This window comes from Musca autumnalis, unplaced genomic scaffold (assembly GCF_047663935.1).
Source record: "Musca autumnalis isolate F117 unplaced genomic scaffold, ASM4766393v1 scaffold_4, whole genome shotgun sequence".
In the NCBI taxonomy this organism is placed as follows: Eukaryota; Metazoa; Arthropoda; class Insecta; order Diptera; family Muscidae; genus Musca; species Musca autumnalis.
In genome coordinates, this window is record NW_027411977.1 from 48,754,779 (window position 1) to 49,000,734 (window position 245,956).

General features: G+C 36.4%; 1 protein-coding gene across 1 annotated transcript; it reads right to left on the reverse strand.

The window, feature by feature from the left end:
• Nucleotides 1-21,195: 21,195 nt before the first annotated feature.
• Nucleotides 21,196-157,850, reverse strand: DopEcR (G-protein coupled receptor DopEcR). The gene is made up of 6 exons (XM_073985718.1): nt 157,434-157,850; nt 105,493-105,519; nt 39,015-40,435; nt 23,302-23,445; nt 22,597-22,855; nt 21,196-22,527 (listed from the first exon to the last, which is right to left on the reverse strand). The coding sequence occupies exons 4-6, from the start codon at nt 23,432-23,434 to the stop codon at nt 21,951-21,953; spliced, it is 969 nt and encodes a 322-aa protein (XP_073841819.1). The 5' UTR covers nt 23,435-23,445; nt 39,015-40,435; nt 105,493-105,519; nt 157,434-157,850; the 3' UTR covers nt 21,196-21,950.
• Between the last annotated feature and the right edge of the window lie 88,106 nt (nt 157,851-245,956).

Below are 245,956 nucleotides of genomic sequence, written 5' to 3' on the forward strand. Positions count from 1 at the left end.
GCTATAGTCAGGACGGGGCCGACTGTGTGATAGCCTACACCACTACCCCTGTATATCAGATTTTCACTGGTAAACATTTCTTTATGGAAAATTATTTGACTACCACCAAACTCAATATCCTCTGGGACCCATATTAGCCAACAAAATTTCCTGACGATCCGATCAAAATTGCGACCTGTAGCTTGATTTCAAGAATTTTAAAAATTGGATGCATTACCGACTATTGTGATATCTTCCTTGTTTGACCAAGGTGCATACCTATTTTGCATTAATGTAAAGATGAAATTTTCTCCTTCCATTGACAGGCTTTGCCGTTAGAATACCTCTATCAGATGCTGATATATTCCATAAGATTAAAACGTTGAATTTTCTCAAGATCAGTTTTTTGCCCATTCCGACCACTGAATATTATCCGACCAATAGGCTCAATAGGTTTCTTCCTCTGTGGGACCCGCATCAACTCTCAGAATTTCGTGACGATCAGAATTGCGACCTGTAGCGTGATTGCAAGGGTTAGATGGACAGACGGACGGATGGACACAATCGATTAGTTGTCAATGAGAGCCGTACCTTGAGACGTTTATCTATCGACAGATTGAAATTCGTCTTCACAGAAAATATATTTTTCTCCAAAATTTTTATTCGGGGAGTTTTGTGGACGTTATAAATAAATGCTTACGTTTTTCTAATAAAATAAAGGCCATGTTTATATTATAGCCATTTGCAGGGTTAATTTGGTCTTAATTGACATTTAAATTTAATCCGGTTATATAAACGTACTATAATTTGGATTAAAGTACAAACGGGTTTAATCGCGAGTAATCGCGCCCACTAGCCATATCAGTTTGTCAACGTAGAAGATGCCATCTTCTACGACGTTGGTTTGCTCACAATTTTAGCGACAAATGTTTAGCTTTTGTGGTGGATTTACCCGAAGGGTGGACCAATATGACTTATACTAAGTTTGGAAAAGAATTATGTCATCCAAAATTTTGACCAAATCGGTTCGTCCAAACATATGTGGAGTCTAAAACCATTACTTCGATTAGGACATTTGAGGGTAAATTATACAAATACAATAAGAAACAGGTAAAAAAGTACAGTCGGCTTTGCCGACAGAGATATACCCTCAGCCAATGTGAAGTGAAAATTTCATCTACGGACAGATCGAATGTATTTAAGGTATCTTCTGAATTTTGTGGCCCTTTTTGGACATTTGAACTGCCGACAAAAATGTAGATTAGGAATTAACTGCACTAAGACAGAAATGTTGAACTTTTGTGGGGGAGGTATAATTTGGTTGCCCCATTCAAGTGATGTCGCCGTAGCATTTTAGTGACATTTTTAAATATTAGATATAAGTACCGGAAGTTGTGGACCGGTATTGCCCCATGAAACTAAGTTTGGATATAATATGACGGAGACCAAATGTTGGACCAAATCGTTGAACAGTTCGAGAGTTATCGTGCTCTCCGACCGTCACAGGGTTTTTACACCTTTCGGGCTGTTTTCCAAGAAATAGGGGCTTGCCCATTACCGTCGTAATGGAGGTAGCGAATGCAAATTGCTTCAACAAAAATCAAAAGCGATTCGAGACTAGGTCTTAAAGTGAACTTATCCGAAATTTTGTGTGAGAGGTACCAGAAGGAGTAGGCAAATATAGTCCATATTTGAACCTGATCGATACCTAGTATATATATTAAGAAGTGTAAAATATGGACCAATTCGGCCACTCCCTTCAAGAGTTACCGTACGAACAAATTTTCCGAACATTTTTGAACTTTTGTAGGGGAGGTACCTGATGGAGTGGACCGATATGACTTATCTTCGAACTTAAACTATGTTTGGACAAAATATTACTAAGGCCAAATTGTGAACCGAATCGGCAGATCCGTTCGAGAGTTATCATGCGCTCCAAATACCTCACACGGAGTCATAGGGGGTTTTTGCAACTTTCAGGCTATTTTCTCGGGAAGTATGGACTTGCCCCTAAGAAAACTTGTACCGTCGTATGGGGGGCAGTGAATACAAGTTGCCAAAAAAAATCAAAGCGATTCGAGAGATGGCCCTTAACTGAACTTTTCCGAAATTTTGTGTGGGATGTACCCGAAGGCGTGTACCGATTGAGTCCATATTGAAACCTTATCTAAGTCTGGTACACACTTTACGATGTGTAAAGTATGGACCAAATCGGTTACTCCCTCCAAGAGTTATCGTGCGCATAAATTTTCCGAACATTTTTCGAACTTTTGTGGGGGAGGTACCGAAAGGAGTGGACCGATATAGCCCATCTTCGAACTTAAACTAAGTTTGGGCAAAATATTACGAAAGCCAAAATTTGAACTAAATCGGTGCATCCGTTCGAGAGTTATCGTGCGCTCCAGGCAGCCACACAGACAGACGGACTCCAAATTGTCTGATACACATTTCGTCCAAACATACTTGGGGTCTAAAACCATTATTTCGATGAGGCACATTTTGCCCGTATGAAAGTTTATATACCCTCGTTAGGCATAAATGCTGAGGGTATAAATATCGCGAAACTAATACGTATTCCAAAATATTGTAATGGATTTTGAAAGAGGAGGTAATATCTTAATTTTTTTTAACATATAGTATTTTAACGTGTTGTGGAATTCCAGTTAGCTGTATGTTTCTTAGAGGTAGAGGTATTCGAATCTGATGTCGAATATTTCAAAACCTGTAGAAAGGGGCTGAACTTGAAACGCCTATTTAGGTGTCTTCCCGACGTAAACTTTCAAAACGCCGATGCACGTGTCTTCTTTTTTCGCCATGTCCGTTCGTTCGTCTGCCTGTCTGTCTGGCTGGATGGAGCGCACGATAACTCTCGAATGGAACAAGCGATTCGGTTCAAAATATGGCTTTCGTAATATTTTGTACAAACTTAGTTTAAGTTCGAAGATGCGTTATATCAGCCCACTCCTTCCGGTACCTATAAAAGTGAAAAAATGTTCGGAAAATTTGTGTGCACGATAACTCTTGAAGGAGTAACCGATTTGGTCCGTACTTTTGGTCCATACTTCTTGAGAAAATAGCCCGAAAAGTGCAAACAAAAACCTTATGACACCGAGTGTAGTGATTGAAGCGCATGATACCTCAAGAACGGAACAAGCGATTCGGTCCAAAATTTGGCCTTGTCCAAACTTATATAAAGTTCGAAGATAAGCCATATCGGCCCACAAAAGTCAAAAAATGTTAACTCTTGAAGGGAGTGACCGATTTGGTCCATACTTTACACATCCTAATATATCTACCTGATATATATCTGGTTTGAATATGGACTAGATTTGTCTACTCCTTCGAGTACCTCCGACGCAAAATTTCGGATAAGTTCACTTTAAGACCTGCTCTCGAATCACTTTGATTTATGTTGAAGCTTTGCATTCGCTGCCTCAATTACGACTGTAAAATTTTTCAGGTCAAGTCCATACATCTTGAGAAAACAGCCAGAAAGGTGTAAAACCCCTATGACTCCATATGTAGTCGCTGGAGAGCACTATAACTCTCTAACTGATCAGCCTTTTGAACTGAATCCACATTTTTGTCCAAAAAGGACAACAAAATTCTGAAAAGACTCTAAATACATTCGATCTGTCCGTAGATGAAAGTTTCAATTCACATAGGCTGAGGGTATATCTCTGTCGGAAAAGCCGACTGATACTTTTTTACTTGTTTTAATATTAAAATATTATGGTATGTATTTATTATGTTTAAAGACTTCGTCTTATCGGGCCATAAGGTCTTCGTTAATCAATGAAAATAAAAACTATTTATTTCATTTTTATACCCGACGTTTCGTTGGGATTTTCCAACATCTTCAGAGGTAATTTTTTTTAATAAATAATCCTTCGTAAATTTTACATTTAAATTTTATTAATTGTAGGTAATTAAAAAACGACATGTGATTTACTTACCTTCACTAAAAACATTGCATTACAACAATTTTGTATTTTGTTCTGGAATTAGATGATTTTTTTTTTCTCTTCAAAAACTATTTTCATCATAAATTTTATTTTGTTTATCACTTATTTCATACATCTGCTATACATTCTTAAGTGTTTAAATTGTTCATACTTTAATAATAGTAATGTGTGTGAGTGTTCTTTTATTAAATAACAATTTTCGAATAGGACTTTTACTTCGTATTTTTTTTTTTTTTTTTTGAATAATACAAAAATTATCATGATTAGTTGAAATAAACTTAAACGTCAAGAAATTCTCAATCACATTTTGGTTGTCATTTTTATGAGGCTGTCTTTTTTTTAATAGAAAATAAAAAAAAAACCTAATCGAAAATATAAACGCAAATTAGTTTTTGTTGAGAAACTTGATTTATCCCACTAAGGACTAAGGATAAATTTCTATACTTTTTTACAAATAAAAAATTAAGGAGGGGAAATAGAATTAGATAAAATGATAAATGATACAGATGATGATGACTTAGAAAACTATAAAATAATAATAATTAAAACATTAAAGGGAAGAAACAAAAACATAATATGCGTTTATATTAATTAAAATGTTAAATAGTTTTGCAGTCGGTTATTATATTGAGATGGTTTAAAAATTTTGTTCAGCACTAGACAAGAAAAGAAATCTATTGAAACGAAAATCGGTTCAATCTCTAAGGATAATAAAAAACCAAACCAATTTTTATCCTACACCACTAACTAGAGAGGTTGTATCGATGAGGTAAATAGATCTATGTGTCCGTCTGCTACTACATTATTGGTAGATCATATGGAACACTGTACCACGCGCACCACATCTGTACACAACGCCATACTCAGGAGGAAACCCACGAGGCGCATTATCTACTTGGTTTTCGGTATCAATAGATCTCAAGTAAAGCTAAGGAGGATTTTCCCAATAATGCAATGCCATGCTCAGGAGAAAACCCACGAGAAGCATTTTGCATAATAATGCATTCGACATTTAATTTTTAGCTTCATTTTAGTGCAGTAATAAGCACGTCCGCCTTCACAAGATCTGCGGTTTTTCCCCTGACCAACATGTTCGACTGTGGCAAATCCCCTCTGAGTAATGCTTGCTAATATTTTCTGAGTATTTCAGTAAGACACGCCGTTCGGATTCGGCGATCAAAAGTAGGTCCCACATAAGTGAGAATATTAATCGGCAAACACTCATTGATATGAGAGAAGTCTCCCTTGGGAACATATGTATGTATGTAGATGTTCGAAAAAGCGAGAACCATAATTATGCCCTCGACCAGCAGAAATTTGGTAGGCATTTGTCATTATTTCATGAATTACCGAGTAATGAGTGCTCTTCACTCTCCGCATTATCAGACAGTATTATATATACTTACATATAACTACTTATTTTACTCATTACTAAGTAGTAGACAGCAGAATCCTATTCAAATGCATATATGGTTAGGATTGTCGTAGAGAAAATCTGATAAGAAAAAAAACTCGTTTTATCACAGAATAAAACGAATTAGGCCCAGAAAATTTTGCATATCATGCATATTTTGACATATTTGCATAAAATGAGCATATGCAAAACCGGTGCCGTGACATAACTCCCAACGGACATAACTCCCAAAACCAAGGCGGACATAACTCCCAAATTTTTTGGGAGCTATGTCCGACCCCCCTTAGCGGACATTAGTCCCAATGGGAGTTATGTCCGTTTTTAAAATTTAAGTGATTTTTATTTAAATACAAATTTTATTTCAATTGTATAAAAAAAAATTTAAAATTAACTCTAAGTTCATATGCATTTTCCATTTCATAAAAAATGTATAATTGACTTAAAATTTTTAAGAAAATTAAGTACAAAATAAGTAGTAGCCATCTCAAATCGAACTATATTCAAAATTTGCCTTTAAACCTATTTTAAACGAAAAATGCTGCCTACAGGAAAATAAAAAGTTTTTGTTAAAATTCACAAATACTTTCTGGAAAAAATCGAACGATTTTTTACAAAAATATTTTCAAAATTTAAGAAGAGCAAAAGTTTTTGTTAAAATTTTCAAATACTTTCTGAAAAACGAAAAGAGCCGCAGGCGAAAATATTTTTGAAAAAAAATCGCGCGATTTTTTAAAAAAATATTTTCACAATTTAAGAATATAAAAAGTTTTTGTAAAAAATATTCAAATACTTTCTGAAAAAAGAAAAGCGTCGCAGGCGAAAATATTTTTGAAAAAAAAATCGCGCGATTTTTTACAAAAATATGTTCACAATTTAAGAAAATAAAAAAGTTTTTGTAAATATATTAAAATACTTTCTAAAAACGAAGAGCGCCGCAGCACAGTGCAAAATATGAACACTTTAGTGGAACTTTACTAATAACTTTTAAAGGAAAAGGTGTAGATTCCTAAATTTTTGTACAAATGTGTCTTATATTAGTGGACAGTGTGGGGCTCAAGTTGGGCCAAATAGACCCGCGGTTTCCTGTAGCTCTCACGTAACGGTGGCTGCCGTTTTTACGTTTTACATTCATTTTTCAATCGATTTTGATGCAAATTGGTATATTGAGTTTTTAGCGGATAAAAAACTTATGTACAAAATATTTTCAAAATAGGTTCGCGTTTTGGAATAGCCCCCACATGCCGGGTTCCCTCATATTGGGAATTTTAAAGGTTAAAGACAAAAATTGCAGCCGATTTTGATGCAAATGTAAATTACAAGATATTAGCGAATAAAAATCCTCCTCACACAAATGCTGTCAACATAGGTCCACTTCTGGGTGAAGCCCCACAACCTTCACATCTATTAAGGAGTAAAATGTCAATATTTTTTGTTTTCATTTGTATCTATAATATTTATTGGTCTATTCAGCGGGTCTATACCATTAATTTTGTTAATAATGTCTTTCAGATCAAGTTCAGGTTTGCACTGCATTACAATTTTTAACGTATTTTGGTATTTGCACCACAGGATCTAAAAATGTTGCACTATATGTAAATCACCAACATTTAGAGGTCAAAACTATGAAAAATTGCGAGAGGTTTCTTAATTTTACAGAAATTATCATTGTTAGAATTAGTGAGTTCATTTCTTCAAAACACAGTCAACAATAGCGTTCATTGTCGCGTTTACCTTCCATTTTTGGAAAATGCAACTGAATGAAATTCCCGAAGTCTTTTTAGAAAATCTTGAATATCTCCGAAGACCGCGCGATACCGCACCAGTTTTATAGCTTTGCGAACAGAGGAGAATCCAGTCTTTCAGATTATATATATCTTAACACGTGAATGTACGGAACGCACTTTTGAAATATTAAGAAAAACAAGTAAAAAAAGTATCAGTCGGCTTGGCCGACAGAGATATACCCTCAGCCTGTGTATATTGAAACAATTTTTCCCATAAAACGTAGGTATTTAGAGGGTTTTAAAAATTTTGAACGCATGAACCGATAAATATGTTGATTAGATTAAAGAGCAGAAGTTTTGCGGGGGAATTACTTAAAAGAATGGATCGACATTGACCATTATGGAAGTCGATCTCCAGCCACTACATACGTTGTCATAGGGGGGTTTTACTCCCTTTGGGCTGTCTGCTTAAGAAGTGTGGTTTTGCCCCTGAAAAAACTTTTACCATCATAATTGAGGCAGCGAATGCAAGTTGCTTCAACAAAAATAAAATCGATTCGATAGCAGGTCTTAAAGTGAACTTATCCGAAATTTTGTTTGGGAGGTACTGGATGAAGTGGACAAATATAGTCCATATTTGGACCTGATCTATATCTCGTAGATATATTAAGATGTGTTAAGTATGGACCAATTCGGCCACTCCCTTCAAAAGTTACCGCACGAATAATTTTTCCGAACATTTTTGAAATTTTGTGGGGGAGGTACCTGAAGGAGTAGACCGATATGGCTTATCTTCGAACTTAAACTATGTTTGGACAAAATATTACTAAGGCCAAAATTTGGACCCAATCAGCAGATCCGTTGCAGAGTTATCTTGCGCTCCAACCACCCCACACGGTGTCATAGGGGTTTTGTGAAACTTTCAATCTATTTTCTCGGGAAGTTTGGACTTGCCCCTGTTGAAACTTGTACCGTCGTATGGGGGGCAGTGAATACAAGTTGCTAAAAGAAAAACCAAAGCGATTCGAGAGCAGGTCCTAAACTGAACTTATCCGAAATTTTGTGTGGGAGGTACCCGAAGGAGTAGACCTATTGAGTCCATATTGGAACCTCATCTAAGTCTGGTACATATTTGACGATGAGCAAAGTATGAACCAAATCGGTTACCCCCTTAAAGAGTTATCGTGCGCACAAATTTTCCGAACTTTTTCGAACTTTTGTGGGGGAGGTACCGGAAGGAGTGGACCGATATAGCCCATCTTCGAACTTAAACTAAGTTTGGGCAAAATATTACGAAAGCCAAAATGTGAACCGAATCGGTTCATCGGTTCGAGAGTTATCGTGCGCTCCAGCCAGCAGGACAGACAGACAGACAGACAGACGGACGGACATGGCTAGATCGACTCCAAATTGTCTGAAACACATTTCGTCCAAACATACTTGGGGTCTAAAACCATTATTTCGATGAGGCACATTTTCATCGTATCAAAGTGTATATACCCTCCTTAGCCTAAAGGCTGAGGGTATAATAAATCATGGCATACTGACTTACCACTTGTCCGCGCCACTCCATTTTTTTAATGAAATAAAAATTACATTTCTTACAAAAAAAAAAAAAATATTAAACAAATGCAACTTTAAATGCATTTTTAAGTCGTTTGGTGGAGTAAATCGGTAAACTGAGTATGGACCATTTGCAGTGGAGTACTTAGCTAACGAATTCAATAAAAGTTTAATTAATTTCATGAACTTTGAAAATCCCTTAAAGTTCCACTAAACTTCCCAAATTTCGCACTGTGCGCAGGCGAAAATATTTTTGAAAAAAATCGTGCGATTTTTTACAAAAATATTTTCACAATTTAAGAAAATAAAAAGTTTTTGTAAATGTATTCAAATACTTTCTAAAAACGAAGAGGGCCGCAGGCGAAAATATTTTTGAAAAAAATCGCGCGATTTTTTTCAAAAATATGTTTACAATTAAAGGAGATAAAAAGTCGAAAATATTTTTGAAAACAAAAATCTCGAGATTTTTTATAAATATTCAAATACTTTCTGAAAAACGAAAATATTTTTAAAAAAATAGCGCGATTTTCTTAACAAATGTTTTTACAATTTAAGACTTCTCCTAACTGCTACTTACACAATTTCGGGCATAATTTCGTTTTTAAATAATTTTATGAAATCAGGAGGATTTTGTGGATACTTCGGTAGTGGTTGGCACTTAGGCTTTCTCAAATGTATAATTCCGCTTACATTCTAACTTCTACTCTAAAATTTATAACTATAAATTTCAAAATTAAGCAAAGAAATAATTTGTAAATTAAGAAAAAAATCGTTGGGAGTTATGTCCGCCATTTTTTTGGGTGTTATGTCCGCCGCCCTTCACGGACATAACTCCCAACGAATTTTGGGAGTTATGTCCGCAAAGGGCAGCGGACATAACGCCCAAAATCATTTTGGGAGTTATGTCCGTGGGAGTTATGTCCGGGCACCTGCAAAACCATATTCAAGGATTTGTGGCCTAAGTGTCCCACCGAAATGGCTGCAATTTGGTTTTAAGTCTTCGTTCCAGCTGAAATTTGTCGGTATAGGTCCACGTCCTCATATACATAGCTGCCATAGAACAGTACCACCCGGTTTTGCTGTATTTTGAAGGTTGGGGCCTTAATATCCCTCCGAAATGGCTGAAATTTTGTATTAAGTCTTCGTTGAGGGTATAAAACTTTCTACTTGAAATTTGTCGCTATAGGTCCAGGCCTTCATATAGCCCCCAAAGAACGATACCTCCCGATTTTCTGTATTTTGAAGGCTGTGGCCTTTATATCCAACCGAAATGACTGAAATTTGGTATTTAGTCTTCTTTGGAGACATAAATCTTTCGACCGGAAATTTTTAGATATAGGTCTACGTCTTCATATAACTCCCATAGAACAGTACCTCCCAATTTCCGGTATCAATATCCTTCCGAAATGACTGAAATTTGGTACTTAGTCTTCGTTGGGGGTATAACACTTTCCATATGAAATTTGTAGGTATTGGTCCACGCCTTCATATTGCCTCCATAGAACGATACCTCCCGATTTTCGGTATTTTGAAGCTTGTGTAAGTGGTTATACATTATTGACTTGTCTGAAGAGAATTTTAAGCTGAAAAAATTTACACTTTAACATTTTGAAGATATTATTGAAGCATTTATTGCATAACGATATATGTAAAATGCCTAAATTTTGCATATGCATAATTTATGCATTTTGCATATTTTTGCATATGAGATATGTTTCGACTGCAATTTAATCAGAAGCCAAAAATATGCCCAGCCCCAAATGTTGACATTAATCCCATCAAAAATAGGGGTTGCATAAAATTCCGCTGTCTACTAAGTAGTTACTAAGTAATGAGTACAGTGCTACAGAGCTTTTGTGTCAGACTACAAATCCTAGGGTTTTGTGTTCAAAGCTCACCGTCGGCATGGGAGTTTTTACGAGTGACCTAGTATGTACCTATAGAAAAGGGTGCGATACCTATAGAAAAGATGTGACTCCCAAAATCTTTTTCGATAGATATCGCGCCCACTAATCATTTTATTGGAACAGTATGCCAGGAAGCATGAACTTGTCCATGGAAAACATAATATCGCTGTAAACAGGACCACAACGAATAGCATCGGTATACATTTCCAAAGGATCTTCGAACAGACCCTAAACTGCACATAAAAATGTTGAACTTTTGCAGGGAAGGTACCATAAGGAGAGAACCAATATGGGTAATTTTTGGAATTTAAACTAAATTTGGACAAAATATTAGAAGATCCAAAGTTTGGACCAAATTGGTTACCCCGTTCAAGAAAGTGTATCGTGCATACCATATTAGTGCAATTTTTTGAATTTTGGAGGGAATTTGTGGACCTGTGTTGCCCATCTTCGAGCCAAATTTTCGGCCAAATCGGTTGACCAGTGCGAGTGCTATAGTGCGTTCCAGCCACTACACATGGAGTAATGGCGATGTTTACAACGTTCGGGCTATTTTCTCAGGAAGTAATTACTTGCCCCTAAAAAACGTGTACCATCGCAAAGAGGGTCAGTGAATGCAAGTTGCTTCAACGAAAATCAAAGGTACCTGAAAGAGTTGAAAACATAGTCCATATTAGAACCAGAGATCCGTTCGAGAGTTATCTTGCGCTCCAACTGAAACTGAACATTTCCGAAATTTTGTTTGGGTGGTACCCGAAGGAGTGGACCGATTGAGTCCATATTGGACCCTCATCTAAGTCCGGTAGAAATTTTCGGATGTGAAAAGCATGGACTAAATCAATTACTCCCTTCAAGAATTTTGGTGCGCACACATTTTTCGAACATTTTCGAACTTTTGTGGGGGAGGTACCCGAAGAAGTGGGCCGATATGGCCCACCTTCGAGCTTAAACTAAGTTTAGGCAAAATGATCCGTTCGAGAGTTATCGTGCGCACCAGCCAGACAGACAAACGGACGGACATTGCTAAATCGACTCCAAATTGTCTGAAACGGATTTTGTCCAAACATACTTGGGGTCTAAAACCACTATTTCGATGAGGCACATTTTGCCCGTATAAAAATGTATATACTCGTACCCTCGTTAGCATAAATGCTGAGGATATAAAAATGTGTTCAGCAAGGTGAAAGGCTAAGGGGCTATATCAAATGTCGACCTATCTTTACAATTTTTGGTGGAAAAGTTTCTAACTGCAGGAAAGCTCAATACAAATTACTGGTAGTTCCGTAAAAATTGTAGCTAAAATCCTCAAAATACCGAAAATCGAAAGGTACCGTTATATGGGGGCTATACCAACACATGGATCTATATAGACGATTTTTGGTGGAGAAGTTTCGTGGCCACTGAGAACCTTAAATGTCGAATTACTGCTGCTTCGGCTAAAAATTGTGGCTAAAATCCTCAAAATTCCGAAATTCGGGAGGTACCATTATATGGGGGCTATTCGAAAACGTGGGCCGATATAGCCCATCATCGAACGTGACCTGTCTGCAAACAATAGACGCATCTTACCAAAACTTCAGCGTCCTATCTCCATGTTTGTGGATGCTAGAGTGATTACCACAGACGGACGGACATACATAGATCGAATTTTACCCTGATCAAGAATATATATACTTTATAGGGTCACAAATAATTATTTCAATGCGTTACAAACGAAAAACAAATTCAATATACCCTCCGTACTATGGCGGAGGGTATAAAACATATTTTTGAATATTTATTAAACTCATTCAAAATTGTCTAGTGTTAAATAAAACTTCATAACCACAATCTTAATTCAATTTTAAAATATAAATAAGATTAATTTGTTTCCACTTGTGTTAAAATAAACAAAATATTATCTAATATATATTTTTTTTTTGGAAAATTACCTGCAAATAAATAATTTCCTGTCTTTTTTACTTTACCATTAATCTCTAAAATTTTTTACATTTCCTGTTTTTGTTATGATTAATAGAGTGTCATGATGCTATCTTCAAAATAGTTTTGCAAAAATTTTAGATTTATTTTATTGCTCTATAGGTTAATAATTCAGTTTAGAAGTTCTACATAGTGAAAAAATGTTGTATTTCTATTTTATTAGTATTTATGTTGGTAATTGGAATTTGTATTGCTTGATTTTGCTTCATTTATTTTTGTTTATGGAAATATTGAAAGAAAATAACAGATATGTTGTAATTACAATAATATCGCTGTGTGCACGAACAGCGCTTGTGAACGGAGAACGAAAAAAAAAATGACAAGTAAACTGAGTAGATGATGAAAGTCGAGCCAAAAACATGAGACACGTGTATCGGCGTTTTTAAAGTTTGCGTCGGAAAGTAACCAAAGCAGACGGGGCAAGTTACGCCCATTTCTAGTTTTTTCGAAATGTTCGAGTTAAGATATCTTGGAATCCTCGCATTTTTCCGACGTAACTTTAAAAACGCCGATACCCGTGTCTCATATTTTTAGCTCTACTTTCATCATATACTCCATTCCCATCATTTTGAAAAAATTTAATTTTTTTGCACAGTGTTATTATTTCCATAAAAAATAACTAAATAAAATATGCTACACACAGTGATATTATATTATTACACTGATTACTTTTCTCTTGTTTATTTAATTTTTTTAATTGGAATCTGTATTATAGGTATGTGTGTGTTTGGTGATTCTTTTTGGCAACAAATCTTTTACTTATATGTAACTATTCGTAATGTTCGTTTATATTTTTCATTTTTAAGTGTCTTCTAAACAAAATATAAGCCTTTCTGAAAATGTTACTTTTTTGGAACGTTTGATTCACATATGCCATTCAAATTAAATGGATTTTACGAAAGAAAGAAAACAAAAACGAAACGGCTGCTCCGTCCAAGAAAAATCCTCTTAACAACATATTATATATTGCGTTATATGTAACTCCAGTAACAATGATGAACAAATACAGGTTATGACGAATTAGGTCCATTCTGAGAGTTGCGGGTGAAAATATACACAGAAAAAAATGTTAGCCATTTGATAACAATATTCAAAGATTCAATCATAAATGTGTCGATTTTCCGCCGATAAAAAAAATTGTCATATTGACAAAATTCGATAAAATTATTTGATCACAAAGTAAAAAATACAACCGATAAAAATATAAATGACATGGCCAAGCCAACGCCATCTTTGTAGTTCGATACGTTATCGATGTCGGTCGGCTGGTATAGCTCGTGGTTCATACGACGCACAGTGGTTCAGAATCGTTTTTTCCTGGTCAAAATTCTGTAACTTTTGAACGGATAGAGATATATTCATAATTCTTTTTTTGTTAGACAGATAGCACATTCAGCTTTCAGACGAATTATAAGCGGCAAAGTTCGGTCCGGTAGTTGCAGAGAAATTCGAGGTCAAAGTAAAACTTTTGAGTTTTTTAACTATTTTTCATCAAAATATGAGTGTTTTTGGGGTTTTTATATCTTCCTATTTATTAAAGATGGTCAAACACCAACAAATAAACAAAATAATTACCAAAAAAACTTAAAAAAAAAATACGAAAAAAATGTCGAAAAAAATTTTTTTCAAAAATTTTTAAAAAAAAATTTTACAAAAAAAAAATTAATTTTTTTCAAAAATTAAAAAAATTATCCTTGGGTTTTAATAAAACTTATATAACTCGTATAAAAACTCATATACTCAAAAAAGTCGTAATTTGTGTCAAGAAACTGTAATTCATATGGAAACAGTATAGAAAAACACACATTTTTACCCATGTAATTTCAATAAATTGAAAAAAGTGTTAAACGGACTGAACGGGACGGGTACAAAAGTATATATGGGCTGGAAGAGGAGACTTTCGGGCATCTTTCTGTGAAAACAGAACTTTGTTCCATGTTGTTCCACAAAAGTTCTAGTCCACTAAATTTGGAATTTCATAAAATTTAGTACCCGAGGAAAAATAAAATAGATCATGTTGTGTAAACGCTACGGTAATTTACTAAAACGATTTTTAAAGGCCACAATCCTATCTACCTTACAAAAAAACAATGAACACAATAACTGTTATAGTTTCAGAGAAATAGCTTCGTCTTTCTCCAGAAATTTGCAAAAATTACGTATTTCCCAAAAATGGGGAAAATGCTCGTCTTTAGGGGCACGCCACGCCCACACCTTCCAATATTTGGGCCTAATTTTTTGGTTTCCTTAGTTTCAATATGTTTACTATCGAATCCCATATAGAAATTAAATATCTTTGACAAAACAAAATTTTGATTTTTGGCCAGGAAAATTGATTCCTGAACCATTGTGCGACGTCGGTATTCACCTTCAGCGCATATTGGTCCATAAATCTTTCGAAGAATTTTTCTCTCAAACACACCAAGTTCTGCCTCATCTGCTTTCGCAAGTACCCATGCTTCAGATCCATACATAAGAACGGGTAGTATCAGTGTCCGGTAAAGTGTAAGTTTTGTTTGACGAGAGGTGGTTTTGCTTTTAAACTGTTTAATTAGACCAAAGTAGCATCGGTTGGCCAATATTATTCTTCTCTTTATTTCAAGTCTTATATTATTGGTTTTATTTATGACGGTGCCGAGGTAGATAAAGTCATTTACTATCTCAAATTTATAATTATCAACATCCACAGTTGGTCCGAGTCTACTGGACGACTTGCGTGTTGATAGCATAAACTTCGTCTTATCGCCGTTGACTGCCAGACCCACTTTGGCAGACTCTTTTTAAATTTTTGCAAAGGTGGCTGTTACGGCTCGCGCTGATCTACCTATTATGTCTATGTCATCTGCGTATGCAAGCAACATTACATCTTTATTGTATATCGTGCTGTTTTTGTCCCTGGCCGTATATATATTCGCATCTCGTATGACCTTTTCCAGTAGGATATTAAATAGGTCACACGATAGACTGTCACCTTGTCTGAAACCTCGTTTTGTGTTGAAAGGCTCGGAGAGGTTCTTTCCTATTTTAACCGCTGATCTTGTGTCAGCCAATGTCATCCTGCATAGTCGAATTAGTTTTGCAGGGATGCCAAACTCAGACATGGCTTGAAACACCTTTGCTCTAATTGGGCTGTCGAACGCGGCCTTATAGTCGACGATATTCCAATATTTGGCGCAGTGTGAAGATTTGGTCAATTGTCGACCAGGTCAAAAACCGCATTGGTATGACCCGATTATTTCATTGACCATGGGTTTTAACCGTTCACACAGTATGCTCGACAACACTTTATATGCGATGGGAAGGAAACTTATACCTCGGTAATTTACACAAACCGTTTTGTCTCCTTTCTTATGTACGGGACATTGTAGGCTGAGGTTCCAATCGTTGGGTATGCTTTCTTCCTGCCAAATTTCGCAAACTAGCTGATGCATACGCCTTACCAGCATTTCCCCACCGGTATTGAACAATTCGGCGGGAAGTCCATCAGCTCCTGCTGCCTTATTGTTTTTCAGCCGAATAATGGCTGTCGTAACCTCGCTTTGGCTAGGTGGTAGACATTCAACATTGTCATTTACGAATGGTTCTGGGGTATCTTCATCGCAATCCATATTCGATACCAAAAGCTTCATAAAGTGTTCCTTCCAGATCCTCAGTACGCTATCTGTATCAGTTACCAGATTCCCTTGGTCATCTTTGCAGGAGAATGTGCCTGCACCATATTCTTCAGTCTGGTGTTTTACACTCTGGTAAAATTTTCGGATTTCATTCTGACTCCTGAACATCTCGAGTTTCTCACGCTCACGTTTTTCTTGCTTCTTCTTTTTTCTCCTGAAAATACGCTTTTTCCTCTCTCGTCTTCTCCCGATAAGTTTCTTTCGTTCTTCGTGTTGCCACTGAATGCAGTGTTGCTCTATATACCGCGTTCTTTTCTTCTGTAGCTTTATGACACTCCTGATCGTACCATACATTTTTAGGTGGAGGTTTTTGGTACCCAAGTATGGTTTTTGGGGCAGTCTGAACCCACTGGTTATTCTTTGCCAACGTGCTTCTACATTATCGGGACAAGGAGTGCTGTTTTCCAGCATGCGAGTCAGTTGAGCGGAGTAAGCTTGTGCTGTCTGTTGTGTTTGCAGCTTCTTGACATCCAGCTTCTTTTGCCGCAACATTAAGACAAGGGGGTACCTTGGCTGCTACAAGGAAATGGTCCGAATCGATGTTCGCACCTCGAATCGATCGGACATCTAACACACTGGACGAGTGTCTTCCACCTATCACAACATGATCAATCAGATCTTTTGTATGTGTATGTCGAGGTGTGGGAATCTGGTGCTGCTCACTACCATGTTCTTTGCCGCTGCAAAATCAATCAGCCTCATTCCGTTGTCGGATGTTACCTCATGAAGGCTGAATTTTCCGACCGTGGGACCGAATATATTTTCCCTTCCAATTTTAGCATTAAAATCTCCTAGAACAATCTTTATGTCATGGCCAGGGCAGCGGTCATATACACTCTCTAGGCGCTCGTAGAATATATCCTTGGTCTGTTCGTCTTTCTCTTCGGTCGGAGCATAGGCGCAGATGAGACAGATGTTAAAAAACTTTGCTTTTATACTGATTGTGGCAATTCTCTCATCAACCGGAGTAAAACTGGATACAAGATTTTTAAGCCTCCGGTTTACCATGAATCCAACACCTAGCTCATGCTTCGTTTCATGGCAGCTATAATACATTGCGTAATCGTTTGTGATCTTTACGTCTGCCCGATTCCATCACACTTCCTGTAAGGCGATAATATCAGCATTGTACTTGTCAAGTACATCCGCCAATGCGTAAACTGCACCTACTCTGTAAAGAGTCCTGACATTACAGGTGCAGATTCGCAGATCATGGTTCTTAATACGTTTGCGGGGGTCATCAACTTTAGAGAGGTTTGTTTTTCTTCTTTTTCTTTGTTTTTTCACAGTAAGCTGTTTTGACGGGGCTAGTAACTCACCCCGTCCAACCCAAGTTTTTATCGTTCTTATGGGTGAACGCGCGGCACATGTTAACTCACTACCTTTAACGGGCGTTAAAGGCAGCTCCCCAGGTGACACCACGGGGAGGTCAGTGTCCACTTGAGATGAATGAGGGACCAAGATAAGTCCTGGGCTTTGCCATGTTAAAGCCGGTCAAGAGCGTTCCTTGGTATCGTTCATTCCCTACGTCACCAGGGGGTATGAAACTTTACACCTTATAATTTGTACGCATAGGTCAACGTCCGAAATGGCTGAAATTTGGTTTTATGCCTTCGTTGGGGGTATACAAATTTCCACGTGGAATTTGTCGGTATAGGTCCTCGTCCACATAGAACGGTATATCGCGATTTTCGGTATTTTTTAGGTTGTGGCCTCAATATCCCACCGAAATGACTAAAATTTGGTATTAAATCTTCCTTAGGGGTATACAACTTTCCAATTGGAATTATATATATATAGGTCCACCTCTTAATAAAGCCCCCATAGACGGTTCATCCCGATTTTCGATATTTTGAAGGTTGTGGTCTCAATATCCCACCGAAATCTCTAAAATTTGGTACATATTTAGTATTCAATGGGGGTATACAACTTTCGACCTGAAATTTGTCGGTATACGTCCACGTCTTCATATAGCCCCCATAGATATTTCGTATATTGAAAGTTATAGACTCAATATCCTAAACGAAATGACTGAAATTTGGTATTTAGTATTCAATGGGGGTGTACAACTTTCGACCTGAAATTTCTTGGTATAGGTCTACGACTTCATATAGCCCCCATAGAACGGTACCTCACGATATTCGGTATATTGAAAGTTATAGATTCAATATCCCACCGAAATGACTGAAATTTGGTATTTGGTCTTCGTTGGGGGTATAAAACTTACCACCTGAAATTTAATGGTATAGGTCCACGACTTCATATAGGCCCCATTGAACGGTACCTCCCGATTTTCGGTACTTTGAAGGTTTTAGCTCCATTATCACTCCGAAATGGCTAAAAGTTGGTATTTAGTCTTCGTTGGGGGTACAAGACTTTCCACTTGCAATTGGCGGTATAGGTCCATGCCTTCATATAGCCCCCATAAAACAGTATCTCCCGATTTTCTGTACTTTAAAAGTAGTGGCCTCAATATCCCACCGAAATTGCTGGAATTTGGTATTTAGTCTTCGTTGAGAGTATAAAACTTTCCACCTGCAATTTGTCAGTATAGGTCCACGACATCATATAGCACCCATAGAAGGGTACCTCCCGATTTTCGGTATTTTGAAGGTTTTAGGCCCATAAACACTCTGAAATGGCTGAAATTTGGCCTCAATATCCCACCGAAATGACTGAAATTTTCAATTTCTTCGTTGGGGGTATAAAATTTTCCACCTGGAATTTTAGGTATAGGTCCACGTCTTCATATAGCCCCTATAGGACAGTTCATCCCTATTTTCGATATTTTGAAGGTTGTGGTCTCAATATCCCACCGAAATGACTGAAATTTGGTATTTGGTATTTAATGGGGGTATACAACTTTCGACCTGAAATTTGTTGGTATAGGTCAACGACTTCATATAGCCCCCATAGAACGGTACCTCACGATTTTCGGTATATCGAAAATTATAGCCTCAATGTCCCACCGAAATGACTGAAATTTGGTATTTAGTCTTCGTTGAGGGTATAAAACTTTCCACCTGCATTTTTTCAGTATAGGTCCAAGCCCTTATATAGCCTCCGTTGAACGGTACCTCCCGATTTTCGGTATTTTGAAGGATTTAGTCTCATTAACACCGAAATAGTTGAAATTTGGCAATTAGTCTACGTTGGTGGTGCAAAACTTTCCACCTGAAATTTGTCAGAATAGGTCCACGTTTCCATATAGTCCCCATTAGACTGTACCTTCCGATTTTCGGTATTTTGAAAGTTATGGCCTCAATATCCCACCGAAATGGCTGAAATTTTGTCTTTAGTCTTCGTTAGAGGTATACAACTTTCCGCCTAAAAGTGGTCGGTATAGGTCCTCGTCTTCATATAGCCACCATAGAACGGCACCCTCTGATTTTCGGCGTTTTGAAAGTTTTAGCCACATTATTAAACCGGTATAACTGAAACTTGATATTTAGTCCTAACTAAAGGTGCAAAACATTTATACAGGTACAAACCATGCCTTGCAAAAATCAAGCACTATAGGTCCACCTCATATATAAGTGTAGCCACCATTAATTTTTTTTTTGAAGATTTTAGTTTTTGTACTTAATGGTCGTTAATTGGATTTTTTGTGTTCCCAGAAGATAGAAAACTTACTCCCAAACAAATTGTCGATATAAAGGGTGACCCGTTCAGAGGTTCCTACCTTCTTTAAAGAAAAAAAAAAAACATAGAAAAATCAAATTGATTGGGGAATGTTTTTTATCATTTGAACGAACATTCGTTGGCATTAATTTTTTGCAGATTATGTCAACAAATATTGTCCGAGGCTACGTATCAGACGGTCCATCCGTTGAGTCCAATTTTCAATGACTCGTTCAAGCTTTTCGACTGGTAACTGACGAATGGCACATCTGATGTTTTCCCCCAAGACCGGAATCGAAGCGGCTTTATCCGCACACAATTTTGACTTTACATATCTCACAGGAAAAAGTCTAACGGAGTGCTATGAGACAATCTTTGTGTCCAATCGACTGGTTCAAAACGTGCTCACCGAAGTGCTCCTTCAATAAATCCATTGATTGATGCGATGTGTGTGTGATGCGACCGTAATTTTTTCTGGATGACGTGACAGTTTTTGAATCACTTTAAATTGCTATTATTCCTAAATGTGACAATTTTGCTTTTTACATACCTAAAAAGCCAGAAATATGCCTCATGACTGAACAAAATTAGGCTCAAAAACACTCCCCACATAAAGTTGGACAATTTGTAAACGTTGTAGAGGCGTAAGCTTTTCCATGATAAAATGCCAAACAGTACTAAACAAAAATAACATGAACAAGTGACACGACTCACGCGTGATCTGCCAAAAAAGGCTGTTGAAAAAATGTACCTCTTGTTGGATCACCTATTATATCCAGGCTTATGTATGTGTTTTGTCAAATCATCGTACCGAGATTTTTCCAATTTAATATTGTGTTGCCAGAGGATACAAAAGCTCAATTCGGAAAGTTGCAAGTATTGGTCCATGTCATGGAAAGAACAACAATGTCGTCACATAATGGCTCTTTTAAAGGTTTTGTTTATTATCAGTTAAGATATTCTGCTCCTTTCCTTTCATAAAAGAAAGGAAACTAATTGTTCCTATTTACTTTAATACACTTCGTGGTGGAGGTCCGGCTGAACTTATCGACGTCCTTACTTGTTCTAATGTCTAAAAGTATTTTGGAAAATAATAATTGATAAGACTAAATCTTTGCAAAAGTAAGACAGACCAAACATTTGCCAATTTCTCTTCAAAGTTGACAAAAAAACTGGTAAAACGAAACCAAAATGTAAGGCCGAGTTGAACATTTTTGTAGGCACCAGACTTAACAATTTACGTCTTGTATCTACTGATCGGATTTCCTTACTCGTTTTTCATTTGAATATCTTAAAGTTCCAAACGTTCCAAAAAACAAAATTGAAAGTAATAACATAAAGTAAAAACAAAAATGCTAAAAAAAACTATCTTGTAAGCTCATAAAATGTTTATTTTTCTGTACGCCTTTAAAACTACTTATCAAAAATACCTTAATAATTAAATTTTAATGTTTATTTTTGTTTTTCATTAGTTTGGATTTATTTTGGAATGAAAATGTTTTTGTCTTCTTTTTTCTTTATAATTTAAGGCTTAAATGCTAATCAACATTAGTTGCACTAATTTTCATCTTTAGCTTAGAGTTGCTATTTAAATTTTGCAAAGTATAAGTTAAATATACGTACGTACTGTTATCTAAATTTGTTTAATAATTTAAATTTTTTGTTTAAATTGAATTTTTTTGTTTATAAATTTATAATTTCATCTAATTACAACCAATTTAATTAAATTTTTAGTTTGTTTTTTGCTTCTTCTGTGAGAATAATAGTAAACTAACTTTTCGGTTTTGAGTTTTGAAATTTTTTATAAAAAATGTTGGGAATTGTGGTGTTTGTTTGTGTGTGTGAAAATGTATATGAGTGTAATAGGAAATAGTTGTGGTAGTGTTGCCATAGATCTCCCAACAGAGAGGAGTTCCAGAACGTGTGTCTGTGGTTGTTTGTGTGAAAGGTGGGCTGGGCTGGGCGATATAGCTTTTTTGTTACTTTTTCTTCTCTTCTCCTTTAAGTGTTTCTTCATCTTTTTTAATTTTGAGAAATTTCTTTTAGGGAAAAAAGTGGATAAAGACATTTTTTAGGAATAGTATTCATTGGATACTCTTAAGCCACATGAAAATCTAACGACTCTAGTCATCTGGGTCCAACCCGATTAGTTCTGCTTGCAAACGGCCCTTAGTCTTACAACATATTGTTAGGCAAAATACTCTGAGCGCGATTCGAAATTGCGGTGACATTGTGGTCATTATGATTATTTTCCAAAATGAATTTAAGACGCCAATCCAAACGACGCCAAAATTAATGAGAGTACTTTGCACAACATCACCGGTTACCTGTTCGTACAAACGTAACGAAATCCATGGCAACCAGGACATCCAGAATGCAAACACTAATGCAAATGACATCATATGACTAGGATTCGATAAATTTTCGGCCAACGCCGTAGCGTATTCTTTATCGTGTATGGGCTCGCCCGATTTCAGTTTACGCATCATTATGAAAATATATGAATAATTATGAACAATGGATATAACACTGGGACCTAATACTAATATTGCTAAGGTTATACTATATGCCGCCATGTTGCCCCAGTCCAGCATGCAAATGTGGGCCACATCGTTTTTCACCGGCGCCGTATAGCCCAATATGGGCGGACAACAGAGCAGAGCGGCTGAGATCCATGTAAAGGCCATCCAGCATTGGCATCTGTGAAAGACGAAGAAGAGAAAGAAGATTATCAAAAAAACATGTAAACATTTATTTAAACGGTTATACCTTGTTTTTGTCTGCACAGTCTCATAGCGCAAAGGTTTACGCACCGCCAAGTAGCGATCAACCGATATCCACATGAAGGTGTAAACCGATACCGCCCACAACGTTACCTCCAAATAGCCGGTAAAACGGCATATTATTTCTTCTTGTATCCATTCTCCGGTCAAGGCGGGATATACTGAAAATGGCACCACCAAGAGACCGCATAATAAATCGGCTACAGCTAACGACAGCAAATAGTAATTGATGACCTCAGTGGGACCTAGAGCAGCACCAGCAGCAGCAGGGTTAAATTAAAATTAAAAATGGTAACATATTAAAATCTTATCTCTTTTTCTGTCCATAGCTGGGGTGCATTGCCTTCTAATACTAATATTTCTCTAAGAAGCATTTCAAAATCTAAAATTCGTTTATTTACCTTTCGTTGAGTTTTTCACTTGGTCAAGTCCATTTTATATACTTTTTTCTTTTAATATCATGTCTCTCCCTCTCAAACACTCAATCACTCACATATAGTCAGTCCCAAGAAATAGTACTCAATACAAATAATATATATGTACATATACAACAACAAGGATTGCTTTGGATTTAATTGTTTTTGTTTTTGAGATTTGATTTTGGTTAAGGATTTTTATTGGATTGGATAGCAGAAAAAGAACGTCTGTTTTTTGTGTGTGAGTGAAGGAGTCAAGAAACCCCCCAACTTACCTTTGAAATTGGCATAGGTGGCTATAATCACGAGATTCGATAATATAATGGCAACAGCTAATATGGAGATGAGAACAGCTTTGGTAAGTGCCTCCACTTTGGAATTATCCTGCAGGTAACTCATTTCCTGCATTTTTGTAATGTCTGAAAGAGAATTTGAAAAAAAAAAACAATTAATGAGAATAAATCTGCGAATAAGTAAGATTTAATAAGTAAACAAGTAAAAAAGGGCTTTAAGTTCGGCTAGGCCGAACTTGTTATACCCTCCGCTATGAGTTGTATTGAAGGCTAAATTCCAAATTTCAGCAAGTTAGGTAAAACAATGTGGCTAACTTTAAAAATACCGAAATTCGAGAGGTACCGTTCTATGGGAGCTATATGAAGGAGTGGACCTTTTCCGACAAATTTCATATGGAAAGTTTAATACCCCAAATGAAGACCAAATACAAACAACCATATGTATGTTGCACCAGTCTGTCCAATACAGACCTATCTCGCTTGAGCCTGTCTCTAATGACCCGTACATGGAATGTATGGGGGTAGCAGTCAGGTGTGGAACTGCCGAGATAGAGTTGCTGAACGTATACATCCCGCCTAGAAATAGCTGTATCTCAGATTACGTGCCTAACATTAGCCCGCTTTTTGAAGGTCATAATCGTCTGGGCCTGGGGAACTGTAATGCGCATCATGAGATGTGGCATTCGGCCTCGAAAACGACCAGAGAGGTACAGCGCTGGCTGAGCAGATTGACAGCTCTACGTTTTGCACGGTCAATGAGGACGCCCCTACCAGAATTAGAGGAGAGTGTCGCCAGACATAACCATCGTGTCACCAAGTCTGACAAATCACGTTACATGGCAACCCGTCATTTCCCTTGGATCAGACCATCTCCCCATAATTGTCTCCATTAGCAGACCACCCGATTTCATTACCTCTGAACGCCGCACATTCGTCAATCATAAGAAAGCTGTTTGGCCGGGTCTCAGAGAGTTCACCAATCACCGCTTCAGAGAACTGCCAAATCCTTCTGATGTTTGGGTAGCGGACGCCATATCCCTGTTGGTCGAATACCCGAAGTAAGACCAAACTTCCCAGCATAAGCGACGGGATTAGCAAATGAGCGTGATGAGCTTCGTCGAACAAAACCCCAATGACCCCAGAGTGGGAGCTGACATTGGAAGTTAACAGGCTGGTCGGCGAGCATAAGCGGAACAAGTGGTTAAATCATCTGAAGAGTTACAACATTGGAACTTGGACAACGGTTAAGTAACTCTCGAACCCTGGAAGAAGGGAAGATATGACCTCAATCACGTTACGTTGACTGACCCGAAGAGGTGCGCAAGTTATTTTAATCGACAGTTTGTCGAGCACCCCAAGAGTGACGGGCGAAGAGTATTACGTCGCATCAGATCTCTTCCTGCCGAGGAGGGACCACCACAGTTTACAATGGATTATGTTGCCAATGCTATCAGGAATGCTAAATCGTCCCAAGCGTTGGGCCCTGATGGAATCTCCATGGTAATGCTGAAGCAGCTGGATGAGCCGGGAGTGGAGTATCTCACTAAAGTTCTCAACTTGTCGCTATCCACCCTCACCCAAAATCTGGAAAATGGGCAGGGTGGTCCCACTACGGAAACTCGGCAAGGATGCCAGCAAAAGTGAATCGTATAGGCCGATTTCGCTTTTGTCGCCCGTAGCAAAGACCCTTGAGGGCTTACTCCTCCCCAGTATCAGCAATAGCTATCAAATTGCCGATCATCAGCATGGATTCCATAAGCAGCACAGCACGACAACTGCTCTGCACGCCATTACCACATATATATGTCAAGGACTCAACCAGAGACGACGGTGCTATAGAACAGTGATGGTTGCGCTTGACTTATCAAAAGCATTTGATACAGTCAGGCACTCCACGCTGTTTGAGGACATTGAGCGGACAACCCTCCGGCTAAGCTTGAAACGTTGGATAGTCAATTGCACGTTCCTGGCGTCAGGAACCTATCCTGATGACATCTGAGAGAGACTGAACAACTATCTAACCGATCTTACCACCTTTTTCCATTCGAGGAATATGCAGATTTCCGCCCCAAAATCAACAGCCACTCTGTTCACCACATGGACAGCGCAGTTTGGAAGAGAATTTAATGTCATGGTCGACAGTATAAGAATTCCAACCATAAACTGACCCAAAATTTTAGGTGTCATATTCGACACTACTTTCAAGTCGTGCGCGAACGCCACAGCTATCTGCGACAAACTGAAAAGTAGGAACAAGGTCCTCAAGTCCCTAACCGGCAGCACTTGGGGTGCAGTTGACCACATATAACGCGATAGGTCCGTCTGTGGTAAGCTATGCGGCGCCAGTTTGGTCCCCGGGATTATGTGATACGAATTGGAAAAAGATTCAAACCTGCCAGAATGTCGCCGTGAGAACAGCAACAGGGTGCCTCCTCAAGTCTTCAGTGGACCATCTACATGAGGAGGCAAAGATTCTTCCAGTAAAGCAACACAATGAGATGCCTTCGTTTCAGTACTTGCTTGGGTGTTACCGTGAGAGTCATCTCAATCACCATCTGCTCGATAGGCCCGACACATTCAGGCATGTCAGGAAGGATATTCATGCTCTAGAGTCGGAGGTCCAACAATAGAGGAGAGAACCCCTTGATCTACAGGCATATCAAGCAGATTTAAATAGTATTCACACGGATGTAGTTGCTAAGGCCATAAGCAAATATAGTGTGAATAAAGTCCTCGCAATACATCCCCCATCTATTGCAGCTGAGGAGCGTCAGCTGCCACGACAAACTAGAGTAGTTTTGGCTTAACTCAAAAAAAAAAAACATTGTTCCACAACAACGATCGGGAAATTGCAGTCGCCTAAATTCTTATTGGGCGGAAATCGACCGCGCCGTGCAAGACATCTGCCCAGTATGTGGCATGGGCCCGCACGACACAAAACACCATTTCAACTGCCCAGCCAAAAGTACTCATCTAACTCCAGTGGATCTGTGGTTACATCCCATCGAAGCAGCCACATTTCTGGAACTGGAGATAGACCCAGAGCCAGAATGAACAGAATAACGAACATACAAACCTAATAATAAACACTGTTACAACCACAACAACAACTAAATGCAAAGTTTCAGCCATTTCGGTGGATTATTGTGGCCACAACCTACAGAATACCGAAAATTGAGAGGTACCGTTCTAGGGGGGCTATATGAAGGAGTGGACCTTTACCGACAAATTTCTGGGGGAAAGTTTTGTATGCCCAACGAAGACTAAGTATCGAAATTCAGCTATTTCGGTGTGAATATGAGGCTACAACCTCCAAAATACCAAAAATCGGGTGGTACCGTTCTATGGGGACTATATCAAAACGTGGACCTATACCGAAAAATTTCATACGGAACGTTTAATATCCAAAATGAAGACCCATTGCAAAATTTCAGCCATTTTGGTGGATTATTGTGTCCACAACCTTCAAAATACAGAAAAACGGGAAGTACCGTTTTTATGGGGGCTATATTAAGGCGTGGACCTATACCAACAAATTTCTGGGGGAAAGTTTTGTATCCCCCCACGAAGGCTAAGTACAAAATTTCAGCCATTTCGGTGTAATAGTGAGGCTAAACCTTCAAATTACCTATAATTGGGAGATATCGTTCTATGGGGGCTATATGAACGCCTGAACTGTAACGTGACAAAATGATCACGAACATAATACCAACAACATTACGGCCCCACTATACAACAACTCAATTCCATCCACACTGATAAAACCCAAACTATGGAAACGATGCGTTATAATGCAATGTAATAAATCACCAGCATGACAACAACGGTGTACTTCTCAATCACTTTGTGCAACCGTTCACTGCTACTGCTGGGATCTAGTCACACGGGCTTGAATACAACTAAGTATTCGTAGTCCGCCAACCTACACGGAAGTGTACAGAGTGTTGGGGAGTATTTTTGAGAGCTACACCCTTTGTGCGGTGGCTAATACTTTCACTCCACCTTCGGGTGTTGTTCCACTCCACCTTCGGGTGTTGTTCCACTCTACCTCCGTGTGTTGTTCCACTCCACCTTCGGGTGGTGTTCCACTCCACCTTCGGGTGGTGTTGCACTTCACCTTCGGGTGTTGTTCCACTCCACCTTTGGGTGTTGTTCCACTCCACCTTCTGGTGTTGTTCCACTCCACCTTCGGGTGTTGTTCCACTCCACCTTCCACTCCACCTTCGGGTGTTGTTCCACTCCACCTTCGGGTGTTGTTCCACTCCACCTCCGGGTGTTGTTCCACTAGTCAGTACTCGTAGTATACTGTAGAGGTTAATTTAGAAGTAACACTAACTAACCGCGACCCGAACAACCGAGCCGAGTGCTGAATCACCGAGTGGCTGAATCCCTACAACACGAGAGTCGAGGGCCCGAGCAACCATACGAACACCGAGTGGCAACAGCTACAACACGAATCACCGAGTGGCCGAACACACACGAACTCCGAGTGGCCGCACATCTACTACACGAATCACCGAATGTCCGAACCCTGAACACCGAATCACCAAGTGGCCGGATACATACGAACCCCGACTAGCCGAACATCTACAACACGAATCACCGAGTGGCAGAACCCCGAATCACCGAGTGGCCGAACACATACGAACCCCGAGTAGCCGAACATCTAAAACATGAATCACCGAGTGACCGAACCCCGAATCACCGACTGGCCGAACACATACGAACCCCGAGTGGCCGAACATCCACAACACGAATCACCGAGTCCCCGATTATTGTCAAATCGCCTACAACCAAACAGCGAATCACCGAGTCCCCGATTATTGTCAAATCGCCTACAACCAAACAGCGAATCACCGAGTTCCCGATTATCTTCAGATAGCCTACTAACCGATCATCATAAAATCATTTACTGAATCCAAGTAGCCGATCCCCCTGCCAATTATCCTTCTTATCGTATTTAAACATTAGTAGATTATAAATTAGTTTCACATCAATAAATATCCGATTTAACCCCCCAGGAAAGGGAGATTAGTCGTCTTATTATTCCGTAAGGTTTAATGGACCCTTATGGCGACCCTGGACATGACTAAGTCTACCCCAGCCTACGACAAAACCACGTTACAGAACCTAAATCGACAATTTTTAGGTGGAAAGCTTTTGACACGCAAGGAAGACTTAATACAAATTTTAGCCATTACGGAGGGATATTGAGCCCACAACCTTCAAAATACCGGAAATCTGGATGTTCCGTTCTATGGGGGCTATATCAAGACGTGGACCTATACCGACAAATTTTGAGTGGAAAGTTTCTGGGCCTAATTCGTTTTATTTTGTGATATGTGTCTAATCAGATTTTCTCTACGACCATCCATCCATATATGCATTTCCATAGGAATGCGCTGTCTACTCAGTGAGTATTGGGTTCCAAGAGCAAAAAAAGTATACATAATGTTGTAGTAAAGATCAAAATGGCTAGTCCGGATCAAAGCACAAAAGTGTTGGACTTCTGAGGAGGAGGTGTCTGAATAAATGACCCAGCATGGTCCATTATGGGATTGGATCTTATTTTTGGGAGTCATCGTGCTCATCAGTCATTTTAATTGGTGCCGACAGGGGTTTATACAGCTTTTTGAAAATTTTCTTAGGTATTATGGAGTTGCTCCCTGAAAACAGTAGCGTCGTAATGGGAAGGACAACCTGCTGCAAAAAAATGCATGTTCTTAAACTGCACTTTTCCTAAAAATTTTGGAATTTTGTGTGGGATGTACCCATAGAAATTGGCCAATATAGTCCACATTCGAATCTGATTTATGTCAGGAAGAAATATTACGAAGTGTAAAGTTTGGGCCAAATCGGTTACTCCCTTCGAAAGTTATTGTGGCTTAACATTTTGAACTGTGTGACCGATATGGCCATCTTGAAACTTGATCTAAGTTTGGACAAAATAGTACGAATTGTACCAGTCAGCCAGACGAGAGCATGTGTTAAGGTGAACTTATCCGAAATTTTGTGTGGGAGGTACCCTAAGGAGTGGACAAAATAGTCCATATTCGAACCTGATACGTATCTGGTATCTGGTGTAAAGTATGGACCAATTCGGCCACTCCCATCAATAGTTATTGTGCGCACAATTTTTCCGACCTTTTTTGGCTGAGGTACCTGAAGGAGTGGACCGATATGGCTTATCTTCGAACTTAAACTAAGTTTGCACAAAATATTACGAAACCCAAATTTTGGACCGAATTGGCAGATCCGACGAGAGTTATCTTGCGTTCCAACCACTACACACTGTGTCATAGGGGTTTGTTACACTTTTCAGGCTATTTTCTCTGGAAGTATGGACTTGCCTCTTATGAACTTTTCGATGCGTTACAAACGGAATGACAAATTTAATTATACTACATTGGCCCAGTAAGCAGAATTAAGCGTTGAAATGGCATGGTTGCCATTTATCTTTGACCGCGACTTTTTATTTAATTTGCAGTCAACTCTAATATGTCTACTACGTACACTATTATATGGCGGTGTCCTTTAGCACCATCGATTTATTTGAGAACTATTACTAATTTAAACATTCTATTACCAATGTGCAATATTTCACACCATTACTCACATAGCGGCCACACTAACTCACACAATGTTATATCAAGTAAAAAAAAAAAAACATTTTTCTTCATGCAATGGTAAATGTTTAAAAAAAATCACGACCTTGCACTTCGTGCCAAAAATTATTGCTTTTAAGTCAATTATCCTTGTTAGTGACGGCGATGATGATGATGATAGTACCTATCATATCAGCAAAACGCCACCACGGCATTCATATCCTTTCCATTTAACCTTTAATATTTGCATTGAACATCAACACACCTTTGGGGCTTTTGAGTGCCTGGAAGGTTACAATAACCCTAACCTTGCATGTAACGAAAAAAAACACAGCCATTGATTGAATTTTCTTCAATTTAATAACACAATTTAAGAAAATCATTAAATTTACCCGACCAACATGTGGAACATATGAACGAACCAGTGAACGAGCGGAATGCGGACATGTGTTTTTCTTTTGGCCAGATGTTCTAAATTTGAAATATTTCAATTTGTTTTGTTGCTAAACATTTGAATTGCTTGCCTAAACTAGGCAATAATTTTTCCAAACATATGGGTTATTATATTACACTGCGACACGAAAATTATTAACAATATCCTGACACCACAGCGTGATAGAAGACCCAAAATAAGAAGACACGTGTCCCGGCGTTTTATCCTATCACTTCAACATTCGCGGTTATGGCCCCCAAAGACCTGAGGCCTTGATGTCAAAAGGGATCATTTTGTCAGGCACATATCTTCTTAACCGTGAGGAATTTGGATTTAATCGTGGAAGCAAAGTTGTAGCTCTCGTTAGTATCTATGGAGCGGAAACCGAGAAAAGAGGATAAAAATCGCTATTTTAACCATTAAGAACCGTTTCTACCGAGTTCGTATGTTCTAGAAAGTTTGTTGTTGAGATAAGGAACATTTACTAGTTGGTTGTTTGCCACAATTTTGATCGGTTTGATACCTGCAGACTAAAATCCGAGAAAAAAATATATTGGAAATTGGACCTTGAAGATTTGACCTTGAAGATGAGGTCGAATGGATTTTATGTGTTCACAATTATTATACTGCAACTTTGCCTGCACGAGTAATCTCAAATTCCAAGCGGTTCAAAAGATATGTGCCTGACAAAATGGTCCCTTTTGACATCATAGCCTCAGATCTCTGTGGGCCCGAAACCGTAACCGCGAAAGTTGAAGTGATAGCGAAAAACGCCGGGACACGTGTCTTCTTATTTTTGGCCTTCTATCACGCTGTGGTTTCAGAATGTGGTTAATAAACCATGACTCAAAAAATGACATACAGTGTTACATTACATTAATATGTTAATATTTGTATTTGCGAATCTAAGGGTTGGCGTATTGCAATACGCCATAATTTTACCGTCTTATAACCTTCGAGTTAATTTTGTTAAAATGAACTTCTTCTGCACGATTTTAAAAAACGGACCCTACTTTATTTTGTACAGTGTCTTATTTAACATGCTTTGGTGACTGTTTAGTTCACATCCAGTAACTCATTTTCAACGCAGTTGACCAATCGAACTAAAACTTTGCACGCTTTTCAGATCTGGATGACAATACATAAATATGAAACCAAATATGGGTCGATTTTTTTTCCTATAGCCCCCATATAACGATACCACCCGATTTCAGGTATTTTGAGGATTTTATAGCCTATAGTTCCGTTGAAGGTGGAAATGGCATGTTGAGAGGGGGAAGTTCGGAGGAAGTTGTTCGGTGGAGGTTGATCGGAAGTTCGGAGGAGGTTGTTCGGAAGTATGGAGAATTTTGTTCGGAATAGTAAAATCTATTTACTAAAATAATTAAAAATAAAACAATAATTGAAAAAAAAAAATAAGTTACAGTATTTATACCCTCAGCATTTATGCTAACGAGGGTATATACACGTTCATACGGGCAAAATGTGCCTCATCGAAATAATGGTCTTATACCCCAAGTATGTTTGGACGAAATGCGTTTCAGACAATTTGGAGTTGATTAAGCCATGTCCGTCCGTCTGTCTGGCTGGAGCGCACGATAACTCTCGAACGGATGAACCGATTCGGTCCAAAATTTGGTTTTCGTAATATTTTGTCCAAACTTAGTTAAAGTTCGAAGATGGGTTATATCGGTCCACACCTTCCGGTACCTCCCCCACAAAAGTTCGATAATGTTTGGAAAATTTGTGCGCACGACAGCTCTTGAAGGGAGTAAAGGATTTGGTCAATAGTTTGCAAATCGTGAAATTTGTACCAGGCTTAGATGAGGTTCGAATATGGACTCAATCGGTCCACACCTTCGGGTACCTCACACACAAAATTTCGGAAATGTTTAGTTTAAGACCTACTCTCGAATCGCTTTGATTTTTGTTGTAACAACTTGTATTCACTTCCCCCATACTACGGTACAAGTTTCATCAGGGGCAAGTCCATACTTTCTGAGAAAATAACCTGAAAGTTGCAAAAAAAAAACCTATAATACCATGTGTAGTGGTTGGAGCGCAATATAACTCTCAACGGATCAACCGATTCGGTTCAAAATTTGGCCTTCGTAATATTTTGTCCAAACTTAGTTTAAGTTTAAAGATAAGCCACAAAAGTTCAAAAAAGTTCGAAAAAAGTGTGCCCCCGATAACTCTTGGAGGGAGTGATATCTACCAGTTGTATATCAGTTTCGAATATGGACTCAATTTCTTTTAAAGCAAAATGCATTCGCTACCTTTCACCCCAATATTTATGTATCGAAAAGATATGACTCTCAAAATAAGATCCACTTCCATAATGGACTATGTCGGTCCATTCGTTTAAGTATCTCCTCCGCAACACTTTTGAACTTTAATCCTAATCCACATTTTTGTTGGCAAGTTCAAACGTCCAAAAATTGCCTCAAAATTCATAGAAAGCCCTAAATACATTCGATCTGTCCGTAGATAAACGCCTCAATTCACATAGGTTGAGGTATATCTCTGTCGGCAAAGTTGACTGATACTTTTTTATAGAGTAAAAAAAAAAATAGAGAAATCAAAAATCGCTGTTCGCAAAGGTGTACGACTTTATTCAGAATTCCTCATATATTCTTGATCATCACAAAATTCTAAGTCGATATTTTGAAATCAAGATGTAGCTCACAATACTTGGAATAGAGCTTGGTATTGAATATGAGAAAATGGGATTTTCAGAACTTAAACGCATCAGCCTCATTATCACCCTGAAATGGATGACATTTAGTATTCAAGATTTTTGGCTCTACAAAACTTTTCGCCAGACATTTTTCAGAACAGATTTAATTTTTGATATAGCCCCATAGAACGGCATCGCCCGATTTTCGGTGTTGTCAATGTATGACACCGAAATGGCTGAAACTTAGTATTCAGTCTTCTTTGGGGCTACAAATTTTTTCTCAGAAAATTTTCAGTACAGCCCTTAAAGAACGGTATTAACCGATTTTCGGTATTGTAAAGGTTTTACCTTTATTATCACACCTAAATGGCTGAAATTTGGTATTTAGTTTAGTATTTAAGTATAAAACCTTCCACCTGAAATTTGTGGGTATAGGTTCACGTTTTCATATAGCACCCATAAAAGAATACCTCCCGATTTTCGGTATTTTGAAGGTTGTCTTCTCAATATTCCACCGAAATGGTTGAAATTTGCTATTTAATCTTCTTTGGGGATATACAATTTTCCTCTTGAAATATGTCGGTATAGGTTCACGTTTTCATATAGGCCTCCCATATAAAATGTCCACCTGAAATTTGTTCATACAGGTCCACGTTTTAATATATTACCCCATAGAAAGGTACCCCGACTTTCAGTAATTTATTAGTTTTAGCCACATTATTCAACCGAAATGAGTGTAATTTGGTATTTAGTCTACGTTGGAGTAACAAAACTCTCCTCCACACTGCACAGTGCGAAATTTGGGAAGTTTAGTGGAACTTTAAGGGATTTTCAAAGTACATGAAATTAATTAAACTTTTATTGAATTCGTTAGCTAAGTACTCCACAGCAAATGGTCCAGTTTTGACCTCTAAATTTTTAGATGCTGCGGTGCAAATACCAAAATAAAAATTGAAATGCAGTGCAGACCTGAACTTGATCTGAAAGACATTATTAACAAAATTAATGGTACAGACCCACTAAATTGACCAATAAACATTATAGATACAAATGAAAATAAAAAATATTTACATTTTACTCCTTAATAGATGTGTAGGCTTGTGGGGCTTCACCCAGAAGTGGACCTATGTTGACAGCTAACATCTTAAAATTTACATTTGCATCAAAATCGGCTGCAATTTTTGTTTTTAACCTTTAAAATACCCAATATGAGGGAACCCGGCATGTGGGGGCTATTCCAAAACGCGAACCTATATTGAAAATATTTTGTACATAAGTTTTCTATCCGCTGAAAACTTAATATACCAATTTGCATCAAAATCGATTGAAAAATGAATGTAAAACGTAAAAACGGCAGCTACCGTTACATGAGCGCTACAGGAAACCGCGGGTCTATCTGGCCTAATTTGAGCCCCACACTGTCCACTAATATAATAAACATTTGTGCAAAATTTTAGGAATCTACACCTTTTCCTTTAAAAGTTATTAGTAAAGTTCCGCTAAAGTGCTCATATTTTGCACTGTGCACTGGTCGAAATCACTGATCTATCGGCGCGAATGTCAAAAAATCAAACTATAAAATTGCGAAATATTTTCCATTGTAGCGATTACAGACACTCTGCTGACTAAAACTTTGTTTAACTTTGTTGTTGTTGTAAATGTTCTCTCAGCTATTCACTATCCCATGCAAGAAATTTTGATGCATCAGATTTCAAGAAAATTTTTGCAAAATATTTTACTTCCTATTTGCTTAATTTCTAAATAAATTCTTAATAGAAATTAAAATTTTATTTCTTATTGATAGGAGAGGGTGTAAATTAAAATAAAAAACATTAATTTATTAAACTAAATTGCATAGCAAAAATGTTTATTTTCTTGAGTTTTTTTTTCGTAATATACTATTATTGATGGAGCGTAACAACAAATGTTCTGTAATGTTCAGTCCAATTCTTTTTGACAAATAAAATTGAATTTCCTAGATTCCGAAAAACCAAAATTTGGCTGCAACTAGCCGCAACTCTTGCTGATAAATGTATGGAAAATGTAGGTTAAATCCTCAAAATACCAAAAGTCGGTGGTACAGTTATATGGGGGCTATATCAGAAGTCAATATTCAGCTTATTTCATCTGAAAATGTGGACAAATTCCTCAAAATACCGAATATTGGAAGGTAACGTTATATGAGGGCAATAGCAAAACGTAGACATACATATGTCCAAAAGTTTTGATGGATAATGTTTGTGACTACTGGGAACCCTAAATACACCTAATTTTTAGAGTTTTTTTTTTATTTTTTTACGATCTTGCTGGAAAACCACAAGTCCTATGGAATTGGAGCTTAAGAAAGTTTTGTAGCAGTGAAAAATCTCTACAAGATTGTCCTGTGCGATGTTTTCGTAGGTTTTAGAATTTTTGAGATATTGAAGTTCAAAATGGGACAATTCATCGAATGCATCGTCTCCTTATAAAACAATGTCATAACTGCAATTTCCCAACTTAAATTTATATATCTCAAAAATGGCATAACTTATGAAAAAATTACAAAAGCCAATTTTCTAGACAATTTTCACAGCTATAAGATTTTCTCTAGTCCCATTTCGATAAGATTTGCCGTTTTCAAGCAAATCGTGAAAACCTATCGAAAAAAAACTAAAAATGTAAAAATGGTAAAACCTAGGACCAAATCATAACAGTCAATCTTCTAGAGAATTTTCACAGCATTTTCTATAGCCTCATTTCGATAGGACTTGCGGTTTCCAAGCAAACCGCAAATAAACCTAAAAATGTGAACTTTGACCGCGATTTATTTAAAAATCCATCCAGCTATTGTTTTTGTACCCTCCGCCACAGTATGTAGTGTATATTAAGTTTGTTTTTCCGTTTGTAACGCATTTAAAAAATCATTTACGACCCTATAAAGTATATATGTTCCTGGTCATGGTAAAATTCTGAGTCAATCTGTGCATGTCCGTCCGTCCGTCTGTGGTAATCACTCTAGCATCCATAAAAATGGGGATAGGAAGATGCGTCTTTTGTTTACAGGCAGGTCAAGTTCAATGATGGGTTATATCGGTCCACGTTTTGGTATAGCCTCCATATAACGGTACCGCCGATTTCAGGTATTTTGACGTTTTTAGTCACATTTTCAAACCAAATTAGCTATAATTTGACATTCAGGGTTCTTAGTGATCAACAAGCTTATATTTCAAATATGATGGACATAGGTCTATGTTTTGGTATAGTTCCCATATAATGGTACCTCCCGATTTTCGGTTTTTGAGGATTTTAGCTACAATTTTTAACCAAACTAGCTGGAATTTGACATTTGAAGTTTTCAAAGGCGTTTCGTTCTCCATTAAAAATCGTCAATATAGGTCCATGTTTTGGTATAGGTACCAGGTATAGGTAAAATCGGTACCTCCCGATTTTCGGTATTTTGAGGATTTTAGCTACAATTTTTAACCGAACTAGCCGTAACTTGATATTTTAGGTTCTCAGTGGTCACAAAACTTCTCCACCAAAAATAGTCCACATAGGTCCATGTTTTGGTATAGCTCCCATATAACGGCACCTCCTGATTTTCGGTATTTTGAGGAATTTAGCTACATTATAAAACCGAACTAGCTGTAATTAACCATTTGAGGTTCTCAGTAGTCACGAAACTTCTCCACCAAAACTCGTCAACGTTTGTCCATGTTTTGGTATAGGTCCCATATAACGGTACCTCCTGATTTTCGGTATTTTCAGGATTTTAGCTACAATTTCTAACCGAACTACCTGTAATTTGACATTTGAGGTTATTAGTGGTCACGAAACCTCATCACCAAAACTCGTCAACATTGGTCCATATTTTGGTAGAGGCTTCATATAACGGTACCTCCCGATTTTCGGTATTTTGAGGATTTTAGCTACGTTTTTTAACCGAACTACGTGCAATGTGACATTTGAGGTTCTTAGTGGCACGAAACTTCTCCACCAATATTCGTCGACATAGGCCCATGTTTTGGTACAGCTCCCATATAACTGTACCTACTGATTTTCGGTATTTTAAGGATTTTAGCTACAATTTTTAACCGAACTAGCCGTAACTTGATATTTTAGGTTCTTGATGGTCACAAAACTTCTCCACCAAAAATCGTCAACATAGGTCTATGTTTTGGTATAGCTTCCATATAACGGTACCTCCCGATTTTTGGTATTTTGAGGATTTTAGCTAAATTTTTTAACCGAACTAGCTGTAATTTAAATTTTGAGGTTGTCAGTGGTCCAAAAACTTCTCCACTAAAAATCGCCAACATAGGTCAATGTTTTGGTCTAGTCCCCATATAACCGAACCTCCCGATTTTCAGTATTTTGAGGGTCTTGGATACATTTCTCGACGGAACTACCCGTAATTTGACCTTTGAGCTCCCCTGCAGTTACAAAACTTGTCCACCAAAAATTGTAAAGGTTGGTCCACACTTTGATAAAGCCTCGTAGGTGGTACCTTTCACCTGGCTGAACAAAATGTGTTAGATTAGATTAGATAATTTAGGTATATAAAAGCATGGACTATATACACTGTCAAATTTTACCAAAAAAAATCATATTATATTTTCCGACCAATTTTACAGTCAAATTTTACCAAAAAATCAACCAATTTTAAGCAAAAAACAGCATGGACTATACATAGTCAAATTTTACCAAAAAAGTCATGTTATATTTTCCGACCAATTTTAGGCAAAAAGCATGGGCTATACACTGTCAAATTTTACCAAAAAATCATATATATTTTCCGACCAATTTTACGCTTAAAGCTTGGACTATACACAGTCAAATTTTCCCAAAAAATCATGTTATATTTTCCGACCAATTTTTAGCAAACAACAGCGTGGACTATATATAGTCAAATTTTACCAAAAAAGTCATGTTATATTTTCCGACCAATTCTACGCAAAAAGTTTGGACTATACATAGACAAATTTTACCAAAAAATCATGTTATATTTTCCGACCAATTTTAAGCAAAAATGATGGACTATACACAGTCAAATTTTACGAAAAAATCATGTTATATTTTCCGAGCAATTTTACGCAAAAAGGATGGACTATACACTGTCAAATTTTACGCAAACAGCATGGACTATACACTGTCAAATTTGACCAAAGAATCGTGTTATATTTTCCGACCATGTTATATTTTCCGACCAATTTTACGCAAAAAACAGCATGGACTATACATAGTCAAAATACACAGTCAAATTTTACCAAAAAAGTCATGTTATCTTTTCCGACCAATTTTACGCAATAAGCATGGACTATACACTGTCAAATTTTACCAAAAAATCATATTATATTTTCCGACCAATTTTACGCAAAAAACATTGGTCGAAAAATTTGTCCACCTAAAATTGTGAAAGACAAGTAATATTAAAAAGCGCTTCGGCGATATATATTTTTTTGTTTTTTGATTTTTCTCATCTATGAACATTGTAGTTTCAATATCCCCAAAAACTTCCCAGGTGTAAGCTCCTTTCATTTGAAGTTGGTTCAAGAGCACCGTGATATAGTTCGTGGTGGAGGTACAACCGAAATTAAGGTAGAAACACAATGAAGTACGCCGCTATTTTACGCTAAGTTTCATGTAAAAGATTAAAGGCCAAGTACTTCCTAATTCAAACGAATTAGGTAGCATTTGAATTAGGTAGTACTTCGCCTTTAATCTTTTACACGAAACTGAGCGTGAAAAAAGCGGCATATTCCATTGAGTTTCTACCTTTAGTGCCGTTCTTACTTTTTTTAATTATATACATTTGCATCTACTTCCATTTTTCAATGGAAAGCTTCATATGTTACATTTGAGCACATGCAATAAAAACAACAGCAAAAATCCAAACAAATTTGTTCAACTTGTTTGGCGGACGTATAGCCTTAGAGGAAATGCATAGTTTGAATATATGTATAAGCGATTTTTATGCAATACAAAATAAAACACTTACCGTACTTCCGGTCATGACGCTTTGCCAAGATTTATTGGTGGATCATCATCGCCTGAACATTAGATGAACAACAAACACATGGATAGAGCAAGAGTGAGACAAACACACGTTGCACCACGTTAATGGCAAACAAATTTGGCGGGAATTTTCACAGACCCTGGTGGTATTCCTTTGAAGTCTTTGGCGGTGATGTTGTTGCTGTTGGTGTGGCAGGAAGGAAGGAAGAATGAAATTCCAACTGCAAACAAGTGTTTGAAGGAAACTTCGTTTTTTTTTTGTTGGTTTAGAAATATTGCAGTTTGATTTTCTATTTCGGTTGGGAGAGAGGGGCAGATTTGCGGTAGTTGTACTTGATGTTGTAGTACATACACCAGTTATCTAGTAGTGGTGCATTCCAATATGTCCTTAAGGTGTTGGAGAGAACTTTTGATTTCGTTTTTATTTTTTTCAGTTTGTTTTTGGAGTTTACCAGAAACACGCGAAGGTCGTTTCATTGATTGGTATTGGGTCTAAGCAAATAATGCAAATAGTGTTTTTTTCTTCGCTTTGGCCTAGAAAGGATGCGGTGCTGATATCTTTTTTTGGGTCTTCGCCAAAAATGTACTGTATGTAGTAGTAGTAGTAGTAAGGCAATGAATATGAACTGCAATGCACTGTTGTCGGGCCCAAAAAGAATTCCTTGCTTACAATTGTGCGGACGTTTGTCGTTTTTTTGCCTTCGATTTCTTTTATTTTTGTTCTTGTCCTTTTTGTTTTGTTGCCAAGTTTAAGGTTAGGGTTATGTTTGTAATATCACACTGGGTTGGCCATGTGTGGTATTTTATAGACTGGCGGCACTCCTCAAAGCCAGAAGCTTTGATGGAAAAAAGTTTTTTGTTGTTTTTGGATTTACAAAAAACAAAACTGTTTTAGTTATTTCACAACACTATTTGTTAAAAAGTTTTTTTTTATTTTTTGTTATACGAAGATGGTTTTGTTTTAAATATTTGTATATATAGGCATATATTGAAGTAACTTTGTCAGAGAGTGAGTTGTTGTTGGTTTTTTTTTTTATAATATCACTACTTAGGCTTTTTATTATTAAATATTTTTGTAATATACTTTGATAACTTGTTTTCTATATAAATATTATATACTGGAAGATTTAATGATTAACTATTAAAAAAATCAGAGATATCTATTTTTAGTTAGATAAATTTTAACGTTGTTGTTGTTATTATTTTTCTATAGTTTTAATAAAATATTTTTAACACAGCTTTCCGTTTTAACGAATATTACTAATTATTAATATGTTATGTAACTTGTTATATGTTTCTTCTCTATATATAGATTTTTTAGTAAATTTGAAGTAATTAACTATGATTTTTATTTGAGTGTAATTGTTGTGTAATTTTCGCCGCCAATGTCGATGGAGTTAGAATCTGTAAAGAAAGAAAAAACAAACAATGTTATTGTTGTTATAATCATTATAAAGATTTAATAGATTTTAATGAAATTACAAATTATATTGATATTTAAATTATGGGAGTTATTCTGAACAAAAATTCCCCGTGAGTTCGGTCTTTCCGCCGTTTCAAAATAAAGTAAGGGAGAGAGTGAGAAATGGGGAATTTACGTTCCGAATAATCCCCTATATTTTATGTTGTTTAAATGGCCAAAACGCCTATTTTGAGCGGAAAAACGTAACATGAATTTTGTTACATGGGCAAAATATCGATTATGGGAAATCACTCATTACATAAATTACTTGTTTCAGACACACACAGGTTTTCGACAAAAGTTAAAATGGTTATATCAATGGGACAATGGAAGATGTGTCAGCCATTTTTATACCTTTAGCCGTATACAGGTTCGGACAGAACTAAAGCACCCCATCAGAACATTTTTTTAAAATGTTTGTTTCGTTTATTGTTGAAGATTCAATCTCATTTGATTGCTTGAGTGGAGTATTCCCCCATTGGCTCAACTTCATTTATTACCCTCTATTACAGAGAGTAATGTTTTTCAAAACGAACTGACAGTGTTGCAAAATTTTTCTGATCGCTACCAATATCATGGTTTCATCCCGGCGAAGGGAATTATCAATTAATTGGCTTCTCAGTTTTTGAAATGATGCCTTTTTAGCGAAAATAATAATTTTTTTAAAATAATATTTTTTTTAAATAATATTTTTTTTAAGAAAACGAAGTTATAATTTTTTTATTGTTCTTTTTATTTATCTATATCTTAATTATTGGAAAGCAAAAACATAAGGAATTCAGAATTTAATAAACAAAAGTTAAAATTCAAAAAAGGATTTCAGGTCGCAAATATAAGCGGACAAAACTAAAGCACCTCCCTATTTGAGGTGCAACAAAAACTATTGAAAACCATATTTCGTTGCGTATCCTCTATTCTGGATGAAACAAACACATCTTTTAGGCATAGAGGATATTAAATTATTAATTATCGCAGGCGAAATAATTAATTTTCGCAAAATTTAGCCAAAATCCTCAAAATACTGAAAATCGGGAGGTACCGTCATACGAAAACGGGGACCCAGATCCACAATTTTTGGTGGATAGGTTTTGTGACCACTAGGAACCCCATGTACCAAATTACAGCTAATTTAGTAGGAAAGTATGGCACATATCCTCAAAATACTAAAAATCCGGAGGTACCGCCAAAAGGGGGCTATACCAACACATTATCCGATATTGTTGATATTCATACAAAACTGTTGCTACGGCATATTCTGGTCAAATACAAAATTGCTTAGTTTTAAAAATTAGCAAAAGATCGATTCACAGAAGAACTGTAGAGGCCGTCTTATTCAGCCGACGATCAGCTAACTGTAGTATCCAACAATTAAAAAAGTATAAGTCGGCTTTGCCGACAGAGATATACCCTCAGCCTGTGTGGATTCGACTATGAGCTATAGCACGTACCATTTTAGCGAATATTTTGGAACTTTTGAAGGGAAGGTACAGGAAGGAGGGGACCTATAAGCACCACCTTCGAATTTCATCTAATATTCGAAGAAATATTACGATGTCCAAAGTGTGGACGAACGCAGTACTCGTTTCGAGCTCTCTAGCCGCTACATATGGTGCCATAGGGTTCTTTTTACAATTTTCGGGCTGATTTATCAAGAAGTATGGACTTGCCCCTGAAACAACTTTTGCTGTCGTAACTGAGACAGCGAATTCAAGTTCCTTCAACAAAAATCAAAGTGATTCGAGAGCAGGTCGTAAAGTGAATTTATCCAAAATTTTGTATGGGAGGTACCCTAAGGAATGGGTAGATATATTAGGTTGTGTAAAGTATGGACCAAATTGGTCACTCCCATGAAGAGTTATCGTGCGCACAATATTGTCCGAATATGGTTGAACTTTTATGGGGGATGTACCTGAAGGAGTATACCGATATGGCTTATTTTCGAACTTAAACTAAGTTGGCACAAAATATTATGAAGGCCACATTTTGGACCGAATCGGCAGATCCGTTCCAGAGTTATCTTGCGCCCCAACCACTACACACGGGGTCATAGGGATTTTTTGCAACTTTCAGGCTATTTTCTCAAGAAGTATGGTTTTGCCAATGATGAAACTTGTACCGTCGTATAGGGGGCAGTGAATACAAGTTGGCGCAACAAAAATCAAAGCGATTCGAAAGTTGTCCCTAAACTTAATTTTTTTCGAAATTTTGTGTGGGAGGTACCCGAAGGAGTGGACCGATTGAGTCCATATTGAAACCATATTTAAGTCTGGTACACATTTTACGATGGGCAAAAATGGACCAAATCGGTTACTTCATTGAAGAATTATCGTGCGCACAAATTTCACGAACATTTTCGAACTTTTATGAGGGAGATACCGGAAGGAGTGGACCGATATAGCCCATCTTCGAACTTAAACTAAGTTTGGGCAAAATATTACGAAAGCCAAAAATTTGAACCGAATCGGTTCATCCGTTCGAAAGTTATCGTGCGCTCCAACCAGCCAGACAGACAGACTGACGGACATTGCTCAATCGACTCCAAATTGTCTGAAACGCATTTCGTCCAAACATACTTGGAGTCTAAAACCATTATTTCGCTGAGGCACATTTTGCCCGTATGAAAGTGTATATACCCTCGTTAGCATAAATGCTGAGGGTATATAAAAGAAAATTAAAAAATAAATGTATAACCTCGTTTTCTCAAAAAATTATAATTTTTAAAAAAATGTATATTAAGTTTTTTTTTTTTTGTAACGCATTGAAATAATCATTTGAGACCCTATAAAGTATATATATTCTTGATCAGGGTAAAACTCTGAATCGAACTATGCATGTCCGTCCGTCTGTGGTAATCACTCTAGCATCCACAAAAATGGAGAGAGGCAGGTCAAGTTCGATGATGGGCTACATCGGTCCACGTTTTGGAATAGTCTCCATATAAAGGTATCACCTGCTTTTCAATTTTCGGTACCGATTTTTGGTATTTTTTGGGGTTTAGCTACAATTTTAAACCGAGCTAGCTGTAATTTTTTTGTTGCCACCGTCGTGCAATGGTATGCACAAACGCCTTGTACTCCGAAGGTCGTGGGTTCGATTCCCCGGCCAGGCAACATCAAAATTTTCAACGGTGGCAAAATATACCCCTCAGTAATGTTGGCGACATTTCCTGAGTATTTCAGCCAAGCGGTGTCCATATCATTGAGCTAATATGAATCGGGGTGCACTCATTGATATGAGAGACGTCTCCCTTGTCCCGCCTGGGTTGTTTGTGGAACATTTATTTATTATTAGCTGTAATTTCACATTTGAGGTTCTCACCGGCCACGAAACTTTTCCACCAAAAATCGTCAATGTAGGTCCATGTTTTGGCATAGCCCCCATATAACGGTACCTTCCTATTTCCGGCATTTTGAGAATTTTAACCGAACTAGCTGTAATTTGTCATTTGAGGTTCTTAGTGTCCATGAAACGTCTCCACGGAAGCCCCCATATAACGGTACCTACCGATTTTTGGTATTTTGAGGATTTTAGCTACAATTTTAACCGAACTATCTGTAATTTGACATTAGAGGTTCCAGTGGTCACGAAAATTTTCCACCAAAAATCTTCAACATTGCTCCATGTTTTGGTGAAGCCCCCATATAACGGTACCTACCGATTTTTGGTATTTGAGGGTTTTAGCTACAATTTTTAGCCGAACTAGCTGTAATTTGACATTTGAGGTTCTCTGTAGTCATGAAACTTCTCCGCCAAAAATCGAACTAAACCCAATATAACGGTACCTCCCGATTTTCGGTAGTTTGAGGATCTTAGCTACATAGTTTGATGGAACTATCATTAATTTGACTTTTGAGGTTCCCTGCAGTTATAAAACTTTTCGACCAAAATTGTAAAGACAGAGCCACACTTTGATATAGCCCCGTAGGAGGCAGCTTTGACTTGACTGAGCACCTCTAAAACATGGTCTTTGAACGTTTCAACACTATCTTCTGGCGAAGAAAATTGTTGATCACGCCTTTTTTATACCCTCCACCATAATATGTAATTCCGTTTGTAATGCATCGAAATATTCATCGGTGACCCTTTAAAGTATATATGTATATTTTTTATCAGTGTAAAATGATAAGTCGATATAACCATGTCCGTCCTTTTGTTGAAATCAGGATACAGCTCGCAATTTTTAATATAGAGCTTTAAAATATGTATAGAAGTTTATATTACTTATAGGATGTTTGTTATTGAAAATGGGCTATATCGGTCCACATTTTGATATAGCCCCCATAAAACGGTACCTCCCGATTTACGATATTTTGACGTTTTTAGCCTCAATATCCCAGCGAAATGGCTGAAATTTGGGTAAAAAGTTCGGCCGGGCCGAACTTAACTCCGTTCTTACTTGTTTCTTTTTGTTTTGGAACAAAAAGAAGTCATTCGATGCCAAGTCAGGGCTGTACGGCGCAATATGGTTTGAAGCGATGTGTGATGCTGGCAAGCAAGGCGATCAGGCAAGGCTTCTTATGCCTTAACGCAATTGAGAACATTTTAAAGCTCATAATGTCTTCATTTTTGAAACGCATCCAAACAAAGCTGAGATACTCGTCAGTACTATTCAGATAAAAAATGGGAAAGTGGGATGCGCGCCAACCTATTTTGCATCATAATAAAGGCGATAAACATGAATTTTTACACAAAAGTTTTTGTCCATCCCGACTCTTGAATATTATCCGACGCTTCTATCTTTATAATACCCCTATTAACCCCCTATTAACCACGATCCTATCAAAATTGGGACCTGTAGCTTGATTATAAAAAAACTGTAAAATGGGATGCATTACCGACATTTGGGATATCTCCGTTGATTGACCACCTACGCCAACCTACTTTGAATCATTGTGAAGATAGAACTTTCAGTTTTCATGGTCAGGCTTTGCTGTGATACAGTTCGACTCAGCATCATTTTGATATATATAAGTATAGGTTTACGACCATTATTTCTTACGGATGTATTGCATAATGTAATGTTTTTACTTTGAAAAATCCGTTTAAATATTCATCAGATTTATGAAGGGGTTTAAATAATAAATAATCCAATTAATGTATTTGGATTATTTTTTTATTTTATTTTATTTGTTTAATGTGTTCAGAGTATACAATTTTGTTTTAACCGTTTGTGCGTATGAAATATATTGTTATATAAAATAAACTAACCAACCACATTAACAACCTACATATGTATGTATCATACTCATTATGGGTGTGTATACAGACACGCCATACATTGACATATTAAATTAATTTATAATAGCCTTGTCAAGATGAGTGAATATTTTATAATACTTATAATAAATATATATCTCATAGTTATATGTGTGTATATGACACAGGTGTGTCTATGTTATATATACATACACATGTAAATATCATAATACGTTCAGCTCTTCTTTTGAAATTATCACACAAACACTCTTAATTGTGAAAGGAGTGTCATCCACTTAAATTTGCATATATTACACAAACATAAATGGGTTTAAAAAAAGTTTACCTATATAAATACATGTACATTCATATATGTATATGTACATAGGTTAAGAAGTATAATTCACGAAATGAGGTGATGTCACAGAACCAAGATGGTTCAATATAAAACACGATCTGAGATTCTGTACAAAAATATTTTACCGTTTGTTCCTCCGTAAAAACTCAACGTTATTTGTGTCTTGGGGTCCTCTCTCTGACCTACATATGCATGATCAATATACATGTTTAAGTCAAAAGTTCAACAAGGAGTGAGCCATTACTGGCAATTGGGGACGGCGATCCCGAAACCCCGTTTTTTTGGAACTATTCAAATCTCGATTTATTTCTTCAGGGTCCCGGGATTTTTCACATTACTTTTCAATGGGGTTTATCCACATATGGAAAATAATCCTCTGTAAAATGAGTTGTTGAAAATATAATTGATCAATTACGCCACGAAGGGAATAATTTTAAGTTTATTTAGAAAATGTTCCATAATGGCTATATTAAACGATAGGTCTGTTCGATAACCCAAAAGTTTTTACAAATTTGTACAAACTTTTACAAAATGCCGTTCGATAACAAACTTGCAAATACTTTTTACTTGCAAAGTTATCGAACAGACTTCATATGTTTTTTCACATGTATGACAACAAACATATGGTGTAATATAGCCATAAAGGAAGATGTCAAAAAGAGTTTCGTAAAATATAAAGTTTAAATTTGAATGCAAATTGTATTTTTTCAAACAAAATTCGAAGATAATGAAAATGATAAGTACTCACAGTTGCCACAGTTGGTAGAATGTTACCAAAATTGGTAACTTTTTTTGGGGTTGGTAATTTGGTAACTTCGTTTTTGGTTTGGTAACTTTTCAAGGTTTGAACAACTATCCAATTTTTGTTTTTCTTCTATCATTTTCCGCATTACTAAAAATACTGAAAAAAACATGAAAACAACTGTGTGAACGTGCGCCAAATTGTTCAACGGCGTGATAGGCAAATATCATAGTTAGGGTCTTTGTTCACATTGATATAGTGCCTGTTTTTTCTTGCAAAATATTTTCTACTATCCGGCTAAAACCTTAATAAGCCATGTAGGTTCGATAATGTGGTAGAATCCTTCAAAATACCGAAAATAGACCGATACTCATTAAATGCTGCAATATCAGAATAATGAACTACATGACAATTCTCTAAAGGAATGTTTTATACCCATAGTAAATACGAAATTTGTGCTACTTCAACTGGACAATGTGGCGGTATCGTTGTATGCCCCCCCTACCAAGTAATACTAATTACCAACTTTAATCCACGTCGGTTAGATAACGTGGTAAAATAATTAAAAATACAGAAAATCGGGTGGTATCGTTCTATTAGAGCTATACCAAAAATATATAAAAAAACATATTTTATATACCCAACTGGGCTAAAACCTTAAAAATATAGAAAATATTTTTAAACGCATCAAAAGCATCTTAGTTGGCCACGCTTTTTTTTAATGTTTTGTAACTCCGTGATTATCCGTGATTATCCACGTCGAAAATAGTGAAAATGATTGGACGAAAATGTTGACAAGTAAAATCCATTTTTTTGCAAAGTGATCGTATGTCAAACATTCCGGAGGGTAAAACTGTAAATAAATGTCAAATGGCATCTGGCAACACTGTGTGTTGCTTAGGCCGCAATTTTTTTTACTTCCCCTACGTGTATATCAAAACGTGAACCGCAGTAATATAAACTTATATTCTAAATTATAAAACTTTATCTTAGATATGCGAGCTGTATCTTGATTTCAACAGATAGACGGGCATCGTTATTTTATAAATTTAATTATACCCCTCATAATATAAACATTTGTTGGTAACTTTTTGGTAAGATTTTCGGAAAATTTTGGTAGAACATTTTTTTTACTCAGTGGCAACCGTGTAAGTACTTTAATTGTTATACCCTAGACCAGAGACGAGCTTCTTTGCAAAGAAGTATAGTGAGGGCGCACAGTGTTGCCGCTTCCATACAAAAGTGGACAAAAATAGAAGGAGTTGACCTAGGTTGATGAATTTTTGCACAAGTACTTGTAAGGGCATAGGAATGAAAATTTTCAACTTTGGTCCATATCGGTCCAGATTTGGATATAGCCCCCATATATATCTTTCTCCGATTTTGCTATAACTCGGTCAATTTTGATCGAATAGCCTTCAAATTTAATATGTAATATTTTCTTAGGCCCCTGAGTAGCTCTACCGATTTTCACAAAAATCGGTTCAGATTTGGATATAGCCCCCGTATATATCTTTCCTCGATTTTGCTAAGAAATAAGAAAATATTACATGCTAAATTTGAAGGCTATTCATCAAAAATTGAGCGAATTATAGCAAAATCGGGGAAAGATATATATAGGGGCTATATCCAAATCTGAACCGATTTTTGCTAAAATCGGTGAAACTACTCAGGAGCCTAAGAAAATAACACATATTAAATTTGAAGGCTATTCGATCAATATTGAACGAGTTGTAGCAAAATTGGGAAAAGATATATATGGGGGCTATATAAAATCTGAACCGATATATCTCAGAAGGTTGCAAGGATGGGCAGAATGTTTTTACACATTTTGATTTGGAAGATATGTCCAATTAACGGAAAATAGGAGCCAAGGTGGCAATCAAAAGATCTGCTCTACTAAATATTAAGAACTTTGAATTTTTTTTTATCAAATTTAAATTTTGATTTCTTGATAACGGTACATTGCCCATGTGCAGTTAATGTTAACTTTTTGTACTAAAACGTTATATTTATAGCCCACTCATCAAATCCCCATCCAACACTTTTATTATTATCAACAAATTTTGCAGAAAATGTTATTTTAAATGTCGTCTAATTTTCATATGATTATCGCCTTAGATTACCTGGGAAATATTTTTCATATTTGAAGAGCTATAACTTCATTATGGATGCACATATCGACAAAATTCTTTCAGATACTTTGTATCGGATGTGTTTACTGTAAGAAAAAAACATAAACATATGTAAAAGTTAACATCACATTTTTGATTTTTGTCCACGCGGCAACACTGTGGGGCGCCCACTGAGTTGTTTTTGCATTTGCTTCTCTCTCACTTACAGTGAACGTGAATATAATCATCCAGCATTCGGCACACAACAACGACAATTTGAGCAAACACTGTCGTCAGTGCATGGTTTCTCACCCACTATAGTGAGTGGAGAGAGAAGCTCTCTTTGCTTGCTCGCGAGTAAAGAGGTGCCGCATTCTGATATAAACACACGATAAATATCATGTGGTTGTTGTTTTCTTCATCCATACATAAACACATACTGAAACATTGACGGAAATTCTTGGGCGACCCTGCCCTAGACCCATGCCGTTCGTTGGTACTGTTGAGGTTACGAAGTTTTTCGGCAAATCACACAAACACGACCCGAACACAAAGAAAGAGCGTGTATGAGAGAGCAAATGTGTTGATTGGTTTTCTAGCTAGCGTGCATACAAACTTCCTAACACACTAACCCGCTTGCGACGAAAATTCCAATTGTCGCAATTTAAGTACTCCAGAACTAGTTCCAATCAGTACTAGTACAAATTTTGGCCCCTAAGTAATGCGAAGGGAACCAATTGTCACCTTTTTATCCCCAAGTAAACGAGGAGGCGTCAGTTGCGACTTAATTATCTTAACTTAAACGACCAGTTGTATAAATAATTCACATTTACATTTTCTTCATAACTTTAATATAAATAAAGCATCCAATAACAGAAGCTAGTGTTGATGGACTGAATATCTTCGTACATATTATTCATATTGTTCTGGTATAAAAAAGGAATACGAGGGAAATATGCAAATCGCCCTCTTCTTCTCTCTACCCGCTAGCAATTCCAATTGTCGCAATTTAAATAGTCCTAAACTAGAGGCATGTGGTACTAGTTCACAATTGACCCATAAGTAAGGCGAAGGGAACTAATTGACACCTATATATCCCCAAGTAAACGACGAAGCGTCAGTTGTGACTATTTCCCACTACTTTTTTTTATAAATAAACTGGTATATGACTGTAAACCTGGAACTAGTACAATACCACCTACAGGTAATGCATAGAGTGTCAATTGGTTACCTCCTATGACATCCCCATGTTAAAGTTTACAGTTGATTGCACTGTGAGGGGTCAGAAGTGGAACTAGTTACTATAACGCTGAGAATCGACGAGTTTCCGATGCCGAACTAGCCCATCGCGCAAGCGGGTAATATATTCACATTTTTGTCTTCCCTCTTCTTGGTCGGCACTGCCCTAGACAGACGGCAGCTTGAATTAGGCATTATGATCTGCATTTAATTTTACGCTGACAGGCGACAGTTTCTGCATTTAGGAAACAGCTGATTGCTGGTTAACAACTGTTTGGTTGTTGTTTGCCATGCAAATTGTGTCTCAGAGCATAAATATGCTCTCTCTCCTACATGAATATGGGCTCTATTTTACAGCATTGCCATATTGAAATGCCTAAATTCAGTTTGATTTTGTGCATTAAGAATGTGGATAATGCACGAATTAATTTGAATTAATGCAGTTAATTCAAATTAACGCTGCCGTCTGTCTAGGGTATAAAGCTATTCGCATCTAAGTCATTCACTAATGCAGATCATTGGAAATACGAATCTTAAGCTATACTAGTTATAACCCCAGACCTCGCTTTGGGTCGTTCATGTGTTGCTCGAAGTGAAACGACGCAAAGTTTATTAAGATTTTCTATTTAAAACCATGTCACGTTCGGTGATCGGTTCCAGGGTTAAGAAAACTGAACATTTAAATATCTTAGTGTAATAAGAATCATCTAGCGAATTAGTTTTTTTTTTCTGGTCAGGACTAATTTCTTCCAGTTCTGTTCCTGTTTTTTATGCCCTCAGTCTTTAGACTAATGAGGGTATATACACTTTCATACTGGCAAAATGTGCCTCATCGAAATAATGGTTTTATACCCCAATTATGTTTGGACGAAATGTGTTTCAGACCATTTGGATTTGATTTAGCCATGTCTGTCCGTCTGTCTTGCTGGCTGGAGCGCACGATCACTCTCGAACAGATCAACCGATTCGGTAAAAAGTTTGGCTTTCTTAATATTTTTGTCCAAACTTAGTTTAAATTCGATTATGAGTTTTATCGGTCCACTCCTTCCGGTACCTCTTCCACAAAAGTTCGAAAATGTTGGGAAAATTTGTGGACGCGATCGGTCCACTCCTTCGGGTATCTCCCACACAAATTTTCGGAAAAGTTCAGTTTAGGAGCTGTTCTCGAATCGCTTTGATTTTCGTTGTAGCAACTTGTATTCACTGCCCCCCATACGACGTTTTCATCAGGGGAAGTCCATACTGCCTGAAAAAATAGCCTGGAAGTTGCAAAAAAAAACATTTATGACACCGTGTGTAGTGCTTGGATCGAAAGATAACTCTCGGACGAATCTGCCGATTCGGTCCAAAATTTGGCCTTCGTAATATTTTGTCCAAACTTAGTTTAATTTCGAAGATAAGCCATGTCGATCCACTCCTTCAGGAACGTCCCACACAAAAGTTCAGAAATGTTCGGAAAATTTGTGCGAACGATGACTCTTGAAGGGAGAGACCGATTTGGTCTATATTTTACACATTCTAATATAATAGTTGTTCCACAAACATCCCTGAAGGGACAAGGGAGACTTCTATCATATCAATGAGTGCACCCCGATTCATATTAGCTCAATGATATGGGACCTACTGTTTATCGCCGATTCCGAACGGCGTGTCTTAAGACACCACTTTGTAGAGAAGTTTTACATGGCTGAAATACTCAGGAAATGTCGCCAACATTACTGAGGGGTATTTTGTCACCACTGAAAAAATGTTTGATGTTGCCTGGCCGGGGAATCGAACCCACGACCTTCTGCGTGCAAGGCGGGTGTGCATACCATTGCACCACCGTGGCATCCATCCTAATATATTGTAATAAAATTTGCCTTTATTAAATTTTATTTGGTTTACAAAATATTGTTCAGAAAAAAAGGGCAAACTGGTTCCCGAGAGGGTGTTTATTTTTTAGTTTAAAATGTTATCGGAGGGTGATGTGGAAACACGCTTCCGGCTGGAGAACAACTTCAAGGCAACGATCAAAGATGTTGAATGAACGGAGATGACGGAAATACGCTAGTAGCGAACGAGCAGCAAACGATGATTAAGAAACGCAGGAGGAGACTTTGGGGCGGAGGCCAAAAAACGGTAGCAGCAGATGAATCGGCAACGGCGCATTCCATGTAGTGGAGCGAGACTATGATTTGCTTCTTCGATAGCACGATCATTGACTCAGCGGTCCAGCCCATGGAATTTCAATCCTCAAAAACCGAAGTCTTTCCTCGCTAATGATGTTGACCGTCGTTCTACACAAATCGAGACTCGGAAAAAATTGTAATTGAGTTTGGGCTTAAAATCAGAAAAATCAACTGTCTCCGTTTTAACTTTTTCTCCACCATCGGCTCATAGATCATCCAAATAATTTTGCGTTTACGCTCAGTCCATCACTAATTGAGTAATAATAGACAATAACAGAGTCAAGGTTACTCTCAATTTGTGTTATTCGACCAATCGCACCTGAAATGTGTGGTTGTTGTTTCTAGTACAGCGAGATTGTGAGTGATACTCTCACAAAATCGAACTTAAAAAACACACTTCTTGAGAAAACAGCCCAAAAGTTGTAAAAAGCACGATTTGGCCTTCGCTATATTTTGTCCAAACTTAGTTTCAGTTTCACTAAAATGGTATGTACGATATCTTTTGAAAGTGGCAACCAATTTGGTCCAAACTTTGGATCTCTTAATATTTTGTCCAAATTTAGTTTAACTTCTAAAATTGCCCATATCGGTCCTCTCCTTAAGGTACCTCCCCCACAAAAGTTCAGCATTTGTGTTAGGGTCTATTCGAAGATCCTTTGGAAATGTATACCGGTGATATTCGTTGTGGTCCTGTTTACAGCGATATTATGTTTTCCGTGGACAAGTCCGTACTTCCTGGCATACTGGTACAAAAGTTATACGATGACCCACTGACTAGTGGAAGCGATAACTATCGAATAGATATGACTGCCGAAATAAGATCCACTTCAATAATGGATTACGTCGCTCAATTCCTGCAAGTACCTCCTCTGCAAAAAATTCTGAAAAGACCCTAAAAACATTCGATCTGTCCGTAGATGAAAGTTTCAATTCACATAGGCTGAGGGTATATCTCTGTCGGCAAATAGATCGGGTTCGAATACGGAATATATTGGTTAAAGTGAAGTTTAAGAGCTCCTCTCGGATCGTTTTGAAATTTGTTTCAGTAAGTTGTCCTTGCGGTTCCCTTTACGACGGTACAATTATTTTCTTGCGCAAGTCCATACTTCCTGAGATATTGGCTTAAAAGTTCCAAGAAACCCTGACGGCACCAACCAAAATGGCAAATCCGCAAGTAATTTCTGATTGGTGCAGACTTTGCACATCATATTATTTCATCCAGTCATGTATCAGGTTGAAATATGAACTATAACGGTCCGCTCCTTCGGGTACATCCCACACAAAATTCGAAAAAACGTGAATTTTAAGAACTCCTCTCGCATCGTTTTGGTTCTTTTTTTAGTAGGTTGTTCTAGCGGCCTCATTTTCAACGGTACATTCTTTTTCCGGAGTAAGTCAATACTTCCTGAGATAATGGTCCAAGCACCAAAATTATTGAGTTTGGTTTGGGTTTGTTTTTTTTTTTGTCAGTGGCTGAGGGTATATCTCCGTCAGCACAGCTGACTGATACTTTCTTACTTGTTTAATATACAAAATACTTCTGTAGACACAAGTTCCGACAAATCCCACAGTCCCGAAATTGCCCTGAAAAATCCCGAAAACCGGGGCCTTACTGTCGATATTAAAAAACTTCACACTGCTCTTAGTGGTTTCCAGTAATGACAGTGATTATTACCAGAATGTATATCCAAATTTCAAAGAAGAAGAAATTATTACTTTCTTTCCCGTATCCCATGGCTAATACTCAACTTTATTCAAATTACACTTGAAGCGATTTCCTTTACTTAACAACGGACTTTAAGCAATAACTGCGAAAGTAATCATCAAGTCCTTCAATGAATTTCATCAAGCAAAACCTAAACAAGTTGATGAGTTTTTGATACTCACTTCGTAGCTGATTTTGTTATTGTTTACCGAAAACAACGAGCATTACCAGACCACAAAATTTGATCCATAAAGTGTTTATTTCTGATTACCAATTTAATTAATTTATGTTATTTTTTTTTTTTGTTATAGTTACGGCTACTGTTACACACAGTTAGCTGTTTACAGTTTCACAAATCGATTTTGCCAGACCTGCCACCCTAGTCTTCGTTGTTGTGGTCTGTATACTGAGAGAAAGTAAATATCAACAAACATTTATTCGAAAAAGTACAGAAATACATACAAAATAAAAACAGTGCCTCAATATACATTCCAAAAGGTGGGAAGGAGTGGAAGGTGTCATTGATATTTTCACCATGCTTGTTATTCCCGGTTAGTGGGAGTAGCAACATTTTGCTTGAACATAGTATTGTTTTTATTTTTCTTTTTTCTTTTCATACTGTAAAATAAACAGAGTCAATGACATTTTCCTCAACTGGAATGGGAATTGTAGAGCGTAGTTATTCTCGCTAATATACCCCGGTTAGTAAACAGCAACCCAATAGCCAGACATTGTGGTCATACTGAAAATAATTGTTAACAGCCTGGCTGCCTGAAGAAAGGGGTTACTAATAGCTTCCATGTTTGTGGGAATGAGGTTAGATGCGCTTGAAAAATACACCACCATTTTATAGTTTTGTAGTTGCTGTTGTTGTTCTATAATTTGTGTTTACAAATGGCAGCATTATTACTTTCGAAGAAAAGTGTATGGCATAAAATGGCCCATAATAATGTGAATAAATGGTACTGGGAAGAGAGAAGAGGAAATACAGGAATTTGCAAAACTGCCATTTACATGAAATTTCATATTCATAATGGATGTGACAAAAATAATGGTTAATGTATTTTGAAGGCTAGAAAATAATAATTATTATTCAGAATTGTAAATCGAAAATTGGCAGTAATGTTTGGTGTAAATGGTAAGATTACTGGATCGAGAGGAAAGGGTACCAAGCCTTAAAACTAAAAAAGGTACAAAAAAATAATTATTAGGAGAATTGGGCATTAGGAGAATTGGGCAGTCCGTCTAATCACTAAAACTAACATTTAAGTAATCGACATTTTAATACATAATTACATTTTATCACTTTTAAAGCTACATTTGTCATCGTGATTTTATAACTTTCCTATCGTGAGTGATCTTTCAATTTAACCCACTTAGCGCCAAGAAAAAATTTTGTTTGAAACTGATATTTTTGATCATTTTTAAGCATTTTTTATACCCTCAGCATTTATGCTAACGAGGGTATATACAATGTCATACGGGCAAACTGGGCCTCATCGAAATAATGGTTTTAGACCCGAAGTATGTTTGGACGAAATCCGTTTCAGACAGTTTGGAGTTGACTTAGCCATGTCCGTACGTCTGTCTGTCTCGATGGAGCGCACGATTGCTCTCGAACGGATATATGTAACGATGTGTCGACAAATTTAGTGTGTCGTGTGGCTCCACAGCTTATTTTCAGTTATAGTGACTTCAAAAATTTGTCAAAAAAGCTCATAAAGAAAAAAATTTAAATAACATTGTGCGTGAGCTTTTTTATCGAATCACCTTTTAATTAAGATTTTATATTTTCTTAGGTAAAAACTCATCAAAATACGTATGAGAAAGGGATACGAGGTTGTAAAAAAATCATAACCCTAGTGAAAATTAAAAGTGTAATTGTTCGTAATCACTGAGGGAAATTAGAAAAGTTTCTGGCCTGACAATGAAAACGCGAATATTTACAATCAAATATAGTTTTATTGTTTTCTTAAGCAGTCTCCAGCATGGTTTATGCACTTGTTCATGCGCTTAAACCAATTATTGAAACACGCTTCAACAGCATCTTCTTCCGACGAAAATCGTTGACCACGCCTTTTTTCTCGATGTAAGGGAATCAAATGAAGTCATTGGGTTCCAAGTCAGGGCTGTCCACCATTTTCACTGGGGGAGTAGTAACACCAACGCCAGAGGTGAATCATTATTCAATTTTATTTTAAACTAGCAGACCCCGGTCAGCGTTGCTGGCCCATCGTAATGAGTTTTAATGACAACATTTTATCGACTTTATGCTTGACAATTCAAAAATAGGTATTTTCTACCTCACTTCTTCGGTCCATTGTCAACCCGAGAAAGATTTTAAACAGATTTGTTTGTAACCTTTCTTACGGACTCTGTCGGATTTTTTCGCCAATTTGTGCATTTTAGAATATATTATCGTCCATGTCCCTGTCTTTATCCTAAAGCGATCTAATTATAAAAGTTAAAATAATAAAACAACAACAATGGGATTAAGCAAGACTATTTTGAAAAAACAAAATTGTATTAGCTATCCCAATAAAAACGACGCCACCAATGTTCGTTAAAAAAATGGTTAAATCGAATTCTCCCGCTTATTGAGACTTATATGTTTTAGATTTTCGTGGCTGATGGACCGCTGAACCTCACCATTTAAGTACATTTGTAAATATACAGTTTTTCTTGATCGGGTGTGCAACCACCGGTGTCTCGAAAACTAATTTGCAACCTGATGCACTCATAAGTTTAGCAAATATAGCGTGGGCCTGGTCCGGTATTTTGGCTCCAAATATGTACCTAGGGTGCACACAACTTCACTGCCTACCAAAATGTATGCTGAAACCGATATAACCATTAGTTTGGGTTATACATTCAGCGTTTAACAGAAAGGCATGGGGAAGGTACCCCACCTCTTCCGAAATTCATAAGATATACATAACAACGGCAAACATTGAGGTTTTGCTGCAAATTTTATGGAAATCCCTTCAGTAGTATTGGAGTTATGACATATTAAAAAAAACAGGCGTGGTCGGGCCTATAGGCCCCAAAGTAGTACCTAGATTGTAGATTAATCCGTAAATTTTTAATCCGATACATACATAATTTTTGCAAATATAACTTTTTTTTAAAATATCGCATTGGGAGGTACCCCGCCCCCTCTGGAATTCAATAAAATATGTAACCTGTTTTCGGGGTCGTGGTAAACTTTTCTTTCCAAAAACCCTAAGTTGGGTTATGACAGTATTTGAATTTATTATTAAAGGTAAGGCGTTTTTTTTCAATATGCCCCCTTAAAAATTCAAGAAAATATGATCGTACATTCCCTGACATTTTCAGGAAAATCGGTTCCGTAGTCAAGTCTTTGGTTCCTAAAAAGTAGGTAAGGTCGGAGACACAACCACAATTGTCTAGCAAATTAACTTCCAAATAGATACATTCGTAAGTATTGTATATATAACATTTTTAAAAAAGTAGGGTATAAGGGAAGTACCCCGCCCTTTCCGAAATTAAACCGAATTTGTAGCCTATTTTAAGCGGGGGCCATCCCTGTACATTCCCTGGCAATTTCAGGAAAATCAGTTCGGTAGTTTTGGTAGAAATGATAAAAATTGAAAATTGAAAAAGGGGGCATGGTAAAATTTTCTTTGCATAAAGACCCAAGTCGGGTATGGCGCACATTTTACAGAAAAAAATATCGAAATCGGTCCAGCCGTTCTCAACTGATGCCATCACCAATGAACGATATTTGACTTTTATTTATAAAGATTTAAAAGTTTAGACAAATCTTGATTTTCTTGAAAATCCCTTTAGTAGTTTTGTAGATATAAACTAATTATAAAGTGAGCGTGGTCGGATCTTAAGTCATAAAATAAGTACGTAAGGTTTGAGACACAATCGCCATTGACTCGCAAATAACTTACAAAAATAGGGCATATATTAGGTACCCGCCCGATCCGAAAGTCAAAAAATATGTAGCCGATTTTTATCGGGGACCAACCCTGTACATTCGCTGAAAGTTTCAGGAAAATCGATTCAGTAGTTTCGTAGATATAACATATTTAAAAAAGTGGGCGTTGTCCAGTCTTAATGCCTCAAATAAGCACGTAAGGTCGGAGACACAATTGCCATTGACTCGGAAATTAATTTTCAAAGCGATACATTTGTAATTGATGCAAATATTGCATTTTTGCAAAAATAGGGCATAGGGGAGGTACCCCGCCCGATCCGAAATTCAACCAAATATGTAGCCTATTTCAACCGGGGGCCATCACTCTACGTTCCCTGAAAATTTTAGGAAAATTTGTTTAGTAGTTTCGTAGATATAACATATTTATAAAAGTGGGCGTGGCCAATTTTTCTTTGCATAAAAACCTAAACTGGACTACGACTAAGATTTCCACAAAAAATTATCCAAATCGCTCCAGCCATTTTCAACTGATTCAATTACCAACAAACGACAATTGAGTTTTATATATAAAGATAATAATCTTAGAATTTGTAACAGGGGGAGCACGGCTACCTTCCATAACAGCGTTCGGGAAGAAGTTATTGACATCACCGTAACTAATATGGATGACTCCGCTATCAGCAACTGGCGAGTATCGGATGAATGTTCCTTTTCGGATCACAAGACTATTCTCTATCATGTGACTGGTAGTGGAGTAAAGCAGAAACCTCATAGGAATTCGAGGGGAACAAATTGGGAGGAATTTAGAGAGCTGTTTACAGCTAGACTTGAGAATCCACAAACTCTCAATTCTGCAGAAGATATAGAAGGCTCTGGACTATCTTACCAAGGTCGTCATAGATTGCTATGAACAATCTTGCCCGTTTACCTATCCGGGTAAGAAATCTCAACCCATATGGTGGAACAAAGAGCTTTGCTAATCTGAGAACGGTTAGCAGAAGGGCTTATAACAAAGCCCATAAAACCAAACCCAGTGGGGATTGGGATGTGTACAAAACTCATTTCAACCCTGGATTAGCTTCAGTGAATCAATTGAGAGTTTTGATTCAGCCTTAAAGTTTCGCAAAATTCTGTCAAAGGACCCAAAACCATTCGGAAGTATAAAACGGTGTGATGGGGCGTGGACCCACACCAATTTGGAAACTCTTGACCTCCTGGCCAGCACTTACTTTCCAATCTGTAAAGATGTCGGCACCAATGCAGGGCAGGATGCGTAATCTTACTGGTGATGTCGGCACAAACCCATCAGTACAGGGTGGGATACGCATTCTCACTGAGGAAAATGAAAATATGATCAGCAGGCTAATAAACGCTGCCAGTATTTCATGGGCTATAAATACTTTTCAGCCCTTCAAATCTCCGGGACCAGATGGTGTATATCCGGCGCTGCTGCAAAACTCACTGAAGGTGATACCCACCCTGAAGGAAATTTTCAGTGCGTGTCTATAACTGTCGTATATTCCGGTGTTATGGAGGGAGGTGACTGTGGTGTTTATCCCCAAGGCGGGTAAGCGTAATCACTGTGAACCAAAGGATTATATACCAATCAGACTTTCTTCCTTTTTACTAAAGATCCTAGAAAGACTTTTGGACCTTCAAATAACATCTAGTTTATGCCCGGCTCAGATTTACAAAGCACACCATGCCTATGCCAAAGGGAGGTCTATCGAAACCCCATTACATGACGTAGTGGGGCACATCGAGGAGAATATGGAGGCATCGAACTTCTCACTAGCTGCCTTCCTTGATATTGAAAGAGCGTTTAACAACGTAAAGCTCGAATCAATTTACAATGTCTTGGAAGACTTGGGTGTCTCCCCTACCCTGACAGGGTGGATCGATGAGATGCTTAAAAGCAGGATCATTAGCTAAAGATTGGGAGAGAGTTGCATTAGGAAATCGGTTAATAGGGGCACACCTCAGAGGGAGTACTTTCACAGCTACTTTGGCTCTTAGTAATAAATGAGGTACTGAAGGATTTTGAAAACTTGGGAACTGAGATCGTGGCCCATGCCGACGATGTAGTCATCCTTATAAGCGGGAAATTTGTCTCAACTTTGTCAGAGCTTATGCAGGGCACTCTCTGTGGACTATACAGATGGGCCAAGCTCAATAGACTTAGTATAAATCCTACAAAAACTGACCTCGTACTTTTTCGAGAATGAAAAGGAAATAGCTTCCCACTACAGGTTTTGGATGGTATAGAATTATGTATTTTAACGGACGCTAAATATCTTGGTGTAGTCCTTGACCATCAACTACGATGGAATAGGAACATTGAGGAGCGCGCAAAGAAAGGTTTGATCGCACTTTACTCCTATAAGAATTCAATAGGTAAGAGTTGGGGGTTAAGACCTCAGGTTATACATTGGATATATAAAACTGTGGTCTGTCCCGTCTTAACATATGGATGTCTTGCATGGTGGCATGCGCTTTGTACAAAGTCAAACCAGTCAAAGATGGATAAAGTACAACGCGCAGCATCAATTCCCATCACCGGCGCCGTCAAATGCACACCGCAAGCTGCGGTAAACGCAATGCTGGATTATAAGCCACTAAATATTCTAGCTGAAAACATCGCAGCCAGAAGCGCTTTTAGGCTCAGAGAGATGAAGTGCTGGAGTGAGTCGCGTTCTGGACACGCTTCTATACTTCACAAAGAAGACTGTCTAGACTGTATGGAGATAAGTGATTACATCTCACCAATAATGAACTTCAAAACGGCTAGGATCTTGATTCCAACTAGGAGTGACTGGACTCATGGAAGACCACTTCCAGAAAGCTTGGCCATCTATACAGATGGATCCAAAATGGAAGAGGGCACAGGAGGCGGACTCTTCTGCGAGAAGCTCGATGTAAGCCGGTCTTATAAGCTGAACCAGTTCTGTAGCGTCTTCCAATCGAAGGTATTAGCCATTGTAAAGGCCCTAGACCGATAGTGGTTTTTGTGGATAGCCAGGCGGCACTCCAGGCACTCAAATACTGCTCTATCTAGTCCAAGATTGTTAACAAGTGTAGAGGATTGTTAGGAAGACTAAAAAATGAAATCACTTTCAGCTGGGTACCGGGACACTTTGACATAATTGGAAATGAAATTGCCGATTAGCTGCCACGTGCAGGATCACAGTCTCCAAATATTGAAATTGAGGAAACATCCCCCTCGGTGTCACTTCACCAATAAACTGGACAACTTCTACAGAGATCTATCAGCTCGCAAATGGCAGAACGAGCCCAGATGTAGGATCTGGATGCTTATTTGGCCGACAATATCGAGCCGTAGAACATCTTCCCTGCTACTCCTAAACAAGGCTGAGATCAGAATTGCTGTAGGGGTCATGACAGGGCACTGCCACATAAGATCCAGAACTAGTCTGTGGGACAGTAGTGTCGATTACTGCAGGCTATGCGAGGATGATGAGGAGACTGAAACGATTGATCACCTACTATGTCATTGCCCAATGTTAAACAACATTAGACACAGACTCTTCGGCTACTATGAGTTCTCTTCTGTCTCAAACCTATCTAGGATGGACCCATCAGTGATTGTTCTTTTCTCAAGACTTTTAACAGACTTTTTTATTTCTACCTTTTCTTTTCTATTTACAGTATGAACACAATGGACCTTTGGTCTCTGAGTGAAAACTAAACCTAAAGTCAGGGCTATACGGCGTATAAACCAATAATTCTACGTTTTGTCCTGTCAAAAATGCACTGGTTTGAAACGATGTATGAGAGCTCACATTATAATGGTGCACTATAATTCGTCTTCTCTTGTTCGTTTATTCGAATTTCTCAGGAGACTTCAGTATTAACCGTCCTACGTTGCTCAAGCCGCATAGTAGCCACATGGTCAGTTTAAAAGTGAATTCAATTTTGTTGCAAAGTGATTTTTTCAAGTCGCTGTAAACAACACAACAAATGATCGTATGTGAAACTGTCAAACTTTCCAAAACAATAACAAATGGCGTCTGGCAACACTACGTATTGCCTGGGCCAGAAACTACTTCCCTATATACTATATAAAATCACACTATTACATTTCAGATCTTTTTATCGATTTGTGACTGTCATACGTGAACGGTCGAATCAGCAAAATTTGAGTAGGATCGTAATTCAAATCTTACGAAATATTTTGCTTGGTACCATAAAGCTACATTTTCTTCCAATAATTAGTAGTTTCAATAAATTCTCAATAAATACACTTAAACACGTTTCTCATAGTTAACGAAACACTTGAGGCCTTAATGGTAGACTGTTATTACCAATATTATATTTCATTTGACATATCTCTTACATTAAGACCAAATTGATGCCAAAATGTAGAAACACACCCACACATTAGTATCAAATAACGTTAACTCAAAAAATAACAAAATCAATAAATTATTAAAATGCATTAAAATGCGAAAGAATACAAAAAAACATTGTTTCTCAAATGTTTATTCAATGTCATTGTGATGATATTTAAATGGTTTTAAGGTTTTCTATACCCTCAGCATTTATGCTAAAGAGGGTATATACACTTTGATACGATGAAAATGTGTCTCATCTAAATAATGGTTTTAGACCCCAAGTATGTTTGGACGAAATGTGTTTCAGACAATTTGGAGTTGATCCAGCCATGTCCGTCCATCTGTCTGTCTGTCCTGCTGGCTGGAGCGCACGAACGGATAAACCGATTCGGTCCACAATATGGCTTTCGTAATATTTTCTCTAAACTTGGTTTAAGTTCACAAAAGTTCCAAAATGTACGGAAAATGTGTGCGCTCGATAACTCTGGCAGGGAGTAACCGATTTGGCCCATACTTCGTACATCGTGAAGTTTCTACCAGGTATGTATGAGGTTCCAAGGACGTACCCAAAGGAGTGGACCGGGTACCTCCCACACAAAATTTCGGAAAAGTTCAGTTTAGGACCAGCCCTCGAATCTCTTTGATTTTTGTTGTAGCAACCTGTATTCACTGCCTCCCATACGACTGTTAGAGTTTCATCAAGGGCAAGCCCTTCCTGAGAAAATAGTCTGAAAGGTACAAAAACCCCTATGACACCGTGTGTAGTGGTTGGAGCGCTAGATAACTCTCCAACAGATCTGCCGATTCGCTGCAAAATTTGGCCTACGTAATATTTTGTCCAAACTTAGTTTAAGTTCTAAGATAAGCCATATCGGTCCACTCCTTTAGGTACCTCCCCCACAAAAGTTTTAATTTGTTTGGAAAATTGTGCTCACGGTAACTCTACTAGCTAATGGTTGTATAAATTAGAAGTTATCAAAATCAGCCTTTGTCTTCTAGTCATTCACATTCAATATGCTGATGAGCTGAATTCAACCACCAGCGAAACGATCGTAGCATGTTGGTTGAGTGTGTGGTGACTTCGCTAGAATTAACTTTTTCAATACAAAACTCCTTAGGTCATGTTAGCTCGATTAAAAGTTCAATTAATTAAACACTACCGATAAGTTCAATTTAAGGCCTGCTCTCAATTTACTTTGATTTTTGTTGAAGCTACTTGCATTCGCTGCCTCAATTATAACGGTAAAAGTTTTTTCAGGGGCAAGTCCATACTTCTTGAGAAAACAGCCAGATTTAGTTTAACTTCTAAAATGGCCCATATCGGTCCTCTCCTTAGGGTACCTCCCCCACAAAACTTCAACATTTGTGTCTAAGTGCAGTTTAGGCTCTGTTCAAAGATCCTTTGGAAATGTATGCTGATGCTGTTCGTTGTGGTCCTGTTTACAGCGATATTATGTTTTCATTGGACAAGTCCATGATCCAAAATACTACGAAATGACTAATGGGCGCAATAACTATCGAAAAGATATGACTCCCAAAATAAGATCCACTTCCATAATGGACTATGTCGGTCCATTCCTTAAAGTACCTCCTCCGCAACACTTTTCAACTTTAATCCTAATCCAAATATTTTTCGGCAAGTTCAAATGTCCAAAAAGACCATAAAATTCTGAAAAGACCGTAAATACATTCGATCTGTCCGTAGATTCAAGTTTCAATTAATATAGGCTGATGGTATATCTCTGTCGGCAAATCCGACTGATACTTTTTTTACTTGTTTCCATACCGTTTCCTATATAAATTACAGCTTTTTTACAGAAATAGACATATTTTTAATATATGAGTTTTTGTAAGAAATTAAAAATTAAATTTTTTGAAAAATGTAAAAAAAAAAAATCCAATTTTTTTTATTTTTTTGTAGTTTTATGGTTTGTTTATTGGTGTTTGACCTTTTTAATGCAAAATATGAAAAAAACTCAACTTTATAACTTTGACCTTGAATTCCTCTGCAACGAATTCAAATTTTGTTAATGCCTCGGAAAGCTGATTATGTCATCCGTCAGTCGAACAAAAAACAAAAACAAAAAAAAAAAAAACGAAAGCTCTTGGTAGTAGTTACCAAAACTATATTTCAATTCCCTGAAGATGATTGGAGAATCCAATTTAAATATTGGAAATAAAGCTTCAAAATCAGAAAATTGAATTTTTATTTTTGAAAAGCTTACATCCAAACAATTCTCAACACCAAAATCTTATTAATATGGCAAACAATATTCTCATCAATATATGAAAATATCTCTATCCGCTCCAAAGTTACAGAGTTTTGACCAGGAAAAATGTTTCTGAACCACTGTGCGGTGGTAAAAGTCTGTAAGCATTATCTGAGTATTTTCAGACATGTAAAACTTCTCGATATGTGGTGTCATAAGACAAGCCGATTTGACTCAGCGATATCATTGATCTAAATAAAGAATCGGGTATCACTCATTGATATGAAAAAAGCTTGGCCTTTTCACGGATCCATACAGATACATGTCTCGACTGAGTGTCTCTCTGCTGATAAGAAAACAACTTTTTCGCCTTATTTAAGGGGTTATTAAAGCCACTTACAAATTTTACAAAAAAAAAATATTGGCTCATTTTAAAGTACAGGTAGAATATAATATGTTGCAAAAATTTCGAATTGATCGGATAAAAAATTAGCTAAGATATGTGCGTTCAGAAGACAAAATTCATTGTGATTTGTATGTAACATCAAAGTTTGAAACGCGGTTTTCTCAAAATGGCATTTTGGAATGCGGTGCCCACTGTAGCTCGAAAACGGATGATCCGATTTTCAGATGTTTTTGTGGGATTATTATACATATAAGAAGGTTGTACTTAAGTGAGAGATTAAAAAAATTACGGATTTATGGGGAAAAAAAAGTTTTGTGAGTCTTTATAGAGTCAGTATTTCGTGGCTGTGTTTCCAAAACTACCCCTAAAATCAATTTGCACAACCACATTGCACACTTAAAGCCAATTTACTCGTATATTGATCACAATTATTTGTGTTAATACAAAGCGCAAGCCTTCATGTCAATACTTAGTGTTCGATTTAGAAAATGAAAACAAATGACCAATTGTTTAGATGAATGCCACTTAGTTTTGCCACAGTTTGAAGTTAAGAGAATGCAAATTGCATTCCTTTACAATAAAATTCTATACTAAATAGAATGCATATAACTGCTAACAACACCAAGAAAGCTTGAGAAACACAGACGTAATGTGTGAAAAAAAATCCCGATGATATCTATCCCCTCTTTGGCTAATGTGTACATTTATTCACACTTATGTTAAACATAAAACGGAAATTGCAATAGCCATTCAGGAAGGAAATAGAAACGTATAAAAAGAATGCATAAACATACCACCACTGGCTAAATAATTGCCTTAGGAATATCAACAAAGTAAGTGTTTGAGCTTTTAAATGTCCACTGGGAGTGGGAGTGTAAGTGTAAAAATCAAGAGGATATTTATTTATATGCATATTTATTGTGTTGAGGATAAACAGGAAAAATGGATTGAATTTCTGCGGTATAATAAATGTTGCAATTAAGTGAAAGGATACAAAAAGTCAGCTTGGGTGCTAAAATTTTTTTGTATTTCTGTTGGATTTATCTGTGTGTGTACACCAGGAACTTGTAAAAATGTTGAAATTTATAAGGGGAAAAAATTAGTAAATGACTAAACTATAATTCTTGCAATTTCTGAATCGGAGCAGTAATTTTATATTGTAAAGTAAAATGACACCATTAATTATACAATTCACAATTATTGGTAAATTTTCTATAGTATTTACATTCCTGTTTCAATCGGTTACCTTCAAAATATTTAAATAAATACCGTTTACCTTTCCCAACATCCCATTGACGTCATAAATCAATATTGAACGATATAATGCTGCTTGATGCTTAAAGTTTGTTGAGAAGGATTTCATGCTGCTAGAAACTAACTTTGAAACAGTCGCTGTAACTTTGTACCATGAACATTTATTGAATTGTATTGTAAACTACAAAGTTGTTTTTACGTGCAAGGATATTTCAGTAGATGTTTTAAGTTCTCTTTGCCTATGAAAGTTTTGTACAAATCAATTGCAATGGTTTATAAGTCAAATATGTATTCTTGAAACTAAAAATAACTCAGTGCAATGGAATAAACTTTTTTTAAAAGAAAAAAAATGTGGATATAATTGATTGCAGTTTTTACGATATCAAGTTTTTGGCCTTGACAAATGATTTTTAAAAAATTACAAACCTAAAAAATGGTTAAAAAACACATGAACTAGAAAAATAAATTTTAAAAAGTCCTCGAACTTGAAAAATTGTTTTTAAAAAGTCCACGAAATTGAAAAATAATTTTAAAAAAGTCCACGAACTTGAAAAATAATTTTTAAAAAGTCCACGAACTTGAAAAATAATTTTTAAAAAGTCCACGAACTTGAAAAATAATTTTTAAAAAGTCTACGAACTTGAAAATAATTTCCAAAAAACCTACAAACTTAAAAAATCCCATTTAAATAAATAATCCACGAACTTGAAAAATAATTTTCAAAAAATCCACAAACATGAATATTAATTTTTGAAAAATCCAATAATTTGTAAAAAATCCTTAAACTTAAAAAAAAAAAATTTAAAAATCCACGAATTTTTTAAAAATCTGCGAACTTGAAAAATAATTTTTAAAAATCTACAAAATTGAAAAATAGTTTTTAAAAAATGCACGAATTTTAAAAAATCTACGAACTTGAAAAATAATTTTTAAAAATCTACAAAATTGAAAAATAGTTTTGAAACGGATCAACATTATTTTGAATTATTTTATTTTACGTTTTCTTTTGTTTATCATAAATTAATTTCTCATGTGTACATATTTCCTTTTATTATTACTTTACTTTTACGTTTCCAGTAACTTCATTCATTATTAAGAATACAACTCACTCTTGAATTTAAATTTAACAGCTAAAAATACACCTCTGTAAATATATTTAATACTACTACTTTAAGGAACTATGTACTCCTAAATTTTATCATACATGTCTAAACGACTTTGCCGCTTCTCAAAAGTGAAGCTAAGTAGAATAAAATTCAATAAATTCGTTCATTCCTCTTGAGCAACTTGAACTCTGTACATCAACCTCAGTGCTTCCTTAAGTAGTTGAAACTGATAGCAGAGCATCAACCGCAATATAGAGAGTGAATAAAGTATTCTTTTTAAAACCTAACCATTTGGTGTTTTATTGTATGTCCTCATACAACCTACGAAAACTGCCTGTTACACTGACGCCCAACGCAGTGGCCACGAACGACGACCTAAAAGTTGAAGCCGAGGACAACAACACACAAGCAGACAGCGACGAGTACGTGTCAAGCGAAGAAGATATGGCGCAATTCACAGACAGGCAATTTCAACAGCTTCTCCAGGTAATGCAGAAAAACAACCGGACGGGTTCGTTTTCTCATTGCACTGCGCGCTTTCGTGGGCAGAGAGACGCCGCCGTAGTTGAAGAGTTTATTACTGCCATAACTGTCTACAAAGAGATAGAATCCATCTCAGACGACGACGCCGTAAAAGGTTTACAGCTGCTGTTTGAAGACTACGCTGCTAATTGGTGGATAGGTGTAAAAAGCACTGTCACCACATTCAGCGACGCCATCAAATTAATAAAAAATACATTTTCTCCACCACTACCTGACTGGCGCATATTTGCCACAATTTGTGAATCGAGACAGCAGAACAAAGAGCACACAGACAATTTCATATGTAAAAATAGATTGCTGTTCTCTCAATTAAAAGTGCCTGTCGCCGAGGAAGTGCAAATAAACATCGTGTTTGGCCTGCTCAACACAAACATACGTGAGCGTGTGCGCCGAGACGATGTCAAAACATTTGAAGATCTCTTGTCAGCTTGTAGAGAAGCAGAAGAGCGAGAGAACAACAGAGCGATGCAGTTTTTGTAATTTCACAAATCACACTGTGGACGAGTGCAGGAAATTAAAAAAACAAAAAGCCGAACTACAACAGAAGCATGGTAATAACACACAGCCAGCAAAAAACGTTAGTAAATTGCCACAAATAAAAGCAGAAGTTGCTTGTTATGGATGCGGTGCGCCTGGCGTGTACAGATCAAATTGCGCTACCTGCTGCAACAACAAGAAAGACAGCCCTCAGCCGCTCTCTTTCAACAATATTTCAACTACTGTAGTTGGTCGTACGCTCCCTACAACACATGTGGAGATATTTGGACTGTTGGGAGAAGCAGTTTTCGATACCGGTGCCAAAGTTAGCGTTGCCAGCCTGAGCCTAACGAATATTTTAAAAGCAAATGTGTGCAGTTTTCAACAAGTTCGAGCTGATATTAGTTTAGCAGATGGCTCATCATCAACCGAAGTAGTCGAATCAACGATATGTGATATCCGTATTGGCAACCGAACGAGAAGAATTCGATTTGTCTGTCTCCCATATGCTACCAAAAACAGAACTCTTATTGGTACTGACTTTATGGAACAGACCGGAATAATTTTGAACATGGCGCAGAGATACTGGTACTTTGAAGACGACCCAAAACGCAAGCATTCGTTCACCAATCCAATGGACATGCGTGTATACGCAGTAGACGTCAAAGGTCATGAAGATTCGCCCACAACCAAAGCAGTCGACGGAATGTCCAAATTCATAAAGTTTGTGGAAGGGAAAAATAATATCTCACAGTTACCATCAACTCCAGGTATCTTGCGAGAAGTACAAAATCGTCATCACTCTCCTCTCGCAAGCATTCCTCCTTCTCCGGCAATGCCATCAACATCCACGATCCAGACAAGAAATGAGTATTCGCCTCACAGCATTCAAAATATATTCCGTGGAGCCATTCCAGCAAATGAAGAGACACCAGGCAATACTTCAAGGCTATTTGGTCCACCAGTGAAAGCACAACGAAAGGAAGCAGATGACTATTTAGACAGCATATTCATGCCGCTCTTCCATATCCAAATGCAGGTGCATAAAGAAAGTGATGGAGTTTCCCACCAACAGTATTCAACGGGTGCCACTACATCAAACATTGACCATCACAAGGTACCTCTGATCCAGGGGGAGATACCCGAAAAGAAGTCAACTAAGTTCCGTAGCAGAAGAACCCCAAGACGAAGGAGAAGACAAAAGAAAAAATGTCCTGATGCTTGATCGGGACGATTCCAAGCATCAGAGGAGGAGACTGAAACGGATCAACATTATTTTGAATTATTTTATTTTACGTTTTCTTTTGTTTATCATAAATTAATTTCTCATGTGTAGATATTTCCTTTTATTATTACTTTACTTTTACGTTTCCAGTAACTTCATTCATTATTAAGAATACAACTCACTCTTGAATTTAAATTTAACAGCTAAAAATACACCTCTGTAAATATATTTAATACTACTACTTTAAACGACTTTGCCGCTTCTCAAAAGTGAAGCTAAGTAGAATAAAATTCAATAAATTCGTTCATTCCTCTTGAGCAACTTGAACTCTGTACATCAACCTCAGTGCTTCCTTAAGTAGTTGAAACTGATAGCAGCAGGGTTTAAAAGCCAGCATCTAAAAACATTAGCATTAGTTGTACACTTCAACTGCTACACAATATTCACACACACGGCTAAATAAGCAACCGAACGCATATTTATTTTTGTACATTTTTGCTTATTTCGTTTTTTACGTCTAATCTTTTTTTCGTTAGGCATAATCGACAACCACGCTACATATTTAGCAGTCGGCTGACAATTCGTCGCAGCGAATTAGCCACAGAGTGTGTGTTTTGTTATTAGAGTTGCCAACGCAGTAATAAAAAAGATGTCATTTAATGTCATAATGCTCCCATCATATGGTAGAACCTAAAGAATACTAATTATTATTGTTTAAAAATAAAAAAATGTATTTTGAACGGCTTCACCAAAAATGCACATGTCCTTTGAACGAAAAAGTGGAATTAATTATATCGTGATTTTGAATGCATTACACTGGTAACCCTGATCTCAAAAACAATTGTTTGCTGAAAACATGGCTAAGCCGTTGAAACTTTGTTGCTTATATGCCATTTAGATATGACACCATTAGCCGGATTTAGCCCATTATCAGGTTTTATTTGCTAAATGCAGCCAAAATCTACCAGATTTCCCATACAAAAATAAATCCTCCTATTGAGTGGATTTGTTTTAAATCTGGCATAAATCCTCGTATACAACTCTGTTTTTTGCAACATGTTGCTAGAAAAAACAAAAAGTTGCAAGCTGGCACAAGAAACAAGGTAGATGCATCGGTGAATTGCTACACTAAAAATAATTTAAAATGTAAAAATTTGTAAACAAGGCGGAAAAATTAAATTTGTTTTGATGTACAAAGTTGATTTTAATCAACCAAGACTAATATTTATGATGTCTAAACGATAAAATAATTCGTTTATTTATTTTAGATGGGCAAACTGTGATAAAATAATTCTTTATTTCCTCTTTTGTTTGCATTAGTAGCATAATGTGCTAACATTTTAAGTATTACACAATAAATTTGTAATTTGACGTATGTTTTTTTAGACGAATTCAATTAACAAAAAATTCTCTTGACGTTTCAAATTCTTTCAGATGGGCTGATGCATCTACCTTGGTAATTGTGCTATGAACAAAAATCAGCTGACTGCCATTTAAATCCTCCAAAATGTATATCTAAATGCAATGAGATTTGTACTGGATTTATTAAATCCAGTCGAGGATTTATGGCTAGTCTAAATGAGCTATTATTCTCTTTTCTGATATGTGTTGATCATGTGTGCTGCAAAATATGAGTATGCGTCTCCGATGCTTTTTTATTACAGCAACAATATCGAATAGCATCAGCATCCCTAGCAATATTTTTGTGAAATTTGTCGCTACATGTTGCCGTTGTTCATTGTTGCTAAACATATTTCGAAGAAATTTTAGCAGGCAAAGCTGCAAATATTCGGTGCTTTTGCTAATATGGCGTTAGCATTTTAAACCCTGGATAGCAGAGCATAAACCGCAATATAGAGAGTGAATAAAGTATTCTTTTTAAAACCTAACCATTTGGTGTTTTATTGTATGTCCTCATACAACCTTCGAAAACGGCCTGTTACAGTTTTTAAAAAATGCACGAACTTAAAAAATAATTTTTAAAAAATGCACGAACTAAAAAAAATATTTTTTAAAAAATGCACGAACTTGAAAAATAATTTTTAAAAAATCCACGCACTTGAAAAATAATTTTTAAAAAATCTACGAACTTGAAAAATAATTTTTAAAAAATCCACGCACTTGAAAAATAATTTTTAAAAAATCCACGAACTTGAAAAATAATTTTTAAAAAAATCCAGGAACTTGAAAAATAATTTTTAAAAAATCCACGAACTTGAAAAATAATTTTAAAAAATCCACGAAGTTGAAAAATGATTTTTAAAAAATCCACGAACTTGAAAAATAATTTTTAAAAAATCCAAGACCTTGAAAAATTATTTTTAAAAAATCCACGAACTGGAAAAATAATTTTTAAAAATCCATGAACTGGAAATGTTTTTTTTAAAAAATCCAGGAACTTGAAAAATAATTTTTGAAAAATCCACGAACTTGAAAAATAGTTTTTAAAAAATCCACGAACTCAAAAAATAATTTTTAAAAAATCTTTGAAAAATAATTTTAAAAAAATCCAAGAACTGGAAAAATAATTTTTAAAAATCCATAAGCTTGAAAAATTTTTGTTCAAAAATCCACGAATTTGAAAATTAATTTTTAAAAAATTCTCGAACTTGAAAAATAATTTTTAAAAAATCCACGAACTTAAAAATTAATTGTTAAAAAAATCCACGAACATGATAAATAATTTTAAAAAATAAACGAACTTAAAAAATAATTTAAAAAAAAAATCCATGAACTTAAAAATATTTTTTTTTTTAAATGCACAAACTTGAAAAAACATTTTTTACTAGATCTAGGAAATTGAAAAATAATTGTAAAAAAAGATCCACGAACTTGAAAAATATTTTTTTTAAAAATCCACGAACTTGACAAATAATTTTTTAAAAATCCACGAACTAAAAAATCCACGAACTTAAAAATTAATTGTTAAAAAAATCCACGAACATGAAAAATAATTTAAAAAAAATCCACGAACTTGAAAAATAATTTTAAAAAATCCACGAACATGAAAAATAATTTTAAAAAAATACACGAACTTGAAAAATAATTTTTAAAAAAATCCATGAACTTGAAAATAATTTGTTTAAAAATGCACAAACTTGAAAAATTATTTTTTCAAGTTCTACGAAATTGAAAAATAATTGTAAAAAAAATCTACGAATTTGAAAAATATTTTTTTTAAAAATCCTCGAACTTGACAAATAATTTTTTAAAAATCCACGAACTTGAAAAATAATTTTTAAAAATTCCAAGAACTTGAAAAATAATTTTTAAAAAATCAACGAACATGAAAAATAATTTTTAAAAAATCAACGAACTTGAAAATTAATTTTTAAAAAATCCAAGAACTTGAAAAATTATTTTTAAAAAATCCACGACTGGAAAAATAATTTTTAAAAATCCATGAGATTGAAAAATATTTTTTAAAAAGTCCACGAACTTGAAAAATAATTTTTAAAAAGTCCACGAACTTGAAAAATAATTTTTAAAAACTCCACGAACTCAAAAAATAATTTTTAAAAAATTCTTGAAAAATAATATTTAAAAAATCCACGAACTTGAAAAAATAATTTTTATAAAAATCCACGAACTTGAAAAAATAATTTTTATAAAAATCCACGAACTTGAAAAAATAATTTTTAAAAAATCCACGAACTTGAAAAAATAATTTTTTAAAAATCCACGAACTTGAAAAATAATTTAAAAAAAATCCACGAACTTGAAAAATAATTTTTAAAAAATCCACAAAATTAAAAAATAATTTTTAAAAAATACACTACCTTAAAAATAACTTTTAAGAAAATCCACGAACTTGTAAAATAATTGTAAAAAATCCACGAACTTAAAAACAATTTTTAAATAATGCACGAACTTGAAAAATATTTTTTAAAAAAAATCCACGAACTTGAAAAATGATTTCTAAGTAATTCACGAACTTGAAAAATGATTTCTAAGTAATTCACGAACTTGAAAAAAAATTTAAAAAATAATTTTTAAAAATGCAAGAACTTGAAAAATAATTTGTAAAAAATCCACGAACGTGAAAAATAATTTTTAAAAAATCCACGAACTTGAAAAATAATTTTTAAAAAATCCACGAACTTGAAAAATAATTTTTAAAAAATCCACAAAATTAAAAAATAATTTTTAAAAAATCCACTAACTTGAAACATTATTTTTAAAAAATCCACGAAATTGAAAAATAATTTTTAAAAAATCCACGAAATTGAAAAATAATTTTTAAAAAGTCCACGAACTTGAAAAATTATTTTTAAAAACTAATTTTTAAAAAAATCTATTAACATGAAAAATAATTTTTAAATAAAAATCCACAAATTTAAAAAATCCACCAATTTGAAAAATAGTTTCTAAAAATAAAAAAAAAATAATTTCTAAAAATAAAAAAAAACATAATTTTTAAAATATCCAGTACTTTTCAAGTAATTTTTAAAAACATCCACGAACTGGAAGAATAATTTTTAAAAAATCCATGAACTTGAAAAATAATTTTTTTAAAAATCCACGAACTTGAAAAATAATTTTTAAAAAGTCCACTAACTTGAAAAATCTTTTTTAAAAACTAATTTTTAAAAAAATTCACGAGATTGAAAAGTAATTTTTAAAAAATCCACGAACTAGAAAAATAATTTTTAAAAAAATCCACAAAATTAAAAAATAATTTTTAAAAATCCAAAAAAAATAATTTTTAAAATATTCAAGAACTTGAAATGTCATTTTTAAAAAATCTACCAACTGGAAGAATAATTTTTAAAAAATCCACGAACTGGAAGAATAATTTTTAAAAAATCCACGAACTTGAAGAATAATTTTTAAAAAATCAACGAACTTTAAAAATAATTTTTAAAAAATCCACGAACTTGAAAAATAATTTTTAAACAATCCACGAACTTGAAACATAAATTATAAAAAATCCGCGAACAAGAAAAATAATTTTTAAAAAATACACTGGGGGAATACTCCAACTCAAGCAATCAAATGAGATTGAATCTTCAACAATAAAAAAAAAAACAAACAAAAAACAGCGGAGGCACGCGCAGGGAACTTTGTTAAAAACAAAATTCCAACAACTTAACCATGTCCCATATACAATTAAAAAAATGAATATAGCGATTAAGTTACTGTATCCTTTAATTAACCGCAAATCAGATTTAAGCTTGGAAAATAAAATCAGTATATTTAAGTCAATATTTCAATCAATAGCAGTTTATGCATGTCCTGTATGGGGTAACTGCGCCCAATCACACATTAAAAAGATTCAAATATGCCAAAACAAAATATTGAAAATGATGCTAAACTTACCACGATATTTCAGCACAAGGCAATTACACTACATATCTGATACTGATCTTATTTTGCAAAGGATTAAAGCAATTTCAGAAAATTTCAAAGTTAAATGTTCTTTAAATGAAAACTATCTTGTTAATAATTTGTTTAGTGATGATTAAAAAGTCATCTCCCTTTTTTTATTGAAGGTTTTTTTATCATTTTTCCTTCTCCAAATACCTTTTTGTAAAAATAAAAAAAATCTATTATACTAGCATGTACTTATAGATGTAAGGTTGTTTTTAACCATCTCTTTAAGGATTAGTTTTCTAAGTAAACTATGTAAATACTTTCGAACAAATAAAATAAATAATAAATAATAAAATTCCAACAACAACCTCAAAGGCAACTGTGTTGATGTTCTTTTCAACTCACAGAATTCGACGAAATCTTAGTTGATACGTGCTGACATGTTGCAGAATTTTTTGATTTTGGTGTTTCTTTGGAAAAGCCGAAAAGTGAGTGTGATTCTCATTCATATGGGAATACTAGACACTTAAAGAGTTCGGTAAAAAGGCATCATTTCAAAAACTGAGAAGCCAATTGATAATTCCCTTCGCCGGGATGAAATCATGATATTGGTAGCGATCAGTAAAATTTTGCAACACTGTCAGTTCGTATTAGAAAACATTACTCTCTGTAATAGAGGGTAATAAATGAAGTTGAGCCAGTGGGGGAATACTCCAACTCAAGCAATCAAATACACGAACTTGAAAAATAATTTTTAAAAAATCCACGAACTTGAAAATTAATTTTTAAAACATACACGAAGTTGGAAAATAAATTTTAAAAATTAAATTATAAAAAATCCACGAACTAGAAAAATAATTTTTAAAAAATCCACGAACTTAAAAAAAATTAAAAAAAAACACGAACTTAAAAAATAATTTTTAAAAAATTAACGAACTTGAAAAATAGTTTTAAAAAAATCAACGAGCTTGAAAAGTAATTTTTAAAAAATCCACGAACTTGAAAAATTGTTTTTAAAAAATACACGAACTTGAAATATAATTTTTAAAAAATACACGAACTTGAAATATAATTTTTAAAAAATCCACGAACTTGAAAAATAGTTTTTAAAAAATCCACGGACTTGCAAAAATAATTTTTAAAAATTTACCAACTTTAAAAATAATTTTTAAAAAATCCACGAACTTAAAAAATTATTTTTTTAAATATCCACGAACTTGAAAAATGGAAAAATGTTCGTTGAATTTTTACAGATTCTTCTGATCAAACAGCAGATGTAAACAGCTATTAAATATTTTATATAACATAATAAATATGCTTCCTGACATAATGTTCAGAAAGCTATAAAACCCAAAAAAATGTGACCAATTGAAATACCTGGAAAGCTGTTACTGAAATTCGTCATACCGTTGCATGTCGTAATATTTCCCTCTTCTAATTTGCTTCATAAAATTTGTTTTCCGACGATTCAGTAACTAATTACCATTTCGAACTTTTTTCTTAATAAAAATTCAAATGAATTTTTTTCTTCCTATTAAATTCAACAATTTCAAAATGAAAGTAATAATAACGCCAATAGTCCGACCGCCCCTTAACAGCCTTGTCCAACTTTTATTAAATTGCTAAATTATGCAATGAGAAAAAATTAAAAACGGGCGAACAATGAAATATAAAAAATGCACAAAACAACAAAAAACCCACAACAAGAAGACGTTGAACAAAGAAGACACACAAACAAAAAAAAAAACAAAACTGCACGTACAATGTCCTTGACGTTTAAATTATTTACTCACACTACAACAAATTGTACTGTGGGATCTTTGCTGGTCTCAAATTGTAAATTACGTAAAGCAATGCTTTGAAGACTTCCGGGAAATGCATGTGGCATGCAACAAACTATTCTACTATACACACATGCTACACATGAGAGCTGAACATTTTGATATTAACAAAGGACAAGGGGTCGTCACAGACGCACACATACACTTGTGCAGCACAACAAACAGGAAGAACATGTCGAAAGTTTTTATTAAAAAATTGCAATTTATATGCAGCATGCCACCACCACAATTTAAATATGAATTTCTTTGAAATTTAATGAGCATCAGTGGAAAGGGACAAAAAAAGGCAACTACTTAAGCATCACACTAATGCGATCTTAACATCTTTGATGATAGTCAATTACTTTCTACGAAATCATTACCAAATGGAATTAGTTTTGATGGTTATTAGTGTTTTTTATATTAAAGTTAAGTTCTAGGAAAACAAAATTCTATCTTCAGCTATCATACAAAGTTCTCGGAAAACGAGCAATAAATCAACATACAATAAATAAATGTAAATGTTTGTACAGTAAATACGAAGAAAAAAATGATACTCAGCAACAATTCGGATCCGTTAGTCATTTTGTAACCCATTACAAAGTAATGTAACAAGGTAAAACTACCTACTTCACTATTTACTAAGTAATGAGTACCGTGGCACAGACCATATGTGTGTCCTACTACAAAACCTAGGGTTGTGTTTTCAGAATTTCTCATGATCAAATCCAGCAGAGAGAAAAATAAAAAATATTAAGTGTATTGAAATTGAAAACAAATTCCACCTCAACTGTTTTAAAAACAGAACATGTGTTTTAGCTTATTAGCTGGCCCATTACAGAACATTTGTTCCATAGGTCGAACTAAGAAAAGATCTCCATTCCTCTCTATTTGTTGCATCGCACTCTGGAATACCGCGCCTTTTCATCTCATCATCCACTTGTTTTGCGCCATCTATTCCTTGGCCTGCCAATTCTGCGCGCACCGCCTAGCGGCCCCTATTTATACGCCTTTTCAGCGGGTTTATCATCGCTCATTCTTATGATATGGCCTAGCCAACGCAATTGTTTTAAACTGCTTACTTAAACCAAAGTAGCATCTGTTGGCCAATACAATTCTTTTTTTATTTCACAACTGATGTCGTTTGTTGTGTTTACTTAGGTGCCGAGGTAGACGAAGTCTTTTACTACCTCAAAATTATAGGAACCAACTTCCACAGTTGGTCCGAGCTCAGTGGACGCATTGCGCGTCGACACCATAAACTTGTTCCTCTCACCGTTTACCGCCAGACCCACTTTAGCAGATTCTACTTCGACCTTCATAAAGGTATCAGTTACGTCTTTTACTGATCGTCCCATGATGTCTGTATCATCAGTATAAGCAAGTAACATGTAGCAATTGATGTAGATTGTGTCACTTCTTTTGACGTTTGCCGCTCGTATAACCTTTTCTAGCAGGATGTTGAAAAGATCACACGAAAGGCTGTCTCCTTGCCTGAAACCTATTTTGGTACAAAACTCTTCGGAGAGGTTCTTTCCTATTTTAACTGAAGATCTTGTGTCAGTTAGAGTCATTTTACAAAGCCGGGTGAGCTTTGCGGGGATACCAGCTTGTAATACCTTTGAACTCAGCGGGCTGTCGAAGGCTGCTTTATAATCGACAAAAATGTGGTAGGTGTCGATCTGCATCTCTTGGGTCTTCTCCAGGATTTGTCGCAGGGTAAATATCTGGTTAATGGTGGAATTGACAGGTCTAAAGCCGCATTGGTATGGCCCAATTATCTTGTTGACCATAGGCTTTAGTCGTTCGCACAATATCCCTGACACGATGTTGTAGGCAATAGGCAGTAGACTTATGCTCCTATAGTTAGCGCATACAGTGTTATCTCCTTTCTTATGGACGGGACACAGGTTCCAAACGTCGGGTACTCGTTCTTCCTGCCAGATAGTGCTAACTAGCTGGTGCATATACCTTATCAGCGTGTCGCCTCCGGTTTTAAACAGCTCGGCTGGTAGGCCATCAGCTCCTGCTACCTTATTATTCTTCAGCCGATTTATTGCTGTCTTTACCTTATCTTGGCCGGGTGGTATACATTCAATACCATCTTCTGGGATTGGATCTGTGGTACCTACGTCGACTTCGCTACTATTGGATACCAACAGTTTGGAAAAATGCTCTCTCCATATCCTTAGCACACCATCTGCATCAGTTACCATATTACCTTGCTGGTCTCTACAGGAGGGTGCCAGTTCCAAAGCCATCAGTTTGATGTTTCACTCTTTGGTAGAATTTTCGGATTTCGTTCTGTCTCCTGTACATCTCGATTTGTTCACACTGCCGCTTTTCCATCTCTCTCTTTTTTTCCTGCGCGAAAGACGTTTCTCCTCTCTCCTTTTCTCCCGATACCTCTCTCGTGGGCTATGTGTTGCCACGGATTGTAAAGTAGCCCTATATGCCGTAGCCCTATTTCTCTTCGGTAGCAGCACGACACTCCTGATCATACCATGGATTCCTTGGTGGAGGTCTCTGGTATCCAAGTACTGATTTTGCGGCTGTTTGCTTGGAGTGGGCAATGTTTTGCCATTGTCCTGATATGTTATCGGGACTAGGAGTGCTTTGACTAAGCAGTTGGGCCAGTTGAGTGGAATATGCTGTGGCTATCTGTTGTGATTGCTGTTTACCGATGTCCAACTTCCGTGTTGTATCTGTGTGCACTTTGTTTGCTTCGTTTAATCTGGTACGTACCTTTGCTGCAACAAGGTAGTGGTCCGAATCAATGTTTGCTCCTCGGAACGAACGTACATCCAACACGCTCGCTGAATGTCTTCCATCTATCACAATATGATCAATTTGATTCTTTGTTTTCTGATCTGGATGTCGCGATGCTTAAATCTGGTGCTGCTAACTACCATGTTTTTTGCCGGTGCGAACTCTATCCGCCTCAAACCATTGTCAGATGTTTCGTTGTGGAGACTGCATTTTCCGAATGTTGGGCCAAAGATATTCTCCTTTCCAATTTTGGCATTAAAATCGCCTAGAATAATTTTAATGTCATGGGCAGGACAACGGCCATTTGTTGGTCTGTTCGTCCTTGTCTTCAGTGGGAGCGTGAGCGCAAATAAAGCTGATGTTGAAGAAATTTGAAAACGACTCTCGAGCAGCCCTTACACTGCATTTATGCAAAAAAATTTAAACTTTTGTGAGAGAGGTCCCCGAAGATGTTTTCCAGTATAGACATTCTTGAAACTTAATGTACGTTTAGCAAAATTTCTACGATGTTCAAAGTTTCAGCCAAAACGGATACTCAATTCGTAAACTTTCGTGATCATCAATCGGCAGGGTTATTATCTCAGGAAGTACGGACTTGCCCGGAAAAATTCTAATGTCATGCCGTTCAGACAAGAGTCCCTAAACTGTTCTTGTGCTAAACATTTGTGAGGGAGGAATTCGAAGGAGTTGACCGACATATTCCATATCCGAAGCTGATTTATGTCTGGAGGAAAATCGGTTACTCCCTGCGCCTCATTTAAGCGAACATTTATGAACTTTAAAGATGGAGTTACTAGAAGGAGTGAACCCATAGGCCCTTCTTCGAACTGTATCTATGTTTGGACAAAATATTACGTGCGCTCTAGCTAGACGAACGGACAGGGCTACATAGACTCCAAATTGACTGAAACGCATTTCATCCAGACAAACTCGGGGTATACAACCGTTATTTCAATGAGCCACATCTTGTCGTATCAACGTGTTTATACCTTCTATATATAATCTTATATATATGAGGTGATACGATAAAGAACGTCATTTCTGAACTTAAGCATTAGAACCCTATTTGTGGATTATAGATACACAATTAAGTACACGTCATTGGAAGGGATAAATCTAAGTTAGAGGTTGTCCCTGTTGCGGCAGGAGTTGTATGCCACACGTCGATCTTACATTATTAGTTCACTCACGGCAGCAATGTTTTCTGTCACAACAACATTAAACTAGTTTTGCACAAAGCTAGAGAATGGAGCTTCATCGCCATACAAAGATTTAATGTCATTGATGCACTCTTGCCGTGACAATTCACGCCCAACTTTGTGAAAAAATTCCACATTTTAGGCAAATTGATTTTTTCAAGTCGTTGTAAACAATCTTTCCAAGGGGCGCCTGGCAACATGAAGGGATACCTAGGCCAGAAACATATATAGCATCCCTCGTAGACTTTATAGGGTCTCCGACGAATACTTCGATGTGTTACAAACGACAAAGGTAATTTTACCATCTATATTAAAGTGGAGGGTATATCCATATCCATTTCTGAGGAATATAAAATAATACAGGACGGAGACAACTTAAGGACAAATAGGTTAACTATAAAAATAACATGTGTACATTTTCTCAAGATTACTGTCATTTTATATTTCAAAGAAATTATATTTTAATCATGGCGTTCCATTTTTTAAAGGTGTGTGGTTTTAGTGCTGGCATTTATAAGAATGTTGAAAGTAATCAAATAAAATAAATTTTTTCTAACTGCACCTATAATTTAAGTTTCTTCCTTATACGTATTTATTATTATTTCTAGAATGATGTCTGATTGATGGAACAAGGCACTTTACTCCCGCATGTTTAATCAAAAAAAACTTCAAACTGTTTGCAGCCACAATGATAATAAAAATGTTAAAAAAGTGTATGTCCTTCTGTGAATCAGCGTTATTTGTGGCCTTTATTCCGCCAGCTATGCTGATAAACAGACACATTTATTTATAATGCAAAATGACGAAAGTCCATTAATCTTGGTGGTATATTAAAGTTTTACTCTTTGCCTATTGAAGGCATGATTATTTCTTATCCTCCCAGCTAGGGTTTTACGAGTGTTGTTATCCAGCAGATTTTCTCTGCATTTGCCATTTCATTAATTAATAAAGTAAAATTGACCCGCATTTGGTCATTTCACAACCATTTTCTTAATTGCAACAATTGATTTTGTAACATTTCAACCAAATAATTAATTATTGTTGCTGATTGTGAGTTCAGAATTGAATGTAGAAGATTAAAGGGGATTATAAACAATTTTCTCAAAGTCATTCTTGTGTAAACTTTCGAAAAGAAAAAAACAAAAGCAATGGAATTTGTTTATGAAAGCAAACTCAAAATTATACTTCATAACTAATGAAAACAGTAATCAAGAAAATCCTTCCTTCAATAAAATATTTTTCTGTTTTTGTTTTCATCTCATTTTTTCATTTTCCAACAATCAAAAAAGAACAAACTGATACACATACATACAACTTGACACAGAAAAATCACTCTCGCAGGATATGCGTCGCCAAAGTGTCTGTGAGTTTTATTATCCTCATTTTTTCTGTTGTTTTTGGTCAATTGAAATCTCGCTATACATCTCTTAACTGGGGTAACTGTGGACACAGTTCAATGACTTTTGCTTGAAAATATATATTTATTTGTGTGTGCGTGTGTGTTTTTATGTATTGCTGATGTTCCATTAAAAGTTGAAAGTTGAAACGAGGTCACGTTGTTAATGCTAGTTATTTTCATATGGAGACATAGTTAAAATGTTTTGAAATAAATAATTGAACAGAAATAAAAATGGACAAAATGTTCGCTTCAAACTTTTTATAATGCTTCTACAATAGACAAATGAATTGTATAGACAAAGAAATGCTCTCACCAATGTTGTTAACATTGAGTTTGTTGACAGAACAACTCAATTAAAAATGTCAATAAACACGATTTCATAAACATTTTGTTCTAACAAAAACTGTATGGATTTAGTTTTTGACGAAATCTACATCCTCAGTAGTGCGATTCTCTAATTAATTTTTTGAGTTACCGACAATTGTCGGTAAAATTAAAATGCTTATAACTTCGGTAATTACCGATGTTTTTCGGTAAGTTAGCGACGAATAGAAAGCAGTCGTAAAGTTCTACCGATAGCAAGAGTTTTGTCAACTTTTATTTGAACTTTTCATTCATAACTTTGCGTTTTAATTTTACCGATTTTTGTCGGTAACTGAAAAAATTTTTTAGAGAATCACACTACAGATAGAAATATAGAAGAACATCTTTCCATTTTCCCCCTAAATCGCCTTCGAACAATTTTGAGTTTTTTTTTCTGTTTGAGTCGGTTGACAGCACATAACATGAGTATTTCTTTGTCTATACGATAATTTGTCTATGCTTCTACTCGAGGACACATTCAATTAGGAAAGTATTTCAAATCATCGGCTATAGCAATGAAAGGTTTTGGCGAGTAAGCAGCCTTTTCGAAGTAAATTATTTTCCCAAAAAACTTATGTATTTAAGGGTTTTTCAAACTGTTAGGCGCATGAACCGGTAAAAATATGGATTTCGATTACAGCTTAAAAGTTTTGCGAGGGAGATATTTTGGAAGTGGGTCTTATTTTGGGAGATATCGCGCCCACCTCTCATTTCAGTTGGTTGGTTGGTTTAGAGCTTTTGGACCATTATATCAGGAAATATGTACTTGCCTACGAAAAATATAATATCGCTGTAAACACACGCAGAAAAATATATGTTAGAAATATGTTTGGATCCAAACAAATATATGTTTGGATCCAAACATAATTTGTTTGTATCCAAATAAATATATGTTTGCAACATTTTGTAATATATCTCAATTTTATATGTTAGGGTACAAACATATTTCTTGTTAGAACATATTTTTGATGGGCGGAGAGGATTTTTGTCAAAGAGATTAACAACAGGGCTCTCGCAGCTGCGGAATACTTGTTTATAATAAAGAGCTGTGTGCATGGTGTAAAAGGAGACGCAGACGTTTTGCGATGTGTATGCGTAAAACACGTGTGTTTCGTGCATTGTTGTTAACCAACGTAGCAAGCGAAGAGGAAAAGTAAAAAAAGGTATTAATTATGTTGGTCTTTTTTCATCAGTGTTCTAGAGAACATCGTTGAGTAGAGACGGTAAAGTGAGTGAATTGTGTTTTTTCTTTTCTTAAAGAAATTGTGCTTTTTATACCCTCAGCATTTATGCTAACGAGGGTATATACACTTTCATACGGGCAAAATGTACCTCATCGAAATAATGGTTTTAGACCCCAACTATGTTTGGACGAAATGTGTTTCAGACAATTTGGAGTCGATTGAGCAATGTCCGTCCGTCTGTCTGTCTGGCTCGATGGAGCGCACGATAACTCTCGAACGGATGAACCGATTCGGTTCAAATTTTGGCTTTCGTAATATTTACCCAAACTTAGTTTATGTTCGAAGATGGGCTATATCGGTCCACTCCTTCCGGTACCACCCCCACAAAAGTTCGAAAATGTTCGGAAAATTTGTGCGCACGATAACTCTTGAAGGGAGTAACCGATTTGGTCCATACTTTGAACATCGTGAAACGTGTACCAGACTTAAATAAAGTTTCAATATGGACTCAATCCTTCCTCCTTCGGGTACCTCCCACACAAAATTTCGGAAAAGTTCACTTTAGGGCCATCTCTCGAATCGCTTTGATTTTTGTTTTAGCAACTTGTATTCACTGCCCTCCATACGACGGTACAAGTTTCAGCAGGAGCAAGTCCGTACTTCCTGAGAAAATAGCATGAAAGTTGCAAAAAACATCTATGACACCGTGTGAGGTGGTTGGAGCGCAAGATAACTCTCGAACGGATCTTCCGATTCGGTCCAAAAATTGGCCTTAGTAATATTTTGTCCAAACGTAGTTAAAGTTTGAAGATAAGCCATATCGGTCCACTACTTCAGGTACCTCCCCCACAAAAGTTCAAAAATGTTCGGAAAAATTGTTCGTACGGTAACTCTTGAAGGGAGTGGCCGAAGTAGTCTATAGTTTACACATCCTAATATATCAACCTGATATAGATCAGGATCAAACATGGAGTATATTTGTCCACTCCATCCGGTACCTTCCACACAAAATTTCGGATAAGTTCACTTTAAGACCTGATATCATCATCACTTTGATTTTTGTTGAAGCAACTTGCATTCTCTGCCCCAATTACGATGGTAAAAGTTTTTTTAGGGGGAAGTCCATACTTTTAGAGTAAACAGCCCAAAGAAAGAAACCCCCCCCCCCATGGCACCATATGCTGTGGCTGGAGATCCACTTCCATAACGGTCAATGTCGATCCATTCCTTTTAGTATCTCTTCCGCAAAACTTTTGATTTTTAATCCTAATCCACATTTTTGTCGGTTTAAACGCCCTAAATACATATATACGTATTTTGGGAAAAAATTGTTTCACTGAATTTGATAGACTGATACTTCTTTACTTGTTAATAAACTAAATGTCCAAAACATTTTATAATTGAATCAAAAAGTTGAATGTAAATATTTTATTGGGAAGTTTTTGCGGATTCTGAAATTACAATGTTCACTAGGGTTATGACTTTTTTACAACCTCATATCCCTATATCATAGCGTGATGAGTTTTGCCATAAGATTGCATAAAATCTTAATTATAAGGTGATTCGGTGAAAAAACCTCACGCACAAAATGATTTTAAAATTTGAATTTATCAAAATTGTGGACATTTTTTTGAAGTCACTGAAAACAGATATATAATTGAAAAAAACTTTAGAGCCACATGAGATAATTAAAATGACATAAAATTTATTTCTCACTATTTTTCTTTAATTCTGAGAATGGTAAAAATGTCGTAAACGCTTTTATTCAAAAATATAATTTTGTAACAAAAAAACAAAAAATTTAAAATTTTTTCATAGTGACTGTTTTCGCGACTTTTTTAATATTTGAATGAAATAAACGTTATTATAGTTATTAGTAGGCTTATATTTATTCACTCGTGCAACAAAAAATATTTTTTTGAAAAAAAAAATTTTTTTCATTTCATATATTTTTTCAAAAAATTATTTTTTTAAAATCTATTTGTGCGTGAACTTTTTTTATATTTCAATGGAATAAACGATAGCATAGTGATTAATAGGCAAAAGTTCATTCATTCCTGCTACAGGAAATCATTTTTGAGGAAAAATGTCAAAAAGTCATAACCCTAATGTTCACAGATGAGAAAAAACAAAAAACAAAAAAATCGCCGGAGCGCTTTTCAAATAAATCGCGATTCAAATTGACATTTTAGTGGTTGTTTAGGTTTTCACGATTTTGCTTAGAAACCACAAGTCCTATCAAAATGAGACTGAAGAAAATGTTGTAGCTATGAAGATTGATTTTTAAGTTATCTTCGTATTTTTTACCATTTTTGAGATATTTAAGTTCAAATTGAGACAATGCACTGACTGTATCGCCCCCTTATAAAACAATGTCATGAAGGGTGCGCCTTAACTAACTTTTAATGAAAACCGCTTACACAGGAGAAGTTTTTGTGAATTCTGAAACAGCAATGTTCATAGATGAGAAAAATCCAAAAACAAGAAAAAATCGCTGTAGGGATTTTTAAATAAATCGCGGTCAAAATTCACATTTTTAGGTGTTTTTTAGGTTTTCACGATTTTATTTGGAAACCGCAAGTCCAATCGAAATGGAGCTAAAGAAAATGTTGTAGCTGTGAAAAGTCTCTACAGGATTGACGTTTATGATTTGTTCTTAGGCTATACCATTTTTGACATAAAGAAGCACAGTTTACATTTTTAGGTTTTTTGTTAGGGTTTCGCGATTTTGCTTCAATACGGCAAGTCTTATCGGCATGGGACCTGAGAAAATCTTATAGCTGTAAAAATTCTCTACAAGACTGGCTTATGTAATTTTTCCTAATTTGTACCAATTTTTTTAGATATATAAGTTTAAGTTGGGAAATTGCAGTCATGACATTGTTTTATAAGGAGACGATACAGAATTGAATTGAATTTGAATTGTCCCAATTTCAACTACTATATCTCAAAAGTTGTAAAACCTACTAAAATATCATTACGGCCAATCTTGTAGAGAATTTTGATAGCTACAACATTTTCTTTATTTCCATTTTGATAGGACTAGCGGTTTCCAAGCAAAATCGCAAAAACCTAAACAACCCCTAAAAATGTCAACTTGAATCGCGATTTATTTAAAAAGTGCTCAGGTGATTTTTTTCTTTTTTGATTTTTCTCATCTATGAACATTGTAGTTTCAGAATCCGCAAAAACTTCCCAGATGTAAGAACCTTCCATTTAAATTTGATGCAAGAGCACCGTGTTATTTCATTCAGTTTTTCTCTATTAAAGCGTATTATGTATTTCTTTGGAATTTTGTATGTACCTATGTGTCTTTGTTGTTTTGCCTTTTTTTGTATGCCCTTCAATGAAAAACACTTGAACGCTTGCTGAGAGCAAGTGAGCATACATTTCGATGTGTTTCACATTGCTCTCAGAAAGCGCCCACTGTACATGTGTTTGTTTTCTTTGTGTCTTTTGGGTTTGTATTTTTTTGCACCCAAACATACAATTGGTTTGAACCCAAACATATATTTGTTTGCAGGACCCAAACATATGTTATGTTTGGAACTGCTTGCAAACAAATATATGTTTGCTGCAAAATATGTTTAGGACATACATATGTATGTTAGATAGGCCATTTTTTCTGTGTGCAGGGCCACTAGGTGTACCTTCGGTAAACATTTCCAAAGGATCATAGAACGGACCCTTAACCGCACAAAAAGTTGAACATTTGTGTGGGAGGTATCCCAACTAGTGGACCGATAGCTCCCAGCTTTGAGCATAAACTATGTTTGGAGTAAATCGGTTACTCCGTCTATGAGAAATTGCGCACACTATTTTAGCGAATATTTTCAACTTATGTGGGGGAGGTGCCGGAAGGAGTGGACCTATAAGTACCACCTTCGAATTTCATTTAACATTCGAAGAAATATTACGACATGCAAAGTGTGGACTAACGCAGTATTCGGTTCGAGAGTTGTCGTGCGCACCAGCCACTACACATGCTAGCCGTATGAGCCACATCTTTACCATCGTAATAGGGGCTTCGAGTGCAACATGTTGCAAGAAAACGATTCGAGAGGAGGTCCTAAATTGCACTTTTCCCATATTTTGTGTGGGAGGTACCCGAAAGAGTTGATATATGTAGTCTATATTCTAACCGGATGTCTTATCTATTTATTAGCATATTCCATCAGGAACATAAACTATTCACATAGAATCTCCATCTTACTCTATCCGATGCAATGTATCTTAACTCATTGAATGTTTTTCCGGTTTCATTGGAAATGGTTCTTCGCCAAGTGGTTTTTGGCCGTCCTCTGCTGCGATTACCCTGGGGATTCCAGCTCAGTGTTTCATGGCCGATATAATCAAAAGGCTTACGGAGTGTGTGACCGATCCAGTTGTATTTGCGTCGTTTTATTTGTATGTTAATATCTTCTTGCTGAGGCAGTTGTAGGAGGTCTTCATTTGAGATAGTCCTTGGCCACCATATTTTTAAAATGTTGCGAAGACATCTATTAGTGAAAACTTGCAGTTTATTTTTAATTCTTTCGTTCACTAGCCAGTTTGCAGATCCATACAGTAGTACTGACTTGACGCAGGCATTATAAAGGTGCAGTTCCGTTTTTAGAGAATATGCACCAGAGTTCCAAATATTTTTAGGCTGCAGTATGCACCTCTGGCTTTTTGAATGTGGATGTCGACATCATCATTTATTCCGCCGCTAGGGTTGATGTTGCTACCTAGATAGCAGAAGTTATTGACATTTTCAATTAGTTTCCCGTTCAGAAAGAATGAAGGGTTTTGGTTTGATTTAATAAGCATACTCTTCGTTTTTTCAGCATTTATGTACAGGCCGAATTTTGCTGCTTGCTCGGAAAATTGATTAATTTTAGTTTGCATATTTTCTCTGCTTGTCGCAAGTAGCACGATGTCGTCTGCATATTCCAAATCTTCGAGGTTATGATGTAGCCTCCAGGGGATGCCTTTGTTTTGATTGGATGAATATGACAATATTTCGTCAAGAGTTGTTATGAAAAGGAGAGGAGAAAGCAGACATCCCTGTTTAACTCCGCTGATGGTTTTGAATGCTTCGCTTATTTTACCATTGTGAAAAACTCTCATGGTTGAGTTGGTATATTGAGCTTTTATCAGGTTTATTATTTTGGTAGGGACACTTTTGTTCTCAAGTGCCTCCCAGATTTTATTTCTATTTAAAGCGTCGAAGGCTTTTTCAAAATCGACGAAGGTTAAATACAATGGCGTGTTGAACTCGTTGCACTGCTCGATTATTAATCGTAAACTATTTATTTGGTCCACACAGGAACGGTTAGGCCTGAACCCTGCTTGTTCTTTGCGAGGACATTTATCAAGTGGATCAAGTATGCGGGTGAGTATAATTCTATTAAAGATTTTGCATATCGTTGGTGTTAAAGCTATTCCTCTCCAGTTGCTGCAAAGTTTAAGGTCCCCTTTCTTAGGTATTTTAATAATAAGACTTTCTTCCGATGGAATCATTTCTGTTTCCCAGATTTTTGTTTTTAGAGGCTTAAGTGTTTCGGCGAAATATTGAGGGTCGCATTTGTAGAATTCTACAGGCAGATTGTCGATACCTGCTGCTTTACCATTTTTTAATTGCGCTATTGCCGCTTTTATTTCGTTAATTGAGGGGATATCTGAATTTATATGTTCCGCAGGGCGGTTGTTGGTGTGGTGTTGACCTCTGTCGTTATTTGACTCGGTAGCTGGTTCAGTAGTGCGATTTAGAATATCCGGATGTCTATGTCTCGTAGAAATATTATGATGTACAAACTATGGACGAAATCGGTTACACCCTTCGAGAGTTATCGTGTGCAAGTATTGAACTTTTGTTAGGGAGATGAATCTGCAGATCCGTTCGATAGTTATCGTGCACTCCAAACACTACACATAGTGTCATACGGTGTTTTTTACATTTTTCCGATTATTTTCTCAGGAAGTATGGACTTGCCCCTGACAAAACTTGTACTGTCGTAATGGAGGCAACGAATACAAGTAATTTCAAAAAATCACTGCGATTCGAGAAGATGTATTAAGCTTCATTTTTCCGATTTTCCGATATATAGTGTGGGAGGTACCTGAAGGAGTCAACCGATAGGGTCCATTTTGGAACCCCATCTATGTCTCGTAGAAATTTTGCGATGATCAAAGTATAGATCAACTCTGTTACTGCCTTTGAGATTTATCGTGGGCACAATACACTGCACCCCGGTTATTTACCTCTCTGCTTAACTGCCTTTCCCGTTTAATTGCCTTACAATCTGAATCCCCAAAGTTTTTCATATAAATGAGTTCAAACTCTCCCGCTTAACTACTTTTCTATAAGTACCCAATTCGGATATTTGCCCGTCGAATATTTCCCCAAAAAGAATATTAACAATGTTTTTCTCGGTTTATTACCCCCAATGGTGTATTTATGAGAAAATCAATTTCGATGACTACGCGAATTGTGATGAAGATGTCCAGTGATATGTTATGGTGTTATGCTACCGATGACTAAATTTCTTATTGATTAAATAATATAACTTATGTATATATTTTTAGACTTTTTTACTATAGACCGTTTTGTTTTTTGGCGATTATGTTCTAATTGTTGTAATTTTTTGTAAGGCTGAGATGAGATTTTTGTAACTACCCACATGAGGTAGTAATGCGGGATTTTCCTAACTGCCTTTCCCGCATAACTGCCTCAATTTTTTGAAATTTTATGAAAGGTAGTTAACCGGGGTGAAGTGTATTACCAAACATTTTGAACTTTTGTGGTGGAGGTACCCGAAGGTGTAGACCGATATGAATCATCTTCAAACTTAAACTACTAAGTTTGGCCAAATATTGCGAAATCTAAATTTTGGAACAAATAAGCCGATCCGTTCGAGAATTATCGGACGTCTGACTGGATGGCTGGAGCACATGATAACTCTCGAACATCAATCGACACCATGTCCGATAGACCGATATGACCCATCTTCGAACTTAAACTAAGTTTAGACAATATATCATGAAAGCCAAATTTTGGAAACGAATCAGCTGATCCGTTCGAGAGTTATCATGTGTTCCAGCCAGCCATACAGACAGAAAGACAGACGTCTGAAATGGATTTCGTCCAAACATACTTGGGGTCTAAAACCATAATTTCGGTGAGACACATTTTTAGTTGTATCGAAATAAAATATACGAAATATTACTAAAGCCAAATTTTGGACCAAATCGGCTGATCCGTTCGAAATTTATCTTGTGCTTCAGCCAGACAGAAAGACATACGTACGGACATGAATCGACACTCTGTCCGATAGACCGATACGACCCATCTTCGGACTTAAACTAAGTTTGGACAAAAATATTACGAAAGCAAAATTTCGGACCGAATCGGCAGATTCGTTCGGGAGTTATCGTGTTCTCCAGCCTGCCTGACAGACAGAAAGACAGATGTACTGACATGAATCGACACCAAATTGTCTGATTTGGATTTCGTCCAAAAACACTGGGGGTCTAAAACCATAATTTTTGGCCTAAAGGCTGAGGGTATAACAAAAGCTGAGAAAAAATGCACCAGAAGTAAGATGATATTTTTATATCTTCAGCCTTTAGGTTGACCCTTCGATGAAAATGTGCCTCATCGAAATAATGGTTTTAGACCCCAAGTATGTTTGGACGAAATGTGTTTCAGACAATTTGGAGTCGATCTAGCCATGTCCGTCCGTCTATCTGTCTGTCCTGCTGGCTGGAGCGCACGATAAATCTCGAACGGATGAACCGATTCGGTTCAAATTTTGGCTTTCGTAATAATTAGCCCAAACTTAGTTTAAGTTCGAAGAAGTTCGAAGATGAGCTACATCGGTCCACTCCTTCCAGTACCTGGCCCACAAAAGTTCGAAAATGTTCGGAAAGTTTGTGCGCACCATAACTCTTGAAGGGAGTGACCAATTTGGTCCATACTTTGTATAGTGTACACTTTCTACCAGAGTAATATGAGGTTCTAATATGGTCTCAATAGGTCCACTCCTTCGGGTACCTCCCACACAAAATTTCGGAAAAATTCAGTTTAGGGCCATCTCTCGAATCGCTTTGATTTTTGTTTTAGCAACTTGTATTCACTGCCTTCCATACGACGGTACAAGTTTCATCAGGGGCAAGTCCATACTTCCTGAGAAAATAGCATGAAAGTTGCAAAAAACTCCTATGACACCGTGTAATGTGGTTGGAGCGCACGGATCTGCCGATTCGGTCCAAAATATGGTCTTAGTAATATTTTGTCCAAACATAGTTTAAGTTCGAAGATAAGCAATATCGGCCCACTCCTCCAGGTACCTCCCCCACAAAAGTTCAAAATTGTTCGGAAAAATTGTTCGTACGGTAACTTTTGAAGGAAGTGGCCGAATTGGTCTATACTTTAAACATCCTAATATATCTACCAGATATAGATCAGGTTCAAATATGGACTATATTTGTCCACTCTATCCGGTACCTCCCACACAAAATTTCGGATAAGTTCACTTTAAGACCTGATATCGAATCACTTTGATTTTTGTTGAAGCAACTTGCATTCGCTGCCTCATTTACGATGGTAAAAGTTTTTTTAGGGGCAAGTCCATACTTCTTGAGCAAACAGCCCGAAGAGTGTAAAAACCCCCTGTGGAACCATATGTTGCGGCTGGAAATCCACTTCCATAACGGTCAATGTTGATCCATTCCTTTTAGTATCTCCTCCGCAAAACTTTTGATCTTTAATCCTAATCAACATTTTTGTCTGTTCAAACGCCCAAAATTTTTAAAACCCCTTAAATACATACGTATTTTGGGAAAAAATTGTTTCAATATACACAGGCTGAGGGTATATCTCTGTCGGCAAAGCCGACTGAAACTTTTTTACTTGTTTACATGTTAGAATGTCCAGCGCCATTCTAGTTAAGCTTAATGATATCACCGTGCAATATTTTTAAGGTAATCTTGTGCAAAGAATTCGTACTGTGGATTTTCTGAAAGTACATACCCAAACGACAAGAGACCCTAGTTGGGTTTTGTTGTGTCAGATTCAGCTCGGATTTTATGGCTTTATCTAAACATGGTTAAGTATTGAGTTTTTAAAGAAATTCGGGGCTGTATCTCTGAAACCAATGCGAATCTTTTTCTGACCTCTGAAGTAAATTTGTAGATAAGGACAAGAATAAAATATTTGGAGAAATAAAGAAGTCGAAAAACTACATTTATTGCCTCAAATTTCAAAATATATGCAAAAATGTCATAATTTTGGTGCATTTCGCACCGTATCTCGAAAACCGTAATTTTTATACCCTACACCACTATGTGGGGAGGGTATTATAAGTTGGTTTTGGTCAAAAAGTTTGTAACGCATCGAAATAATGGTCGTAGACCCATACTTATATATCAAGCTTTTTGTAGAAAATTAACTTATGCTGAAACTGAGGTATGGGGTATTGTAACTCGCGATCAGTTTTACTATACCATAACTTTTGACCGCATTTCGGCAAAATAAACTGTTTTAGCCCGATTCACCGAGGGGTTTCTTAAAATAATAATTTGAGCGGAAGCTGTGGTCGTACTAATGTAAAAAAATCGGAAAAAAATCGTTGAAATAAACGAGTTTCATTATGTTATTTTCCAATTAGTGGTTTTACAACACAATGTAGAGCTTAATGCTCAAAGGAGAAGTTAAAGAGCACACTTCAGAGTTGAAGTTTCTAATGTATGATTTTTTAATATATCCACTGTATCTACCTCAAACGGATGCTGACATTTTGAAACCTGAAAAATGGGGTTTTTTGAATTTTTGCTCTAATCGGGACGCGCAGCAGGTTTTCCCTAAAAGCTTATTATTGGATTGTAGTACTCGCGATTTCGCCTTTTTTAATGTATAACATGAGGGTGTAGCCCTCACAGGATCACAGTAATCTGCGCCTAAACACGAAATTTTTGTGCGTAAATTTTTCTCAAAAACCTATTTTTTTGGTTTAAAATTTACAAACGTCATTGGATTTCCGTGGAAACCCGCGTAAATTTAGTTTTTTTTTTACGTTCTGAATCTAACAAGCCACGACGCGTAAAAATCTATCCACTAGATCGGCGGATATGATACCCCTCAAATTTCGAAAATATGCAAAAAATTATTTTGAAAATATCGCATATTAAAACGCCTTTTGGATGTGTCAGTTCTACTTAAATAAATAGATCGATACGCGTGTTTGAACTGCGCGAAAACAGATATTTCAAAACTATCGCTGATCCAGAGATATAATAGATTTTTTCTAAAAATTAAGTGCGATGTTACATCCACGGTTCTTGATGGATCGCATTGAAACGGCACAGAAGGATGTATGTTTTAATGGTGATTATTGAAATCGGATGCGCATAAAATGTAAATGAACTTCGCGGAAATTATGACCATTTTACTGTATTTTGCCCCCTTAATGCAGCAGATGCTACATCGTGGCCGCCAAATAGAATTTGACAAACTGTACATCAAATAAAAGGGATTGATTCCCTGTGTTGGAAAATCGGATGCGCATCATCATTTTCATAATTACGCGGTTTATATGCGTCTCAAATTTGTAATATTCAATATAACATTATTTTAACGTTATGCCACAATTGAAATTCCTTGTGATTTAATATAAGGTTCTAATAATATTATCCAATAGGAAAACTATAAGCGAAAAATTTGTTACAACGGAATATCATCATTATTGCGTGAAATTTTGACGAAAATGCCGAAGAACTCAAACATTTTTTCTCCAAATTTTCCTATAAAACCATAAAAAAATAAAATTAGAATAATATGATTTTAATTTTTTCGTAATATTTTCTTCGTATTTTTGCAAATAACACGAATACTATAGCTCCAACTTTCACAACTTAGGTTTCATTTTATTCCTCAAAATGTCTGGATGCTGTTATAATTTTTTTATATATTTTTCGTAAGTATGAGCGCTATTGTTTCAAAAATATGTTTGTAAATACGTGAAATTTTTTAACAAATTTGATTTTTCGCGAATCCATTGAGACTTTGCGATTATTTTTTGCATCATCGCAAAGGGTACGAATTCAGTTAACGATAATAGGATACAACAGCTAACTATATTAAGCCGCGATTTTTTAGAATTTTTTTTATTATCATAATTAAAACGGTCATATCTTTTGCGCGCAACGATCAAAGTTAGTAACGAAAACAGATTTGGAATGCTGATATGTACCAAAAATCATTGATGTAGTATCAAAAATTTTTTTTGATTTTTTTGAAATGGAAAAGACAATTTTAGGCATTTTTCCTGATATACCAAAATGAATGTCTCGACGAGCTGAGTCGATCTGGCTATGTGTGTCCGTCCGTCAGTCCGTCCGTCTGTCCGTCTGTCCATCTAAACCTTGTAATCACGCTACAGGTCGCAATTTTGATCGGATCGTCACGAAATTTCGGATGTTGATGGGGGTCCCGGAGGGGAAGAAGCCTATTGATTTTGGTGATGGTCGGATAATATTTAGGGGTCTGAATGGGCAAAAAACTTATGTGGATAAATAGACAACGTTTTCTTCCAAAGCGAATATCTCAGCTACTATATGGGGTATACCAAAAGTACAACCTTACAATGAAATTAGAAAATATCACCTTTCTAATGATGTAAAGTAGGTTCTCATAGGTAATCAAGCAACGAAGATATGGCAATAGTCGCAAATAAAACCCAACTTTTTATTTTTGCGATTTTAATTATAATGACGAATATCACAGCGTTGGTTGTGGACTGTCCAAAAGCAAAGCCTGCCGATGAAAGTAGAAGATTTCATCTTTACAATGATGCAAACTATGTCGGCGTAGGTGACCAAATAACGGAGATATCGCAGTAGTCGGCAATACATCCCATTTATACGTTTTTTTGGAAATCATGCTGCAGGTCGCAATTTTGATCGGATCGATTTTGGTGATGGTCGGATATTATTTAGGGCCGGAATTGGCAAAAAACTTATTTGGATAAAAAGACAACGTTTTTTTTCGAAAGCGAATATCTCAGCTTCAATAAGGGGTATAACAAAAGCATAACATGACAATGAAAGTAGAAAATATCACCTTTCTAATGATGTTAGCTGATCAAACAACGAAGATATGACAATAGTCGTAAATAAAACCCAACTTTTCATTTTTGCAATTTTAATTATAATGACGAATATCACAGCTTTGTTTGGGGACTTTCCAAAAGAGCCTGGCTATGAAAGTAGAAGATCCTATCTTTACCATGATGCAAACTGTGTCGGCGTAGGTGACCAAATAACGGAGATATCGCAATGTCGGCAATACATCCCATTTTTAAATTTTTTTGGAAATCACGCTACAGGTCGCAATTTTGATCGGATCGTCACGAAATGTTGAGGGTTAATGGGGGTCTCACAGATGAAAAAGCCTATTGATTTTAGTGATGGTCGCATAATATTTAGGGGTCATAATGGGCAAAACCCTTATTTGGATAAAAAGACAACGTTTTTTTTCAAAGCGAATATCTCAGCTTCTTTATGGGGTATACCAAAAGCAATTCGACATCACCAACATCAATATGCTTCTACACCTTTTTCAGATGTAATTCGAATTATTTTAACTGTAATTCGAGAATTCTATTTGTAATTCGTAACATTTCAGTTGTAATTCGAGAATTCCATTTGTAATTCGAATTACTCCATTTGTAATTCGAATTAATTTATTTGAAATTACAAAGGAAATCATTCGAATTACAAATGGAATAATTCGAATTATAAATGGAATAATTCGAATTACAAATGGAATATTTCGAATTACAAATGGAATAATTCGAATTACAAATGTAGTAATTCGAATTACAAATGGAATTCTCGAATTACAACTGAAATGTTACGAATTACAAATATAATTCTCGAATTACAATTAAAATAATTCGAATTACATCTGAAAAAGGTGTAGAAGCATATTGATGTTGGTGATGTCGATAGTAGTCAAATATAAAATTAAATATTAATTTTTTTGGTGATAGGTGAAAACTTTCGTATCTCGCTAAAAGAAATGTTTTCGAGTGAAAAGATAAAGCACAGAGGTAGTGGTGTAGGGTATCACATAGTCGGCCCCGTACCGACTATAGCCTTTTCTCACTTGTTTCTGAATATTTTCTTTCAGAAAAATATTCCCTGGAATGTAATACACAACTCTTCAGAACATGTCATTGTTGTAAAATGACTCTATCCCGTTGTTTTCAGTACATTTTCAACGACGATTTAATAAAAATGTCAATAACGTAGTGAAATCCAAAATGGAAGAATAAACTGTTGGTGTGAATTGTCTTTGAAATACGTTGTAAAAGATATGATGCAAAATATCGCTGAAACAACATGAAGTAAGCATTTTAGGGTTTCAGAATGTTCTGAAGAATTGTTGAGAACTTTATTTGGAAGATTTTTGCAAAAGGTTACTTGGTTCATCTCCTAATATTTTAGTCGATACTGACTAGAATTTCAGCAATTATGTAAAATTTGCTATATTTTATAGATTTTGATGCCCTAGATGGAGTTTTTCTAATGTGTTTTTTTTTTAAGATAATTTCTACTAGTTTTGGGCTACAATATTGCTAAAGACAGCAAGGCCAAATTCCTATTCATTTCTGAGATAAAGGCCGGATAAATGCAAAAAAGTGTAGTTTTAGCCCGGTATAGATGAGGCCATAAAATCCGAACTGGATCTGACAGGACAATACCCTACTAGGGTTTTTGTAGTCTAAATATGTACTTTCAAAAAATGCACACAAGAAGTTGTTTGCATTTTCCGTGTTGCACAGTGTATTGGTTCTCCTTTTCTTTTTTCTTCAAATCTGAAAGATAGATCGATCAGGACCTGTAAGCCAACATCACACTTTAAACATTGTTGGAAATTCTGATATTGTCGTCCTTTCTTAAATCGCGGACCATAGAGCATGTTAGCACTTTGAAAACAATTTGTTTCCATAAGTTAATTTAATATTATGGATATATGATGATTATATAATTAATGTTATTTAATTATTATATAATTAATGTTATTTAATTATTATATAATTAATGTTATTTAATTATATAATAATTATGTTCGTAAAAAGTATCATTACATCATTGAAATTAAACAGATACACTCTCAACCTACTTTTGAACTTAAAACATAGTCATGTAATATAAAACAGAAACATTTTTACTTCGTTGTCTGTCTGTGGCAGCTGGGACAGACAGTTTTACACAAACATCTTGCTTACCACATGTCATATACAAGGAAAAGCCAAACGCACACACAGATACTTAGTAAAAGCTTTTCCTTTTTTTGCAGAAAAAAGAATAATGCAGATGAGTAAAATATAACCATTGTGTGCGTGTTCATTGTGTCTTTTGTGTATTGAAGTAAATTTTAATTGAAAATTCTTTTCCTGTTTCGTTGGTTTTCTTTCGCCGACTTGTCGAGAAAGTTTGCAAAATTTGTTCAAAAAGTTTTTGTTTTTCGTTCATCATAACCAAGGGTAAAGAGAATGTCGAGGAGTCGAGTCAAGAACTGCTTTGTGGCTGTAAAGCTGCTTTGCTTGGTGCACAATTCAGAGTTTGAAATGAAATGCCTTTGAGCCATATTCATTTTATGCAAAGTTAATGAAATGTATTTCATTCGTCTTCTCTTGGAAATGAAAAATATTCCCTTGGAGCATTTTCTTAACATTTTTTTTACCAATTTTCTCCGGTAAAACATAAATTTGCTAAACTATGGCAAGTCAATTAAAGTTATGATGTTTATTTTTGGTGGTGAACCATTTTTGAGAAGTTCTTTGTTTGCTAGAAGCTCCACTTGGAGTGATAAACATATGTATGTACATTAATAATGTATATAAGTGAATCAACTAAAATGACAAAATTGTTCTTCAGAAAATGATTAAAAAGAATTTATTTATTTGGTTAATGAGATCTTCGTTTTAGGTGACCTCCTTGCCCTCCTTGAATGGCAAAAATCTTCAACTGTGGCAAAAACCCCAAATTTGCCTTACATTTTCCGAATTTTTTCCCCATACCAAGCACTGCGGACTCTGCAGTCCCTAGATTATTTTAACTTTAAGTAAGTTAGCTCATTACAAACTCTCGAGTGCCGCCGAGGTACAATGGTACGCACCCGCCTTGCACGCTGAAGGTCGGGGGTTCGATTCCCCGGCCAGTCAACATCAAACATTTTTCAACGGTGGTAAAAACCCCTCAGTAATGTTGGCTACATTTCCTTGATTACTTAAGCCATGTAAAACTTCTATGCAAGCGGTGTCTTGGGACACCCCGTTCGGACTCGGCCATAAACTGTAGGTCCCATATCAGTCAGCTAGTATGAATCGGGGTGTACTCATTGATATGAGAGAAGTCTACCTTGTCCCTTCCGGGATGGTTGTGCAACAATTATATACAATACAAACACAATACATGTACAATACAAGGACAAATATATTTGTGTTTGTCACATCCGCATCTTCACCCATATCCAACCTTCAGTGGGATGTAATAGATGTCAGGAGTGGGGTGCATCTAAGTGGTTGCTCTGGACTTGCCCACGTGAGGGACTACGACAGGGACCATGTTGCTGCACGCTGTGTGAATACAGTCCCCAGTGAGGCGTCATCGGATTAAGAAGCTCCCTTGTCATTTGATTATGAGACTCCCCCGCAGTCCCCTCGACAACAACCGCACATGCAGCCGTTAACACCAGCCGTTGTTGTCCCAATCCCGGAAAATGCATCCTTTTTGCAATTTAATTGCAATGGACTCCGAGGTAATATCGAGAAAATAGTAGATTGCATGATTCGGAGGAATATCAAGGTCGCTGCGGTGCAAGAAACCAAGCTCAACAACAACTGTAGCTTACAACGCATGGTTACAACGTGCTAAGGAAGGATCGCACCAGAAGTGGAGGTCGGGATTAGTTTTCCTATTGCAGCAGTCTGTCCAATACAGACCTATCTCGCTTGAGCCTGTCTCTAATGACCCGTACATGGGATGTATGGGGGTAGCAGTCAGGTGTGGAATTGTCGAGATAGAGTTGCTGAACGTATACATCCCGCCGAGAAATAGCTGTATCTCAGATTACGTGCCTAATATTAGCCCGCTTTTGGAAGGTCATAATCGTCTGGTCCTGGGAACTTAAATGCGCATCATGAGATGTGGCATTCGGCCCTCGGCAACGATCAGAGAGGTACAGCGTTAGCTGAGCAGATTGACAGCTCTACGTTTTGCACGGTCAATGAGGACGCCCCTACCAGAATTAGAGGAGAGTTTCACAGCTCGCCAGACATAACCATCGTGTCACCTGGTCTGACAAATGACGTTACCTGGCAACCCGTCATTTCCCTTGGATCAGACCATCTCCCCATAATTGTCTCCATTAGCAGACCACCCGATTTCATTACCTCTGAACCCCGCACATTCGTCAATCATAAGAAGGCTGATTTGCGGGGTTTCAGAGAGTTCACCAATCACCGCTTCAGATAACTGCCCAATCCTTCTGATGTTCGGGTAGCGGAAACGACGTTCCGAGACATCATCACTGCTGCAACTGCTCGGCATATCCCTGCTGGTCGAATACCCGAAGTAAGACCAAACTTCCCAGCAGAGACGACGGGGTTTGCAAATGAGCGTAATGAGCTTCGCCGACCCAACCCCAAGGACCCCAGAGTCAGGGAGCTGACACTGGAAGTTAACAGACTGGTCGGCGAACATAAGCGGAACAAGTGGTTAAATCATCTGAAGAGTTGCAACATTGGAGCCGGTATAGGTGAATTGTGGGCAACGGTTAAGTCACTGACCCGAAGAGGTTGACTGACCCCAAGATGTGCGCAAGTTATTTCAATCGACAGTCTGTTGAGCACCCCAAGAGTGACGGGGCGAAGAGAAGAGAAGAAGCAGGAACCACCACAGTTTACAATGGATGATGTTGCCAATGCCATCAGGAACGCTAAATCATCCAAAGCTTTGGGCTCTGAAGGAATCTCCATGGTAATGCTGAAGCAGCTGGATGAGCCGGGAGTGGAGAATCTCACTAAAGTTCTCAACTTGTCGCTATCCATCCTCATTGTTCCCGAAGTCTGGAAAATGGGCAGGGTGGTCCCACTACGGAAGCCCAGCAAGGATGCCAGCAAAAGTTAATCGTACAGACCGATTTCGCTTTTGTCGCAGGTAGCAAAGACCCTTGATGCCTTAGTCCTCCCCAGTATCAGAAATAGCTATCATGTTGCCGATCATCAGCATGGATTCCGTAAGCGGCACAGCACGACAACTGCGCTGAACGCCATTACCACACATATTTGTCAAGGACTCAACCAGAGACGGCCGTGCGATAGAACAGTGATGGTGGCGCTTGACTTATCAAAAGCCTTTGATACAGTCAGGCACTCCACGCTGTTTGAGGACATTGAGCAGACAACCCTCCGGCCAAGCATGAAACGTTGGATAGTCAATTATATAGGGTGTTTTTTAAGCTAGATAAAACTTTAAATTGTAAAAAGTAACACAAAAAATTAAATTTTGATGAAACTTTTTTTATTTGTTTCAGTATACTGTGACAAATCATCATGAATAGACTCACGCTTGAACAACGCTACGAAATTATCCAAATTTACCTTGAAAATCAGTCGTCGATTCGCGCAACTTATAGACGACCTCGTCATTTGTATGGCGTTCAGCGATGAGGCGCATTTTTGGCTTAACGGGTTTGTTAATAAGCAAAATTGCCGCATATGGAGTGAGACCAATCCACAAGAGACCCTACAGGCTCCATTACATCCAGAAAAATGCACCGTATGATGCAGTTTTCACGCTGGTGGCATCATCGGACCTTATTTCTTCAAAAATGGGGCCGGAGCTCGCGTTACTGTCAATGGAGATCGTTATCTCACCATGATCAATGATTTTTTGTTTGCAAATATGGATGACATTGATCCGGAGGAGATGTGGTTTCAACAGGATGGCGCTACGTGCCATACGGCGAACGCAACCATCGACTTACTGAAATCAAAATTTGGCGATAAGTTGATTTCGAGAATTATTTCCTAATTATTGATGCCTTGGAGGCCAGCATTGTTCGTGTTATTCGTGACATACGGCCAGCAGTGCTCGAAAAAGTGGCCAAAAATTGGACGTCCAGAATGCACTTCGTTAAGAATAGCCGCGGTGCCCATATGCCCGAAATCATTTTCAAATGTTAATGTCAGGTATTGATCTTTCGAATAAAAAAAAAATTATTACACTTTAATTTTTTGTGTTATTTTTTACAATTTCAAGTTCTATCGGGCTTAAAAAAAACACCCTTGGACTCCAGTCGTACGTGGAATTCAGGAACAAGAAGAACAAACCCCGTAGAGTGAAACAGGGAGTTCCCCAAGGTGGGGCGATATCTCCAGAACTTTTTAACCTCTACCTCTCCTGTATTCCGCCCCCTCCAGGCGGCATCGAGATCGTAACGTATGCGGATGATTGCACTATCCTGGCGTCGGGTACCTATCCCGATGACATCTGTATGAGAGTGAACAACTATTTATGCGATCTTACCACCTTTTTCTATTCGAGGAATATGCAGATTTCCGCCACAAAATCAACAGCCACTCTGTTCAACACATGGACAGCGCAGTTTGGAAGAGAATTGAATGTCATGACCGACAGTAGCAGAATTCCGACCACAAACTGCCCCAAAATCTTAGGGGTCACATTCGACACTACATTAACGTGGTGCGCGCACGCCACAGCTATCTGTGACAAACTGAAAAGTAGGAGCAAGGTCCTCAAGTCCCTAGCCGGCAGCACTTGGGGTGCAGATAAAGAAACCTTGTTGACCAAATATAACGCGATAGGTCGGTCTGTGGTAAGCTAAGCGGCGCCAGTCTGGTCCCCGAGATTATGTGATACGAATTGGAAAAAGATCCAAACTTGCCAGAATGCCGCCCTGAGAACAGCAACAGGGTGCCACCTCGAGTCTTCAGTGGACCATCTACATGAGGAGGCAAAAATTCTTCCAGTAAAGCAACATAATGAGATGCTTTCGTTGCAGTACTTGCTTGGTTGTTACCGTGTTAGCCATCTTAATCACCATCTTGTGGGTAGGCCCGACACATTCAGGCAGATCAGGAAAGATATCCATGCTCTAGAGGGAGAGGTCCAACGATACAGGAGAGAACCCCTAAGTCAACAAGCATATTAAGCAGGTTTGAATAGCATTCACACGGACGCAGTTGCCAAGGCCTTAAGCAATTATAGTGCGAATAAAGTACTCGGAATACATCCCCCATCTATCGCAGCTGAGGAGCGTCAGCTGTCACTACAAACCAGAGTAGTTTTGGCTCAACTACGCTCGGGATATTGCAGTCGCCTAAATTCTTATTGGGCGGAAATCGATCGTGCCGTGCAAGACATCTGCCCAGTATGCGGCATGGCCCGCACGACACAAAACACCTTTTCAACTGCCCAGCCAAACCTACTCATCAAACTCCAGCGGATCTGTGGTTACATTCCATCGAAGCAGCCACTTTCCGTCGACACGCGAGTTTTTTTTTTTTTTTTTTTTTGTTAACAAAATAAAGAACAGATGGTGGTGCACACATGCACATGTAAGCGTTTGAACAACCCTTAATGTTCGTATGCGTGGCACATTGTATACGGCAACAAATCAGAAGTTCGCATGATCAAATCCAGCAGAGAGCAAAATGAAATAAAAATATAAAGTGTGTTGAAATTAGAGGGGTTTGTTTTTCTTTTCTTTCGTTTTTTCATAGCTGGTTGTTTTTTCTGGGGGAGGGTTACTAACCCGACGCCCAAACCCAAGATTTTAACGTTCTTATGGGTGAATGCGCGGCACATGTTAGCTCACTGCCTTTTACGGGTGTTAAAGGCAGTTCCCCAGGTGACACCACGGGGAGGTCAGTGTCCACTTGCGATGAAAGAGGGACCAAGATAAATCCTGGGCTTTTCCATGTTAAAACCGGTCAGGATCGTTGCTTGGTATCTTCCATCCCCTACGTCACCCAATGCTGATGATATAGACATCATGGGCCGATCAGTAAAAGTCGTAACTGATACCTTTATAAAGGTCGAAGGAGAATCTGCTAAAGTGGGTCTGGCGGTAAACGGTGAGAAGACCAAGTTGATGGTGTCGACGCGCAATGCGTCCATTGAGCTCGGACCGACTGTGGAAGTTGGTTCCTATAATATTGAGGTAGTAAAAGACTTCGTCTACCTCGGCACCTCCGTAAACACAACAAACGACATCAGTTGTGAAATAAAAAGAAGAATTGTATTGGCCAACAGATGCTACTTTGGTTTAAGTAAGCAGTTTAAAAACAAAGCCACATCTCGTCAAACAAAAATAACGCTCTACAAAACACTGATACTACCCGTGCTGATGTATGGCTCCGAAGCCTGGGTACTTGCGCAAGCAGATATGACAGTGCTTGGTGTGTTTGAGAGAAAAATTCTTCGAAAGATCTACGGACCAATCTGCGTTGACTGTGAATATCGACGTCGCATGAACCACGAGCTGTATCTGCTATACAACGACATCAGTATAGTTAAACGTAGCGAGATGCAGCGATTGCGTTGGCTAGGCCATATCATAAGAATGAGCGATGATTAACCCGCTAAAAAGGCGTATAATTACGGACCGCTTGGCGGTGAACGCAGAATTGACAATCCAAGAAACATCCTAAAATCTATGTTATCACAACTAAAATGTTGTTTCTTCAAAAACCAGGCGGACAAGGATTTGTTCGAAGAAGCATTTACATTCCGTACTCCTGGAATTTTTTTGCAGTCCGTTTTACTTCTTAGTGTTCAAACTTTGCCAGCTCTACTCACCCCTTAGTTCTCCGTAACTATTTACAGTTCCCTCCCATGTGTCCTTCCCAAAATTATTATAGTTTGTTGAATAATATAATAAATCCCTCAGGGTTTCGTGACAATGTCACATCTTTAGCTATTTTCATATATTTTTTGTTTGGGTCTCTAACTCAAACCATTTATATATGGAAATCTTGTATAAACACAAACGTTCATACAAACACATCTTATATTCAACAACAAAAACAAGATTTGAAGAAAATATTTGTCGAAATCGAATCAATAGAAATAATCTGTATTTGGTTTGCCATTGTTAACGTGTCAGTGGCGCAAATGGTTAAGGTAGCCTATTCAAGGTTACCACATCTTGAATGCATTAACGACACTCCTCCCCTACTTTCTCCAGTTGCTATTAAACGTTTGCAATGTGGTTTCATTTGTTTAAATCATTGGATTAATGGCCATTGAATTCATCCGTATTTTGATGATCATTTACCACTAAAGTATGTAAAATTTTTTAATAAAAAAAAAATACTGAAAGTTCTAGAAGAGGTGTTCTTTAAGATTTTGTAGTGATTGGACAAAAACGTTTTGCAGTTTCTGTTAAAATTTATTCATAACATTTTATATTTATTTTATAAAAGCAAAAAATACCTTAGAACCACTGTCTCATTCACAATAAATCATTTCGATGTTTGTATTCATCCTTTAACCTCCTACTCGTACGCCACAGAGATATATTATATGTGACTTAAGGCAATTTCAAGGACACTGTTATCATCAAGAATTCACAAAGCAATAAAGAAGAAACAAGAAAAAAAAAACACAAGAGAAAACCCTCCTTTACACTAGTGATTATACTAAGGAGGGCTACGCAATTCAAAAAGAATAAAATTGTGTATGTTTGTGTGCTTCCAAAAGAAGAGTTGCATGAGCACCCACAATAATCAACGAAGGTTACGGTGGAAAACCTTGAAATTTGTTGTTAAATTTTTTGTGGTATTTTTATCCATATTTTTAAGTTTATTTCTTATCAATTCTTCCAAGGAAATATTTTATATTTGGTTGGTATTATTGGTTAATATTCTTACCCTCACAGGTCAGCCTTGGGAATTATACTGAAAATAAAAAAAAAAAAAAACAAATCACAATTCAGTATTAATGAGTCAAATTTTAATAGGATGTTATATCAATTTAAAATAGAATAAGTCAGCTTTGCCAACAGCTAAATACGCTCAATATATGGCTGAAAAAAACAAACAAAATAAGAAAGTACTATTCGGCTGTGTTGATGGAAATATACCGTTAGAATAGGCACCGTGAATACAACCTTCTGCAAAAAATCAAATTGATCAGTGAAGATTCCTCGCACTGCATTTTTCCACAAATTTTGTGAGGAATGTACGCGAAGGACGGGACAGATAATCTTTATATTTCAAACTGACACATGACTGGACGAAGTAAAATGAAGTGTAAAGTGTAGACTAATCAGAGTTATCTTGCGGTTTTTATACCCTCCACCATAGTATGGAGGGTATATTAAGTTTGTTTTTTCATTTGTAACGCATTGAAATACTCATTTGCGACCCTATAAAGTATATATATTCTTGATCAGGGTAAAATTCTGAGTCGATCTGTGCACGTCCATCCGTCCCACTATAGGTCAAACAGCCCATTTTACTGGCCAAAAGTCAGATTTCGCACTTTGTATTTTCACTTATTTTGTGTTACTTTCTTGTAAGAAACACTTCAAATATAATAAAAATAAATTTCGTTTTTGTATGAGAAATTATACCGTTACATGGCAGGCTCCCAAATATGTATTATCCAAATATCCTTAAAAACTTGTTAATGAAATATATTTACTTGTATACGTTCAGGGTGAAACAAAATCACAATATTAGCATAAGTAACGATTTGATTAGAAAGTGTTCGATATCTATTTATCAAAAATGCCCTCCTATATGTATAAATATTTATTAAATGGGCGTTAACTTTGAATTTTCGAAGAAAGAAGAACATTTTGAGGTTATGTACGCTTTTAAAGTCTCGGCAACGTTCGGCAATGAAAGTGAAAATTGAAATTGGTTCATTAACTCGTGCCGAATGCAGAAAATTTTATGTGATTTTGCGTAAATTTGCTCGACAAGAATTATACTACTTTTTTAAGGTTACCAAATTTTCCATAATATTGATTTTTTTGAAGTCAGGGTTAAACCTCTTACCAAATAATGTTAGCCAAATTGGAGTCTACAACATTCTGCTGTGTTCTAAAGTCAAATTATTTACAAATCTTTTATAAATATATACAGTTATAGTCAAAATATGTCACATCATATTGTGGGATTTTCAAGGTAATAATTCACATTAAAACTAAAACGAAACACAACCAAAAAGCTTCTGAACTTATCGGACGTCGATGCATTCAATTCTGTAGATAAATAACAGACCTTCCAGTTTTTGTCCCCAAAGGGTTAAGGTACCAGTTGTGTATTTGGTCCATAAAGGGATAATTTTTTGGACCACGTTGTTCCATTTTTCTCCCTGAATCTAAAAACGCTATATTAACTTAAACCAAATACTTGTTTTAACTTTAAGACTTTTGGCCAATGAAATGGCCCGTTTGACCTATAGTGCGTCCGTCCGTCTGTGGTAATCACTCTAGCATCCAAAAAAATGGCGATAGGACGCTGAAATTTTGGGAAAATGCGTATTTTGTTTGCAGGCAGGTCAAGTTCGATGATGGGCTATATCGGTCCACGTTTTGGTATAGCCCCCATATAACGGTATCCCCCGATTTACGGTATTTTGACGGTTTTACCTACATTTTCAGACCGATTTAGCTATATTTTGACATTTAGGGTTCTTAAGTGGCAATAAAAATACATAACAAAAGTTGTGGACATAGGTCCACGTTTTGGTATAGCCCCCATATAACGGTACCCCCCGATTTACGGTATTTTGACGGTTTTACCTACATTTTCAGACCGATTTAGCTATATTTTGACATTTAGGGATCTTAAGTGGCAATAAAAATACATAACAAAAGTTGTGGACATCGGTCCACGTTTTGGTATAGCCCCCATATAACGGTATCCCCCGATTTACGGTATTTTGACGGTTTTACCTACATTTTCAGACCGATTTAGCTATATTTTGACATTTAGGGTTCTTAAGTGGCAATAAAAATACATAACAAAAGTTGTGTACATAGGTCCAAGTTTTGGTATAGCCCCCATATAACGGTACCCCCCGATTTACGGTATTTTGACGGTTTTACCTACATTTTCAGACCGATTTAGCTATATTTTGACATTTAGGGTTCTTAAGTGGCAATAAAAATACATAACAAAAGTTGTGTACATAGGTCCAAGTTTTGGTATAGCCCCCATATAACGGTACCCCCCGATTTACGGTATTTTGACGTTTTTAGCTACATTTTCAGACCGGTGTAGCTATAATTTGACATTTAGGGTTCTTAAGTGTCAATAAACTTATACAACAAAAGTTGTGGACATAGGTCCACGTTTTGGTATAGCCCACATATAACGGTACCCCTCGATTTACGGTATTTTGACGCTTTTAGCTACATTTTCAGACCGATTTAGTTATAAATTGACATTTAGGGTTCTTAAGTGCCAATAAATTTATATAACAAAACTAGTGGACATAGATCAATGTTTTGGAATAGCCCCCATATAACGTTACCGCCCGATTTCAGGTATTTTGACGATTTAAGTCGCATTTCTAGACCGAATTAGCTATAATTTGATATTTAGGGCTCTTAGTGACCAAAAAATTTATATTCGTAAAAATTATGAACATAGGAACATGTTTTGGTGTAGCCCCATACATGATTTTAGCTACAATATTAAACCGAACTAGCAGTAATTTGACATTTGAAGTTCTTAGTGGTCACAACACCTCTCCATCAAAAATTGTCAACATAGGTCCATGTTTGGGTACAGCTCCCACATAAAGGTACCTACCGATTTTCAGTAATTTGGCTGAACCGAACGTAGGTCCATGTTTTGGTATAGCCCCAAAACAAACCTCCCGATTTTCCGTATCTTAGCTTTATTTGTTGGACGAACTTTCTGTAATTTGAAATTTAAGAGCCAAGAAAAATTCTGCAACAAAAATTTTTCATTTAAGGTCATATTTTCGTATAGCCCACATACAGGGGTACCTCCGAACTAGCTGTTAATGACATTTGAAGTTCCCACGTTATGTACCGATTTTCGGTATTTTGGGGATTTTAACTACAATTTTTAACCGAATTAGGAGTTATTTGACATTAAAGGCTCCCATCAAAAACTGTCAACATAGGTCCATGTTTTATTATAACTCCTTCCTATATAAAGGTACCTCCCAATTTCTAGCCCACCAAAAATTGCCAACATACATAGTTAGATATAGGCACCATAAAAAGGGCCTCCAGAATGAAGCATTTTATGTACATTATCTGACATGTTAACGTACCCACCTAAAGTTGGGGACAGGAATGACAACTAATTATTCCATTTTAGTTCAGAATATTTTATGGTGGAGGGTATGAAAAGTTCGGCCCAGCCGAACTTAACCCTTTTTTACTTGTTCAATTTTAGTTGGTGCCGACAGTGTTTCTTGGATCATATAGGCCATTATATCAGGATGTAGAGACTTCTTTGGCGTAAAGGGGACTGCAATGAAAACCTGCTGAAAAAATTCAAAACGATCCGAGAGGAGCTCTTTAACTTTGCATTTTCCGAATTTTGTGTGGGAGGTACCCGAAGGAGTAGACCGATCTAGTACATATTCAACCCCAATCTATCGATCGATTGAGCCGTTTGAGAGTTATCATGCGCACCAGCTAGACAGACAGACGGACATGGCTAAATCGACTCCAAATTTTCTGTAAACGATTTCGTCCAAACATAATTCTTCTCTTTCGAGACGAGCTAATTCATCAGAAGTTTATTTTTTGTAAATGAAAAATAATGTCAGAGAAATTGCCATCACATACCACTACACTATATGCTTTAAACTTGGTGAGAGTGATCATCAGGTGTATCTTGTGCGGTAATCTGCCTCGTCTCGAAGGAGAAAAATAACAAAATTAAAGCACATGATCATCATCGCCTTGACAGGTAAACATAAAACAAACTAGATGAGCCAGGCTTAACAAACGTTCCAACATGAAAATTACAACCAAATGGTTTTTGTTGCGTTTTAAAAATAAACATATCCCAAAATTACCCAGTTGGAAGTTGTCTATGCTATGTGTCTTCAAAATTGTCTCCAATTCATTAAAGACGGCTCGATGACTCTTTGCGATCATCTACTACATTTTCACACAATTGACGCAAAACTCGTGCACGATAAGTTGAGCGACAAGGTAAGTGAACTTATCTTCATGGACGATAGAATGAACATTAACTTGTAAGACATTTTCGTTCAGAATGTCACACATCACACATGGAAGAGTTTGAAATTTTTCGTTGATGAAATGGTCATTGCAGATTCAATTTCCTACTGGGTAGTACAGTTACAAGTGACTGCGTGTGGGAGACAATTGCAGCTGCGTGGAAATAAAGTCCGCCCTGCAAAAAAAAAAAATCGTAAACGAATAAGATTGTTAGTGTTGGCAATGCCACATGCCTTAAAAATCCGTTGTATTGAATTCCAATAATAAATTCGGTATATATAGAACGAAAAATTTGAGGTAAGGGCATAGTCAGATTGCCGCACAAGATACTCCTGATGATCACTTTCACCAAGTGTGAAACATGTAGTGTAGTGGTTTGTGATGACAATTTCTGTGACATTCTTTTTCATTCACAAAAAAACCTTCTGATGAATTAGCTCGTCTCGAAAGAGACAAATAACAAAAAGAAAGTTTATTCTATTAAAGTCCTAAAAAAAGGTAACGCACAAACCACTTTGATTGTTTTGGAAAACTGCTACGAAATGTAGAAAAAATTCTCAAAAATATTTAAATATTTAAAAAAGATCCCACACAAAGCACTTTTAATTGATATGATATAAAATACATAATAATTTAACTGATGAGATCCAGTGGCGTGGATCGAAACTATAGTATTCCCCGCCTTACCCCTTGGCGAACAATGCCAAATCTTTTCCACTAATAAAATAGTTGTTTTAAAATATTAAAACAACAACAATGGGATTAAGCCAGACTATTTTGAAAAAACAAAATTGCAAACGCTATCCCAATAATAAAAAAACGCCACAATGCTTCATAATAATTTAAACAAATTAAGTTTCAGTGTTTTATTTAGAAATGCACTTAAAACTAGAAAATCATTTGTCGCTTAGCCTCAATAAATATATTCTTTCTCATGATGGAATCTCTCAAATAAAACGCTTGCCGTTTAATTTTGCCACCATTTATAATTTGAGAGTTTCCATCATGAGAAAGAATATATTTATTGAGGTACCATTGGGGACTCCAAATGCCAAGATACAGCCAATTCGGCCTAAAAATGAAGATAAAATCCTTAAAAAAATTTGAAATAGGGCCGTACCGCTATATGGGGGCTAAACCAAAACCTGGACCTATGTCCACAATTTTTAGTGGGGAAATTTCAGTACCATTGGGAACCCCAAATTACAGCCTATTCGGTTTAAAAATGAAGATAAAATCCTTAAAACACTTGAAATCAGGTGGTACCGCTATATGGGGGCTATACCAAAACCTGTACCTTTGTCCATAATTTTTAGTGAGGAAGTTTCCTTACCAATGGGGAGTCCCATTGCCAAGTTACAGCCAATTCGGCCTAAAAATTAAGATAAAATACTCATAATACTTGAAATCGGGTGGTACCGCTATATGGGGGCTATACCAAAACCTGGACCAATGTTCACAATTTTTGGAGGGGAAATCCCAAATTGGAAATCCCAAATGCCAAATGACAGCCACTTCGGGCAAAAATGAAGATAAAATCCTCAAAATACCTGAAATCGTGTGGTACCGCGATGTACCACATGTATTGTCATCCAAATCTGAAAAGTGTGCAAAGTTTTAGTTCGATGTCAAAAATGAGTTACCAGATTTGAAATGCAAGTTAAATAAAACACCGTTAAACACTGTAAAATGGACAAATCTTTGTTTTGATTCCATATTCATGTATTGTCATCCAAATCGGAAAAGTATGGAAAGTTTCAGTTCGATTGCTCAACTGCAATTGCGTTAAAAATGTGTTACATGTTTTGAACTAAACGGACACCAAAGTAAGTTAAATAAAACACTAATAATTATATATGATATACAATGATATACATATATGTAATAATATGGAGATAAATTTTGTGAGAAACAAAAGGTTATGCCATTTTGGTTATGTCGTATGGCTCAAAAGCTTATTTTCAATTATATATCAGTTTAAAACAAGTAAAAAAGTATCAGTCGGCTTTGCCGACAGATATATACCCTCAGCCTGTGCACATTGTAACACTTTTTTAATAAAAAACGTATGTATTTAGGGGGTTTCAAAATGTTGGTCGTATAAACCGACAAAAATGTTGATTAGGATTAAAGTTCAAACATTTTGCGGAAAAGGTACTTAAAGGAATGGACCGACATAGACCATAGGGGTGCCATAGGGGGTTTTTACAACCTTCGGGCTGTTTTCTCAAGAAGTATGGACTTGCCCCTGAAACAACTTTTACAATCGTAATTGAGGCAGCGAATGTAAGTTGCTTCAACAAAAATCACAGTGATTCAATAGCAGGTCTTAAAGTGAACTTATCCAAAATTTTGTGCGGGAGGTACGGGATGGAGTGGACAAATATAGACCATATTCGAACCTGATCTATATCTGGTAGATATTATGAGAATGTGTAAAGTATTGACCAAATCGGTCTCTCCCATCAAGAGTTATCGTGCGCACAATTTTTCCGAATATTTTTGAACTTTTGTGGGGTAGGTACCTGAAGGAGTGGACCGATATGGCTTATCTACGAACTTAACCTAAGTTTGGAAACAATATTACGAAGGCCAAATTTTGGCCGGAATCGGCATTTCTGTTCGAGAATTATCTTGCGCTTCCATAAACATGGTGTCATAGGGCTTGTTTTTCAACTTTCAGGCTATTTTTCAGGAAGTATGGACTTGCCCCTGAGGAAACTTGTACCTTCGTATAGGGGACAGTGAATACAAGATGCTACAACAAAAACCAAGGCGATTCGTTAGCAGGTCCTAAACTGAACTTTTCCGAAATTTTGTGTGGGAGGTACTCGAAGGAGTTTACCGATTGAGTCCATATTGGAACCTCATCTAAGTCTGGTAGAAATTTCATAATGTGCAAAGTAATGACCAAAGCGGTAACTTCCTTCAAGAGTTATCGTACGCACAAATTTTCCGAAAATTTTCGAACTTTTGTGGGGGAGGTACCGGAAGGAGTGGACCGATATAATCCATCTTTGAACTTGAACTAAGTTTGGACAAAATATTACGAAAGCCAAATTTTGGACCGAATCGGCAGATCCGTTCGAGGGTTATCTTGCGCTCCAACCATTACACACGGTGTCATATGGCTTTTTGTAACTTTCAGGCTATTTCCTCAGGAAGTATGGACTTGCCCCTAATGAAACTTACAGCGTCGTATAGAGGACAGCGAATACAACTTGCGTAAACAAAAATCAAAGCGATTCGAGACCAGGTCCTAAACTGAACTTTTCCGAAATTTTGTGTGGGAGGTACCCGAAGGAGTGGACCGATTGAGTCCATATTGAAACCTCATCTAAGTTTGGTAGAAATTACACGATGTGCAAAGTATGGACCAAATCGGTTATTCCCTACAAGAGTTATCGTGCGCACAAGTTTTGCGACAATTTTTGAACATTTGTGGGGGAGGTACCTGAAGGAGTGGACCTATATGGCCCATCTTCGAACTTAAATCGAATCTGGACAAAATATTTCGATACCCAAAATTTGAACCGAATCGATTGATCCGTTCGAGAGTTATCGTGCGCACCAGCCAGCCAGACAGACAGACAGACGGACAGACAGACAGACGGACGGACATTGCTAGATCTACTCAAAATTGTCTGAAACGGATATCGTACAAACATACTTGGGGTCTAAAACCATTATTTCGATGAGGCACATTTTTGGTCGTATCAAAGTGTAAATACCCTCTTTAGCCTAAAGGCTGAGGGTATAATGATTATAAAAGTTTGTCAAAAAATTTCATTTCGAACAATTTTCAAATAACTTTGTATGTGAGGTTTTTTATCGATTTACCTTATAATTAAGATTTTATCTAATTTTAGATAAAACCCCATCAAAATATGATACAGGGATACGAGGTTGTAAAATGTCATAGCCCTATTATATAACCTAAAAGATGAGGGTATAATTAAAAGAGTAGTGAACAGTTATATGTCTCGAAGGGAAAAGCCAATTAGGTCCAAACTTTACACGTCTTAATATTTTTTTCCAGATTTAGATTAGCATCAGCTATGGACTATATCGGTCCACTCCTTGGAATACCTCCCATAAAAATTTCAAAATTGTTGGCACATATGCAGTTTTGGAACTCTTCTCGGACGTCATGAGTCCATAATTTTTAAGATAATATCTCTTTCGAGTACATCCCGAACAAAATTTCAAGATTTTCGCAAAATTACAGTTTGATTATGGCTCGAATAGATTTGAATAGCTGATCTTATTACAATAGGAATATATTAAAAAAAAAAAAACCCTGAGATAATAGCCCAAAAGCTCCAAAATCCTGCCGGTACAAACTAAAATGGATATTGTGCAAGATAACTCAACAGCCTGTTCATGTATGTCGACCGAAAGGTTTTTTGCGCTTCGGAAGTGGAAAAAGATCATTTTCTGTTCATGTAAATGCCTTCGAAACGAAAATCTATGCGACCGACAAGCCATACGATATAACACGTAAACGTACACTTTTCCATTAAATTTAGGTTTATGTATTTCGAAAGGACTGTCTCTTATAGAAAGAGAATGTCAAAATCACTCACTTGCTTTGTAGCTGCAGAGTAACACCGAAAATCGTAAAACAAATTTATGCAACACATTCTTGAAACAAAATAAAAATTGTATAGACACGTTTTAATGGCGGTTTCATTCATTATTTTGAAATGAAAATCCATAAAATAAAATAATTCAAAATACCGACACAATTTATTTTTCAAACAAAACAAATCACACATATTCCAATGCTTGTATGTATATCTGGATTTTGTTTTCAATTCTCATTTGGCTCTCATTTATAAACATAGTTGTACAAATGTACATTCAAATTAGTAGTATTTTGCATAGGATACGTAACGGCAGTCGCACGATAGTTTGCGAAATGCATGAACGCATTTTTAGACGGAAGCGAGTGACTGCTTTCCCCCCGTACAGGTTTCCGGGCGACATACATGAACAGGCTTTTTCAAAAATTTCTTCAAAACTTTGGTTAATGTAATTTAATATTTCGAATACTTTATGAATATGTTTGGGTACTAAAAATGTTGAGTATATGTCAACGATTTGGTATAGCCCCACTTTACGGTACGTACAGATTTTGAAGCAAACTCGTATTATATATATGGCATAGTTGTAGTGAATCTCAGTCAGCACAGCTACTACTTTCTTACTTTTTTAAGTCATTGGCTGCGGGTATGTAACTGCCAACTAAGCCGTCTGATTCTCTTTTACATATTTCTGTTATACATGCATACATGTGACACTTTTGAACTAGTAGTGTTACACATACCCATATACTCAGCAAGGGATCAATGAACCATTTTTAGTGAATCAACAAAACAAAAAAATATATGACAAAGGATTCCAAATATATACATATGTTCGTTATGAATATATGTATGTGCATGTCGAATATGTGCCAAACTCCCAAGGATTTGGACAATTAGAAATACATGTGATAATGGCTCACGCAAAAAACCAATAACCATGCAAATTTTTTGCTTTCGGATTTGATTTATGTGGCTATAAATAAAATAGATACACATTTGCCAGTAATGGATTCATTGTAACACACAATCTATGTATTCGTATGTATTTCCATAATGGATATTGAGTTTTATTCAATGTTACTGGGAATATCAAATTACAATACAAAAGATTATCAAACAAATTTTTCATGGAATTTAAGGATTAGGCACCAGAATCAGGCAATATTTCATTCAAAGTATCCTTACGTTTGTTAAGCACAGAACAGTACAGTTGAAATTTATTCGTTGTATCAGCTATAGGGATACATATAAGACGACCCTTATATTTTTTACGTGGACTACTTTCATATTTATAGATCTATCATCTCCCTATATCTCCCTCTGATATCAATTATAGCAGCTCAATCCTTTTAAAATGTGCTATGGAAAAATTATTAAAAAAATTATAAGAAATACCATTGGTTTTTTAGGTCACTTTTAATTTTATGGTCCATTATTGTATCTTTCCTTTTGCTAAGGGTTGGATTTTAAAAGCCAAAATGGAGAATTTTAGTGGCTTTAAAATACCAGAACCAGAAAGTTAAAATCTGTTCGTTAAATCGAAAAAATAACAAAAGGCCAAATGTAATAATGGGGGTATATCGATAAATTTAGGACTACAATCTGTTTATAAGATACCAAACAACATTAGTATACACTACTAGTAAAAACGAAATAAAGTAAGGTTTTGAAATGGTTTTGAAATATTTTTTTAAGTTTTAACTGTTTGGTTTTTATTAATATTTTGCATTCTCTAACGGGGTTGCACCCGAACGTATTATTAATATTACGCCGATGAGTTATAATATGAACAATACGCTCGGGTGGTACTCCGTTAAAAATAGCTTAGTTAATTTCGTCATTAATAGTGAAGTATGTATATGTTGTTTGGTATTTTCTAGGCAGCTTAGAGCCCGAGGAAAATTGTTTGTTTGTAATACCCTACACCACTACGTGGGGAGGTTATTATAAGTCGGTTTTACCCAAAAGTTTGTAACACATCTAAATAATGTTCGATACGAAACAATGTTGTTATACTTATGTATTCCAAAATGAATGTCAGGATGACCTGAGTAAAAAAGTATCAGTCGGCTCTGCCGACCCTCAGCCTTTTTTTCCCAACAAACGAATGTATTTAGGGGGTTTAAAAATGTTGGACATATGAACCGACAAAACTATGGATTCGTATTAAAGCTCAAAAGTTTTGCGGGGTAGGTACCTAAAAGAATGGACCGGCATAGTATATGTTGGAAATGGATCTTATTGAGTAATTATTCTCTGTATATATCGCCATATAATTTAGGGCTTTTGGAACATTATATCGGGAAACATGTACTTGCCTACGAAAAATATAATATCGCTGTAAACAGGACCACTAGGAGTACCTTCAGTAAAAATGTCCAAAGGATCCTCGAACAGAACCCTAATCGCACAAAAATGTTGATCAATTGTGTGTGTGAACAATTTTAGAGAATATTTTCGACTTTTTTTTTTTTTTTTTTTTTGGGAGGTACCGGAAGGAGTGGTTTTATAAGAACCGTCTTCGAATTCGGGAGTTGTCGTGCTCACCAGCCACTATACCTGGTGGCCGTAGGGTTTTTTACAACTTTCGTGTAATTTTCGCATGATATATGGACTTGCACCTGGGGAGCTGCCTTTAACATCCCATAAGAACGTTAAAAACTTGGGTTGGGCGTTGGGCTAGTAACTCACCCCGTCAAAACATCGCCTACTATGAAAAAAACAAATAAAAAGAAGAAAAACAAACCCCTCTAAAGTTGACGAACCCCGCAAAAGTTTTAAGGACCATGATCTGCGAATCTGCACCTGGAATGTCAGGACTCTCTACAGAGCAGGTGCAATTTGCGCACTGGCGGATGTACTTGACAAGTACAATGCTGATATTATCCTTACAGGAATTTCGATGGAACCGGGCAGACGTAAAAATAACAAAGGATTACGCACTGTATTATAGCTGCCATAAAACGAAACATGAGCAAGGTGTTGGATTTACGGTAAATAGGAGACTTAAACATCAGTTTAACATCAGTCTCATCTGCGCCCATGCCCCGACCGAGGAGAATGATGAACAGACCAAGGATATATTCTACAAGCGCCTAGAGAGAGCATATGGCCGCTGCCCTGGCCATGACATTAAGATTGTTTTAGGAGATTTTAATGCTAAAATTGGGAAAGAAAATATCGGCCGATCGGAAACTTCAGCCTCCATGAGGTAACATCCGACAACGGAATGAGGCTGATCGATTTTGCAGTGGCAAAAAACATGGTAGTGAGCAGTACCAGATTCCAAAACCTCAACATACATAAGGCCACGTGGATATCCCCAGATGGGAAAACAAGAAACCAGATTGATCATGTTGTGATAGACGGAAGATACTCGTCCAGTGTGTTAGATGTCCGATCAATTCGAGGAGCGAACATCGATTCGGACCATTTCCTTGTAGCAGCAAAGGTACGCACTCGCCTTAATGTTGCGGCAAAAGTTCGATCTAACACAGGACGGAAGCTGGATGTCGAGAAGCTGCAAACGCAACAGATATCACAAACCTATTCCGCTCAACTGACTCACATGCTGGAAGACGGAACTGCTTGTCCCGATAATGTGGAAGCGCGGTGGCAAAGAACAGCCCACTCACTTCAAACTGCCGCAAAATCTGTGCTTGAGAACCAAAAACCACCACCTAAAAATCTATGGTACGATCAGGAGTGCCGTAAGGCTACTGAAGAAAAGAACGCGGCATACAGAGCAACCCTGCATTCAGAAGCAACACGAAGCGCAAAAGAAAAATATCGGGAGAAGAGGAGAAGCTTATTTTCAGAAGAAAAAAGAAAGAGCAAGAAAAACGTGAGCGTGAGAAACTCGAGATGTTCAGGAGTCAGAATGAAGTCCGCAAATTTTACCAGAGTGTAAAACACCAGACTGAAGGGTATGGTGCAGGCACATTCTCCTGCAAAGATCATGAAGGGAATCTGGTAACTGATACAGATAGCGTACTGAGGATCTGGAAGGAGCATATTATGAAGCTCTTAGCATCGAATATGGGCGGCGATGAAGATATACCAGAACCAATCGCAAACGACGACGTTGAATGTCTTCCACCTAGCCAAAGCGAGGTCATGACAGCAATTAATCGGCTGAAACAATAAAGCAGCAGGAGCTGATCGGCTCCCAGCCGAACTGTTCAAGACCGGTGGCGACATGTTGATAAGGAGTATACATCAGTTAATTACCGAAATTTGGCAGGAAGAGAGCATACCCAACGATGGGAACCTCAGCCTCCTATGCCCCGTACACAAGAAAGGAGACAAGGCGGTGTGTACAAACTACAGAGGCATAAGTCTGCTCCCAATCGCATACAAAGTGCTGTCGAGTGAGCTGTGTGAACGTTTAAAACCCATGGTCAATAACATAATCGGGTCATACCAATGCAGTTTTAGACCTGGTAAATCGACAATTGACCAAATCTTCACACTGCGCCAAATACTGGAGAAGACCCACGAAAGACAGATCGACACATACCACCTGTTCGTCGACTATATGTCCGCCTTCGACCGCCCTATTACATCAAAGATGTTTCAAGCCATGTCTGAGGTTGGTATCCCTGCAAAACTTATACGATTATGCAGGATGACATTGGCTAATGCAAGATCAGCTGTTAAAGAAGGAAAGAACCTCTCGGAACCTTTTGAAACGAAACGAGGTTTCAGGCAAGGTGACAGCCTATCGTGTGACCTATTTAACATTCTATTGGAAAAGGTCATACGAGAATCGAATGTATATACCGAAAGGGATAAAAATAGCACTATATACAATAAGGATATAAGGTTACTGGCCTACGCAGACGATATTGATATAATAGGTCGATCAACTCGACCCGTAACAGCCACCTTTGCGAAAATTGAAAAAGAGACTGCCAAAGTGGGTCTGGCAGTCAACGGCGATAAGACAATGTTTATGGTATCAACACGCAAGACGTCTAGTATACTCGGACCAACTGTTGATGTTCAGAACTACAATTTTGAGGTAGTAAATGACTTTATTTATCTCGGCACCGTCATAAATAAAACGAACAACATCAGTTTTGAAATCAAAAGAAGAATAATATTGGCCAAAAGATGCTACTTGGAACAAGACGTTCTGTTTAATACAAAAGCCATTTAAGTAAGAAATTATGGACTTGCAACTGAAAAAACTCTTACCGTCGCAGTAGGGGCCTTGAATGCAACCTGTTGCAAGAAACATCAAAACGATTTGGTGTGGGTGGTATCGGAGGGAGTTGACATATATAGTCCATATTCTAATCTGATCTATGTCTCGTAGAAATATTACGAAGTCCAAAGTATGAACCAAATCGGTTATTCCCTTCAAGAGTTATAGTGCGCACAAATGTTCCGAACATTTTCGAACTTTTGTGGGGGAGGTTCTGGAAGGAGTGGACCGATATAACCCATTTTAGAACATAAACTAGATTTGGACAAAATATTACGAAAGCCAAATGTTGGACCGAATCAATTGATCTGTTCGAGAGTTATCGTGCGCTCCAGCCAGACAGACAGACGGACGGACAAGGCTAATCAACTCTAAATTGTATGAAACGGATTTCGTCCAAATATACTTGGGGTCTAAAGCCATTATTTTGATGAGGCACATTTTGCTTGTATGAAAGTGTATACACCCACGTTATTCTAAAGACTGAGTGTATAACAACATGAACATATTATTATACGTTTAAAAGTTACATAGTTTTAGCCAGGAGAAAAACGATTCTGAACCACTGTGCGACATATGTATGTATGTAGCACTTACTGTAAAGTTTTATTAACCTCTAAAAAATATTAAACCCACGTCCTTATGTTATGCTAATCATTGCACCCTAATGGTGGCTAGCAGTTATTGTCATTTATAATTAAATATTTCACTGCTGCCTATTATAATATCATTGTTTTCCTGTTCATGTCACAGCATTTCCTGTTGAACCAACAAAGAGGTTTTCTTTTGACATTGATTGATTAAAAGCAAAAGTAACAAAAAATAATTTTCATCTGCTGACCACAAGGTGAATTTCGTTAAAGTCTACTTCCCTATATGATGATGATGCTTTAGTAATTAATCATAAAATCCATTTCGACCTTTAGATACGATATCAGAAAACAACTTTGATAATCGATTGAGATTAATTGCAAAAACAAAAAAAAAAAAAACCATAACAACACTATGATTTGCTGTAGTTTTTTCGTAAACGAATTGGTAATCACAATTTGAAGATAGTAGCCTTGCCATACTTTGTTTTACAAGAAAAATTATGTCTTGTGATTAATAATATAATTGACCTTTAGAGGCATTAATAAGTAAAACAGGATCAATATGTTTTGCTTACAGAAATACAAATAACTTCAACCTATGATAGCAAAAAATAAAATCAGGATATCTGCAAAAAATAAATTGTAAAATCATTTTTCAACAATACTCCATTTTTAAAAAATAGTATCATAGAATGGAATATTCTTCCTTGAATTTCATGAACATAAAGTTTTTGTGATAATCCAGTCAGCATTTCCTAACAATGGAATTCTTCAAAGCCATTACCTTGAGTAGGGTTTAATTAAAATGTTTCCCTTACGACCTTTTTCAGGCTTTCAATTAAAAACATTTCAAACACATCCATTTACTTATTTGTAAACTTAGCTAAAGGTTCCTTTATCCTTTGTACAGGAATTACAAAAGAGAACAGAAAAAACACCAATCATTCCAGCAAAGATATTTTTACCTCAAAATATGGGACACATTTAACCATGTTCTATATTTTGCTTCTTCTTTCCTTCTTTTCTTGCTTTGAGATTTAATATTGTTTATTATGCTATCCACGTTATACCGACTGACTGACTATCTTCCATGACCCACTCCTTCCCCACGTTAAAAGTATAGTCAGAAAAGGAAGACAAAACCACATTACAATGATGGTGGGGCATCATGGATGGTGGCAGTGGAGCACATCAGACGATATTGTCTTCAATTTTATGATTTTTGCCAGAACAAAAGAAAACCTTGTTAATAGAAATCCAGATAAAGTAATACTGACACACACACAGACACTCACGTACGAACTCACATATACATACAAACAAATATACACAATAAGTGCAAATATATATTGAGTTGAGTAAGTTAGGGGTGGTAAAATTTCATTATGGCAATTTTAAATAGAAAAGCTTAAATACAGAATTCCTAGAATTAGATATATCAGGAAAAATGTCTAAAATTGTCTTTTCCATTTCAAAAAAATCAAAAAAATTTGTTGATACTACATCAATGATTTTTGGTACATAGATTAAGAAAAAAATCTGCATTCCAAATCTGTTTTCGTTACTAACTTTGATCGTTGCGCGCAAAAGATATGACCGTTTTAATTATGATAATTAGAAAAAATTCTAAAAAAATCGCGGCTTAATATAGTTAGCTGTTATATCCTATTATCGTTAACTGAATTCGTAACCTTTGCGATGATGCAAAAAATAATCGCAAAGTCTCAATGGATTCGCGAAAAATCAAATTTGTTAAATAATTTTTACGTATTTACAAACATATTTTTGAAACAATAGCGCTCATACTTACGAAAAATATATAAAAAAAATATAACAGCATCCAGACATTTTGAGGAATAAAATGAAACCTAAGTTGTGAAGGTTGGAGCTATAGTATTCATGTTATTTGCAAAAATACGAAAAAAATATTAGGAAAAAATTAAAATCATATTACTCTAATTTTATTTTTTTATGGTTTTATAGGAAAAGTTGGAGAAAAAATGTTTGAGTTCTTCGGCATTTTCGTGAAAATTTCACGCAATAATGATGATATTCCGTTGTAACAAATTGTTCGCTTATAGTTTTCCTATTGGATAATATTATTAGGACCTTATATTAAATCACAAGGAATTCCAATTGTGGCATAACGTTAAAATAATGTTATATTGAATATTACAACATTTGAGACGCATATAAACCGCGTAATTATGAAACTGACATGATGCGCATCCGATTTTCCAACATAGCGAATCAATCCCTTTTATTTGATGTACAGTTTGTCAAATTCTATTTGGCGGCCACGATGTAGCATCTGCTGCATATTAGGGTGCAAAATACTGTAAAATGGTCATAATTTCCGCGAAGTTCTTTTACATTTTATGCGCATCCGATTTCAATAATCACCATTAAAAAATACATCATTCTATGCCGTTTCAATGCGATCCATCAAGAACCGTCGATGTAGCATCGCACTCAATTTTTAGAAAAAATCTATTATATCTCTGGATTTACGAGAGTTTTTAAATATCTGTTTTCGCTCAGTTTAAACACGCGTATCGATCTATTTATTTAAGCAGAACTGGCACATCAAAAACGCGTTTTTATATGCTATATTTTCAAAATATTTTTTTGTAAATTTTCGAAATTTGAGGGGTATCATATCCGCCGATTCAGTGGATGGATTTTTAAGCGTCGCGGCTTGTTACATTCAGAACGTAAAAAAACTAAATTTACGCAGGTTTCCACGGAAATCGAATGATGTTTGTAAATTTTAAACCAAAAAAATAGGTTTTTGAGAAAAATTTACGCACAAAAATTTCGTGTTTGGGGGCAGATTACTGTGATCCTGTGAGGGCTACACCCTCATGTTATACATTAAAAAATGCGAAATCGCGAGTACTACAATCAAATAATAAGCTTTAAAGGAAACCCAGCTGCGCGTCCCGATTAGAACAAAAATTCAAAAAACCCCATTTTTCAGGTTTCAAAATGTCGGCATCCGTTGGAGGTAGATACAGTGGATATATTAAAAAATCATACATTAGAAACTTCAACTCTGAAGTGTACTCTTTAACTTTTCCTTTGAGCATTAAGCTCTACATTGTGTTGTAAAACCACTAATTGGAAAATAACATAATGAAACTCGTTTAATTCAACGATTTTTTCCGATTTTTTTACATTAGTACGACCACAGCTTCCGCTCAAATTATTATTTTAAGAAACCCCTCGGTGAATCGGGCTAAAACAGTTTATTTTACCGAAATGCGGTCAAAAGTTATGGTATAGTAAAACTGATCGCGAGTTACAATACCCCATACCTCAGTTTCAACATAAGTTAATTTTCTACAAAAAGCTTGATATATAGAATATAGATATATTAATGTATACAGATTTTGTTTCATGTTAAGGTGTGTTTGCTTGTGTATGTATGTATACGCACAGGCTTTTATAGATATAGATAAGTTTGTACATGTATGTGTTATGTTCCAAGACAAAGTATCTGCGTATGTGTTTATGTATATCTTTCGTTTTATGTTGAGGTAGGATAGACCATAAACAGAAGAACTCTGTTAGAAACTGCGTAGTTATCATAAATCGAAAATAAGTTGTGCGAGTTATACATAGTACATAAACATACATATGTACATATTTGTGTAAAAAATAAAGACATGCTTTGATGGTGTTACTTTGATAGATACATTAAATTCAAAATCTGTCCTTAAAAAAATACCTTGATCGCAAAGATATTTCAATTTACGGGTATATGAAGTTATCAAGAGAGCAATATACATATTTACGCGATTAGGCATAATACATATAGAATGTCCATACAATATATTTATAGCTTTAAAAACACACATGTTATATAGGAAATATCAACCACAATGATTAGCAGACCCGCCCTGAACACCGATGATCTGGTTTCAAGTCCATGCAAGACAACATCACGACGTAAACCTCTCTGCAAAATGCAAAGCACATTTTCAGAGCATTTCAGTATTTCTTTGAAGAACTGTTCTATAAGAGGTGTCGAACTATATGCTATACGCCGTTAAACAAGTCAAAGAGAAGGAGATCCCATACGAGAGAAGTCTCTCAGGGTTTTTTTATAGCCTCAGTGACTAACGAGAGTATATAAACTTTCATCCGCGAGCAAAATTAAAACCGCATTAATCTTCGAAGTCCAAACAATTCATCATCGGGGCTTCTTAGTGGGAATCCATATAGATAATTCACCATTCGGACAAATCTAGGTGGCTGCTGCGCTAGCGTGCTAACTAGGAGAAACATACATACACCTTATCAGCTTACCTGCAGTCTGGAATAGCTCGACTGACCACCACACAGTGTCCAATTTTCCGAAAAACCTGACCAAAAATCGGGAAAATTTGTTTTATCAATTCACACCAAATAGGGTCAAATATTGTTTATAGGATCCCAGTGCATGTAGATATGTAAAATATATACGTTTCTTGTTTAATAAGCGGATATAAAAACATGTCAAAATGACCCTATTTGACATTTTTTGTCTCAATATTTAAGTTGTTTATAAAACTAAAATAAACAGCGATTTGTATATATATATATATTTTGTAATTGTAATGAAAGGTATGTGAAATGTATTTATTATGTACAATATGTTCATACCCCTTTTATGACTCGCAGGAGGGTTCATTTTTCTAAGAAAAATATCCCTTGCATTTTAGTCAGTAAAGTTGCCAAAGACACCATATATCTAAAGTGCAAGGATTCCAATTAATCTTAACTGAAATACATATTTCCAAAACTGTAGAAATTATAGAAGCTTGTACGCCTATTTTAGTTTCTTGTTTTTTTATTTTTGAAAAATTGATACCGACATTTCCCTGGTAAGTAATGCATTTCTTTGTTGACTTATAGTGAAATTTAGCGGAAAACATTTTTGTCTTTGACGCCATTCTTCTATGATAATGTTTGGTGTGACAATTTTGCAAAACTCACATGAAGTACGACCTTAACCTTAAAATGTGTTTTTAATTTTGCATATTTCATGAGTTTAGGTAAGATGTAGAGTTTTGGTGTATTCTAGGACCTATAGTAAAAATGAATGAACAAATTTGTAGAATATTTTGATCTGATACGATCACATTTTATAGAAGGGACCAAAAAAATCCCTTTAATGACCGTCTGGGGGTTAAATAAAATAAAAAATGAAGTTAGCCACCCAAAAAATATAAGAACCCAAGGTTAGGTCAAAATCCATTCATTTTTAGAGTTTTGGCCAGGTTTTTCGTAAAATTGGGCACTGTGCAGCACCTTGTTGCAATAAAGGTACGTAATCGATTAAACGTAGCAAATAAAGTACGAATAGACAAAACAACTGCTTAATGGAAGAAATACTCGTCCCGATAACACATCAGCACTGTGGCAAAGTATTGCCCACTCCATGCAAACAGCCATACTTGGATACCAGCGTCGTGTTGCTAACGATGAGAAGAATGTGGTATGTACACTACTCTACTCTACACGATGGCACGTTGCGTTTTTCCGCAGGAAAATAAGAGAAGTTGAACAGCGGGAGTGTGAAGAAATCGAGAAGTACAGGAGCCAGAATGAAGTTCGAAAATTATACCAAGGAAAGAATTATCAAACTGAAACCTTTTGTACAGACACATCCACCTGTAGGGACGTGTATGGGAATTTTGCAACAGCTTGTTCAAATAATGGGTTAGTAAGGGGGTTTGTAATGAGTAGTTTTGTTGGGTTGTGATCCTGTCCATTCCTCCTAAAAGCGTTTGGGCCATCGTTAGGCCCAAACGCTCATACAAATTCTACGATGACCACATACCATAACTGGCACACACGATAACTATAGAGAGGAATGTCTCTACTATTAAATTCAGTTCCACGAAGTATTATGTGGGTATATTCCTTCAGGTACCCCCTCAGCAAAAGTTCAACAAATTTGCACTTTAATCGCACTTTAAGAAAACGTTTAAATTTCTTGATCGTATTGAAAATTTAATAGTGGGTAGTCGTTGCGATGTTAAGTACAACATTATATTTTTTTGCTAGAGGAAGCCTATATTGTCTGAGATATGGGACCAGAAATGTACCTTTATTATTATTTTAGTAGTCTTTGCGATCATTGTTACAACGCTAAATTATAAACTCCACCATAATATGGTGGGTATAATTAAATTAGTCATTCCGTTTGTAAAACATCAAAATTCTTGACCAGTATAAAATTCTAAGTCGATATTACCATATCCGTCTGTCCGTCCGTCTGTCTGTTGAAATCAAGATACTGCTCGCAATTTTTACGATTGAGCTTTGTAAATTGGTATAGAAGTTTCTATTACTCCTGGGTTGTTTGGGCTATATCGGACTACGTTTTGATATAGCCCACATGGAACGGAACCTCCCGATATTCGGTATTTTGAAATTCCTCCTGAAATTTTTCGGTATAGTTCCACGACTTCATATAGCCCCCGTAGAACGGTAAAGCAATTTTTTGTAGTCGTAACTATTTACAAATCACCCTCTTAACCCATACGGACAGTGTGTAGTTTTTGTTCTACAGATCAGAAGTTCGCATGATTAAATCCAGCAGAGAGCAAAATAAAAAAAGTAAGAGCGACGTTATACCCTCCACCTTGAACGGTATTGAAGTAAATAACTACAATTAGTTTCCTTTCGTTATAAATGTATTAAGCACTTCCTCTTATTGCAGGGGTAGTATATACCAACTGATAATACTCTCAAAAGTGCTCATGTGGGACGTCATCTTAGTTCTTTCCAAAACATGGATCAGTATTTACAATTGTCCGAATTGAGCTTTTGAACTCCTGCAACCCACAATATTAAATTACAACAATCTCGGTTTGAAAATTTGACAAAAAAGCCCACGAAATACATAAAATTGGGCAGTACATTGGAAATACATAATATTATACCTGTATAAATATTATGTACATACCCAAAATCGTTCTATATGAAAATGAGACGATGTTCAAGACGTGAATTTCAGGTGGAAAGTTTTGCACCCCCAGCTAACACCAAATACCAAAATGCAACCACTTCGGTCGGATATTGAGGATACAACCTTCAAAATACCTAAAATTTGGAGGTACTGTTGTATGGGGGCTAAATGAAATCGTGAACCTATACCGACAAATTTTAGGTCGAAAGTTTTGCACCCGTAGCTAACACCAAATACCAAAATTCAGCCATTTCGGTGGGATTTTGAGGACACAACCTTCAATATACCAAAAATCCGGAGACACCGTTCTATTGGGGCTATATCAAGACGTGGACATATACCGACAAATTTCAGGTGGAAAGTTTTGCATCCCCAGCTAACACCAAATACCAAAATTCAACCATTTCGGTGGGATTTTGAGGACACAACTTTCAAAATACTGAAAATTTGGAGGTACTGGATGCGCCCAACGACAAAAGTAAAAAAATCATGACATCGTTTTAAAAATTTAAAAATGCAAATCGCTTCAAAACATTCCACATTTTTCGAAACTCAACTTATTTTTCCCATTTTTCGCGGTTCTTGAGGAAAAAAAGCCTCACAAACATGACTAATTTTGAAGAAAAAATTGTATTTAAAAATGAGAAAAAATGGTTATATTTTAAGCGAAAGAAAGGACTATTTTTAATGCCTTAACTTAAGTTGAATCATTTAGTAAATTGCTTTAGCTTAATTTTTCTAGTTATGAAAATTACTCTAAATTGCAAGGGTTGCCATATATTTTGGTTATAATATCGGTCAAAAAGAAAATATTTAATATAGATGTATGGATTTCCTTAAAGTTACTTTCCACAAATTCGCACAAACGGCCACTAGTACCAAATCGAAGCCTAGCGCCTGTAGATTTCAAAACAGTATAGACTTTTTGCGGAAATTTGCGGTTTTGGCAGTCATGAGCAAAAGTTTAACACCCTTTTTAATTGATGAATTTATATTTTTTGGAATATATTTAAGTAATTTTATTATCCTTTCTTAAACTTGGTTTCAATATAATGTTTTTTGTACTATTATCGATTTCTATGGTCATGGTAACTAAGAGCTGTAATGAAAACTCGCGAAAAAAGATTTGAGGGTATTCACTTTAACAAATAACTTATTTTATTTTTGGGACACCCTAATGTTGGACCACGCTAAAAAGTGGAGATTTTTCCCCGCATTGAGAACCAAAAATACATTATTACAAGTAATTCTGCAGACAAATGTGGTTAAATCTTATAAAGTACCAAGAAAAGGATGGCCCGATATGACATTTCTTTATAAGATGGTGTTCTGAAGTCTGAGATCATTATAAGAACACAGTCGCTTATAATATTTTGTTGACATCTGCCCAAATAAATCGATATATAAATCATAGGAGAGCAAACCAAATCATGGACCAATACTGACAATTTTTCGCGGTTAGGTTTACTATGTTATAACAACTCCTAGTACCTGATTACAGCAAATTTGGTTGAACAATGTCTTGGTAACAGTAAAATACATACTTAAATTCAAGATGATTCGTTTCATGGGGACCACGCGAAATTTTGGACCTAGGACTCCAATATTTTTGTTAGAGTGTTTGTAGCCCCCAAGGACCAATCGATAAAAATGTCAGTTCGATATACCATCTAGAAGTATTTTTGTCACACCTTCCCATGTAAGTGCCACCACTGCGCTATGTAAAGACGTGAACCTATAGCGTCAAATTTCAGGTGAAAATGGGGCTATATCTAGATTTAAAAACAGACGACGGACATGGTTATATCGGCTTAGAATTTTATGCTGCTCAGAGTTCAGGTGGAAAGTTTTGCACCCCTAGCTAACACTAAATACCAAATTTCAGCAATTTCGGTGAGATGTTGAGCACACAACCTTCAAAATGCCGAAAATACGGAGGTACCGTTCTATGGGGGGTATATGAAGGCGTGGACTCAACCGACAACTTTCAGGTGTAAAGTTTTGCACCCACAGCTAACACTAAATACCAAATTTCAGCCATTTCGGTGTGGTATTGAGGACACAAACTTCAAAATATCGAAAATAGGGAGGTACTGTTCTATAGAGGCTTTATCAAAATGTGGACCGATATTGCCCATTTTAAATACCAAACATCCTAGGAGTAATAGAAACATCTATGCCAAATTACAATGATTTATCTTACAAATTGTGAGCTATTTCTTGATTTAAAAACATACAGACGGACATGGTTATATCGACTTAGAATTTTATGCTGCTCGAAGTGTTACAAACGGAATGACAAAGTTAATTATACCCTCAATATTATGGTGGAGGGTATAAAAATGGAGCGTGTTGAAATTAAAAAACAAATTCAGCCCAACTCTTTTAAAAAGAGAACATATGTTTTTTTAACTAGCAATTCAATGCGGTATGCCAATGTTAAAATAATGGGTTAATAGGGTGTTTTGTAAGTAGTTACGACTACCAAAAGTACTATAAACAACCCGTCATTTCGCAATGTTTTTTTGTACTCACTGTAAAAACAACTTATGGTAACATGTAATGGCTATTTTACACGATATGTTTTTTTAATGTTTTACATACATATGTGTTGTCACTTCCCTGCGGGACTTTTCTGAACCAATTGGAAAATAGTTAGTTATATCGATGTTCTAATGCGTAATTACAAAGCGGAAACGTTCTATTTTGTATGTTGAGTTTTCCCACCGTTCGAACTTGCCAACTTGTTTTATTTGCCATTACAAGATATTGGCTTAAGTAAGTTTTGTTACTATGTTTCCTTACAACATTTTTCATGAATAACATCAACAAGTTCATCTCATTGACGTTAATGAATTTCGCCTTCGATCAATTAAGCTGTCACTTAGTGAGAAACTTTCTCATTTTAAAAGGACATTTATAGAAAAAGACAAGCAATGGCGATATTCTTGCATCATCAAATATCTAACTACCTTCAGCCATAATGTCATCAGTCCTAAATATAGAACATAAAGATAGACAAGGAACAGTGCTCATGCAGAGCTCATATAGAGTCATCCTTTTGTTTACCCGTTGTGCTGTCATCTTTACTTGTAATTCGATTTTATTTTAAGGTGTGTTCAAATTCAATTTCGTTCATGTTTTGTCTATCTATCCTCTTGGTAATATAGAAACAAACGAAATATATATTTAGAAGAAGACAAAAAACAAGCAACGCATTTAAAACAAACAAAATATGGAAGGTTGCTCTCCCAAGGATGTCAGGGAAGCTAGCTGCTGCTGTTGCTGTTAGCCTTCATTCGCTTATGTAGCCTCAAATGGCTTTTTATGAAACTCTGGGGACATAAAGATGAAAATTAAACCCTTGAAGTAATGAAAAACTATATCTGTGTGTGCGACTGTATGTACGTTGATTTTGCCTCGTTGCCTTTGAAATTCCAATTTAAATTTAAATAAATATAGAATCCTGTTGTTTTGGACACCCAATGAGTTTGAAAATTGGAATTGGCAAATTTGAAGTTAATGAAATGAGAATATTCCAAGGACTTTTAGAAATTAAATGTAAAAAAATTCTGTAGAATTTTTGTGAAAAAATTTCAAAGGAAAGAAGGGGAAATGGTTTGGTTTTGTTAACCTCAAAAATATTTCTGTGCAATATAAAAGGGATTTTGACATAGTTGTAGTCCACAAAAAATCATATACCACTTTAGCTTCATCAACTGAACTTTCCTATACAAGTGACCATACCCAAGTAATTTTTGTAGGTTCATCAACAGACCTTTCCTCCATGTGAACCTTGAATAAATGAGTAAATCACCTAATTACCTTTAAATATTTTATTTTTCACTTGATTTGAAACTCAAAATTTATGTGTAATAAAACGTTTAAAACTGGTCGCGTTTTTAATGTTGAAAGTAAAGTGGGAGGTGGGTAATTAAACCCCCCACATAACAACTTGAATACTGACCACTTTACAATTCATCATAAGGGCAAGTGCGTTGCACTTAGAGTAAGCTAACATTTTGACTGAAAAAACGACATGTGTGTGGCTTTTTAATATAATTTAATATTTAAACCACTACCATAAAATTAGCGTAACATATGGCCCAAGGCTAAAACGTTTAAGTGGCCACACAAGCCTTTAAAAAAAGCAGGGGTTGTAAGAAAAATGAGACTCAGTATTTTTATACACTCCACGGTAATATGGAGTGTGTAATTAAATTTGTCATACCGTTTGTAACACATCGATATATTCATCTGAGACCCTATAAAGTATAAATATTCTTGAAAAGGTAAATTTCTAAGTCGATATATCCATGCCCGTCTGTCCGTCCGTCTCTTGAAATTAAGATCTAACCTTTTAAGATAGAACTTTGTTATTTAGTATAGAAGTTGCTATTACTCCCAGGATGTTTGGTATTGCAAATGGGCTATATCGGTTCACTTTTTGATATAGCCCCCATAGAACGGTACGACCCGATTTTCGGTATTTTGAAGGGTATTAACCACATTATCACACCGAAATGGATGAAATTTGGTATTTAGTCTTCGTTTGGGGTATAAAACTTTGCCCCAGAAACTTGTCGGTGCAGGGCCACGCCTTAGTATAGCCCCATAAAACGGTACCTTCCATTTCCGGTATTTTTAAGGTTGTACCCTCAATATTCCTCCGAAATGGATGACAATTGGTATTTGTTCTTCATTTGGGGTATTAAATGTTCCAAATTAAATTTGTCTGTTTAGGTCCACGCCGTCATATAGCGCCCATAGAACCGTACCTCCCGATTTCAGGTATTTTGAAGGTTGCGGTCTCAATATTCCTCCGAAATGGGTGAACTTTGGTATTTAGTCTTCGTTGGAGGTATAAAACTTTCTCCCAGAAATTTGTCGGTATAGGTCCACGCCTTCATATAACCCCCACACGCAGAGAAAAAAATATGATTGATCAAACAATATTCGAAGAGCAAAATATGTATTCTAAAGATATTTTTAGATTCCGTATGTAGTATTATGACTCCAACAATCGTTTTTGTTAATTACAACAATTGTTTTTATCATATCCAACAATAGTTCTTGTCTGGTGGACAATCTTATGCTAATTTCTTCCACAATTTTATTCTCTTCTCTCGGTATTCGATGCCGTGGTGAGTTATGAGGTATATGAGTTCCTCTTATCTTTGTTTTTATACCCTCAGCATTTATGCTAACGAGGGAATATACACTTTCATACGGGCAAAATGTGCCTCATCGAAATTATGGTTTTAGACCCCGAGCATGTTTGGACGAAATCCGTTTCAGACAATTTGGAGTTGATTTAGCGATGTCCGCCCGTCTGTCTATCTGGCTGGCTGGAGCTCACGATAACTCTCGAAAGGATCAACCGATTCGGTCCAAAATTTGGCTTTCGCAATATTTTGTCCAAACTTAGTTTTAGTTCGAAGATGGGTTATATCGGTCCCCCACAAAAGTTCGGAAAAATTGTGCGCACGATAAATCATGAAGGGAGTAACCGATTTGGTCCATACTTTGTACATCGTGAAATTTCTACCAGACTTAAATAAAGTTCCAATATGGGCTCAATCGGTCCATTCCTTCGGGTACCTTCCACAGAAAATTTCGGAAAAGTTCAGTTTAGAAGCTTCTCTCGAATTGCTTTGATTTTTGTTGTAACAACTGGTATTCACTGCCCTCTATATGATGGTACAAGTTTTATCAGGGGCAAGCCCATACTTCCTGAGAAAATAGCCTGAAAGTTGTAAAAAGCCCCTGTGACACTGTGTGTAGTTGTTGGAGCGCAAGATAACTCTCGAACGGATTTGCCGATTCGGTCCAAAATTAGGCCTTCGTAATATTTTGTTCAAACTTAGTTTAAGTTCGAAGATAAAGCAGGTACCTCCCCTACAAAAATTCAAAAATGTTCGGAATAAATGTGGCCACGGTAACTCTTGAAGGGTGTGACCGATTTGGTCCATACTTGACACATCCTAATATATTTACCAGATATAGATTAGGTTTGAATATACACTATATCTGCCCACTCCTTCGGGTACCTCCCACATACAATTTTGAATAAATAAATCGCGATTCAAGTTGAAATTTTTTAGATTTTCACGGTTTTTCTTGGAAACCGCAAGTCCTATCGAAATGAGACTAAACAAGTAAAAAAGTATCAGTCGGCTTTGCCGACAGAGATATACCCTCAGCCTGTGTATATTGAACCAATTTTTTCCCCCACAAAAAGTATGTATTTAGGGGGGTTTAAAAATTTTGGGCGTTTGAACCGACAAAAATGTTGATTAGGATTAAAGATCAAAAGCTTTGCGGAGGAGATACTAAAAGGAATGGATCGACATTGACCATTATGGAAGTGGATCTCCAGCCACTACATGTTTCCTATGGACTTGCCCCTGAAAAAAACTTTTACCATCGTAATTGAGGCAGCGAATGCAAGTTGCTTCATAAAAATCAAAGTGATTCGATATCAGGTCTTAAAGTGAACTTATTCGAAATTTTTGTGGGAGGTACCGGATGGAGTAGACAAATATAGTCCATATTTGAACCTGATCTATATCAGGAAGATATATTAGGATGTGTAAAGTATTGACCAATTCACTCCCTTCAAGAGTTATCGTACGAACAATTTTGAACTTTTGTGGGGGAGGTATCTGAAGGAGTGGACCGATATGGCTTATCTTCCTATGTTTGGACAAAATATTACTAAGGCTAAATGTTGGACCGAATCGGCAGATCCGTTCTAGATTTATCATGCGCTCCAACCACCTCACACGGTTTCATAGGGTTTTTTTTTGCAAATTTCATGCTATTTTCTCAGGAAGTATGGACTTGCCCCTAATGAAACTTGTACCGTCGTATTGAGGGCAGTGAAGACAAGTTGCTAAAACAAAAGTCAAAGCGATTCGAGAGATGGCCCTCAACTGAACTTTTCCGAAATTTTGTGTGGGATGTACCCGAAGGAGTGGACCGATTGAGTCCATATTGAAACCTTATCTAAGTCAGGTACACATTTCAGGATGTGCAAAGTATGGACCAAATCGGTTACTCCCTTCAAGAGTTATCGTGCGCACAAATTTTCGAACTTAAACTAAGTTTGGACAAAATATTACGAAAGGCATAATTGGAACCAAATCGGTTCATCCGTTCGAGAGTTATCGTGCGCTCCAGCCAGCCAGACAGACGGACGGACATTGCTCAATCGACTCCAAATTGTCTGAAACATATTTCGTCCATACATACTTGGGGTCTTAAACCGTTTTTTCGATGAGGCGCATTTTGCCCGTATGAAAGTGTATATAGCCTCGTTAGCATAAATGCTGAGGGTATATAAATGTTGTAGCTGTGAATAGTCTCTACAAGATTGATATTTATGATAATTTCTTACATTTTATTGAGATATAGAAGTTTAAATTGGTACAATGCATTGACTGTATTGCTACCTTGTAAAACATTGTCATACATACATGTCAACTAACTTTAAGTGAAAACGGCTTGCACCTGGGAAGTTTTTGCTGATTTTAGGTGAGAAAAATCGAAAAACAAGAAAAAATCGTGGAGGGATTTTTGAACAAATCGCGGTCATAGTTCACATTTTTAGTTTTTTTAGGTTTCCATGATTTTGCTTGGAAATCGAAAGTTCTATACAAAATGAAAACCGCAAGTCCTATCAGAGTTTTGTAGCTGTGAAAATTCTCTACAAGATTGCCTTTCGTATCTTTTTCCTAGGTTGTACCATTTTTGTTTTATAAGGAGGCGATACAGTCAGTGCATTGTCCCAATTTGAACTTCTATATCTCAATAACGTTAAAAGCTACGAAATTACAAAAAGGACAATCATGTAGAGTATTTTTATAGCTACAAAATTTTTCTTAGTCACATTTCGATAGTACTTAGGGTTTCCAAGCAAAATCTTGAAAACCTAAACAACCCCTAAAAATGTTAACTTGAATCGCGATTCATTTAAAAAACGCTCCAGCGATTATTTTTTGTTTTTTGATTTTTCTAATCTATGAACACTGTAGTTTGTAAGCACCGTCCATTTAAAGTTGCTTCAAGAGCACCGTGCTCGTGGTGGAGGATATAACAAGTTCGGTCTGGCCGAACTTAACGCCGTTCTTACTTGTTTTTTTTTTCTTTTTTGTTTTTGTGGCAAAATAACTCCTTCCCAAATAGGAGGACTTTAGAACATCTGGAAAAATGAACAAACATTGGGAACATTGAGAATTCACTGTATGCAGGGATCGCAGTGGATTAACCCAAACTTATAGCAATCTACTTTCAAGTTGCGTTACCAAGAAGTCAATAAGACAATCTTTACTCCACTCTCGAAGCCTAACTTACACACAAGGTTGGCTGAAAAGGGGTTTGTATCATATTCAGAATGCAAAGCTTGCTGTGACAGCAAAGTACAAAAACGGTCGACATTGCGTATAATAAATATATTTCAATTTCGTCCGGCCACTTGTTATGTTCATACGCCTCATATCCCTTGCAAACGTTCGGTTTTGTTCTCTCAAAGAAAATGATGAGAACAGAAACCATATGTTCAAGTAATTAAAAGTTTTAAACAAGAACTAAGCCCTTTAAAACCATACCACAAAGTTGGTTCAAGGTAAAAACGATTTGTACAAAGACCAAGGAGGGACATGAGAACAAACATAAAAGAAAAATAAATTCTAAGCCGAAAAAGAACACATAAAACAATTATCTACTAATAAAATATGTACTCACTAGGAATTACAAAGGGAAAAAAAACAGACAAAAAAAATATGAACGATACAAAGAAGCCTACCGTTTAGTTAACCACATTCAAATCTCTGAATAGTGAAAATGTGTTTGAAACTATTGGACGATATCGGCATTACTTATAATTTTAACGTAGTAAAAACTTTTGTACCGAAATCGTTGACACAGTTTCACGTTTTATATGCACATGTTTAAATATGAAAGAAAAATAAATGTAAACATAATTCCACATATTAACATAAACTCCATATAACGATACAAATTTTCCAATTTTGTAGAGGCTCTGTAGGTCACAATGGTAGTCTGATCGGCGCGAAATTGTATTGGGTTTACAACGAAGTATTAGCTTGCAATTTAACGTGATGATCAGATAATAATAAGCGGGTTAAATGGGCCAGAAAATTGTGAATTGTGAATTGTGTGAAAATTGGTAACATTTTTATTATAATGACTAGACATCGGATTTTGCATATTTGCATATTTTTTAATATTAAAGATACGAAGATTCTGTTTGGACCAAAATTCGTTTCAAAGAAATCTAAATTCATTGGCAGGGTCATATTTCGTATTTATTTTGCATATTTGCATATTTTGCATATGCACAAAATATGCAAAAAATATGCAAAATATGCAAAAAATATGCAAAATATGCAAAAAATATGCAAAATATGCAAAAAATATGCAAAATATGCAAACAGATTTTGGCCGAAAATCGTCATAAAAGTCGTAAAATTGTCATTTAAAGTTGTAAAAACCATCAAAAAATACATAACAGTGTTCTAAACTAAGACTGTTGGCCGTATAAAGTCGATTTTTTCAGCAGATTATTATGTTATGGAGACCATTTACGACAGTGTGGTGTAGGGTATAAAAATATGGTATCGTAATACCATTTTTTTATTATTAAGCTATGTAAAAATATAAAATTTGATAAAATGTCAAACGTTTTATGTAAAATTCAATATTTTCGTTTTTGGTTTTAACTCAAAGGACCAAATAGATCTCGGATTTTTAGCCGGGAGCTGCCTAAACCTTTTAGTATTGTTAGATTTTAAGATTGCCAAAGTTTGAGCACAATTCGAATATGTTAAAACGTGGTTATGAAAATCTATATTTATATAAGTTATGAAAATCTATATTTTTTTTTGCTATTTGGCGACTTCGACGGTCCATATATGTGGAACGGTTAAAGCTACTTGCCCGTATTACGCATTTAATTAAAAGCTATTACGTTCTTAACATTTCTTGCTGAACAACAAAGTACGTATGTAAGTGTTACTGAATTCGAGATAATAAACCCCATGTCCCGAAAAAGGCCTTAGGGCAAAAGTTGAGTCTATTTAAAAAAAAAAAAAACTTTTTTCTTCCTATATTAACAAATTTTTGCGAATGAAAACGAATATATTTTACTTCATTTGAAAATGTTGCCTATTAGGGCGAAGATCTATTTTAATATTAATTTTAATTCATTTCTCGTTGGAGTCGAGCTTAATGACCGATGATGTTTGCAAGTGAAAAAGGAAAGCCGAAGATTCGTTTTTACAAAGATGGACATTTGTACATTCATTGTATGGCTTCAATGACAAACGCTTACATTTTGTTCATACATATTTAAATTTACATAAGGGACTGACATAATGTGGATTTGGAGCCATCTGGATACAGATGACAACTTGGTGATGAACTCGACTCCTTGCTATGTCGCTCACAATATTCAAGTTATTTACCATCCTTTACCCCTCCTGGTAATTGATGTTCTGTGGTCAAGTTGCATTCTCTTTTCAAGAAATTGGGTTTAATCTCTTGAACGACAATTAAGCTTCACTTGTAATTATGCCTGGTAAACCTTTTTCTAGGAATTTCGGCAGTTGATTTTTGTAAGTTTGGATCGATTATTTCTAGAGAAATTTCTATCTTTGTTTTGTTAAGATTTTTGTCGTCTTTTGGATCTTTACGGTGTTTTGTACTATCAGATCAAACAATGCCAGACCAATAAGTTCAGGACTAAGGTACCACATATGATTTATCATTTTGTTATTTCCTTTATCTGATATTGGTTTGTGAATGCCTTTCGTATTAAGTAAATCTTCAATGCGGTTTAGGTCTTGTTTTGGACCTAAAAATATTTCTGAATATGGTTTTCACTATTTTTTGTATTAAACTCAATCTATTGCCTTTATTTCTTTTTAACCTATTGATAATGTTTGCCCAATATATCCTATATTATATCTATATAAACATTATCTTGTTCATTATACTTTTTGTAAAATCAATAACCCAAACTCTCACTTATAACACTCAGTTGTTGCCGTGTGGGATACCAAATAAATAAATAAAATAGAAAAAATTATTCTGGGGGCGTCCATTCTCGAACGATTTAAACGCAAGGTGCTTCTACGGCCTCTTGTTCTTGGGAAGTGGGCTGGGCAGTAGTTTTAAAACACTCTCGCCTACTTCGACCTTGGATTTGTCAATCGCAGACTATTCTTATAGAAATTGCTTGAATATGTTGGATGTGCTTCCAAACTTGCAGTCAAAAATCCCTCTCAACAATTTTCTAACAAGTTTGTACTGTGGTACAGAAGCTGTCGACCTAATCTGCTCGAGCTGGTGAGACCCCATTTTTCTAGGCATTTGTACACTGCTAGTTCTTGTTTCTTCCATGAGCTACTATCAGTTTCAGGAACACCTAGGGGTTGTTCTTTACCCCCATGTGATACCAGGACAGCAACCCGTTTTTTCTTCCCTGTTTTGAGAATATCTGGTAATAGTTTTCCATGCCAGTGCACAAATAGCCTCGTTCCTTAAAGCTGTTGCGTTTATTTTTCACGGTTTATTCTCCGCTGTCCACGGATAAAGCTTCTAGAGATCTTATATTTGTAGGGATCCTCTCCGATAGCTTCTACTTTAGCCATAATGATACTAGTAACGTTCCTATTCACCTTACAGGGGTCCAGCACCAATGACAATTGCACAGTTACGATTTTCTTGAAGTCACGCTTGATTGTTTTCGGGGCAGATGGTTCTTCAGATTCTACGATACGTTTAGCATCAAAACAAGACCTAGACCTCATTGAAAATGTATTGAAATATGAAAACATTGACACACAAATTTCAGAAAATGGAAATAACAACAAAATTAATAATCTGTGGTATCTTAGTCCTGAACTTGCTGACCTGGCATTGTTTGATCCAAAGGTTCAAAACGCCGTAAAGAGCCAGAAGGCGACAAAAATCTTAACAAAGCAAAGATTAAAATTTCTTCAGAAATATTCGATCCAAACTTCCAAAAGAGCAACTGCAGAAAATCCTAGAAAAAGATTTGGCATAATTCTTGTTGTTCAAGAGATTAAACATTAACTCCGAATTTCCAGGAGGCGCAAATGATGGTAAACAACTTGAAAGTTGCGAACTACATAGCAGAGCGTTCTTCAAGTAGTCAGCTGTACCCAGATATCTCCAAAACCACATGATGTCTGACTCTCGAATAAATTTAATTTAGAACAACATGTAAAAGACATTTGTTTTCATTCCAAAAATTGATAAAAATGAAGAAAATGTTTTTTTAATAGTCTCCATTTTTGCACAAAGGCGTACCTAGTCACGTGTTTCGGGACATTGGCTTTATTATCTCGAATTCTGTAATACCTATTTAGTATTTGATTTATTATATATACTTATATTTTGTTGATGAGCGAAAAATGTTAAGAACAGAATGGCCTTTAATTGAATGCTTAATATGGACAAAAAGCTTCAATCATTCCAGAGAAATAGGTCGCCGAAATCGCTAAATAGCCAAAAATCGAGATTTTCATAATGTAGAGGCTCTATTGGCACATGTTAACATATTCCAATTGTGCTCAAACTTTGACAGTCTGACCAAACTAAAAACTTTATGCGGTTGGCGCCTTAAAAAATCCGACATCGATTTGTTCCCTTTGAACAATAACCAGCCCAACGCTACAAATTATAACAAAGAAAATATTAAATTTTACATAGAACGTTTGATATTTTATCAAATTTTATATTTTTGCATAGTTTAATAATAAAAAAATTGTATTACAATACCATACTTTTATACCCAACACCACACTGTCCTAAGAGGTCTCGATAACACAATAATCTGCTAAAAAATCAGCGTTAAACGGCCAACTATCTTAATTTAGAACATTTTGAAGATTTTTGACGATTTTTCTAACATTAATTGACAATTCTACGACCTTTATGACGATTTTCGGCCAAAAACTGTTTGCATATTTTGCATATTTTTTGCATATGCTGCATATTTTTTGCATATTTTGCATATTTTTTGCATATTTTTTGGCATATTTTTTGGCATATTTTTTGCATATTTTTTGCATATTTTTTGCATATTTTTTGCATATTTTTTGCATGTTTTTGATATGACCCCAAATATCGAAAAATTGACCCTTAAAACGCCTAGATCCAAAATTTGAGTCCAATCGGATGAGAAATAAAAAACATGCAAAAATCCGATGTCTAATAATGACTATAACTTTACTCCTGGAAGATATGTTCCACGCGCGTAAGTTATATTCAGAAAAGGAACTCTTGACCTTTCCATTGAAGCCAATTATGTTGATGTAAATGGTTAGATAAAAGAGTTACAGCTTAATACATGTATATAGAGATACTACAGCTTTAATTGTGGGAAGTGTAAACATAATCAAGCTAGATGTCGCAGTTATAGTTCAATACTGACAACTTTTTGCACGAGATAAGATGTTTGGTCAAGGGAAATGCCAATAAATTTGAATAATGATCGGATAGTATTTAGCGGGTGAAATTGACCATATTTTGTTGGCGGAAAAATATCTAAATATAATTTTGGTGCATATTTTAAATACTGTGGGGCATATTTCGAAAAATTAGGAACGTAAAACGGTTAGATAACGGAATTACTGTCTAACATATACGTAAGTAGGTTCCTTTATCGTTTTGGTTTGTGTGTAAAGAACTATATTTACTTTCCATGCTACAAAATGTCGCAATCATGATAGAAAAGTTGTCCAATCATGATAGAGAAATTCCCATTTGTTTTTAAATTGTGCAAATTACAATGCTGTACGAGGTTTTTAAATTTTTGTGATACCTTTGATAAAAAGTAATGTAATACCTCGAAATATTGTTTTTGCAATGATCGATTGGCACGGTGCGCCTGAACTAACATTAAATAAAAAGGAAGTTTTTTTGCGGATTCTGAAACTACAATGTTCATAGATGAGAATAAATAATTACAAAATTGATAAGAATAAATCGCGGTAAAAGTTCACATTTTTGCTTGGAAGCGGCAAGTCCTATCGAAATGGGACTAAAGAAAATGTGGCAGAGAATTTTCACTGCTACAACATTTTCTTTAGTTCCTTTTCGATAGGACTTGCAACATTGTGGTCTAGGGTATAATAAGTAGCATTATTGAAGGTGATAAACAATTTTGGAAGTTTTCAGCGTAAATTTGTAGGCATTTGTGGAGTAGGTATTATAAACAGTGGACCTATTTTTATACCCTCAGCATTTATGCTAACGAGGGTATATACACTTTCATACGGGCAAAATGTGCCTCATCGAAATAATGGTTTTAGACCCCAAGTATGTTTGGACGAAATGTGTTTCAGACAATTTGGAGTCGATTGAGCAATGTCCGTCCGTCTGTCTGGCTGAAGCGCACGATAACTCTCGAACGGATAAACCGATTCGGTCTAAAATTTGGCTTTCGTAATATTTTGTACAAACTTAGTTTAAGTTCGGAGATGGGTTATATCGGTTCACCCCTTCCGGTACCTCCCAAACAAAATTTCGGATAAGGTCAGTTTAGGACCTGCTCTCCAATCACTTTGATTTTTGTTTTAGCAACTTTTATTCACTGCCCCCCATACGACGGTACCAGTTTCATCAGGTACACTTCCTGAGAAAATAGCCTGAAAGTTGCAAAAACCTTATGACCATGTGAGGTGGTTGGAGCGAAAGACAAACTCTCGAACGGATCTGTCGATATGGTCCAAAATTTGGCCATAGCTATATTTTGTGCAAACATAGTTTAAGTTCGAAGATAAGCTATATCGAGGAGGTACCTGCCCCACAAGATTTCAAAAATGTTCGGAAATATTGTTCGTTCGTACTCTTGAAGGAAGTGGCCGAATTGGTCCATACTTTCCTAATATATCAAATATGGACTATGTTTGTCCACTCCATCCGGTACCTCCCACAGAAAATTTCGGATAGGTTCATTTTAAGACCTGCTATCGAATCACTTTGATTTCTGTTGAAGCAACTTGCATTCGCTGCCTCAATTACCATGGTAAACGTTTTTTTCAGCGGCAAGTCCATTCCAACAGCCCTAAGGGTGTAAAAAAACCCTATGGCACCATATGTAGTGGCTGGAGATCCACTTCCATAATGGACAATGTCGAATCCATTCCTTTAAGTATCTCCTCCGCAAAACTTTTGATCTTTAATCATAACACTGTGTGCAATTTTTTGTGTCATGGAAAATTAACCATATTCTGACACCGCAGCGTAATGGAAGACGAAAAATAAGAAGACACGTGTCTCGGCGTTTTTCCCTGTTACTTCGAATTTCGCGGTTATGGGCCCCCAAAAACCTGAGGCCTTGATGTCAAAAAGAACCATTTTGTCAGGCGAATATCTTCTAAACCTCTAATAATTTTGGTTTACTCGTGGAGGCAAAGTTGTAGCTCTCATCTTAAAGAATAATAATTGTGAAGACATAAAATCCATTCAACCTTATCTTCAAGGTCAAAATCGTTAAGGTCAAGTTTCCGTTATAATTTTTTCTCAGATTTTGGCCTACAGATATCAAACCGATCAAAATTGAATCAAACAACCAACTACAAAAATGTACCTTAGATCTCAATAAACAACTTTCTAGAACATACGAACCCTGTAGAAATGGTTCTTAAAGGTCAAAATAGCAAAACAAATGCAATTTTTATTTCCTTTTTTCGGTTTCTGCTCCATAGAAATCAAACCATTCAAAATTCAAGAAAACATTCAACCACAATAATGTAGCGAATATATCAGTATACAACTTTGTGGAACATCAGAGCCCACTACGAACTGTTCTTAAAGGTCAAAATTGCAAAAAACTTTAGAAAATATTCGATTTTTATACTTTTTTCTCCGATTCTGGTCCTTAGATACCGAACCGTTCAAAATTCAAGAATACAAGCAACTACAAAAATGTACCTAAAATCTCAGTTAACAGCTTTCTAGAACATATAAACATTCTAGGAACGGTCCTTCATGTTCAAAATTCATTAACAATTATATTATGGTTAATGCTCAGGTCTGGAAATAACAAACTGTTGAAAACTCTAGAAAATTTGAAAGGTTTGTTATTTACGGACCTGACCAGTAAAGAAAGAGTAAAAACTAATGCAATTTTGAGCTTAAAGTGCCGCTCCTAGAATGTTCATATGCTCTAGAAAGTTGTTAACTGAGATCTAGGTACAGTTTTGTAGTTGCTTGTATTCTTGAATTTTGAACGGTTCGGTATCTATGGACCATAATCGGAAAAAGTATAAAAATCTAATATTTTCTAAAGGTTTTTGCAATTTTGACCTTTAAGAACAGTTCGTAGTGGGCTCTGATGTTCCACAAAGTTGTATACTGATATATTCGCTACATTATTGTGGTTGAATGTTTTCTTGAATTTTGAATGGTTTGATTTCTGTGGAGCAGAACCGAAAAAAGGAAATAAAAATTGCATTTGTTTTGCTATTTTGACCTTTAAGAACCATTTCTACAGGGTTCGTATGTTCTAGAAAGTTGTTTATTGAGATCTAAGGTACATTTTTGTAGTTGGTTGTTTGATTCAATTTTGATCGGTTTGACATCTGTAGGTCAAAATCTGAGAAAAAAAATGTAAGGGAAACTTGACGTTAACGATTCTGACCTTGAAGATAAGGTTGAATGGATTTTTTGTCTTCACAATTATTATTTTTTAAGATGAGAGCTACAACTTTGCCTCCACGAGTAAACCAAAATTCTTAGCGGTTTAGAAGATACGATCCTGACAAAATGGTCCCTCTTTGACATCAAGGCCTCAGGTCTTTGGGGGCCCATAACCGCGAAATTCGATGTAACAGGGAAAAACGTCGAGACACGTGTCTTCATATTTTTCGTCTTCTATCACGCTGCGGTGTCAGAATGTGGTTATTTTTTTTCGTGTCCCACAGTGTAATCAACATTTTTGTCGGTTCATACACCAATATTTTTAAAACACCCTAAATACATACGTTTTTGGGAAAAAAATTGTTTCAATATACATAGGCTGAGGGTATATCCCATAAATATTGGGTCGTTTCGGGATCCATATCTAAGGAAGTATTGGCTTCCCGTAGCAAACAAAATTAAAATTATAATGTTATAGTTATGATTACGAGTACAATAACTACACGTTATTAAAATTTTAACACGCCATAGCCCATCTTGGAAATGGATTTAATTTTGGGAGTCATTCCTTTCGATAGTTATCGTGCCAAACTGCAATTTTTTCGTCATCATCGTTGTAATTAGAATCACGGACTACATTCGATGTAAATTTCAAATCAATCCCCGAACAGTCCTTAAACTACATATATTTAAGCGAAAGTTCGGAACTTTTGTGAAAGAGGTAGGTGTTCATCAGTCATTTCATCTAGAGCCAGAACTGCACAGTGGTGGCACTTACATGGGAAGGTGTGACAAAAATACTTCTAGATGATATATTGAACTGAAATTTTTATCAATTGGTCCTCGGGGGCTAAAAACACTCTAACAAAAATATTGGAGTCCTAGTTCTAAAATTTCACGTGGTTCTCATGTAACGAATCATTCTGAATTGAAGTATTTTACTTTTGCCAACATATTGTTTAACCGAATTCGCTGTAATCTTGTTGTTGTTGCTGTTGTTATTGCATAGTAAACCTCCCCACGAGAAAACTGTCAATATTGGTCCATGATTTGATATACCCCCATATATGATTCTATCTCGATTTTAATGTATTTTACAGATTTTTAACAAATTCTAAACGGATTAGGCTTTAAAGTGAACTCAGAGTTTAGAACAGGATTTTATAAATAAATGTGACAGTGGTCCACTTTTTGGCCACAGCCCTATATAGGGTTACCATCTACTTTCAGCACTTTATAGGATTTAACCAAGATTTTCAGGAGAATTGTCTGTAATAATGTATTCTGGTTCTCAGTGTAGGAAATCACTCCTTAAATTGTTCAATATAGACGAACATTTCGGAGAAGTCTAACATTAGGGTTTCCCGAAAAAAAATTCTTTTTTAAAGTGAAAATCCCCAAATTATTACAAATGCCATTAATTTTTAGCATTTCAAAGATTTGAATGCAATTTCTTCGTATGTATGTCAAGCAAAATCTTGAAAACCTAAAAATGTAAATTTGACCGTGATTTACTTTAAAATTCTTCTAGCGATTTTTTCTTGATTTTGTGAACATTACTGTTTCAGAATCCGCAAAAACCTTCATATAGCATAGACTTAAAAAAGTAAGCGGTTTGCATTTAAAGTTAGTTAAGGCTCTCCGTGCATGACACTGAATTTTCACTGCAACAACATTTCCATTTCCATAGGATTTGTGATTTCCAAGCAAAATCGTGAAAACCTTAAAAAACCTTTAAAATTGAACTTTGACCGCGATTTAGTAAAAAGCCCTCTGGCAATTTTATAACTTTTAATGCCTTTGGTAATTTTATATTTTCGTAATACAATTTTAATTCTTTTGAATTTTTTGTCCATTATAAAATAAAGAAAATAACACATAACGTGTTGCAATCACATAAAATAAATTTCATGAAAAAATAACGACCAGAGAAAGTGGTGTAGGGTATACATGGTCGGCCTATAGCCATGTCGACTATAGCCTTCTCTTTAAATTCATCGCTCCTGTTGTTGATGTTTTTTTTTCTTGGTACTTGGACTTTTTTCTGTCGCCAAAACTGACTGATACTTTTATACATGCTATTTCCTTTTTTATTATTATTTTTATAATAACCTAGTATATTTTAAATGGCTTTTCAACCACTCCCCATAATTTTTTCCAAAAGAATGTTTGATCATTACACCTTCTCACTTTGTTTATGTTCCCCTTATTAGATTCCCACAATTCGTAAATTAGTGTTTCTATAAATTTAATTGCTTTGTCAAATTGAATACAAAATACTACAAATTCCATGTGTTTTATTATAAGTACATATCCACGTATTTACATGTGACTAAATACACCTGACCATTTGACATCAGGCCATCATGGTAAAGTGAATGATAACCGTCATAACGATTGTTATTGAAAATGGTTATTTGTTGACAGTCAAATAAAGATGATGATAATGACTAGAACAATTGTAATGATGATGAAGATGATACAAAATACAAAATGTACTAAAACAGTTTACAATGTAATCGATATGAACACTATTGTTTTGTTATTCTATTCCTTTTTAATATTTCAGCCATTCAATCAATAACAAACGCTCCTCTTCATAGACATGACATTCGTTTTGAAATTGAAAAATTGATTTATTCATGAGACTTTTTTAACCTTTTCAGATTTGAATATTCTATCATAAGTGGTGGCTAAGTAAACAATTTTCATCGAATTTAAAGTGCTTTCATTACAAAAATTAGAGGTTATTGAACTGCAATAGAAACTGTCGACCTAAACTGATGTAAATAACAACCATACAGGTATCTTGAAGTTTTCATTTTACAACATCAGTTACAATGAAAAATAAAAATAAATAAATCTGCAATCAAATTAGTTACATTCATTCTGTCAATGTTTAATAATTTATTGGCTCTGATACATTAATTAGCGGGAACCAAGAAATACACGAAAAAAGTGCTTTCAAAAATAGCATGGAAAGTGAAAACAATACTATACTATATCGCTGAGCTACTTTTTCCCAATCGTGCCCCAGCAAAATGTTCGATGCCAAAGATGCCATTCAACCGTGGGTGCAAGTGATTTGGCATGTCATCTTTTTAGCGTCTTCATCGATAAATTTTATATGAACGTGGACCCCAAAGATGATATTCATTTTTGGATCCAAAGCATGTCATTTACACCAATGTTTTGACATGTCATTTTCACCAATGCTTTGGCATGTCATTTCCACCAATATGTTGGTATGTCATTTTCACCAACCCTTTGCAATGGCATTATCATTACGACGAGAGTTTTAACAACGTTGTTTGTGATTTCGAGTCTCCGACAACATCAAGTCTATTGTAAATAATTAATCTTATATATTTAGAAAAATGTGTATGAATAAAAACATCATCTCTATTTGATCGATGGAATGGGTTCAAATTCTGATGAAAAGATCGGATCTTTCACGTCTTCCTTTGCATGGGTTCAAATACTGATGAAACGATCGGATCTTTCACGACTTCCTTTGCAATGGTTCACTACTTTGTTTGAACCAATGCAAAAGATGCCATGAAATCACGTAATCGCATGGAACTAGAGTTGTGCCAAAGGAACCATATGGAACTATCTGGTTCACTTCGTAGTTCCAATGACCCACTTTTTTAACAAACTGCGTATACTTAATATCACACGTTACATTTCATTATGTTACTCATACGTTTTGTAACTAGTACATGGTAGAGTTGTACCAAAAGAACTATATGGAACTATCTAGTTCACTTCGCAATTCCAATGGTCCACATTTTTTCTATGAACAAGCTGCGTATACTTAACATCACAAGTTATATTTTATGATGTTACTCATACGTTTTGGAACTAGTACAAAGAACTAGAAACCAGATTACCCAACTCTAGTACAAGGAACTAGATTACCCAACTCTACATGGAACCCCTTCCTTCAAATTTTGCTGGGTACGAATGAGCAATGTCAAAAATCATACGCTCCGTACAAACCGACGTAAAATTATGCCAGGGACTCAAAGACCATCGCCAAAGTATCCACAATGGAGTCCATCCTCTAATTTGACATAAGTTTAAGAAAACAAGTAAAAAAGTACCAGTCGGCTTGGCCTTACCCTCAGCCTGTGTATATTGAAAAATTTTTTTTTAAAAATTTTGGGCATATGAAACGACAAAAATGTTGATTAGGATTAAAGAGCAAAAGTTTTGCGCAGGAAATACTTAAAGGAACGGATCGACATTGACCATTATGGAAGGAGATCTCCAGCCAAGTGTGGATTTGCCTCTGAAAAAACTTTTACCTTCGTAATTGAGGCAGCGAATGCAAGTTGCTTCAACAAAAATCAAAGTGATTCGATAGCAGGTCTTAAAGTGAACTTATCCGGAATTTTGTTTGGGAGGTACTGGATGAAGTGGACAACTATAGTCCATATTTGAACCTGATCTATTTCTGGTAGATATATTAGGATGGGTAAAGTATGGACCAATTCGGCCACTCCCTTCAAAAGGTACCGTACGAACAATTTTCCGAACATTTTTGAAAATTTGTAGGGGAGGTACCTGAAGGAGTGGACCGACATGGATTATCCTCGAACTTAAACTATGTTTGGACAAAATATTACGAAGGCCAAATTTTGGACCGAATTGGCAGATCCGTTCGAGATATATCTTGCGCTCCAACCACTACACACGGTGTCATAGGGGTTTTTTCATCTTTCAGGCTATTTTCTCAGGAAGTATGGACTTGTCCGTTATGAAACTTGTACCGTCGTATGGGGGACAGAGAATGCAAGTTGTTACAACAAAAATCAAAGCGATTCGAGAGCAGGTCATAAACTGAACTTTCCCGAAATTTTGTGTGGGAGGTACCCGAAGGAGTGGACCGATTGAGTCCATATTTAAACTTCGTCTAAGTCTGGTAGAACTTTCACGATGTACAAAGTGTGGGCCAAATCGGTTACTCCCTTCAAGAGTTATCGTGCGCACAAATTTTCCAAACATTTTCGAACTTTTGTGGGGGAGGTACCAAAAGGAGTGGACCGATATAACCCATCTTCGAACTTAAACTAAGTTTGGGCAAAATATTACGAAAGCCAAATTTTGAACCGAATCGGTTGCCCCGTTCGAGAGTTATCGTGCGCACCAGCCAGCCAGACAGACGGACAGACAGACAGACGACGGACATGGCTAAATCAACTCCAAATTGTCTGAAACACATTTCGTCCAAACATACTTGGGGTCTAAAACCATTATTTCGATGAGGAACATTTTGTCCGTATGAAAGTGTATATACCTTCGTTAGCATAAATGCTGAGGGTATAAAAAGTACAACATATGATGTAGTGGCATTATCTGAGGAAGTATGTATGTATGTTCGAAGCTGCAAAAAGAGTGCTAATTAGCTGCATTGGATTTAAACATCCCGACATTCATAAAGGCACGTGGTTTTCAACAGATCCGAAAACAACAAAAAAAAAACGAACAAACACAACACGGAATTTGCCCAGTGGCAAAATATTCCCCTCTGTATAAAGGATCAAAATCCATACTTGGGTACCAGAGGCTTTTGCCAAAAAATCCATGGTATGACCAGGAGTGTCGTGCTGCTACAAAAAAAAAAAAAAAAAAAAAAAGAATGCGGTAATAGACTACTCTGCAATAAGTAAGAACGGATAGCAGACGAGAGAGTTTTCCGCAGGATCGAAGACGTTTCTCCTCTCTTCTTTTCTCCTGATAACTCTCTCGTCTGCTATCCGTTCCTAGTCATTGCAGAGTAGCCCTATATACCGCATTCTTTTTTTTTTGTAGCAGCACGACACCCCTGGTCATACCATGGATTCTTTGGCAAAAGCCTTAGAGAATTGGAAACGAGGGTGTGTGAAAATATCGAGATATACAGGATCCAGAATGAAGTACAAAAATTCTACCAAAGATTTGAACAGCAAAATTCTCCTGAAAACAGATGCGGATAGCGTGCTTAAGTTCTTGTGTCCCATGCTAACAAAGACGATAAAGTTACCACAGATATAATACCAGAGGATGGTATTGAGTGCATACCGCCCGTCCAGGATAAAGTAAAGACATCAAAAAATAGCCTGTAGAATAATAAGACAATAAGAGCCGATGGTTTACCAGCTGAGCTGTTCAAGGCGACCAGCTTGAGAGGTGTATGCATCAGGTAGTTAGCAGCAGAGCAGACCGCGTACCCGATGCTTCCATATAAGGTAGGGTTGAGAATATTGTGGGAACTAGTAAGATATATGACAAATGAAATAATTGTGCCATTTTAGACCTGGCAAATCCATCATTGACCAGATATTTATTTTGCGGTAAATACCCAAGAGATGCAGACTGGCACTTACTATATTTTCGACGATAATAATAAAGCAGCCATCGACCGAACTATACGTTTAAAAGTGTTCCAAGCGATGTCTGAAATTGCTATTCCCGCAAAGCTCATTCGGTTTTATACGATGACATTAACTCATGCGCATCGCTCTTTACAGCCAGGACGACATTTTAAATTTTTCCAAAAGTGTCGATGTCATCTGCCTACCGCAGTAACATATTTCTTCATTGTATATAGTGCAATTTTTATTATTTTTTTGTAGATACATTTGCTCCAGCAAGATGTTAAATATCGTGTAAACGGTAACCTGTCACCTTGTCTGAAATCTCGTTTCGGAGATGTAGTTTTCTAGCTTAACTACTGATATTGTGTCAGTTAATTTTATTCTATATAATTATTATTTTGCCAGAATTCCAATGTCAGACATGAATTGGCACACTTTAACCTTATTGAGTTGTCTAAGGCTGCTTTAAAGGCGAAAAACAGTTGGTATGTGTCGATCTGCTTTTCATGAATTTTATCTTGCGTAAGTCGATACTACCTGAGCTCCCATATAACGGTACCACTCGATTTCAGTTATTTTGAGGATTTTGTCTTCATTCTTAGGCCGAATTGGCTTTAATTTGGCATTTGGAGTTCCCAATGGTACAGAAACTTCCCCACCAAAAATTGTGCTCATAGGTCCAAGTTTTGGTATAGCCCCTATATAACGGTACCCCCGATTTCAGGTATTTTGAAGTTTTTAGTCACATTTTCAAACCGAATTAGCTATAATTTGACATTTAGGGTTCTAGTGATCAGCTATGTAGTGGTTATATTATATTCCAAAAATTATAGGTCCATGTTTTAGTACATAGGTCCATGTTTTGGTACAGCCCCCATATAACGGTACCTCTCGATTTTCGTTATTTTGAGGATTTTATGTACAAATTTCAACCGAACTAGCCGAACCGAAACTTCTCCACCAAAAATCGTCAATATAGGTCCATGGTTTGATATAGCCCTCATATAACGGTTCCTCCCGATTTTCGGTATTTTGAGGATTTTAGCTACAATTTTTAAACGAAGTGGGTGTAATTTGACATTTGAAGTTCTCAGTGGTCACGAAAATTCTTTACTAAAAATCGTCATGTTTTGTTGGTACAGCTCCCATATAACGGTACCTCTCTATTTTGATGTACATTTTTGACGGAATAAAATTACGGGAATTTGACTTTTGAGGTTCCCAGCAGTTATAAAACATTTCCACTAAAAATTGTAAAGATAGGTCCACACTTTTGAATAGGTCCCAAGGTGGTACCTTTCTGCTGGCTGAACATATTTTTTAAATTTTTAGAACTTAACGGCGTTTTACTTGTTTTAATTATTATACCCTACACCACTATTCATGTAACACCCCGAAATATTCGTCGGAGAACCCCAATGTGGTATACCAATCTTCATATCTCGATGAGATAAAGCGATTTTGAGATGTGTGTCCGTCCGTCCGTCTGTCCATTATAAATTGTAATCAAACTCCAGGCCGCAATTATGGACCGATCGTCACGAAATTTTGCATGGAGGTCGGGTTCAGACCAGAATAGTCCCTATTTTTGTTGGAGATGATCGTGAAATATTTAGCGGGTAAAATGGACCAAAAACATAATTTTTATCCAATTGTGTAGCGGCTCTGTAGGTCGCAATAATAGTCCGATCAACGCGAAATTTTAAATATGATAAGAGTATATGACAAAGAAGAAGCTTGCAATTTGAGATGCCGATCAGATAATATTTAGAGGGTTAAATGGACCAGAACTTTTGTGTGAAAATTGTAAAAATTTTTAATATACAGCTTATATCTTTGTTCCTGAAAGACACATTCTTCCCTCGTGAGTTATATTTGGAAGACGATCTCTTGACCTTTGCACTGATGTCGATTACGTTGACGTACGTGATCAGATAACAGAGCTACAGCCTAATATATCCAGTTTTTTGTTCGTAGTGTATTAATTAACACTCTAGAGGTTGCAATTATAGCTCAATAGTCACGAAATTTTGCACGGGGTAAGAGTTTAGGTAGAAGAAAATGCCTATAATTTTGCATGACGATCTGATATTATTTAGCGGGTGACATGGACCATTACTTTTGTATGAAAAATATACAAATTTTATTTTTGGTCCATATTTTAATTCCTGGAGGGCATATACCGGCAAAGTAGACTACATATGGAGTAATAACTACTGACCTTTCCCCTGATTCAAATTGCAATAATGTGTCTGCTAGATAACGGGGCTACTGCCTAATATATAATGGGTTTTGTGTAGAGAACCACAATTTCCTCCCATGCTAGAAATTGTCTCTATCATGACAGAGAAATTTTCAGTTCAGGTGACAAATTGGATTTTTTATACAAATATTGCAGCATGGGGTCGCCTCGCCACCTATTTTATGCCTTAGGATTTAGGGTATAGGGGATATTGGGGTATGTTTGGACGAAATTCGTTTCAGACAATTTGGAGTCTATTTAGCCCTGTTCGTTCATCTGTCTCTCTTAATGTCTAGCTGGCTGGTGCGCACGATAACTCTCGAACGGATCTACCGATTAGAACCAAATTTTATACTTCGTAATATTTTGCCCAAACTTTGTTTAAGTTCGAATGTAGGCCATGTCGGTCCACACCATACAATGCTTCAAAACTGTTTTCGAAAAATTGTATGAACGATAACTGGCGAAGTGAGCAATCGATTTTCTCTAAACTTTCCATATATTATTATTCCTTCCAGATTTAGGTCGGATAAGACTATATCGGTCCACACCTTAGGGTACCTCCCACACAAAATTCGGAAAAGAGAAATTTAAGAGTCCTCTCGAGTCGTTTTGGATTTTTTTGGATAACTCTCAAGAGTATTTTCTGATAGGTCGAAACTTTACACATCGTATTATTTCATCCAGTCATGTATCAGGTTGGAATATGGACTCTATCGGTCCGTCCTTCGAGTACCTCCCACACAAAATTTGGGAAATTGCAGTTTGAAGACCCGTTACGGATCTATTTGATTATTATTTTTTTTGTTTGAAGAAGGTTCTTTTCACGGTCCCTATTCGGGTCCCTTTTCCGGGGTAAGTCATACTTCCTGAGATAATAGTCCAGAAGTTCCAAACCCCCTGCCGGCTCTAACTAAAATTACGAATCTGAAAATAATTCTCAAACTTTTCCAAAACTCAGAAGTTAGCTTACTGAATTTGATTTGGTATAGCCCTATATTACGATACCTACAGATTCCACGTATTTTGAAGCAAACTCGTGTTACAAAATAAATATATTTTTATTCAGCAGAGGCTGAGGGTATATCACCGTTAGCGTAGCTGACTTATACTATCTTCTTTGGTGTGTAATTGAATATGAATAATTTTGGAATTTATAAACTTGTTTGCATGAAAAATTTTTGAATTTCTATTCATTGTTAGTTATTTCTACCGGTATAAAATATATTTTTGATATCACAATATATGCCTACAATGAACTATTTTCGAAGCATATGTGAGGTACAAGTGCACAATTTTTGTGTCATAGATCTTCAATAAACTCGCAATTTTCCCAGTTATCAAATATACCAAATTGCATGGTATATATATTTTAGGTGCATTCCAAAAAGGAACCTGACATTCAAAGACAATTTGAAGATGTAGCAATCAATGTGCATTTTCCAATTCCACAAACATTCCAGTAAAGGCAAGGGATGGTTCTCTTATATCAATGGGTTCATATTAAGTTATTGATATGTGACCTAGTAGTTTTTATCGCCTAGTGCGAACGGCGTGTCCTAAGTTGCCACTTGTAGAGACGTTTTTCATGGCTGAAATACTCAGGAGATATCACCAACATTACTAAAGGGTATTTTGCCACCGTTGACAATTGATGGGAATCGAACCCGGATATTCAGCGTGTAAGGCGGTTGAACATAGCTAATTCCTACAGGTTGTGGTATAGGGTATCTTGTTTAGCTTGTTTACTTGTTTTTTATTTCTTAGTAGATTGCTTTTTATATAACCCACGTTTTACCGTTCTTATGGGTGAACGTACGGCACATTTTCTCTCACTACCTTTAACAGGTATTAAAGGAAGTTCCCTAGGTGACACCAGGGTTGGGTTAGTGTCCACTTGAGATGAAAGAGGTAAGTCCGGGGCTTTGCTACGTTAAAGCCACATGTTGTGTAACATGGATTTCGTTTGGGTAGTCGATATTCGTTCCGTTTACAAATTAAACTCTCAATTTCTGGCCTAAGGTCTGTCTTATACGAAAACTGTGACTTCAGAGGCAAATTGTTACCAATAGTACGATGTTTATAAAAAATAAATAAGAAAGCATTGGTCAGCAGGGCCGATAGAGATATACCCTCAGTCTTGGACCTAAAACAAAGCAGCAAACACAATACTTCTGACGTCTATAGGAGTTATTTGAGTTTTTGGGCCAATTTCGCATTAAGTATGGACTTGTCCTCGTAAAAATGCCGCATACATAACATATTGGCAACATTTTTAAAATAACATTAAACTCCGCTCTTTCCAAACTTTGTGTGAGGGGTTACCCGAAAGAGTGGTCCGATGTAGACGATATTCGGACATAATTTGAGGCTGTACAAATTATACGATGTACAATATTTGCAACAAATCGGTTTCTCCCTTCAGGTGTTATCTTACGTACTAGCCATTTTAGTTGGTACTGGAAGACTTTTTGAGATTTTGGGTCATTAACCCAGGTAGTATGGACTTTCCACCGAAAATATGCGCCGTTGAAAAAAATGTCAAAATGATCCGAGATGAGCAGTTAAATTGCACTTTTCCCAAATGTTGTGTGGGAGGTACCCGAAGGACAGGACCGCTATAGTCCATATTGCAACCTGATACCATTTTTACGAAAATTTTTGAACTTTTGTGGGAGAGGTACCGGAAGGAGTGGACCGATATGATCCATCTTCGAACTTAAACTAAGTTTGGACAAAATATTGTGAAGGCCAAATTTTGGACTAAATCGGTAGATCCGTTCGAGCCAGCCAGGCGGACGGACATTGCTAATTTCACTCCAAATTGTCTGAAACAGATGTCGTCCAAATATACATGCAGTCTAAAACCATTATTTCGATGAGACACATTTTGCTCGTATGAAAGTGTATATATCGTCGTTAGTCTAAAGACTGAGGGTATAGAAATATATATTTGGATTAAAGCTCAAAAGTGTTTTGGAAGTTGATCTTATTTATGAAGTCGCGTTGGTCACCGTATAACATAAAGCTTTTGGACCTCTATATGGACTTGCCCACGAAAAACATAATAACGCTGTAAACATGATCACAAAGAGTAGCATCGGTATACATTTCCAAAGGATATTGACGCAGATCCTAAATGTTGAACTTTAGGGTGGGAGGTACCCGAAGGAGTGGACCGACCGATAAAGTGCATATACGAACCTGATCAATGTCTCGCAGAAATATTACGTTGTGCAAATTATAGACCAAATCAATAACTGCCTTCGTTTGTTATCATTCCCACCATTCCAGCGAACTTTTTTCAACACCCGAGGGTGTGGACCGATATGGCCTATCTTCGAACTTGAATTAAGTTTGAACAAAACATGAGGAAGGACTACTTTTAGACTGAATGGGCTGAGAGTTATAATTTTTTGAGTTTCCGACAAAAATCGGTAAAATTAAAATGCTTATAATTTCGGTAGTTAACGATAATATTAGGTAAGTTAGCGACCAATAAAAAGTAGTCGTAAAGTTCTACCGATAGCAACAGTGTTGCAAACTTTTCATTCATAATTTTGTGTTTTAAAGTTATCAGATCGCCCCCTTATAGCCAAAAAATTAAACTTTTGTGAGGGAGGTACCCGATGGTATGGACCGATATGCCCATCTTCGAACTTGAACTAAATTTGGACAAAATATTACGAAAACCAAGTTTTGTCTGACAGATGGACATACATTACTAAATCGACTTCAAATTATCTGAAACAGATTTAGTCCAAACATACTTGGGGCCTTTCTTCAATGAACGAGGTCACTAACGGGTGAATTTCGCGACTATCATCCGCTACTGTTTCTATCTAGGCGATAGTTTTTGCTTGCAGGGTGGCTAATGTTATAACGTTTTTGATGAACTAAAATGTTTTCCAACGTACTTTCACGTCTTCTGATACAGTAAAATTGTGTAGGGTATTACATGGTCGACCCAGTCCGACTACAGTCTTTTCTTATTTGTTGTTATAAAAAAATTATGTTGTCTGTCTCATAATATAATTTATCCCCTTTGAATAATTTTCTGCTAAAACAGTCAGTAATAACTATTTCGAAGTAAAATCCATTTGAAGAAGAAAAGTCACAGTTGTCATAAATAAACTAGGTAGCTTTCGGTTGGGAGTTGAATTTTTCATTTACCGTCCAGAGAGTTATTTGTAGTTGGATTTATTAGTTAAGGGGTGGTTTCACGTGCTAACAGCTCATCGTAAAACAAACCGATGGGGGGCGCCAACACCCACATGCGCACGTTCTACCACAAAATTTCCTTTGCAACAAAATTAACAAAACAAAACCCTAGCCATGAATAATAGACAACAAATATTACAAAATCTATTTATTGTTGACTATTATTGTTATTATTTTTTGTTTTGTTATATTCGACAAGAGACAAAACGAAGAAGAAGCAGAACACCATACATATATACATATGTATATGAATAGATGTATGCAGCTATGGTATATCTCTTGGGTTTTATGTTATTGTAACGCTTTTGTCTGCCAAGAGTAGTTCTTGTTCTTGTTGTTGTTACATTTTCATTTAGTCTTCCAGTTGATGTTTTACGCTTAGCTTTACATTGTTGTTTCAATTTTCTTTTGTTGAGGACTTTTGGGGCTTTCTTTGTGTGTGCTTTTCTTTTTTGTTTTTCTTGTTTTGTGTTTTTTTTTGTCAATTTAGTGGCGTCTGCCTGGGTGGGTGTTGGCGTCCGCCTTGGCTTTGCTATTTGTTTTTTTTTCTGCTTATGTTTTTTTCAGCACTTCTCATGTCGCATTGTTGTGGTTTATGGTTATAAATTTGGTTTTTTAATTATTTAAAAATTTTTTGTTTGTATTTGTTTGTGCGTTTAGTAGTATGAAAATAAATATAAAAACAACACTATATAATAAGATAAATAAATATGTTTTTTTTTTTTGCAACGCTTAACTTAAAATAATAGGCACCTTGTTTCGTTTTCACAAATTCTTTCCTTGGCAATATATTTCTAATTGGTTATTAATTTTTTGCACACTTTTCTTTCGCTTCGTGAATTTTCACTTTCACTTGGTTTATTTAATTTTAAATTGAAATATATATATTTTATATGTGTATATATTTTTTAAAATTTCTTGGCTTTCCGTTTTCTTTGCAGGGTTATTTCTGTGCTTATTCCCAATCCATTTTTTATTTATTTTCCAAACACACTCTCAAACATCACCACTTAGGAATGGTTGATGATAACCGCACGCACTCGTTAGGCACTTTTGACCAACTTTACCGCATAAAATCTTAACAGCAACTAACAAAATGTTTGGCCTGCCTGCAAACTTGCCTCTGATTCTCCAGCAGTCCATTGATGAGACGACGGTGACATTCGGAATAAAATTTTGTTTGCCCTGGCTGAAAGGCATGAAAAAAGCTTTTCTATTTCTCTCTGCTTGTGCCCAACAATGTGATTTGTCGTCGTCTTCGTCTCTCAATGTTAATGTTGACACAATTTCACAGGTTGTTGTTTTTCATGAAAAGAGAATTTGCTCTCTTCTGGAAAATGTGTTACTATTGCCATCAGGACATAGCTAAAAATATAAACGCATGCGTTTGGTTTGACTTGGAGATTTACATATTGTAATATTTCACATGCAACAATCATATTCGGAGTTACATAGTTGCATTGTTATTTGGTTATATTGTTGTTGTTGCTTGTATATATGTATATGCTTATACACCGTTTCAAAAGAAAATTCTGAACAACGCTAAATTCCTTATTTTCGGAAATTGATTCGATAATTGCCATTTTTATACCCTCAGCATTTATGCTAACGAGGGTATATCGACGCCTCCAAACAATAGTATGCTAAGTCGACTTAGCATGTTTTCAAGTTCTTTACCTTTTTTATATTTAACGTCCTTTAACTTAAATTCTGTCAAATTTTGGTAATGATCGGACAATCCGAACAGAAATTATAAACAAATATTTACTTAGCATAGTACTGAAGGTCAAAGAAATTTCCAAACTTTTAGAGCTTGTCCTGCAAAACTCGCTTTTCAGAATTAGCAAACTATTATTTGGAGGTGTTGAACGTCCTTTAACTTAAATTCTGTCTAATTTTGGTAATGATCGGTCAATCCGAACAGAAGTTATAAACCAATATTGACTTAGCTTGAGAGCTTCTCCTGCAAAACTCACTTTTTAGACTTAGCATACTATTATTTGGAGGTGTCGATATATACCCAAAATTTCCTCATTTGGATGCAAATTCCTTAGAAGCTGTGCAGACTAGATTTACGATATACGTATCAAATAATTCAGCATCGCAAGTACTACAATCCTATAAGTGAATTTATGTAAAACCTGTTTGCGGAACAGAACTACAAGAATATGTCAAAAAACACTGTAAATCTGGCTTAAAAACGTCTGCATCATTTAATGGCAGAAGCAGACAAAATTTTGAAAGGTAATACATTAGTGAGATGATCCATATTTAGTTTGCTTCTACTTATACTTTGACAGGAAACTCGTGGAAAGTGTGGTTTACTCACAAATCGAGAAAAAAATACAGGTTGGCTTCAATCCATTTTAATCCATTTTTATACCCTCAGCATTTGTGCTAACGAGGGTATATACACTTTCATACGGGCAAAAGGTGACTCATCGAAACAATGGTTTTAGACCCCAAGTATGTTTGGACCAAATGTCTTTCAGACAATTTGGAGTCGATTTAGCCATGTCCGCCCGTCTGTCGGTCTGTCTGGCTGGTGCGTACGATAACTCTCGAACGGATGAAAATTTGGCTTTCGTAATATTTTGTCCAAACTTAGTTTAAGTTCGAAGATGGACCATATCGGTCAACTCCTACAGGTACCACCCCCACAAAAGTTCGAACATGTTCGGAAATTTTGTGCGCACGATAACTCTTGAAGGGAGTAATAATTTGGTTAATACTTTGCACATCGTCAAATTTCTACCAGACATAGCTGAGGTTCCAATATGGACTCTATCGGTCCACTCCTTTTTTTATTTTATTTTATTTATTTCGGGTACCTCCCACACAACATTTCGGAAAAGTTCCTTTTTAGGACCTGCTCTCGGATCGTTTTGATTTCTGTTGTAGCAACTTGCATTCGCTGGTCCCATTACGAAGATACCAGTTTTATTTGGGGCAAGTCTATACTTCCTGAGAAAATAGCCAGAAAGTTGTAAAAATCCCCTATGTCACAATTTGTAGTGGTTGGAGAGCACGATAACTCTCGAACGGATTTGCCGATTCGGTCCAAAATTTTACCATCGTAATATTTTGTCTGAACTTAGTTTAAGTTGGAAGATGAGTCATGTCGGTCCATTCTTTTAGGTACCTCTCCCACAAAAGTTCGAAAATATTCCACGATAACTCCTGGAGGCAGTAACGGATTTGGTCCATACTTTGCACATCGTGAAATTTCTACCGGACATAGATGAGGTTCAATATGGACTCTATCGGTCCACTCCTTCGGGTACCTCCTACACAAAAATTCGGAAAAATGCAGTTTAAGGCCTGTTATAACAACTTGTATTCGCTGCCCCCATTACGGCGGTGCAAGTTTTTTAAGGGTAAGGGCAAACTTCCTGAGAAAATAGCCAGAATGCTGTAAAATCCGTATGGCACTATGCGTACGATAACTCTCGAAGAGATCAGCCGATTCGTTCCAAAATTTGGCCTTCGTAATACTTAGTCCAAACTAAGTTTAATTTTAAAAATTGGCACTACCGGTGCGCCAGTTAAGAAATGTCACTAAAGTAGTACGCGACATATCTGCTGAACGGAGCAACCGTCCAAATATTGGATCTCCTAATATTTTGTCCAAATGTAGTTTTACCTCAGAAATCGGTCTTCTTATGGTACCCACCACAAAAGTTCAACAATTTTGTTAATGTAGGATCTGTTCGACGAATCTTTGGAAAATTATACTTATGCTTTCCTTTGTGGTCCTGCTTAAGCGATTTTATGTTTTTCGTGGGCAAGTCCACGCTTCCTGATATCGTGGCCCAAAGCCTCTAAGTTATACGGTGACCAACTGAAATGACTGGTGGTCACAAAATCTATCAAAAGCAAAGAATCCCAAAATATTTTTATTGTATTTTATTCGGCTGTCTGCTGGATTTGACCTTGCGAACTTTTGATTGTAACCGAACACACTACACACTAGGCCACGTGTACGAACATTAAGGGTTGTTTAAACGCTTACATGTGGTTGCATGTGCACCACCAACTGTTCTTTGTTTTGTTTGACAAAAAGTACCCAGTCGGCGGTGAGAGTTGAACACACAACCCTCTCATTTATAGTCGAACACACATGCTCTGTGACACCGTACTCATAACTCAGTAAGGAGTAACATAAGTAATTATTTTTGATTACATTACTTTGTAATGGGTTACATAATGACTAACGGATCCGATTTTTTGCTGGGCTTCGTCGTTGGGTGAGCGTCGACCACGATTGAGTTCAGTTATTCACAATGCTATAGGATATTGCTTCATCGCCATTCGAAGATTAAATTTCATCGATGCACTCTTTCCGGGAAGTGAATGAAATCGGAAGAAAATGTTCACAAGTAATTTCCATTTTTTGGCAAATTGATTTTTCAATTCACACCACATTGTGGTACGTGAAACCGTACTGAGTACGTTTATGCAAAAAAAGGGGTCAAACTTTCCAATAGAAATGTGAAATGGGGCCTGGCAACTCGTATTGCCGCCTAGGCCAGAAACTTATATGGCAGCCTTCGTATATGTACTCTTTTTTCATCCAAAAATATTGGTCACAGTAGTTATATATGTAGGTTCCCGCCTTTCAGTACCTCCCCCACAAAAGTTCAAAAATGTTCGGAAAATTTGTGTGCACGATAACTCTTGAAGCGGTTACTCCCTTTTGACCATACTTTGCACAACGTGAAATGTCAACCAGACTTATATGAGGTTCCACTCCTTCGGGTACCTCCCACACAAAATTTTGCAAAAGTTCAGCTTAGGGCTTGCTCTTGAATCGCTTTGATTTTTGTTATAACAACCTATATTCACTGCCACCCTTAAAACGGTACAAGTTTCATCAGGGGTAAGTCCATACTTCCTGAGAACATAGCCTGAAAGGTGCAAAAAAACCCCACAAAAGTTAAAAAATGTTCGGAAAAATTGGGAGCACGATAACTCTTGAAGGGAGTGACAGATTTGGTCCATATTTCACACATCCTAATATTTCTACCATACAAAGATCAAGTTCGAATATGGACTATATATAGCGGCCCACTCCTTCGGGTACCACCCACACAACATTTATGAAAAGACCTCTCGAATCGCTTTGATTTTTCTTGTAATAACTTGTATTCGCAACCCCCTTTACGACGGTACAAGTTTTTTAGGCAAAGTTTATGGGGCAAATCCATACTTCCTGACAAAATGGGCCGAAAACTGTAGAAACCCGCTTAGGCACCATGTGTTGTGAATGGAGCACATTCGGTCCAAAATTTGGCAATCGTAATATTTTGCGCAAAACTAAAAATGATTCTAAGATGATTTTGATTTCTTGCAACATGTTGCAATGAAAGTCCAATGGTACAAGTTTTTGAGTGGCGAGTCCATACTTCTTGAGAAAAAGACAGGAAATCTGTAAAAAAAACCCCTACGGTCAGCATTTGTATTGGCTGGTGCGCACGACAAGTCTCGAATTTCGAAGGTCCTAATAATTCCATTATGTTTTTGTAGGCAAGTACATGTTTCCTGATATAAGGGTCCAAAACCTCTAGCGAGAGCAAGACACACTTCCAAAATGGACTGTGTCCATTCCTTCAGGTACCTTCCGCGCAAAACTTTTTATCTTTAGTTCAAATCCATATTTTTGTCAGTTTATTCGCCCAAAATTTTGCAAACCCGCTAAATACATCAGTTTTTTGGGAAAAAAGTGTTCCAATTTACAATTTACTGATACTTTTTTATTTGTTAAGAGTAATTTTTAATCAACGTGTTAGCGTCCAGAGCCAAACACATAACTTTCAAAGACTACGATAAGCATTTGTCATGAAAGCCATACAATGATTGAACAAATATTCAGCGTTGTAAAAAACAAATTGCATTTGAAAGAGAAAAAGTTAGATGTTAGCGAAGCCGCCCCACAGCCGATATGTCAGAGTGAAATCGGACCCTTTTTTAAAATTCCTTTATTTTTGCTGTATTAATTTCCTTTATTTTTTGCTGTGGAGATGCAGGTTTTTTGACTAACGGTTCCAGAGATATCACGCCTTAACAACTTTTGTAAAAATACCTATAATATTGGTCCATATAGAAAAAAATCTGCAATGCGGCTTAGATGCAATTTTCGCGAATTAATATTTAAATTCAATTTTTATAAATGATTGTATTCTTCGATTTAATTCGTTTTTTTTAATTAAACTACGATTAATTACAACAATGTTAAGTCCTATTTGATAGTAGAATTCAATTTTCTGGCCAACAACACTAAATCAAAACATTAACATATTTTAATAATATTTGGTATGAAGGATTCATACCTTCCAAAAGGTCGAAATACCAAATTTCAGCCTAATCGGTTGATAAATGTGGGTATTACCATTTTATTTGAATTGGATACTACATAAAGTCACAACATGTATTCTTAAAATAGAAAAATCCACTTTATTTTAACTTTGGCAAATTTGAGCAAGATATGACTTCTGAATATATTAGCACAGACCCAGGGGGTCCAGCTTCCAATTTTGATTTGGAGATGGAAGTATTTGGAAATTTTTTAAAGTTTAAAAACATTTAAAAAAAATTTGTAAAAAATAATTTTCAATATATATACGATTTTACTACGCTAATTTTACAAATTTCTTCGTTCTTTTTTTAAATATTATATACGAAGTCACTATCAGCTTCCCGATTCATAACAACTTTGGTCTGATTTCTGTGTATTTATGCAACGACACAACACAACAAAAAGTATATATTTTACAGCAAAAATATGTTTTATATTTATACAAAGAAGTGTCAACTTTGGCACTGTGCCAACCAAAGAAAACTAACGGAATTTACAAAAACTAATTATTTTCGGTTGATTTGAAGTGCTTTTTATTATTCTGCGCAAAAACAAATTAAAATTTTGAAACTTCAAAAAATAGTTTTGGCAAAAAAATCCTGATTGAAACCATAGTGCACCAGTGTGAAACATTTGTTATTTTACAAGAAAAAATGAAAATAAAAAAAATAATTTTTTAACATTTGTTTTGTTGTTGTATTTAGAAATTTATTTAAAACATGTTAAAAACTGCCTTTTTACTACAGCTCGGGATTTATATGACTGTGCATCCGAGCCGAATAATCTGCTAAATATGAAAGTGATAATTTCTTAAGAAGATTATTATTTAAATACGAAAGAGGATTTGAATTTTAAATACGCAATGACTAAACCTATCGCTGGTACAAAAAAAAATAATTCAGTAATACCCCCTAATGCTGGTACACTAAACCATTCTTAAAATCGCAGAATGAAGAAGTTTTCAATATGTTTGATATAAATTCAGCGTCACCACTAGCAGACCGAAATGGCTGTAATTTGGTATTCAGTCGTTTTTTTTTTGGCTACACAAATTTTCCCCAGAAATGTGCCAGTATATGTCCACGTTTTGATATAGCCCCCCTAGAACGGTACCGCCCAATTTTCGGTATTTGCAAGGTTTTAGCCACATCACATAGCACAAAAAGACTGCGTTCATCTTACTACAGATTTTCTTTCATAAATATGTTATAGGCACTCTTTAGTACCAGAATAAAAAGAAAAATTCCAGAAAATATATTATTATTACGAAGATAACGGTAAAAAAGTGTTACAACTGCTAAATTAGAGCCCCAAAAAGTCTGCGTTCACTTTGTATGTTGCAATAATACCGTAAGTTTCTTTTGAAGCTTTCTCCCATTTTTAATCAATATTGTCACAACTGGTCATTCTGTGAGGTCGCTTGCACACTTAACTTAAAAAAGTAAGTTATTTCATAAATGGAAAAAAAGGGCAAAGAAATTGGCATCGATAAAAGAAAAATTCTAGGTAAATTATGGAAAAAGCTATCGATATATTTGCGAAACTGTAGGTAGAACATATTAGTCTATACATAGAGTGATATTTAACTATAAACAAACCGGAATTTTTACACAGATCTGGGCATTATATAGGAGCCAAAACCTTACAGTATGCTTTGAAACGTTATGTTGTTGCAACCAGAATTTCGTAGCTAGCAAAGTTCCTCTGCATTTTGGTTCAAATTGCGCTTCGTGATGTTTAGGTAACCATACTTGTCCATTATCGATTCAATAAATACAAGTTGGCCCACTCCAGAAGCTGCTACACACCCCCAAACCAAAACAGCACCCTCGCCATTTTTTACAGTGTAAAACAAGATTTTGTTTTTCAAGCGCTGTTCGAGCTTTTTCCAAACAGTTTGAAGTCCTTTCATTGCAAACATATAGAACATGCTTTCGTCCGAAAATATGACTTGGTTCCGGAATACTGGGGGCTTGTTTATGTATTCATTAGCAAATTCAATATGCTTCTGCATGTTCACTAGTGATTTGTACGGCTTTCGCGGTGCGACTATACCGTGATATCCAGCTTTATGCAGTATTTTTCCATTTGCCATTTTCACATTTTCAACAATTTTCGAAGTAATTATCGGACTGTTTGTTTTAACTATATTAGTTACGTTACGCTCTCCCGTTCTGATAATATTTTTGATCGTCCAAAACTGAGTTTTGACCGTCCAGATCTGGGCTTTGACTTCAAAATTCTGATTTGTTTATAGTTAATTATCACTCTATGTATAGACTAATATGTTCTACCTACAGTTTCGCCAATATTTCGATAGCTTTTTCCATTATTTACCTAAAATTTTCTTTTTATCGATGCCAATATCATTGCCCTTGTTTTCCATTCTTGAAATACTTTACTTTTTTAAGTTAAGTGTGCAAACGACCTCACAGAATGACCAATTGTGACAATATTGATTAAAAATGGGAGAAAACTGCAAAAAAAAAAATTAAAAAACTAACGGTATTATTGCAACATACAAAGTGAACGCAGACTTTTTGGTGCTCTAATTTAGCGGTTTTAACACTTTTTTACCGTTATCTTCGTAATAATAATACATTTTCTGAAATTTTTCTTTTTATTCTGGTAGTAAAGAGTGCAAATAACATATTTATTAAAGAAAAACTGATCTAATTTACCTATTTATTAAAGTTTTGGCATCGTTTTTGAAAAGCAGTAAGGTGAACGCAGACTTTCTGGGCTGTGTATACCTAGAAGGGTACGAAATGTTACTAAATTTGGTAACAATTGCATATTTTGAATCTTGAAATTTGGTATGGTACTCAAGGTTAGATAGTAATGTTGATATGTGGAAATGGTTTTGGAAATTCGTACTCATGTGTACGAAAAGTACTAATTGGTACTAAATTTGGTACAATTTTGATTTGGGTGAACAAATAGAGCTGGAAACCTGAAATTTGAAATTAAGATTACTCTTGGTGTGTAGGATTGAGATATGGACGTAGTTTTGGAAATTCGTAATTATGTGTACGAAAAGTACCAAGTGGTACTAAACTCGGTACAATTTGGTTTTGGGTGAACGGATTGAAGTGGAAACCTGCAATTTTGAATTAAGATTACTGTTGAAGTTTAGGATTGACCGTTTTCCATATTAGCTTTGTTCCTTTACGTTAAAGTTTCTTAAAGTTTTACCATTTTTAACTTTGAAAGCGTGCCTTAACCCCAAAAAGTATTAAAACTTGAAACAAAATTTAAGAGAGAGCATGCCAAAATGGCTTTCTCTTTTACTACTTTCTGCTCGCAAATTTCGTGGTGTAAAAAGTGGAAAATCTATCGAACTGCAGATTTGAGGTTTATTTAAAATTAATGCAAAAGAAAAAAAGAAAACCAGACGCACTGTCAAAGCAAAATAAAAAGAAATAAAATAAATATAAGTAATACAAAATTTAAACCAGTGAAATAAAAAATAAAAAGCAGTGAACATTATTTTGTTTGCTGTTATTTTTTTAAGCAGCCATGTGTTTTTTGACATTGCTGCCAGAATTACTATTTTTTTGTTCCTTTACTTTTGTGCAAAACTTTTTAAGTGAGAACAATTTTGACAGATCTCTCTTTTGCTACTTTTACTATTTAAAAAGTAAAGGAACAAAGCTATTAACGATCGTTTTTTTACTCGAATGGGAATTTTTTAAATGTACGAGTTTAAGTTTTTTAAAAACAATTTTTTGATTTTTTTTTTTGAATTTTTGGAAAAATGTTTTATTTTTGTATTTTGGTTTGTTTATTGGTGTATAACCTTTTTTAATAGATTGGAACATATGAAAAGTTCAAAAACATTCATATTTTAATGCAAAACTGAAAAGTTTAACTGTGACCTTGAATTCCTCTGCAACTACTACACCGAATGTGACCTGTTTTGATTCACCGCAAAGCTGATTGTGTTATCTGCCGAAAAAAAACGTATTGTTACGAATGTAACTGATAGGTTTAAGTTAGTTTAGTTTAATTTCCGTTAATTTAAAAATTTGAATTGTAACGTAAAGTTTTATTACGCAGTTACTTTATTTAAGCAACAACAACTACCATGTAGAACTCTCTTCATTATTCTGGATGTTACTTTACCTTTTATTAATGTGCGTTTGTTTTGTTTTGCAACAATCATGTAATTATTGTTTAGTTTGTTACTTCTTTCTTGAATTTGTTTGTTGTTGTAATTACGTCACTCGTATTTCACCCATGTATGTATGTGAATGTGGTTGTTCGCTTATTGCGAATGTGCGTCTGTGTGTTCGTTGCACAGATTCGAGATGTTGCCAGATTTTGTGGATAATTCTAGACCAAGGAGATTTTGGGTATAAATATGAGATGCCGGCCAAACAGTGGGCAGTTATGAATTTTATCGCGAAGTGTAAACATCGACTAGTAAAGAAGTAAAGTAAAGCTGTGTACTTAGCTATAACAGTCAGTTCCGAATAAGTGTAATAAAGTAAATAAAGCATTGTAGAAGCGTAATCTAAAACGAACCCTGTTTTATTTGGTACAAATCGTATCGGGGAATAAAACAACGTCTACACGGAGATTAGTTAAATCTAATTCCGTAACAGTATAAATATCCTTTCAAAAGTTACAGAGTTTTAACCAAGATAAAACTATTCTGAACCCCTGCACAGTGGATCCACTTGTATGGAGAACGTGGCCAAAAATATTTAGAGTGTAAAAATTAAGCCAATACGCCGGGTACAGCTGTGTGATGCTGCGAATAGTGTTTTAAGAAACCACGAGCGTAACATTCTCCCCCTCTGGAGGGGGTATATGGTATGAATTGTTTAATGATGTTAATACAAAATGACATGTACAAAGCTCCTGATTGTCTTATGATGCAAAAATAGGCTTGGGGAAACAAAACAATCTCCAAAACAACATAAAATCCAACAAATTTAGCGGATTAAAAAAATCAAAATTTTTGTCTGAAAATTGGTAAAATTTTTAAAATACATCTTATAGCGCTCTTCCTGAAAGGCACCTACCGCCAACGTAAGACAAATTTGGAAGAAGATTTCTTCATCTTGCCACTGATGTCAATTATGTTAATGTACGTGGTCAGATAACAGAGTTATATGCTAATATATCCATAGAAACCTTATTCTAGGGCAGCTTTAGTCAGCGACCCACCATTTATAGTCTGGCACAAGATGGCAGCTTATTTTAATACTGAATAATCTTAAACCCATGACCTACTTTGGAAAATTATTCCCGAGGTGGGCACTGGTGGGCATCATGACTAAAACCTTAGGTCAAATTTAAGTATATGATCGAATTGGCATTACAAAATACACTAAGAAAATATGCAGTTAACCATAATTCCACAACACGCTAAAACACTACTTTTTAATGAAAATGAAGCTATTACATCCTCCTTCAAAATCCACTATAATATTTTGCCATACGTTTTAGTTTCGCGATATTTTGAATACATTTACTTGCACTTAAAATATAGGTTGTACTGACAACAAAAAATATTAGTCAAATGTTCCGACTTTTGAAGCTATTCTTAGGAAGATCGCGTTCGAATGAAAAAAAAAACTAATATATTTTTAAAAAGGTCCATGTCATAGCTGTCAGAGTTGCCAGATGTTGTACCAAAATTTTGACATTCAATTTTTTATTTTTGGCCAATGGGTGGATCCACTGTGCGACGATACCAAAGTCCAGCGTTTATCTGTTTGTCGGCATATATTTCAAATGAATTTAAATTTTTCGGCATCATGCCCAACAGTGTAAAAACGGCCAAAACGACACAAAACTTTAATCAAACGTTGTATCTGTTTTCAGCTTTAATCACGTATTTGTTGTTTTCAAATTTTAAAAACAACAAGTTTTTAAAGTGGGTGTAGTTAAAATTGATTTACTTTAGGGAAGGGCAGAGAATACTAGTTTCGTCCAACGCCACTTGGACTCATCAGTTCTCTTAGTTCTTTGCTCCAATGCCAATTTTATGACGACTCGAGCTCAAGAATAAATGTGACCGACGAATTCGTTTAAATGCGAATTCAACAGAAACATTCTAAAACTAGTACTAGTATTCTCTACCCTTCTCTAAAGTAAATCAATTTTAACTACACCCACTTTAAAAACTTGTTGTTTTTAAAATTTGAAAACAACAAATATGTGATTAAACGGGCTTACTTTAAAAATAAAATATTTTTTATATGTTGGTTTGTTTATTGGTGTATAACCTTTTTTAATAGATTGGAACATATGAAAAACTCAAAAACATTCATATTTTGATGCAAAACTGACCTTGAATTCCTCTGCAACTACTATACCGAATGTGACCTGTTTTGATTAAGATTTTGTGTTATCTGCCGAACAAAAAAACCATTTAAATATCCTTTCAAAAGTTACACAGTTTTGACCAGGATAAAACTGTTCTGAATCATTGTGCGGTCCATATTTATATTACTTTTTAGCTGATCCATCTTGGCACATTCTTATGACATGGCCTAGCCGTTGTATTTCGATACATTTAATTATACTGATGTCGTCGTTGTATAGCCGATACAACTCGTGGTTCATACGACGTCGATATTCACCGTCAACGCCAGCCCTGCTCAGAACGGTGAAATGTTTCACCATCAATTCTCTTTCGTTTTTTGTTCAAACAGAATTTAGTGCATATTTTTGTTTAAATTAATAATTGTTTAATCGGGTGAATCGTTTTAGAGGATACTGAAGTACAAAAGTTAATGAGACGTCGAAAGAAACTTCCAAAAATCGTTCTTTTCTAATTTCTCTCAAATGGTGTTTTTTTCTCTTTCGTGGCTGCTCAATCATGGTCTACGCATATTGGACCATAGATCTATCGAAAATGTTTTCCTCAAATACACCAAGCACTCACTGTCTTACCTGCTTGCGTCGGAACCATACATTATATATTTGCATTATAGTAGGATTTGTTGCCAATACTATACTTCTTATTACACAACTGATTTTGTTTGTTGTGTTTATGGCGTTGCCGAGGTAGACGAAGATTTTTTTACTAACTCAAAATTATAGTTGCCAACTAACACAGTTGATCTGTTTTCTATGGACGTATTGGGCGTTGGGACCATCAACTTGGTCTTGTAGCTGTTTACTTCCAGACCTACTTTTGCAGAATCTTTTTCGACCTTCCTATATGTATCAGTTACTCCTTTTGCTGATCGACCCAATGACGACAATGTTGATGTAATTTTTAAAATTTCGCCTTTAATATCAAAATTAGTTCAGCAGTAGAATAACTGTGCTTTTTGGTTTTTCGCTTAAATTTAAGTGGGTCAATGCCAATTAATGTAATCATTGTCATCATTATTAGCTTCACAGGTTTATACATACAAACTTATATAAACATATGTACATATGTACTATACATACATAGCAATGTAATACCATCTGATTCCCCTATCACTTCAACCATTGTATGCACCATCCTCGAATAGGTTCTATTTTGGAAATATTTGTGCTTTTTGGTTCTTTGTTATGAGAGTCGTCGGTGTTATACTAAAAATAAAAAGCGCGCTTTGAAAATTATCTAAGCATGCCATACTGCATCGTTCCAAATACAAATTAAGTACATACATACATAGTATACAAATCTAAGGTCACTATGGTCCATTATTGTAGTATTGTTGCTGGCAAATGCTATTGTTGACATTCTTTTTTTTTGTTATTTTTGTTACATCTAAACGAAAGATAGACGTGCTCATACCACTGATAACAGCTAAAGTGAATGCAGGAGGTACACGGACAGCATTTGTGACGTCATTAGTTTCTGATAAATTGTTGCAGACAAAATTGAAGTCACCTACATTTGGCCAAGAACCCATAAGTGTTTTATCTCTTTGCTCTCAAGTGGATATGAATGAAATATGTTAAAGCTCTTTTTATAGAAATGTTTTGGGCACAACTGGAGAGAGAGAGAGCGAAATTATGTTACTGTTTATTTTCTTTATATGAGGCAAAAATTTCATTTTAAACCAGTGATGTATATACCATGAATAGATTTGTGATAAACCAAGTAAAAAATAATCACTTGATTTTGTCATTGAAATCTGAACTTAACTTACCTTCTACAAGCCGTAAGAATGATCCAAACGATATAAGCTATTAACCAAATTTAAGCCCAATTATTTAGGCCTTTGTGACTGAGTTTCAGGAAGACTGGACCTAATGATTTTAGTGACAAATCCAACCCAATACCTCCTTTTCATTCATGCACTGGAAACGTCACATAAACTTACTTACTTAGCTGGCCCTCTACAGAACACTTGTCCTATAAGCCGAACTAAGGAAAAATGTCCATTCCTCTCTATTAGTTGCATTACTTTTTCAGTTTAGACCGCCGTGTTTGCTGATTTCGTCTTGCACTTGTTGACTCCATCGAAGCCTTGGCCGTCCAATTCTGCGTGTACCGCCAAGCGGCTCGTATTTATACGCGGGTTCATCATTGCTCATTCCTATGACATGGCCTAGCCAACGACATCGTTGTATCTCGGTACGTTTAACTATACTGAATTCGTTGTATAGCCGATACAACTCGTGATTTATATGACGCACTATGTCGCAAATTCATATAAACGGTGGCCAAAAATAGAAGGAGTTGACGTAGGTGGATGAATTTTGGTAAAAGTACTTATTGTTGGCTGACAACGTCGAGGACAAAAAAACTTGGGAAGGTCGGTCCACGTTTTGGTATAGCCCCCATATAACGGTACTTCTCAATTTTCGATATTTTGAATATTTTAGCTAAATGTATCGACCAAATTTGCTGTATCGACCCAAAAAACTTTCGCGATAAAAATTATGAACGTAGGCCCTCGTTTTCGGAATTTGAAATACCTAAGTTTCTCGACCAAATTGGCTGAATTTTTGCATTGACGGTTTCAAGTGGACGAACAAATTTTTTGATAAAAATTATTAGAACAATACCGCCCTATTTTCGGTATTTTTAAGATTTTAGCCACATTATCAAACCGAAGTAGCTGATATTTGGTATTTAGACTTCGCCAGGGCTGTGAAATGTTCCTACAGATATAGGCCCCCACGGAACGGTACCGACCGATTTTCGGTATTTTGAAGGTTTTAGCCACATTATCCACCCAAAATAACTGAAATTTTGTGTTCAGTCTTCATAAATTTTTGTGGGTTTGAATACATCAAAATTTCGTCTTGAAATAAGAGAATTTTCCTTAAAAAAGTTTTTTGGCCTATTAGTGATCAAAAAACTGTGCGTTTTTTGTTAAATATCAAAATTTGGAATTTGGCTGTTCACTTTTTTAATTGATATTTTTGAAATTCCCTCGTTTTTGGGCCCACAAAAATATACACGCAGAAAACTTTGAGGAAAATGTGTCTCGTTTCACAACTAAGGAGAAGCGTTCATCGATGTTTCTATATATTTATTTCTTTTTAAAAGTGTAACTTTTTATAAATTACTTTATTCCGTTTTTCTTTCATTAAAGTCTGTTATGTACTTCTTTGGAATTTTTTATGTACCTATGTGTCTGTTGTTGCTTATTTCCATGCGTTTTAATAAACAATTGTTTATGGTTAACAATTGTTGGTGGTTAACCACCATTATTTATAAATGTGTGTATATGATAGAGACAGCCAGTGAGCTCTTACAGAGATCAGGTGAGCATACATTTCAATGTGTTTTACATTGAAATTTACGCTCCCCTGCTCTCAGTAAGCGCCCACTGGTGCATGTATTTGTTTCTTTTTTGTGGCTTTTGGGTTTGTATTTGTTTGCACTCAAACATATATTTGTTTGCACCCGCACATATATTTGTTTGAAGGAACCAAACATATGTTATGTTTGGGACTGGTTGCAAACAGATATATGCTTGCTGCAAAATATGTTTGGGATATGTTAGAGAGGCCTTTTTTCCTCCGTGTGGAGAAAAATGCGCATTACCAGCAAATATAGAATTTGAACCCTCTTATAGAAGAAACTAGTTGACGTATCAATACCAAAATTCAAAAACTTTCTAATTGGAATGTTTTCTATCGCCTCCCATGAATATATTTGTAATCCGAGGTACTTGGTTTTGACCATTTTTGGCCGCTGTCGAGACACTGTGCCACGTCGATATTCAACGTCAACGCATATTGGTCCGTAGATCTTTCGAAGAATTTTTCTCTCAAGCACATCAACTACTTTGCCTTATATGATTGCGCAAATACCCAGGCTTTGGAACCATACATTAGCAAAAGTAGTGTCAGTGTTTTGTAAGGTGTTATTTTTGCTTGACGTGATGTGGCTTTGTTATTAAACGGCTTGCTTAAGCCAAAGTAGCATCTATTGCCTAATACTTTTCATCTTGTTTCACAACTGATGTTGTTTGTGTCGAGGTAGACGAAGTAGCTAAACGACATCAAAATTATAAGTACCAACTTTCACAGTTGGTCCGTGTTCAACTTCTACGTGCGCGTCGATAGCATACATCAACTTGGTCTTGCCGCCGTTTACTGTCAGACTCACTTTAGCTGATTGTCCTTCGACCTTCTTAAAAGTATCAGTTACTTATTTTACTGATCGATCCGTGAAGTCGATTTCTTCGGCATAAACAAGTAATATGGCGTTATTGGTGTATGTTGTGACATTTCTTTTAACGTTTGCATCGGAGAGGTTTTATCCTATTTTTTAAACATCGCGTGATTTTTTTATTTTTCTCTACTGGCTTCTTCAATTTATTAATCATACAATTTTCCCCTGCTTAATTATTTTATATTAAAATAGATTCTAGTTTGCAATATCATACAAGTTGCTCCAATTGCACATTTATTTAATTGTGTCGATATATTTAGGTTTCGGTTTTATCAGAAAGTTAGAAGAAATGGTGTGAATATGTGAATATGGAAGGACAATTTTGAAATTGTTGTGATGCTTCCTTGCAAACACTTAAAGTGTTGTTCTGTTTGCACATCAACATTGGCAAAATCGGAACATTTTCTTTGTCCTTACTGCATAGAAAATGTAAACGATATTATGGTTGGTGTTTTTATCTTACCAATAAAAATTATAAAATGTTTGGGGCGAAATTTCTTTTTTTATTGTGGGGTAAAACTTCATAAGGCAAAATTACCCCAACTTGGGACAATTTTTCATTTTATTGGTTTGGCAATATTGCATTATTTTCGGGTAAAATTGTTGCAGTTATATTGAGATATATAAAAATCGATTTCAAACAGCTCATAATATCTGTTTTTTATTCTAATATTTCAGTTATCTTATAAACTTATTAACATCTAAAGTTCTCCAATAAGCACTCTATAGTTTTTCTTTTCGTTTTTAATTACAAATTCACACTTCTTACGACTTCCACAGAACTTCTAAGAATGAATGGTTTGAAAAGTTGATCTATTGTACGATTATATAAAATAAATTTTAGTAAAATTTAATTTTCATTTTTGAAAAAAAAAATCTCAGAAACGCAAAATGTCCCAAAACATCGGCAGAAAATACACAGACACACAAAAACGTTTTAGCCATTTGATAAAAAAATTCAAAGATTCAATCAAAAATTTATCGATTTTTCGGCGATAAAAAAATTGTCATATTGACAAAATTCGATAAAAATTATTTGATCACAAAGTAAAAACACAACTGATAAAATATTTCACATATTGATAAAAAACAAAATATTTTGATAAAAACAAAATATTTTCTTGATGAAAAAAATGTTGAATACATTTTTTTCAATCGATAAAAAAAATTTCTTTTTTACAATTATTTTGTTGTTTTTTGTTAAATAAAAACCCAAAAGCCAAATTGGTCCAGAATGTTTCGATATTGATTTGATATTAGATTAAAACTATTAATAAGTTATTACGGAAAGCGTATATGTTAATTTTACAAATAAAACAAGTAAAAAAGTATCAGTCGGCTTTGCCGACAGAGATATACATACCCTCAGCCTATGTGAATTGCAACTTTCATCTACGGTCAGATCGAATGTATTTATGGTATTTTCATTTTTTTGTGGCCTTTCTTAGACATTTGGATTAGGATTAAAGTTCAAAAGTGTTGCAAGGAGGTACTTAAAGGAATGGACCGACATAGTACATTATGGAAGTGGATCTTATTTTGGGATATATCGCCCACTAGTCATTTCAGTGGGTCACCGTATATCTTATGGTCCAGTATGCCAGGAAGCATGGACTTGTCTACGGAAAACATAATACCGTTGTAAGCATGGCAACAACGAACAGCATCGGCCTACATTTCCAAAGGATCTTCTAACAGACCTTAAACTGCACTTAAACACAAATGTTGAACGTTTGTGGAGGAGGTTCCCTAAGGTACCTCCATTTTAGAAGTTAAACTAAATTTGGACAAAATATTAGTTTGGACCAAATTTCTCCAAGAGATATCGTGGCCAAATTTTGGACCAAATCGGTTAGTTCGAGAGTTATCGTGCTCTCCAGCCACTACATATGGTGCTATAGGGTTTTTTACACCTTTCGGGCTGTTTTCTCAAGAAGTATGGACTTGCCCCTGAAAAAAACTTTTACCGTCGTAATTGAGAAAGCGAATGCAAGTTGCTTCAAAAAAATCAAAGTGATTCGAGAGCAGGTCTTAAAGTGAACTTATCCGTAATTTTGTGTGATAGGTATCCGAAGGAGTGGATAAACATAATCCATATTCGAACCTGATCTATATCTGGTAGACATATTAGGATGTGTAAAATATGGACTAAATCGCTCACTCCCTTCAAGAGTTATCGTGGGAAAATTTTTGAACTTTTGTGGGGGAGGTACCTGAAGGAGTGGACCGATATGGCTTATGATGTAAATTAAACTATATTTAGACAAAATATTACCAAGGCCAAATTTTGGACCAAATCGGTTGATCCGTTCGAGAGTTGTCTTGCACTCAAACCACTACACACAGTGTCATAGGGGTTTTTGCATCTTTCAGGCTATTTTCTCAGGAAGTATGGACTTGCCCTTAATGAGACATGTACCGCCGTAAGCGGGGCAGTGAATACAGGTTGCTACAACAAAAATCAAAGATATTCGAGAACAGGTCCTAAACTGAACTTTTCCAAAATTTTGTGTGGGAGGTACCCGAAGGAGTGGACCGATTGAGTCCATATTGGAACCTCATCTAAGTCTAGTAGAAATTTCACGATGTGCAAAGTATAGACCAAATCGGTTACTTCCTTCAAGAGTTATCGTGCGCACAAATTTTCCGAACATTTCAGAACTTTTTTGTGGGAGGTACCGGAAGGAGTGGACCGATATAACCTATCTTCGAACTTAAACTAAGTTTGGAAATAATATTAGACAGACGGACGGACATGGCTAAATCAACTCCAAATTGACTGAAACACATTTCGTCCAAACATACTTGTGTTCTAAAACCATTATTTCAATGAGGCACATTTTTGGTAGTATCAAAGTGTAAATACCCTCTTTAGCCTAAAGGCTGAGGGTATAAAATAAAAATGGGTAAAAATGGGTTGAAGCCAACTTCAACCACACTTTCCACGAGTTTCCTGTCAAAGTTAAATTAGAAGCAAACTAAATAAGGATCATCTCACTAATGTATTACTTTTCAAAATTTGATCTGCTTTTACCATTAAATGATGCTGACATTTTGAAGCCAGATTTACAGTGTTTTTTGACATATTCATCTAGTTACGTTCCGCAAACAGGTTTTGCAAAAATTCAATTATAGGATAGTAGTACTTGCGATTGCTGTACATGAAAATCACATGCGGACAAAATGATTTTGATAATTACGCGATTTACACGTATTCCAAAATGCATGTACATAAATTTAAATGGGTTATTTGACCTTTATTTTCTTTTCAGAAGCTTTGAGGTATATCCTCAGCAACCCAATTATCTTCCTCAATGGAAATGCTTTAATATCAATGTCTATATAGCAAAATCCGTCTATTTTATTGGGAGATTTAAGCAAAATGAAGGAAGTATTGTTATAGATTTCTTCAATATTTTCTACTAAGAAAAAAATATTTTTTCAAACAAAAAATTATTTTTTGACCAAAATATGTGCTTATTTTGGCTATAACATCGAAACCAGTACCAGTCTGTATGATTTCTCATTTGATTCGCCGTGAAGTTTTGATCCACAGCAAATTTTTTGTAATTTTATGAACGCTAAATGGGTCTTTATTTTGAAAAAAAGTTGACTTAAATTCAATAATTTATCAATTTGTTATACATTCCGCGAATTCTGAGTAACATTTTACATGCATTATGCAATCTACTCGCTGAAGTCGCTTCGAGAGAACCGAAAATCTTTGATGTAGCGCGAAAAAAAAACTGACCTTTTTTGAAATGGAATAAATAAATGGAATAAATGCATAAATGCTGAGGGTATAAAAACAAAAAACCTTGAAAAATATAAATTTTCGCGAAAATAATTTTATTTTAATGTTTACCTAATTTGATAGTATGTATAAAAACATGTTTTTTTGTTTTCATTATGGCTGAGGTCAATTGAATCAAATAACTGGGACTTTTAAGTGTTGTGCCTAAAAGTATGCTTTATTTTTTATGAAGCACGTAACGAAATAGTTGGTAACACTGGTATTTTCATCTGGATAGTGCCATCTATTGGACGACATCATCTATTATAGAAAAATGCAAATATTTTAAACACAAATAATGTTCATAATAATTTAAATTAAATATATTTTTTTTTTTTTTTTGATTGTTTGAGTGGAGTATTCCCCCATTGGCTCAACTTCATTTATTACTCTCTATTACAGAGAGTAATGTTTTTTAAAACGAACTGACAGTGTTGCAAAATTTTACTGATCGCTACCAATATCATGATTTCATCCCGGCGAAGGGAATTATCAATTGGCTTCTCAGTTTTTGAAATGATGCCTTTTTAGCGAAAAACCGAACTCTTTAAGTGTCTAGTATTCTCATATGAATGAGAATCACACTCACTTTTCGGCTTTTCCAAAGAAACACCAAAATCAAAATATTTTGCAACATGTCAGCACGTATCAACTAAGAATTCTTCGAATTCTGTGAGTTGAAAAGAACACCAACGGCACGGGCGAATTGGAGCTTTGTTAAAAACAAAAAAACAAAATTCCAATAAACAACCTCACAGGCAACTGTGTTGGTGTTCTTTTCAACTCACAGAATTCGAAGAATTCTTAGTTGATACGTGCTGACATGTTGCAAAATATTTTGATTTTGGTGTTTCTTTGGAAAAGCCGAAAAGTGAGTGTGATTCTCATTCATATGAGAATACTAGACACTTAAAGAGTTCGGTTTTTCGCTAAAAAGGCATCATTTCAAAAACTGAGAAGCCAATTGATAATTCCCTTCGCCGGGATGAAATCATGATATTGGTAGCGATCAGTAAAATTTTGCAACACTGTCAGTTCGTTTTAAAAAACATTACTCTCTGTAATAGAGAGTAATAAATGAAGTTGAGCCAATGGGGGAATACTCCACTCAAACAATCGAAAATGAGATTGAACTTCAACAATAAACAAAACAAACATTAAATATTTTTATTAAAAAAAAATAAATGCTAAAATATATTTATTTCTTATTACGATAGCAAATAAAATCGCTTTATTGGCAATACAATAAGCTTAGCCTACATTTATTTTCTCTCTATGTTATTCTCGGAATAAATGTTAGCGCAAGCTATTGCACACACATTCATACGTTGTTAATTTCTCTGTTGACATTGCATTCCGAATTTCTGTTAAATATATTCATATTATAAACCTGTGTGTGTGGGCGCCTAAGTGTGCGGGTGTATTTCCGTTTTCTATGTTTCTTTTTTACAACTACCATGGGAGGATTGTATATTTTTATCAAGGATTCTGTAGCTATCAGAGTTTCTACATCCGATTTGTTTTAAACATAGTTTCAATTTTTTTTGCTGTGCTCGCTCTCAAAGACTTATCTGCATACCTATGTATAAATATGCGGATAGTAGATATATTTGTTCAGCAATATTTCTTCATTGATATTGCCGTTAAAAAAGGGGGAGATGTTTGAAATGACAGAGACAGGAGGTTAACTAATATGCTTACGGATGTAAACGTTACATACTGCAGGTGAAATAAGAGATGTTGGTTCCGTGACGTAGTTCCTGTTCTGTTTGCATAATATTAGCCTTGTAGCTTTAGGGTTGTTGTTGTATTTTTAACCAGAATAAAAATACATATTTTAAAGGATGAAATCAAGTTGTTGGCCTTATAAATTTGATTGGGGGACTGAGTACCTGTTGGAAATGGCAATTGGGAAGGATGGCTAAATTTGTGCACAAGTGCATTTTATGTGTGTAGGCAGCACGAGGATAAATGTGCAATTTATCGTCACACAATTTAAGATACATTTTTATTTTCGTATTATCAGTAACTTTATTAAGAAACCAATGTAGACCAACTTTTTTTTAAGTTTAAGTCATGGTAGAACGAAGAAGGTAGAGTAAATACTACAACAAAAACAATTCAACAACAAGCACATAGGAATTTGTTTTTGTTTGTAATGTTATTGTCACCGGTAAATGTAAACAAAACAAAACAAGGAAATGTCTATAAATTATTGGAATTTATAAAACTAATGTTTTTCACATTTTATTGAATATTTTCCACTAAATTAGGACTGTTCAAAGGGCGCCCTTCTGCAATCGGTGTATGTCAATTTGCTCACACACAATTTAAAAAGAGAACACTTGTTATACCCTCCACCATATGGAGGGTATAATTAAATTTGTCATTCCGTTTGTAACACATCGAAATATTCGTCGGAGACCCTATAAAGTATATATATTATTGATCAGCATAAAATTCTATGTCGATTTGACCATGTCCGTCTGTCCGTCCGTCCGTCTGTCTGTTGAAATCAAGATACAGCTCGCAATTTTAAAGATAGAGAGTCAAAATTTGGTACAGAAGTTTTTATTACTTGCAGGATGGTTGATATTGAAAATGGGATATATCGGTCTACGTTTGGATATAGCCCCCATAGAACGGTACCTCCCGATTTTCGGTATTTTGAAGGTTTTAGCTTCATTATCCTACCAAAATGGTTGAAATTTGGTACGTAGTCTTCTTTAGGGGTATAAAACTTTCCCCAAGAATTTTGTCGGTATCGGTCCACACCTTCATATAGCCCCCATAGAACGGTACCTCCCGATTTTCGGTATTTTTAGGGTTTTAGCTTCATTATCCTACCAAAATGGCTGAAATTTGGTACGTAGTCTTCTTTAGGGGTATAAAACTTTCCCCTAGAATTTTGTCGGTATCGGTCGACACCTTCATATAGCCCCACAGAACGGTACCTCCCGATTTTCGGTATTTCTAAGGTTTTAGCTTCATTATCCTACCAAAATGGCTGAAATTTGGTACGTGGTCTTCTTTAGGGGTATAAAACTTTCCCCCAGAATTTTGTCGGTATCGGTCCACACCTTCATATAACCCCCATAGAACGGTACCTCCCGATTTTCGGTATTTTGTAGGTTTTAGATTCATTATCACACCGAAATGGCTGAAATTTGGTACTTATTCTACGTTGGTGGTATAAAACTTTCCCCCAGAACTTTGTCGGTATCGGTCCATGCCTTCATATAGCCCCTATAGAACGGTACCTCCCGATTTTCGGTATTTTGAACGTTGTGGCCTCAATATTCCACCGAAATGGCTGAAATTTGGTATTTAGACATCGTTGGGGGTACTCAAACTTCCCATTTAAATTTGTCGGTATAGGTCTACGCCTTCATATAGCCCCATGGAAAGGTACCTCCCGATTTTTCGTATTTGAAGGTTGTGTCTTCAATATTCCACCAAAATGGCTGAAATTTGGTATTTAGTCTTCAATGTGATATAAAACTGTTCGCCAGAAATATGTCTGTACAGGTCCACGCTTTCATATTGCCCCATTTCTGACTAAAACTCGTCGGTATAGGTCCACGTTTCGATATAGTCCCCATAGAACGGGGGACGTCAATATCCAACCGAAATGGCTGAAATTCGTTGTTTCGTCTTCCAAGAGTTATAAAATATTCTAGAAGAGTATTATCAGTATAGGTCCACGTCTTCCTATATCCCCATAGAAGCGTACTTCTTGATTTTCGGTATTATTTAAGTTTTAGCCACATTCTCTAACCGAATTATATGAAATTTGGTATTTAGTCTTCTTTGAGCCTAAAAACTTTGAGCCTAAAAATTTGTCGGTATAGATCGACGTTTGAAATAGCTTTCATAGAATGGTGCCTCACATTGTTTTACCGAAATTGTTGAAATTTAGTATTAAGTCTTCTTCATACACGAAAGGAAACTAATTATTCCATTTTACTTCAATACAACGTGTGGTGGAGGGTATAACAAGTTCGGCCCGGCCGAACTTAACGCCGTTCTTACTTGTTTTTGTTTTGAAAAGCTAAAAATTGTTTTTGTTTTCAAACAAACACAACCACAAAAAATGTATGTAGTGGTGTGCACAGGCCTACACTAAATAAATAGTTTTACGCAGAAAATAGAATTCTTGCTAAAATGTTTGGGGTCGCTAAAAATTCATTGAAAAAGGAGAAGCTGTTCCAAACTTTTGTTTTTGAAATCAAAGAAGCACATGTTTATTAGGGCTTTAATTTTTTCAAATTTAACAAAATATCACACATATTAACAAATATTGTACTCCTGTGTGCGGCACGTTGTTCGGACTTGGAAGAGGTTACATATTTATCATTAATATGAAGAAGTCTTTACGGAAAATAGTTTTCTTTTCCGAATGATATATTTTTTCCTCAAAAAATATATATCCCTAATATATCTACATTTAAAATTGAAATAAAAATATAAAATGTCGTATGGAATTTGACACACAACATTACAGCCCAGTTTAGTCAGCTGGATATTGCTGTTACCTTATATTGTTCTAACATGAGTTTAAGTTAAGTTTTTAACGAGGGTGTGAGCTAATGGACAGCTCTCCGAAGCGGTGATTGATAAATTCTGTTAACCATTGCCAATCAGATTTCCCATGGTTCAGGAAAGTACAGCGTTCAGAGGTTATGAAGGCGGGTGGTCTATTTATGGAGACGATGATATGAAGGTGGTTTGATCCAAGGGAAATGACTGGCTGCCAGGATACGTTATTTATAAGACCTGGTGCCACAATGGTGATATCTGACGAGCTGTGACAATCTCCTCTAATCCTCGTAGGAGCGTCTTCATTCTTCGCGCAAAATTTGCTCGGCCAGAGCTGTACCCCTCTGGTCATTACCTAGGACGAAATGCCAAAGCTCATGATGGGCATTGAAGTCCCCTAGCACCTTTTGTCCCCTAAAAGCGAACTAATATCGGTGCACACACGGCGGGGCCAGCTATTCATCGGCGGTATGCACACATTAAGCAGCTCTACTCAAGCTCAAGCGAGATATGTCTGTACTGGACAGACTGGTGTATTAGGAAGGCAAGTCTTCCTCCTCCGCTTCTTGCTTCCTTCCGTAAAACGTCGTAACCATCACAACGTTGCAAGCTACAGGTGGCGGTGAGCTTTGTTTCCTGTATCGCGGTGACCATAATGTTTTTACGTCTCATAAAGTTCACAATTTCGCTGACCTTATTGCGAAGACCGTTGCAATTGAATTGCAGGAATGATGCATTTCCTGGCCTTTGAACAACAACTTGTGGTGTTAGATGCTGCGTTTGTTGTTGTTGGGCAGACTGTGGGTGCGTTTCGTTTTCCGACACACTGGCCGATGTTTTGGAGCAGAAAGCAGCAACATCTATTACATAGCACCATTGTTGACATGTGGTGGATGCGGATATGGCAATCGGAACAGATACATACTGGCCTGGGGTTCCTCTATAGTGGTGACATATACATTTTGGAAGTTTACGAGGGCAGTTCGGAAACTTCTTAGCCTAGCACAAAAAGCGCGGTATAAACAGAAAAAAGTTAAGTGTTTTGGAAACTTCCATCTCTGTTATGAACACATGTTAAATTTTGTTTCGATCTGGCAACTCCTTCATATAGAAACAGGTGTTCAAAAAAGACGCATCCGCAATTTTTTTACAATGGAAAAATTAGAAATGAGTGCTGTCATTAAATATTTACATAAAAAAGTTTTATCGGGACACCTGAATGTGTTAGGTTAAAGTGCTCCTTTATATGCAAGAGTAAAAAATTGGGTTGCAGAATTTAAACGTGGTCGTACAAGCATTGAAGATGAACCACGTAGTGGACGTCCAAAAACAGCAACAACAACAGAAATTGTAGCCAAAGTGCATGATATGGTATTAAATGATCGACGAATAAAAGTGCGTGAAACTGCTAATATCATGGGCATCTCAAATGATCGAGTCCATTTAAGTTTGCATGAAGAACTACAGATGAAAAAGCTTTCTGCAAGATGGGTGCCGCATTTGTTAACAGTCGACCAAAAACGCATAAGAATGAACATTTCTCAAGCTTGTTTGGATCGTTTTAAGCGAAATAAAATGGATTTTAAGCGTCGTTTCATAACTGTTGATTAGACATGGATCCACCACTATACTCCAGAGACAAAAGAACAATCCAAACAATTGACTTAAGCTGGAGGAAGTGCCCCAAAGAAGGCAAAAACAATTCAATCGGCTGGTAAGGTTATGGCAACGGTTTTTTGGGACTTCAAAGGTATTTTATTGATTGACTATCTGCAAAGGGGTAAAACAATAAATTCAGAGTACTATTGCAATCTTTTGGATCAATTAAATGTACAAATTCGAGAAAAACGTCCTGGCTTACAACACAAAAAAATAATTTTTCATCAAGACAACGCACCAGCGCACAAGAGTGTTTTAACAATGGCTAAAATCAACGAATTAAAATACGAGTTGCTTGACCACCCACCTTATTCTCCTGATTTAGCTCCCAGTGACTTTTACTTGTTCCCAAATCTAAAAAAATCCTTGCTGGCAAGCGTTTTACCTCAAATGAAGATGCAATTACAGTTGTAAACCACTATTTTGAAGACCTTGAAAAAAACAATTTTAATCAAGGGATAGAATTGCTAGAAAAGCGTTGGACTAAGTGTATTGAAGTTTCAGGAGATTATATTGAAAAATAAAAATATTTTTGAAAAACTAACTACAGTCGGACCTCGATTATCCGTGATGGTCGGGACCGGAGGCATTACGGATAATCGATTTTCCCGGATAATGGAGGCAATGCTTTTATGTAGTTTTTGAACATATTTTTAAGTAAATATGGCATAATATTGTACAATAATATGAAAATCTGCAATTTTATTAAATTTGTTACGGTAATCCACCAAATTTTAGAAGGATATATAATATCATCATCATCATCATCATCATCAGATTCATCTGAATTGACTTTGCACCATGGTTTTTGTGATACCATAAATACACAAATTGTGTAATACGGGAGAATTTCCAATTTCGATTGTTTACCTTTTGTTTGCTTTATCAAATTAATTGGAAAGTGTGTTTTTACTCCCGGGTAATGAAGTTTATAACGAAAAATAGAAGAAATGGAAAAAACGCCAACATTTCTTTTTTATCACGGATAATGGAGGTTCCCGGATAATCGATTCACGGATAATCGAGGTTCAACTGTATTCTCTTTCATTGATAGGCTAAGAAGTTTCCGAACCGCCCTCGTATGTTCATATTTGTGAGTGGTAATTCCGTTACAAAACCCTATCTTCCAACATGCTGTATATTTGCTATTTAGTAAGTATTTTTGGTGGCTTTTTTCAGTTAAAAAAATACTGACCATTTTCAAATTTAAATTCAGATAAATTTATATTATCCAAAATAAAAGTGACATTCAAAAGTGTGCCTAACACATTGCAACCCAATTCTTTTGTAATGAGAAGCAAAAAGAAAAATAGAAACGTCATTCCACCATATGGATAAAATTTCGACATTTAGGTTAAGTATCACACACCGTCAATTGACGGGACATTTGTCAAAACGTGTAAAAAGGACAATCGAAAAAAGCCAATCAACCATTTCAATTGATTTCAACAAACAAATGTTTTTGATTTTCAAAACTGACTTTTTGTGGGTTTGGTTGTTGGGTCGTTTAGTGTTGACACTGCCTTGCATCGGCGTACCCTTGATTCAGCGCCAGTATTGTAAACAATGCAAGCTGACCCATGGCTTTGAATTATTACATTTGTGCAGCATAGTCATTTTCTGTGTTTTTTTTTTAATTTTTGCAAAATCATGAATATTTTATTTGATTTGAATTTCTTTACAACTGACATTGCCAGTAGGTTGGTCCATATCATTGTCGGTGTTGTGAGATATTTATTTGGAATATACGAGTATTCGGCACTTTTTTATAAACCAAATTCATTTGTATATGTCGCATGTTCCTGATACACAAGCCAAATGCAATAAAATGCAAATAATGTTAAAAACAAAATATCAGAAGAAATATATATTTGCTACAAACATTGTGACATTGTGGATGGTAGCCACCAGGCACCGGTTCTGATCGACTTTAACGTGGTAAAGTTCAGATCATATATTACGTTTTCATATGTATGTATGACCCTACTAACATTCCCGAAAATACAAGGGACCTTTCTCTCATAACAATGTGTAAGTTTAACACACTTTATGTTGTTCTTCAAGGAAAAGCATCATTCCTGCAATTCAATTGCAACGGCCTTCGCAACGAAGTCATCGAAATCGTAGACTTTATGAGTCGGAGGAACGTAATGGTCGCCACTATCCAGGAAACAAAGCTTACCGTCACCCGTAGCTTGCAACCTTGCGATAGTTACTACGTTTTATGAAACGAAGCGGCGGCGGATGACTTTCGCCCTTATATTTATACACCAGTCTATCCAGTAAAGACCTACCTCGCTCGAGTTTGACTCTAGTAAATCATACATATAATATATGATGTAGCAGAAAAATGCTTAACGTTTACGTACCGATGAATAGTTATACCCTGCGTTATATACCCAATATTAGTTCGCTTTTGGAGGGCAAAAACGTCTGGTGCTAGGAGACTTCAATGAGCATCATAAGTTTTTCCATTCCGTCCAATGACCACGATGAACGGTGACGCTACTATGAGAATAAGAGGAGATTCCACAGAACACCAGACATCATAGTGGCACCCGTTCTTATAATTGTTCCACAAACATCCCAGATGGGACAAGGGAGACTTCTCTCATATCAATGAGTGCACCCCGATTCATATTAGCTCAATGATATGGGACCTACTGTTTATTGCCGAGCCCGAACGGCGTGTCTTAAGACACCACTTTGTAGAGAAGTTTTACAAGGCTGAAATACTCAGGAAATGTCGCCAACATCACTGAGGGGTATTTTGCCGCCGTTGAAAATTTGATCTTCGCTGACCTGGGAAACGCACCCACGACCTTTAGCGTGCAAGGCGGGTGTGCATACCATTGTACCACGTTCTTATTAATGACAGACCACCCGACTTCATACCCTCTGACCGACGCACTTTTCTGGACAATGTAAAAGCTGATTGGCATGGTTCAGAGAATCATTGTTGCAGCCGCTCACTACATATCGAAATTAGACCAAATTTCCCAGCAGAGGTGACGAAACTAGCAAATTCGCGTGGTGATGTTGCTTGCATGCTAGTAGGAGATCATAAGCCGAAAAAGTGGCTAGAAGCAATGCAACATTGGTACAGTAAAAGGTTAACTGTGGGTAACGGTTAAATCACTCTGGAATTCGCTAAAGAAGAATGATCGCACGGCTGTTACTTTTAACGGCGTGACAGTGACAGATTCGAAGAGGTGCGTGGCAATTTATTGAGCACCCCGAGAGGGAAAGGGCAAAGAGGAGTTTGCTACGTCGTATAAGAGCCCTCTTAGCCAAAGAGGTACCACCACAATTTATCATCCCAAACGCGAAATCATCCAAAGCTGAATCTCAGAGGCAATGCTAAAGCAACTGGATGACTGTCCTCAAGCTATCTTTAGCCACCCATATTGTAGCAGATGCGTTGATAGTTGGCAGGGTGATCCCGCTACGTACAGACCGGTCTCCCACTTGTTGCCAGTGGCAAAGACTCCCCTCGCCTTAATGAGAAGCAGTTCCCCAGTTACCTAACATCAGCATGGATTCCGAAAAATTTACAGCACCATAACATCATTAAATGCCATATCCACACACATCAGTCGAGGACTGAACTAGAACAGGCCGTGCGACCGAACAGTTATGATGGCTCTTGACCAATCTAAGGCCATCGATACCGTCGACCAATTCAAGCTGTTCGAAGACAACAGTGTTTTGTAGAATTCATATGTAAGAAATCTAAGACCCGTTAACTTGCCCTATGCAGGGCGATATCTCCAGAACTGTTTAAGCTCTACCTTTCTGAAATTCTTCCCCTCCTGACAGCAAACAGATATGCAAATGATTGTACGATCATAGGGTTTCGGGCTCTGTCATAGATGACGTTTATGACAGGTTAAATGACTTAGTGCAAATCTTCCATCTGAAGAATATGGAAATATCCGACTTTAATTCCTTTGTCACACGGTTCACCAAATGTGCCAAGATATTGGGTGGAACATTTTTAAGTTGTCTGCGCCAGCCCCAGATGTTTGCGACAAGATCTGAGAGATTTGACAAGATCTGACCGGCAACAGTTGTGGTGCTTGTTGTCGTCTTGTAAAGCCGCTCCATGGTAAGCTATATGCCACCAGTGTGATATGGAAATGTGAGTCCTACTAAGTGGGATAATATTCTTCTACTGACCTGCCGAAGTTCCGGAGGGTGCGAACATTTTGGAGGTACATTAGCACAACAAGATGTTGTCGATGTAATATTTTCTTGAGTGAGCATCCCTGTCGCAATCTTGTGAGTGATCTTTTTGACAAGAATCTATATCTCAGGATTATCAATACATTCCACTAAGATGAATGACATTACTGTGCTCATTAGAGCGTTATGTATTGATTCGAAGCTTTACAATATTGAAAGCCCCCTCTACGTCGAAAAAGTCCGCCAAGTTATAGTTTGTTCCCATATTTTTCTCAGCGTACCCAACCGCTTCTATGGATTCACCCTTGAATCTACTTATGGCCTAAATTGCAAGATCCAGTAATCGTCGTTAATAGAAAGGAACAATGACTAATTGGTCCATAGTCTTTAGATAGTGTGTGGCTCGGATTCCCCGCTTTGGAATTGTAGGTCACATTTACATCTTGCCATGGACCAGGTATCCTCAACTGAATCGTATATCTGGTATAGTACCATCCAGTGTATGGCTGAAAGCTGTTAATCGCCTATAGAAATCTTAGGAGACTTGTTAATCTATCTATCAGCTGTTCATCCTCTTCAGTGTGGTATGGATTATGGATTGCTGTAGGCGGAACACCATCTAGGTCCCCGCAACCGGGGAAGTGAACGCCTGATAGTAGGTCCACAGTTAGTCCACGCGCAGTCGCTCCACTTAATTTAGATTTGCGATCCTTAGATAGTATCTTGCGTAGCTTGGCCGCTTCATTACCCCTTCTATAAAATCACTAAAACTGACCCAAGACTTATGCTAAGCTTGTTTTATTTCATTTTTGTAATTATTGGCATTCGAATCAGTGCACAGTGGTCCCACTTGTATGGAAAGGTGCGACAAAAATATTTATAATCGTCGGATCAATCTGATTTTTTCAGTATATGCTAAAAATAAGTAAAAAATACTTTAGCCAAAAATCATCAATATAGGTCCAGTTTTTCCTATAGCCCCCATGTAGCGGTACCACCAGATTTCAGGTATTTTGAAGCTTTTATCTACATTTTCGGCCCTAATTGGCTGTACTTTGGTATTTGGGGTTTCTAATGGTCAAAAAACTTCTGCGCCAAAAATTGTGGTCTTAGGTCCAGGTTTCTGTATAGCTCTCATATTACGATACCTCCCGATTTCAGGTATTTTGACGATTTTATTAACATTTTCGGCCCGAATTGGTTGTAATTTGCCACTTGGAGTTCTCAATGGTCAAAAACCTTCTGCGCCAAAAAAGTTGGTCTTAGGTCCAGGTTTCGGTATAGCCCACATATTACGGTACCTCCTGATTTCAGGTATATTGAAGCTTTTATCTACATGTTCGGCCCTAATTGGCTGTACTTTGGTATTTGGACCAAGACTTATGCTAAGCTTGTTTTATTTCATTTTTGTAATTATTGGCATTCGAATCAGTGCACAGTGGTCCCACTTGTATGGAAAGGTGCGACAAAAATATTTATAATCGACGGATCAATCTGATTTTTTCAGTATATGCTAAAAATAAGTAAAAAATACTTTAGCCAAAAAATCATCAATATAGGTCCAGTTTTTCCTATAGCCCCCATGTAGCGGTACCACCAGATTTCAGGTATTTTGAAGCTTTTATCTACATTTTCGGCCCTAATTGGCTGTACTTTGGTATTTGGGGTTTCTAATGGTCAAAAAACTTCTGCGCCAAAAATTGTGGTCTTAGGTCCAGGTTTCTGTATAGCTCTCATATTACGATACCTCCCGATTTCAGGTATTTTGACGATTTTATTAACATTTTCGGCCCGAATTGGTTGTAATTTGCCACTTGGAGTTCTCAATGGTCAAAAACCTTCTGCGCCAAAAAAGTTGGTCTTAGGTCCAGGTTTCGGTATAGCCCACATATTACGGTACCTCCTGATTTCAGGTATATTGAAGCTTTTATCTACATGTTCGGCCCTAATTGGCTATACTTTGGTATTTGGACCAAGACTTATGCTAAGCTTGTTTTATTTCATTTTTGTAATTATTGGCATTCGAATCAGTGCACAGTGGTCCCACTTGTATGGAAAGGTGCGACAAAAATATTTATAATCGACGGATCAATCTGATTTTTTCAGTATATGCTAAAAATAAGTAAAAAATACTTTAGCCAAAAAATCATCAATATAGGTCCAGTTTTTCCTATAGCCCCCATGTAGCGGTACCACCAGATTTCAGGTATTTTGAAGCTTTTATCTACATTTTCGGCCCTAATTGGCTGTACTTTGGTATTTGGGGTTTCTAATGGTCAAAAAACTTCTGCGCCAAAAATTGTGGTCTTAGGTCCAGGTTTCTGTATAGCTCTCATATTACGATACCTCCCGATTTCAGGTATTTTGACGATTTTATTAACATTTTCGGCCCGAATTGGTTGTAATTTGCCACTTGGAGTTCTCAATGGTCAAAAACCTTCTGCGCCAAAAAAGTTGGTCTTAGGTCCAGGTTTCGGTATAGCCCACATATTACGGTACCTCCTGATTTCAGGTATATTGAAGCTTTTATCTACATGTTCGGCCCTAATTGGCTGTACTTTGGTATTTGGGGTTTCCAATGGTCAAAAACCGTCTGCGCCAAAAATGTTGGCCTTAGGTCCAGGTTTCGGTATAGCTCTCATATTACGGTACCTCCCGATTTCAGGTATTTTGAAGATTTTATCAACATTTTCGGACCGAATTGGTTGTAATTTGCCATTTGGAGTTCTCAATAATCAAAAACCTTCAGCGCCAAAAATTGTGGTCGGTATAGCCCTCATATTACGGTACCTCCCTATTTCAGTTATTCTGAGGTTTTTTATCTACATTTTCGGTTCGACTTGGTTGTAATTAGCTATTTGGAGTTCTTAGTGGTCAAAAAACGTATCGTGGACAGGAAAGGAACAATAAACAACAACAAACAATTAAAACACAAAACAAAGAAGAAACTGAGAATACAGTAATACGGCCTACTCTCTGAAACGACCAGAAGCATCGTCAGTTTTTTTAATGTCACGCACGGAAATGCAAATATATGCGACTGGAACCACATTTTTTGTAAACTTCAAACTATTTCGAACATTCTTCAAAAAATTTGAGAGTGGCGAAGGATGGCAAAGTTAGTAAAACTCAACCTCAATTTTTAGGACTTGGAAAAAATCCGCAAAAAAAGTATTATAAAAAATGTGATTTCCAGCACATTTTATGCGAATGATGTGTACACATTTTTTATAAAGGTAATAAGGAAGCCTTCCATTTCGGAAGGAACTTCCATTTCGAAAAAAAATCATTTTATCCTTTCAATTTTGAGTTATTTGCCTTATAAGAAGTCACAACCTTACTGATGTTTTTAAAGTTTTTAAGAGATCATACGAAAATGTCAACTTCTTCCGTGTTGTTTTGTTAAATACAGTTATAAATTACAAAAACAGTGCTGGAATATTAAAATATGATATGTTTAGAGACAATTTACTGAATTGTCGAAGAGAGTTGCTGATATCGATTTTTCGATTTTTGTCGCAGGTTAGGACCAGTGTGCAGTGCTGAGTTTCGTCTTACTGACTTTATTATACAATTTCCTAGCTGCTTTACGAAGATTAGCTAACCGTTTGAGATATTCTCACCAAATAATATGTTCCCACAATATCGCCGATGAGTGCACGCCTATTCATAATCGGCTCAACGGCATGTCATACGACACCACTTGTAGAAAAGTTTTTCATGGCTGAAATACTCAGGAATTGTAAGCCAGCATTATACTGAGAGGATTTGTCACCACCGAATATTATGATGTTCTGGTCAGGGATTGAACCAAAGACATGAGTGCAAGGCGGACGTATTTACCACTGCACCACTGTGGCTCCCACCGTATAGGTGATTGGAAAGATGTCCTCATAACAAGCCAGAATGGTTTTGGTTAGGGCATAAAAACGGTTATTTACACACAACTTCGAAGCTGCCAGCCCACAGTGGTCTCACTTGTATGGGAAGGTGCGACAAAAATAGTTTTAACCGTCGGAACATTTTCTTTCATAAAAATGTAAAATCTACCTTATGCAAAAATGCTCAATATGGGTCTTGTTATTCCTATAGCCTATCTACATTTTCGGTCTGGACTGTCGGTAATTTGGTACTTGAGGTTTTCAGTAATCACAAATCTTATGAATCAAAAATTGTGGACATAGGTCCAGGTTTTGATATAGCCCCCATATAACGGTACGTCCCGATTTCAGGTATTTTGAAGTTTATTGGGCCTTACCTCAGAAACGAATAGGAATTTAGCTTTGCAGTCTTTGGCAATATTATGGACCTAAACTAGTAGAACTTATCTTTTGAACAGATCACATGAGAAACATTTCATCTAGGGTATCAAAATCTATAAAATATAGAAAATGTTACATAATTCCTGAAATTCTGGTCTATATCAGCTAAACTATTGGGAGTTGAACCAAGTACCCTTTTGCAAAAATCTTCCAAATAAAGTCGTCAGCAATTCTTTAGAGCATTCCGAAACTCTAAAATGCTTACTTCATGTAGTTTCAGCGGTATTTTGCATCCTATCTTTTACAACACATATTTCAAACACAGTTCACACTAACAGTTTATTCTCGCCTATCGGATTTCAACACATTATTGACATATTTATTAAATGGTCGTTGAATAATACACTGAAAACAACAGGATAGAGGCATTTTACAACAATGACATGTTCCGAAGAGTTGTGTATTACATTCCAATATTTTTCCAAAAGAAAATATTAAGAAAAAATTAAAGGTTTTGGAGATATGATGCGAAATGTATACAAATTATGAAAATTTTCGATATTTTATAAAATTTGAGGCAATAAATGTAGTTTTTCGTGTTCATTATTTCTCCAAATATTTTATTCTTGCCCTTATCTACAAATTCAGATAGGTTTCAGAGATATAGCCCTGAATTGCCTTAAAAAGTCAATATTTAACCTTATTTAGATGGGGCCATAAAATCCAAGCTGTATCTGAAACAACAAAACCCAACTAGGGGCTTTGTCGTTTGGGTATGTACTTTCAAAACATCCTCAGTTCAAATTGTTTGCACAAGATTACCTTAAAAATATTGTTACTTGATATTTGAGGTTCCCAGTAGACACAAACCTTATGCACTAAAAATTGTGGACATTGATCCAGGTTTTGGTATAGCCCCCATATAATGGTACCTCCCGATTTCAGGTATTTGGAAGCTTTTATCTACCTTTTCGGTCCGAATGGGCTGTAATTTGGTAGTTGGAGTTATCATTAATCGGGCAACTTTCTCACCAAAAAGTGTGGACATTTTTCTAGGTTTTGGTATAGTCCCCATATAAAGGTACCTCCCGATTTCAGGTATTTTGAAGTTTTTATCTACATTTTCGGTCCGATTGGGCTGTAGTTTGGTTTTTGGAGTTCTCATTAATCGGGAAACTTTCTCAACAAAAATTGTGGAAATAAATCCAGGTTTTGGTATAGCCCCCATATAACAGTACCTCCCGATTACAGGTATTTTGAAGTATTTATCTACATTTTCGGTCCGATTGGGCTGTAGTTTGGTTTTTGGAGTTCTCATTAATCGGGAAACTTTCTCAACAAAAATTGTGGAAATAGATCCAGGTTTTGGTATAGCCCCCATATAACAGTACCTCCCGATTACAGGTATTTTGAAGTTTTTATCTACCCGAATGGGCTGTAATTTGGTATTTGGAGTTCTCATTAATCTGGAAACTTTCTCACTAAAAAGTGTGGATATAGGTCCAGGTTCGGATAGAGTCCCCTATATAACGGTACCGTCAGATTTCAGGTACTTTGAAGTTTTTATCTACATTCTCGGCCTAACTCGGCTGTAATTTGGTTATGGGGTTCTCTGTGGAGAAAAAACGTCTCCGCCAGATAATGTGAACAGGAAAGGAAACTAATTTGTCGATTAGAGGTCAGAATTTACTATGTTTGGACAAAATATTACTAAGGCCATATTTTGGACCGAATCGGCAGATCCGTTCGAGAGTTATCTTGCGCTCCAACCACCTCACACGGTGTCATAGGGTTTTTTTTTGCAAGTTTAATGCTATTTGCTCTGGAAGTATGGACTTGCCCCTGATGTAACTTGTACCGTCGTATGGAGGGCAGTGAATACAAGTTGCTAAAACAAAAATCAAAGCGATTCGAGAGTTGGCCCTAAACAGAACTTTTCCGAAATTTTGTGTGGGAGGTACCCGAAGGAGTGGACCAATTGATCCCATATTGGAACTCCATATTACTCTGGTAGAAAGTTTACGCTATACAAATTATGGACCAAATCGGCCACTCCCTTCAAGATTTATCGTGCGCACAAACTTTCCGAACATTTTCGAACTTTTGTGGGGGAGGTACCGGAAGGAGTGGACTGATGTAGCTCATCTTCGAACTTAAATTAAGTTTGGGCAAAATATTACGAAAGCCAAAATTTGAACCGAATAGGTTCATCCGTTCGAGAGTTATCGTGCGCTCCAGCCAGCAGGACAGACAGACAGACAGACGGACGGACATGGCTAGATCGACTCCAAATTGTCTGAAACACATTTCGTCCAAACATACTTGGGGTCTAAAACCATTATTTCGATGAGGCACATTTTCATCGTATCAAAGTATATATACCCTCCTTAGCCTAAAGGCTGAGGGTATAAAAATACATAAATCTTTAAATAAAAAAAAAACAAAATGAATGAAATGCCAATAAATGAAGCTGGAATCACTTTTTTTTTTTGTAAACTTGACACTATTTTTATACCCTTAGCATTTACGCTAACGAGGGTATATACACTTTTATACGGGCTAAATGTGCCTCATCGATATAATGGTTGTAGATCCCAAGTATGTTTGTACAAAATCCGTTTCAGTTCGAAATCCGTTTTAGTTTAAGTTCGAAGATGGGTCTCACAAAATTAAATTTTTTCGCAAAAAATATGCGCACTTTGCACATCGTAATATTTCTACCAGGCATAGATAATGTTCGAATATGGACTATATCGGTTTACTCCTTCGGGTAGCTCCCACACAAAATTTCGGAGAAGTGCAGTTTAAGACCTCTTCTCAAATTCAAATTGATATTTGTTGCAGCAACTTGTATTCGCTGCCACCATTAAGACGGTGCAAGGTTTTTCAGGGGCAAGTCCATACTTCCTGAGAAAATGGCCTGAAAGCTATAAAAACCCGCTATGGCACCATGTGTTGTGAATAGAGCGCGCGCTAACTCTCAAACGGATAAACCGATTCGATCCAAAATTTGGCAATCGTAATATTTTGTCCAAAGTTAAATCTAGTTCTACGATGGCCCTCCCCGCAAAAGTTCAAAACTTGTGCACACGATAACTCTCGAAGGCAATAACCGATTTGGTCTATACTTTGAACATCGTAATATTTCTACAAGACATAGATCAGGTTAGAATATGGACTATATGTATATGTCAACTCCTTCGGATGCCTCCCACACCAAATATCGGAAAAGTGCAGGTTAGGACCTCCTCTCGAATCGTTTTGATTTTTCTTGCAACAGGGTGCACTCAAGGCCCCTATTACGATGGTACAAGTTTTTTCAGTGGTAAACCCACTGAAACCCACTTGTCCCTTCGGGGATGTTGTGGGAACATATGTATGTATGAAAATGACCCGAAAACTGTAGAAACAACCGAACCGACTACTACGTTGCTACAGACTTTGCGATATTACGTTTTTCGTGGACGAATCCATGTTTCCTGATATAATGGTCTAAATGCTCTAAATTATATGGGGACCAACTAAAATGTCTGGAGGAATGACTACCCTAAATGCATATTTTTTTTGAAAAAAAGTGTTTCAATTCACACAGGCTGAGGATATAACTTTGTCGGCAAAGCCGACTGATACTTTTTTAGTTGTTAAGATTCTCCAAAAAAATATTGAGAGTGGCCTAAGATGGCCTAGTTAATAAAACTCAACTTCAATTTTGAGGATTTTCAAAAAGTTCACAAAAAACGTATTGAAAAAATGTAATTTCCAGCACATTTTATGCAAATGATGTGTACAAATTTGTAAGTAAAACTAATTAAAATATTTTTTACTAAAACTTCCCTTCCGAAAAAAATATGTCATTTAATTGAATGAATTGAGCTTATCATGACCTAAGGAGTTTTGTATTGAACAAGTGATATCTAGCGAAGTCCACACACATCCAACCAATATGCACGATCGTTTGAAAACTTGTATATATACTTAACTTATTGCAAGTTTGCAGTTGTGAAGTATTTTTGAAGCCTTTTTACTATCTAGTCAGCCTAGTGTCTCTGGTCTTCCTAGAATCCTTCTTGAAATATGTGTGTGTAATATTTCCAGTTCAGAAGCATGATCGATTTTTATACCCCCCACCATAATATGGAGGGTTAAATTAAATGTGTCATTCCGTTTGTAACGCATCGAAATATTCATCGGAGACCCTATAATAATAATTGTTCCACAAACATCCCATAAGGGACAAGGGAGACTTCTCTCATATCAATGAGTGCACCCCGATTCATTTTAGCTCAATGATAAGGGACCTACAGTTTATTGCCGAGTCCGAACGGCGTGTCTAAGACACCACTTTTGTAGAGAAGTTTCACATGGCTGAAATACTCAGGAAATGTCGCCAACATTACTGAGGGGTATTTTGCCACCGTTGAAAAGTGTTTTGATGTTTGATGTTGACGGGGAATCGAACCCACGACCTTATGTGTGCAAGGCGGGTGTGCATACCATTGCACCACGGTGGCACCCATAAAGTATATATATTCTTGATCAGGGTAAAATTCTAAGTAGATATAACCATATCCGTCTGTCCGTCAGCTCGCAATTTTTAAGATAGAGCTTTGAAATTTGGTATGTATGTTTCTATTACTCCTAGGATGTTTGGTATTACAAATGGGCTATATCGGTCCACGTTTTGATATAGCACCCATAGAACGGCACCACCCGATTTTCGGTATTTTGAAGGTTTTAGCTTCATTATCACACCGAAGTGGCTGAAATTAGGTACTAAGTGTTCGTTGGTGGCCTTCATATAGCCCCCATAGAACGGTACCTCCCGATTGTCGGTATTTTGAATGTTGTGGTCTCAATATTACTCCGAAATGGCTGAAATTTGGTATTTATTCTTCGTTGGGGGTACGAAACTTTCCCCCAGAAATTTGTCGGTACAGGTCGACGCTTTTATATAGCACCCATAGAACGGTACCTCCCGATTTTCGGTATTTTGAAGGTTATGGTCACCATTGAAATGGCTGAAATTTGGTATTTAGTCTTCGTTAGGGGTATTCAACTTTCCACTCTACATTTGTCGGTATAGGTCCACGCCTCCATATAGCCCCCTTAGAACGGTACCTCCCGATTTTCGGTATTTTGAAGGTTGTGACCTCAATATTCATCCAATGTGGCTGAAATTTGGTATTTAGACTTCGTTCGGGTAATAAAACTTTCCCACAGAAATTTGTTGGTACAGGCCCACGCCTTAATACAGCCCCCATAGAACGGTACCACCCGATTTTCGGTATTTTTAAGGGTTTAGCTTCGTTATCACACCGAAATGGCTGAAATTTGGTACGTTGCCTTCGCTGGGAATATAATTTTTCCCCCAGAATTTTGTTGGTATGGGTCCATGCCTTCATATAGCGCCAAAGAACGGTACCTCCCGATTTCCGTTATTTTGAAGGTTGCAGCCTCAATATTTCTCCGATATTGCTGAAATTTGGTATTTAGTCCTCACTTGAGTTATAAAACTTTCCATATGAAATTTGTCGGTATAGGTCCACGCCTTCATATAGCCCCCATAGAACGGTACCTCCCGATTTTCCTTTTTTTTTTGAGAGTTTTGGCCACAACAACAAACAGAAATGGCTGAGATTTGGTATTTTCTCTACGTTGGAAGTAAAACCCTTTCCGACTGAATTTCGTCGGTATAAGTCCACGTTTCGATATAGCCCCCATAGATCGGTACCTCCCGATTTTCATAATTGTGAAGGAAGGATATCCCACCGAAATTACTGAATTACTTACCCTCATAGAAGCGTACCTCGTGATTTACGGTATTTTTTAGGTTTTAACCACATTATCCTACTGAAATATCGTAAATTTAGTATTTAGTCTTGGTATTTTAGTCTAAAAATTGTACGCCAGAAATTTGTCGGTATAGATCGACGTTTTGATATAGCGCCCATAGAACAGTACCTTCCGAATTTCCGTATTTTAAAGTTTAGCGATATTGTTTTACGAAATTGCCGAAATTTGGTATTAAGTCTTTTTCATAAACGAAAGGAAACTAATTGTTCCATTTTACTTTAATACCACACCTGGTGGAGGGTATAACAAGTTTGGCCCGGGAGAACTTAATGCCGTTCTTACTTGTTTTATTTTATATTTTACATTTTCAGTTATTCGACGTATAAGAAGTCAGTACCTTACTGACATGTTTTAAATCTTTAAGATATCATACATGAATGCCAACTTCTTCCCATTTGCTTTGTTAAGTACCGTTACAAATTACTAAAATTTTACTGGAATTTTAAAATATGATACGTTTAGAAACAATTTTCTGAATTGTCATTGAAATTTGTTGATATCGATTTGTCGATTTTTGTCACAGGTTGGGATCACAGTGCAGCGCTCTTAATTTACCCCAATCCGTCCTTCTGGGATTTTTATGGGGACTCAACTTGACTCCATGTATAGAGATTTGGACAAATATCATCCTCTGGGACTTGTTACGTTCTCCTCCATACACATTGTATTGATGTTACCTCTTCGTCTAGTGGGAAAGCTGTGACCCCAGGTCCAGAGGTGAGTCCATATTTAAATTTATTCTACACGTCAACTTTTCAAATTAGAATAAGGGGGAAGTAATTGATATGTTAATTAAGGTTCTTTTGGAGAACTCAGTCTTGCTTCTTCTTATTCCACCCCCACTGGGACTGTGTCGATATATGAGATCAAGAGAGTTTGCAGGAGCTCAGACGCTTTGCAATGATGCTTCGATGGGATTCGGAAGCATAACCTTCCTTATTGGAAGTTTAGCACCCTCCATCGACTTCTCGTATAGTCTCCAATCTTTATGGCAAGTACGCTATTCATCGGAAAGGACAAACTTACTTTCTGCTTCTTGACTAACTTAAGTATCCTGTCCATCAAAAAATGTGCAAAGTTTTATTTTATTAATCTGCAACAAATGACAAGTGTTAAGTACCACCAATTTCATTGGGCAGGGCAACAAAGAACACACATTAAGCATTCAAGTTAAGAACCAAGCCCAGTAAAATGACACATTCTTTGTATTGTTTTTTTTTTAAGATTGTCGATTTGGTAAAATTCAACAACCGATATTGACCATTCCAAAGGAAAGATACAGCATACAACTTCGTCCGTCACAAGTCACTGGACAAATGGAGGAAACAAATAAGAAATTGATTTGATTGCAAACCAGACTGCATTCGAATGTAAATAATGTTTGTTCTGATTTTAGTTACAGCTCTGGACGAGAAAAGAAAAATAAGAACAACAACAACAAATAAGTTAACCAGGTATCATGATAACAATAAGTTTTTTTAATTTTCGGTATGTTTTGTTTTTGAAAAAATATCCAAAACACTGGTTATATCGACAGCAATACAACGACCCTTGTCATGATAACTACAATATGACTGTAACATGTTGCATGTGCAGGATTTGTTGCTGCAGTGTGTCGGCGTTTTGTGGCATGCGATCAGAACCATGCGACGACGATATTTATTTGCATCATGGCATATTTTGACATTTATTATTGGGTCAACAAATCTACAAGTTTAAGCGCGAATCCAGAGTATATGATTGGCCAAAATTTTGCAGTAAATATATTCTTTTGGTTTTGTGGTGTGGTTTGTGGTTCTGGTGCGGGTGCCAAAGACAAAGTTCAACCTACAGTTTATTTTGTGGGTCATTTTCATTTATGACATATAACGAAAACAACAACAAAGAACCCTAGCACAAAATTTATCATTGGCTTGGCATCTTAAAAATTAATATTGTATTCGTTATGGTTTTTTTTTACATACACACATTTTGTTTTTTGCCAAAAATGTTGCGTGTTTTATGCTAATTTTACCGTTTGAATTCATGCTCATAGGTACTGTATTTACCTGAAATGACAATAACGAAAAGGTAATGTTTTTGTTAACAAAAAAAACTGACGAGAAGTCTAAATTTTATACAGCTTTTATAGTACTGTGATGTAATTTTAGCGTAAATGTGAAATTGAATGGAAGTACACTATAATGGGACTGTATATCTGTATATGAGAGTGGTGCTTCTACGATGTACTAAATTTCCTGAGTGGCATAGGGTATGCAAGATATCAATCAACTGACCTTCTCGTGGTGTCACCTGGGGAACTGCATTTAATATCTGTTAAAGGTAGTGAGTTAAAATGTACCTCCCGTTCACCCATAAGAATGATACAAATTCAGGTTGGGCGTTGGGTTAAAATTCCATGATAATATGTCTTTATAAGAATGTAATTCTAAACGCAGCAATCCTCTACTTCTCCAATGATGATACTACAAACACGATAGATAGTGTTTGTATGACCAAATTTCCTTCATCATCTTTACAGGAGATGAGGCATAATACACTCTTTATTTTTTGTTCTGAAAATACGTCTGCCCGTTTCTCTTGATGTAATTGTTGTAACGTTGGACCTCTCTTTCTAGATCATGAAGATTTCTCCTGACCATATGTATTTTAGCATGTCTCTCACTAACACCTGAGCAAGTAACGAAAGCATTGTCTCCTCATGGTCCACTGAAGACATCATGGTCCTGTTGCAGATCTAAGGGTGGCATTCTGACAAGTTGGAATATTTTTCCATGGCGTTGTTCTTATATTCGCGAACCATGCTGGCGCCGCATAGCCTACAACAGACCGGACTATTGCGTTATATGTGGTCAACAAGGTTTCCTTCATTTTTCCCAAAAAACTGTTTTCGGTTTTCAAAAATTTTCAAAATCGGTTAATCGGTTCAAACCGGTTTTGTAAAATAGGTACAAAATTGCTCATAATTGATAAATATTTGATTAAAAATGTGTGACTTCGTTATTATATAATTATCTCATAACAGAAAAATTAAGACTGAAATTGTGCTCTAAGAATAGTAAAAAGTTTTTACTAAAAACCCTTACATATATAAAATTGTGTACCAAAGGAATTAAGTTTACATTTTATTAAGTCTGGATTGTCCTTCATGCGAGAACCTTAAATTATCGTGCCGGAATCAAGAATGAATTTTGTTATCGTTACCTTTACAAAAACGTATGAGTAACGTCATTCAAACTACCTTGTGATATTGCGTATACGTCGTTTTTCATAGATCGTTCAGTTGAACTAGATTGGCAAAACTATACATTTTACGCAAAATATTTTTCAAATTTAAAGGTATCTGACATATACAACTTGACCCGTACATTGTATTAGTTAAGTTTAGTTTACTTTCAAGCAGGGCTTTTGAGTCAAGCCATTATTTCTTCGACTCCGTCTCCGACTCCAGGCCAGTTTTTTCACGACTCCGACTCCGGAGTCGACTCCGAGGGTAACTTATTATACCACTAAAAATTAATAAAATATGCTAAATTTTTCAAATTTTCCTATACTAGGACCCTATATGCTTATCTTATGCTTCAGTAGATTTTGCCGAAATATATGTACGAGTATACCCTCAGATTATCAATTTAAAACAAAAACAAGTAGGACTGACGAGTTTGATTAATTTTTTTTTTTCTTTTTTTTTTGGACGGACGGGTCGCGTAGCTTTTTCGTTTTATTTTGTCGAAATATGAAGATTGGTATGCCAAAAGGGGGGTCTACATTAATTTGTTACTTACAGATTTTACGAAAGCGAACATTTTTTGCTGACTCATTTTAAAGTACATGTAGAATAGAATATGTCGATCGGATAAAAATTAGCTGAGATATGAGTGTTAGAAAGAGAAAATTCATTGCGATTTGTATGTAACATCGTAGTTTGAAACACGGGTTTCTCAAAATAGCATTTTGGGATTATTATACGTATAAAAAGATTGTACTTAAGCAAGAGACTTTTTTAAAAAAAATATAGCGAAAAAACTATTAACTTTTTTAGGTAAAATCGAAATTTTGAATTCTACAGTTCACAATTTTTTTAAAATGGATATTTTTTAATCGCTTAAGTACAAGATTATTGATTGATTGATATTAATGATCCCACGAAGACATATGCTGATCGGTTTATTCGTTTTCGAGCTACAGTGGTCACCGCAAAATGCTTTAGCAACAAGTAAAAAAGCATCAGTCGGCTTTGCCGACAGAGATATACCCTCAGCCTGTGTATATTGAAACAATTTTTTCCAAAAAAACGCATGTATTTAGGTAGTTTTAAAAATTTTTGGCGTTTGATCTGCCAAAAATGTTGATTAGGATTAAAGATCAAAAGTTTTTCGGAGGAGATACTAAAAAGAATGGATCTCCAGCCACCACTATGGTATCATAGGGGTTTTTTACAACTTCAGGGATGTTTGCTCAAGAAGTATTGACTTGCCCCTGAAACAATTTTTACCATCGCAATTGAGGCAGCGAATGCAAGTTGCTTCAACAAAAATCAAAGTGATTCGAAAGCAGGTCTTAAAGTGAACATGTATCCGAAATTTTGTGTGGGAGGTACCGGATGGAGTGCACAAATATAGTCCATATTTGAACCTGATCTATATCTGGTAGATATATTAGGATGTGTAAAGTATGGTCCAATTCGGCCAGTCTCTTCAAGAGTTATCGTACGCACAATTTTTCCGAACATTTTTGAACTTTTGTGGGGGAGGTACCTGAAGGAGTGGACCGAAATGGCTTATCTTCGAACTTAAACTATATTTGGACAAAATATTACTAAGGCCAAACTTTGGACTGAATCGGCAGACCTGTTCGAGAGTTATTTTGCCCTCCAATCTCCTCACACGGTGTCATAGGGGTTTTTTGCAACTTTCAGGCTATTTTCTCAGGAAGTATGGACTTGCCCCTGATGAAACTTATACCGTCGTATGGAGGGCAGTGAATACAAGTTGCTAAAGCAAAAATCAAAGCGATTCGAGAGATGGTCCTAAACTGAACTTTTCCAAATTTTTGTGTGGGAGGTACCCGACGGAGTGGACCGATTGAGTCCATATTAAAACCTGATCTATGTCTGGTACACGCTCCACGATAGGCAAAGTATGGACCAAATCGGTTACTCCCTTCAAGAGTTATCGTGCGCACAAATTTTCAGAACATTTTCGAACTTTTGTGGGGGAGGTACCGGAAGGAGTGGACCGATATAGCTCATCTTCGAACTTAAACTAAGTTTGGGCAAAATATTACGAAAACCAAAATTTGAACCGAATCGGTTCATCCGTTCGAGAGTTATCGTGCGCTCCAGCCAGCCAGACAGACAGACAGACGGACGGACATTGCTCAATCGACTCCAAATTGTCTGAAACACATTTCGTCCAAACATACTTGGGGTCTAAAACCATTATTTCGATGAGGCACATTTTGCCCGTATGAAAGTGTATATACCCTCGTTAGCATAAATGCTGAAGGTATAAAAACAATGTTTCGTAGGCGGCCATTTGTCAGAAAACTGTGCATTATTTTTCAACAACAAAAAAAATTCCGAAAGTAGCTCAAGGTGTTATCAATCAGATGAAAACAATATCTTTTGGAAAAAATTGGTAGATTTTTTGTAAAAATTCATGAACAATTTAATTTAATTGTGGACAAAATAAATTTATAATATTTTTCCACATTATATTGTGAAGTATAAATATGTAGGATCTAAAACTAGTATTCCAGAGTGTATATCGTCACCATAAATGCCCAAAGACGTAACCGACATGAAAATCGAAATTCGTTTTTCGACGTAATCTGATACATAAAACTAAAATACATGCTGTGGCAAAATTTCAAGCTTCTAAGTTAAAAAACAACGATCCTATTCAAGAAATGGCATTTCGGAAAATGGGATAATATTGCAGATTTTGTTGTAACGGAGGATCTCAAAACTAAGCAATTCAGCGGTTTTGGTTTCACTACTTATTCCCCTTCGTATATGATCGATAATATCCCATATACTCGTCTTCATAAGATTAATATTCTTTAAAAGAGTTTTAAATTTTATAACGTTTATTTGTTCTCCTGTAAAGTTTTGGGTTTGTGGGTTACGTCTTCGGGCATTTATGGTGACGATATAAGTTTTGTCATAAATGTGAAGGTATATTAAGAAATCGATCATATTGAAAGATGCAATTATATTTTTTTGGCATGGAACATTACTAAATATAATAAATCTTTCGCTTACAAGTTTACTCATAGATTTACTATAAAATGAATAAACGGTTTATCAAAATTTTATTAAAGTTCATCTCCCTATCATAAAAAAATAAAAACTCTTTTGATAAATGTAGAAAAAACCATTTTGCCCGGAGTCGGAGTCGAGCTTTTTTCGCGACTCCAGACTTCGACTCCAGCAAAATTTGCTAGACTCCGACTCTAAAGCCCTGCTTTCAAGAATACATTTTTATACCCTCAGCCTTAAGGCTAAGGAGGGTATATACACTTTGATACAATGAAAATGTGCCTCATCGAAATAATGGTTTTAGACCCCAAGTATGTTTGGACGAAATGTGTTTCAGACAATTTGTAGTCGATCTAGGCATGTCCGTCCGTCTGTCTGTCTGTCCTGCTGGCTGGAGCGCACGATAACTCTCGAACGGATGAACCGATTCGGTTCAAATTTTGGCTTTCGTAATATTTTGCCCAAACTTAGTTTAAGTTCGAAGATGAGCTACATCGGTCCACTCCTTCCGGTACCTCCCCCACAAAAGTTCGAAAATGTTCGGAAAGTTTGTGCGCATGATAACGCTTGAAGGGAGTGACCGATTTGGTCCATACTTTGTATAGCATAAACTTTCTATCAGAGTATTATGAGGTTCCAATACGGTCTCAATAGGTGCACTCCTTCGGGTACCTCCAACACAAAATTTGGGAAATGTTCAGTTTAGGGCTATCTCTCGAATCGCTTTGATTTTTGTTGTAGCAACTTGAATTCACTGCCCTCCATACGACGGTACAAGTTCCGTCAGGGGCAAGTCCATACTTCCTGAGAAAATAGCCTGAAAGTTGCAAAAAAAACCCTATGACACAGTGTGAGGTGGTTGGAGCGCAAGATAGCTCTCGAACGGATCTGCCGATTCGGTCCAAAATTTGGCTTCAGGTACCTCCCCCACAAAAGTTCAAAAATGTTCGGAAAATTTGTGCACACGATACCTCTTGATGGGAGTGACCGATTTGCTCCATACTTTACACATCCTAATATATCTATCAGGTATAGGTCAGGTTCGAAAATGTACTACATTTGTCCACTCCGTCCGGTACCTCCCACACAAAATTTTGGATAAGTTCACTTTAAGACCTGCAATCGAAGCACATTTTTGTTGAAGCAACTTGCATACGCTGCCTCAATTACGATGGTAAAAGTTTTTTTAGGGCAAGTCCATACTTCTTGAGCACACAGTCAGAAGAGTGTAAAACCCCCCTATGGCACCATATATTGTGGCTGGAGATCCACTTCCTTAACGGTCAATGTACATCCATTCCTTTCAGTATCTCCTCCGAAAAACTTTTGATCTTTAATCCTAATCAACATTTTTGTCGGTTTAAACGCCCAAAAGTTTTAAAACCCCCTTAATACATACGTATTTTGGGGAAAAATTGTTTCAATATACATAGGCTGAGGGTATATCTCTGTCGGCAAAGCCGACTGATACTTTTTTACTTGTTAAATAATTATTAAAAATAATACTATTTTTTTAAAATCGGTTAACCGACATAAATAACCGCTTTTTTGAGTTAACCGAAAATGATGTTTCTGGCGAAAACCTGTTTCTGTTTTGTAGCTCAAACCCGGTTTCGATTTTGGACAGCCTACATACTATCGAATTTGACCCATAGCATTTTGGAGAGGTTTGTGGTCGTAATTCTGCTACCATCGACCATGACATTCGACTCTGTTCTTAAATTTGTCGTCCATGTGGTGAACAGAGTGGCCCTAGATTTAGAGTGGATATTTGCATATTCCTCGAGTGGAAAAATGTGGTAAGATCAGTCCCAGGGCTTCGGAGTCGGAGTCGGAGTCGGAGTCTGGAGTCGGAGTCTAGCAAATTTTGCTGGAGTCGGAGTCGGAGTCTGGAGTCGTGAAAAAAAGCTCGACTCCGACTCCGGGCAAAATGTTTTTTTCTACATTTATCAAAAGAGTTTTTATTTTTTTATGATAGAGAGATTAACTTTATTAACATTTTGATAAATCGTTTATTCATTTTATAGGAAATCTATGAGTAAACTTGCAAGGACAATAGAATTATAATTGCATCTTTCAGTATGAATCGATTTCTTAATATACCATCACATTTATGACAAAACTTATATACACTCTGGAATACTAGTTTTAGATCTCACATATTTATACTTCACAATATAATGTCGAAAAAGTATTATAAGTTTATTTTGTCCACAATTAAGGGGTTGTGGTCACTTATTGTGCACGAAAAATTAAATTTTTCATGAATTTTTACAAGTAATTTACCAATTTTTTCCAAAAGATATTGTTTTCATCTGATTTATAATACCTTGAGCTACTTTCTGATTTTTTTTTTTTTTTTTTGAAAAATTTTGCTCTGTTTTCTAACAAATGGCCACCTACGAAACACTGTTCCGTATGTGTATTTAAGCGAAACGAATTAAAAAATATGCATTTAAAAAAGGGAACTGTAGAAGTCAACATTTCGCTTTCGTAAAATCTGTAAGTAACAAATTACTGTTGGCATACCCATCTTCATATTTCGACAAAATAAAACGAAAAAGATATGTGACAGGTTCCACAGAGGGGAAATTTGTGTTAAGAGTTGATCAAAAGTCCTAGAAAGCTCATTTATACTTCGATTGATTTCGATTGATATAATCAGTACAGATGTATATATAGTCCCATATACATATATTTCATTCCTAATTTTATTTTTTTAAAACTTACTTAAATTAAATTTTTCTCAATTCACATAAGAAAAGCCGTGAATGTTTCTGAATAATGCAAACATATTTGATAGGTGTTGGTTTCTTCTTCTTTATTTACTCATCCGCTATCCGGATATAAGTGATCGTACAATTCATTTTTTTTAATATTTATCGCATTTTAATTATTATCTTATTGTATAGTGGTTGTCAGCTCTCTGTGTTTTGCATCATTCAGCAGATCGGTTTCGTTGGTATAACCTGTCCAGTCCATGATATTTTTGAGCCAGGATGTTTCTTTCCTTCCTCTAGCTGGCCTTGTTTAGTCTGATAAATTAGAGCCCCGGTTATAACGCGGAGCAAAATTTAGTGTGAGTAAACCTTTCAATTCCATATAAAAATATTTCATATTTTAGTTGAGAAAAATTAGATTTTTTCGGAATGGCGCAAATAGCAATTTTTATACCCTCAGCCTTTAGGCTAAAGAGGGTATTTACACTTTGATACGTCCAAAAATGTGCCTCATCGAAATAATGGTTTTAGACCCCAAGTATGTTTGTACGATATCCGTTTCAGACAATTTTGAGTTGATCTAGCAATGTCCGTCCGTCTGTCTGTCTGTCTGGCAGGCTGGTGCGCACGATAACTCTCGAACGGATCAATCGATATGGTTCAAATTTTGGGTATCGAAATATTTTGTCCAGATTCGATTTAATTTCGAAGATGGGCCATATAGGTCCACTCCTTCAGGTACCTCCCCCACAAATGTTCAAAAACTGTCGCAAAAATTGTGCGCACGATAACTCTTGATGGGAGTGACCGATTTGGTCCACACTTTACACATTCTCATAATATCTACCAGATATAGATAAGGTTCGAATATGGACTATATTTGTCCACTCCATCCCGTACCTTCCACACAAAATTTTGGATAAGTTCACTTTAAGACCTGCTACAGAATCACTTTGATTTTTGTTGAAGCAACTTATATTCGCTGCCTCAATTACGATGGTAAAAGTTGTTTCAGGGGCAAGTCCATACTTCTTGAGAAAACAGCCCGATGGGTGTAAAACCCCCTATGGCACCCCCATGGTCTATGTCGGTCCATTCCTTTAAGTACCTTTTCCTCAAAATTTTTGAACTTTAATACTAATCAACATTTTTGTCGGTTCATACGACCAAAATTTTGAAACCCCCTAAATATATAAGTTTTTTGTGAAAAAAGTGTTTCAATTTGCACAGGCTGAGGGTATGTATATCTCTGTCGGCAAAGCCGACTGATACTTTATTACTTGTTTTTGTTTTAAATTGATAATCTGAGGGTATACTCGTACATATATTTCGGCAAAATCTACTGAAACTTTCTAAATTCTTTCTGTTGTTGTTGTTTTTGATATAAGATACAGCAGATTCAATACGGAACATCAATTTTACATCGCATTGCATTACAAATTGTCTTAGAGAAAAGAACAGATAACCATATAGGGTCCTAGTATAGGAAAAGTTGAAAAATTTAGCAAATTTTATTAATTTTTAATGGTATAGGAAATTACCCTCGGAGTCGACTCCGGAGTCGGAGTCGTGAAAAAAAACTGGCCTGGAGTCGGAGTCGGAGTCGAAGGAAAAATGGCTCGACTCCGAAACCCTGATCAGTCCAATAGCAGTTCAGCCTTTCACAAATGACATCCGGGAAGGTACCTAACGCTAACATCGTACACCACGTAGGACTGGTGTCCACACATATAATTATACCCTCAGCATATATGCTAACGAGGGTATATACTCCTTCATACTGGCAAAATGTGCCAGTATGGTTTCAGACCCCAATACGTTTGGAAGAAATCCGTTTCAGACAATTTGGAGTCGATTTAGCACTAAACGACCACGAAAACGAGACAAAATCGTGTTGTTGTCAATGAGAGCCGCACCTAAAATTTTCTGGCCGACATTTTTGCAGAACATTTCGAAGCTGAAAAACGTTATCTAGTGGTACTTTTATAGCGGCTCTTAAAATAAAGGACGAAAAGGACATTGAAGGAAGCGAGTTAGAAGGTCGAAGTGCTCTACAAAAATAATCCTCATTCGATTTGACTGAAGACATGTCATCGTAAAAATAAGCTAAAGCAACAGCGAACAAAGATTTAATGCTAATTCCTGATGGCTTACAGCGTCTCTAGCAAAAACTTCATCACGCCATATCGCGAAAGTTCGACTCACGGCGAATCTGTCCTTCGGGGTTCTGTATATACTCACCAAGGGCTTTCATCTCCAATAGGAATTTTCCACCCCCCAGACTTTGAGCTCCATTTTGTTGCACAGTGTTATATACATGTTTAAATTTGTCGTTTGGAACGAAAATTGTTATAACATTAAAAATGTCAAAAAATACAAAAATACATCAAAATACAACAAGCCACATTTTGCATTACCTGTAGTTGAAGAATAAAATATTTTTTTAATTCTCAAGATAGAATACTTACAAAGTAATGAATAAGGTTGCCACAGAGTGTGCGAGTAATACTGCAAAACGACCCCTTTAAATGATCATAGGCGTTGTGAGTGAATGATACCTAGCAACAGTCTTCATCTTTCTTTTACTATGAAACACAAACAAAAGAAAACAAACCTCTTTAATGTTTAATACTCCCGCAAATATGATCTGCGAAAGCAGGGCTGCGGAGTCGGAGTCGGAGTCTAGCAAATTTTGCTGGAGTCGGAGTCGGAGTCTGGAGTCGTGAAAAAAAGCTCGACTCCGACTCCGGGCAAAATGTTTTTTTTTCTACATTTATCAAAAGAGTTTTTATTTTTTTATGATAGAGAGATTAACTTTATTAACATTTTGATAAATCGTTTATTCATTTTATAGGAAATCTATGAGTAAACTTGTAAGCAAAGGATTTATTATATTTAGTAATGTTCCATGACAAAAGAATTATAATTGCATCTTTCAATATGAATCGATTTCTTAATATACCATCACATTTATGACAAAACTTATATACACTCTGGAATACTAGTTTTAGATCTCACATATTTATACTTCACAATATAATGTGGAAAAAGTATTATAAGTTTATTTTGTCCACAATTAAGGGGTTATGGTCACTTATTGTGCACGAAAAATGAAATGTTTCATGAATTTTTACAAGTAATCTACCAATTTTTTCCAAAAGATATTGTTTTCATCTGATTTATAATACCTTGAGCTACTTTCAGATTTTTTTTTTTTTTTTTGAAAAATATTGCACAGTTTTCTGACAAATGGCCACCTACGAAACACTGTTTTTACTAAAGCAGTTTGCGGTGACCACTGAAGCTCGAAAACGAATAAACCGATCAGCATATGTTTTTGTGGGATCATTAAGAACATAATAATCGTGAATTTAAGCGAAACGAATTAAAAAATATGCATTTAAAAAAAAGGGAACTGCAGAAGTCAAAATTTCGCTTTCGTAAAATCTGTAAGTAACAAATTACTGTTGGCATACCCATCTTCATATTTCGACAAAATAAAACGAAAAAGATATGTGACCCGTCCCACAGAGGGGAAATTTGTGTTAAAAGTTGATCAAAAGTCCTAGAAAGCTCATTTATACTTCGATTGATATAATATTTTGCACAAAGCATATCTTCTGCACAAGGATTAATCCTATAGAAAATAATGAAAATCGGTATAGATTTGGATGTAGCTTCCATATATATTCGCATCTGATATGAGATAAAAATGCACCAAATTCACTGAAATTTGACACATGCAGCCTGAACTAGCCTTAAAAAATACTGAGCCAATTTTCAAACAAATCAGTACAGATGTATATGGCGAAAACCAAAATTATTTTACAATCGATGAATCCGAGTTTCACCCATTTAGAATTCGCGAACTGTTAACATATTCAATATAGTATGATATACATTATTTAAAGTGAAGTGTTTTAGGAGGAATCCCATAAGGTCGACCATTAAAATTAATTTACGTGGAAGCTGTGTTGGCATCAATGTAGAAAAATAGGTAAAAACGGGTTGAAGCCAACAAGTTTTTTTATGCTCCCTTCCGATTTCTGGCTTAACCTTACATTTTATAGACATATGCCCAAAGAAAGGCTCAAAGAATACTTCATGGGCAATATGATACTAGTGTATCATTTTTCGATATATCCACTGCATCCACCTAAAATTGATGTTGACATTTTGAAGCCGGAATTTCGGGGGTTTTTGAATTTTTTTAATAATTCGGACGCGCAACAAGACAATATTCAAAACTCATAATAGGATTATAAAACTGGTGATTTTACGTCATTTAATGCATATCTCATGAGTGTGCTCCTTACAGTATCCTAGTAATTGGAGTCTAAAGGCCAATATTTGATGCGTCCATTTTTTTAAAAAACCTATTTTTTGCGTTTAAAATTTACAAATGCCATTCAATTTTCTTTGTACCCCGCGTGATTTTAGTTTTTTTATGCGACGGATCTAATGAGACAAAACCGCGTACTAAACCGCGATTTTCTTTAAAAATTTTTACGTAAATGGAATCCTTTATACGCGATTATAATATTTGCGAAAACGCGTGTCATAAATTATAGAGATTCGCGAGTAATATGGGGTTTTCACCAAAAATAGAATGTGGAGGCACATCCGCGGTTCTTGAAGAATCTGTTTAAAATATATGTATATAGACGTATTTTTGATGCGTGCTACTGAAACCGGATGCGCATCAAAATCCTATGCAAATTGCGCGATTTTTACCCACTTTAATTTTTTTTGCATTCTGTGATGCAACTGGCGGCACACTTTGACCGCTGAGTGAAACATCGAAATATGCATAAATATTGAAAGAGAGTGATTCGCTGTATCCAAAAACGGATGCGCATCAACTGATTTTCACTAATTCGCGAATAATAGGCTTTTTAATTTCCACATTTTTTGAATGATTTTAATTTCAATATTACTCTTAATTTCCTATCTATATAAGTTATCACAGTAAGCAAATAAGCTTTCACGATGGTAAACCATATTTCTTGATGAAGATTTAGCAGTACACATTAATTATTGAATGGGATTTTAGCGAAATAGTTGGAGAACTCCCAAATATTTTTTTCTAATTTTTCGAATTAAACCAAAAAATATGTATATTTGCAACAATATTTTCCAACAATAAGATTTTCTCTTTTGTTGTTGCTATAATATGCAATTTATGTACCCAATCTCTATAAATTTTGGTATCATATTTTTCTACGCATTGTCTAGATTCCGCATATATTTTTTAATTTATTTTTTGAGGGTTTGTACGGACTCTTCAAATTTTCTTCTTCAAATTTTTTGTATTATTGGTTGATTTTCCGCGAAAATAATAATAAATTTAATAACTATTTAAACATCTACGAATAGATATGGAATGCTGTTAACGATTTATGCATACATTTTCTCATAACAACAAATAAGATATATTTAAATATTTTTTCTTTATATCAGAATAAAAACCGCTATAACTTTTGCGCGCATCGTCCAATTTTGTGAACGCGAACAGATTTGAAATCACAATTTTTTTCTTAGCCTCTAAGCCAAAAATTGTAGATGTGCTCGCAAAAAATTTGGAAAAAAATGGAATTGCAAAGGATTTTTGTTTTTCGCCATATATAGTCCCATATACATATATTTCGTTCCAAATTTTATTTTTTGAAATTTACTTAAATACAATTTTTCTCAATTCACATGAGAAAAGCCGTGAATGTTTCTGAATAATGCAAACATATTTGATAGGTGTTGGTTTAGTTTGATAAATTAGATCCCCGGTTATAACGCGGAGCAAAATTTAGTGTGAGTAAACCTTTCAATTTCATATAAAAATATTTCATATTTTAGTTGAGAAAAATTAGATTTTTTCGGAATGGCGCAAACATTCGCAATTTTTTATGATTGAATCTGATATTTGAGGCTCAATCGCATAAAACATTAGAAGAAACTATGGTCGGAAAACGACGGGGAAATAGACTTTTTCACTATTGAAATTGTAGTAATCTTAAAAATGATCATAAACAATTTTCATAAAGAGGATAATGTCATTTTAATGTTCACCTAATTTAGTTAGTTTTCGAAAATTTACTTTTTGTTTTCAGTAAGGCTGAGTTCAATCGACTGCTGCATTGGATTGGTTAATCTTACAAAGTCGAGGATGGTTATAGCAAATGTAGAAAAGAGTCTGGTTGCCGTTTATCAACATTTTTTCATAAAAAAAACGATTTTCATATTTTGAGTTTTGAGCAACTTTATGCCTGTGCGTCCGTACAAAAAAAATTTAATCAAACTCGTCAGTTCTACTTGTTTTTGTTTTAAATTGATAATCATAGGGTATACTCGTAAATATATTTCGGCAAAATCTACTGAAACTTTCTAAATTCTTTCTGTTGTTGTTGTTCTTTTTGATATAAGATACAGCAGATTCAATACGGAACATCAATTTTACATCGCATTGCATTACAAATTGTCTTAGAGAAAAGAACACATAAGCATATAGGGTCCTAGTATAGGAAAAGTTGAAAAATTTAGCAAATTTTATTAATTTTTAGTGGTATAGGAAAATACCCTCGGAGTCGACTCCGGAGTCGGAGTCGTGACAAAAAACTGGCCTGGAGTCGGAGTCGGAGTCGAAGGAAAAATGGCTCGACTCCGAAACCCTGATCAGTCCAATAGCAGTTCAGCCTTTCACAAATGACATCCGGGAAGGTACCTAACGCTAACATCGTACACCACGTAGGACTGGTGTCCACACATATAATTATACCCTCAGCATATATGCTAACGAGGGTATATACTCCTTCATACTGGCAAAATGTGCCAGTATGGTTTCAGACCCCAATACGTTTGGAAGAAATCCGTTTCAGACAATTTGGAGTCGATTTAGCAATGTCCGTCCGTCTGTCTGGGTGGCTTAATCTCGAACGGATTCACCGATTTGGTCCAACATTTGGCTTTCGTAATATTTTGTCCAAACTTAGTTTAAGTTCGAAGATAGGCTATATCGGCCCAAAATTATGCGCAAAAATTATGCGCACGACAACTCTGGAAGGCAGTAACTAATTTGGTCCATACTTTACACATCGTAATATTTCTACCAGACATAGATAAAATAGGAATATTGACTATATCGATTCACTCCTTCCCACACAACATTTCGGAAATTTGTAGTTTAAGGCGTCCTGTCGAATCCTTTTGATTTTTTTGTAGCGCCTTGTATTCATGGGCAAGACCATAATCCCTGAGAAAATGACCTGAAAGCTGTAAAAATCGGCTATGATACTATCTGTTGTGGATGGAGCGCGCGGTAACTCTCGAACGGATAAACCGATTCGATCCGAAATTTGGCAATCGTAATATTTTTCCCAAAGTTAAATCAAGTTCTGAGATGGGCCTTGTCGGTCCACTCCTTTCGGTAACTCCCCCATAAAAGTTCGAACCACAAAAGTTCGAAAAACTCGAAGGTAGTAACCGATTTGGTCCATACTTTGGACATCGTAATATTTCTACGAGACATAGATCAGATTAGAATATGGAATATATATGTCAACTCCTTGGGATACTTCCCACACCAAATTTCGGAAAAGTGCAGGTTAGGACCACCTCTCAAATCGTTTTGATTTTTCTTTTACCATGGTACAAGTGGCAAGTCCATACTTATTGGGAAAATGATCCAAAAACTGTAAAAACCCCTGCGGACAGCATGTGTGGTGCCTGGTGCGCACAACAACTCCCGAACCGAATACAGCGTTGGTCCACACTGCATATCGTAATATTTCTTTGAATATTAGATGAAATTCGAAGATGGTGCTTACAGGTCCACTACTTCTGGTAGTGTACAAGTATTTTCAGGGGCACGCCCCTACTTCCTGAGAAAATGGACCGAAAGGTGTAAAAATCCCAATGCACCTTTGTTGGGGCTGGAGCGCACGATAACTCTCGATCCGATGAAATGATTTGGACCAAAATTTGGCCTTGGTAATATTTTGTCCAAACTTAGTTTAAGTTCAAAGATGGGCCATATCGGTCCACTCCTTCAAGTTCAAAACACAAAAGTTCAAAATTTTTCGCTAAAATGGTGAGCACGATTACTTTCGAAGACAGTAATCGATTTGGTCCATACTTAGGTTAGGTTAGGTTGAAAAGAGGGGCGAATATAAGAATCGCCACATGCCCGTATGGGGCATACACTTAAGCCAGTATAGGCCTGTTGTGCGCTCTAATTTCGGAAGCCTAAGGGGAATAAATTTTTTATTGCTTAATTTATTGAAAAGAAAATAAATTTATCAGTTAAGAAATTCTGTGCCATTGACATAATCTCTTAAGTTTTTGAACTCGCTTGCCCTAATTTGGTGGAGTTCTGGTATAGTGTTATTTCCTAGAAATTGGTTTCTTAGCGTCGCGAAGGCTGGGCAATGACAGAGATAGTGTTCCAACGTTTCGTCGTCTTCTCCGCATGCTCTGCATTCGCTGCTTTCTGCACAACCGATTTTGTGCAGGTGTGCTTGTAGCCCTAGGTGTCCTGTAAAGATGCCTGTCAGTCTACTAATGTCTTTTTTACTCATTTGAAGGAGTTCCTTTGTTTTATCCTGGTCTGGGTTTCCCCAGAGGATTTTTGTATTTTTCCCTTTCTCTTCAGTATTCCAGAGGGATGTATGGGCGTTTTCTGCCCATGCTTTTAACTCTAGACGCGCCGCTTTTAAAGGCTTAGCATTATCTAGGCTTATCGTAGCTTGCTCTCTGGCTTGCCTTGCCAAGGAGTTGGCTATCTCGTTACCCCTAATCCCTTTATGTCCTGGTACCCATATAATGTTAACAGAACCATGGTGGGAGTAGTCGTTGATTGATTTTTTACACTGCAGGACAGTTTTTGATTTCACCGTCTTGCTTGTTATTGCTTTAATTGCTGCTTTACTGTCCGTTAGGATGTTTACAGTGATTGGCCTTGTGTTAGCTTTAAACCAGTTCAGACACTCTGTGATCGCTCGGATTTCGGCCTGTAGGATCGTATTATGATCCGGCAGTCGAAGGGAGATTCTAGTTTCCTGGTCTTCGATATATAGACCCAGACCCGTTCTCCCCCCTAGAACGGCCCCGTCTGTGAACCCACAGCTTCCAGTTGGCATCCGTTCTAGGGTTCCATCGATCCACATGTCCCTGTCTGGTATTAAAATTTCACACAAGGCGGATTCAATTGTTTCAGGTATACGGTCTGATACAATATGATCTATTGACTCACCCGTTGTAACCTGTAATATGTTTTGGTGGTATGTTTGGTGGTCTCTTACGATCCACTCGTTCATCGACTTAAGTCTTATAGCTGCGATGGCTGCCTCATACCTTACCTGAATTTCTATTGGGTGGACAAATAAAATTGTCTCTAAAGCCCTAGTTGGTGTAGTCCTCATTGCCCCGCTAATACTTAAGCAGCACGTTCTTTGGACTTTTTGCAGTACTTTTACGTTGCATTTCTTGTCCGTAGCTGTCCACCATACGACAGAAGCGTAAGTTAGAATCGGTCTAATTACGCTTCTGTATAACCAGTGTGTCATCCTAGGATTGAAACCCCATTTTGAGCCTATAGCTCTTCTGCAGGTTGACCAACATCTGTGGGCTTTATTAGCCCTTTCCTGAATATGGTCTCTCCATTTAAGTTTCCTGTCTAGAATTACTCCCAGGTACTTAATTGTTGGAGAAATGTTTATCATCTTATCTAGGAAAACGGGTTCTTCGTAAGCTCCTATTTTCGTTTTCCTAGTGAATAGACATAATTCTGTTTTTTCCGGGTTGACATTTAGACCTCTCGGTCTAGCCCAGTTGTATGCTATTTTTAGAGCCGTTTCGACCCTTCTACAGAGTATATTTGGATTCTTTCCCCTAAGAAGTATTATAACGTCGTCTGCATAGCAGATGGGTTCAAATCCTTCGTCGGTTAAGTTCCTTAGTAGACTATTTATGGTGGTAACCCATAGGAGAGGTGATAGTATTCCTCCCTGTGGCGTCCCCTGACCAACTTTGTCTCTTTTTGTTACGTCTTGTAGCGCGCAGCTTATCCATCTATTCCTTAGCATGTGGTCTATCCAGTGCCTCAAGGCCCGGTTTACCTGAAACTCGTCTAAGGAGTGGATTAGCGTTTCGGTGCTGACGTTGTTGAACGCTCCTTCGATGTCGATGCAAACTGCGAGAGTATACAATTTCATCTCGAAGGTTCTCTCTATGTGGTGTACTACCTCATGTAATGCGGTTTCCACTGATCTACCTTTTACGTATGCATGTTGATTGTACTTGAGCATATCGTTAGGGATGTTACTCTTTATCATGGTGTCGACCGTCCGTTCCATTGTTTTGAGTAAGAATGAAGTTAAACTTATCGGACGATAAGATTTTGGTATTGCATAACTTGACTTGCCGGGCTTGGGAATGAATACTACCCTTGCCTCTTGCCAGGCCAATGGAGTATACGCAAAGTTTAAGCAAGCATTGAAAATCTCGACCAGATTGGACGAAATATAGTCCACTTCCCTTTGAAGTAAGGCTGGGAAAATCTGGTCTGGTCCCGCTGCTTTGTATGGTGAGAAGCTCATTATTGCTTCTTTAATCATCAAGTTGTTGATTTTTGGTGCTTCTTCTGATGCATAAGCTATCTCCATCGGTGACACTGTATGTGCCGTAGTACTCGACGGGAAGTGCGTTCTCATCAGAAGGCTTAGAGTTTCCTCGGCTGTTTCCATCTTTTTACCCGTCTCATCAACCAGAAGCTCGGGTTGTGAGTGAGTTTTAGATAGAAACTTTTTAATTTTAGAGACGTCATTCACGCTATCTACCTGTTCACAAAAAAGCTTCCAGGAGTTCCGTTTGGCGTTTCTTGTCATTTTGTTGTATTCTTTTAGTTTTGTTTGGTAGTTGTCCCAGAATACAGCTGCTTTTTTACGTTTTGCCCTATTGTAAAGTCTTCGGACCTCTTTGCCTTTGTTACGAATTTCCCCTGTCATCCAGGGTTTTTCGTAGGCAGATTTCCTCTCTCGAAGTGGACAACTTTCTTCGAAAGACCTTACTAGAGCCTCTGTTAGTTTATTGACATTCCTATCAATATCTTCTTTGCTTAGGCAAACCTCAACTTCTTGCCCTAGTCTATCTTTAACTTGTTTTCCGAATTTAGCCCAATTAGTTTTGGATTTATTTCGGAAAGTTATCGGATTCGGCGGTGGCCTTGATATTTTAAACCTAATATACCTATGGTCAGAGAAGGAGTGTTCCTTTGAAACTCTCCACTCATGTACCTCGTTTATTAGATTTTCTGAACATATTGTTACATCTAATACTTCCTCCCTAACTCTGTTAACAAAGGTTGGTGTATTTCCTATGTTAAGGGTTATCAGGTCGTTAGTATTCAAAAATTCTAGAAGGGCTTGACCCCTCTTGTTAGTATTAGTACTACCCCACGAAATGTGGTGAGAGTTAGCATCGCTACCTACTAGTACTTCGTTACCTGTTTGCTTGATTTTCCTCACCAGTTGCTGTAGCTCCGACGAAGGTGGTAATGTCGGCGAGTCGAACGGCAGGTAGATTGATGCGAGGTATATATTACCATTCCCTTGCTTCAACACTGTGGCGTCCGAGGTTGACAACTCTGGGGAGAAAAGAAAGCATAAGTTTTTATGGCATATAATACAGGTCCTCGGTCGGTTTCCTGTATTAGCGTAAAAGAGTTGGTAATTAATGTGGTTTAGTCCGGAAACCTTGTTCTTTACGGTCCAAGGTTCCTGGATTAAACCGATGTGTATTTTACCTTTGTTTATTTTATCCATCAGGGCTTGAGTTGCCGTTTCGCTCCGATGGAGGTTTATCTGGATGACCTCAATCATGAGTCATCCAGTAAGCGTGCTTCTTGGGAGTCGCTGAGGGCTTCGACCCCCTCTTCGGAATTGCTCGGTGGTTTGTCCTCCTTGCTGGTTTGGTGGGCATCCTCTTCTTCTTCCCCGGCTCGTGCCCTTCCAACTTTAAAGGTGACTGCATTACAGATGTAGTACGCCTTACCCTTTGTCTTTGTAAGACTGGATAGTGAGAGGTCGTCAATTCCAACCACAAGGAGAGTGCCATCCTCTTTCTCCTCCCTGTGGAAGACTTCCCACCTCTTCACTTCCAAGGTCTCATTTTGCTTGCCAAAGACCTCGAGCATGCGTTCTGTCTCGAACTTGCAGCCATACCCTTTGACGTAAACCGTCGCTTTAGTCAGATGAGGTATCTCGTCCTTCCTCACCAGCTTCAATTTTCCGCCTTCCCAAGGAGTTGTCACACTGTTGATGACTTCCTCGAGAGCGGCCGGGTTCGCGTGCGGTCCCAAGTGGTATACTAAGAGGTCCCCTTTGAGCTCGCTGCTGACTATTTTTATTGGCCCACTCTTTAGAATGTGTTCCAGTATTTTATCGCTGACCATATTTTCGATGGCCTGCTGGTGTTCTTTAGGTAATCTGCCGGACCCTCTACTGGTATCGATCACTGCATAGCACCTCTCGTCCCTGTAGTTCTTCCTGGCCACCTTGGCGTAAGTAGATGGCGGCTCCGAGCCAGTCTCTGCGCCCATCTTCCTCTTCTGGAAGGCCCTGGGCTTCTTATCAGAGCCCTTGGTACTTCCAGAGGATTCCGCGGTCGCGCTCACCTTCTTCGTGCCCGAGCACTCCTTTTCGCCCTCCGTCGAAGGGTTCTTTGGGCAGTCTCCTTCGCGTGGGTTTTGAGAGGAATTGCTTGGGGCATTTGATGGTGGGAAGCTCATTTTCTTCTTACTTGGTTTGGCGGTATTTTCTTCCTCTGGAGATCTAATCCTCTTCGCCGCTTCCGAGGAAGTGGAGGGATTGTTGATCTCTTTTGGTGCGGCCCGCTGTTTTTTGTTTAGCTGTGCCTGGATCCTCTGGTACCTACGTCTCTGGGCTCCAGTCCACCGAACTTTTTTCTCCGTTGTAAGTTTAGATATGCTTTCGCTTACCTCTTCTACCATCTTGTGGACTTCCTCGTTAACGGGCTTCTCCACAACGGCGGTGTTGATTTTGCAACTGCTGTCTGATTCGGAGTCAGGGTCGCTCCCATCCTCGGATGGCTGGGTCCAGATTAAACTCTCCCTTCGCTTCCCTTTCTCCTCATCTTTTTTACCTTTCGGTTGCGTGCTTGTAGCAGTACCGTCGACCACAGATGCCAAGGCACCCACATCTGTGGGAGATGTTTGCTCACGATCGCTTGATGACGACGAGGTGTGACTCGCAGGCAGATCACTATTCCCCGCCGGTACTGGGTTATTTAGGCCCTGCACCGTAACTTTTATTCCTTCTTTGTCCTCCATGTTTGTTTTTTGTTTTAGGGGAACACCCCCGTAGTCAGTTTTTTGTCCGCGGGAACCTCAGAGGTTCCAGAGGTAGGTGGTCGTGCCACTCCACCCTAGACGGGTCATGTCACAAGTGATTTCCCTCGTAAATGATAGAGTAGCCCGACCATCCACCTCCCCCTATCCGCCGGTGGGGACGCGCCCGGTAGGAGAACTGACAAACACCCTCGGGTGGTCCATACTTTGCACATCGTAATATTTTACGATCCATACATCAGGTTTCAATATGGGCTATATCCGTCCACGGCTTCGGGTACCTTCCACACAAAAATGCCCATTACGAAGGTACAAGTTTTTTCAGGAGCATGTCCATACATATTTCCTGAGAAAATGACTAGAAAGCTGTATGCTATGCTTTAAAAAAAACCTATATGGTGTCCATATGTAGTGGCTGGTTCGCACGACAACTCTCGAGCGAATGAACCGAATTGGTCCAAATTTTGGCCTTAATATTCTGTCCAAACTTACTTTAATTTCGAGGTTGGACCATATAAGTGTACTCCTTTAGATACTTCCCCACAACATTTCGGATAAGTGCAGTTTCACAGCTGTTATTGAATCGTTTTGATTCTTTTTGTAACCACTTGTATTCGACGGGCAAGTCCATACTTCCTGAGCAAATGGTGTAAAAGCTGTAAAAAAAACCCCTGGCACAATGTGTAGTGGCCGGAACACACGATGACTCTCGAACGGATTGGCCGATTCGAGCCAATATTTAGTCTTCGTAATATTTAGTCCAAACTTATTTTAAGTTTCAATATGGGCACTACCGGTCCACTTCTTCCAATACCTCCCCCCCCCTTAATGGTACGCCCGATTACTTTGAACGCAGCAAACGATTTGGTCTAAATTTTGAATTTCCTAATATTAATTCAACAGTAGTTTAACACCGAAAATTGCCATATCGGATAGTTAACTCCCCAACAAAATTTGAACATTTTTGTTTATGTTCAGTTTAGGATCTGTTGAAGGATTCTTTGGAAAATTATACCGTTACTTCAAGTTGCGTCTAAGTTATACGATGACCAAAGGGTCGCCCGCAGCCGCGAGAGCCCTGTTGTTACTCCCTTTGACAAAAATCCTCTCTCCACCCATAAAAAATATGTTCTAACATAAGAAATATGTTGGTTACCAAACAAATAAAATTGAGATATATACAAAATGTTGCAAACATATATTTGTTTGGACACAAACAAATAATGTTTGGATCCAAAATTATTTATTTGTTTGCAACCAGTTCCAAACAAATATTTGTTTGGATCCAAACATATTTCTAACATATATTTTTCTTCGTGAAGCCGGTATTAGTTCTGTCACATACGCTGATGATGATATATCAGATACTTTTTTACTTGTTTAGTTAGAATTTAACAAGATTTCTCGCAGCTTGGAAAACACTGTTTTTATCAGTCAACCATCTATGAATCAATTAAATTGTTGTCATTTTGTTTATTTTTGTCCTCCTACTTTGTTTATAGCAGTAATACATGATTAATGTTTTAAATCAAGTTGCATTTTGTCTTAATATGATCATTATTGGTCGTGCTGCAACAACAACAAAAATATTGGATTGCATTGTATCCCCCAATTGATATTAACAAAAAAAAAAAAAAAACAAACGCATATAAACAATGCATGACTACATGACTCGAGATATACAGCTGGATGCAATGATTCGTTTTTTTTTTGTTGGTGTTTTTTTTTTCAAAGACACAAAACCAAGAAGACATTGTCAAATGACGGAAATGCAATTTTTAATCATTTAACAATTTACTTGTTTATTCACGACTATTTTACAAAATTTCAACTTATACAAATTAAACAAAGGTCGTTTGATTCAACAAATTAGTATTCAATTAAAAAAGAGAGGACGGATGGATCCGTACAAAAATTAAACCTTATTTGGTTAATTAGCTATAGGAGAATTAAAAAATACATGTACATACATATGTATGTAATTACGTATGTTTGTGTACAATAATTAAGACAACGACACACATTGCAATTACATTTTGGGATGCCATAAAATTAATTGTAATTAAATAGTTGCATTTCCCACATAAAATAACTTCAACAAACAATCGAATCGAATAGCTACAACTTGCCTATCAGCTACCCGCTTTGTAAAGTGACAACTTCTTTCGCTGTCATTTGCTTCATTGTTGTTTATTATTTTCAACTTTATGAGTTTTTCGATTAACCGAAATTAAGAAAAAAAAAAACAACTGTAACAACCACAACATTGGGAATTGTTTTTTTGGTGACTTCTAAAAATTCGGGTGGCTATTCATTTATTAGCACCTATCATAAAACTGGTTTTGATGTTTGGTATTTTTTTTTCTCAAACTGTGTCATTTTAATATTCCAACGATTTTTTTTTTATTCGATTTCAATCAACAGTTTGACACCCACAGAATCATTAGTTTGCATGTTTTTCTTAACGCTCTATAAACAAACAGAAATGTTGCCAATGAATAAATTGAGATTATAATTTCGGTTTCGATTGATATTTTTTCATCGACTGTCTAATTATGAGACAATTAAAATGCTTCTGACACGGCATTAATAATATGAAAAAAGGGCCTAGAAAGTTGGTATTGACAATCGTGCGACAGCTTTGACTACCGGCTTTGTTTATGTCAGTTTTAAATAGCTTATATAAAAACAAACGTTCTGTTTTAAACACGTAAGTAAAAAAGATAAAAAATATTAATGAATCAAAATAGTTACTAAAGTAATAAGGAATTCCAAATACATTAAAGATATCTTTTTACATAAAAACCACCCAGAAAATGCACGTGTTAGACGGGAAATTCAAGATTATAAAGTAAAGTGAGCAAACGTTATATTAGGGACCGAGTTTATATAATTATATACTGAGCATGGACTTTGCATAGCACTATATTTCTTTTATCCCAACATGAGGTCAACAATGAGTTCAATGTACATTGTGCAAAAAGGACAAGAATTCAAACAAAATTTTCAACTTAACTTTTAGGCGTTTGTGGGGTAGGTTTCATAATTATTCCACTGACAGATCTAATCAACACAGTCTACACAAAGAAAACAAAATCCTTCATATGTTGCAGGAATACATCTTGGGTGGGATCACTGCAACTTTCGTGCCACTACCGAGAGAAGTATGAAGAAAAAAATTATGGAGTTGTAAAACTTTATTGCGAGACAAGTGGCCATTGGGGTTTTGACATCTTTCGGGCCATTTTCTCAGAAAGTATGGGCTTGCTCTAGAAATAGACTTGTACCGTCGTAGTAGGGCCTCGAGAACAACCCTTTTCAGAAAAAATCAAAAAAATTTGAGATGAGGTCTTAAACTGCACTTTTCCAAAATTTTTTGTGGGAGGTCCTCGAAGGAGTTGACCGACATAGTTCACTTTCGTTTACTTGAACTCAATGTACATATCGCTCATTTACTCAAAGAGCGACACATCTCAAAAAATCAAGTTTCGAGAAAAACGCGTTTTAAGTTGGAGATGGAAATTTGACTTCCCAATTTTAAAAGGCTATTACAGATAAAATTAAATAACCACTTAAACCATGTTTTCAAAGAGCTATCCAGATATCAGTGCTAAATTTCTGTGCAAGATCAAGCATGATGGAAGTGTTTTAGTGCTCCATAATCTCAAAAGGAATGGACCGATATAGACCATGAGGGTGCCATAGGGGGTTTTTACAGCCTTCGGGATATTTTCTCAAGAATTATGGACTTGCCCTTGAAAAAACATTTACCATCCTAATTGAGGCAGCTAAGGTAAGTTGCTTCAACAAAAATCAAAATGATTCGATAGCAGGTCTTAAAGTGAACTTATTCGAAATTTTGTGTGGGAGGTACCGGATGTCGTGGACAAATATAGTCCATATTCGAACCTGATCTATATATGGTAGATATATTAGGATTTGTAAAGTGTGGACCAAATCGGCCACTCCCTTCAAGAGTTATCCTGAACGAGTGGACCGATATAACCCATCTTGGAACTTAAACTAAGTTTGGACAAAATATTACGAAAGCCAAATTGTGGACCGAATCGGTTGATCCGTTCGAGAGTTATCGTGCGCTCCAGCCAGCCAGACAGACAGACGGACGGACATGGCTAAATCAACTAAGTTTAAGTTCGACCGATATAACCCGCTCCACTCCTTCCGGTACCACACAAAAGTTCAAAAGTATTCGGAAAAATTGTGCGTACGATAACTCTTGAAGGGAGAAACTGATTTGCTCCAAACTTTGTACATCACTTCAAGACCTCCTCGAATCACTCTGATTTTTGTTGAAACAACTTGCATTCGCTCCCTCCATTACGACGCTAAAAGTATTTTCAGGGGCAAGTCCACACTTCTTGAGAAAATAGTCCGAAAGGCGTAAAAAAAAACATCTTTGGCACCATATATAGTGGGTGGAGAGCACGATAACTCTTGATAACTCCCCACAAAAGATCAACATTTGTGTCTAAGTGCAGTTTATGGTCTGTTCGAAGATCCTTTGGAAATGTATACCGATGGTGTTCGTTGTGGTCCTGTGTACAGCCGTATTATGTTTTCCATAGAAAAGTCTATGCTTCCTGGAATACGAGTCCAAAAGTTATACGATGACCCACTGAAATGACTAGTGGGCGCGATATCTATTGAAAAGATATGACTCTCAAAATAAGATTTTCACATTTGAACTTGCCGACGAAAATGTGGATTAGGATTAAAGTTCCAAAGTGCTGCGGAGGAGGTACTTCAAGGAATGGACCCATATAGTCCAATGGACTATATAGTCCAATGGTCCAATGGACTATATCAGTCCATTCCTTCAAATACCTCCTCCGCAGCACTTTGGAACTTTAGTCCTAATCCACATTTTTGTCGGCAAGTTCATAAAAAAGGTTTATCGGGACAAGCAATTCATAATGATATGGTGAATGTGTTAGGTGAAAGTGTTCCTTCATATGCAACAGTAAAAAATTGGGTTGCTGAATTTAAACGTGGTCGTACAAGCATTGAAGATGAACCACGTACTGGACGTCCAAAAACAGGAACAACAACAGAAATTGTAGCCAAAGTGCATGATATGGTATTAAATGATCGACGAATAAAAGTGCGTGAAATTGCTAATATCATGGGCATCTCAAATGATCGAGTCCATTTAATTTTGCATGAAGAACTACAGATGAAAAAGCTTTCTGCAAGATGGGTGTCGCATTTGTTAACAGTCGATCAAAAACGCATAAGAATGAACATTTCTCAAGCTTGTTTGGATCGTTTTAAGCGAAATAAAATGGATTTTAAGCGTCGTTTCATAACTGTTGATGATACATGGATCAACCACTATACTCCAGAGACATAATAACAATCCAAACAATGGATTGAAGCTGGAGGAAGTGCCCCAAAGAAGGCAAAAACAATTCAATCGGCTGGTAAGGTTATGGCAACGGTTTTTTGGGACTTCAAAGGTATTTTATTGATTGACTATCTGCAAAAGGGTAAAACAATAAATTCAGAGTACTATTGCAACCTTTTGGATCAATTAAATATACAAATTCGAGAAAAACGTCCTGGCTTACAACACAAAAAAAAAAATAATTTTTCATCAAGACAACGCACCAGCGCACAAGAGTGTTTTAAAAATTGCTAAAATCAACGAATTAAAGTACGAGTTGCTTGACCACCCACCTTATTCTCTTGATTTAGCTCCCAGTGACATTTACTTGTTCCCAAATCTAAAAAAAAATCCTTGCTGGCAAGCGTTTTACCTCAAATGAAGATGCAATTACAGTTGTAAACCACTATTTTGAAGACCTTGAGGAAAACTATTTTAATCAAGGGATAGAATTGCTAGAAAAGCGTTGGACTAAGTGTATTGAAGTTTCAGGAGATTATATTAAAAAATAGAAATATTTTTGGAAAACTAACTATTCTCTTTCATTGATAGGCTAAGAAGTTTCCGAACCGCCCTCGTCTAAGTTTGTTTTGGTAAAAATTCATGTAACACCGCGAAATATTCGTCGGATACCCCCAATGTGGTATACCAATCTTCATATCTCGGCGAGATAAAGCAATTATGAGATGTGTGTCCGTCCGTCCGTACGTGTGTCCGTCTGTCCATTATAAATTGTAATCAAACTCCAGGCCGCAAGTATGGAGGTCACTTTCACATCAGAATAGATCGCAATTTTAATTGGTGATGATCGTGAAATATTTAGCGGGTGAAATGGACCAAAAACATAATTTTTATACGATTTTGCTCTGTAGGTTGCAATAATATTGCCTCGAAATTTTAAATAAGGTAAGAGAATATGACAAAGAAGAAGCTTGAATTTTGAGATGGCGATCAGATAATATTTAGAGGGTTAAATGGACCACAACTTTTGTGTGAAAATTGTGAACAATTTTAATTTACAGCTTATATCTTCCGAGCAAGTAAGCTATACTTGGAAGAGGAACGCTTGACCTTTCTATTGATTTCAATTGTGTTGGTGTACATGATAAAACAACAGAGTTACAGTTATTTGTTTGTATATTTATCATAAACACGCTAGAGTTCGCAATTATAGCTCAATAATAACGAAATTTTGCACGAGGTAAACGTTTAGATAGAAGAAAATACTTACAATTTTGGATGATGATCTGATATTATTTAGCGGGTGAAATAGACCATTACTTTTGTATGAAAAATACAAAAAAATATTTTGGTCTATATTTTATTACCTGTAGGGCTTATGCCGGCAAAGTAAACTACATATTAAAGCTATAACCAAAAAAAATACCGCCACATAGCCGTGTAGAGCATGGAAAACTATTATGAAATACGGTGTAAATTTTTCTCTATCGCGAAAAAAGTTTCCGCACCAAATGCATTGAAGTTAAGTAATGCATTTTTTAACTTTATCTGTTATAACAACATATTTGCTTTATATTAAAATTTTTATTTTTTTTAATCTAATTTAAAATCATTATCAAACCGTTCTGGACCAATTTGTTCTCAAATCGCGCCATTTCGGACCATATTAGGATTTTTTGACACTATTGCAATTTTTGGTTTTTCTTTATAAACTCGTGAATTTTATGTTTATATTTTTTTAACCTATCGTAAAAGGGAATATGGGGTCATTTGCAACGAATTCGCGAAAGTTACAGGCTGTTTTTGTTGACTTTGCCTGTGAGAATCATATTTGTTTTCTACAAAAATACAACACCAGTACCATGTGGGGAATTTTGTCCTAATAATGAAAACGCGTTTCTAAGATCGATTCGGTAAAAAAGTCTCCGCACCAACTTTGATTACTAAAACCCTTTTGATGCTTTTTCTACTTATAATTTTAAATTTGCTTTGTTTGAATAAATATGTATAGAAAAAAATACAATTCTCACAGGCAAAGTCAACAAAAATAGCCTGTAACTTTCGCGAATTACTTGCAAATGACTCCATATTCACTTATCCGATAGGTTAAAAAATATAAACGTAAAATTCACGAGTTTATAAAGAAAAACCAAAAATTGCAATGGTGTAAAAAAATCCTAATATGGTCCGAAATGGCGCGATTTTAGAACAAATTGGTCCAGAACGCTTTGATAATGATTTTAAATTAGATTACAAAAAAATAAAAATTTTAATGAAAAGCAAATATGGCCTTATGACAGATAAAATTAAAAAATGCATTACAGAACTTCAATGCATTTGGTGCGGAAACTTTTTTCGCGGTAGAGAAAAATTGACACCGTATTTCATAATAGTTTTTCATGCTCTACACGGCTATGTGGTGGTATTTTTGATATTTGCAAAAAAGTGCAAAAAGTTATATCCCTAATATACACTTTCATACGGGCAAAATGTGCCTCATCGAAATAATGGTTTTAGACCCCAAGTATGTTTGGACGCAATGTGTTTCAGACAATTTGGAGTCGATTGAGCAATGTCTGTCCGTCGGTCTGTCCGGCTGGCTGGAGCGCACGATAACTCTCGAACGGATCTACCAAAATTTGGCTTTCGTCACATTTTGTCCAAACTTAGTTTATGTTCGAAGATGGGTTATATCAAAAGTTCGAAGTATGGACCCAATCGGTCCACTCTTTCGAGTACCTGCCACACAAAATTTGGGATAAGTTCAGTTTAGGACCTGCTCGCGAATCGCTTTGATTTTTGTTTTACCAACTTGTATTCACTGCCCCACTACGACGGTACAAGTTTCATCAGGGGCAAGTCCACACTTCCTGAGAAAGTAGCCTGAAAGTTGCAAAAAAAACCCTATGACACCGTGTTTAGTCGTTTTAGCGTAAGATAATTCTCGAACGGATCGGCCGATTCGGTCCAAAATTTGGCCTTAGTAATATTTTGTCCAAACATAGTTTAAGTTCGAATATAAGCCATATCGGTACACTCCTTCAGGTACCTCCCCCAAAAAAGTTCAAAAATGTTCGGAAAAATTGTTCGTACGGTAACTCTTGAAGGAAGTGGCCGAATTGGTCCATACTTTAAACATCCTAATATAACTACCAGATATAGATCAGGTTCAAATATGGATTATATTTGTCCACTCCATCCGGTACCTCCCACACAAAATTTCGGATAAGTTCACTTTAAGACCTGCAATCAAATCCCTTTGATTTTTGTTGAAGCGATTAGCATTCGCTACCTACATCGATTTGGTCCAATATTTGGTCTTCGTCATATTATATCCAAACATAGTTTCATGAGCCAATACCGGTCCACAACTTCCGGTAATTCTCCTCAATATTTAAAAAATTTCACTAAAATGCTAGGACGATATCACTATCAATGGGGCAACCAATTTGGTCCAAACTTTGGATCTCCTAATATTTTGTCAAAATTTAGTTTAACTTCTAAAATGGCCCATATCGGTCCTCCCTAAGGGTATATCCGCCACAAAAGTTCAACATTTATGTCTAAGTGCACTTAATTCCTAATCTTCATTTTTGTCCGCAAGTTCAAATGTCCAAAAAGAACCACAAAATTCTGAAGAGACCTTAAATACATTCGATCTGTCCGTAGGTGAAAGTATCACTTCGCATTGGCTGAGGGTATATATCAGTCGGCAAAGCCGACTGACACTTTTTTACTTGTTTTCTTAGAATATAGAAAACTCATTCGCAAAGAACTATCCATATACATATATCTAGGTTTTAGTCTAGCCTCCATGAATCGGTACCGCCCATTTTTATATATTTCGAGGATTTTTTTTTTAATTTTTGAACCAATATAAAATATAAAATCACCATGAGAAAATTATCAATATAAAGAGATTATCATCAGTTAAGATAATATCTGATCCTCCTGGGAATAAGCCTTAGCGTAGGGGAAGAGCTTAGTGTACGTACTTACTTAGCTGGCCCATTACAGAACATTTGTTCCATAGAACGAACTAAGAAGAGATCTCCAATTCTCTCTGTTTAGTGCTTCCCTTTCTGGAATACCGCGCCTTGCCATCTCTTCACCCACTTGTTTGGGCCATCTATACTTTGGCCTGCCAATTCTGCGTGCACCGCCATGTGGCTCGAATTTATACGCCTTTTTAGCGGGTTCATCATCGCTCATTCTTATTATATGGCCTAGCCAACGCAATCGCTGCATCTCGATACGTTTAACTATATTGATGTCGTTATAAGGCAGATACAGCTCGTGGTTCATACGTCGTTGATATTCACCCTCAACGCAGATTAATCCGTAGATCTTTCGAAGAATTTTTCTCTCAAGCACGCCAAGCACTGCCTTATCTGCTTGCGCAAGTACCCAGGCCACACATCAGCACGGGTAGTATCAGTGTTTTGTAAAGCGTTATTTTTGTTCGACGAGTTGTGGCTTTGTTTTTGAATTGCTTACTTAAGCCAAAGTAGCATGCAGTGGTCAATGTTTTGCCATTGTCCTGATATGTTATCGGGACGGAAGTGCTTTGATTAAGCAGTCTATGTTTGCACCTCGGAACGATCGTACATCCAACATGCTTGATACATGTCTACCATCTATCACAACGTGATCAATTTGATTTCTTGTTCTTTGATCTGGCGACAGCCTGGTGCCCTTATGAATATCGAGATGCTTAAATCTGATACTGCTAACTACCATGTTTCTTGCAGCTGCAAAGTCTATCAGCCTCATGCCATTGTCAGATGTTTCACTGTGGAGACTGAATTTCCCGACTGTTGGGCCAAAGATATTCTCCTGTCCATTTTTGGCATTAAAATCGCCTAGTATAATTTTAATGTCATGGGCAGGGCATCGGTCATAAGTTTCTTCTAAGCGCTCGTAAAATATATCTTTGGTCTGTTCGTCCTTGTCTTTAGTGGGACAATGAGCGCAAATAAAGCTGATGTTGAAGAATTTAGCTTTTATTCGAATTACAGCAAGTCTTTCATTCACTGCGGTGAAGCTGGAGACCAGATGTTTTAACCTCCGACCAACTACAAATCCGCAACCAAACTCATGCTTTGTGTTATGGCAGCTATAATACAGTGCGTCACCTTTAGGTGTTGTTGTGACGCCTTTCCCCTTCCATCGTATTTCCTGTATGGCAGTAATGTCGGCCTTGTACTTTTCATGTACATCTGCCACTGCGTAAACTGAACTTTCTCTATAAAGAGTGCGAACATCCCAGGTGCAGATTCTCAGATCATGGTCCTTAAAACGTTTGCGGGGTTCGTGAACTTTAGAGGGGGTTGTTTTTCTACTCTTGAACGAACGGCAAATGTTAGCTCACTACCTTTAACGGGTGTTAAAGGCGGTTCCCCAGGTGACACCACGGGGAGGTCAGTGTCCACTTGAGATGAAAGAGGGACCGAGATAAATCCTGGGCTTTGCCATCCCATCAAAATTAAATGTAAGTGATTCCATGTGAAATCATGATTTCACTGGTTCTTTTGCATGAGTGCGAAAGGATTCGTGAAAGATTGGATCTTTTTCATCGAATTTTCATGAGTGCAATTGAAGTCGTGAAAGATCCGATCTTTTTCATCGAATTTTCATGAGTGCAATTGAAGTCGTGAAAGATCCGATCTGTTTCATCGAATTTTCATGAGTGCAATTGAAGTCGTGAAAGATTTGATCTTTTTCATTGAATTTTCATGAGTGAAATTGCAGTGGTGAAAGATCCGATCTTTGTCATAATATTGTCATGAGTTTAAATAAATTGATAAGTACCCGCACAATAAATTATCAGATACTCATGTACCCGAAAAATGGTGTACTTGCAAAAGTAATTGTTAAAATGAAAATAAAAGTCAGATGGAAGTGAACGATAGTGGCAAGATTTATATACTTTAATTAAAAATACATACAATGTAAATTGATATAAAACAAAAGACAAATATTTTTTTTTGTGTTTGGAAACCTGTTTCGTTCTGTGGATATAAAAAGAAGTATGAAAGAGACCCGGTCTATAAACCACGAGCTTCACCAGCCGAACAACACCGATATATTAAAACATATCGAGCTGCAATTATTGGGTTGGCTGGGCCATATCAACAGGATGGATAAAGATGCCACCGGTATATTAATACGAGCCATTTGACGTTACGCCACCCGAGGGAAGAACAAAACTCCAATGGAAAGATGAAGCTCGATATGATATCACAAAGCATGGCAAATTTATACTAGATTTCCCAAATGATGAGCTTGGTTCAGAGATTGACACATCATAATTTATCGAATATTGGAAAAACGGAACCCCCCAAGTTGAAAGAAATATCTTGCAGCCATCGGAAGAGATAAATATGATATTGCAGGTTAATATAATATATAATTTTGAAAATTACACAAAAATAAAGAAAGTAACATCTGGCGATACAAATCATCTGTGCATTGTATTCTTATTAATTCAACAAATTACATAATTGTATTGCAAATTTTATTTTTGATTGGCGAAAATCCGGATCCAAAGCATTGGTGCAAGAAGCCATGACAATGAACTGGTGCAAGATGCTATGATGATGAACTGGTGCAAGAAGCCATGATAATGAACTGGTGCAAAATGCCATGACAATGAATTGGTGAAAGTGTGTGTCACTCCCTTGTAAATGTCATTGGTGATTCACCTAAATTTTCACCTATGACATGTCACTTGCACCCATGATTAAACTCATGATTTGTCATCGAACATTTTGCTGGGATGTTAAAGGTCAGGACCGTTCCTTGGTATCTTCCATCCCCTACGTCACCCAGAGCTTAGTGTATAAGGAAGCTAATTGTTCCTATTTACTTCTATACAGTTCGTGGTAGAGGGTATACGAATTCGACCGAAATTAACGCTGTTCTTATTTGTTTTACATTATATTGTAGTCAAGATTTATCTTTAAAAAATATTTATCTCTGCTGACACCCTCCTCACTTTAGATTCTTTTGCTTAACCATTGCACTATGTATTTAACTTTTGCCTCAAGTAACCTAAAAAGTCTTCTAATGAACTTTATTTACAAGATTTGCTTTGTCATGTGGGTGTAAAAAGAGATTAAATACCATAAATATTAAAAAAGAGCTTACCATATTACAACATAATTTCGTTTTTAGGCCAATTGTTGACAATTCTTCAACCAAAAACATCACTTATCTTTAAAAAAAAGGAAAAAATTAAAGTATTTACTTTTTATCATATCAAATGATAAACCCTAATACCCTCTTCAAATCATCAAACAGCAGCTTTGTTTGTGGTAACTTCAAATTGAAATCTGATCTTTGGTCTATCTCTCAAGTGTTTGTTTTCTTGTTTTTTTTATTAAATAATATTTGTTTTTAGTTTACTACAATTTCCATATAATCACTAATCCATAACAGATAACAACACATCATTAATTGAGATTATGTGGGCTGTGGGTCACACACAGCAAAGGCTAGATCAGTGTACGTATGTATGTATGTGCAGCATCATCATTGAGGTTCATTTGAATTAATTTTGACGGCACAATGTCTCGAGAGACCCAAAAGATGAAAAATGCTAATATTATATTTATATGCAATATGCTAATAACTATTAATTTCAATCTATGGGAAATACGATTTCAATATCTTAGGCGGTTATTTAAAATAATTTGAAACAAATTTTAAGTGGTCTCATTAAGAGAGAGAAAATTTGAAAAACAATTTGTAATCATGAAGATTAGCAAATGAAATATGACGATAATGATGATGAGCTATTGGTCAACATAAAGAAAAATATTTAATTTGAATTCAACGTGCATAGTAGGTAAATTTCAAAAATTTTATTAGATTTTCAAAAAAAAAGATCCATTTAAGAAAACAGTTTGTGGCCTATGCAAGAAGAAATGGCCTCAGGAAAAAGGAGGAGTTTTACACCAAAAATTCTATCCCATGGTTATGGCGAGCATGAGCCATAAAAATATGTATTTTTAATGTAGAACATTTCTGAGTTTTTGTAGCTAAACAATTAAGTTAAACAAACACACTTCTCATGCCCGTTTATATTGTTTAGATATTTTAATGCATCTACAAGATTTTTAACGTGATTTTTCCCTTGGACTTCAGGCATAATAGAACAAAAAATGAACTATTAAATGACCGCAGGCCATTGAACAAGAAATTATGAAAATAAACCTGTTCCTGTTTTGACCATAAAATCAGCAGGAGTGCGGTTTCCTTCACTTACCGGGAAAATTCTATGAACAGATTTCGTAATGAAGCTTTCTTTTTGAAATAGATAGAATATGAAATTGCCAAAAGAAAAACATAAACAGCTGGATATAACACAATGACCTATACAATTTCACATAAGTTGTTGTTAATATATTTTAATCGGCTGTAATGTTTAGATGAAAATGTAAAATATAAATGTATATATATCGGGGAATATAGCTATACACACCAATGACAAGGAATTTACATTTAAAGCTTTTAAGAATTTTAAAATATTTCGAAACACCAAATACACTTAAAATGTCTCCAACTAAAGCAGGGATATTCGTTTTTATAACTCAAATTCAAACAAGGCCGTAATGTTCGGCCGAACCGAACTTTTCATTTTGGATTCACGGCTATTCCCAAGAATAAAAGATAATTTACACCGCACATTCCACCCAAATACAAAAGTATCACACAATATAGACACAATCTGTATTAATTCAAAGATAAAATTCCTCTGATAGCTTGATAATTTTTGCTTATTTTCTTGGTACTGATTTAAAGCTCTGCTGGTCTCCACATGTTTTAAATACAACAAAAAGAAGCTCTGATTTTAGTCAATAAGAATTTCAAAATTTTAAAGCTCACTGCAAAAACTCGGTTCCTTTATGGGTTAAAACCCATTACAAAGTAATGTAAACAAAAATAACTACTTATATTACTTCTTACAGAGATATGAGTACTGTGGCACAGAGCGTGTGCTTCCGACTACAAATCCTAGGGTTGTGTGTTCAATGCTCACCGTCGGCCGGGTACTTTTTGTTAACAACACACAGAACAGTTGGTGATGCTCGTGGCATAGTGTTTTTGGCTACAAAGCAGATATTCGTGTGTTCAAATCCAACAAAGAACGAAATAAAATAGGAATATGAAGTGTGTTGAAATTTAAACAAGTAAAAAAATATCAGTCGGCTTTGCCGACAGAGATATACCCTCAGCATGTGTGTATTGAAACAATTTTTCCCAAAAAAGTTATGTATTTAAAAAATTTTGGCCGTATGAAGCGACAAAAACGCCATCGTAATTGAACCAGCGAATGCAAGTTGCTTCAACAAAAATCTAAGTGATTCAATAGCAGGCTTTCAAGTGAAGTTATCCGAAATTTTGTGTGGGCGTACCGGATGGAGTGGACAGCTATAGTCCATATTTGAACTTGATCTATATCTGGTAGATATATTAGGATGTGTAAAGTATGGACCAAATCGGCCACTCCCTTCAAGAGTTACCTACGAACAATTTTTCCGAACATTTTTGAACTTTTGTGGGGGAGGTACCTGAAGGAGTGGACTGATATGCCTTATCTTCGAACTAAAAAAATGTTTGGACAAAATATTACGAAGGCCAAATTTTGGACCGAATCGACAGATCTGTTCGAGAGTTGTCTTGCGCTCCATTCACTACACACGGCGTTATAGGGGCTTTTTGCATCTTTCAGGCTATTTTCTCAGGAAGTATGGACTTGCCCCTGATGAGACTTGTACCGTCGTATGGAGGGCAATGAATACAAGTTGTTGCAACAAAAGTCAAATCGATTCGAGAGAAGGTCCTAATCTGAACTTATCCGAAATTTTGTGTGGGAGGTACCGGAAGGAGTGGTGTAGAAATTTCACGATGTGCAAAGTATGGGTCAAATCGGTCACTTCCTTCAAGAGTTATTGTGCACACAAATTTTCCGAACATTTTCGAACTTTTGTGAGGGAGGTACCGGAAGGAGTGGACCGATATAGCCCATCTTCGAACTTAAACTAAGTTTGGACAAAATATTACGAAGGCCAAATTTTGGATCGAATCGGTTAATCCGTTCGAGAGTTATCGTGCGCTCAATCGACTCCAAATTGTCTGAAACACATTTCGTCCAAACATACTTATTGTCTAAAACCATTATTTCGATGAGGCACATTTTGCCCGTATGAAAGTGTATATACCCTCGTTAACATAAATGCAGAGGGTACAAAAACCCATTATTTAGTAAGGATTTTTTTTGCTGGGCTGTAGTGCGATTCTCTAACTCCTTTTTTAATTACCGATAAAAATCGGTAAAATTAAAATGCTTACAATTCCAGTTCAGTTCAGTTTGGGTGACGTAGGGGATGGAATATACCAAGAAACGGTCCTGACCGGCTTTAACATGGCAAAGCTCAGGATTTATCTTGGCCACTCTTTCATCTCAAGTGGACACTGACCACCCCGTGGTGTTACCTGGGGAGCTGCCTTTAACACCCATTAAAGTTAGTGAGCTAACACTAAGAAAGTTAAAAACATGGGTTTGGGCGTCGGGTTAGTAACCCTCCCCTAGGAAAAGCAGCCTACTACGAAAAAACGAAAGGAAAGAAAAACAAACCCCTCTAAAGTTGACGAACCCCACAAACCTTTTAAGGACCATGATCTGCGAATCTGCACCTGTAATGTTCGCACTCTTTATATAGAAGGTGCAGCTTACGCATTGGCAGATGTACTTGAAAAGTACAAGGCCGACATTACTGCCATACATGAAATACTATGGATTGGGGAAGGCGTCACAACAACACCTAAAGCTGACGCCCTGTATTATAGCTGCCATGACACAAAGTATGAGTTTGGTTGCGGATTTGTAGTTAGTCGGAGGTTAAAACATCTGGTGTCCAGCTTCACCCCAATTAATTAAAGACTCGCCGCAATTCGATTAAAAGCAAAATTCGTCAACATCAGCTTTATTTGCGCTCATGCTCCCACTGAAGACAAGGACGAACAGGCCAAAGATATATTTTACGAGCGCTTAGAAGAAACTTATGACCGTTGCCCTGCCCATGACATTAAAATTATACTAGGCGATTTTAATGCCAAAATTGGAAAGGAGAATATCTTTGGCACAATAGTCGGGAAATTCAGTCTCCACAGTGAAACATCTGACAATGGTATGAGGCTGATAGGCTTCGCAGCTGCAAGAAACATGGTATTAAGCAGTACCAGATTTAAGCATCTCGGTATTCATAAGGGCACCTGGCTGTTGCCAGATCAAAGAACAAGAAATCAAATTGATCACGTTGTGATAAATGGAAGACATGCATCAAGCGTGTTGGATGTACGATCGTTCCGAGGTGCAAGCATAGACTCGGACCACTACCTTGTTGCAGCAAAGGTACGTACCAGATAAAACGTAGCAAACAAAGTGCGAACAGACACAACACGGAAGTTGGATATCGGTAAGCTGCAATCACAACAGATAGCCACAGCATATTCCACTCAACTGGCCCAACTGCTTAATCAAAGCACTCCTCGTCCCGATAACATATCAGGACAATGGTAAAACATTGCCTATCCATGCAAGCAGCCGCAAAATTAGTACTTGGATACCAGAGACCTCCACCAAGGAATCCATGGTATCACCAGGAGTGTCGTGCTGCTACCGAAGAGAAAAGTGAGGCATATAGGGCTACTCTACAATCAGCAGCAACGCGTAGCGCACGAGGGATGTATCGGGAGAAAAGGAGAGAGGAGAAACGTATTTTCCGCAGGAAAAAGAGAGAGATGGAAAAGCGGAAGTCCGAAAATTCTACCAAATGGTGAAATATCAAACTGATGGCTTTGGAACTGGCACATCCTCCCAGCAGGGTAATCTGGTAACTGATACAGATAGTGTGCTAAGGATATGGAAAGATCATTTTTCCAAACTGTTGGTATCCAATAATAGCGAAGTCGACGAAGATACCACAGATCCAATCCCAGAAGATGGCATTGAATGTATACCACCCGGCCAAGATGAGGTAAAGACAGCAATAAACTGGCTGAAGAATAATAAGGCAGCAGGAGCTAATGGCCTACCAGCCGAGCTGTTTAAAACCGGAGGCGACACGCTGATAAGGTGTATGCATCAGCTAGTTAGCTTCATCTGGCAAAAAGAACGCGTACCCCACGATTGGAACCTGAGCATCCTGTGTCCCGTCCATAAGAAAGGAGATAAGACTTTATGCTCCAACTATAGGGGCATAATTCTTCTCCCTATCGCCTACAAGATAGTTTATGAAGGTCGAAGAAGAATCTGCTAAAGTGGGTCTGGCGGTAAACGGCGAGAAGACCAAGTTGATGGTGTCGACGAGCAATGCGTCCATTGAGATCGGACCAACTGTTGAAGTTGGTTCCTATAATGTTGTATGGTTCCGTGCTGATCTATGCTTGACGTGTTTGAGAGAAATATTCTTTGATAGATCTACGGACCAATCTGCATTGACGGTGAATATCGACGTCGTATGAACCACGATCTGTATCTGCTATACAACGACATCAATATAGTTAAAGGTATCGAGATGCAGCGATTTTGTTGGCTAGGCCATATAATAAAAATGAGCAATGATGATCCCGCTAAAAAGGCGTATAAAATCGAGCCACATGGCGGTGCACGCAAAATTGGCAGGCCAAAAATTGATGGCGCTAACAAGTGGATGAAGAGATGACAAGGCGCGGTATTCCAGAAAGCGAAGCACTAAACAGAGAGTTGGAGATATTTTCTTAGCTCGGTCTATGGAACAAATGTTCTGTAATGGACCAGCTAAGTAAGTAAATAAGATCTGGGTTATCAATATTTTCCCTATATATATTCACCATAGATATTCCACTTTGGATCGAGCACACATAATCTTCTGAAAGAATTTATTATGAAAATCATCAATAAAATATATTTTTTGACCGCAGATAACGAAAATGTGAATAAAAACGGTAGAATATCGTCCTAAATCATATTTATATAAAAAGCGAAAGCTTCTGGAGTTGTTAAATATTATAGCTTCAAATTTCTTTTGTTCAGAGACTCACAATGAAATTTGATTTGGAACGTTTCTTCTTCTGACACAATCCCCAAAAAGTGAAGTATTTTAGGAGATTTTGACTCAGTATGGAATAAATTTTAGTCATTTTCTTAGCAAAGTATTTTACTTAGATATCTAGTTTGTTCTGGCACTTACCGTGAAATTTTGTGTAGAACATTTCTTCTTTTAACACATTTCGTCTAAAACTAAATTTTATGTTACTTTCATGCATCCACTCGAAAAAAGAACAATACAAATTTATTCAAAAAATATTTGGGTGTTTTGTTGGCAAACTCTATGTATATATTTTCTTGATATATATTGCAAACACATATTTCATTTATTCGGCGGTTTATATTGAAATTTTATGGAGAATATTTTTGTCTTTGACATCTTCTATCTAGAATGAAGTTTTATGGGACAAAACTTAATAAACTCAGATAAAGTACAACATTAACCCTAAAACGTGATTTTACTTTTGGCAGATTCCTGGCGTTTCGGTACGATTTAGAGTTTTGGTGTATTAGTGGACATATAGTAAAATTTTATGACAAATAATTTTGTAGAATATTTTGATCTAATGCGATCACATTTTAAAGGAGTTTTTAAACGTTTTTGAAAAAAGGGACCAAAAAGACCCCTTTAGTGACTCGCATGAGGGTTAATTTTTTATAGAAAGATAGCCCGCATTGTTGTCAGTAATATTACCAAAGACACTTTATACCTAAAATGCAAGAATTCCAAGGAGTCCGAGGTCGAATATTTCAAAACCTGTATACATGGGTGGGACTTGTCACGCCTATTTAGGTTACTTCACGACGTAAACTTTCAAAACGCCGATACACGTGTCTACTTTTTTTGGTCCACTTTCATAATCTGTGCGAGGTTTTTTGTAATTTTAAGAAAAGTTCAATTTTGTTGTAGAGTGTTATTAATAATTATTGTAATTATTATTTTGTGTCCATTATAATTGGTTTACGAAGAAGTGTCAAATGATCCAATGTAACTTAAAGTTATCACATACCGACTTCCTGTAGTATTTTTATTATTAAACACCTTTCAAGTTTGTAACTTCCGTTGAAAAAGAGACAATTTTCACGTTTAAATAAAAAGTCCAAAAGCACTTACACCACGTTTTAACGAACATTTGTTTTTATCAATTGCATTGTACAGCCAAAATAGTGGAGGGAAAATGTATGATATTGAAACAAAGGTAAAAAAGGTATTTTCAAAAGTAAGCAAAAAGAAAAAAAACATGAATTTTATATTGACAAATTATCCCATGGGACACATTTGAAATGTATACAAGTCCAGTTTTCTCCGATATTAACGATAAAATATTGTTATTTACAAAATGATGGGATCGATTGTTTTTGCCAGCTCTAAGATAAGGACCAACTATTTCCGAATATTTCCGCGTATAGCTTTCAAAATCTTACCTGTTCCAGAATTATGATATAGTAACCTCAACATTTGAATATTGAATATTTTAAACACATACCGTTTTTATTCGTTCACCTGAACAAGACTTTGCATTAGGGTAAGATTTTTTTAAATTTTTCTCAAAAATGATTTACTGTTTGGAGAATGAATGACATTTTGTCTATTAATGAATAAAATAACGTTTAAATCTTATGTAAAAACTCATGAAAATATTATACAGGGATACGAGGTTGTAAAAAAAGTCATAACCCTAGTGTGCATACTTTATATGCTCTTTAATCATTCAACAAGAAATTGTATGTATGTCATTAGATCAATATAATAATTAACTTTATAGTAAATTTATAGCTTACGGCTATAATATGTAACTTTAGTAAATGTTTATGTCTTCCTTTCGAGATAATTGGTCATCTCGTATCGATGAAGATTAGCATGTATTTGAATGTAGCAGCAGAAGTAGCAGCAATCTTTCATTATGTTTTACTTAGCAATTAGTCAAAGGTGTTGATTGAGAACATCACTGGGGGGTAAACAATAAAGTGATTGGCCTATTTTTAATGCAACACTTGTTTATCATAAAATACAACAGAAATAGACAACAAATTTAAGATAAATGCAGATAGCGCCACCACTAATCAGAAATAACATGAATACTGTATGTATGTAAATATGTCTAATATACATGCTACATGGAAGGTATACAAAAACATGAACCGTGAAAAATGCATGTTTAGAGATACGATTACATTGCAACAACTGTTTGGATTTTTTTTGTATATTATTTATCACCGAGTTTTCTTTAGTGACATCATTTTGAAAAACATGTAAAAATATGGGTCATTCTGATTTTGTTTCTACAGCGAGTTAAGAGTGATTGATAGATACATAGATATTTTAGTATGTGGGTAGTCTGACGTACATCAGAAGACCGTATTTCCAACAAATGAAGAAGATATCCGATACTTTGAAAATTGCAGTTATCAGCCCTTATGACCCAGAATATGTAAAATCATATGTCCTTGTGCATTAAAACATCAATCCCTGGGAGTAAAGCAGAAGTTGGGAAGCCATCAATGACTTTGTACTGATTAATATATACGTATTCACATGAATTTGGGTTCGTTGTTTCACAGAGTCTTTAATTTGCTGTTCCACAGGGTCTTCCGGTCGATTTTCCATAATTTGATATCAATAGTAGATACAAGTTGGTAGCCCTAGCGTTGCTGATCATCTACAACCGAACGACGACTTTTTGATATGCTTTAAACTATCGACAAGCCAAAAGCCGTGTCCCCGATAATCTACACAAGAACGCCAAACATATCATGTTCCCGATCACCTGCACCCGAACGCCGAACACATCGTGTTTACGATCATTTACACCCAAACGCGGAACACATAATGTTCCCACAATCCCACGGCAGCGGGTTCTCTGTACCGGATTGACCCGGGACCACACAACATCAGCGTTCCGGCCAGCGGCTGCCACCTCAGTGTACATGTGTTTGTATTTGTTTCGTTTTTCTGTGCTGGGAGCGGCATATCCCGGAATGTCTGCTCCGGATTCTTTTGGTCCGTGCCGGGACGGAGGAAAACCCAGGACCAATATATTTGTGCTCGGTTTGTCACATCCGCATCTTCACCCATATCCAATCTTCGGTGAGATGCAAGGAGTGGGTGCATTTAAGGGGTTGCTCTGGACTTGCCCACGCGAGCACCCCGAGAGTGACAGGGCGAAGAGAAGAGTATTACGTCGCATTAGATCTCCTCCTGCCGAGGATGAACCACCACAGTTTACAATGGATGATGTTGCGAATGCTATCAGGAACGCTAAATCATCCAAAGCGTTGGGCCCTGACGGAATTTCCATGGTAATGTTGAAACAGCTGGATGAGCCGGGAGTGGAGTATCTCACTAAATTTCTCCACCGCCACTAAATCGACGGCCACTCTGTTCACCACATGGACGGCGCAGTATAGAAGAGAGTTGAATATCAGGGTCGATGGTAGCAGAATTCCGACCACAAACTGCCCCAAAATTATAGCGGTCACATTCGACACCACTTTCACGTCGTCCGCGCATGCCCTAGCTATCAAGGTCCTCAAGTCCCTAGCCGGCAGCACTTGGGGTGCAGATAAAGAAACCTTGTTGACGACGTATTAAGCGATAGGTCGGTCTGTGGTAAGCTATGCGGCGCCAGTTTGATCCCCGAATTTATGTGACACGCAGTGGGATAAGATTCAAATTTGTCAGAACGCCGCCCTGAGAACAGCAACAGGGTGCCTGCTCAAATCTACAATGGACCATATACATGAAGAGGGAAATATTCTTCCAGTACGACAACATAATGAGATGCTATCGTTGCAGTACTTGCTCGGGTGTTACCGTGAGAGCCATCCCAATCACCATCTGCTGGCCATCGATACACCTAGGCATATCAAGAAGGATATTCATGCTCTAGAGACGGCGGTCCAACAATATAGGAGAGAGCCTCTAGATCAACAGGCATATCAGGCAGGTTTGAACAGCATTCACACGGAAACAGTTGCTAAGACCATAAGCAATTATTGTGTGAATGCAGTCATCGGAGTACATCCCCCATCTATCGCAGCTGAAGAGCGTCGGCTGCCACGACAAACCAGAGTAGTTTTGGCTCAATTAGGCTCGGGACATTGCAGTCGCCTAAATTCCTATTGGGCGGGAATCGATCGCACCGTGCAAGACATCTGCCCAGTATGCGGCATGGGCCCGCACGATACTAAGCACTTATTCAACTGCCCCGCCAAGCCTACTCATCTGACTCCAGTGGATCTGTGGTTACATTTCATCGAAGTAGCCAACTTCCTGGAACTGGAGATAGACCCAGAGCCATATTGAACAGGAGAACGAACATACAAACATAATAATAAAACACTGTTACAACAACAATATAATGTTCCACATCATCTACAAACACCGAATAACCCCATACTGCAACGAGAGCATGTCATTGTGTTGCCGTATTGAAAGAATGAAAGGAGAAGACTTGAAATAATGGGGGTAAATAACAAATTTTAGTTGTTCGATGGGATATTGAAGTCACAACATTCAGAATTACGAAAATCGGGATGTACCGTTCTTTGGGGGCAATATCGAAACGTGGACCTATGCCGACGAATTTCAGTAAGACACGCTTTTACCTCCAACAAAGACTAAATACCAAATTTCAGCCATTTCGGTGGGTTGCTGTGGACACAACCTTCAAAATACCGAAAATCGGGAGGTACGTTCTATGGGGGCTATATGAAGGGGTGGACCTATACCGACAAATTTCTGCACGCAGAGAAAAAAATATGTTTGATCCAACAATATTCCAAGAGCAAAATATGTATTGTTAACATATTGTTGGATTCCTCATGTAGTATTGTAAATCCAAAAATATTTTGTGTCAACTGAACAATATTTCTCTCTTTCCTTCGAAAATTTGTTTCTCTTCTCTCGCTATTCGATACCGTGTTGAAAAAACAATTTTGGTGAGTTGTGGTCACGGTTGCCACCGGGTAAAAAAAATATCTACCAAAATTTTCCGAAAATGTTACCAAAAAGTTACCAACAAATTAAATTTGCCATTTCGTTTGTTACACATCGAACTATGTATCGGAAACCCTGTAAAATGTATATATTCTAGATCAAAGCATATTTATATAAGGTAAATGCATGATTTACAACAACTAACAAATTTACAAAAACAACATTGTTGTTATTGAAATTTAAGACCCATACCTATATACGGACGTATACCCAGGGCGTGTGTGGTGAAAAAAGTAGAACACATGTATTCTTATGAGAACTACCGAAATACTACGTCGAGCGTATACTTTTTGTAAGTTGAAGAAGTTTAACTTTGACAGAACGTTATTGCTTGTATGTGTGTGTTTTGTATTTTAAAAACAAAAGCCCAACAAAACATAAAATACAATTCATTGCAAAGGAAAATTATTTGTTTTACGAATGAAAACAGTTAAGTAAGATTCGGTCGCGGATTTTGTGTTTTACATGTGATTTGGGACTCAACGTATTTGGGTAATACGGACGCTCAGAGAGCGTTGTTTTGGTAGGTTGGTCAAATATTTGTGTACGTGCCGTCGTTATTTAGGTTTAACAGTAATGTCAAAGAAATATTGAATAATGGTGTCGTTCTAAAAAAATTCTAAGGAAAAACATAAATACATTTTGAAAATCCTCTAAAATAGAACAAATTTAATAAAAAATGCAAATATAAAGCATACAGAACTGTCGCAGGCCATAGTTATTACACGTTTACAATGAAAAGAAGTATTTCATGGTAGCAAATTTCGATGTTTAAAATTTCATGAGTAGACCCTACTACATTTTGAAAACCAGTGGTATGTTCCAGTACTTCAAGAATCTACTAATTTTTACTATTTTTTTTTTCTGATAACATAAAGGAAAAAATGTTATCGTAGTAAAAAATAGTAGCTTCTTGCAGGTTCTGGAACAGAGCACAAATTTAAAAAAAAAGAGAGTAAAAATACAGCTGATTGTCACTTCTACCTTATATAAATGTGCCTTGTTCGAGATTAGCATGAAATATTGAAATCAAAATAGATATTTATTATTATCGCTTATAGGATTGCATGGATCCATTATACATATTTTTTTTTAAATGCCACGGCAACAAAAATGTTGCTAAAATTGTAAATCGAATATTTTTCACTGTAACCCCCATAGAACGTACCTCCCGTTTTTCGACGTTTTAAGGTTATAGCCACAGTATCTATACGAAATGGCTGAAATTTAGTATTTGGTCTCTGTTGGGTATACAAACATAACGTTTTTAGATCCAGAATTTCAGAAAATGCATGTAACTCCGCGAAATATTCGTCGTAGACCCCCTTTAAGATGTATGTTCGTCCACTAAAAATTTTAATCAAACTGCAGGCCGCAATAGTTTACCAATCGTCACGAATTGTATGGACGTCGGGCTCCCACCAGAATAAAAACGATTAGTTTTTGGGGGTGATCATGAAATATTTAGGCACCAAAAACAAGCTTTTAATCCGATTTTGTAGCGGCTATGTAGGTCGCAATGATGGTCCGATCGACGCGAAATTTTAAATATGGTTTGGGTTTACGACGTAGAAGAAGCCTGCTTAACATGATGATCAGATAGTATTTAGCGGGTGAAATTAACCAACACTTTTGCGGGAAAATTGGTTAAAATTTTTAGTATAACGACTATATCTTTATTACTGGAAGATATGTTTCCCCGTAAGTTATATTTAGAAAAGAAACTCATGACTTTTTCATTGGTAATTTGGTAATTAGTTTTCGCTGTGGTTTTAAATTATTTCTACCTAGCTACCATAGAACGGCACCTCTCAATTTTTTCAAATATTGAAGGTGTTAGTCACTTTATCCAACTAAAGTTGCTCCAATTTGGTAGTTACTGTGTACAAAACATTTCTTTCGAGAATCGTTTGAAGGATAGCGTCCGACTTTCGGTACATATTTTGAAGGAGTTTTCCAATTATCGAACCGACATGGCTTAAAGTTTGGTAGTTTCTCTTCGTTAGGGGTATAAAATATTCTTACAGGGAATTGTATAATTTCACTATTTTAGCTATTCTTAAGGTTTTAGCCGGATGGTAGGAAATATCTTGCAAAAAACAACAGGTAGAATATGTGCATAACCGATGTGAAGAAAGACCCTTACTATGATATTTGCATATCTTGCCGTTGACCAATTTGACGCACATTTACATGCGGAAAATAATAAAAGAAAATCAAAAATATTTGATGTTCCAGTACTG

Bases quoted from the DNA above. Each gene is read 5' to 3' on its own strand.
- DopEcR (XM_073985718.1), bottom strand. From the start codon at position 23,434: ATGCAGGAAATGAGTTACCTGCAGGATAATTCCAAAGTGGAGGCACTT. The intron at 22,856-23,301 runs GTAAGTTGGGGG...GTGCTGCTCTAG, and splicing joins CACCTATGCCAATTTCAAAG to GTCCCACTGAGGTCATCAAT. The intron at 22,528-22,596 runs GTATAACCGTTT...CGTCTTTCACAG, and splicing joins ACTGTGCAGACAAAAACAAG to ATGCCAATGCTGGATGGCCT.